General features: G+C 40.6%; 21 protein-coding genes and 1 long non-coding RNA gene across 27 annotated transcripts in view; 13 read left to right on the top strand and 9 right to left on the bottom strand.

Annotated features, from left to right (window-relative positions):
• LOC125017398 (minichromosome maintenance complex component 3 associated protein) overlaps positions 1–11,034 on the top strand; it is an 18,563-nt gene extending 7,529 nt beyond the window's left edge. Inside the window, exons 12-28 of the mRNA XM_047600462.1 lie at positions 57–292; positions 1,233–1,333; positions 1,752–1,883; positions 1,994–2,107; positions 2,201–2,353; positions 2,429–2,626; positions 2,718–2,786; positions 4,006–4,140; positions 4,244–4,397; positions 5,556–5,820; positions 5,930–6,027; positions 6,785–7,175; positions 7,841–8,125; positions 8,222–8,351; positions 9,381–9,566; positions 10,220–10,370; positions 10,441–11,034. Coding sequence (XP_047456418.1) covers positions 57–292; positions 1,233–1,333; positions 1,752–1,883; positions 1,994–2,107; positions 2,201–2,353; positions 2,429–2,626; positions 2,718–2,786; positions 4,006–4,140; positions 4,244–4,397; positions 5,556–5,820; positions 5,930–6,027; positions 6,785–7,175; positions 7,841–8,125; positions 8,222–8,351; positions 9,381–9,566; positions 10,220–10,370; positions 10,441–10,608 — 2,966 coding nt within the window. The 3' untranslated portion in view covers positions 10,609–11,034. The remainder of the gene's footprint in view (positions 1–56; positions 293–1,232; positions 1,334–1,751; positions 1,884–1,993; positions 2,108–2,200; positions 2,354–2,428; positions 2,627–2,717; positions 2,787–4,005; positions 4,141–4,243; positions 4,398–5,555; positions 5,821–5,929; positions 6,028–6,784; positions 7,176–7,840; positions 8,126–8,221; positions 8,352–9,380; positions 9,567–10,219; positions 10,371–10,440) is intronic.
• A 161-nt stretch (positions 11,035–11,195) lies between these two features.
• Positions 11,196–22,845, top strand: LOC125017960 (lanosterol synthase-like). Its single transcript, XM_047601534.1, has 22 exons — positions 11,196–11,362; positions 13,339–13,507; positions 14,158–14,296; positions 14,404–14,512; positions 14,897–15,018; positions 15,151–15,247; positions 16,310–16,445; positions 16,649–16,757; positions 18,241–18,359; positions 18,449–18,546; positions 18,655–18,682; positions 18,922–18,978; positions 19,812–19,883; positions 20,085–20,135; positions 20,479–20,628; positions 20,763–20,859; positions 20,936–21,041; positions 21,143–21,208; positions 21,299–21,379; positions 21,468–21,638; positions 22,101–22,179; positions 22,288–22,845. Exons 1-22 carry the CDS (start codon positions 11,349–11,351, stop codon positions 22,453–22,455), a joined length of 2,238 nt encoding a protein of 745 aa, XP_047457490.1. The 5' UTR covers positions 11,196–11,348; the 3' UTR covers positions 22,456–22,845.
• A 1,331-nt stretch (positions 22,846–24,176) lies between these two features.
• LOC125017961 (lanosterol synthase-like) lies at positions 24,177–41,240 on the top strand. Its single transcript, XM_047601535.1, has 23 exons — positions 24,177–24,361; positions 25,164–25,478; positions 26,363–26,531; positions 26,770–26,908; positions 27,285–27,393; positions 28,134–28,255; positions 28,442–28,538; positions 29,063–29,198; positions 30,026–30,134; positions 31,264–31,382; positions 31,757–31,854; positions 32,015–32,042; positions 32,356–32,412; positions 33,135–33,206; positions 34,851–34,901; positions 35,002–35,151; positions 35,309–35,405; positions 35,716–35,821; positions 39,433–39,498; positions 39,583–39,663; positions 39,826–39,996; positions 40,089–40,167; positions 40,298–41,240. Exons 2-23 carry the CDS (start codon positions 25,465–25,467, stop codon positions 40,433–40,435), a joined length of 2,208 nt encoding a protein of 735 aa, XP_047457491.1. The 5' UTR covers positions 24,177–24,361; positions 25,164–25,464; the 3' UTR covers positions 40,436–41,240.
• A 3,478-nt stretch (positions 41,241–44,718) lies between these two features.
• On the top strand, positions 44,719–46,700 carry LOC125017692. The gene is made up of 5 exons (XR_007113873.1): positions 44,719–44,822; positions 44,994–45,057; positions 45,157–45,335; positions 45,564–46,583; positions 46,686–46,700. It is a non-coding gene; the product is annotated as an uncharacterized LOC125017692 (long non-coding RNA).
• Positions 46,701–49,289: 2,589 nt separating this feature from the next.
• LOC125017637 (proline, histidine and glycine-rich protein 1-like) lies at positions 49,290–50,664 on the top strand. Its single transcript, XM_047601032.1, has 4 exons — positions 49,290–49,415; positions 49,572–49,614; positions 49,731–50,116; positions 50,358–50,664. The coding sequence occupies exons 2-4, from the start codon at positions 49,596–49,598 to the stop codon at positions 50,397–50,399; spliced, it is 447 nt and encodes a 148-aa protein (XP_047456988.1). The 5' UTR covers positions 49,290–49,415; positions 49,572–49,595; the 3' UTR covers positions 50,400–50,664.
• Positions 50,665–53,238: 2,574 nt separating this feature from the next.
• Positions 53,239–71,290, top strand: hibch (3-hydroxyisobutyryl-CoA hydrolase). Its single transcript, XM_047601775.1, has 14 exons — positions 53,239–53,378; positions 54,169–54,211; positions 54,445–54,576; positions 54,902–54,986; positions 55,074–55,154; positions 55,266–55,318; positions 59,320–59,398; positions 65,376–65,521; positions 66,771–66,857; positions 67,219–67,277; positions 67,523–67,604; positions 68,943–69,062; positions 69,172–69,205; positions 70,477–71,290. Exons 1-14 carry the CDS (start codon positions 53,347–53,349, stop codon positions 70,590–70,592), a joined length of 1,149 nt encoding a protein of 382 aa, XP_047457731.1. The 5' UTR covers positions 53,239–53,346; the 3' UTR covers positions 70,593–71,290.
• A 3,645-nt stretch (positions 71,291–74,935) lies between these two features.
• Positions 74,936–78,218, bottom strand: LOC125018292 (small membrane A-kinase anchor protein-like). Of its 2 annotated transcripts, none has more exons than XM_047602104.1 (2): positions 77,134–78,218; positions 74,936–76,377 (listed from the first exon to the last, which is right to left on the bottom strand). In XM_047602104.1, the coding sequence occupies exon 2, from the start codon at positions 76,102–76,104 to the stop codon at positions 75,823–75,825; it is 282 nt and encodes a 93-aa protein (XP_047458060.1). In that variant the 5' UTR covers positions 76,105–76,377; positions 77,134–78,218; the 3' UTR covers positions 74,936–75,822. The 2 variants fall into 2 exon arrangements, with proteins under 2 accessions (XP_047458060.1, XP_047458059.1); XM_047602103.1 differs by having other exon boundaries at positions 77,189–78,218.
• A 1,939-nt stretch (positions 78,219–80,157) lies between these two features.
• On the top strand, positions 80,158–83,933 carry mstnb (myostatin b). The gene is made up of 3 exons (XM_047602033.1): positions 80,158–80,869; positions 81,227–81,597; positions 82,251–83,933. Exons 1-3 carry the CDS (start codon positions 80,491–80,493, stop codon positions 82,629–82,631), a joined length of 1,131 nt encoding a protein of 376 aa, XP_047457989.1. The 5' UTR covers positions 80,158–80,490; the 3' UTR covers positions 82,632–83,933.
• A 12,410-nt stretch (positions 83,934–96,343) lies between these two features.
• pms1 (PMS1 homolog 1, mismatch repair system component) lies at positions 96,344–113,434 on the bottom strand. Of its 2 annotated transcripts, none has more exons than XM_047602049.1 (13): positions 113,245–113,434; positions 112,711–112,854; positions 112,251–112,433; positions 111,450–111,552; positions 110,613–110,776; positions 106,437–106,553; positions 103,527–103,649; positions 103,287–103,433; positions 102,143–102,915; positions 98,389–98,859; positions 98,113–98,243; positions 96,721–96,881; positions 96,344–96,626 (listed from the first exon to the last, which is right to left on the bottom strand). In XM_047602049.1, the coding sequence occupies exons 1-13, from the start codon at positions 113,245–113,247 to the stop codon at positions 96,426–96,428; spliced, it is 2,721 nt and encodes a 906-aa protein (XP_047458005.1). In that variant the 5' UTR covers positions 113,248–113,434; the 3' UTR covers positions 96,344–96,425. The 2 variants fall into 2 exon arrangements, with proteins under 2 accessions (XP_047458005.1, XP_047458006.1); XM_047602050.1 differs by having other exon boundaries at positions 113,392–113,427.
• A 307-nt stretch (positions 113,435–113,741) lies between these two features.
• On the top strand, positions 113,742–119,160 carry ormdl1 (ORMDL sphingolipid biosynthesis regulator 1). Its single transcript, XM_047601276.1, has 4 exons — positions 113,742–113,858; positions 115,309–115,488; positions 117,202–117,353; positions 117,453–119,160. Exons 2-4 carry the CDS (start codon positions 115,315–115,317, stop codon positions 117,586–117,588), a joined length of 462 nt encoding a protein of 153 aa, XP_047457232.1. The 5' UTR covers positions 113,742–113,858; positions 115,309–115,314; the 3' UTR covers positions 117,589–119,160.
• adat3 (adenosine deaminase tRNA specific 3) lies at positions 117,804–125,288 on the bottom strand. Its single transcript, XM_047601275.1, has 2 exons — positions 125,202–125,288; positions 117,804–121,375 (listed from the first exon to the last, which is right to left on the bottom strand). Exons 1-2 carry the CDS (start codon positions 125,211–125,213, stop codon positions 120,359–120,361), a joined length of 1,029 nt encoding a protein of 342 aa, XP_047457231.1. The 5' UTR covers positions 125,214–125,288; the 3' UTR covers positions 117,804–120,358.
• A 241-nt stretch (positions 125,289–125,529) lies between these two features.
• Positions 125,530–129,722, top strand: osgepl1 (O-sialoglycoprotein endopeptidase-like 1). The gene is made up of 7 exons (XM_047600391.1): positions 125,530–125,898; positions 127,023–127,410; positions 127,501–127,705; positions 127,785–127,933; positions 129,175–129,305; positions 129,393–129,464; positions 129,540–129,722. The coding sequence occupies exons 1-7, from the start codon at positions 125,690–125,692 to the stop codon at positions 129,622–129,624; spliced, it is 1,239 nt and encodes a 412-aa protein (XP_047456347.1). The 5' UTR covers positions 125,530–125,689; the 3' UTR covers positions 129,625–129,722.
• An 801-nt stretch (positions 129,723–130,523) lies between these two features.
• fkbp7 (FKBP prolyl isomerase 7) lies at positions 130,524–135,787 on the bottom strand. The gene is made up of 4 exons (XM_047600392.1): positions 135,338–135,787; positions 134,948–135,099; positions 133,115–133,242; positions 130,524–131,808 (listed from the first exon to the last, which is right to left on the bottom strand). The coding sequence occupies exons 1-4, from the start codon at positions 135,571–135,573 to the stop codon at positions 131,647–131,649; spliced, it is 678 nt and encodes a 225-aa protein (XP_047456348.1). The 5' UTR covers positions 135,574–135,787; the 3' UTR covers positions 130,524–131,646.
• Positions 135,788–136,433: 646 nt separating this feature from the next.
• On the top strand, positions 136,434–170,441 carry glsb (glutaminase b). Of its 2 annotated transcripts, XM_047600389.1 has the most exons (18): positions 136,435–137,102; positions 143,034–143,130; positions 143,280–143,401; positions 143,918–144,047; positions 144,952–145,031; positions 146,009–146,172; positions 147,729–147,787; positions 153,029–153,061; positions 154,479–154,537; positions 156,060–156,126; positions 156,673–156,723; positions 157,140–157,316; positions 157,439–157,570; positions 158,152–158,244; positions 167,717–167,778; positions 168,866–168,942; positions 169,040–169,103; positions 169,701–170,441. In XM_047600389.1, exons 1-18 carry the CDS (start codon positions 136,759–136,761, stop codon positions 169,846–169,848), a joined length of 1,959 nt encoding a protein of 652 aa, XP_047456345.1. In that variant the 5' UTR covers positions 136,435–136,758; the 3' UTR covers positions 169,849–170,441. The 2 variants fall into 2 exon arrangements, with proteins under 2 accessions (XP_047456346.1, XP_047456345.1); XM_047600390.1 differs by lacking the exons at positions 167,717–167,778; positions 168,866–168,942; positions 169,040–169,103; positions 169,701–170,441 and adding an exon at positions 158,556–165,275 and having other exon boundaries at positions 136,434–137,102.
• Positions 170,442–172,308: 1,867 nt separating this feature from the next.
• On the bottom strand, positions 172,309–182,291 carry LOC125017356 (signal transducer and activator of transcription 1-alpha/beta-like). Of its 2 annotated transcripts, none has more exons than XM_047600384.1 (23): positions 181,804–182,291; positions 180,002–180,146; positions 179,817–179,912; positions 179,084–179,161; positions 178,906–178,984; positions 178,725–178,813; positions 177,814–177,965; positions 177,045–177,206; positions 176,866–176,958; positions 176,711–176,770; positions 176,572–176,601; positions 176,405–176,495; positions 176,227–176,268; positions 175,137–175,220; positions 174,958–175,059; positions 174,723–174,861; positions 174,273–174,313; positions 174,114–174,190; positions 173,789–173,931; positions 173,412–173,588; positions 173,184–173,244; positions 173,009–173,078; positions 172,309–172,862 (listed from the first exon to the last, which is right to left on the bottom strand). In XM_047600384.1, exons 1-23 carry the CDS (start codon positions 181,932–181,934, stop codon positions 172,731–172,733), a joined length of 2,274 nt encoding a protein of 757 aa, XP_047456340.1. In that variant the 5' UTR covers positions 181,935–182,291; the 3' UTR covers positions 172,309–172,730. The 2 variants fall into 2 exon arrangements, with proteins under 2 accessions (XP_047456340.1, XP_047456341.1); XM_047600385.1 differs by having other exon boundaries at positions 173,217–173,244.
• A 3,431-nt stretch (positions 182,292–185,722) lies between these two features.
• Positions 185,723–202,169, bottom strand: stat4 (signal transducer and activator of transcription 4). Of its 2 annotated transcripts, none has more exons than XM_047600387.1 (24): positions 202,013–202,169; positions 201,709–201,891; positions 200,399–200,534; positions 195,327–195,425; positions 194,533–194,625; positions 194,373–194,451; positions 194,177–194,262; positions 193,890–194,041; positions 191,741–191,899; positions 191,315–191,407; positions 191,088–191,147; positions 190,972–190,992; positions 190,778–190,871; positions 190,630–190,674; positions 189,852–189,935; positions 189,673–189,771; positions 189,455–189,590; positions 189,314–189,366; positions 189,074–189,168; positions 187,856–187,992; positions 187,542–187,733; positions 187,402–187,447; positions 187,179–187,284; positions 185,723–186,064 (listed from the first exon to the last, which is right to left on the bottom strand). In XM_047600387.1, the coding sequence occupies exons 2-24, from the start codon at positions 201,834–201,836 to the stop codon at positions 186,038–186,040; spliced, it is 2,220 nt and encodes a 739-aa protein (XP_047456343.1). In that variant the 5' UTR covers positions 201,837–201,891; positions 202,013–202,169; the 3' UTR covers positions 185,723–186,037. The 2 variants fall into 2 exon arrangements, with proteins under 2 accessions (XP_047456343.1, XP_047456344.1); XM_047600388.1 differs by having other exon boundaries at positions 190,778–190,868.
• Positions 202,170–204,996: 2,827 nt separating this feature from the next.
• On the top strand, positions 204,997–218,777 carry wdr75 (WD repeat domain 75). Its single transcript, XM_047601789.1, has 21 exons — positions 204,997–205,252; positions 205,527–205,656; positions 205,831–205,896; positions 206,752–206,851; positions 207,184–207,308; positions 207,453–207,523; positions 207,738–207,854; positions 207,968–208,056; positions 209,941–210,099; positions 210,185–210,244; positions 210,940–211,055; positions 211,162–211,337; positions 211,450–211,607; positions 212,215–212,395; positions 214,196–214,290; positions 214,370–214,465; positions 214,559–214,728; positions 215,734–215,793; positions 216,483–216,629; positions 216,727–216,818; positions 217,936–218,777. Exons 1-21 carry the CDS (start codon positions 205,167–205,169, stop codon positions 218,159–218,161), a joined length of 2,520 nt encoding a protein of 839 aa, XP_047457745.1. The 5' UTR covers positions 204,997–205,166; the 3' UTR covers positions 218,162–218,777.
• A 3,048-nt stretch (positions 218,778–221,825) lies between these two features.
• Positions 221,826–231,645, bottom strand: slc40a1 (solute carrier family 40 member 1). The gene is made up of 9 exons (XM_047601176.1): positions 231,338–231,645; positions 231,121–231,188; positions 230,641–230,800; positions 230,268–230,383; positions 227,707–227,833; positions 227,137–227,397; positions 225,290–225,922; positions 222,787–224,531; positions 221,826–222,756 (listed from the first exon to the last, which is right to left on the bottom strand). Exons 1-8 carry the CDS (start codon positions 231,369–231,371, stop codon positions 224,215–224,217), a joined length of 1,716 nt encoding a protein of 571 aa, XP_047457132.1. The 5' UTR covers positions 231,372–231,645; the 3' UTR covers positions 221,826–222,756; positions 222,787–224,214.
• A 10,324-nt stretch (positions 231,646–241,969) lies between these two features.
• asnsd1 (asparagine synthetase domain containing 1) lies at positions 241,970–245,354 on the top strand. The gene is made up of 5 exons (XM_047601575.1): positions 241,970–242,023; positions 242,155–242,230; positions 242,332–243,776; positions 243,869–244,050; positions 244,953–245,354. Exons 3-5 carry the CDS (start codon positions 242,388–242,390, stop codon positions 245,197–245,199), a joined length of 1,818 nt encoding a protein of 605 aa, XP_047457531.1. The 5' UTR covers positions 241,970–242,023; positions 242,155–242,230; positions 242,332–242,387; the 3' UTR covers positions 245,200–245,354.
• zgc:136439 (uncharacterized protein LOC678627 homolog) lies at positions 245,197–247,434 on the bottom strand. The gene is made up of 8 exons (XM_047601576.1): positions 247,096–247,434; positions 246,865–246,954; positions 246,631–246,710; positions 246,436–246,551; positions 246,244–246,341; positions 245,737–245,805; positions 245,605–245,663; positions 245,197–245,492 (listed from the first exon to the last, which is right to left on the bottom strand). The coding sequence occupies exons 1-8, from the start codon at positions 247,285–247,287 to the stop codon at positions 245,372–245,374; spliced, it is 825 nt and encodes a 274-aa protein (XP_047457532.1). The 5' UTR covers positions 247,288–247,434; the 3' UTR covers positions 245,197–245,371.
• A 975-nt stretch (positions 247,435–248,409) lies between these two features.
• sympk (symplekin) lies at positions 248,410–262,185 on the bottom strand. Its single transcript, XM_047601536.1, has 27 exons — positions 262,050–262,185; positions 260,973–261,107; positions 260,473–260,538; positions 260,257–260,310; positions 260,099–260,172; positions 259,863–259,989; positions 259,506–259,755; positions 259,221–259,391; positions 258,275–258,514; positions 257,446–257,597; positions 257,213–257,363; positions 256,532–256,754; positions 255,689–255,839; positions 255,378–255,613; positions 254,192–254,273; positions 253,996–254,109; positions 253,756–253,903; positions 253,453–253,613; positions 252,322–252,430; positions 252,135–252,235; positions 251,957–252,047; positions 250,803–250,904; positions 250,544–250,731; positions 250,260–250,436; positions 250,084–250,173; positions 249,082–249,246; positions 248,410–248,870 (listed from the first exon to the last, which is right to left on the bottom strand). The coding sequence occupies exons 2-27, from the start codon at positions 261,036–261,038 to the stop codon at positions 248,676–248,678; spliced, it is 3,684 nt and encodes a 1,227-aa protein (XP_047457492.1). The 5' UTR covers positions 261,039–261,107; positions 262,050–262,185; the 3' UTR covers positions 248,410–248,675.
• A 1,195-nt stretch (positions 262,186–263,380) lies between these two features.
• Positions 263,381–279,120, top strand: LOC125018168 (solute carrier family 35 member F5-like). Its single transcript, XM_047601914.1, has 16 exons — positions 263,381–263,529; positions 263,967–264,090; positions 265,102–265,243; positions 265,912–266,061; positions 267,576–267,638; positions 267,728–267,809; positions 268,014–268,204; positions 269,956–270,037; positions 270,130–270,217; positions 271,338–271,402; positions 271,521–271,625; positions 271,725–271,884; positions 272,014–272,104; positions 272,685–272,839; positions 275,762–275,851; positions 277,384–279,120. Exons 3-15 carry the CDS (start codon positions 265,109–265,111, stop codon positions 275,841–275,843), a joined length of 1,449 nt encoding a protein of 482 aa, XP_047457870.1. The 5' UTR covers positions 263,381–263,529; positions 263,967–264,090; positions 265,102–265,108; the 3' UTR covers positions 275,844–275,851; positions 277,384–279,120.
• The last annotated feature ends 4,306 nt before the right edge of the window (positions 279,121–283,426 follow it).

Below are 283,426 nucleotides of genomic sequence, written 5' to 3'. Positions count from 1 at the left end.
CTGCTTTAAAGAAAGATGCAGGAGGAGAATGTAACACCTTTTCTTCGTTGTTTCAGCCCCTGCTGACAGGTTGGAGATGAAGGCGTCGTCCAGTATTCATGCGCCTCAGGTGAAGCCTCCAGCGTTCGCGATGCCCGTGGCTGTTGCAGAAGAGACGGGAGAGGCCGGTGAAGCGTTCCACGCCTCGGCCCGCGCAGCAGAACCTCCCCAGCTCTTCCAGCCCATCTCCCAACCTCAGCCTTTCAGACCTCCGTCGCCTCCGCCCAGACCTCAGCCGGTTTACAGCGAGGAGGTGAGGGGGAGATCTATTAGCAGACTCATATATATTCTCACGGATTGCCTTTACTGTAATAGGTAGAGATGGGGACTGATACTCGGTACCTTAATGCTAGCGGTGTTGATGCTAATGGTAGTAACCAGACAGAAAAGCCAGAGTCTTTAATTAGCTTAGCGCCCTTAGCTCGATTGCTGTCAGTTTTTCACCTGCATGGATTATGAAGTGAACTTCATAATGTCTAAGGTCAATAGTTTGTCAGATGCAACAAGGGAGGAAACACCTGGAATTAGTTTCAACATCTGGCCACGCATAACATTTTATTACAAGCTGAGAAATGTAGCATCTTTGACAGCCTGCACCAGTTTTTTTTATCATGCTTTTATTTTTTCCCACCTCTAGTAGGAGGTGGTTTAGACTTCTGTGTTAAGTCGACTCTAGCGCTGTAGCCTGACGTGCACCTCCCCACAAATACAGAAATATATAAAGAGCTGTGATTGGTCCTGTTGGTGGTAGCGTGTTTCTGCTTTAGTTTCACTAGCTGGTTTTCCATCACTACAAGTATCAAATAGTTTGTTTTGGATTAATAAAGAATAGGAAAGTATTGAAGTAGAAACAAAACTGGCAAAATAAAAAAAAGACACTGTGCCAACTAGTGTTTGGGTGGAGTTGTTACAGAGTGAACCAGAGATACAAGTAGAAATAACTCACACTGAGGTAGACGACATGCGTACGTTACAGTGTCTAGTTCTGCAGTATTTTAAAAGAGCCTTAAAGTTTTACCCAAATACCTTAAAAGTAGTTTCTTCAGGTACATTCTGTTGACATGACTAAATACTTTTACCTCAGACGGTAAAATACATGTTTACTGGGACATGAGAGCGTCTCAGTAAAGCTCCACTGAACTAACTGTTGCACTGTGGTCTGTGGTGTGTTCATGGTCCGTCTCCTCCTGTAGGACATCATGGCCGAGCTGGACTGTGTCATAGACGAGGTGGTTGATGCAGCAGTGATGGAGGTGGCCAACGCCGGCGCCAGCTACGCTGCAGCAGCTCTCACGTAAGTTCACATGTGAATTATGGTCTTAGCCTTCACATCCTTCAGGTAAAATGGTTTCAATTTCAAGAATTAGTAGATTATTCTGCAAATTATGTTTAAAGCTCATCAAAAATCATGGCCGATACTTATTTTATCCATTTTTTTTATTATTATCGTTATTTTGCTTGTTATTGTGTTGTTGTTTTTTAATTGAAGTTCTTTGTTAAATTGATTCTTAGGGTAAAGGGGCAGATTATATCAGATTATTATTCTTTCTGCTCCCGTTCATTCAGATTTGGGAACGTTTGTGTTTATGTGAATTTTTTTTTAAGCAATCAATGAATGAAAAGAAAAGAAAATTGCTATAAGTAATCTGCTTGATGGCAGCGACACCTTCCCCATTTATATTTCCATGTTTGACCTGTGCTTGTCTTTGCAGTGAGAGCAGCGTTCAGGTGGAGTCGGTCGTCTCCGAGGTGCTGGGACAGATGCTGCAGGACGTGTCCTCTGCTGAGATCAAGCTGGAACAAGATCGTGTTGCAGAAGAGAAGCGCAAGCTTGAAGAAGCCAGGTTGGTTTAGAAACATGCACCATGAAGATGAACAGTTGTCATCATGTGAACCATATCCTGTACGTTAAAAGCCACATATCCCTCATTTCCTTTTCTGTTGTCTGTGTCAGGAGGAGGCAGGAGCACGAGGCCTTCCTGGCCAGGTTCAGCCTCTCCCTCTGCACAGAGATCATCCATGAAGTGTTGGATGAGTCCATACAGGAGGCCGCCACCTCTGAGATACAGTAAGACTTCAGAAGCATCCTGATCCATAATAATGTCGTCATGTGACGCACACATGTTCCCCTGAATGAAATGTTTTAAATGTCGTTCTCCAGGCAGGCGGTAAATGAGAAAACAGAACGCGTGGCTAAATGCACTGAGGAGGTCTGTGCCAGTCTGGTCGAGGAGACTTTGAATGCAGACATCGCTCTGTTGGTTGAGGATATATTAGAAGCTGAGCTCCAACGGATCCACAAGTACATCAAAAGGTAAAAGACGGAGCAGGTGGACAGGCAGTAAGAGAATTACTGGCGGAAGGTCTTCATGTGTCTTTTCTCCACCAGGTGGCGTGACGTGGTAGCAGTTCGTCGCCAGCTGAAGAGGCAGATGAGAGGTTTTCCTGCGGCTCCGTGCTGCGTTGACCCTCGCTTCAAACTGAAGGCTCTGGTTCCCAGCGCCCCCGCTCGGCCCTCCATAGCAGACCTGACCCGGGGCCTCGTCAACATGGGCAACGCCGGCATTTTAGCCCTGTCCAGCACCAGGTATATAAAATATATAATACAGGTGTTTTTAACTGTATTTGAGGAGGAATTAAATAGAGTTGGATAAAAAAACGTTTTCTCTTGTATTAAGGTTGTTGAAGATGAGAGAACGAGTTATCCACCAGATGAAAGTTCAATACTTCTATCAACAGCTGCTGAAGTAAGTTTAGAGTCTTTGAGTAGCATCAACGCTGCCAGAGGTAACGCTACCACGGGTTCATCCCACCAACACCAGCCTGACACTCAGTACGTTTACATGCAAAAAAAAAAAAAGAATTACTGCCTTAATCTGACTTTAACTGGAGAGTTTCAGTAAATGTAAACACGTTACTCCAAGTAATCAAGTACTCAAGAAAGCTGGTCACAGAAGAAGAAGGTTATCTTATCTGCACAATAAGTAGCACATTACGTACGAGATTAAAAAGCTGAACTATTATCCATCTGGTTGTTGTTTAAATGCCAGTCTGCTGCATGAACGACTGTTTATTACATGACGTATTGGGTCAACTTGACAGGGGGTCATATTAACCTGCTGAAAAGACACATATCCCCATTAAGCCCCATTAAGCTGTGCATGTAAACGCACTGATTAACTCACACCTGAGACTCTTCTTTGAGACCTGTTTTGTTCTTTTTAGTGACATTATTTTTGCACAATAATCTGCTTTTTTTGCACTTGCACAAATTACCTGACTTGCTGCGTTTACATCCCCCCTGGAAATGCATAGAAAAAACAACTATCACAGTAAAAAAACTGGTAATGGAAACACTTATATTTCTAAAAACCTCTTAGATTTCTAAAGCTAAAACACTTTTAAGCTCTCGTGAGGTGATTTTTCAGACGTATCGATATAAAAGTTTATCACAAAAGTGCAATGGAAACACTTTTTGGCATTTCCCCGTCACTGGACGTGATGCAGGGGGTCATGTGACCAGTTCATTTAAAGTTCATCATCCTCAAAGTGAGTTACAGCTCATTTACAAAACACCTTTCAATGGAAACACGTACCAAGAGCAATTGGACATTTTAAGGAAATTTCAGAAATATCACTTTATTTGGAAACGCATTTAATAACACACACGAGACGTTTGGCTGAGACCTGTTTTATTCTTTTTACAGATTATTTTTGCACAATAATCTGCTTTTTTTTGCACTTGAACAAACTACCTCACTGTCATTTTTTTTTAGCGTTTTTTAAATTCCCAGTCCACACAATGTCTACAGAGTCAGAGTCCTGTTCATTTTTATTTTGTAGATTCTTTCAAATTACATTTTGCCTTTTTATTGTTTTCTTGTCTTCTTTGCTACTGTGACAAGGAATAAACCGTGTTTTATGGAGCTAGTGTTTTATTCCACATGTTGACATGTGTCCTCTCAGTGAGACGGTGTGGACGCCCCTCGATCTTCCAGCCCTGGTCACCGAACACGTCCCCGACCCCCCGGACCGAATCTTCTGGAAAGCCGTCCTCCTGTTACCCAGTGACCACGAGAGCGTAGCCAGCGTGGCAGACGGGTGAGCAGCAACAATGACACAGTGATTTCAGTAAAGATTATTATTCCTGTTATGTGATGAAACATTAAAGCTTCTATGAGCGTCCTGTCTGTGGGGGTTTCAGGATTCTGTCTGACTGGCTGGAGGTGAAACTTGGTGGCGATAAGGGTTCGGACGTCGGGGAGGAGCAGCCAGACGGCTCCTTGAGGAACCTTTGTGTTACCAACACGCTGCAGGAGAGAGGACGACGCACACACAAAGTCCACGTCAGCATCAAGGTTAGATCAGGCCTCATGTGGAGCTCAGTGCTCAGGACTCTAGATTATACAGCTAATAAACCCGAGTTATTCACAGATTACATGGGTTTAATGCATCGTGTCATGATTAAAGTTAATATAAGATGAGCTAGAAAACTTGTTTACATCATCAGAATAATTGGGTCAATATTTAACTGTGGGACTTTTTTGAGTTTAACATAGTGACAGATATTACAGTTATTTTCAGGCCTAAAACCAACATGGCCGCCTGTAACTAATCAACACATGATATTTTTACAGAGAGATTCTTCTAAATATTATTTGTACAATTGAGTAAATTGAAAGTCATTTATAAATATATTGTAGTAGCACTGTGATAAATCCACAGTTGACTCACACACGACTTTATATTAAATAAGAAGAACAAACCTTGGACCAGGTCATGTGATCTGGATTTAACTCATTTAATTAATGTGTAACTTACAATTAGTTATTTTTCATATTAAATTTAATATATTGCCAAAAAAGAAATATCTGTCATGATTATCTCAACTTAACAAAAGAACCCAATCAGAACTAATTTTATTATTGTTTCATTAATTAGAAGTTGTTATTTATTTAGTTGACATATTAGTGATATCTGGTCATTTCCTTTCACACATAGTGATTGTTTCCATAATAAATAATAATGGGTTTTGTAAAGACATGATCATATTGAACATAAAACATTATTATATTTTACTTTTAATAAAAATCCTATGGACTTCAAAGTCCCTCAGTTATATATTGACCTAACTGTAGAAATAAGGTGTTGAATTCTAAGGAAGGTCTTAGTGAATTTAGTCAAGAAGCCAAAGTGCAGTGCACAGACGTAAGGATGGACAGAACAATATTAAATAATAAAACAATAAGAGCTAACGCCTCAAAATGAGTCTTATGCAAAGGCAGCTTGTTCCAGCGTCCTGTTTGTTTTAGGGACGGACAACAATGATTTAACGAAAACCTTAACGAGACTCATCCCTGGTCTTAATAACAAACCAGTTAATTAAGAGAAATCTAAATAATAATGGAGCAAATAAAGCAGCAGGAAGCAGAGACTGGACCCTGGGTCACAACTGGACGACCCAGGGGTCAAACCGTCCGTCAGACTCCTCAGTGTCTCTTGCTGATGTGTCCCAGGCGTCCCGAGGTCCTCTGTCTGAAGACGGCCTGTCCAAAATGGAGGAGTGCTGTGAGCTCCAGGGGACGGGGGCCCTGATCCTCCTGCTGCCCTCCCTGCCCTTCCTGGAGGTGGGGCAGGACGAGCGGGACGTCCCTCTGCTCTCAGCTCTGCTTCAGCTCAAACAGCTGCAGAAAGCAAACACCTGGCACTGTCCCCTGCCCCTGGTCGTCCTGGTGCCGGGGCCGGACGGCGGCGCCGCCGACACCGACAAGCTGGAAGAAGGTGAGTGGTAAAAATATACCCGGTAATATGTTTAATGTGTAAATGCTACGATGGATGTGGAAATAGTTTTAACGTGTTAAACCTGGAACGTCTTCGTCTCGTTGCTCAGCTCTGATGCTGCACACGCTGATAAAGGACGGGCTGATATCTGAGTACACGTTCGTCTTCATTCACGAGACCACGAACGACCTGCAGGGATCCAAGAAGGTAAGACACACACACACCGTGTCATTTATTTATTTCCCCATGTAATATATCACACACACATTCACACACTGACATTTTCTTACTATTAACTACTACTAACAGTTATTGTTGTAGTCACCGTATATTTTTCATATTTTCTGATATTTTGTCTTATAACAACGTGACATTTTAACATTAATATATAATAGTAATATTATAAGGTGGAGGCTTCATGTTTTAGTTTTTTTGTTTGTTTTGCGTCTCCCTGCACCATTTCATCATTATTTATGTGTATTTTTTTATTGTTCAAGTATCATATAGAAACTTTCCTTGTCTTTCGCACGTTTACATACACATTTCACATAATTATGTGACTATATTAGCAAGACTATATTCACACAAACCTTTGTTGCATTTTTACAAATAGAATAAAGGTTTCACAAGTCAGAGATTGTATCATCATGAATCTTTAGCCTCTGTGGATTAATCCAGTCCAGGGTTGAGAAGTCTAGGTGCAGTGGTTTTTGATCTGGACCTGGTCTAATGAGGTTAACTTCCCTTTAAGTGCTGAATCTGAAGCTAACTTTAGCCTTGTAGCCACTTCCACATATACACTGTGAACTCTATATTTTATTTTTCTAATACTAGTGAATGTCTTCATCTACTTTAGTTATAGTTTATAGTGAGAAATGTTTTTCAGTTCATTTGCATGTGAAGAAACTGACAGTAAAGCTGACTTTGACCTGGTTTTTCTGTGTGTGTGTGTGTGTGTGTGTAGCTCAGCCAGTCCATGCGTTGGCTTCTGGCGCGTTCTCCTCCCCCGTTCCCGCTCACCTGCCAGACTCTGGTGCAGCTGGTTGAGACGAGCCTGAGCCGTGAGTTCGTCCCCAGAGTTTACGCCAACCGTCAGGACCGGGACGCGGCGCGTCTCCCGTCCCAGGACCCGGCGCCCGTCGTCCGGCTCTACAACGCCGTCCTGGCTCACGTCGCAGACAAAGTGTCGTGCCAGGATCTCAGCAAACTGTCGTGGCCTCCGGGCGAGTTCTGCCTCCCCGAGACCCGGGACTTCGTCCCTCATCTGGCCTGGAACTCGCCCCAGCACCTGGACTGGCTGCAGAGAGCCATCCTCAGCCTGCAGCTGCCCCCGTGGGACCAGATTCCTGCAGCAGGTCAGTGGCCGAGACACAAAACAAGTCCTGAGCCTTTCAGCAATTTAACCGTTTCATTCATTTTCAATTTAAACAAAAATAACTGTAGATTTTCAAAATTCACATCCTAACATTTAATATTAGTTCATATTATTTTTTACTATTTTTCAGTTCTTTGTTTGTAGTTAGGAAACATTCTCCAAGCTTCATAAATTCACTCTCCATCTTTAAAAACAAACAGCTTAGATGGTGCCTTCAGGAAAACTTGGAAATTCTTTATTCCAGCTCGGACGTTCCAGACTTCTGATATCATAGCGTTCACGTGGCAGGTTAACTTGTTAACAGGAGAAAAAAATAAGTTTGGTTTATTGTCACTGTTTGAACATTAAAATATGCAGCAGACATTTTTTGTTTTGGAAGCTGTAATTTCTGAGTTTGACGACTAAGAGCTCATTTTTTCCCAAGTTGTCTTGAATGCAGTGAATTCAACTGACTACTTCAACCTGACAATTTCCCATATCAGCAATTTATTTCTAAATGATGGTGAAAAACTGGTGAAACAGGTGAAAACTGATGCCAATAACATCTGTATTGTCAGCATAAATAAATTTAATGTATTTTGACACTTTGCAAATGTCTTTGCCATGTAAGGAAAATATTAACGTGTTATTTGTCTCTGTCTTTAGACTCGTGGTCTGAGCTCTGCTCCTCCGTCTCTCGCTACGCCGCTCAGATCCCGGCGTCACGTCGCAGTCAACCCCTCCTGATGTCGCAGCTGGAAAACCTCCTGGAGCGAGTGAGGCTGGAGGGTCAGCACACCCGAACCCCCGGGTCCAGAGCGAACAGGAGGAGCAGCGGAGCCGAGAGCGTGTTCGCCGCCTTCAGCCGGATCCCGTGGGACGACGTGCTGATGATCTGCATCGACCACAAGCTGAAAGACTGGCAGATACGTGGAGCGCCGGTCTGCGAAGGTGCTCTTCCCTAAAAAAAATTAAAAAAAAGCAGGAGGACACGAGTTTCCACCTGTTCCTGGTGATGATTTTAACTTGTTTGTCCTGTTTTTCAAGACGCTGTGACGGAGGATGGGGAGATCCTGGTTTACTTCCCGACAGAATCATTAAATGGCTTCGAGCCGCCTGAGGAGTGGACGCAGGCGGTCAAACAAACACACAGGGAGAAGCAGCAGGAGCAGGACGGGTAAGAAGGGCCTGGAAACCACCCACGCAAAGTCAAATTAAGGGCGATCTGATCAATCAGCCCGGACAAAATTCCATCTAAAACGCCTCTAAAACGTCCAATTAGATCAGCTGATGAGGTGAAACAAGCCTCAGATCAGAACACAGTGAAAGACCCACTAAGATGTAAGTGTTCACAACAGCTGGAGGCTGAGTTTAGAGTTTAGGTAGCGAGCGACTGCTCAGCTCTGTAGGTCATTTCATAGACGAGAAGGAGACTTTTTGTGTCTTCTAAAACCCTGCTGGAGTTTAATTAAGGAGTAAATAGATTCAGAAACTCTTTTTGTTCCTCCCGTCATAAAAAAAGACAAAAAACAAAAGCAAGTAGAGGTAGATAGTATGGTCTGGTCTGGGATGAGGCGGCAGAAGATACGTTAGCTGCATTGTTCAGGTTGATTTGTGTGTAAATCTGACTGTTCTTCGAGTGATACCTGTTGTGTTAATGGATCCAGCCGTTGTGTGGTGCGATAGTTTGCACACGGATGGGAAAGTGGGATGTTGCAGCCAGTAAATTGAGATAATGTGGTGGTTACTTCTTTCCAGAAATGTTGCATTGTTGGTGTAAGTGGAGAATCCATGGAGGCAGTGAGATCAAATGTGTGTAGCAGCTAATCCCATTAAGTGCATTTAGTTTTGTGACTCCAGCATCATTTTCATTTCTTTCAGACTCGGTCTGTGCACATTTTACTTGTTCCTACTTTTAATTCTTAAAAAGTGTTTAATTCCAAAGGAAAGCAGGTTGTGTTTATGTTGCTCTATCTGTCTGTCTGTTATCTATCATCTATATGTCTCTTATTACTTTTATGTTCTGAACTAGTGAAGATTTAATTATTATTCATTATTATCAACGCACACATTTTACAGCTGTTTCAGAAGTGATATCTTCACAAAAACAAAATGAAAGCAGGTTACATCATCGTCTCCTTGCAGCTGCACAATAAGTTCTATCTTAACTTTTTACTAATTTCTCTCTACTTCTTTTCCGTGTCAGTGCGAGTGCAGCTCCCTGCCTCACACCCACCAGTCTGTCCCTCAGACAGAGGTTGTTCACCAGCCTGATGGAACCAGTCGAGGCCCCGGCGGCTCCTCTCGACATCACCCACACTCCCTCTGCACAAGAGCAGCTCGCCCACAGAGTCTTCCAGAGCTTAGAGGAGGAGAAGGCTGAAAGCAAGAGGTTCGGCTCTGTCACTGTCACTCTGTCACTGCTGGGGGGTTTTAGAATGACCACTGATCAGATTGTTTCTGCAGAGTCTTAAAAAGGCTAAAATTTAATAATTTGAGGCCTTAAAAAGCCTTAAATACGAGTATGTTTAGCATTTTAGGTCTTAAATTCCATTTAGTTAAGTCCATTTACAGTGTGACCCCCTCTGGCCCGGGATATTATGTTTCTGTTCTTCATTAGCTTTTTAGCGCGTTGTCCAGTTTAAGTTGGATTAAGTCGTTAACATGCCAGAGAAAAACGATTTCCAATCTCATTATCTGAACTCAGATTTTAGATTTTACATGCACTCAAGTTGTCCAGTTAAAGTCGGATTAAGGCCATTATTAGTTTTTTCCATGTGCGTGTAAACATACTGAGTGAAATGTAGTAAATGTAGTTGCAATAACTGCAGATGTGCAGCTTTAGGACATGAACTAATGCTACACACTTGCACACTCGTTTCACTGTCTCCACACCCTGAAGAAGACGCCAGGCGAAACCTTGAGGTGTTTTTCTGATTTTCCTTATTTCTTGTACTTTGTGTAGGTCTTAAATTTAACCCGGCTCACATCCCTGTGTATTAGTCAAAACATAATGTGTGTGTCATGTCTATCACCTGTCTGCAGAAGCATGGAGCAGCTTCAGCGCTGGCTGGACGGGGACCCTCTGGACCACTTGTCCACGCCGCTCTTCGTTCCCTCCTCCACGCTGCTGTCCATGCCCACAACCTTCACACATAACCCCGCAGCCAAGAGTCGAGAGGCCGCGTCCGCACAGGTAGGACGTGTTTCCTTTCCATATCACCAGAGATTTTAACTAAAAACTAAAGCATTTTATTTCCCTCCAGGAGCCAGAGCCTCATGAGGCGTCTGTGGAAGCAGCGTGGCCTAAGAACGCTCCCGTATCTATATCATGGAGGCTGAAAGAACTCGAGCGGCAGATCTTGGCGAGTCAGGAGGAAGAGCTGGCCTGCAGGCTGAAGCTGACTGGTCTGCTCGGCATCGTGGACGACTGAACAGCCGTCAAACGAAACCATTCGTCCTCTCTGCCTTTGACTTAACATGAAGTCTGTGACGTTCTCACTCCCAACTCATATTTTTTGTTTTAGCGTTGAGGTTATTAACCAATTTGCAAACGTGTGTCTCATGTAGTTTTTTTTAATTAACGAAGTTTGATGTATCAAAGAAAATTACGTTTTTCATTTCGTCTTGCTCCACTGACTTTGGATTTAGGATTTTAAATGTGTGCAAGTACGAATGCAGCGTCTCTGTTTAGTTTTTTTGCTGAAAACTGATGAGACACTGATTCTGTTAAATCTCTAGGAAATGTTCTTCTCTGCCTTTAACACGTATTTAAGCTACAGAAAAGCTTAAGTTGTGTTTGTGTTTGTATGACTGAATGATGAAATCACTAAATAAAAGTGTTATATTTTCCAAATAAACCTGTAGTTTTCTTCAGTTATTCAGATGCTCAGATATTGTCTCCTCTGATTGGAGGGTCTCTGGGCGGCCCCGCCCCTTTCTCCGGTGGCTGGTGTGTGGTTGGACACCAGTGTCTCTGCTCATGTCTCTCTATGTACAGAACTCCCCAGATCGCACCGCAGGGTTCGGCGCGAGTGTTAGTTTTGTTGAACAAATGTGTAACAACCTCCAGGCTCTTCAGGCCCCGTGTAAATAGAGGCAGGAGCGTCACCTGTATACGAACTATTGATGAGGCTCAGCGGAGGATTCAAGTCAGCATCCGTCAGACGCAGCCATGACTGAGGGGACGTGAGTAACTTCTGTTTTAATATCCTACACTGACACTTTACTAATTAATATATATATATATATATATATATATATATATATATATATATAGATAGACCACTGGAGGAAACAGCCACAGATGAAACTAAATGTTTAGTAATGAATAAGACGGGTGGTAATTCGACTGTAGGATCATGGGGTCGTCATATATATCCTTTACAATTAGAAAACCTTTATTTGTTCCCCAATGGGGAAATTTCAGTTTGCAGCAGTTTACATAGGGACAGAAAAATAACAAGGATAAAGAGTGGACTGTAGAAATTGTAACAATAAAAATAATAAAATGTAAAGACAATTTGTCACGTTGACAACTGCCTGTCCTTTATTATTTTTCCCTTTTTAACATCTTCCTGAACCCCCTAATGTGACATTTACTAAATTACACCTTCATGTTGATAAATGATGCATAAACTGCAAGCAGTAACATTATAAAGTGAATTTTGTCCATAAAGTCCACTACAGACTGTATGAAAGATTAATAATGAGATAAAAATAGAATAAAAGAAAATATACAAATATTGACACATCTACAGAAAGTATTGAGTTGCACAGATAATAATTGTGTTGGTAAACGTATTGAAACCTTGAGGTTTATTAGTATTGCACACATTATGAATGTTCACTGTGAATCCTAACAGCAACAGGAAGGAAAGACCTTTAAAATTGTTTTTCAAGAGTGATCTGTCTGAGACAGACGTGATCACACGGTGCAATGACGAGAGACAATTAAGCTCATTTCTGTCTTTTATAATTGTCTTGAATTCAGTTCTGACTCTCGAGACCTGCCTCTGTGTGACGTCCTCACAGCTCAGACCTTACTGGCTGAAGTTTCTACACATGTGTAAATTCATAGGAAGAAGTGCAATTATAGATTTATAAATAAAAGTCAGAGCGAATATTCAATGATGGACAATGTTCGAGTGTATATAAGAAACAGTGATGTACGTGACGGCTGCAACTAGTAATAAAACAGCTCAGCAGTGTGCGGTTTCCAACTTCTTTAAATTCATTATTGCACAGGATAAAAAGACAGACAAAACACACTTAGAAGTCCAGTCCAGCTGAAAAAAAGACAACCACCAGGCTAGCAGCTAGCAACCAGCAAGAACTCACCAGCTAATTAGCATAGCCAGCGGCTAAAAAATAAAATCATGTGGGATGGGACTGTGAAACCTGGTTAAAGATAATCTGACATGCAGCGCGTTCTTTGGAAGTTACGAAGCACTTTACTAACTTCACCCTTAAAATATCTAATTCCCAACTTAAAAACAAAGTAAAAAGAGCTTTATTGTCATTGTGGCAGAGCAACAACATAATTGGAGGTTTGCTACAAACACAATAATGACACAACAACTGACAATAATCAGTGCAAGAATCAATAAGCAAATATTAAAACACCAATGATCCAAGCCAAGAACAGAGGAGGAAGAGGAATTATTAAACAGCAGCATTAAATGAAGTTATTGTTGTTGTCCAGGTCTGATCATTGAGGCTGACGTTGTGCGTATGTGGTGTAATAATGTGTTAATGATGCGTTGGGAGCACGCTGAGGCTTAAATAGCAGGTAACCTTTAGCATGTTGCTATTTACAGCAGCTAATGTGGATCTAATAAATAAATAAATCTTCTTGAGCCCTCTGCATGTGCTCTTTGACTTTTTATCTCCCATTTACTGAGATCTGCAAACTTCTGTTTCGTGTCAGCATCAATTCGTTCAACATATGTTTCAGGGTAGTAATTGTTAGGTCGCCCTTATCCTTCTCTCTCAACTCTAAGTTGAAGCACTTTCATCAAAAGTAAACTTGCATCTTCATTTGCTGAGATCTCTTTAGGGATCATCAACCCTAAGATGATTTATGCACATGTATGGAATCCACCCTATGTGCTTCTTGTATACTGTGGATATATATCTATATTCATACTGTGTGTCTCCATCAGTCAACTTCGGAGGAGAGGGGGCCCCTACAAGACCGATCCGGCCACGGACCTGAGCCGCTGGAGGCTGGCTAACGTTGAGGGCAGGCAGACGTGGCACTATGTGGACGAAGAGGACACACCAGACAGAGAGCAGACCATGCTGGAGGCCCACTCAGTGGGTCTGGACACGGTGCGTTTTACAGCGTAACAGTGAAATTATTCTCTCAGCTCAATCATTTAGGAGAAAAACTCTTGTCCTTGTCTTGAGTTGACTGTGTGGTTTGAAAGAGGTGAACATTACCTGCAGTAAAGAGATACACTCAACTATTAGTTAGGACTTGGAAACACTAGTGCAGCTCATCACCGCCATCTAGGGCCTGGAGGTGGAAGAAGTGGACGTCTACAACCAACTGAGTGATGCCGTGGAGAAGAAGGTTCCTGAGTGGACTCTACGTACTGAGGAAGCTCATGTCTTCAAAGAGTCTTTCTACCAGTCTGTTTTTGCAACCTTCCTGTACTTTCCTGTGGTTGGTTGGGGAAGGCTGGACACGTTATTGGCTCTGAGGGACAGGAGGACACTGGACAAACTCATTCACTCCACCGGACTATAGAGGAACATCAGAGCTCATTCTCCGACAAACTGATCCAGCTACAGGACGTCATACATACCAAACTCTATCCAGCTGCACAAGTTATTCATGTTCATGCACATTATTGATCCTTATATTCTTGTTTACTTATATATATATATGTATATATATATATATATATATATATATTTTTTTTGTGCAAAATGCTGCAAAACGGAATCTGATCTTTGATTTTATTTCTCGTCCACAGAGTAAGTTTGTGCCTGATTCCCCAGCAGCTCAGACTGCCTGGGAAGCTGTGACGAAAGGGATGCACTTCTACAGCCAACTCCAGGCCGAGGACGGTCACTGGGCTACGGACTACGGGGGTATCCTCCTCCTGCTCCCTGGTCAGTCATCACCATCATCACCATCCTCTGTAAAGCTGAATGACTGATGGTGCAAAGAGGGCATGATGTATTTTTGACGATGCTTCCATGTCTGTGTTGTGTCCCAGGTCTGCTCATCACATGCCACGTGGCTAAGATCCCCCTGGATGAGCCCTTTAAGAAGGAGCTGGTGAGACACTTGCGTTCGATTCAGCTGCCGGATGGAGGCTGGGGTCTGTAAGTAGATCAGGGTTAATGTGATAATCCTGATTTAAGGCCTTTTAAAGTCTTAAATATGAGCGTATTTTTTCATTGTAGGTCTTAAATTAGTCTTAAATCCTTACGTCCATTTATTACCTTCTTTTTTTCAGTTAGTTCTTTATGAAATATAACTATTAGCAGTACTTTTACTGTCATTCCACAGCAGAGCATTGGTTCATATATTAAACTATGACCAACGATCAATTTCCTTATTTTGAAAGTAATTATTTTTCCTACTGCATGTAGGTGTTAAATTGAACTCATAATGGTCTTAAAAAGGTCTTAAGGTCTGCAGATATATAGCAAAGGTTAAGTGGAATATTAATGACAGCAGTGCTGTGTGTCATTATTCTGCTGCAGCCACATTGAAGATAAGTCCACGGTGTTTGGCACAGCCCTGAACTACGTCTCCCTGAGGATCCTGGGAGTCGGTCCAGACGACCCAGACGTGGTTCGGGCGAGGAACAACCTGCACAGCAAAGGTTGGAGGGATTCTGTTTAAAAGGCCACATCTGTTATACTTTAATCAGTCGGTAGTTTCCGTTGATCATCAGATTTATTGTGAGCTGTCGTCCTTTCTTATAACCACAGCTCTCTGTGTTTACTGCCTGTAGGTGGCGCCGTTAGGAATCCATCCTGGGGTAAATTCTGGTTGTCTGTTTTAAATGTGTACAGCTGGGATGGAATGAACACACTCCTACCAGAGACATGGTAAGTAACAATCCAGTCTGTCGTCTTTCGTCAACAATCTACCTACCTACCTACCTACTGACCTGACTACTGACTTACCTACCTGCCTACCTACTGACTTACCTACCTACCTACCTACCTACTGACCTGACTACTGACTTATCTACCTACCTACCTACCTACCTACTGACCTGACTACTGACTTACCTACCTACCTACATACCTACCTACCTACCTACCTACTGACTTACCTACCTACCTACCTACCTACATACCTACATACCTACTTACCTACCTACCTACTGACTTACCTACCTACCTACCTACTGACCTGACTACTGACCTACCTACCTACTTATCTACCTACCTATGTACTTACCGACTGATCTACCTACCTAACTACCTACTTATCTACCTACCTATCTACCTACCTATCTTCTTACCTACCTACCTACCTACCTACCTACCTACCTACCTACCTACCTACCTACTGACCTGACTACTGACCTACCTACCTACTTATCTACCTACCTATGTACTTACCGACTTATCTACCTACCTAAATACCTACCTATTAACTTATCTACCTACCCATGTACCTACCTACCTAACTACCTACCTGTAGGTGCTTACCTACCTACCTACCTACCTACCTACCGATGTATGTACCTACCTATCTACTTACCTACCTAGCTACCTACCTACTTATCTACCTACCCATGTACCTACCTACCTACCTATTAACTTATCTACCTACCCATGTACCTACCTACCTAACTACCTACCTACCTATCTATCTACTTGCCTACCTACCTACCTACCTACCGATGTATGTACCTACCTATCTACTTACCTACCTACCTACCTACCTACCTATTAACTTATCTACCTACCCATGTACCTACCTACCTAACTACCTACCTACCTATCTATCTACTTACCTACCTACCTACCTACCGATGTATGTACCTACCTATCTACTTACCTACCTACCAACTTATCTACCTACCTACTTACCTACCTACTTCCTTATCTACCTACCTACTGACTTATCTACTTCCCTACCCACCTTGTCTGTTCCAGGCTGCTGCCAACATGGTTGCCAGGACACCCGTCTACGTTGTGGTGTCACTGTCGCCAGGTTTACCTGTCGATGAGCTACTGCTACGGTGCCAGACTGGCTGGGGAGGAAGACGCTCTGGTCCTCAGCCTCAGACAGGTGCTGAAGCCACATCATCCCACAGGAGGGCGCTACGCACACTACATCACAGCCTGGAGAATTCACTACACCTGTTGCCTATTTTTAGGCCGATCCCTGTTCCTCTTAGAGTGATATATGATACAAATGGTCAACATTGACACACAAAGACGTGAGCAAGTATAAATACCTGTTTTTTCTTTGTGTTGCTCTTTGTTCTGTAGGAGCTGTATGTCCAGGACTATGACACCATTGACTGGCCGGCTCAGAAGTACAATGTGGCGCCAACCGACCTGTACACACCTCCCAGCAAAGTGCTCATTATCGCCAACAGTACGTATGCAGACTGATAATAAACCGCCGCCTACACTCACATAGAGCCATAAAACACACAGTACGTCCACAACAAGCCATGTGACTTTTACATTTTTAGTGTCATGATTCAGACTTGGTACCTGCTTATCTGCCAATAGGCTAAGCAGGGAATTCCAGATGTCCTTCTCCCTAGCGACACATTCCAGTTCCTCCTGGTGGATTCCTAGATGATCCCAGATCAGATGAGATATACAATCCCTCTGCCGAATTATGAGTATGACGTGGGGTCTCATCTCCAAATAGATGCGCTCACAAAGCGTCCTCACAAGATGTCCAAAATACTTCACCTGGTCCTTTTAGAGTCCTCTAAGTCTCATCCTTCTGGACTGTCAAACATCTATGATCCCTTAAGCAACGCCACAAGGGTAAAGACCTGTTTCACAACTGTTCAATATCCAGGAAGGAATCCACATAGCTCTACTTATAAACATTAGTCAAACTTTATTTTCCAGTTTGATAGGAGGTTCCTTTGGTTCTTCTGGCTAATGAACGAGTCTTTATATGGCCTAATATTTTAGCCCAACACAGCGAATACATGTGCTCATACTTGTCATGATACTTGCAGTCGTGGAAGCAGCAGACGCACCAGGGTCAGACACAGAACTAGCGTGTCCTCTCTCCTCCAAATGCACCACAGTCCTCATGTGTCTGTGCAGGTTTGTGGTGGATCCTGCTCTTAATATATGTATTAATATATTTTGCAGTGAAGACAGTGATAGTGGGGAGTCGTCGATCACTCGATGGGAGTTAGTTACTCTTATTTCTTGAGTCACTGTCAAGGAAGAATAACGAATGAAGAACTGTAGAGGACTGTTGTGATTATTGAGCAAAAAGTTTTAACAAAGTTTCTCTCCAACGTGTCCCATTGGAAGCCCCCTCATCAGCCAAAAAACATGAGGGATATCTCGGGTTAGATCAGGGGTCGGCAACATTCAACACTCAAAGAGCCATTTGGACCCGTTTCTAACAGAAAAGAAAACACTGGGAGACACACAAAAGCCCTTTGACATCTAAAATGAAGATAACACTGCATGTATTGTTTCTTACCTGTATGATATATGTAACAAATATATAGCATGTTGCATTTATGAAATGAAAGAATTGCTACAGAGAAAACGAACTTGTATTTATGTAACATAACAGAGATTTATCCATGGTTGGTTAACCTGCGGCAGTTGTGCAGTTATTTTGAGCGACAAAAAATTAAACATATTTTATTTTAATGTTACAAGAATTATATTTTAAAAAACTAACAAAGTACATTTGAATTAAATACTCGATAACAAGGAGTAAAAGTGTTTCTAGAAGATGTCTTCATACAATGATACACTGCACATTCTCATTGAACCGAACGAGAACATGAGTCCAAACTCCTGACTGGTGGTTTACAGTGATGATGAAGAAGCGGAAACCCCCCTGTAACCTTGTGATTCTGTTGCAGTGTTCTTTAATACGTATGAAGCCTACCACAGCACCACCGTGAGGAGGTGGGCCCTCGAGGAGATGTACGATCACGTTGTGGCTGACGACCGCTTCTCTCAGTATCTCAGCGTCGGGCCGGTAACACACAGATCATCACATCATTTAAACGGATGGTAAAAAAAAAGAAGCAGATTGTTTGAACGCCAGGTGTTGGTCGTTCTCCACAGCTCTCCAAGACCCTTAACATGCTGGTTCGCTGGCATGTGGACGGACCCTCCTCTTTGGCCTTTAAGGAGCACGTGAAAAGGATTTTAGACTTTTTCTGGTCAGTCCAACGCTCTCCAACAACTAAACAAAACAAACTTCTGATCTGCCTCTGATCTAGGTTTATGTGCATTGCCGATAAACTAAGAGTACGTTCTCTGTCCTCTAGGTTGGGTGTCGATGGGATGAAATTACAGGTGAGAATTTATTTTCAGTTGAGGAGTTTGGAAAGACAAAATAATAATTTTTTGTCATGAAAGACTTTGGTTAAGGTGCTGATAAATAGCAAAAAATAGAACAAAAGAATAATCTTACCACTAAAGCAACTGTTCATCATCCATTTTATCCTGGTTTTGTACTCAATTAAATCTTGTGGTACAAGTTGTCGGGCTCAGATGTGTGTTCTTGACCTTATTGTCCTTCTTGTTCCACACAGGGGATAAATGGAGCTCAGATTTGGGACACTGCCTTCGCCGTACAGGCCTTTCTTGAGGTAACGAAGAAGGGGCCACACATTTTAGCTTATCAGCACTTAATGTAGTTCACCCACAGTCTTTTTAGGCAGAACTAGTTCGGGAGTCACAGTTCCACTGCAATTTTTCTCAAAATAAGAACGATATTTCTGAAATATCGATAAAGTCCAATTGTACGTGTTTCTCTCGTAAAGTCTCAGCCCATATTTACCCAATAATTCTCTTAAATTCTCGTCACTTTGAGGAAGATGGACTTCAAATGAACCTGCATCATCACCGGTAACAGGAAATGCCAAAAAAAAAAAAAAAAGTGTTTCCATTGCTCTTTTGTGATACACTTTGACATTGATGTGTCTGAAAAACCACCTCATCAGAGAGTAGAAGTGTTTTAGCTTTAGATATTTGAGCTTTTTTTTCTTTTCGAAATGTAGGTGTTTTTTATTGCGATATTTAGGTTTTGCATATTTCTGTGAGTAATAGTGAATGAGAGCAAAGAAATAAACGTCCAAAGCACGATATCTAATATATGTGGGTATTTCCAGGGACAGAGAGACAATGATGAGACAATCCAGTTTTGTTTCTATTTAGCTGCAAAGAGTTAATTAATGTATGTATCGCTTAAACAGAAATGGGCCCAGTATTGATCCCTGAGGGACCTCGTGTGTGAGGCCAGCTTTCTCAGGTGTATAATCTTTTTAATTTGATGAGTTTTGTCCAACGTTTTCGCGGTTTATTCTTGTACCATAGATGACTTTGAGAAGAGCTGTTTCAATGCAGCGTCTGACATGAAATCCAGAGATTTTATCATGTGGCTGAATATCCCAAACTAAACTTGTGTGTGCTGGTCTCTCAGGCAGGAGCTCAGGACGACCCCAAAATGGCCAAGTGTCTGGATGATGCCCATCACTTTTTTACCATCACACAGGTACAGTAGACATGTGTTTCACCCACTAATGGAGATAATACTAACATCTTTATCCATGATAACATACAGTAGCCTCCATCATCTCTTGCAGGAATCATCCTTACATCCTAACATCCTGTTTATGATACTATCAAAGCCGGAAAAAAAAAAAAAAAAAAAGTGATCATTGCTGAAGCTGAACTAGCTTTGCTTTTCTTACAGGTGCATGATAATCCTCCCGAATACGAGAAGTACTTCAGACAGATGAACAAGGTGTGAACTAAATTTCGGTGCAATGGCTCAGAGCACAGCGAAAAAAATCTAAAAAACATAAAACCTTTGTATAAAAAAAAAAAATAAAAGATAAATATGTTGCACAGGCAGTAATACAGAAGTTAGTTTAAAGCACATACTTTCTACTGTTGTGCTGATTTTTTTTTTGTCATCTTGTCATAAACAAACCAAAGAAACTTCTTACTTTTTAGATAGATAGATAGATAGATAGATAGATAGATAGATAGATAGATAGATAGATAGATAGATAGAAGAATAATATAAAGTAAAGGACAAACTGAAACGTCTTTGTCTTTGATATGTGTGTGTCTGTCCTTATCAGGGAGGTTTCCCCTTCAGTACCCGTGACTGTGGCTGGATCGTGTCTGACTGCACGGCCGAGGGCCTGAAGTCCATGATGCTGCTGGAGGAGCTCTGTCCCGTCATTAACCAGCGTGTCCCTCCCCAGCGTCTGTACGACGCCGTCAACGTGGTGAGTCTGCAGAGGAAAAGTGTGAGATGTTATACGCTCTCATTAGGGCTCGTGTAAGTCTTGAAATGCGCGTTCACTGTCGTTTTAAAGCTGCAGGCGTAACTGCGCTGCTGTGTTTCTGTTTCCTTTTGTAGCTGATCAACATGAAAAACGCAGACGGTGGATTTTCCTCGTATGAAACTAAGAGAGGAGGGAAATTCCTGGAGCTGCTCAACCCTTCTGAAATTTTTGGTAAGTCTGACACCATCCTCAACGCACATCTCATTCACGTAACTATAAGATACATGTGTTTGCCTCCTTCTCCCAGGTGACATCATGATCGATTATACCTACGTGGAGTGTACCTCTGCAGTCCTGCAGGCTCTGAGTGTTTTCCACAAAGCCTACCCCGACCACCGCACTGAGGAGATAAGGTACTGACATAATGCAGACATTTCTTTGGGGGAAACCAGCTCCACTTATAGTTTTTCTTTTAGTTCTTGTTTTAAAAACAGATTTCTGTTTTTACCTTCAGGTCCATCCTGAGAGAAGGACTGAACTTCTGCAGCAGGATTCAGAGGCCTGATGGATCCTGGGAAGGGTGAGCGTACGCTTCTTTACTTTACAGCCGTATATTCTGTGTAATGCATAAAGGAGCAGGGAGCTAATGGACTTCTCTGCTCGTGCTCAGGTCCTGGGGAGTGTGCTTCACGTATGGAATGTGGTTTGGCCTCGAAGCCTTCGCTTGCATGGGAAAAATCTACAAGGACAAGTAAGAGTTTCAAACCTCTGAAATCTATTTTCACAATCGCTGAGTTGAGTTCCACAGTTGAGTGAAACCCTGTGTCCTCTGTGAGCAGCGACGCCTGCGTAGAGGTCCAGAAAGCGTGTCGGTTCCTGCTGGACCGGCAGATGTCGGATGGAGGGTGGGGGGAGGACTTTGAGTCGTGCGAGCAGCGGCGCTACATCCAGAGCAGCGCTTCTCAAATCCACAACACCTGCTGGGCTCTGTTAGGACTGATGGCTGTCAGGTAGAAGCACGGACGCTCCTCACAGGCGTAAAGGAACCATTATCTGTCAAAGTATCATTTACACAAACAAAACAAATGAAAAGGACCAAAGCTTCAGCTTATTTTCTCCATTTATTTTAAGATTTAAACAAAACAAAGGTGTCAATTCTACATCCAGGAAACAGTGGATGAGCAAACTACTAGTGCTTAGAAATCAGTTTTATATTTATTGATAATATATATATATATATATAAATATTATTGAATAGACACACATATCCCTCTTAATATATAATCTTATTTACTTCATACATAATTTGGATTTTTATAGTTCACAAACACATTGAATATTAAGATCTGAGAGTTTATAAATAATTAGTTTATTTAGTTTTTTGGGTTTGTTGATTATCCTTATTGGTTGCTTTTGTTTTATTTAACTGAATTTAGATTAAATTTAGATTTATTATCTCTGTCTATAACCAGGCATCCGGACCGACGGGCCATAGAGAGAGGAGTCCAGGGCCTCATCCACAAGCAGCTTCCCAACGGAGACTGGCCACAGGTGACTCTACGCTCTGTTCTTAATATTTATATATGCTCACATCACAGACTTGAATACAGAATATGATGAAGCATAGTGACATGTTGTTGTTATGTTTTCTGTTCTCAGGAGAACGTTGCAGGTGTGTTCAATAAGACCTGTGCCGTGAGCTACTCCTCCTACAGGAACGTCTTCCCAATCTGGACCTTGGGCCGCTTCACAACGCTTTACCCCACCAGTCTGTTAGCGGGGAAGGTCAAAGCTGCAGCTCAACATGCGACGGGAGGAGACGACTGAATGAATCCAACCGAAACCACGTTCATTTTTTTTTTTTTTTTATCTGAACTGACGTAATGAACGGACTCATTTGCTCCTCAGCTGTGATTTCAGAGATTCTGTGAGGTACAGTAACGCATTTTAATCTTTGAGTTGTTATTCATTCCTCATTAATGTGTGTATTGTATGTGAATCACTTATGTTTGGGATTAACAAGTTAAGCATTTATTCTAAAAAACAAAAGGCTTTTTCTATGTTATTTCACCTGAGTGAGTCTCAGTTTGTGTAACTTCCTGAACTTTCTTCACATTCTTTTGATCAGATAGAAAATAAGTCTTTGCACAAATGTGAGAACTGTCACCACTGCTGAGCCAAATAAAAGGAAACACGTATCCAAACTGTGCAGACTGCTGGATTTAATTGGTCACAGTGTGAAGCTCTGCTGGTGATTAGGTCCAGGTTTGTAGTGAGGTAACACTTTGGGACTATGAGAGGATTTCGCTCCCTAACCCCATTATAGAGGACTCAAAATTTCCCATGAAGCAAAAGTAGGGACCATCCGATGGTCACCCAGCAGGTGGAGGATATCCCATCATGCAGTGCATCTCTAGCGACTCTCTGCTGCCTGTTAGTTCAGGCTACCAACACCTTTAATTATGCAGGATTTTAAACCTTAAAAAAAACAAAAAACAATGAGTTATAAAGAAATTCAACCCCGTACAGTCGTCATGAATAGTGAAATAAACTATTGAGGCCAAAACCTTTTTTTTTTGTGCCTGTGAACATGTTTAAGGCTTTTTAACATGGGGGTCTATGGGGATTTGCTCCCTTTTGGAGCCTCTAGTAGCCACTAGATGAACTGCAGCTTTTAGCCCTTCACATGGGATTAATTTCTCAGGCCTGCAGGTCACTGCCATGTGCCGCAGGCTGCAGGTGGTTAACACTGATGCCTCACAGCAAGAAGGTTCTGGGTTTGAAACATCTGGAGGAAGTTTTGAAATTTGTGGAATGGGCATAAACATCAGGAAACAAAAGACTTTATCACCAGCACAGAATCCATCATGAAGAACAACAGACTTACAACCACAGGAGCAACTACACAAACTACGTCTAAAGGAAACATGAGAGAAAAGAGAATAGACATGAGAATCTCACCAGCCGACAAAGGAAGATACACACAGTGCAGGTAATAAACTACCTACAACAACTGGAAGAGGAGAAAGTAGTCGACAGGCTCCTTTAATACCAGTTACACCCTGAGGAAGTCACCTTGTTTGGTTATGGACTCCTGGAAATACATAAAAAAGACACGTTAGCTCACTGTTTACATGTATTGCCACAACAGGACGACCTATTTCTAATTTAATGGAGGTTTGTACGGACAAAAACATTCCTGTACGATGGAGTCATGTAGAGATCAGAGCCCTGAACTTTGTGCTTTTTTTGTCACCTCCAGATAACATACTATACAAAGTGAGCATGATGAGACCCTCACATGTGATCGCTGAATGAAGTTAATGGCTTTTTCCTGCCATTGTAGGTTAATCATTCATCCAAAAAACACCAGGACAGGTTAAAAAGTCATGCACTGAACTGTTTATACACAACACAGCTGGTGCAGAAACACTGACCAGAAACTAAACAGAGACTGGACATAGAACGAATCTCATGGCACATACAGATTCTGAAGAACCAGGAAATGATAACACGAGTACAATCACAATCATAACAACATCCCGGCCTGTAGCATCAGGTCTGTTCCTCTTACAGCAGTGTTTGTTGTTCTCTGGGTGTTTTAACTGGACTGTGTATGAGGATGGATTAGGACGGAGCAGAGACTGGAGGACGAGACGTCCATCACACGCCCTGGTGTCCACGTCCACGGTGCTGTCCCCCCACAGCCGAGACTCCAGAGACTATCACACAGGTATGTTCCTTTAACTTTCATGATAACGTCTGGACAAGTGAGAACGTTATGGGGGGCTGTGGAAATAATGTGAGTAGCAGGTTTACACAAAAACTACACAAAAAAACCCTGATAGATAATCTTTTATATCCAGGCCACCCAGAGTTTAGAGCCTTTAGTCTAAGCTGAGCAGAATATCTTGACTTTTATTAAACAAACACTGTTTTAATTGACAGATTTACTTAGTTTTATATAAGTAAAACTCTCATATATATATATACTGTATATCTGTTTCATATTAATGGGGATTGTTGATTTATTGGTTCAACTGAGGTTGTTTTTTTTTTTTTTTTTAAATGTGCTTTACAAATTAGAAACTTAGAAACTTTGACTTGACTTCTTTAAGTTACCAAACAAATAAAACCCTGAACACTGGAGCAGAGTTGTCTCCTGAACGTTGCTGATGAACCGATGAACCGCTGCCGTAGGTTTTCTTTGACAAACCACCTGCAGCTACAGGGACATTTAAAACAAACAAATCCTCAATGAGACGCTTTGGTTTAAATCCTCTCTGCAACAAACCAGGACCACTCTCTGTTAAAATGCTCATCTTTCAGTCACTGTGTTGTGGTAAATGTAAACATATATATGTCTAATCTATGCATATATATAGTCTATATATAAATACACAAAGTGTAATAGGTTTGTTTTATTCTTTATTTCGTTTTGCTTTTAATTTTGTGACTTCTACAGAGTTTTTACATTGATAAGTGTTGGATTTGTGTTATTTTTACACTAAAACCTCTCCCCTCCTCTCATGCAGCTGTAAACACGTGTGCGCCGTTTCTCGTGGGCGCGCTGTGATTGGAGGAAGCCACGGAAGACGCAGCCTTTCTCCGCCCGCTTACATCGTGATTGGCCGGCAGAGCCTCTGCTCATGTCTCTCCATCTGGATGACCCATCGGATGGCACCGCGAGGCTCCCTGGGAAATGTAGTCCTGCTGTCGCTGAACAACATGCATGAACTGTGCTCTGGGGACTACAAAGAGCGGAAGGGGCGGAGCTTCGTCTACACCTGAAAACCCATTCATGTCGTTCAGGTTCAGTTTCTGTCGGAGGCAGCGATGACTGAGGGGACGTGAGTAACTTTTCTGTTTTCACTGAACGGATCAAGTCTCCAGAAACTAAAACCCTTTATCACGAGGTAGTTACTGAGGAAACTCTGAGTCCACGCGTGTTTTCAGCTGCTGTGGTTACAGGAGTTGAGACAAAATGTTGTCGAGTGGTTTTCCTTCTTTACTTTGTTTAGTTTGTTTTTAGGTTTCATTTATTTGACATAATCTGTGGTAATTTAAACAATATTGAAGCACTTATAAGTAAATAATATCATATATAAACCAGGTACAAAAAGCTGCTTAAATAATGATTAATTATTGAGTTATTAAATAATGTGTAACAACAGCGACGCACGCTTTATATGCGAGGATTCAAGGAGTTTTATAAGTCATTCGCAACCACACAGAAGCATGAGATGGAACGAAATTATGCTAAATAAGCAGTATAGATGTAAATAACAGATAAATAAAGTTAAATAAACATACATATACACAGTACTGTGCAAAAGATTTAGACAGGTGTGAAAAAAATGCTGTAAACTAAGAAATGGATCATGTTAATAGTTTATTTCATCAGTTCACAAGATGCAGTGAATGAACAGAATCAGAATAGACTTTATATTTGTGCATTCAGTGAATTTGCCTTGGTGTTTGTTACACAAAAAGTATATAAAAATTAAAATAAGTTCAAATAAATCATCCAGACAGCATCAGTTCTTCTACTTACACACAGTTCCTGAAGGAACTCGTCCTGTAGTTTGTTCCAAACATCTTGGAGAACTAACCACAGATGTTCCTCAGATCCTTCTGTCTCTTCATATAATCCCAGACTCCCTCCATGATGTTGGGTTCATGCCATCACTTCCAGGACTAACATCTACAAGACAATACTTTATGTCTCCCTCAGTGAACTTCGGAGGAGAGGGGGCCCCTACAAGACCGAGCCGGCCACGGACCTGAGCCGCTGGAGGCTGGCTAACGTTGAGGGCAGGCAGACGTGGCGCTATGTGGACGAAGAGGACACCCCGGACAGAGAGCAGACCATGCTGGAGGCCCACTCAGTGGGTCTGGACACGGTGCGTTTTACAGCGATTTCTCTCGTCCAATTAGAAGAAAACTCTCCTGATTTAAGATTATTACTGGTTGTCTACTGTTACGCTGCACTCCAAGTTAATTTGGGTTAATTTATAAGAGGTGGACGTTAGAAGAGCTGCAGTCAGGAGCTGACAGGCTACTAAATAAACCTTAACTAATGCAAAAAAGACATAAACCCTGACTTCTAATTTTAATTTTTATTTCTAATCGTCTCCACAGAGCAAGTTTGTGTGTGATTCGCCTGCTGCCCAGAACGCTCTGGAGGCTGTGGCGAAAGGGATGCACTTCTACAGTCAGCTCCAGGCCGAGGACGGTCACTGGGCTGGGGACTACGGGGGACCTCTGTTCCTGCTCCCAGGTTAGTTACGTCCTCCTGTTTCACACCAGACAACTTAACGGCTGCTACTACAGCATCCGGCAGGTCTCTGCAAGCTCTTTTTGCAGAAAAGTCTGGTGTGTTGGGTCCAGGTTTGTACTTTTACATCACTGGATATATAAAACACAGTGAACAGAAGAACAAACAACAGCTGGAGACAAGGTGCAAACCTTTAAAAGTTGAGGAACAGACAGACGAGGGTCAGATATTTGGATAAAATACAACCTGATCTAATGGGGAAACAGGTGAAATTAGTGGGAAAGGAGCGGACGGTCACACAGAAACCATTAAAAACAAGCAAGAAAAGAAAGTGTTGTCAAAATAAAACAGAAGTCCGTTCCACATCCGTGCCTCCCAGGTCTACTCGTCACATGCCACGTGGCCAGCATCCCTCTGCCCGACGCCTGGAAGAAGGAGATGGTGAGATACTTGCGCTCGATTCAGCTGCCGGATGGAGGCTGGGGTCTGTAAGTCAACGCTAACCTCAGATTATTCTGTGTTTCTAGCTGCTCTCTCTCAGTTATAAATGGATACGAAACTACTCAACTAGTGATCATGTGACGGAGCAGGTTGTTTCAAACAGGAATGTATTTAATAATGAAGCTCAGTAGTGAAGCTGAGTCATAAAACTCTTCCAAAAATATCCCATTTATTTTATTTTCTAACTTAAGTTTTAATATTAAATACACAAAACAAATCTTTTTTTTAAGTAAATAAGACACTGCTGCATGTAGGTCAGCTGGTATTTTTTAATTTTTTATTTTAATGGTAACAATTACAGTCAAATGTACTGAATAGAATAGAATAGAATAGAATAGAATAGAATAGAATAGAATAGAATAGAATAGAATAGAATAGAATAGAAAAACCTTTATTTGTCCCACAGTGGGGAAATTGCAGTTTGCAACAGAACATAGAGACAAAATAATAACAAGGGTAAAGAGTGAACTGTGTAAAAGATAAATAATAACATTAAAAAAAGTAAACAATATATAAGTATTGATATACAAAAAGCACTGAATTACAAACAGATAGTGGTCGTCAGATATTGCACAGGGTTGTACACTGAACTGCTGCAGTAATTATTTGCAGAGTAATAACACGTGATCCTCCTGTAACAAAATAATTACAGGAGCGTGTGTGTGAAGAGTCGACCATGTCTGGAATATTAATTACAGCAGCGCTGTGTGTCATTATTCTGCTGCAGCCACATTGAAGATAAGTCCACGGTGTTTGGCACCGCCCTGAACTATGTCTCCCTGAGGATCCTGGGAGTCGGTCCAGACGACCCAGACGTGGTTCGGGCGAGGAACAACCTGCACAGCAAAGGTTGGAAGGGAATAAGTTGAAATAACCAAAAAAAAAGAGAAATGCAACAAACTTCATTATTTAATCAAGATGTTACAGCTTTTATGTGATATTAAAGCTGCTTCGATCACTTAGTCGTTATAACTGATTATTAAATGTAATGTGACCTGTTCATATAACTGTGTCTGTCTTTATTACCTGGTGTAGGTGGCGCTGTTGGGATTCCCTCCTGGGGTAAATTCTGGTTGGCTATTTTAAACGTGTACAGTTGGGACGGACTGAACACACTCCTGCCAGAGATGTGGTAAGAATAATATCGACTATTTCTACTTTTCTTTTCTTCCTGTCTTTTAAAAATACAGAAAACGATTAACTTAAGGCCTGTTCACACGGGACCAGGTTTATTTATTTATTTGTTTATCTGCACATAGAAGATGAAGAACTTTAAAATGGTTCATTCATGTGCAGGAGAGATGGAAGCAAAGAACAGCTTATGAAATATCTCCCCTATATGAAGCAAAATTTATCTGAAAATGTAAACTACAAATAAGATAAAAACAGAAATTGAGCTGAAAAGTGACGCGTCTGTCCCGTATTTCTATTTGACACCTGTGAACAAAAGGTCTTTGCCTGTATCAAAAATAAATTCATGCATCTTATTCATGTATCTTTAATTATCACAAATGAAGTAGTATCTCCCCAGATGGGTTTCAGAGCTTATGTTTGGTTGCAGAGCAGCAGATCTAAATAACAGATGGTGATGATGATTCAGTTTTTTCCTTCGTTGTATATTTCCGGGGGTGTCAGATGTGTGTTCGTCTGTTCCAGGCTGCTCCCGACGTGGACGCCGTGTCACCCGTCTACGCTGTGGTGTCACTGTCGGCAGGTTTACCTCCCGATGAGCTACTGCTACGCTGTCAGACTGTCTGCGGAGGAAGACGCTCTGGTCCTCAGCCTCAGACAGGTGCTGAGCCCACATCCCCCCACAGGGGGGCGCTATGCACACTACGCTACAGTCGAGTAACAATCGAGTTTTGTACATGAGTGGAATAGAATCTGAGGTTTTCCTTTTGTGTTTTCTGCCTTTAACCTCTCATCATTCCAGCCTCTTTAGGACGTAGACAAAGTAACTGGATGCTGTTCATGAACATGTTGGAGCTCATTCATGGTCTTTCAGAATCACTCTGAGTGGTTTAGTCCTAGAGTAATGAAGGTTGGCCCACAGTTAAAAAGCTGTGTTGGTTGAAACCCATAATGACTTTTATCAGTGAAACCTAAAGAAAATGACATTTTGCATAATGCAGCATTTACTCAAACACAACTCGTGTCCAGATTGGTTCAAAAATCTTCTGCCGTCCCATAAACCAACTAAAGTCTGTGCAGTATCTGTGTTTTTCATATCCTTTCAAAACATGCAAAGCAAAAGTCAATAATGAATCAGCTTTAAACTGGTTCCCAAATCCCTCCTGGTGTGTTTGTGTGTTACCAGCTGGTCAGTATTCACACACAGCCTCTCTGCTTCTTTACCGTACTCAGGAGTTCAACTCGAGACAGTCTCCTTCTTTGTTCCACCACTGCATGAAACATATGTCTTATTGAACACAGTGGTTCAGCTGTGGTGTGGTTGTTAGCACTGATGTCTTTCTTTCTGGGTGGACTTTGCATGTTCTCCCCGTGTCTGTGTAACAGACTGGAGACCTGTCCAGGGTGAACCTGAACGCCTCCAGAATGAATCAATACTTCTGATATGTTGTGTACAACACAGAGTAACTGTTGCTGTCTGTTCTGTAGGAGCTGTATGTGCAGGACTACGCCACCATCGACTGGCCGGCTCAGAAGTTCAACGTGGCGCCGTGTGACCTGTACACACCTCACAGCAAACTGCTCACGGTCGCCTACAGTACGTATGCACTCAAAGGATTTTATTTTATCAATATTTACCTCAGCCTCACCTTGACACTTTGCACGGTGATCCATTCCTGCCAAATGGTACTAATACGTCATTATATGCTGACGATTTATTACACATATTTATATATTAATGTTTTAAAAAGTGAACTTTTCCCTGTGAACTCTGCAGCACTATCACTTTCCTTTAATTCCTATCCATCCTATCCTCCTGAAACCCTGCGTCCTCATATGGGGACATTAAGTTTTAGGTTTTGTTGCAGCTTATTCTGCTCCTAGTAGTGGACGCTTTAGTCTGCCATCTAGTGGCAGCAAAGGGTTAATACAGTAGTCGGTAAAAACATGATAGTGGACATTTCATCGTGGAGAAATTAAAAATGCATACAAAATAAAAGCTCAAGTCTCAGGAGGTTAAGGTCATTACGGACAAATTCACGTAACTGGTAACTGGGGACATTTCAGACCTCTTTAAATTGAATTTTGCTACTTTTTTAGAGCACAACGAGATGGCAAATGGTCCATTAAAACTAATTTTTGCACCTGTTCAAACTATCAACCAATCTTTATCAATACAATCTTTTTTCTCAGATTTTGACAAGATTATCTCTGACTTCATTTGGAATTAAAAAATAAAAAAACTCATCGTATCCGTAAGGAATTTTTACAAAGGCCCAAATCAAGAGGTTGAATGGCCTTACCTCAATTCCAGTTATACTATTGGCTGAGTAACCTGAGAGCCTTGACTTACTGGATTAAAATGTAAGCTATAATGAGCCCCCCTGCCTGGATCCAAATGGAGGCCGATGCAGGTTCTCATTATCCTCCCCAGCCCTGATGTATTCAGCAATGCCTGTCACACCGTGCCGTGTATCTATGGTCCTCATTGTCCCTCAGAGTCTGTCAATATCTGTGCTCAGGTATAAAAACACTTCGTCTGGCAGGCTGGATCGCTTTTTTCCCCCAATTGTAAGATCTGTATATAATAATAACGTTATGAGTGCATCGTATACATCCATCTATTCTTTTTATCTACTACTTTTTATCTACCTCCTCTCGCCTTCACATTAATGTTACTTCATGTGAATTCCTTGTGAATCTTCCTGTTTCCTGTCGCTCTGCAGTGGTGTTGAACGTGTATGAAGCCTACCACAGCAGCACAGTGAGAGGCTGGGCTGTCAAAGAGCTGTACGACCACATCGTGGCTGACGACCGCTTCACCAAATGCATCAGCATCGGGCCGGTAAACAGCTCAGATTAAATATGAGCTACACTTTTATCACAGTGCGTCATCAATCTGGAGGTCACCGTGTTCGGTTGGACCATGAAAAACATTTGGAGTTTTATAGACTGATAAAAGTCATCAGAGGAAAGGAGGTGATTGTGGTTAGTGAAGCTAAACCAGGATCTAGAGGCAAAAGTCTGGACGACATCCACATTTCATCATCTCATCCAGATTGATGATGCTCTGATGACGCACCCTGAAGACCCTCCATAGAAAAGTCATAAAGCTTAAAAACAACACGTGACACTAAATGTTAAATTACTAAGACGAGCTTCACGTATTCGATCCCATTTAAATGCACAGTGACAGAAACAGAGGCTCGTTCTCCACAGATCTCCAAGACCATTAACATGCTGGTTCGCTGGTATGCGGACGGTCCCTCCTCTCCAGCCTTTCAGCAGCACGTGGACCGGATCGCAGACTATCTCTGGTCAGTCCGACAACTAAACAAGACAGATCAGAGTTATCAGAGAATAGCCTTTCATAACACGTGATGTGGAAAGTGTTTGCAAAGTGAATCATTCGGTTCAAGTTTGTAAAATGTAAAAGTGTACGACGGATAAACTAAAAGTACGGTCTCTGTGTTCCAGGTTGGGTTTGGATGGCATGAAACAGCAGGTGAGAGTTTGTTCCCCTCTTCTTTTCACCCTGTAAAGGCTCATGTTTAGGAACAGTTGAGAAGCTTAAAGTAGAAAAGCTGCTGTGAAAGTTGCAGAGAAGCAGCAGAAATGGGCCTCGTCCTCTGAGTCCACTTATTCTGTCCTGTAATGGTTCACTCATCAGATCAGATCAGATTTATTTTAATGTGCTTTTTTAATGTCTCCAGCCTGTTGAGTTTCACCTTTCTCAAACCCGCTTTTTATGCATTTTCCTTCAGATTTATTTTAATGCAGAAGTGTTTGACCACATTGTCCTTTTTCATTTCACTCAGGGGACAAATGGATCTCAGCTCTGGGACACCTGCTTCGCTGTGCAGGCTTTCCTTGAGGTAACGTGGACACACATGCTTCCGCTGTCCTTCTCAGATGGATGGCTCGGTTGCACAGAAAGAATTTCCCCATGAGGGATCAATAAAGGAATAATTCTATATTATACAGATGTTAGAATGGCTGTTTATTTCACCTGCTGCATACGAACTGAAAGAACAAAAGGAACAAACCGAGACACGTGCAGCAGGTCTGGAGCAAGAAGAAACTCATTGAGTCACTGTCCATTGTAGCATTTTTTCAGTCTGTATAGTATGATATTATATGTAGAGCTTATTAATCCTTAACATAAAGGCAGCAAGTCTCATTTTAACCCTGTAGCCATTACATATTGTTAATACAACACTGGTCTGATTTGGTAAACAGCTAAATAACATATATAATTAAAGGACGTAAACGTACAGATTTTAAACGGGGTATTAACTAATATTAGAATTTGTGTAATATGCCTATGATTTCTCAGTTTGAGCCTCCAAGGATGCAACTGTGTTTCAGAAGTGGACCCAGTGTTGATCCCTGAGGGACCTCACATATGAGCCCAGCTTCTCTAGATGTTTCAGCTTTTTAATTTGGTTCTCACAATGAGTTTGGTCAAACACAACTCTGAGGTATCTCATACCGTAGATGGCTTTGAGAAGAGCTGTTGTTTGGCATGAAATCCAGAGACGTGTCATATATAGATGTATCATGAATGTCCTAAAGTTGTGTTTTATTGGTCTCTCAGGCAGGAGCTCAGGACGACCCCAAACTGGCCAAGTGTCTGGATGACGCCCATCACTTCCTCAGCATCACACAGGTACAGTAGACCTGCACTTAACATTACCAGGAACTATTTGACTTGTAAAGCTGTGATGCCGTAGAGTAGCTGTTAGAAGCTGCGTTCATCCCCTCAGATGTTTTTAACATTTTATTGTTTTTATGAGTGGAATCAGGGTCAGTATGAAGAAAAAGTCACCCTGATGGGCCGTGACGCATACGTGCATTTTAATTTCTACAATGTATTAGCCACATTTAGTAAAGGCTTTTTACATCAAAGAGCACTTTGACTTTTTTTTTATTTATCCAAAAAATAAAATACAATAAAATAAAATAAAGAAGCACTCACTTTTATTATTTGGCTTTTATGTCAGAAAGAAAAGAAACATCTATCACAGCTGTATGGGAGGATGACAAAGAGAAGGTCACTGTTAAAGAAAGCTCATATTAAATCTTGAGTTCACCTTAAGGTTTGTGGTCAAATAAAAATAAAGTTCTTTGGTCTGTTGAGACCAACATGAAGCTTTTTGCTCATCAGACTAGATCCTTCGTTTGGTGGACACTGCATATCAAAGTATGGTAAAGGTGATGACTTCTGTCCAGTTCATCACAAACCAGCTTCATGGGGTTAAAGTCTACAGACTGGGTCATGGTCCACTCCATGTTTTCAAGCTTTCCATCTAGTTTTTATCCTGAGGTAGTTCTGGTTGAGCTCGGACTAAAGTTCTGGGTCATTATTTTGCTGTAGGATGAAGCTCTGACCAACTATACCAGAGGAAACTGGAGGATGATGTTCTAAATAAACATATAATGAAATAATGATCATCTACTCTCAATTTACTCCGTATGAAATACGCTTCATGCATCGCGTATTTAACAGTGTTTGTGTGCATGCGTGACCAAATGTACCGTCCCAAGGGACCCTCTTACACCTGTACTGTGCCAGGAGAAGTTTACCGTACTCAAACATGTTGCACTCACGTTTGCCATAGAATAAGGACTTTAGGGGGACAAACGGGCTTGGATATGTGGGACCTCCATCTAGGACCCAGTTTGGATCAAGTTTAAGTTTTCTTTTCCAGTATTTATCCATCGCTTTCACCGCTGTCTCACTCCAAGCATCATGACTTATTCTGTTGTTTGAATGGCAGCAGGTTAATTATTCTGCCCTCTAGTGGAAAAGTATTTAACTTCTGTTCTGCCTCTCACTATACCTCACTGGCATAGACAGACAGAGAGTAATTATTTGCAGTCAATGTAAATAATATGCAGTAAAATAAATAATAATTTTCTGACTTATTAAGTGAAATTGGATAATTTCCTGCAGCACAGTGGTTGAGGAATCACTTCTCTAAAGAACCTGACTGAGCTTGAGCAACTTTGCAAAGAAGATTTGGGTAAAATTACAGCATCCAGATGTGCTCATCCATTCAGGCTCAATGCAGCAAAATGTGCATCTACATACAAACTTAATTATTTTACATACCTGTAATTAATTATCATTACGTTGTGGACTTGTTTTTTTTTTTTTTGGTTCTTTTTTTGAAGGCTTGTCAAAAAAGCCAGATTATATAGACTATACGTTGTTTTATAGCAACAGTAAAACAGCAGTTTTGTCTTGTATGTTCTGTTTATTACACTGTGAAAAAATATTAAATGTTTTTATACGTGTGATTTCTCACAGATACCTGATAATCCTCCTGAATACCAGAAGTACTACAGGCAGATGAACAAGGTACAACTAACTAAATATAATATAAATACAATACAAATAGTCCTTAAAAAATACCTTAAATGCCTTTGACCGTATATATGTGTGTGTCTGTCTTCATCAGGGAGGTTTCCCCTTCAGTACCCGTGACTGTGGCTGGATCGTGTCTGACTGCACGGCCGAGGGCCTGAAGTCCATGATGCTGCTGGAGGAGCTCTGTCCCGTCATTAACCAGCGTGTCCCTCCCCAGCGTCTGTACGACGCCGTCAACGTGGTGAGTCTGCAGAGGAAAAAAGACTTAATGTGCATATTCAGAGTCAGATTCAGGAGCTGAGAGGAGGAGCTACTGTGCTACTGTCCATCGAGCTCATTCACTGTCATCATCTTTAGGTTTTTAGACTAAATCCTCTTCTGCTTTTTTCATTTTGTAGCTGCTGAACATGAAAAACACAGATGGTGGTTTTGCCACTTATGAAACTAAGAGAGGAGGGAGACTCCTGGAGCTGCTCAACCCTTCTGAAGTGTTTGGTGAGTCTGGTGCCAACACCTTCCTCCGTGACCATTTCATTACCATGACCATGAGATATGTTGCAGCAGCTGAGGTGTAACACAAATGTATTCAACAGAACTGTCTTTGTAAAAACAATGTTTTGAATTCTTTTAATACTAGAAACTGGGAGACACATTTCCACTGCACTCAGGATATATTGCAACAATGTGCACTTTCTGAAATGACACAAAGTTAAAAAGATAAGCTGTGTTGTGGCTGTGAGACAGGAATGCAGCGTGGCTACTGAAATGTTTGTGTGTTGCTATCGTTCTGCAATTTGTCTCCCAGGTGACATCATGATAGATTATACCTACGTGGAGTGCACCTCTGCAGTCATGCAGGCTCTGAGTCACTTCCACAAAGTCCACCCCGACCACCGCGCTGAGGAGATAAGGTATTCGCACAACGTTTACATGTCTGTGGACGTACACCAGCTCCACTTACTGATGGCTGAGTTAGTTGACATTCAAAGAAGAGAAGCTCCTTCAAAGCCCTAAATTAGTTTATTACCGGAGCTTGGACACGCTGGGCATCGTCTGACACTTGAACCCGAATCTCCTGAGAAGCTAAAAGCTAATGAAGTCATACATGCTACATGCTAAACCCAAGGAATGTGAACTTATTCCAGACCAGGAATCTAATTAGAGACGGGATTTATGGCTCTTTGAATGGAGCCGTAACTTCCAAAGACTCGTTAAAAAGACGGGATCATTTTGATACTTATTTATTTTTAAGATGCTAACCTGGTGCTAGCTTATTTTATCTTAAGAATCAGAACCATTTAAATTCAAACATCCACCAGTACATATTCTCCTGGTGGGGTATCTGAGTCTTTCTGTGATACATATTCTCGTTTTAATTATCACATGAGAATTTCAGTAAACACCTTTACACTGATTGGGAATCAAACCCCATAGAGCTCCCCCTAGTGGCTGGAGGCTGCAGCATCGGTCACTTCCATGTTAGTGGGTGGGATTTGGGTCAAATTAAAACACTAAAATATGATTTTTCTAGGATGGTGTCAGTAATTTTAGGTAGCTAATATAATGTTGATGCATGTTTTAGTTATTTTACGCTATACAAATAAGATGTGACATAATGGTGACCACCAGTTTCCATGCCAACCGCTCTATAAATCAGGCCCATTAGGCCGTGAGAATTGTATAAGCAATTTTTAAAAATAAATTCAGTGTATAAGCCATCATTTCCTTGTAACTGGTGGAGGTAGAGCAAAGCGTAGTATTAATTAAACAAAGGCATTAAACAAAAAACAACTGCAACTCCATTCCCATTATTCATTTTAAAGTACTGGGCAATAGATTTATTGCGTTTGCCAACGTCACATCTCTAATTATAATTCCTCATCGTGCTTGTGAGGCATGAGGGTGAATGTTATGCACATCTGCAAAGCAGCGTGCTGAGTTTCTTAAAGTCAAAAAGGAACTTCATTCTTGTCTTGATCAGTACATTTATAAGCACATGAAAATGATTAATTATTGCCTTAGTTGGGCTTTAACTAGACAACTTAAGTGCATGTAAACACGTTACTGCGACTGGTTGTTGTTTGAAACCCCAACTCCTCGTCCCCCATCGTGATCTTGTAATATACCAAATAAATATGAAATAGGTTGTTTATCTAGTAAACTCTTGTTGAAGCAGAGATTATCTGGCTCAGCCTTTTCGAAGTTGTGGAGATGTGTTTTAGCAAAATGCTGGACCCTGAAAGTAAAGACCTCCCGTCCTGCCCAGTCCCATTTCCATCCATCGATGGAAACCTCCATCTGTAAGCGCTGGTAGGAAAGTCGGATTCGCCGTTAAAGGCAGCCTCTAAATGTCAGAGAGATACGTCTTGACCCTACTGGTATGAAGCTTTTGTTTGCTTATTTTTTTTAAGGCTTTTGTTCTTTTGATACGAAGGGATATAGAGTCTTAAGGGCCTATTATTCATTTGATACAACACAACTCGTGTGAATACTTGTACTGTCACTCTGGACTTTTGTTCTGTTAATTCCACATTCCCTACAGTTGCCAAGTGTTAAGGCTACATGAGGCAACAGCTATTGTTTTTCTGTGAGAGGAGGGCAGAGTAGAAACCTCTGCCGGTAAGAGGAGGGTTCTGGGGGGGTTGTTTTCTGTGGAAATGGTGGAGATTTGCACAACGTGTTTGCTTACTCACTGGGTTCCCATTAGTTTTCATCAGATTTGGGGGAATTTTAGGCAGGTTACAGCAAGATGTTGTCATTTAGATGCAAACGTGATTTAGCTGAAAGATACAGATGGTTCCACCTCCTGTCCACTCTGCTGCCCCCTGGAGGACGGAACCGGACACTTGAGACAGGCTCAAGGACAGTTTCTGTCCAACATCCATCTTTGTACTGAACTTTATTTCCTCTCTGGCCCCCCCTCCCTCCCTCCCTCCCTCCCTCCCTCCCTCCCTGCCTGCCTCCCTCCCTCCCTCCCTCCCTCCCTCCCTCCCACGTTTGTCATCGACTTTAATGTCACAAACTAAATGTCATAGCGCTTTATATTTATACTGAGTGGATTGATGTGTGTGCACAGGTGAGGAAGGGAGTGTTCCACAGGTCGGAAAATATCCTCCCATCTATTGTCTCCTCAGACCAAACAGGGTTCATAAGACCTGATTGATTTGTACATGAAAGAAACATTTTGATAGGGTGAAATGTTTTTTTTACTCTTGAGAAATTTGGGGTAAAGTTTATTTCCTGGACAGGATCAGTTTATGCATCACCACTCGTATCAATTCTAACTCCTGTTTCTGTAGCTCTGGAACCTTTGTGAACCTAATCCCATGTGTATCTTTAGAAACAATGAACTAAAAGTTTCTCCTTATAGGCAGTTTGGACTATTGCACAAGCTATACAGTGGAATATAATACATGCAGATTTTAAAACTATATAGAAATGAGATGTGAGGGAAAGCAGGTTAAATGGAGGAAGCAGAAGGTGCAATAAGTTAATAATAACTGAGGAGGTTGCATATAACTGGAAGACAGATGAGATGGAGCTTGGTTGTGAAGGGCCTTAATGATAAGTAGCAGGATCTGTTTATTGGAAACCAATGAAGCTGCTGATGAACTGGGGTGATGTGGTCCATGGAGGGAGTTTGGGTGGTTTTGGACCAGTTGAAGTTTGTGGAGACTCTTGGAAGCTAAACCAAAGGGACAGAGTCACAGCAGTCGATGGGTGAGGTTCTGGGGATGGGCCCAGTGGAAGTAAGCGAACTGACTCACGATGCTGATGTGAGTTTACGAGATGTGCATGCAACTACTTGCATGTGCGCTGGAACTGCAGATTACAGTAAGGGAGGGTTTTCCATGCGGTATTTTTTTGTTCATCGTTGAAACTGGTGTCAGCTGAAGACATTATGATACGTTATGGAGTTAGAGCCAAAAACATCTGAATATAATTTTAAAACACGGCGCAGTGACGGACTGAGACATAAGAGAGGCCCACGCGATGGAATGGTCGTTGTAGACCATGGTAATGGTGGCAAACATCTGGAAACATCTGATCTGTTTGGATATTTACTGAATAAAAATGAATGTTTTAATAGGGAAACTTCCTTAAAGTTAAATATAGACGGATTTTCTATGAGCAAAGTGACTTTCTGGTTTGATAAATAACTTTGCTAAATTAATATATTTGCATTTTCTCCTCCCAGCACGTGCAAAATCGCCTGTAAACGCCCCATACTGCATATTCATTGAGGAGAACCTGCTGAGTGGATGTAAATCATTGTAGTAAATCATTCGTACATTTTTTTTTGCACGTGCAATGAGTTTGCACACGTTTTTATACATGCAAACCTTTAGTGGATCTGGCACCAGACTCTTAACCTGAGGGGAGGAAAGTACAGTGGAGTTATTGATGTGTATTGAGACTGTTTGGAGCATTAAAGTGACCTTCTCAACATGCATCTAAAGCTTAAATAGATCTTTTAGTTCTTGTTGACTGTTTTTAAACAGATTACTGTTTTTACCTTCAGGTCCACTCTGAGAGATGGACTGAACTTCTGCAGGAGGATTCAGAGGCCTGATGGATCCTGGGAAGGGTGAGCGTACGCGTCTTTACTTACTTTACCGTCTGATGTTCTGTCTGATCATGACAGACTCGATCCTTCTCTGCTCGTGCTCAGGTCCTGGGGAGTGTGCTTCACGTATGGAATGTGGTTTGGCCTCGAAGCCTTCGCTTGTATGGGTCACGTCTACAAGGACAAGTAAGAGTTTCAACCTCTGAAATCTATTTTCGCAATCACTGAACAGAGTTCAGTTTCTTTGCTGGAACACTTTGTGCTCCTGAACCTGCTGAACGACATATGAAGTTTTTTGAATTCCAAAGACTGAACAGTTCAGTGAAACCCTGTGTCCTCTGTGAGCAGCGACGCCTGCGTAGAGGTCCAGAAAGCGTGTCGGTTCCTGCTGGACCGGCAGATGTCGGATGGAGGGTGGGGGGAGGACTTTGAGTCGTGCGAGCAGCGGCGCTACATCCAGAGCAGCGCTTCTCAAATCCACAACACCTGCTGGGCTCTGTTAGGACTGATGGCTGTCAGGTAGAAGCACGGACGCTCCTCACAGGCGTAAAGGAACGACGTTGAGAGTGACTTTAGATGCTATTTAAATCCAAATCTCTGTCTATGACCAGGCATCCTGACACACAGGCCATTGAGAGGGGAGCACAGCTGCTGGTTGACAAGCAGCTTCCCAATGGAGACTGGCCACAGGTGACTCTATCTATATTTATATATCGTATGCTCACATTATACGTGGATCACACAGGTTTGAGTTCAGCTAATAACAATAAAGGTTAATCTGGTGACAATGTGAATCTTGATTATTTGTCTCTGTTCTCAGGAGAATATCGCAGGTGTGTTCAACAAGAGCTGCGCCATCAGCTACACGTCCTACAGAAACGTCTTCCCCGTCTGGGCCCTCGGCCGCTTCAGAAGACTTTATCCCAGCAGTCTGTTAGCGGGGAAGGTCAAGCTGTGAGGATGGATGAGACGACTTTAACTAAAGTACGATACATTAGCCGGGTTCACACGGAGACTTTTTTTCTCATTCCAGGTGAACTGTTGACACGTGAGGTGATTTATTCCACTGCTTTTAATCAGACGTGTGACAGACGGATGAAAACATCACGTGACCGATCAAAGATGGACGTCTCTCGTCTAATCAGCAGTAGCTGCTATTGTTTTAACACTTTTATTATTAAAGACAGTTTGTGGGCTCATAGCCACTTTTTGCTGTTGTGTTGTTCAGCCTCACAGGAGCCGGTTTTCCAGGTTTTCCAGCTCCATTCAGTTCATTTTTGAAGGACCATTTCTGTTTTTTTCTGCCGTCTAAGCGTGAGATCATGTCTAACTCTGTCAGAGTTGTTATTAAAAACAAGCTCAGACAGAATGGACCTGACTTCTTTCACCGTTTTACGTGAGTTCGGTTTGGGAAAAGGAATATTCATTGAAGCCCAATGAAATTTCATAAAGTTTCGACCTGTTTATTCCGATTGACATGTTTATTAAATAAAACGTTTTTATTCGGTTTGAGCTTCTAATCAGAATATTAGTCTCCTTGTAAACCCAGCTAATGACAGAAACCGTCCAGACGTTCAGTGGATGGAGTCGTTTTTCAGGACTGATGTAATGAATGTGCTTCGTGGACGTTACATCCATTAAAGCTGCTCTTTGATATATTCAGTTTTAACAAAACACATTTGTGCCCATGTTGCCTTATATCACATGTTTTTGTAATTATCTCAGCATTTGGTTTTAGAATAAATATTTTTTTCTATCTGTCACTTTCTGTCACAGTTTTTTTTTTTTTTTTTGGATCAGATAAAAATGTTACACTTAAACATATGAATCAGCCAGAATGATACGGATCAAGGTTTGTAGTTGCATCAGTGAGTCGCAGTGTTATTTATTTACAGTGAATGAGTGGATTTGTGTTACACTTTAAGCACCAACATTTTTTTTTTTTTTTTTTGTCACAACATTGATCTCTAAAACGAAGCATGTGCATGAGAAGGATGTGTGACCAGTTGGGCCTGTTTGATGAGACCCTGAAGCACAACAACGAGATAAGGATTTAGTTAACGCCCCCTCACTTCTGGATAACACACCCACCCTCAGAATTCTCTTCTCTCGTTACACCTGAAAAGGTTGTTAGTTACAGGGAGCGGGGAAAAAAACTTACAAAAGAACGCAAGGAAAATGAAAAATAACTTTTATATTTATTGGGCAAAAAAATAAATAAAAACATCCCCAATAATGAAAGAGCAGAGCTGATATTGAGACGAGACGGGAAGTATTTTCGGACAAAGCCAACGTTTTGTTTTGTACAAGAGAAACCAGACATTTCAAACTGTAGAATTGTAGTTGCAATTTGCGGGAACATTTTCACCTTTATGAACAAAACTACAGACGTATAAACGCCACAGGGGCCATGGAGCAATCATGCAGCTCAAGAAGGAGACGTTTTGTGTCTATTGGAGATGAAAACATTTGCTACGAAAAGTACATTTACAAAAATGATCCGTATATGAAATTAAACGAGTGATACACTGACATGACATGAACGGGCTCCAAGTAACAACCCAGATTACACCTGTAGCTCCATACTGGGATAGAGGGTTTACAAAATGCAACTGTGTGGCCATAATTAAAAAAACCCGGAGGGAAAAGGAGTAGACGTGCAAACAGAAAAACTCCAAACCAACAGGGAAGCACGGCGGTGGCAGCATCATGGTGCACATCAATAATGTGAAGCAACAAACCAAACCAGCCTCAGTCTTTATATTTACTATCGTCTGTGTCGCCTTCAGGCTGGATTTTGAAAAAGCATCTTGAGGCGATTTGTGTTGATATTGATGCTATATAAATAAAATTTAACTAAACTGATCCAAGTTTACTTCCAAACATCCAATCCAATGGATTTTTTTTCTAGGCAGAACTGAAAATGTGTTCATTTTAGACTTTACCTGTGACTGTATGTAGGTCAAAGAGAGAATATGGGTTTTGTTTCCTGACACAGTTTAACTACGTTGCCTCATCTGAACACTGCTAACTTAAAAAAAAGGGCATAAAAGAAGATCACACAGACTCTGAATATCCGCAATAAAACAAACATGGCAATAAATAGTGTGTAATTTAAAAATAGTACGAGTTAATGCAGGTAATTATAAATTAACCGCAAGCTGTGTTCAGACGTCCCCGGGGTAAAAACTGTTTCTCTGTCTGTTAGCTCTGCTCTATAGGTTCCTGTGTCTCCAGGGCAGGGCAGGTGCAGCAGATAGTAAACACTGGTTGAAAATGGGACAGTAATCCCATGCATGCGCACCTCTAAAGAACAACAGCAGCATCAGGACACTGCACCGTCGCAAAGCCCCGAGCAATTCAACAGATACTCTTTGTGTAAAACTGGAGAAGTGTGTGTGCAAACAGGAAAGTCTACAAACCAGCAGCTCATGGAAGAACTACGCAAAAGATAATTCATGTGGAGGAGACTTCGTTTAACGTCAGGCCATGAAACACCCTGAGAAATTTAAACTTTGCACGTGAGATTTCTCTCTTAAATACCTGCTTCACTCTCTACAGACTTAAGAGAAAAAAGCTGCTCATCGTCTTACACTAAACATTTTAAACTCCCCACATCCCTGATTTGAGACTTTATTCCTGTCACGCTGCGACTTTCCTAAAGAGCGACACATATTTAGATATTTCATAGATATAGAAAAGACTTTGGCCTCTTTGATACAAAACTGATAATCTACCGCATCTTCAAGGATTCAAGGATTTTTATTTGTTATTTGCACAGAAGCATGAGATGGAACAAAATTATACATAGTAACTGCAGTATATAGATACTAAGGAAATAGTATAGATACAAAAAAAGATAAATAAAATAAATGAAGTGGAAATATGAATAAAACAGTAACAGAGGAGCATGAATTGTGCAACGTTGTGCAAGGAAATGTGCAAAAAAATAAATGTGCAAAACACTGGCTTTTGCAAATCACACAGCTCCACCAGAGTTTAACAGTCTTACGGTTTCTGGGATAAGCTGTTCCTATGGCGCCTGGTCGTCCGGCTCTTTTGAATACGATAAACAGAGTCGGGTCACGGGACAATCCACTAGATTTTGTTTTATTGACGGAACTGAAAATGTGTTTAAGCCTAAAGGCGACATGTCACGGAGTTTAAATGTTTTGGCTCGAGGCTTGTCATGTGACACCCTGAAAAACTACATTTTACACTTTGCACCCGGCTCGCAGGTCAAAGAGACAATACAGGTTTAGTTTCCTGACGAAGTTGCAGAATATTTTCGATTGAACGCTGTAGAGTCGTATCATCTATGTGTCTATAAAAGATTCACACAGCCACCAAACAGCTGCAATCACACAAACATGAGGCCAAAACATACTAATGTATGTAAGTACATCTTCAGATACAAGATGTTGCACGTTATCCTAACTTAGCATCGTTCTCGGCTCAGACGGCCCCGAGGTTAAAACTGTTTCTACGTCTGTTAGTTCAGCTTTTTCAGGTTCCTGCATCTCCGGGGCAGGGCAGGAGCAGCAGTTTGTCTTCAGGTATCTAATCTCAAATGTTATCTAGTCTCACTCAGAACTCAGTCTGCCTTCAGACTTTGTTTCTATCGTGACGTGACGAACAGGCCCCAGATATAAAAATAACTTGGCGTAAAACCGATCAACCACCTTATTGTTCATATCGTCTCCTTTTCGCTTATCAAGATTTGTCTTGAAAAAGTACATTAGGACAAAGCCGACGTCGACCAAACCCTGTTTTGTATAAAAGAACGGAGGCATTTCAAGCATGTGAAAAGTTTGTGTACGTGCATGGACAGTTTCAACGAAATAATGAATGAATGAAAATAGAATAAAAAAAGCCTATTATTAAGTTGTTCACACGAGGAATGTGGACATTGTTAACCTATTGTCAGTGTTGGAAGACAATGAAAACAAGAAGCTCAAATTGAAAATCCTTTTTTCATGTTCAAAACAGGAAATACAGGGTTTTTTTTGTCGACAAACTGGCTTTTCAAAAACACTGTTAAGAGATTATCTGACATATAGAGACCACGTATTAACTTAAAACAAAAAAGACCACACTCAACCTGACATGTGTGTGAGTGTTGACCTGAATGTGTCTTCACCAGTGCAACGATTAAAATGTATTTTAGTTTATTTTATTTGTATTTTCAGAGTGCGCACGGCTTCACATGAGTGCACACGTCCAGAGGGGACGTCAGGCTCTGCCCCCAGAGATGTGACAGGGATGTGCTGGAGGTTGAGGTGTGGCTTTACGTATAAATAGCGGCAGGTGACACCAGCATTTGTAGATCGTCTCCTCAAAGCGAGGTAAGCACATCTCTGAAGCTCGGCTGGCGATGCTCTGTTTTTCTGCGACGATTCCACGATTCAAACCTTCATGTGCAGCGGATCGTTTCATCCGTCGTGTTGGTTGAATCCTCTGCTTCGGTCACAGGTCACAGGTGCATCTCTGAACTTTGTGATTTCTTTTGCTCACAGGAGGATCAGTGTGGATTCTTGCATTTTGGGATCTGAAGTTCTGAAATGTATAGACCCAGGCAAGGTAAATAAAACCCTCCATTTTCTTTTTCCAATTATTCTGCAACCACTATTTTTGACTGTTTTTAGCTAAATGTTTGTCGATGACTGATTCCTCCTTCAGACTGCCATGGACATGGCGGCGGCCATGGGCATGGTGGTGGCCACGGGCACGGAGGAGGACACGGACACGGAGTTGGAGGCGCACACGTTATTAGAGGGGTAGCGAGACGTCGCCGCAGACGCCACAGACGTGGACACAGGCACAAGAAATGCCACAAGAAGGGAAGGGAATGCCACGGAGTAAGTCGTAACATTAGTGTTCATTTCATTCACAGCAGGTTTTCTCTGGATATCAGTGAAGCATTTCGTAGCCTCAAAACCTGAAAAAAAAAGATTATTCATGCAGAGCTGCTCCAGTCACTGAGCTAATACCTGAATTCTAAGATGCACACTCTCAAATGTGAAGCTGTTAACGATAATTATAAACCAGAGCTGAAATAACGTGAGTCCTGTTTCCTCCTCCTGCAGTCGTCCAGCAGCTCCTGCAGCAGCAGCGACTCCGACTAAATGAAAGATGAAAGAAGAAGTGAAAATCTTCTTCCACATCACACAAAAAAAAGCCTGTTTGTGTGTTTGTTTTGGAGCCTGATGTTTGCTTTGATTCTGCAGTGTTTGTCTAAGACGTGTGAGCAGGCTTTTGTCGGATCACATGCCGCAAACCACACAGCGCACTAAATAAACAAACTCTTCCACTGTTGCGGTGTCTCGTTTGTGTTTCTTTTGTACATCCCGCCCTCACATTCGATTGGTCTGTGTCACTTTTAATCCCGTCTCCATCTCACTTTATTACCGCGACATCTGTGGGGTTCAAGTTTGTTACATTTAAATGGTTTTTATTGAACATTCACGCGCTTTGGTCGACTCAGCCTTCAGTCAAACACTTCTATATTATTACTGTAATACCTGCAAAAATGCTCTGCAGCCGATACACACAATGCACAATACAGAACAGAGCAATAACGACAATACACAATGCAGGATGCAGAGATCACACAAACCCACTATTCAAGTTTATGGATCTGGTTAAATTCAAAACAGGAATAATGTATTACCAAAAAAATATATACAGGCAGTGTTTACAGAGAGGGAGGGAGGATGTAACCTAAGGAGAGACCTACATTACAAAAACAAACAGAACAAAGGAACGAAGATGAAAAGCTGTGTGGTGACTTTGTGGAACAGTTTGGAGATAAAACAAAGGATGAAGTAAATGTAGCAGGAAGTGTGTTAACTGTGAAGGTGATGAGGCATATAAATAAAAATGACTGTTATATTGTATTGACTCAGCATTTAATTTATGCAGCGTATATGCGTATATATTATCTATTTATATGAATATTTATGCAGTACGTATATATGTATGGGTAGTATATTTAAAAGTGTTATATCTTTATATAAAATAAAGTGTTTTTCCTTCTTCCTTTTTTGAACAGATGTTTTGCCAGTGTTGCAGTAGCTTCCTGTTCCAGACGCAGACGTCTCCATCAGGTCTGTTTATGCAGCGTTGTGCTTTTCATGGCCACTGGATGGCAACAGTGTATGACCTTTACAAACACTCAACATTATGACCACGTTCCTGATGTTGTGCAGGTCTCTCTTCTGGTGACTCATCAGAAAATGGACATGAGCCTTCGGAGGGTGCAGAATGTTGTTTCATCTGGTAAAACTGGATGACAAGTCAAAGGAGAGGTCAGAAAAAAAAGTACTTGTTTTTATTTTCAATTTAAAATTCAAAAAATGAAATTGAAATTCAAGGCATTGTTCTTCATCAGTATCGAGAAAGGATGAACAAAACTTTTCTAAAAATAAAAAATAAAATCGTTTGAAGACAGAAACAAAAAAGTGCCTGTTTTTTCATATCACGTGACAGAAGAAGATCAGTACGTTGTTTTTCGAAACAATAAAGGAGGCTCAGGGAAGAGGACATGACGCAGATATTTCAGATAAAAACTTAAAAATAACTACATATAAGGAGGAATAGTTAGCTACTGGCTAACTTTCCTCTGATAACAAACAAACAAACAAACAAACAAACAAACATCCTCTTTCATTTGAACACGTTGCTAATGCGTTGGTAACTTCCATGCAAATGATTCTGTCCAGTTCTCTGCTGTCTCCTACATTATCAGTGCTTCTGTCACGTATTATGATGAGTCTCACCCCCTTCAACATTCAGACATTAGTTCATCTCATACGTCTTTATATGCAAAATGGTTGAACAGGTTCTGTCCTGTAGCTGTTCACATTTCTGCTTTCGTTTTTTTTTGTGTTTTTCTTTGTGCTGTATTTTCCTTCCTGTATGTCACGATCTGTCAACGAGTCACAGTAAAAACACGTCAATGTGAATCTTATCCACTGTGATTGTGATCAATCTCCCGCCTACACTAAGGTGTAACTTCAGAACATCCCTCCAGAGTTCACTGTTATACTGAACAAACACTAAACATATACACTGTCTCATCTGCACACAGCGACACGAGGGCTCCTCATTCTGACGGCACTGACATGTTCATCCACACGTACACTTATTTGTGAGAGATGAGCTTTTTCTTTTTTTCTTTTTTTGCAGGTTTTCTGTAGTGTTTTGATATTTGTACAAACAGTTTTGAGAAATGCACTGTTTTGCAAGTGCACGGGATGATTCGAGCACTGCACCAAAGTGACTAATAATGAGACAAAACTGAACACATTCAGTGTAATAATTCAGTGGTAAAGTACTGAAGGACACAAGGACGTACGTCTGTGTTTCCAGAATTAACACTTAATGACAAACCCTGATACGCACAAACGAGGAGCAGTGTATCTATCGTGCAATGTATCCAATCATTAGCCGGTACAATTAAATTACTGAGTCATTTCCTCCCACTCTTGAGTGTGGCCTCGCCTTTAAAAAACAAAATAAATCCAGTGCAAGAACTTCATCCGTCTCTATGCTCATTTCCTATCTGCTGACAACGTAATCTTCACCCTGTTCCAGACGTCTGAGTCCACGACACACGGCGACACAGCAGCACTAGATTTATGCTCAAGTCTGAGCCCAGAATGCATCACAATAAACTGTGTGTGTGTGTGTGTGTGTGTGTGTGTGTGTGTGTGGTAAATGGAAGATGATAAGAGCGTCCTTGGACGAGTGTGAAGGAGTGAACACTCAAAAGACAGAAAACAGAAACTCACAGTGAAGCTGCAGGAAAAAGAAAATCAACTTAGCAACCAAGCGATGTCTCCACAAAATACCGTCTCCCACAGGTCATTTTATTAGGAGCCAAACACAATCAATCCCTCTGAGACGCTGGTTTATGGTCTGATACTATGTACGGTGAAGAAATATGCATCTTATTGTCTGTCTTCTTCGATATGACCTTTACAGTAATCAGTGACAGACTTTTGTTAAGTCTGTCTCAGTTCTTTGAAAACTGTTTGTGTAGGTCTCGTAAAACTTTCTGGCATCATGATGAAGCTCTATAATCTATTTTATTTGACCTCAATTGTTTCTCATTGCTTTACATGCTCTATCTGTCAATGTGTACTTATTTTATCTTTATTTGCCCAGGGAAGGTTGATTTAAGACCTTTGTTCAGCGATGTTTTTCTCCCGTAGCTACACGCCCTGCACTTCCCCGTACTCTCGCTGGAATCCAGCTTTTATCACGTGGATGCGTTTGGCTCGTGATTAAGCCAATTTCTTGGATGGAAAGAACTTTTCAAACATGTTGTACTTGTGGTCTGAGCCCAGTGAGTAATACTGCGTGAATTTCGATGAAATAAAAGTGCATTTGATCAGTGTCTAGTTAAAACTTTAAATTAGTTATTGTAAGATGAGATGAGATAAGATATGTCTTTATTTATCCCACAGTGGGGGAATTTACATTGTTTGCATTCAACACTCACACAAATGCATGTAATAAATAAATAAAATATATATATGAAAAGTATTACAAGCAAGGCAGAACGCAACTGCTGTCAGATAAGAGTCGTCCAAGTTTTGACTGCGGCTTCACTTCTCCCATTTATGACCAATGTTTAACTTGTTTGGAAGCTAAAAGAAAATTAAAATGTCATGGAAAAAGGTTGATAACAGGACGGGATCAGCAAAATGTGGAAAGCCTGCATGTGGGTGTGGGTATCCTTTTAATAGCCTGTACATGGTCCACTCTGACTGCTTGATTATCCGTACACTCCCATGTGGATCATGAGGTAAAAATGCTGTAGTGGGAGTTCAGGCTCTGCCCCTCGTGGTGTGAAGTGAACTGTCTCAGCTGCTACATAAAAAGCAGCAGCAGACGACGGCGGCTGCACCTGTGGATCTTCCCTCCAGCTCAAAGTAAGTTCACATCTCAAACTCTGCAGCCGAAGCTCTTTGACTTTTATTTAAGGTGTGTGTGTGTGTGTGTGTGTGTGTGTGTGCGTGTAAAGAGTTGTTGCCTTATTTAAAGTGTTTTTACTTATTTTTTTTTTATTTTATTTTTCCTGCTTTCAGGATCTCTTTCATCTGACGTTCGAGATGTACGGGCACAACCAAGGTAACCGTGGCCCCCGTCAGACTCTTCGTGCTGGATGTGATTTATATATTTATATATATTTGGTCACATTTTCTGAAAAACGTTCATTCACGTCTGATTTTTCTCCTCGTTTTTAGGAAATCCGTATCCGCCCGGATACCCAAACCAAATGCCCAATCAGCCGGGGGGTTACCCTCACTGTCCTCCAGGAGGTGTCCCACCACACTGTCCTCCAGGAGGTGTCCCACCACACTGTCCTCCAGGAGGTGTCTACCCTCCCCAACATGGAGGACACGGACCTGGACCTGGGCCCTGTCAAGGCCACGGACATGGACATGGACATGACCATGGACATGGACATGGACATGGACATGGACATGGACATGGACACGGCCACGGACATGACCATGGGCATGGACAGTGTCATGGACATAAGGACAAGCACAAGCACGGCCACAAGCACAAGCACAAGCACGGCCACAAACACAACAAATGCCACAAGAAAGGAAAGGACGGTCACGGGGTGAGAGTGCACCGAGTTTTAACTCCTCGCAAAATTACATTTTACTGCAAATCTTTTGTTTTCTTCTGGTATTTTACTAAATTATTGGCAAAACTTGTGTCGAGACCTGAATGATCGCTTCATTTTTCCAGCGTCCGATCGACTCTATACATTCTACCTGTTCTAACCTGCGCTTTGCATCACTTTGTGCATGATATAAGTTGATATAAGTCTGTTGTCTTTGTCTCCGTCTTCATCGTAGTCCTCCAGTAGCTCCTGCAGCAGCAGCAGCGACTCCGACTAGAAGAAAAATCTTGGAGGTGAAACAACAGAACGAGCTGCAACCGGGAAACCTTCGCCCCCGGATCCCGTCACCGTTCCACTCGCCACAGTTTCTTCACCGCTTTAAAAAATCTATCGTGTTAAATAAAACTGACCCAGCAGAATCAGTTCATTGTCATAAAAAAACAATGTTTAGGTCGTCGTGACTTCCATGGAATGATGTGGGTGTATGATTTCATCCGTGACTATGTTTTGTGAGAACAAATAAATTTCTATTCCCGCTCAGATTCAGAACCTCACGGCGTCTTCGTGTTGAGTCTTGCTCCTTATTTCTCAGTATTCTTGTTTGTTATTGTAACCAGCATCGGCTGGTTATTTGTCCGGTTATGCCCAGCTGAAAATATTTACTCAGCCACACCTTGATCGGAGCAGTACGTCACACCCCCGCACTCTAATCTCACTTTAAGAGCTTGTGCAATCAGGCACATGTGAATGTTGGCTTCCAGCCTTTTACAGTAGGTCCAGGTCTTTCAGGGTCACCGGTCTCTAAACAGGACATTTAGTCAGTGGAAAATATGAATTCAGATCCTGAAACAACATCACAGACACGTCGGTGTAAAAGTAAAAGTCTTGCATTTGTATTTTTTATGTAGCAAAAGAGTTTTAGAAGAAAACATGAAGAAGAAGTAGTTCTTCTCAGATATACTTCTGCACTTTAACTGTGCATCCAATACCAGTCGTTTCATATACTGTAAATCAGTGATTAGAAGCTGGTTTGTAAATCTTGATCTTAGAAGCAACAAAAAAACGACGAGAAATAAAATCCATAATCCAGACAGACGTGCTGTTCACCTCATACGCCCCCTATAGACTAAGTAACGACATTTCTTCACTGAGTACAGACCGAATGTCCTGTAATACAAACTCGTGAACAAAATCTTAAGACAAATTACAAAGAAACTCGCATTTGGATTGCACCTAGAATGTTAGTAGACTAGAAAGAATCAGGAGCCAGAGATAAAACACACAGATAGTAGATAATTTACTGAGAACTGGGTTTAATCTTGAACCAGCTGATCATCAGCTGATCAAAACATTTAGGGCCATAGTGTGTTTAGGCACAAAGTGACCGGAGACAAATTCCTTGTATGTGCACACACACCTGACCAATAAAGCTGATTTTAATTTTAATTTTAATTTTAATTCTGGTTCTAGTTCTGGTTCTGGTTCTGATTTTAATTTTAATTTTAATTTTAATTTTAATTTTAATTTTAATTTTAATTTTAATTCTGGTTCTGGTTCTGATTCTGAATTTGAATTTGAATTTGGTTCTGATTCTGATTCTGATTTTGATTTTGATTTTGATTTTGATTTTCATTCTCGTTCTGGTTCTGGTTCTGATTTTGATTCTGATTCTGAATTTGAATTTGAATTTGAATTTGGTTCTGATTCTGATTCTGATGTATGTGAGTGTTTCCAGGTGGTTCTGGTTCTGGTGGTGAAGACGTCTTCATGAAGGACATCCACACTCTTCCCTTCCTGCACATCCCCAGATGTTCTCAGTGTTATTTAAACCAGGGGAACGTGTGGGATCGAACAAAAGAGCGACGCTTTCCTCCTGAAAAGAAAACATTAGTCATGACAGTAACGTTGGAAAACATCAGGACACAGAATAAAACTTTCTTTGTTTGTGGAATGGGAAAACACGTGGTTCTTTAAAGAAGTTCTTTGTTCTGGGAATCAGTAACGTCCTTCGTTTGGGTTGAGGATCGGTCTGAGTCCTCCTCTGGCTCAGTGCAGGTGAAATGTTTTCGCATATTTGAATCATTTTAAACTGACTGTCGTACTGCGTCTGATGGCGCGTTGCAGCTCGACAATCCTTCCACATTCAGAGCCAGAAAGTCTTTTTGTTTTTGCTATCAGGAGGTTGTGACTGTGAATGTCTGAAAGAAAATGTCATGATTATGTCACAGATTCTGCCTCAAACTTTTGATCAGCTGATGAACAACCTGCTTGAGTTTAAATTTCATTTTCAATTATTTATTTATTTATTTATTTATTTATGCTCTACTTACAATCTGGTCATCTGGTCAATGTAAATACTCAGGTAAATAGATAGATAGATAGATAGATAGATAGATAGATAGATAGATAGATAGATAGATAGATAGATAGATAGATAGATAGATAGATAGATAGATAGATAGATAGATAGATAGATAGATAGAAGAGATAGATAGATTAGAAAATAATAGATAGACGACAGACAGATAGATAGTCAGAAAAATAGTTGGATAGATAGATAGATTATAGATAAAATAGAATAAATAGATATAAGATAGATAGATAGATAGATAGATAGATGTACAAGAAATATATATGGAAGCAGATAGATTCAGATTTGAAGAAAAAAATGTGCAAGGAGACAAAACATACAATGGACAAAGTTACAAAGAAACAACTGTTGTGTGTAACTAATAGTTATTAAAAAAATAGAACAGTACAAAGCATATAAAAATAACTAAATAACTGTGCCTTAAATATTTAACTCTTCCAAAAGTGTCCGTGGACGGCGTAAACATGACGTTATGAGTAAAATGACTAAAGTGCAAATTAAAACAGGAATTATATGTATTTGCATGCTATTACAGAGGTAGTATGGGTAATATGTTAAAAATAAATAAATAAATAAATAAAATAAAATAAAAAATAAGGTAAAAATGCAGATTTTCTCCGGGACTGTATCGTCCCACGGTCTATTTAGTGTTTTTACAGTAGGTGGCAGTGTTGCACAAACATCCAGGTGAAACCCCATCGATGATTGGCCAAGCCTGTCATGACGTAATCAGCGCTGACCAATCAGCGGCCGTCCTCTGCATGCTCCAGGAAGTAAACGTAGAATCAGCAGAGGAGAGGAGGGTAATAAGTCCCTGAAAGCTACTGGTCCAGCGAGAAAAGTCAATATTAAAATGTCCTTTAGGGGTTTGACATCCGTTTTCAGGTATGTGACAAGTGACGACTCGGTTGTTTTATTCCCCTAACGTGTCTTAAAGCTCAGTGTGACTTGTAGTTTAGTGTGAAGGGTCGTATAGTTAGTGTGTCACATTTTAACGGGGGACATTTTATTTGTCACAGCAGCAAAGGTCCAGACATTTCTGAGGTTTCCCAGCGAAGCAGCTCTGCTAAATCCAGTTTCTGTCTTGTTTATTTTTCTTCATGCTTTTCTGGGTGTGACAAAGAATTCAGTCCGATATGACTGACAGTTAATCATTGCACGGCGATAGATAATCATTAATTACAACTATGCGTTTTATTGTGGTGTGCAACAGAATAAATAAATAAAAAAAAGTCTATGGAGTCTGTGCAACACGTGTTTGTGTTCTACGTGTTGGATAAAATGAAAATATAATGAGGTGTTTGGGTAAAATTGCACAGATAGATAGTAGATAGTTTAGTTGCACATAAAAACTCTCTTGAGAACCACAAGTAAAGTTAATGATAAACAGAAGAATCTTAAAATAAAATAGTATAAACAAGAAATTTACAAAATCAGCGTATGAACAAATATACATCATATGTATAGAAATGATTAATAATGTGCATTAACGTGAATAACTTGGAGTTGTTCAAGATATATTCAAGAGCTTTAATAATTATATAATTAATTATAACCAGCTTGTTGTGTGATGTGCAACAGATTCAGTGAAAATAAGTTAATGGAGTTTGTGCAAACAAGTTTTTCATGTTCTGCCTGTTGGTTAAAATAAATCTTTCCTTGCTCCTTCCTCCAGACTAAGGTCCCTCTGCAGACTGCAGCGAATCCAGGGCCACATGGTAAGAAAAGGGACGTGTGCACTGGGGTTTGAGGCTGGTATCAGCGTGGAGTCCTGAATAATTCTGCAGCGTTACAGTGTGTGTGGATGAATGTTTGCACACTTAACAACGCTGACGCCGAGTTTTCCTCTTTTTCCCTCAAATGCACGTTGATGTTAAACGATGTTTTTGCATGTGAGAAAATCCTAATCGTCATGAAGATTTCTGCAGAAGTTTCCTGTTTCTCTCACCAGATGTCGAGTCACGTGGAAGCGGATGTTCTCCTGGAGAAAGTGGGCAGAGCCGGAGTGATCACCATGAACAGACCTAAAGTCCTGAATGCTCTCAACTTAACCATGATCCGACAGATCTACCCACAGCTCAGGGTGTGTGGGAGTTTGCCGAAGTCTTAATGTTATACAGACACTTTGCTGTATATTTGCTGTATGTGCTAGTTTTTTGCATATAAAAACATTTTTACACACTATGTGAGTGATTAAACTTTTCCAATCTCTCCCTTCAAAGTAAAATTACTGGAATATGAAGTACACAATCATATTTGTGGTTTTAAATATCCCTAAACCACTTGCTTGTTTATCATTGTGTTATTTCCTCTAATGAAGAAGACGCTAAATAGAATAAATATTATTAACCCTCTCGCTAACGCGTCTCTGATGAGGATCGCTTGTGTTATTTCTTTCTCTTTTCTAGAAATGGGAAAAGGACAATGCGACGGACATTGTGATTATCAAAGGAGCAGGTGGTAAAGCCTTTTGTGCAGGTGGAGACATCAGAGGTGAGCGCTGGTCTTTTAAGGTTTTAAGGTGTTTTGGGTCTGGAGAGGTTTTATTTTTCCCGTGACTGTTTGTTTCTTTCCTTTCAGCCGTCACAGAGGCAGGAAAAGCTGGACAGTCTCTTGCACAGGACTTTTTTCGGGAGGAATACATCCTGAACAATACTATAGGTGGGATTTATGGCTGTAATTTTATCTCTTCTTTATTAAATCATCTCATAAACTTGCAAACCCCCGTGGCTGCCTGTCACCTCAGTAGTTTTCTGTTTTTCATTTTTCCAGGATCGTACCAGAAGCCGTACATCGCCCTCATAGATGGTATAACTATGGGAGGGGTGAGTATGACTCTTCAGCTCATATCATCACGTCTTAGTCAGATATTATCCTCACAATTAGGAAAAATGAAACATGAAAATGGAGTGTGATGTTGAATTCGGTCAGTAGGCGTCAGTAGAGAACCACCTGCCCCCTCCCTGTATCCGCTGCCAGTGGCAAAGTGGCCTCTGATTGGATGAAATGTGATTGTTGCTGCCACGGATTTTTGCCTCCAGGTGTCAGATAAAGCTGGAATTTGAATCAGTGACTTTGCCCCATGACAAGTGTGACCACACTCCAGAACCGCACAAGAGCACAAACGCACAAAGCACGAGTGGAATTGATTGCGACGCTTTGTAATTATTTAACTTATAATTATCTTTCTTTGAGAAGATTTCTGACTTTATGGTGAGGGCGTTCTGTTGTTTCAAGCCGTTGACAGTTTATTCCCCTGGAGTGGGCGAGGGGGAGGGGGGGGTCACCAGGGTCACTCACAGCCACTATTAAGCTGCCGACTCTGGTGTTTGAGTTATCAGACGGGAGGAGGTGAGGAATCACCGTGGGGACGTGTCCATTTGGGGTTATTTTGGTTGAGGTGTCATGGCGTACGATTATGACCACTGACAGCACAAGTGAATAACATCATGTTGTGACAATTCAGTGTTTCTTATCGAAGCTTTTGGACCAGACCCCCCCCCCCCCATAGCAATGTCACTCCTCAGAGGCAGAAGCCTCCCCAGCAACTTTGTTCCCAGCAATAAAATCATTAGGACAAATGTTTTTCCTGTTATTGTCAGATTTGGCTGTAAGTCTAGGAATTCTCTCTCGTTATTCTGATGTACGAGGTGCAGTTGGTGTGTGAGGTCACATTGACCCCGTGCCGTGGAAAAGTTTGGAAGTAACTTCAAGTTTCTGTTCACGATGACTTTCTTAAAAACCATGTTTATTCTATTCTATCCTTGATACGTGTGTGTAATGCTGTAATCCAGATCACTGCTTATATTTGCAGACTCACAGTGTTAAGACTGTTTAACTGGTTTTGATAGCAGTGTTTTTGTGAACATATGAAAAAGGGTCTTCTGCAGAATTTTAAAGAAGGGATCTGAACTTGCAAATCTAATTGTGAAGGTTGTTTAACAGGTTAACAACTAACAGTAATAAGTAAGAACGAAGGTAGTATTATATCTTTAAGATGTTCATATGCCAGTAAAAGGACATTATAATCAGGATTCTTGTGTAGAAATGAAGCATAAACTGATTTATCAGGATCCTGCATCGCTAAAAATACCTTAATGTAGCATCATTTCCCAAGTGGATGAATTCTGTCTGGTTCCCTTTGACAACATAAAAATAAGTGCTATAATAATAATAATAATCATCTCTGTCACATAGGTTCTTAAAAATACACTAAACAAGTACAAGTGCTTCTTAATATGAAATCACAGAAACAACCATAAGAAAGAAACTAAATCGTAGCGAACGGATTAAACCTCTGGTCCTAGAAGCTCCTGTTTTGGGTTGATTTTATAGCAAACATCATTCCTGGTTCCACTGGTGCTGGTGAAGTTCCTGCCTTGAAGGAGGAACTAACAAATATACCCTTGGAATAATACAACGACAGTTTTTAAGTTGTCTATGCAGTGAAGAAGTTCCTCCTCTGGAAAAACACGGTTGACAATAATCAAAAACATTCAGTTTTTATTTTGGTCGATAAAAACTAGAGATGGACTTTTGTGTGGATCCATAGTTTTCACCAGTTTAACTTCTGTTTGTGTCTTAATTTACATTTAGTCGTAATGAGCTCCACCCTAATACAGAAAACTATAGAAAATCTATTTTCACTCAGTCACGATAAAAAATGAATTTCTTTCTAAAGGCTCTAAAAATAAAAAACTTATTTTGACGTATTTTTCTGTCCATTTTAATGGATTGGATGAACTGCACGTCCTCTTCTTCTGTAACGTCAGTACGGAGAAGACGCTGTTGACACAAGCCGTCCTCGGGGTGATTGCTGTTAAATGTGCATACTAGATAAAAACAGGCCAGTTCTATATATGGAAAAGTCCAAGAGGCACCCAGAGTTCCCAGAACTGTTCAGAGCTCAAGACAGATCTCCCACATCCACCGGGTTTTCCTGCGTTAGTGATTCCAAACCACCCGGGAGTAAAAGCATGGCATCGGCAGGTCAGAGAGGACACACACACAGTCTGTTTGATGATCTCTTCCTTCGCTGGGATCTTATCTCACGCACATCGTTCTCTGTTTAAACTCAGAGAATTAAACTCCGCGAACGCTTAAACGTTGTGCATCTGTGTCTGCTGTGATTTGCACAGGAGCAGACACGATGTCTAGACATTTCAAACATTTACATACTCAGAGAGCAGGCTTCTCACATTCAGAGCAGGCGGTAGAGTCTTTACTAACGTCCACGTCCACACGCCCTGATGAGAACCAGCGAGGACTAAATTAGACCTTGATGTCTGCCCAAAGGTTTTCATCCTCCAGAGAATGTGCAGCGCTTGTTTTGAAAGTAAATACCTCGTGCAAGAGTGATGTGGAAAGTAAGACAACAGTATTTTTTTCCTCTCTTCGTCTTGTGTGACTATTATGTCACCGGTTTGAAAGCCTTAACCATTAAGTTGTGATTTTTGAAAACAGAGAGGCACCGAGAAACCGTTTCACCCCACCTGTCCAGTCAATATTTGCTTTTTGTGAAGCTGGAGCAGCGACACCTGCACATTCTCTGGCGGCAGAAACTTCCCCCGCTGGGTTGTAAATTCTGCAGCCTATTCTGTTTGTAAGTGTGAACCATAAACACGCTTGTCTGCACACTTTTGCAAATTGTCATTGTTTACAACAGGGGTGTGGAGACGTGTACTTATATGGCGCTTGGTGGTCAAACACCAGCTCTTAACAATATTCCACTACTTTTATGGTGAAAGTGGGATGATGCAGCGGGAGCGAACAGCCCCTCGTGCCACTCGGCGCTTTCAACGATTTTCAGGTTGTGATATTTGTGCAGTTTGGAGGAAATGGCCGCCTTGATGTACGCGGTGCATCTGTGTTATATTTCAAGGGCACTCTGTTCTAATAATAGGTGAGGATGACACTGGATGTTTCAATAAACACATGCTGGCGAGAAATGTAATTTCAATTTATTTTGTTCGTTGGTTCGAGGTCCAGGGAGCAGGAATTTATTTCAATAAGCGTGCGGCTTTTTTTCATCTTAAAAACAAAGTCATTTTTGACGTTTTGACTTTTCATTTTATGCAATGTTTTCATATAGATACATAGATACATGGTTACATAGAAACATAGTTACATAGATACATTGATACATAGTTACGTAGTTACATAGTTGCATAGATATATAGATACATAGTCACATAGATACATAGTTACATAGATATATAGATATATAGATACATAGATACATAGTCACATAGATACATAGTTACATAGATATATAGATATATAGTTGCATAGATGCAAAGTCACATAGATACGTAGTTACATAGATACATAGATACATAGATACACAGATACATAGATACATAGATACATAGATACATAGATACATAGTTACATAGATACATAGAAACATAGATGCATAGATACATAGTTACATAGATATATAGATACATAGATATATAGATACATAGATATATAGTTGCATAAAAACATAGTTACATAGTTACATAGATGCATAGATACATAAATACATAGATATATAGATACATGGTTACATAGATATATAGATGCATATTTCTCTCTGGGTGAATCTGCCATTATACTTATAATAGTTATTTTATGACATTCACATATATAAATGTGTCTTTGTGATAATATTAGTTTGAAGCTCATTCCCGTTTAACAATAATTTAATTTTCTATGTGAAACCAGAGTTATTAATGTTTTTTTCCCATGTTTTCTGTTTGCCCAGTCTGAACCTCTGTTCCTCCTCTTTTTTTTTCCATAGGATATTTTTGTTTCTTTAACCTTTCTCCCCCTCCACCTGCAGGGCGTGGGTCTCTCAGTTCATGGACGGTTTCGAGTGGCCACTGAGAAGACACTGTTTGCGATGCCAGAGACTGCCATCGGTAAGATTGTCCAGCTGCACTGACTCCTGTAATCCTGGAGGAAGGGAGGGAGTTGTCCAGGCTATTAATTATGTAGGAGCAAGGATTTCAGTTTCAGACCCAGCTGGACCCAGACTATGCACTCACACTGGCTTTGTTGCATGAGAAGCTGAGAAATATGTCCCATGGAATAGGTGACAGTTAATTTACTATATAAAATATGTGAACCTCATGTAAAATGATGAAGATGTGTGGTCATGCTAGTGGCTCTGAGGTGGTCCAGCACTTTATTTACAGAGCAGTGAAAGGACGACTGGACAAACAAAATAACAATTGATCTAAAATAAGATTCTGCTTTAATTCAGCCCCAATTCCTGCATGTTAACATCAGTGTTAACAGATGTTTACTTGGAGCCATTCTGGTTTGTGTTGCTACGATAAGATCAGCTAAACAGAAAGTGCAGTCTGGGTTGATTTTACTGTTGAAATGTCAAAACAATCCCTGTAGAAGTTGTTGAGAGATTTAACTCAGAACCAGAGATATCACGGTGCTGGTGGCACCGGTAGAAAAGTCACTGGGATTCATCTCTGATCAAACCTAGATGACAGCTCACACACTAACATTTCCTCTTTAGGGCTTGTAGTGAGAAAAAAACAGTGAGAAAGAAGAAAGTAACAAACAACTATTTACAAACACTAAACTAGTGCATACTCTGCTGAAAGAGGCTCTTCATCAACTAAAACACAGCTTCTATCCCCCTCCACCAAATACATGGACAAAATGGCCGCCTAATAAATGTTAAGCCCCTCCCAGTGAGCATGACTCAATAATAATAATAATTAACCATAACAGAAATGTTTACACTTCTCAGTTCAATTCAACTTCATTTATATAATCAATTGTCAACTTAAGTGCAATATTTATTATGACCCGCTGTGAAATCATCCTGCGTATAATTATTGTTCTCTCAGGTCTCAGCTGTAGAGTGTATTTGTAAATATTATTTCAAGTCTTCTTTAAGTTTTAAGTTTATGTAAGTATTTATATTTAGTGTCTGGTCCTAGAAGCTCTTGTACCTTGTTTTTGGACTCAGAGCATCCATGTCTTTAACAGGGGGTCTGCAGAGAGAATCTTTGGTTGATTTGACATTTTATATGTATATATATATATATATTTAATTTTCCCCAACAAATTAAATTTTCTTTAAATTCACATTAACGTGAATCCGACATATTGTAGTAAAGGGATAAATGGAGGCAGAAGACGTTATCTCTCATTCAGCAAAAAAGGAACAGCCACCTGTCAATCTAAGCCTCCTGCACAGAGTAGGCCCCGCCCCCATCGCTGCTGAGCCAATCACGAGGCCGCATATCATACACTGACTCTGTCAGGTGAAATCCCAGATGCACACTGCAGTATTAGCAGAAGAGAAGCGAACAGTGCTTTGTTTTATTTTCTTTATATGTCAGTTTCACACCAGTTAGGTTTGTTTATGATGTTTATGTTTATGGCAGTTGTCTGGAGACCCTGTAGCACAAGTATGAAGTAAAAAACAAAAAGAAATTTGAACCTGTGTATCATTTGAAAAGCTTAACACTGAATGCAAAATGATAATAATAAAGTATCTTTATAAATAGCACTAGGCCGAGTCGTTGGTAGGTAGAAAGGTAGAAAACGTTGAAGACTCCTGATCTAATGGGTTTGCTCCATCTTCTTTTAACGGTACATGAACATTAACACAAAAAATATCTAAATATCTAACAATACAAACTGTCTCACTTTACAACATCTGGTGTGAAACCCCCCGAGCAGCATGAAGGCTGTTAACACAGCAGATAACACAGAGTTACGTGACTTGTAACAGAGAAGAAAGTAGATAAATAATTAGAGGAGAGGAGCTCGGAGCCAGAGAGAAGAGAGTAGAGGACGTGTTCTCAGCCGAGGCCTGTAACAGTATAACAGTATAACTAAGGGACGGTTCAGTCCAGCTGTAACTATGAGCTTCATCAAGAACACAAGTCTTAGTCCTGACCTTAGAAGTAGAGACGGTGTCTGTCTCCTGAACCCAAACTGAAGAGGAGCCTGATAACTGAAGGTTCTACCTCCCGTTCTACTTTTACCACGAGTCGTCCTGCACTTAGAGATCGTAGTGATTTATCTGCTCTGATGATGTGGAACAGTGACGTCTTTACGATATGATGGAGCTTGTATGTAAGGAGGAGGATTTTAAATCCTATCGTAGATTTCACAGGGTTCCTATGAAGAGAAGCTAAAAATGGAGTAATGTGATCTCTTGCTGCAGCATTTTTAAGGAGCCGTTTGGAGTCAGACAGTAATAAATTACAGTAATCCAGCCTGGAAGACGTCAAACTAGTTTTTCAGCATCACTGAGACAGGATGTTCCTAAATTTGACAATATTACGCAGGTGACAGAAAGCAGCCCTGGTCACCTGCTTTATGTGCAAATTAAATGACATCAAGGTTTTACAGAGTAAAGGCAAAACAACGGATTAAACGCAGAACAGGCACTAAATGATCTTTACAGTCAATCAAACAGACTTTAATTGCACTTTACTTATCGTACAAAAGTAGCTACAATAATCCCACCAGTACAGACACACAGACACACATGCACAGACAGACACACAACTTAAAAATGATAAAGAATATTCATTAGAAGAGGAGCACGAACTGTGGAAATACTGACGTAGGTGAGGATAAAAACGACAATAAAAACCCTAAAAGTATCATACAGACCTGAGAACATGAGATGAGATAAATAAATAAATAGAATAAAATCAGACTTAAGATTATTTAGAAATGATACAGAGGCAGTGAAAGATTAAAAAAAACAAGTAAAATAAAAGTAAATAAATAAAGTGTAAGTGAGTAAATAAAAATGTAGTTAAGATTCAGACTAAAGTCTTGAATTGTTGGGACAAACTAAACAGAACCAGCTGGTTGTGTTTGATCGTAGTTTACTTGCAGTTTGTGGCAACTTTCCAAACAACTTGAGTTCTTCATGACTTGTTATTGTTTGTGATATTAGCTTAAATCTGTCTGGACCTATTATAAGACGCTGGCAGAGCGCTGGAAGTCCAAATAAAGCAGGCCTCTAGATTTTCCTGGCTGCGTCACAGCTTTCTCACATAAACAGACGAGTGTCGGTGCATCTCGATAGTGACCCGACCGTCTCCTTTGTCAAGTGCAGATAATGTCTGGAGTCAGTCGGAATAAAACAGGTTGATAAAAATGCTCCTATTTTAAAATTCAGCGGAAAAGCTTAAAATAAGGCGACTTTAAAAAAAAAAAAAAGGAAGAGGAGAATAATGATGCTAAACTTAACAACGGCTCAGCATCTGGCTCAATTATCAAGAAGTAATTCTTGTTTTTTCTTCCCGTCTGAGTCAGCTCCTCCCGTGTAAATGGCCCATTGCTCAGACTCTGAGCTATAGTTCGCTCTTTAGCTAATTGACTCTTGCAGACAGATGGCTTCTCCTGAGGCGCTGAGGAGATTAGTAACAAATCTCCAACAACTAGGAAAATTACAGCCGACGTTACGGCATAAAGTCGTCTGTTGTCACTTTAAATCCGGGCTTTTCACAGTCGTGTTTCTGCAAATGAACATTACTGGATATAAATTATTTGCAGAATGTTGCTATTTCGCTGTGAAGGAGGCGGCAAACTGACCAGGAAGTAAATTTATTAGTGTTATCACTTCATGAAAGATGGATAAAGGATTGGAAAGGTGTTCTCAAACTCAGTTCAAGGCCACTTCACAGACTTTCTCTGAAGATTTGATCGTATTTGTCTTGGAATTGAATTTTAGTTGCTAAGTTGATTTTCTTTTTTCCTGCAGCTTCACTGTGAGTTTCTGTTTTCTGTCTTTTGAGTGTTCGCTCCTTCACACTCGTCCAAGGACGCTCTCATCATCTTCCATTTACCACACACACACACACACACACACACACACACACACACACAGTTTATTGTGATGCATTCTGGGCTCAGACTCGAACATAAATCCAGTGCTGCTGTGTCGCCGTGTGTCGTGGACTCAGACGTCTGGAACAGGGGGAAGATTACGTTGTCAGCAGATAGGAAATGAGCATAGAGACGGATGAAGTTCTTGATGATTTCGTCTGACGTGTGTTTGTGATTTTTTTTTTTTTTTTTTTTAAAGGCGAGGCCACACTCAAGAGTGGGAGGAAATGACTCAGTAATTTAATTATCCCGGCTAATGATTGGATACATTGCACGATAGATACACTGCTCCTCGTTTGTGCGTATCAGGGTTTGTCAGTAAGTGTTAATTCTGGTCCAGTATTTGCTGGTGAATTATCACGTTGAATGTGTTCAATTTTGTCTCATTATTAAAACTTTCTTTAAGAGAGGAGCATTATCACGGTTGTTAGGTTGTTAGATTGTGCAGATCTCTCGTTGCTTCTCTTAGTCTCAGGGTCAAATCCTCTCAAGACTCTCTAATGTTTCCTGGACGTATGTCCTGTCAAATCTTTGCTTCGTTTACAGTCATTTTGAAACATCTCTTCTGTTCATACAATAACTTCTCATTCAGTTTAGCAGATATAATATAAAGCAGCTTGTTGTACTACATTAGAGTACTGGTAAGAGCTGCATTTATTTGCAGCATGTATCCCTGAAATACAGATGTTTCTAATGAGACAAGATACATAAATAAATACATACATAGATGGATACATAGGTAAATAGATATATAGATAATTAGATAAATATATCTCCTCTGGAAATCCACCACCACCTCCTTGGTTTTAGTTGTGTTGCCACTTATAACGAACCTCACGTGCTGGAGTTAACCCTTTATCTGGTGCCATTAGCAGATTTAACTCAGCCCTGCTACCGTCCTTAACAACAGCCATAATCTGCCACATTTGAGATATTACATTTTCAGCCATGAATCAGGTCAGGTCATTTAATCCCCCCCCCGTCCTTCTCCTGCCGTATGCCACGCTACAATATTTGTCAGAAAACACAGCTGTAACCAGCAGAATGTAATTTCCTGTCAGAACGATTGAAATCAAAGAAACACAGAATATACTCTGTAGAGATTAAGGCTGTGGATTGTGATGAAATTAAATGTAAAACGCTCGTAAGCTGCATCGCACCAGAATTAATTTTACTTTGCTAATGGCTGTAGCCATCGATACCGAACTTAACGTACAGAGCTGTGTCGTCATCGTCTGATTTCATAAATCCTCTACGCATTCAGACAATAGACTGGACCTCAGCCAATAGGAAAGAGTCTGAATATTCTTTGGTGTCAAGACAAACATGTTTATGTCGACTCAAAATAACCATTAATAGGTCAAAGGGATTAATAAAATGTTGAGAACCAGCAGAACGATTAAAAATAATAAATAAATAAATAAATGTCCCAGCCATAGTTGGGTCATGTCAGTCAGTGGGAGTGTGGACGTTGTTAGTTGTGAATATTTAATCTACTGCGTCCTCATATGGGGACGTCAAGTTTTAGATTTTATTGCAGCTTATTCTTCTTCATTTAAACCCGTTGTCTTCATCCAGTAGTAGAAAAGGTTCAAATGTATTTATTTACGCTTTAACGTTTCCAATTTGATATGATGTGCAAATTTAGCAAATTAGCAGTCTTTGCTAATTGGCAAGTACTCGCTCAAGGATCTTTGTTCAGTCACGTTCAGGTATTAAAATAAATAGTTTTATATTTTGTCACAAATTGGTGACTTCTTTATAATATAAATAATGAAATAATCCCAGTGTCCACATGTCAAAAACTACTACTTCCTGATTAAAGATGATGCTTAGTTTTCATACTTCTTAGGTCCTACTGATCCCATTTACCTTGGAGAAATAAAAAACACAGACCAAAGGTTAAAGAAACTCTGGTAGATCTTAGTTGTTAAACTAGATTTTCATGTCTAACTGATCATGTTTCTCCTGTTGATATTTTTTTGTTTTAAAAGCTCTGTTTTATTCTGAAAGGGCTTTTCCCAGACGTGGGAGGTGGCTATTTTCTGCCGAGGCTCCAGGGGAAGTTGGGGCTGTTTCTCGCTTTGACGGGCTTCCGACTTAAAGGACGAGACGTGCAGCGAGCCGGAGTGGCCACTCACTTCGTGGAGTCTAAAAAGGTACATTGTGAAGCAGAGGCGCCCAAAATGTTCCCAGTGGAGAGCCAACATTTTTAATTTTGCAGTACATTAAGTTAAATATGGGTGTATATATATATATATGCTAAATAAACACCATCACGAATTAATGTTGAAAAATGAATGACATGATATGGTTAAAAACTTACTGAAAAGCTGGAAAATCTGCCTTTTAATTAGAAAAATAACTGAAGCACTGAAATATTTAAAGATGGACATGAATATAATACTAAGACATTTAGTGTATTTCACCAGGTAACATGGGACAAAACATGCCCCCATTAATCATACAGACTTCAGTCATACAACATACTGAGCTGTGGAATCGACTTTAATAACAAGATCATAATTTTCCCAACTGTTTTTGAGTTTTCATTTATCTGTGTGCCACTATCTAACACGCTCCATCTGCATCCTCTCTCATGCTGCTGCTCTTCTTCACCTCGCAGGATTTGAGCTCAACAGCGCCCCCTCTACTATCAATGTATCACAATGGCGTTCTCTGGCCAGGAGTGGAACTGCACCAATAAATAGTATTTAATGAGAGCAAGAGCAGCGATGGTGGGAAAAAATATTAAACAGTGGGAAAGGCAAATATGTGTGGCAAAAAAATTGGGCAGCGAGGGTCTAAAGTTAAAGTTTCATAAAATGCAGTCAGGCCGGTTTTCACATCACCTAGTGACCTATGCAAATATCAGGTTTGAGTGATGTAGGTTGTGCGAGGACGAATGCAGGGACAAGGTTAAATCTCCAGTAGAGATTCAGCCACATGCTGATTCACTGCGCTCGTTCGTAAGTGCCAACACACACTGACTGGTTGTGTTTGTCTTGTTCTTGGCGTGAGATCAGAGTATTTATGACCATAACCTTGGTTTTCAGGACGGGCCAGCAGCTGTTTAGACAATTTCTGTTTGTTGAAGGTTAGACTGTGTGCAGCGAATATGTTTGGCTTTATGTGCATTTTTCTTTGGGAATCAAAAAGACAGTTTTAATCTGTTATAAGTCTGTTTCGTTGCAGTGTCACCGGTGGCTTTTGACCGGGGAGTAAACTGCACAATATGTGATAAAATAATAAATGATGAAAAAGCAGCAGGTTGTTCTATAATGGACATTTTCTCTCTAGTGAGAACCAACAAGGAAATATCTGCCAGGGTCCAAAAGTAATAAATGACAGCATTGACAGGAAACTGGAGACACTTTTCAAGATTAACAGGAACGTGTTTGGTCTCAGATCCCAGACCTGGAGAAGGACCTGGTGGACCTGAAGTCTCCTTCTGCTGCAGATGTCACCAGAGTGTTGGACTCCTATCAGAACCAGGTTAGAAGCGCCAGCGTTGCCTTAAAAGACACAAAGATGTACGACATTCAGCCACAACATTATGACCACTGACAGGAGAAGTCAATTAAATCATCTTGTGATAGTTCAGTGTTCTACAGGGAAACTTTTGGACCTGGTGTTCATTCATGTGGATGTTACTTAGACTTGTAGCCCCCATCTAAACCAGACCAGACCAGACCAGACCAGGCCCCCCCACCCCATAGCAATGGCACTGATTGCAGTCAAAACACACAAAAACACTTTAAGGAACATCTCAAAAACGATATTAGGAAGGTGGTCATAATGTTAAGCCTGATCGGTGCGTGTGATATTCCTGAGTGTCTGTCCTCTCTGTCCACAGAGTCGTCTGGACTCTGAAAAGCCTTTCGTTTTGGACAAGCACATTTCTGATATTAACAGGTAACGCGTGAATTTGTGTCTATGCGGACGTTTTACTGAAGAAAAATAAAAAAATATGTTGGATCCAAATGCTGGACTTTGTAATTCTTACCTGACGTTTCTAAAACAGCTGCAAATGGTGAATTTGTTGGCCCTTTTTAATTGAGCTTTGTGGCAAATATTAACCCTTTGGTACAGGGCAGGATGATTTTTGTGAGGTGAAGTAAAGTTTTCTCAAACAGCAGCTTCTTTCTCCTTCTCATCAGACTGTTCAGCTCCAGCAGCGTTGAAGGCATCATGGAGAACCTGAAGGCAGACGGCTCAGAGTTCGCTAAGAAACAAGCTGAGGTTTGTGCTTCAGAATAACTGTACAGAAACACGCTGACGGTTCTACCAGACAGTGTGGGTGTTGTTTGTCTCCAGCTCTGTGTGTTAGTAATTAGTAGTTACCTTAGTCTAAGCACTTAATGGGGTTAATCTCGTGTCTCTCATGTGGGATTTCAGAGCCCAAATTTGCCCTGATGATTGAAAACTTGACTTGTGAAGGATGTGTCTGTTCATCTCATTTCCACATGTTTGGTCCAGTGAGTTGAAAGCTGCAGGGGAAGACATATATATATGTATATATATAAGGCTCATCATCAGTCCCTCATTTCATTAGCGCTCCTCAACTGATCACCACTCAAGATTTAAGATCACTTTATTGATCCCTGCAGGGAAATTAGTTTTGTCCAAGGAGCAGATTTATATATGAACAAGAAACAGACACGAGAATAAAATAAAAATAAGAATGAGGTAGAAGTAAAAATTTACAGTCCAATTTACACTCACTGGCCACTTTATTAGGTACACCTTACTAGTAAAAGGTTTCAGTTTCAGAACCTCAGAGGTTTTGGTCCATATTGACATGATAACATCACACAGTTGCTGCAGATTTGTCGGCTGCACATCTATGATGAGAATCTCCCGTTCCACCACATCCCTGCTGCTGTAGCCCATCTTCTTCAAGGTTGGACGTGTTGTGCGTTCAGAGATGGTATTCTACATTCCTTGGTTGGAACCAGTGGTTATTTGAGTTACTATTGCCTTTCTATCATCTCCAACCAGTCTGCCCATTCTCCTCTGACCTCTCACATCAACTGCTGCTGCTCACTGGATATTTTCTCTTTTTCAGACCGTTCTCTGTTAAACCCTAGAGATGGTTGAAAATCCCAGTAGATCAGCAGTTTTTCTGAAGTACTCAGACCAACAACCAGACCACATTAAAAGTCACTTAAATCCCATCTCTTCCTCATTCTGATGCTCAGTCTGAACTTTAGCAAGTTGTCTTGATCTCCTCTACATCACTAAATGCACTGAACTGCAGCCATGTGATTGGCTGATTTGTTTGTGTTAAAAAGCAATGGACCAGGGGTACCTAATAAAGTGGCCAGTGAGTGTGCATGAAATAAACAGTAACTAAAACATTTAGCTGAAGTGTCTTGTGTGCAGATGGCCAGTCTGCTGTTCACTGATAATTATGTGTTTATGTTTTCTCAGCATTTATTTCCAGTATTATCTCAAGTCATTGAACTCCACTAGAGTCACTGTGGGTCCTCGACCATTAGACATGTCTTCATAAACTGAGATTCTAACCTTGTAGCTGTTGTGCTTTTTCTCAGACAGCTTGTTTTTCTCTGTCTCCAGACCTTGTCTAAAATGTCTCCCACGTCCCTGAAGATCACCTACAAGCAGCTGCAGACGGGTGCGGCTCTGAGTCTGCAGGATGTGTTGGTGATGGAGTATCGGCTGAGCCAGGCCTGCATGGTAAAAAATAAATAAATAAATAAGTCATAAAAGTTTAATTCATCTCTGAAGTGATACTATCAGAGTTATCGTGTCTTTGTCTGAATGGCTGGTTTCTGTTGTGTTCCAGAGGGGCTTTGATTTCTACGAGGGCGTTCGAGCTGGTAAGTTCCTATAAACCGATGAAACACATCAACGCTTCAGTTATTACATCATTAGCTGCAGAAATTAGGGATGGATCCAGAAATATCGATGCTTCCGTTATAAATGTCTGGTTTTTTTTAAATCGATCTTCACGTTAAAATATTGATGCCAAGTCGACTTTCACAAGAAATATTAATACTTCTGTGAATCTGTCATCACATCTATGAAAGTAAAAACCTGAGACAGAGCTCTGTGATGGAGCCTTTTAATTCAGAGAGGCAGGGAAATATAGTGGAAATACGTCACAGACATGTTCCGTAGATCATCTGTTGTTTCTTAACAAAAAGATATAAATGGGAAATGATAGAGGATGTAGAACGAACCTGAACCTGAAGACCTGTCGACTACTAGAAGAATTAGGTCCAAGTCAGAGCGACTGTTCGCAAGTTTTTAAGTGTTTCATTGCTCTGATTAAAGGGAACGTTTAATTCCTAAACAGAGGTAAAAAATATGAACAAATGTTCATTATAAAACTCATCTTTTTCATATGGACAAGTAGACATCTAAAAGTTTCGGTATCGGGATATTAGCCTTGGTATCAGCGATGTTCGATACCATTGATTTCCTTTCTGATTCAGTACTGAGTTAAATTAATTTGTGTTATTACACCCTGATGTGTCTGGTTACACTAAAAAAAGTAGTGTATCTTCATACCTTCATAAAGATACAGGACGTCAGAGTGATTTATGTATTTATTTTAAACTCTGAAGTATATTGAGGTAGTGGCCTCATTTACTGTATAGCTGAGTTAATACAACAACAGAAAAACCAAACAGAGACACAATCATAAATTAAAATAAATAACTGTTAAGAACTACTATAAAAAAAATGACCCTGTTCTCTCCTCATCATAAACGTCTTGCATTCTGTGTTGTGGTTTAACTTGAGTTTGTGCTTCACAAGGTTTGTTGTGTTGCCACAACTCAATAGTTTCATTTATTTCTACTGTGTTAATAAATTACCTCCAGTGACTGAGGTATCGAAAGTATCGATGTTTTGATTTGAGAATTGGTTTTAAAGCATAAAGACCTGGTATCGATCTGCACATCACTACTTGGTATCGGATCAAAAGGAAAAATGTCGGTATCTCTATTAAAATTCTCCGCACACTCTCCATGTGATTGTGTTGTGACCCCTCTTAGCTCAGGCTGCGTGTTTTCCCAAACCGCCTTCCCGTCCGTTGCATCGTCTGAGTCACTTCTCTGTGTCGTGGTTTCCTCTGCGTCCTCAGTGCTGGTTGACAAAGACCAGAGTCCCAAGTGGAAGCCGTCAACCCTGGAGGAGGTGTCTGAGCAGAGCGTGGAGCAGTGCTTTTCCTCTCTGGGAGAAAAGGACCTGTCTTTCTGAAGCTCCACCAGCCAGCTGCCTTCCTTCAAACACCACTAAGCCTTGTCTAAACGGCTGCTTCCTGCCCCCCACTTCCACGGCCGGTCATTCGAGAGGACCGCACCGATGATGAAATGTCTGTTATATTATGACAAGCGCCGACACAGGCCACATACTGAAACGGTTACTGTAGATTATCATGTTCATCTGGTGGCGTTTTACAGAGACGGTCGGACATATCCAGCGTGAACCTGCTCTGGAGTGGAAGCCGAGTGCGTTAATTCCACCGTTTTTAACCTTTTTTTTTTTCCTGCAGCCAAACAGCAGCGTTGCATCAACACGAGGACATGGGAGTGGAAAATGATCTCACCGTTGAGTGCTTTATTACATTTCCTGTGGGTGTTTGTTGACGTGACAAAGATCGGTATCGTCTGTATTCCTGCAGCAGCGTCACTGCTCCTGTTCTAGATTTACTCTGGTTCTTCGCTTTTCCACAGTCTTTCCCTGTAGTTGTTCAAAAAGACGAGCAGCAGATGTTGCCTCCAATATATCAACATGATTGATACCTTTGACAAAATCTTCTCTAATCACAAATGTGCAGTTTTTTCTTTTGACCATTTACTCAGAGTAAAGTGAATCACATTCAACAGATGCATTATTTATGAGACATCCACAGTTTGGATTCGGTATCGGGCAATAAAGTCGATAATCTGACATGAGCCTGTGTGTCCTGTGGTAAATGTAGAAACTGTCCAGACGTGCGCCGCACGTTGTGTTGTTTTCAAGAGGAACCAGTTTTTGTCGAGGGAAGTGCTTTTATTACCTGCTTATAAAATGTTCTCGTAAAACATTGATAACTTTGCAAAGTGCCTCGTTGTCGGCCTGGATGCACTAAGCTGCTGCTCGGATATAAAGTCCAGAAAGTCAAACACGTGGGTTTTTATTAGCGACTCGTCTTATTTTACCTCCAGGACCAGGACGTCCTGCTCAGTTTGACATCTGGACCAGAGAGTATTAATCCTGTACATCTGCATGGGAACTGGAACTGGATGTGTAAATTAGTTTTTTATATGTATACACAGCAATCAGCCACAACATTATGACCACTGACAGGAAGTAAACATTTCATTTTATGACCGTTTAACGTTCTGCTGAGAAACCTTTGAACCTGAGTCATTCATGTAGATAATAGGTCTTTTTTGTACAGGACAGTTTTCATATACTTTTTAATATCCTCCACAAATTAAAATATCGTTAAATGGACATTAACATGAATCCAACAGATTTTAGTAAAAGGATAAATGATAGTTTGATATTGAATGTAAAATTATAATAATAATAATGTATATCTATAAATAGCACTAGGCTGAGATTAATATAGAACACATATAGTATCTCTCCAACCTTTTGGGGCCCTGAAAAACTTTACGTTACTCAGGCATGTAGCCCCCATGTCTAATCTCTGATGAGTCATCTACTAAATATCAGGATCACAGTGGTCATAATGTTATGGCTGATCGGTGTATGTGGCAGACAAACAAAAACAACAAAAAAAAAATCATAATACCACCTATTCTGACCCAATAAAACTACTTTCTGAGTAGTTTTAAAGCACAGTTTGCAGCCTGGGCTGCTTCAGTCATGAAACAGTCTGACTGACTGACTGGTTCATGGATCCCGTTTGCTCGTCCACATCGTTTGACAGGTTTTTAAACCAAATACTGCAGAGTCAGTTTGTCCCATATCTACTCAGACCTCAACAAATGTAGAAAGTAACAATTCAACATCTCAAGGATCAAAGGCAAAATCTGATTTATTGGCATCATCAGTTTTTACATTTACTGTTTGCATGTTTAAATGATTATTATACCAGAGGGATTATGCAAGAGATCACTCATTTTAAGTTTCTTTTATGATGGATTATTAACCATCGTGTGTCCCAGAGGCTGATTTTCTCTTATTTGGCAGCAGACATATCTGAAAAAAAGGTAAAGATGGGTTTTGTATTTGTATAGACCCCTTCATGTCCTACGTCACCGTGATGACACAACGTTAACTGGAGGCAAAACAGACGCGAACACTGTCACTGTCACTGTGAAAATGTCGTCATGTTATATTTTTGGGGCCGAACTGAAAACTCTTAAACACTGACATGAAGTTTTTATCACATACCAGACACTGACAGTCACAGACGACTTTTGTTTGGCTTTTTCACAGTTAAAATAAATGATTGGAGTGAGACAATCAACAACAACGACGTGCACACTTCATATCAGGTCAGATTAATATGTAATGATCATCAGTTTCAGCCTTGATGATATTATGGGTCAGAATAAATCGTGACTGGGTGTAAATTACATTAAATTAGTCATTATTAGGGAATTCTTGTTGCATGTTAATGCTAATGCTAACCGCTAGCTAACGCAACATTAGTTGTGTGTTTCAGGGGTGTCCAAGCTGAAGTTGCCTTTACTACGTTCCCCTCCACAGTGGTTCCTCTTACTTATTGTAATATCTTTGTTTTAGAGGCTTCACTTGATAAAGACAGACCAGACTTCGTCCCCTCTGTGTCCTTTGGTCAAATCATCCATCCAGTGAGTCAGAGTGTAGAGGTCAGTGAACTTTTTAAAATAACACTCACAGTCTCAGAGAGTCAGTGTATTAATATATTCTCTAAAATAAATGTTTTCCTTCCAATTGAAATATGCTAACCGCTGTTTACAGACTAGAGTGTTTGAGATGTTTGGCCTCCAGCTAAGCCCCGCCCCTCAAAAAATGTCACATTGTTTACAGACTGTGAAGGGGTCTATTGTGTCCTGTGAACCCTGGTATGTTCCTGAATTTGGCTGACTTCAGATTTGCCCATCGTGGGCCGTACATGGCTGCACCAGATCATCTGATGTCAGACCAGTGGCACAGCCTTGACACTGGAGAAAGAATCGTCACATCACAGAGTTGTAGCTGCAGAGAGGAGCTGATATCAGGAGCAGTTATTAGATGGATATTAAGCAGATTCTGTTGTTTCAGAATCTCAAGTTGCTGTTCAGTAGAGTTGATGTTTTGGCACCGTTTGGACGACAATCAAGACAAAAACGGACAGAATTCATTGGTTGCATCAATAATCCAGCTGTTCTCAGACTGTGAAGCGGGTGCTGTTAGGTCCACGTAGCCTCCACCTCCACCTCCACCTCACACAACTTAAAATGAGTGATCTTCGAAACCAAATTTCCAAAAGGAAGCATCAACTGGAAGACAGAATGAAGACAGATGTTCACGCTGGGTCTGAACAAGTTAAATCAAGTTTGCTGCTTTTTTTTCCTCTCAGACAAACAACACACCCGATTTTTTATCGAAGTTAAAAAGCAACTTCTTGTGACTTTGTAAACAACAGATGATACATCGGTTCAGACTGACATCAGCATTATATCCACGTTCGCCATAAAGCCTGAGAAGCAGATCGCCATCGCCCCGCTCGGAGTCAAACTCTAAACTACGTTAAAACCAACATGTAAAATACAAAGACTCGTGTGAACTGTTCGGAAAATGTGCATCAAACCCACGAACACCAGTGTCGTTCCATTCAAAGCGACGGCAGTCTGATTAAAAGTTGGGGTTTAGTTTTGTTCACAGCGCGTTTGAGGGGAGTTGAATCTGTCCACACACACGATAATATTCTTTAGCATCAACCAACTGAAACAGTACAACTTATAAACTTTGATTCCATTAGCACTGATGCGATACTGGCTAATCTTCCCGATGAAATGCGACTCGTATTTGTATTTTATTGGCACTGGCCAGTTTTAAGTCAATACAATAACACTGTTCCTGTTCGCAGAGGCCCAGGGAGAAGGCAAGCGGTGACAGTACCCTGCCATTTCCTTTTATGGCTTATTGGTTGATGGTTACTGCTGCTGCAGCTGCTGTGGTTCGTCTTTAATGCTACTTTACGAGCACATTAATCTACGCTGTTATCGCGGCAGTAGTGGCGTGGCAGTGTCTTATTAGTCGACGCTTTCGCCGGTTTAGTTGGACTAGTTTTAGTCAAGTTTGGGTCGAGTCCACTGGCAGTGAGAGAACCTGAGGCCCCGGTCACATGTTCCTTTTAATATAAATCAAACTATTCACCGCAGGAAAATGGAATGAATTCCAAATATTTCTGCTAAGTCCCCTGGTACATGTCAGCGCCCTCTGTTATTCCACTATGTAGTTATATATATGTACACTGGATTAAAATGTCATGGGCTGATTGAGGTTGGCATATTTGTGCTGTATTGGAGCAGATGGCAGTATTTCTCTGTTAGGAATTATACAACAACACAATGTGGACAAGATCTAGGCCTACAACATTTTAGCAGGAGCCAGTATTTTTCTTTTTTCTTTTTTTGGTTGTGTTGATGCACCAAATACTTGTAAGTAAATCCTGTCTCACGTCCCGGTTTCCTCGTGGTCGGGCCCCCATTGATCCCCAAAGTGCTGTCAGAGTTCCCAAACGGCGACTTTTCCACGGAGAGTCTCCTGGAAGGCAGGAAATGCAGCATTTGCACACATCATTTCCTGAACCCGTTTCGAGGGCCTTGCCCGGTGGATGGAGGCCTGCGGTTGAGGCTGCTCTAATGGCAGAGCGGAGGACGACGCTCCTTGTGGCTGTGCCGGAGAAGCTCCGGGGAGGCCATTAGGAGGCTTCTGTCAGACCGGAAGGAGTCAGCAGACAGCTGGGTGTGTTTCTGACCTGGCGATTACCAGTAAAGGTTTTCAAGTGAGCGCCCTCACCAAAAAGAAGGGATCTATTAATAACTCCCCCCTGTAAGGGGAGAGAATCTTGGCCCTGGGACAACATCAGTGGACGGGATAGACTTTCACTGGCAAGGAAGAACATCATGATTCCAGGCAATATCTGATAGGATTTCTCGCTTTGCATTTAGAGTCCAGCACCTACTGAGAGAGGACAAATAAGGACGGAGAAACATGATATCCAGCTGAAGACACACCGCTCCGAGCTTTGGTGCAAATAATCACAGAGATGGGATCAGAGTGCTTTGGTGACTTTGGAGGAGGGTTTTTTAGGCTCAGTCCAAGTATAATCCAATCCAAATGTAGGTCACTCCAACTGGTGACAGCTCATTCATGCTCCCGCTCGCAGAGGCTCGAGCGATTCCTCCTAAACGACGACGGCCTCGTTTCACATTAGGTTTCAAGGTCAGGACTGTGTGAGCATGCGACGCGTCTCTCCCCCCCCCCGCCCCCCCTCATGTCACGGCACATCACATTCTATGAAGGGGATGTCGCTGTAGCGCCGGTCGACCTCCACCCACTGCTGCACGGCCCGGCTCACGATCTCCTCCGAGAGCTTCTGAGCGTACTCCAGCAGCACCGGGTCCACCTGAGGGGAGTTCTCCACCGAGTCCACCTCCGAGTGAACCAGATAGGCCTTCTCGCCCCGCGTCGCCCCTCGGCCTCCTCTGCCCTCCACCTTCTCCGTGGAGTTCGCATTCTGGACGGCGGAGTCGCTCCTCTTGGATTTGACACAACCCATGCTCTGGAGGATGTAGCATTGATTCTCTTTGGGGTGGTCTTTGGTTAGACGGACTCACGCCTCAACCTTTTTTTTTTTTTTTTATCTCGACTCTGGAGATGCGCGGTCACAACATCCCACCCTCGTCCATGTCGGCGTGCTGTGCTGGCGTGACGTGGGGGCGATCAGAGGGTCTTGCACAGGTGATTTCTGGACGGCGCTCGGGGGCAAGCGGCTAGGACCTCGTCCATCCTTTGTGGAAACGAAGAGTCACGCTCCTCATCCCTTCCTCAACTGCAGAGATAAAGAGAACGGAAAGAGACACAGGAGAGGATTTCAGTGATTTATTTTCCTACCAGAGGCGGCCTACAAATACCAGATGGCAGCGAATGAGAAAAGGATTGAGAATGATTTTCAGAGAGGCTCCTCCAGCGGCTGTGCTCGAGGTCAAGGCCCCTGGCGTGGCTCACCTCACCTCTGCAGGGTCATTTTAAAAACACGATCTGCCCCCGTGCACTTATTCACCTCCCCCTCCTCTACCTTGGGAGTGTTTTATGACTCAATCCCGCGCCCTATTTTATGTAGCATGACACGGGGACGTCTGTCTGCCTCTAGCTTGAATGCGCTGATGCTGTTTTGCTGTAACCCCCCCCCCCCCTCCCCATCTGCTCCACTAACAGGGGCTTTGCAGCTTGATTCACACTGACAGCTCCTTTTCTAGGACTACAGGCCCCGGGTGCACAACAAACATGTGCTCCATTCAGAAAGCTTCACGCTGTAGTCGACACAACAACACGCACACACCATGAATGATTTATAAAAAGGAGTAAATCAACGTTTGGAGGCGCAGACACATCAACACACAGGAACCTGAACCCTGTCACACAAAACGCTCTGATGTTTTCTATAAATGGGCATAAACTGTGACAGCGTCCTCCGGGTGTCGGACAGACACGGGGGATTTGGATTAAATCTGATAACTGACTTATTTGAACAACACAGTGAGGAGCTTTTGTGTAAAACCCCACTCTGAGCCTCGGCTGGAAATACCTCTGCAAACATGAGACCAAAACGTCAACAGGATGCGGTGTGATCCAGTACATACTTTTAACAGAGAGAGGCAAAGCATTTGTCTCCATCCCAGCAAGAGAAAAAAAAGGAAACATATGTTCCAGCGACTGGGGGAAAGAACCCAAGGTCGATCAAGTAAATAATCCGGACATCATGTGGTGCGGCTCCAGCAGCATCCCTGCCACCTCAACTTGGACGCTCCTGATTGCGCGTAAAGACAAAAATGACCTCCCGAGCCAAGTTGCCGCAGCCGCTCAGTTGTTTTTGCTTATTAAGGACGGACTGATCCGTGTTCTAAAAAAAAATAAAATAAAATAAATAAAATAAAATGATGAATCTCTAGGGTGAAATAATCCCAGGGCTGCTGGATGTTTCCTCTTGCTGCCTCCACGTCGGACAACGCCGAGTGAAGCTCCTCTGCGGAGAATCAGACTCAGACTCTGAGGTCTGGACCGACTTCACGGTAAATACCGAGCTACACCGGAGGAGAGCGGCTCTGCGGCGAGGCGGTGCAACACTGCCACCTGTCGGCCACACGGGCGAAGAACGACCAGGCTGATCTGTTTCCTTTAACGCAGCGTCAGGGGCTCAAACTCATTTTAGATCAGGGGCCCAATCTGATTCATCTAAAGGGGACTGGACCAGTAACACAACAGAATAATGACCTGTGACGACAACTCCAGATATTTCCCGTTTGTTTTAGTGCAAAGAAGAAGAACAAGTTGTTGTTTTGAGCATTTTTTTTGTCTCTGCCCAATTTTCTGTTGTGTTGAATGTAAAATCTAAAGTTACACTGTATGTTTGCAAGGTTTACAGTTGACTTACTTATATGTATATATCTGTACAGCTCTGTTTTTATTTTATTTTTTATTTAAATACTTACTCTATTGTTTTCATATTGCACTATTTAAGTCTGGAGCTACCGCCCAGAATTTCACTATGATCTCACATAATGACAATAAAGGATTCTTGATTAAATCAGGAAACATTTCATAAACTATCATTGTAATAAAAATGAAAATGAGTGTAATTTGGGCTCATTGCTGTCTGCTGTTTAGTCCACTTCTCTGAATTAAACTGTGGATAAATTAGGGACGGAAATTATTTTCATTGAAAACTAAATTATGTAATTTTCACACTTTGCTTATTCATGCTGTGGCCCAGATTAGACCCTGTGGTGGACCGCTTCTGGCCCGCGGGCCATATGTTTGACACCTGTGCCTTATATTGTGTTAGGGTCAGATTTGACCCGTTTACGAGTTAAAATATATAAAAAGTAACTTTAGCTTGTTTTTACTGGTACAAGGCTTTGTGATATTTTAATACAACAAATGAATTTTTCACTATTTTATTCATCTAAAAAATAAAGTGTCATCTCCTGGTCCAAGAACATTGGTAGCTGCATGCACCCATGGATCATAAAAAACGTTTTCTGTTGTTCTGTGGATCAAATTTGGCTTAATTTATAGTTTTCCCACCACACCCCCCACTTCATCCCATCCCACTGAGCCGCTCGCCCCTTATACTGATGCATTTTGTGTCTCTCTGTGGGCACAGATGAGTTTAAATAGATGAAAATGAGTGGTGTGTTCAAAGATGTTGTCTATTGTACAAAAAACAAACAAACAAACAAAAACATTTAACACAGTGTTCACATGGATGTGAATGAATGACAAGTTAGATGTGAGGTGAAGAACAATCCTGGATGATAAATAATAATGTTTTGGACAATTTTGGGCTGAATTAAGACCAGCTTTCATAACAACCTTATAAAATAATACTGAAATAAAAGGAATTATTCAGTTACAGAAGCAAAAGTGGTAAAAAAAACAAAACAAATCAATAACCTCAGCACTGGCGTCGTACGGCCTATTTAAATAATGTGGTGTTATTTTATTTTATTTTATTTTTTTAAATAATTCTTATTCTATTGTTTTTATATTGCGCTACTTAAGTGAGCAGCTATTTATTTTATTTTATTTTATTTATTTATTTTTTGCAAAAAAGTGCTGACACATTCAATATAAAATGGCCAGAACGTGTCTTCAAATAATAATGATAAATAATCTTAAATATGTTCATAAACTTGTCCATTTCCCTTCACTTCATAGTATAATGTAGATCGAGCTCCCTCAGTGTGTCCTTATCCAGTCCATTCCACACATTAATATTCATTTAATTAAAGTAATTAATTCATATTTTTCAGGGCTTGAAACTGCAGCCGTTTTAGTCACATGTTTAATTTGTGCAACTTCAAAATATTCGAGAGGAAACAATAATTGTGTTGTTATTGAGTGAAGGTCACGCCTCTATGTTGATCAGTTATTAATAGTTACTGTTTGGAACTCGTGTTTGTTGTTGCAGTGTGTTTGAAAACAGACTGAAATATAAATGAATTCTTAGTCTTAATTAGCTGTTTGTGAAATGTTGTGCTAACGCAGTTCTACATCACTTTATTTATTTACATACATTTTCAGATTTATTTATTTTATTTATTTATTTATTTATTTGTCGTTTCTTATGCTCGTGTTAATAACTTGCCACACGATGGCGCTATCTGCTCGTGTGCCACATCCAGGCCTCGCAAACAAGGATTTGACCAGTTCCTAAACTAGATTTCGGGATTTCTGTATCTTTGTTGAGTTCTATTTTAATCCTCCTTCATACATTTTATATTTCCAGATTTTATTTTGCGTGAGCAAATCTATGAACAACTTTTCACAAGGAAGTCTGAGTTTAACATGTTACTTATGAGCCTAAATTAATGGATTGACGTCTTTGAGATTATTTATAAGCTTATTTTTCTCCAAGGGTGAAATGGGATCCTTCATTAAAGCTGATATTCCTCAGTGGCCAGCAGAAATATTAGCTCTGATGGAGCTATAATGGCTTCTTTAGGAAAAGTAGCTGCATTAACATCTAAGGAAGGTTATTTTTATGTGTTTATTAACGTGTTTTGCTTCAAAACTGCGTCACATTGTGGTGTTTTCGTCAGATAGAAAACACTGAGCGCTCTGCGCGCGTGTTGCTATTGTGCAATCGCCGTAAGAAGTGAAGTCGTCCATGTTCAGTACATGCCCACAGTCTCCATCCCTTTATGGGTTGACAGCGAAAAAAAGGTTTCATGTCAGTCGGTTAAAAGTCATTGTTGCCTGTCCAGCCAATCATAGTTTTTGACGACACAAAAGAGGTTAAATTTGGGGTATAAAAAGGTGCGCGCTAATAAAGTATGATGCCAATCAGTGTGGGACATTAATCCAACCCCCGTTCAGTCGCGCACCGGGTCCAGCACTCAACAAGGGATCTCTCTAAACCACGCTTCACACCTTAGAGACAATGCATCTGTCTCAGATTGTGCTGTATCTCTGCTTGCTGATTGCTTTGGGTCCAGTAGTTCTCAGTGACCAAGAGACGCAGCAGCAGCCCTCTGCCGCCAGCCCCGTGGACACGGAGCAGTGCGCTACCTGCGAGGTCCGGCAGCAGATTAAAACCATGCGATTAAACGCGATAAAGTCACAGATTCTGAGCAAACTGCGAATGAAGGAAGCTCCGAACATCAGCCGAGATATTGTGAAGCAGCTTTTGCCCAAAGCGCCGCCGCTGCAGCAGCTCCTCGACCAGTACGACGTGCTGGGAGATGACAACAGAGATGCGGTTATGGAGGAGGACGATGAGCACGCTACCACGGAGACTACCATGATGATGGCCACTGAACGTAAGTCTTTATTTTCTTTGCTTTTTTTTTTTTTTTTTTTGCACCGATATAAGTGCGCGCTCAAACGTCCCCGAAATAAGTCTTTACGCACGGAGCAGAGCGCGCAGAGACGCAGAGACTCGACCAAGAGGCTTGATTTGATGTCAAGTAGCGAGGGGGGTTTTGATCCGGTTTTGATATCGGAGTTATGTCTGTGAAAGTGTTATGAAGTTATAAAACTATAAGTGACATGTTGCAGTTTGGCAGGTGCTCGTTACGTACGCGGCTTATCAACTCCAAACCCCAACCTTCTGATTTCTGTGTGTGCTACATCATCAGTGATCATAGAGAACACTTTCTTTTCCTGTCTCCCTGCAGCCGACCCCATCGTGCAGGTGGACGGACAACCGCAGTGCTGCTTCTTTTCTTTTAATCCGAAATTTCAAGCCAATCGCATAGTCCGAGCGCAGCTCTGGGTGCATCTGCGGCCGGCGGACGAGGCGACCACTGTGTTCCTGCAAATCTCCCGCCTGATGCCGGTCACAGACGGGGGCAGGCAGGTACGAATCCGCTCCCTGAAGATCGACGTGGACGCCGGGGTCAGCTCTTGGCAAAGTATAGACGTCAAACAGGTGCTGACGGTGTGGCTGCGGCAGCCGGAGACCAACTGGGGCATCGAGATTAATGCCTTCGATTCGAGGAGAAATGACTTAGCCGTGACTTCCGCAGAGCCAGGGGAGGAAGGACTGGTGAGCTCAACTTTTATTTTACACTCAGCGTAGCGGTTTAATGTCCAGAAGTGTCTGGTTTTGGTCTCATGGCTGTACAGTTATGTACTCACTGCGACTGAGTTGGTTCAGTGTGTGTAACTGGACGATCCAAATATTTAAAAGCCAGATACCAGCTGAGTTTCCAGGAACAGGTTAGGATTCTCTGCTGTATCGTACAAAGGGTTCAGTTTTAACTGGCAGAGAGGCTTTGCACATTCAGCAGGTGGTTAAACATTCTGCTGCTGGAAGAGAGAATTAAAAAGAGTTTTGAAAGCTGTTAATCAGCACAGACTCCATGCAGGCTCACACCTGCGTTTGGACGCATGCCCAGTCCTACAATCAGCCCAAACCTTATTGCTTGATTACATAAAAGTTCCACATTCTGCTCCACATTCCTTAAAATATTCGGTGTGACTGTGCAAATCAAAGTAATTGCCTGTACACAAACACTCCCGCTATCAATGACAAACACACATCCCGTGGTTGGCACCGGCTCAGGGGCAATTAGAATACCTAGACAGCTGTGGGTAACTAACCGTCGGATGATTCAATTTCTTTATAAATCAAAGTTTCATAATATTATTGTGCCGCCTCGTTTTGCAAACCCACTCAGTTCAAAACTGTCTTTTCAGCTTCCGTTCATGGAGGTGAAGATCTCAGAGGGGCCCAAGCGCGTCAGGAGAGACTCGGGTCTGGACTGTGATGAGAACTCTCCAGAGTCCCGGTGCTGCCGCTACCCACTCACAGTGGACTTTGAAGACTTTGGCTGGGACTGGATTATTGCCCCAAAGCGCTACAAGGCCAACTATTGCTCTGGGGAGTGTGAGTACATGCACTTGCAGAAGTACCCACACACCCACCTGGTGAACAAGGCTAATCCCAGAGGGACCGCGGGCCCCTGCTGTACCCCCACCAAGATGTCGCCCATCAACATGCTCTACTTTAACCGCAAAGAGCAAATCATCTACGGCAAGATCCCGTCTATGGTGGTGGACCGTTGCGGATGCTCTTGAGTTGGGACCGAAAACCCAGCCAGAGAGAGACGGGGGAGGACTTTTCTTTCCGGCCCCCGACTTCAGACTATTTGACACAACCAATCCACCAGTTCAGAGCTTTCCTGCAGGACACGGTGCAATAGAACCAGAGTAGAGGCCACAAGCAGCCCAATCTTCCTGCAGAGCAGTGCTTTCACAACCTGCATAGCTCTTACTTCTCTTTCCTCCAGTGAAATCTTAGCCACAGAGACTCGAAGCCAGATGGAGGCACAACATCACATGCCCACACATATGCTGGACGTCGGACTGAATGTGGAAAGAAATGATCAAAGTTATCCAAAAACAAAAAAACTACAAAAAAAAACGTCTTCTTCTGTCTCTGTGTTCTGTGCTCTGTCCAATTTATGCAAACATGCCGCCTGATTATACTCGTACACCATCTACTCCACACCACTCCACTCATAACCAACCAACAGTACAAGCTATTACGTGTTTTTGTTAAGTTTGTAGTAACGATCTTCTGAGTTGTGCTTTCAGAGTGAAACCAGGAATCCTCAAGGACTTGGAAAAACATAGATGAGATTCTTTGAAGTGACATTTCACACTGGCAGAACTTGTTTCAAGTACACAAGTGTTCATAGGATCATAAAACCCATAATAGTCGTAACATTATATAACGTAGCAACGTGTTTTCTTTTTCATTTATAAGAGGAAATAACTTCCAAAGTGCAGGTTGTGACGTGGTGGTCGGTCACTCCTCAGATCCTATGTTCCACCAGGGTGAAGTAACACTAGAGGTCTTAACCAGGTCTTCACGTATGTTCTCATACAAACACACAACGACAAAATACGCAACTGTTACTCTTCAGTCACAAATCTCCACAACCCAAAACGACAGTCTGACCTGCCCAATACACTTGAATTATTATTATTATTCTGATTGTAGATCCACATTACTGGACAGAAGGACTTGAACTGAAGGCACGATGAATGCAGCCTACAAATGTGTTAAAGACAGAAAACCAGTCGTCGAGATGTATGAATGTCGAGATCATGCTTAAACTCTGTCTTACAAACAACACAGTTTGCACTATGGCACACCAATAGAAAGAATTGGTTGCTACAAAAGTTGTAAAAACTGATTTTGATATGTTAATGCTAATTTGTATTGTATACCTATGCCATTGTTTCCATTAGGAGTTGCCTTTCTAAACCTCTGTTGGTACATGTATAAAAACCACAATGTAGCAAGATAAAAGATGTAATACAGCAACTCTATATACTTGTTCTAACAAATAAAGTTTTTAGCTTATCTGTCGACTTCTTTGTCCTGCCCGTTGCACTGCACCTTCATTTAATCCCACCTTTCAAACATAAATTACACAGAAAACCAACATTTGCAATCTATTTCAAATTGAGGCTAAATCACCATTATGACATATTATTTATTGTTTTTTTTTTTAAAGTGGAGTTCTGCTGGCTAATAGATCATATCCAAATGTGATGTTTCAGTATCACGGAGACCTGAGCCTGAACGTTGCAGCTCCAGCAGCTGAGAATCTTTATGTCTTCAGCACATGGTGTAAACTGATAAGTTACACAAGAAGCCATGTGTCTGCATGTGTGTGTGTGTGCGTGTGTGTGTGTGTGTGTGTGTGTGGAAACGGCAGCACACACTCTCACCTGGCTTCACCTGCACAGTCCCGTCACCACGAGCCTGTTTCACCATTGATTCCTGACTTTGCTTTTTTTTTTTTTTTCCTCCCTTTCTCCAGTGAAGGGATGTTGAAAGTATTGCAGTCTAATGAGAGGATGTGAACTCTGGTGAGCTTTGACAGCATGACCTATTGGAATGACGGCCTCATTGAGGCTTGACTTCCGCCCAGTAGAGGGCGAATTGAGCGCTGCCCGTGAGAGCCACTTCCTTTCCTGCTGAGAGCTGGAAAACTGCCACGACGTTGGGCTACAGTGCAGAGCAGACCCTGGGCAGAGTGAATCCACAGAAGAACTTCTTTCCCCCGGGGGAAGGATTAGATTTTGCTCCTCTCTGTTTACTGGTGGCAGAGGAAGAAGTAGATGGAAAGGTCAGCAAATTAAGGAAGGAGGGGGGAAAAAATGAAGGTTTAATAATGAATTCAAAATGGCTGTGATTGCTTCAGATTTCAGATTCACTGCACTATTTATCCATTTACTATCCACATATGTGTTCGTACAGCTGCGAAGTTTCCATCTGCAGTTTGACATGGGAGTAAACTTTTATGAGTCTAAGTCTAACTATTTATTTTCACAATATAAATATAAATATAAATATTTTCACAATATAAATATAAGTAACGAAAAAAAGTTTTATCACATACCAGCCACTGACAATCGCAGACAACTTTAGTTTGGAGATTAAAATAAATGATTGGAGTGAGACAATCAACAACAACGTGCACACTTCATATCAGGTCAGAATAATATGTAATGATCATCAGCCTGGATAATGATATGGGTTAGAATAAATATGACTGAAATTACATTTAATTACAATATTTAAGATAATCGTTATTTGGGGGATTCTTATTACATCACACAGCAGCAGCTTTTTGAACCAATCAGAGCTCTGACAGTTGTGTTTGAGTAAATGCTGCATGATGTAACATGTCATTGTCTTCAGATTACATTGATAAGAGTCATTATAAGATTCAATCAACACATTTTTTTCAAAACCAAAAAAAATCACCCAAACCCAGCAACTTGTTATTTTTTTAAAGTTCAAGAGTTATGGCCTTTTGGAGTCTCCACAGTTTGGAAACACCCAGTTATACCTTTAGAAAAAAAGAAACTCAGTTTTGGTGATTTTTATATGCAGTTTAAACTGGAAGTAGGTAAAACTTTGTCCTGTGATAATCTTAGAGAGATTTTCTGAGATTTTATTACTTTCTCAAGAACAAAACCACTTAGAGTGATTCTGACTTTTGTGATAGAAACGTCAGAGTTTTGTCTTTAAAAAGAGACCGAGACCATGAATGAGCTCCAACATGTTCACGAACAGTTTTCAGTTACTTTGGCTTTGTCCTTTTTTGCAAAAAAGCTGGAATAAGAAGTTAAATAAGATTAAATGTGTCTTTAATCGGTCTGCACCCATACGAGCAACTCTGATATCAGTCACCTTTATTTTAGATGTGATTTTAATAAGTAGTGATTTAATTCGTTTAAACTGAGCCGAGACCTGAGTCCTGTGTCTTGTTCTTTCATGTTTCATGAGGAGAATGACAGTAAAGTATTTCTGATTCTACGTTTCTACGTTTGGGTTCTTGTTTCGTGCAGACACCAGCTGCTGTCCCGTCCTGACTGCTGCCGTCTGTTGTTCCTGAACAGGAGCTGGGAAACATTTTGTCTGAGCATCGTTACATCTGTCAGGAAAAAGACCCTGGAGGACGGCACCCGCCAGCAACATTCCACCTCTGACAGGTGAGGAAGTGAGAGTGAGAGAACGGGAAGAAGGATGTTAGGGGGTAAAGGTGTAGGCCAAGGCAGCTGGAGACGCCGTTATTGGACAGGGTTCCTGTTGTGTAAAGTTAATAGAAATTAAATAAATAGAGCACGTTTTCCTCATCAGCTCCTTTTTTCTACAAACGGCCGTTAACGGTGCATCATGTCTCTGCTTAGAATTAACAAGCAGCATTAATGTGTTGTAAGAAATCTGATTTTTTTCATTTTTTTGGTAGATTTGACAAAACATAACAATTGTTCCTGTTAAACCACACGGCAGTATAGTTGTTGAGGTGTTATCTTTAACCCAAACGTGCTCCCGATAAACAGTCTAATATTTAGCCGGCGTAATCCTCACCATGGTTACCGTCTCAGTGTAGCAGGGTATCGCTCCATCGTTTGCAAATGAGCACAAAGCGCAGCCAATGCTGATGGGAATGCCATTGTTTTTGCAGGCATATGGTCCTGAACTAAAGTACTGGATGAACTAAAATCTTCATATAAAATCCCGTCCCATGGGCCACGTAAATGCCCGTGCCAAATTTCACAGCAATCCATCCAGCTGTCAATACAGAACAACAGGGAGTATAAACTCTGCACAATTTACACTCTGTGAACTGTGGACGTCCTCACCAATAATTTAATGAACGGACTGTCCACAACGCATAGACCTGCGATGGTTATAAACGTACCAAGGTGCATCGTGGTGTAGCCCCTGTGGTTGTGGAAATAAAAGCAAAACTCAGCCTTAATATGTGCAGATCAAAAATGTGAGAAGGACCAACTTTTTAAAAGTAAGCACAGATGAGGATTAGGAGAAAACAGTCAAAGCCATCGTGTGATTTCATAGAGGAAAGATAACGGAACCATTAAGCCACGTTTAGATTGATTGTAACAGGAATATTGCAGTATGTGTATGGTACAATGTTAACTAGACAGATGGGTAATCAAAAGGTAAAAGCCATTGGGGTATAGACATCCTGTTTGAGTAGAGTACGCTCGTCTATGGTCTGTGCACAGAAACTAGAGTGATGATCAGCTCTTTAAAATAAGCCCAGGTGTGTGCCAAATTTTGTGCACATACATATAGGAACTCATGTGTGGATGTTCAGAGATTCAGGTAAAAAAGTCACGGACATCTGTATAAGAATGCAACTTCAACGTTTTTCAGGCCAAGGACCCAAACTGAGGAAGAGATTAAGAAGTGACCCCCTATATTATTGTTTTGCATTAAATATTAACCTGCTGTGACCCAAGCATTTGGTTGGAATGCATTAATGCATTAATTTCTTTAAGATGAAGATTTTACAGACACCTAAAGATTTTACACTTTAGGTGTCTGGGATTAGTAGGACCAAGAAAAGCATATAAAAAGCATAATCTTTGAACATAGGGATTATTTCACTGTATTTTACAATTTAAGTTCTCAATGTGTAAAAGTTAATAAGCATAAATAAACACAACAGGTCTAAATGAAGCAGAACAGGCCACTGCTGAACATAATGCCCCCGTATGAGGAGAAACTCCACTCAGAAAGACCCCAGTCAGAAAGGACAAAGGATTCAAACCCAGAACCTTCTGTCTGTCAGACCGTAAACTAATGTTGATAATGATGAGTCATTTACAGTGGACTCATAATTTCTCTCATCATATGTTTGATGTTTATTTTTGTTTAAGGAAAAAGTAAAAAATTGAAGAAAATGATTGGTTCGAAAAGGAGCAGGAAGACGTATAAACTTATTAACTCCTACGCTCTTATCGCCCTACGGTTCACTGCAGAACCCTGTATAAAATGAATGGATTAAATATACAAAATGCACTGATATATAATGAATCAGTTGCACCAATGTACAGTTTACAATTACACCATTACATCATCAGTCATTACAATAAATATCTCATGCCAGTGGTTCAGCCAAACTTAAGATTTTACACGATCTCAAATATTATCATGAAATATTTGCGGCTGCGTTAGACAGAGACAAAATAATACTCATATTTATTTCGTTTATTGTTTTCAAGAAAAATTAGCAAAACTAAATTCTCGACAGTTTCAATATGTCTCTTCTCAACATCAAAGTCAACAATTAACAGAGAATGTGTTCAAAAGTGAATAAAAATAAATAAACCATCACATGATCAATTAGCAGCAGTATTTAGTGTTAGTGTTTAGACAGATAGATTACTTTATTCATCCTCTAAGGGAAATTAAGTCGTCATAGCAGTCTGGTATTTGAACACATTAAAATGCAATAGAATAAAATACGGACGTAGAAAAATGAAAGCAAAAATAAAAACACAGAATAGGACACGGACACTTAAAAAGATACATAGGTATTTAAGTGGCAGGATGATGGCAGTAGTACTGATGATATGATGGTAATGTTATTGTAACTAAGCAGTATATGACAATAGTATAGTATTTATAGTATATATAGTATATAATATGGCCTTCATTAGTGGATCACTGGTACCAAAATGACCCAATACTCTGATGTATTTTTATGGAACCAATCACTTTTAATGTCTGTTTTAGGATTTCTTTTGTATTTTGTGCATGGGATATCTGAAAACCTTTTCCCACCACCGTACTTCCTGGTACTTACTGCTTGTTTGCATGTTTCTCTACTGTCTGGTCAAAGAAGATTTATCTCCACAAACCTCCTGTAGATTCTGAATCACTGTGGATCAGAGCTTCACTGAGGAGCTAGTGGCTACGTAGCTAATCAAGCGAAAATAATGATTCTGCACAACTGGTTCTCTTTTCTGAGCGGAGTCCACGTTCGACCGACGTGCTGCTAATCTAAAATCCATAGACGCCCGTTTTTAGGTTAATTGTGCCTGTAAACCGGCCGTAGACGAACAGTTGTACCAGTGGTATCAGATGCTGAACATTGATCCGGTTAAAAGAACACGGTGTCCAGGGTTCGTCTGACTTAAAGAGCATGTCCTTAAGCGGCCACTTTATCTTACGAGGGCATGATATTTAAAACTCACGTTGTAATCACTTAAACAACCAGCAGAGGATGATCATCTTAGGCCAGATGACAGGTTGTTTGTGAAAATCCCTCTTGGACCCACAGAAAGCAATGAAAAGCAATAAAATCGCCCGGTCTGGGACATGATAAGGGCCAGATGGCCAGCTGCTGAATGCTGCCTGTCTTCACTTCGGGAATGATTTATCCTTTCCGTCTGCACTCTGCTTGCTTTTTCACTTAGGGATGAGGAATCACTACTCCTACCCCAAAACTGACAGTCGCCTCTGGGAAGCTCATCATTTGATTAATGACTTTGTAAAGCTACTGGAAGTTTGGAGGGAGGACAAATTTGGTGCTCACTCCAGATATGTTTACAAAATTCCTCAATGTCAGTGTTTGTTTGCGAGGAGGGGTTAGGTGAAGAGCAAAAAATGTGGCCCCAAGTTCCAGGTATTGTCTCTCAGGGGACGGAGGGTTGACAGTGATGAAGAGTAGATGTTCCTCCAAGGGAGGGAAGACCATGGAAACCTCATGTCCCCTAATGATATGCCTGCGCTCTTAACACAGACGGATGTAGAGTAGTATCAGGTATGTGTCAAAGAGGGCTTTGACATCTCAGAAATAACATTTATGGTACATTTTACAGATTACTGCGCACAATTCATTTTACTAGAGGCTCAGGTGAGTGACATTCATGCAGCAAGCAGGACTTTCCAGAGTTAGACTTCGGTGGATAAACTCAGGAGACTGTCTGAACGCGAGCTTGACATTTATTAAATGGAAGAAAATCCTAGCAGAGGAAACGTTTCAGTATGTTCATGGCATATTTACTTGAAAAAAGAGGGGTTTTTAATTCTAGGTTTGCTTATTTTGAGGCTAGAAAACAACACGTGTCGCCATAGCAGTTATTCGCTGAAAGCAGACATCGTTAACTCGGCTACAAGTTTACGCTGTGAACTTTTAAGTTTTAATGATGTGCGCTACAGGTGAAACGTTTTAGAACAGCATCGTCCAGTATCTTCTGTTGGTCAGAGCTTCATCCTACAGCAAAATAATGACCCAAAGCTTCAGTCTGAGCTCTACCAGAACTACCTCAGGATAAAAACTAATGGGAAGCTTGAAAACATGATGGTTACTGTGACGAGTCCAAAGATTAGAATAGATTTTGGGTTTTATATTGATCCCATGTTTATTTGTTCTATGCTTTCATTTCAGAGTAAAATGAGACCTCAAGTATTTTTAATTTCTCCAAGATATCTAGGATTAGTAGGACCCAAGACGTATAAAAACTTAGCATCATCTTTGAAAAGAAGTCCTCATATGTGGACACAGGGATTATTTCTTTGTGCAATACAATAAAGTCACCAATGTGCAACAAATGTATAAAACTATTTCAATGCCTGAACTTGATGGTGCAGAAACAGAATTGCAAACAATGAAGTCCCAACGTCCTCAAACGAGTACTTGCTCATTAGCGACGTTGAAGCTCGTTACTACTGATAGAAAAAGCATAAACAAACAAGGTTCGAGTATAAAGCTTGATGCGGTTTTGTCTCTTGTCCACTTTTGTCCTGTGATTGGCTGTAGAATGAATGAATGCATTGACCCTTTGCTACCACAAGATTTCAGACAAAAGTGTCCACTTGTGAGGACAACGGGTCTAAATGAAGCAGAATAAGCTGCAACAAACCTAAAACTTAATGTCCCCATATGAGGATGCAGGGTCTCAGGAGGTTAAGCTACATACATTTAAAATAAATAAAGAAATAAATATGGGAGTGTCCTAAAATGTTTGACCGGTGTTGTATGTATCTATAGAAAGTGATTCAGACTGGAAAGCGTAGACTCGACGGCCCCGTTGCGAACGCCCTTGACCCATGAAATTGGATGTGGTGCGGCTGTAAACTTTCCAACGGTTAAGAACCTGCGGCATTTTAACACCCGTCGCATTAGAGCGTGGCTGAGGCTCGTAAAAAGTGGCTGTTCAGCGGTGAGCAGCAAAGTGCACAGTCAAAGCGAGGCACCACCACCAATTACCAGCTGGAAAAAAAAGGTTTTATAGTTAGTCCCATATGGACCGTCGAGCGGTTAACGGCCTGGGTTAAAGATTCTGATACATTTGTTCAGTGACTTGGTAACGAGGACTGAAGATTCTTCATATTCAAGGAAAACAGACGTTGTCCAGTCGTGTTAGTTGTTTGTTTTTAAGGTGACAATAATTAAGATGCTTACATCTAACAAGAAGGGAGTAGTGTTGAGTTAGTCTTCAGTGCAGTTACAGGGAGGAATCTGACTTTTCTCCACTGATGTTCCTGTAATTTTTAAGTTTTTAATCCTCTCAGATTTATTGAATCGCATCGTTTTGAAACCAAAGTTCTTCCTTCTTATTATTTTTGATTCTCATTTGATGTCATGATTATGAACTTGCACAACATGTCTTAGTTACTTATTATATTCCTTGATCTCCTCCAACTGTCTGGACATTACATAACTACATGCCCATACATTTCATCATCTATATTTACACTCACTGGCCACTTTATTAGGTACAACTTACTAGTAAAAGGTTGGACCCCTTATTCCTTCAGAACTGCCTTCATTCTTGATGTCATACTTTCAACAAGGTGTTGGAAACATTCCTCAGAGGTTTTGGTCCATATTGATATGATAACATCACTCAGTTGCTGCCGATTTGTCGGCTGAACATCTATGATGAGAATCTCTCGTCCCACCACATCCCAAAGGTTCTCTATCTATTGGACTGAGATCTGGTGACTGTGGAGGCCATTGGAGAACAGTGAACTCATTCAATTGTCATGTTCCATTACCTCTAAAAATGAGCAAAACCCAAATATCATAATAAAAAACTGGTAACGGAAACTCCTACATTTCATAACAAAAGTTTAATGGAAACACTTTTTCCACATTTCCAGAGACACCGGCCATGACGCAGGGGGTCACGTTCATTTGAAGTCCATCTTCCTCAGAGTGACGAGAATTTAAGAGGATTATGGGATATTGCATATAGACGAGACTTTACAAGAGTTACAGCTCATTCTCAAAACACTCGTCAGCGGAAACACAGAGCAAATGTACTTTGTCGAAATTTCAAAAAATATTGTTTTTATTTGGCAAGAAGTTTGGGAGAGAATTACAGGAAGTTTTAGAGCGTCTTCAAAGTGAAGAACAGTCAAAACATTGCGTATTGTCCATTGTAGGCGTCTTTCATAACTCAACATTCATTTAAACGAAACCGTTTAAATGAATGCTAAAGAGTTGGGAATTAGTTGCACCAACAGTGGCTCAAAAAAAAAAAAAAAACGTCTCTGAGGTGTTGGTGTTGTTGAGCATGTGTGGCTAATCTGCCCTACAAATAATCACACAGAGCTGTGTTGCTGCATGTGTTGTAAACCAAAAATGTGCTGGTATGATCTATTAAGCACAGACTTCCAGGCTTAAGGACATTTTTATTTCATTGTTATCTTGTGTTAATGGCTAAGTAAAAAAGTAAAGCCATTAGCCTCAGTTATGCTCCGTATATGTCACATTAAAATGTTGTCCTTAACGGTATGCTAACAAGCAAAACCACAGTAGTGGATACGGTTTCCCTCCCGCCATCTTGGTGGAGGTCCTGGACTATTTTGGATGTCGTCAACTAGAGAGTAGATTTACAGCTCTTTGAAAGGAGTCCGTCTCGTTTATTCATTATTTTTTAAAGATGCCCGGCTGGAGGTAACACATTTATCGGTGGGATATCTTGAAATATTGATCGTAGACACTTTATTTATCCCGTGGGAAGTTTTGCACAGACCTTTGCACCAATTAGGAATCAAACCCATGTCAACTTAAATCATTTTTTATTGTTTTCTTTCCAAATTTTAACTTATATTGATGATATCTTGTGTTGTATTTGTCTTTTTGGATGCCCTTTACTACTTGGCTGGGAACTACAGCTGGAAATTAGCTTCATTAGCTAAAGCTGAACCATTTACTGACACTTTGTGCGGTTGATTAATTGGGATTGTCCACGTCACAATAAGCTCATGAAGTAAAGTAAAAGTAAAACTTCTTGGAAGGAAGGAGCCTGTGTTTGGTTAGCTAGCTAGCTAGGCCTTAGAAGCTTCACTCTTTGACCTGTTCTCATACATTTAAGACATTTTTGATGCTATCAGTTTTGAACCATGAAGACGAGCTCATGTTTTTGTTCTGTTCTCTCGAGTGAGCACTACATTAAGTGTTAACTTTACAGAAACAGGTGGTGCTAGTATCCACGGCCGGCCAATGTATTCTATGTGAGCGCCTCTCATTACAGTTCCAAAAATAGAGTGGGAAAGTGTTTAAATATAGTTCATGTCATGTTATTTTGGATTTGATGACTGTGTTAAAGTCTACGGTTACTTCTGGGTTCTGAGAGAGAGGTGTACAGTTGCCCCGGGTGCTGAATAACAGCTGAGACGCAGTAGCTCTGCAGATTAGGGCAGTAACAGGAGAACGGAAACCCATCTAGATGACGATATATGTGAAATGAATACGTGAAATATTTTGTATGCGTTCCAAAACGGCTCCTTTTCCCCTCCATTCCTCATACCGGGTTAATCATTAGCAAATACTTCAATACTCTGATTGTAGGAAACAATCAGGAAAAAAAAAAAAAAAGAGTGCAACAGGTGGTTTACAAGACAGCTGGCAAAATGAACTACTGCTGACCTTTTAAACAGCTCATGATCAGATGATCAGCAGTCAATCTTGGATAATTACTCGGATATGCCCTATTTCCCGTTCAGAAAAGGACATTTAAAAAATAAAAAATGAGCAATTATTTGATTTTAATTTTAATATTCAAAAATGAAAATTAAAAATTCAAGGCACTTTTCTTTATCGGAGTCGAAAATGAATAAACACAACTTTAAAAACCGGTCTATATTAATTTCCTGTTTCTAAAAAACAAAAACTAAAATCGTTATAAGACAGAACCAAAAAAAGCGCCTGTTTTTTTCATAGTGTGTGACCGGAAGTTGCAGTTTTCAAAGTAAGGGCACGTATGAGGACGGCGCTGTGTGAGAGAAGTTGAAGGACGTGGATCAGTGCGCTAATTTTGGAAACAATAAAAGAGTCTCAGTGAAGAGGACATGACTGCAGACAAACTAAGTCGCACACTTCCAGTAAAAACTAAAAATAACTACATATAATCAGGGAATAGTTAGCTACTAGCTAACATTACTCTGATACGCGTGCAGATGACAAGCTTTGTTTTGCCATCAGAGTAAGTTTCCAAATACATTTTAGCCTTGGCTAGCTAGGGAAACTACAAATAGAAGTCATGTATTTGCTCTTACCATGAACCCGGTACCGTCCTCATACGTGCTTTTACCTTGAAAACGACAACTTCCGGTCACACGCTATGAAAAAAACAGGCGCTTTTTTTTGGTTCTGTCTTCTAACGATTTTAGTTTTTGTTTTTAGAAACAGGAAATTAATATAGATGAAAAAAAAAATGAAAAAATTAGCACTTTTTTTGTTTCTGTCTTTTAACGATTTTATTTTTCATTTTTATAAACAGAAAATGAAAATTGATCTATTTTTAAATTTCAGTTCATCCCCTTTCGACCCTGATACAGAAAAATGTCTTGAATTTCAATTTAAATGTTTGAATTTTAAGATGAAAATCAAAATCATTTTTTTTGTTTGTTTGTTTTTCAATGTCCTTTTCTAAGCTGAAAATTTGATTTTGCTGCTGCACACTTTTCTGGACTTGAGCACCGTTGCCAGCAGTGAGTGCATTCAAACAAGAGTCCATGCGGCAGCAAGGGGCAAAGAAAGTTGAAGGTAATAGGCTGAAAGGGGAGGCACGGGCCCTCACTGGCATATATCCCTTTCCCAGAGGCACTTCGCAGATCGTTGGCCCTGCAGCAATGCTCGAGCCATCTGTTGGTTCTATCAGGAGAGGCCACGTAAAACAAGACGTGTGCTGTGGTTTGACCTTTCACAGTCCTAACTATAATATTATCATAAGTTGAGCGATCAGATTGCGCTTTTCCCCCGTGGGGGGATTCGGTGTCCATATGAAAAGGCGATGAGTGAAAATCATATGTATTCTAGTTATGCAAACGTGGTCAAATCATAGTTAAGACGGCGCAGGTTTGTGGTTAACACACACACACGGATCTAAAACGATATATTTTCAGACGTCTGCTAGCCCCCCTCCTTTTTCAGCCCAATTAAGGATAAGGTTATTTCAGGCGATGCTAAACACCAGAATGCTGGCATAATGTGGGCGCATGTGTTTCGGAAGTGGGACCACTACGAGTTAGCGCAGCGTCAAGGATTTGCTAAACCTTGAGGTTGAAATTACAGTGCAAATCTCTGAAGCATTTAATGCAGCCAGGGATAATATACAACTATCTGTCAATACTAAAGGGCGAGCGGCTGACGCTAATTGAGGGAAAAGAATTATGGGTAGAAGCTGGCACGGCGTCCATCTCTGGGTCGGAGCTTGCCAATACCAACTCCAATGGTGCCACAATGAGGCTGAGGAAGAGGAGGATACTCTGGCTTTTTGGAAAGAAATCAAGTTCGGGAGTCGGATGTCGCTCTGCGGTTTGAAGACTGTGGTTGTTGTTCCAAGAAAATGTAAAGTGTATAATTCTAAACATTAAATGACACTTAATTAAACACTCGCCATGTGCGAGTCTCGTACTCCATGAACTTGGCCGGTTGGATGATTGCACACACGTTTTGATATTGCCATCCCTGATGCTACTGATGCTTTTCACTTTTACTTTAAAGAAATAGAATAAAATCTCAATGTTTTTTTGTACCTCCAGAGTTCCTTGGTTACCTTCTTCTCAGTTTGCCACAGTGGATCAGTCCTACACCAAAGAGCACCTCATCCACAGAAAGTAGGGTCCTTTCATGAAATGAATCACAAACTTGATGCAAATGTGGAAAAATATGTTTATTTCACATTCTTTTGTAACCATCAGGGAATAGTTAGCTACTAGCTAACATTACTCTGATATGCGTGCAGATGACAAGCCTTGTTTTGCCATCAGAGTAAGTTTATAAATACATTTTAGCCTGGGCTAGCTAGGGAAACTACAGATAGAAGTCATGTATTTGCTCTTACCATGAACCCGGTACCGTCCTCATACGTGCTTTTACTTTGAAAACGGCAACTTCCGGTTGAAAAAAAAAAATATGAAAAAAATTGCACTTTTTTGTTTCTGTCCCCTAACGATTTTATTTCTCCTTTCATAAAATGAATCACAAACTTGATGCAAATGTAGAAAAATATGTTTATTTCACATTGTTTCGTAACAAAAAGTGAGTTTGTAAAACGACGTGGACAGTGAGTTGGTCACAGCTCTAAAGGCCTCAGCAGAGACTTGGCTTCCTGGTCTGTGGACGGGACGTCAGACAGCTGCTGGAGGAACGGTCGCCCGTGGATGCAGCTCCGGTCCGTCTCGCCCAGCTGCCGTTCCATCCGTGCGAGGATTTCCTCCACATCTTCCCGAGGTAAATTCGTAGGCAGCTGACGGACGAGTCGAACCGCTTCACCCTGTGGAGCGACACGACAAAAACAAAGAAAAAGGCATGAAACTAAACTAAATACTGCGTGGATGCGATTCTTAACTCGTAGCATCACTGCTCACTTGTAGGTAGTTTGAGACTTTGAGTGGACGGCACTCCTGCACAGTCCTGGCTTTTCTGTGAAGAACTGCAGCCAGGATCTCCCTCAGGTCCTCCACGCCGAGGAAAGGCACGCAGTCTGCCATCGCTGTCACTTCCAGATGTCTCTCAGCTGACATGAGGCCTGGCCAAAACAAGCAGAAAACAAGGATTAATATACTCCAGACGCTACTACTATCTCCAGGAAAGAATAATAAATAAATATGGTGGTTTTACGGCTGCACTGAGGACCAAGTCAAACAAGCGAAGGGCCAAATGGAGTGTTAAATGACTAATAGAAGCCCCAGCAGACTGGAAGGAAGTTGTCCTGAAGAATGATGACTTCTCATTTCACGAGGAAATAATGGATATCAGGCACAAATTATATTTCTAATACATACAGAAGAACCTGGAGATGCAAAGAGTTAGAATAATATTTGTTCAATGTGCTATATCTCAAGGATGCAAGGACTTTTATTTGTCATTCGCAACCGTACGGAAGCATGAGATGGACCCAAATAATGCAAAAACAGTTTAGATAAAGAATAAAATGAAGTGATAAAGTTTGTGCAATTCACCATTTCTGTTAAAATTAGACATTAACAACTAACGTCGACATTAGCTGCAGCATTAATGCAGATGTTCATTAAGATATTGTGCACAAATGTTTTTTTTTTGTTTTGTTTTGGAAATTAACACAAGTTCAAAAATACTAATAAAAGCTATTCAGCAGCTATTGTGCAATGAAGGATCTTACATGCACGCTGCTACTTTCAGTCCCATGCACACCCACAGAGGCTGGCAGGGCCCAATGAAAATTCCTAAAATTTCTTAAAGGGCAACCATTCTCATCACCTGCACACTGGGGTACAAACCCACTGTGAGACCACGCTGTCGGGCAGCGCGCCAATGTCAACCGAGGTGAACCATTCCAGCAACAAAAACAGCCAACATGCACAGGACGGGACGCTGCAGACGCCTTCGCAAGCAAACGCACAAGTAATCTCAAAATACAAATTAAAAAAATTAATTATTCTCTCGTCATTTACTGTAAATGCAGCGTCACAAACGTAAAGGTAAATATCCCTCGTCATTTACACGAATCCTGTTTTGTTTCCTTATTTTATTGTGATGCATAACTTGCACAGGAATGGGAAGTTGTCCTCTTATCCTCAACTAATCGGTTACAGGGAAACTATGAGAAATAATTGCCTGTAATCCAGTTACATGGTCTGTACGTTTGACATTTCTAACCAGTGAACTGTGACATTAATGATGGAGAACAGCCCAATCCACCAGGACGTGTCATATAACACAGTTAACTAGCTGAGCGTTCAATCCATCCTGCATATAACGGACTTTTATTCACACTGTACCTGGAGTCATTTTTATTCTGAAGCCATTAGCCACGAGCCTGGGATCAGAGAACAGGGCCCCTCCATTCAGCTCCGGGGTTTGTTTCTCCATGTTGCACAAAGCCTCAGTATATTCAGCTCCCCCCAGATTTCTAGGAAAGAGACACAAGGTGATGTCTAACGTACAAGAGCAGTGAAAAGAAAAGGAAAGAGTATCTGTGTATAAAGAAACCGGATGAGTGTGCAGTTTTAAAAAGGAAAACAGTGAGGGCTGGCACTTTGCTGGTGATACGTTACCCATCTGTTAACTGCACAGGGTTCTGCAGACTCACGGCTGGAAGTATATTATTCTCTAGAAGTCTCTTAAACAGCAAGGCCTCCTCCACCCGAAACGGGTTTAACAACATGAGCTTCTGCCCACATAAAATGACCCAGGCGCTCTGAGAGGCCAGGCGGTTTACGAGGCGGAGGCCCCGCGGCGGCGCTGCGCCGCTCTGGGCCGAGAGGCGCTGGAGCCGCCGCCGAAGGGCGGCCATGCTGCAGGGGAGGGAGCGCGAGGGCTTGGTGGCGGGGTTCTTCGTCTTCTTCTGGGGCTGCGCGGAGACGGAGAAGAGCTCGTCCAGGAGCTGCTGGTTGGACGGCGGGGCTTTGCGTTTCTGACCCGCCATCCTGGGGGCGTTCACGCCGGGCTCTCCGGGGCCTTCGCCCGAGGTCAGCTTGGTCCGTCGGTCGTGGTGTTCCAGCTGTTTTTTCGCCCTCTCCTCGTACCTGCAGCGTTCAAACAAGTCTGTTAGAGCTGGAGCAGTAAAACAGCCCAGGAGAAGACTAAATGTCAGCACATTACATACATTATATAGTCCAGAAAACAGTAAAAATCTACTAGTGACAGTGAGAATACGAATCTTTTTTCTTTTTTTCAGTCCATTTAGGACAAACCCAAAGCTGTTCATGAACATTTTGGTCATTTCTGTCCAAGACTCTGAGGTTTCTATCACAAAAGCCAGAATCAGAGGAATGTTAAAGGGTAACTGCAGCAGAGCTATGAATCTTTACTCACAGTAGAGCTGCAGGGAGATGCTGATGTTATTAGATTCTCTTGAATAGCGTCGGTTCTGTCCGGGTTTCTCCCACCGTTCAAAGACATTCAAAGACATGCTGGTTGGGTTCATTGGTGATTCTAAATTGGCCGATTGATTCTAAATCTGGGTTGGAGAGTTTCTATAGAACAGCAGTGTCAGAAAGTCTGTGGAAGCGTAAGCCTTTTTGACTGTAAATGTTTTATTTATACCACTATGATGCCTTTAGTGTCTTTTCAGTGATGATACACGGTCGTGGTCCAGACTGAAAGGTCTCAACAACTATGGGGAGAAAACTAATCATTCAATCAACTCAATCAATCAATAATAGTTTTTGAGGCTCATCCTGTCATCATTCCAGCTTTTTTAGTTCATAGCTAAAGTAACTGAATGCTGTTCATGAACACGTTGGAGCTCATTCATGGTCTTTGTCTCTTTTTAAAGCCAAGACTCTGACGTTTCTATCACTCTAAGGGGTTTTGTTATTGCGTAATCAAAGTTGGCACACAGTTTAAAAATAACAAGTTGTAAGTTGTTGGGTTTGCCCAACAAAATATGTTGGTTGAGTCTTAAAATAACTTTTATCAGTGAAATCATAAGAAATTGACACATTGCATCATGCAGCATTTACTCAAACACAACACAACATGTCCAGAGCTCTGATTGATTTAAAGAGATACTGCTGTCACATAACCCACCCAGAGGAACGGTAAATGTTGGGATGTTATTCTCCTCATCGCTGGACTCTGGATGGAGCCATAACTGACGTGTAATTTGAGGGGGAAACGTCTTTTTCTTGGTTTTTATTTTTAGGGCAAAGTCACATTACTTGTTTTTCTGCCGGATCAAACTGCTGATTCTATACATCACTGCTTTTATGTGACCACTGGAAATGCAGCTGTGGTTCCCTCCTTGAGCTTGAGCAACTAGTTGGTTGAGGTTAATGTGAAGACGGAGAGTTTGACCTAATCGAAGGATCCTGCTGAGCTGTGTTACAGAGCTACGTAAAAGCATCATTTACGGATCAAGGAGATCTCACCTTCCTTCCATTTGTCCCTCATCAGTGATGTAACTGTATGAAAGTGTAATACTTAAACCTAAATGAGTCACTGCCGCCCATGCTCCTTAATATCTGTTGATAATTCAATAAACGTTTGTCTATTCAGAACATATCACACCGTATTAAAACGACTTTATAGCCGGGAACATGCTCTCCTCAGCAAATGACTAATTTTCTACTTCTGTTTCAGTCCATCGTCATATGTTAAGCATTCGGTCGCACACTCCAGCAGCCCATTATTCAAATGACCTGCGTAATGAACTGGTGTAGCTGCAATTCCTAGAAGTGCTGCGCCACTTAACGTCGGCGGTAAGAGGAGCCAAGCAATGACCCATCATGTTTAACGGAGGATTCTGAACAGATGTCTTTTTCCATACTCTCTTCCATACCTTATATGAGGCCCTGAATACTGCTGATGCACTTTTTCCGACCTTGCAATTACTTTAAATTGGTGCGCAGTCATCTAATGTAATTAGGGTGAAAATGCTTTCAGCACAGTGTCATGGTGTTATTCCATGATGCTAGCGTAGCAGATACGACTGTTAGCACTTTCTTTTACTGGCGTGTCCATGTGCATCTACACCACTGAGAACTTATGAGTACTCATGTGTGTGCATTGTGTATGTGTGATGTCCATAGGTGCATATTTTTTAGCCAAAAGTGCAAACACTGACTAAACTTGGGCTTAGCTGAATAACTATTTATCTATTGTGTTGTTGTAATGTCGTTGCATCGTTTATATTTTGATCATGAACAGTGATCTGCACTTTATTATTGTATTGTTTAACCCTGACTGTGTGATGCAATGTTATCTCTGTTTTATTTGTTGATTAGGAATCAGCAGCTCTGCTACAAACAGTATTCTCTCATATGTGCACTGTCCCTACCCAAATAAATGTATGTTATCGTAGTTTTTGGTGTACTTCAAATGTGGTTATTGGTGGCTAGCGGCTAGAGAAATTTACGTTTATGTGGCTAATTCGGAGGCTCTTCTTTGTGTAACCTAATTACCCTTTCCTCCATCTATGTGCATTAATGCAAATATTTCAATCAGGGTCTAAAGTGAAGCTTAAGCAAGTAGAGCTCCCCCTGGTGGCTGGAGGCTGCAGTATATGTCATAAGCTCCACCTCTTCCATGTTAGTGGGCGGGACTTGTAACGAAAATAAAACACAATTTTTTTTTTTGTCATTTTAGGCAGCTAATATATTGTAGATGCATTTTCAAGTGTCTTTTTTTTTTTTTGGAAACGTTTTAGTTTTAGTTCGTTATTTGATGCTATAGAAACAGGATGTGACATAATGGTGTGGAGTAAACTATTTTTAAAAATAAGTCCAGTGTATAATGAAACATTTCCTTGTAACTGGTGGAGGTGGAGCAGTAAAATTTCTTAAACAAATAGCAAATGAGTGTGGAGGCCAAGCCTGTGCTGATCAGACTCCAAATTTGCAGGATGGCGTCGCTCGTATCCCGGGAAAATATCGTCAGTTTGGTCAGTGCACAGAAGTGGAGTCATGTGCATATTTATATGGAGTCTGTGGTTCATCCTCACACCGTGTACTGTATGTAGGAGAGGTTTTAACTTATTTAATAATTAGAAAACAGTAAACAGAAGTTCATATGTATAAGACAGACACATATTTAGGTCAGGTCTAAGAAAAGTGAGATGTTAAGTCTGTGGATAGATCAGAGTAGATATGTGATCATTAGTAAAACCTGCTGCACTGCGGAGATGTTTTTTTTTTTCTTCTATTAGGCACAGTTGTCTGGAAATTAGAAACACAGCTCATATCAATAAAATTTCCAGAGTAGGCTTTTGACATGCAAGTGACAGGTAAGAATTTCCCCCTCTGTCTGCCCTGCAAAAAACAAGAAATGGAAACAACCGCTTGGAAAGGTGAAGGTCTGGAAACTCACTTCTTACGGTCGTCCTCCCTCAGATTTTTCCACTTCTCGTGAACGGCGACGCTGACATCCTGCAGACTGGCTGCGGGTTTCTCCATGAGGACCTGGGCTCTGGCCTGCTTCTCGAACTGGGCGGCGGGAGACAGCGGTGCCCTCATGGCGCGGTTGCTGATGAGGTCGTAGGCCGTGAGGCCGGCTCGCTTCTCCGTTACGGCGTTGAGAACCTTTTTGGTTGCGGTGCTCTGACTCTTCGGCTCTGAGGGTTGATGTATTTTGATGGGCTGCAGAGGTTCTCCTGATACCGGGTCGGTCAGAGCCGTCCCCCGGCTCCAGTCTTCAGCTGATATTGTTTTGGTGTGTGACCCTGCATTGTCCACAAATCCCTCTGGAGATGCTGGACCTGTTTCTGTTGTCTCCGTGCAGCTCTGAGACATTTCTTCATCACAGAGAGAGAAGTTGGAATCAAAGTCAGCCGGGATGTGGTTGACAACCCAGTCGTCCGCTATGGAGGACGAGGAGCTGCAGTTCGAAGTCTGGCGGCTCGTCGTGGACGGAGCTGCGTCCCCGTGTTTGGGGACGTCTTTGAGGACGGGATCCTGGTGGTTGCTGACGTCTCCACTCTTCTCAGTGTCCAGTTGTGAAGCGTCCGTCTGCACAGGACTAGACGATGGTGACGATGGGGGAAACGTCTCAGGTCTGAGCGGCTTCTCAGCCTGGAAGTCAGCGTCGGGCCGAAAACCATAGAGAGAAACCAACAATGCTTCCACTGCCGTCAGTACGTCCTCCTGGACAGCAGACAGATACCAGATGATTACAATACTAGATGGTATAGACAGACTGTGACAACATGCACAACAAATTCAACACACTATAACTCTCTAACACTCCACTGGGTGGTTTATGGGACAGCAGGAGCTTTTTCTTGTGATGTCATTGATAAAAGTCATTATAGGATTCAACCAACACGTTTTTCGAACAGTTTTTTAACTGTGTGCCAACTTTGATTCCTCAACAACAAAACCACTTAGAGTGATTCTGACTTTTGTGATAGAAACTTCAGAGTCTTGGCTTTAAAAAGAGACCAAGACCATGAATGAGCTCCAACATGTTCATCAACAGCGTCCAGTTTAAATGATAAGAGGTTCATTTAATTCACCTTGTTGTGAAGGAGAACCTGGGTCTTGTCCGGTGTCAGATTAACGTCCACTGAAGAAGGTGGAACCGTGATTTTGAGCATGACGATTGGATATCGGCCTCGGCCTGGGTCATCCGGATACTGAGCGCTGTAGCGTTGTCGCAGCAACTGATGAGGCACCAGACAACCAAGAGAAAAGAACAGTGTTAGATAGAAAAAGATGGATCCTGGATAAGAGCGGTTGTGACTAAATGACTTTACCTTCATTACTTCCTTCTGCTGGACAGGTCTGTCATTCACAAATATAAAAGCTTTGTCGGGGCTCGATGAGCTGGTGGAGGAGTAATCGGCACCAGGTTTGGGGAAAAATCCGTCTAAACTAATCTGTGGGAAATAAAACGATATCATTCAATAAGTACTCAAAAACTGAGTCCTATATGTACCAGAAAAATACAGGAAGGAAATCAAACACTAGACGACAAATAATACCAACATATAAATACACAATAAAGAAAATATAAATAAATTGGGCCTTCAGATTGTTTGCTCCTCTGTGTTAGATACCTGGACATTACATAAGCTTTACTACCATTATATTTTCAGCCGGGATGGCACGCTTGACCCATTTCACCGACAGCGCGGCAGCACAGCTGAGTATGCAGCCATTTATTCTGGTTGTACACGAGGATCAGCCGCACCATACTGTACATACTGTCGAGGCATAATCAGGGCACCTATGTTTCCACAGAAAATGACATTTAATCAACTCAGCTGATCTGGAAATTTATACGTCCCAGAGTCTGAGTGCTGGGTTTCCTCTTGTACACGTTTACACGCAGGCTTCGCTGTATGTTTCTATTAAAATCTGAACCTTTCCTACATGACCTCTCACCCAGAACCAAGCCAGAGGGAGTTCTCATGAGTAAAAACTGATGACTCAACATAAAAACCCAACAACTGCACTTAAAGCTCCATTAGAAATGTAAGCTAACGATGGAAACCTATTAATGCTCTGCAGTGTGTTTTATTTTTTTCTTTCCACATGGCCTAATTGTTAGCAGCAACACGAGGCAATGAAGTTAATAAATGGACGCTGTTCGAGGTCAGGGCACATATGCTTCTCTCTATTTCTGCTCATTAGGGTCACTTTATGAGAGTACAAATGGCACCTCTGGCCCCAAAGGGCCTCGGCTATGTGTTGTCAAGCTTCCAGAAATGAGTGTCACATTTTGTTCTGCAGAGGATTAGCTGTTACAGCTCTCCACAAGACGGGCTGCAGAAATGTTCAACATGGTTCCCTTGATCACGTCGCTTTGTTCTTTTCGGGAACACGGAGGAGAAAAGTTCTGTTTCATTGCAACAGGGAGTAAAAAAAAAAAAAAGGAAAAAGGTGAAAGGTTGTTCTCATAACGGGGCACCAAGCAGCAAAATAACAACAATAAAAAGGGGAAAATGAGAGAGAAGCAGGGTGGAAAGGGCTGCTCCATATCTGTCAGACTGCATTAGTCGGGAGCCTGACAGCAGGTAGGAGCCACATGACACCTACCGTGACCAAGCAGAAAGCTGCAGCTCAACAGCAATTCAATTACGATCAGCGCGGCAAAGCTTAGCTAACAAAAAATCCCTCACTCCTCATCAGGAAAGAACTCGAGAGAAAAGGGCACAGAAATACTTGGCCAACTACCAGCTGACCACATTTGCTGGCTTGAGCCCAGGTCGTTGATGATGAGGTTATTAGCTCACGGTCTAAGAGTATAAGTGCGTTTTCTCATTTGCTTTACACAAACCATCCATCTTGGCATCAAGTCCAGTCAAAAATTAGACCTCTCTGATAGAAGTGGAACAAATAACCCATCATTCATTCATTTATTCATTCATTCATTCATTCATTCATTCATTATCAGTTTGGCCGATTTCAGACTCGGGTCCAAATACGTGAAGTATTTATTGTTGGAAAACCAGACCTGTGAACATGATATTATTTTTTGTCATGTGTTGTGTAACCATTGTTGTGTAACCGTCTATAGAATCTGACTCTAGGAATGAACATTTTATCATAAGAAAATCAGTCACTTTATTATGAACAGTTAGCAATAGCATTTTGCAATAATAACCAGGACTTATATGCACATTTGCCACTTTATATAGATCAGTTATTTATATTTATATACTGTTGTTATCATGTTGTTGTTGTGTTTCTACTCTTTCTGCCAATGGGACAATGGAGGCAAATGAGCCACCAGGCTACAATCCCAATCATATTTACACTGTACAATATGTTTTGTCCTATTTTTAAAAATAAACACATAAAGTAAAGCATCTGATTTAGACAGAAAATGGGATTAAGGGTCAATATTAGAATGTGAGCTGCACAGTTGGAAGAAAATCGCGATATATTAGTCATAACACACTTTCTTCCTTCTGATACGACATCGATTTTAAAAGAAAAAGAAAAAGTCATGTTCTGGGCCAATTGTGAACAACTATATTGGCAAGAACTTCACGATACGATACATATCACGATACTTGGGTCACGATACGATATATTATTGCGATATATTGCAATATTCTATGTAGTTCACTGAGAAATTTTAAATGCAGCTTCAAATACAAGTTGCATATATGTACATCAGGTGACATCAGTGATAATTCATTGGACAAATTGAGTCCAAATATTATATTAATCCAAATGATACATTTCCAATTTATTGTACTTGTACAGAAGAAGTGGTGGTGGAGGTGCGTTTCTTTTTCTTTTAAAATCGTATCGGAATCAAAAATATTGGTATTTTTCCCCACCCATAGAATATATATCCCATTATGTATTTACCAAATAAGAAGATTAAAGCTGGTTAATGTAGCTCATACATAGAAGTTAAGACCAAACCCGGATAAATTCATCCATGTATGATCATCTACAGATCAATACTTTTATTTATCTTTTTTTTTAGATATTTATAATTTTATGTTTTAGAAGTGTGATAACAGTGATAACAGCCTTGGAAACGTGAATATTTTTCCAAACACTAGTTTGCGTTTTCCATACATTTACATACATCATTATAAAATCTAATTCCATACTATGGAGGAAGGAAACCTGTATGTGTTAACCTGATTTTCTTTTAGGGCAGAACACACCAACAAACCTTCTGCAGTTTCCCCTTAACTCACCTCTGGTTGCTCTTGGAGATGGTGGCAAGGAATCAAGCTGGCAACAGCGCCGGGTCCCAGCGTAGCGAGGAGGGCGCTTCTGTTATCGGCCACCTTGGCCTTCTGCCACAGCACCACCTGGAACAATACCACCACCAATATACTCAGAGTCTGACATTGAATTCAACACTTTGAAGGCAGTTTGTGTTAAAAAATTTAAGCCTGGGAACATTTAGGATCCGGTTTTTAACAAGAACTGTGATTCCACAAACAAACTAATGCACTTGATCCTGTGTTTCTGGACTGAGAAGTTGTGCGTCCTGGTAAATACGTCCCTGGGTTGTTGCTTTCTAAAAGCACACACTGTGTTGGAGGACATGTCTCGGATATTAAATGTACGTTCTGGCGCATGTAAGCGGATAAGTCCTGTGAAGAGCTGTTGAAGAAGCTGTGAAACATGACACAAGTCAAATAGCAGAGTTGGAGATAACGGATACGGGCAAGCGAGTGCTGATTGTACAAAACGGCTTCGCCGCCCGCCCTCCACCGACAATCCCTGAAATTCATTTCTATAATATGTAAGTTATGCGGTGGTCGTGTGCCCCCCCCCCCCACACACACACACCTCCTCCTCCTTTACCTGCTCCGCCTTCCTGTGTACAAACCGAACCACCTGAAACTGAATCTGCTGCGTTACTCAGGCGTCATAATCAGCCGAATCCGAAGAGTTCACAGTGTGTCATATTTGTGTTTGGGGGGAGGGAAAAGGGGGGGGGGGTCTAATTGCTAAATGATTCCACACTGGCGCTGATGTTATAAATGGCTTTTTCTTGAAAACATGGCAGAACTGCACAACTGTAATGTCAACAGAATTATGCTTAGTCAACTTCGTCCTTCAAGAGTGTAGGAATTTCTTCATTAGCTATAGAACAACAACAAAAATAACAACAAAAACTCTTCAAAATCACATTTTAGCAATTCACACCTTTCAGATGATATAATCTAGAACATTTTTCAGGCCAAGGACCAAAAAACCGATGGCGATATTAAGTAGGGACCCCCAACCTGCTATATCTGCTCTATATTAAACTCCTACTGCTATTTATGAATATATATTATTACTATTATCATTTTGCGTTCAATATTAAGCTATTAAAATAATACACAGGTTCATCTGATGGTGCACACACTCCCACATTAGTGAGATGTTTGGCCCTGATGAGAAGCAAGAAACTACTTATCTAACATTCAATGGATGTTGATGGGAGCGAGCTGCACTTTTAGCTTCTCTTCTGCAAATGTTGCAGAAGAGAAGACCTGTGATCTAGGATTAATTTATTCGTTCTCTCAAGCAGAAAGGAAACTCCTCCCTCAGTGACACAGCGGTGCAGAGAAACGTTTAAGGTTTTTCCGATGGAACGTGGATCTGGTTCATTTATTGCAGAAAGGGAACCCACCTCTCGTCTTTACAAATAAAACAAAAAACTCATCCTTTGACCTGACTTATTATAAACAACAACAATAAACATGATATGATCCAAATGTGGCGTTGATGTGAACCATTTTTGCCAGAGCTGTGCCGCCCGGTTCCTTGTTTGTTTGTTAATGGAAAATCACTAAAATCTTATTGGAGAAGAATCTGAAAGGTTTAACTGAGGAGGTTCAGACATTTGTACGACAAGAAACAAAAAAAAAGACACAGCGCTGACTAGTGTTTGGGTGGTGATGTTACAGAGTGAGCCAGACTGATGAGGTACAAGTATAAACGAGTTGCACTGGTGTAGGCTAGGCTATGCTATGCTAGGCTAGGCTATGCTAGGCTAGGCTATGCTAGGCTAGGCTATGCTAGGCTAGGTACATAGGTTATGGTGTCTAGCTCTCACAGTACTATAAAAGAGCCTTTAATGTATAGGTTTTCCAACAAAATATAAAATAATTAGATTAATTTTGACTGGTCCCGTCTTGTGATGTGCTCTTATTGTTTTCTATCGTCCTGTTCTATGTCATGTTTTTGCGTAACATGTAGCCTAAGGAGAGCGGATACAAATTAGCATCGTTTAAGGGTTTAAGGGGGGATTCAAATCAACAGATGAAAAATGAATCGCGCCGCCCTTTTTAAACAGCAGAGGGCAAAATCTAGTTTTGAGGATTCTCTTTAATTTGTTAACCTCCTGAGACCCGAACATTCGTTTGGAATGTATCTTAATTTCTTTAAAATAAGATTAAAATCTTTAGGTATTTGGGATTAAAAATAAGCATCAACTTTGAACTGGAACATAGGAATTATTTCACTGTATATTAGAATTTATCAATGTGAAGCAAAATGTAAAACTGTTAATTTTAATGCAAAAGCAGATTTGGAAACAATGAAATCCCAACGTCCTCAAACGAGTACTTGTGAAATTCTTAAATTTGCTTGTTGTAGAAATATTAATAAGCTTAAATAAACAAGTGTATTGAGCCTTCACTGCCAGTGCATCGCAGATAAAAGTGTCTGAATGAAGCAGAATAAGCTGCAACAAACCTAAAACGTTATGTCCCCAAATGAGGACACCGGATCTCAGGAGGTTAAAGAGAAAATATAATTTGTAGTGTTTATATATCTAAATATATGCGCTTTTAAATATGCATCCATTGCATAGTTTGTGTTTTGAAGTTACATTCTACCTCAGAAATGTGTTTGTTGTCGGAGAAATAATTAAAGGAATCTTTTTCAGTCATAATATGTCGATATTCTGTTAAAAAACTCAGAGAAAATGATATCGAATCATGAGTTGAGTGTATCATTACAGCCCTACTATTGTCTATTGTTGTCTGAATAGATGTTCATTAATGTGAAGTGTCCTAATCAAATAAATAAATATGCACATTATTTACAGTACATTTGTTTTACTGCCTCAATTAAACAGACATTAAACAATGATTAATTTGCAGTTGCGTGTTATTATCTGCTTGTGATTTTGAGTTATTATAAAGTTATGAGCGTTTATCGGCCGTTAGTGTCCATCTCTGTCCAGTAAAGACATCTCACTCCATCACGTTAATCATTGTGTCCTCGGCTCCATCGGTTTCTAAACTGCCTCCAGAAGCCAAATTAATATTTTCCTTCACATGCAACAATTTCACAGCTCAGTGACTCGCATTAGCACTGACAACAAAACAACAGGGGACGGAGACGATTTCTGTCATCAGCGAAGTCTCTGATTAATAGTTTAGTGGAAAAGCCTCCTAGTGCGGGACAATAACAAATAACGCTGTCACGGCCGTGAGCTGAGGAGACAATTTATATTTTACAATCCTGGAATATTTCACATTACTGAGAGTGAAATGTCAAATTTTTATTTTCCCCTTTTAGTGACTGTCAGATGCTGAACTTTGGACCAGACTCCATCACATGTTTAATCTACTGCTCAATGAAGATTTACTGAAAACATAAAAACGCTGCACAGTAGAACTCAAGCAGTAAATCTCTATAGTGCTGCTTTATGCAGACTCTTTATCTTATATATATCTTCATGTTATATTTAAATATTAGCAGCGGTGGCTCCAGATGCAGAAATAAGTAATATGAGTAGTAAAAAGCAGAGAACTTCCTTCAAATCAACGCTATTTAAACCAAGACGTAAATAAAGTTTTATAAATTTGCACCTGATCATACAGCAGATTTAATTCCTTTCACATGTGTCAGTGCTGTTAAAATCAACACTACACTGTGAATATTATGCACATGGTTAAAAAAAAAAAAACTCAAGGGGTAATAATGTTTTTCATGTGGGGACATAATGGGAAGACTAAGGACGACACCTGGTGGCAGATTTAAATAAGGAATAAATCTGGACTTTATCATCTTTCTGTACATTCAGCTACAGTTTCACTTCCAGTGTAAAGATGCAGTATTAATTCCTCTTAAATACTTTCTTATTATTAGTTGTTTTGTTTTGTTAAATTAGGGACAGAACATATTAATGAACATTATAACTAATGTAAACACGCCAGATTGTTGCCGAACATGTAGAAAATACCTTGGGAGAAACTAAATATGGACTTAGCAATAAAAACAAGTAGTTTTAGTGGAACAAATACAAGTTAAACAAGAAGTGACTCATTAGTTCATTAGTGACCCTGACAGGAAAGGTGAAACACCCTGTTCCACATTATTAGATGATACTTTTAACACAAATAAGAGACGTATCTGACCTTATTGTGAACGAGCATGAGTCTCAGTTGGGGTTTTATGATGGCGTAGGCCACCAGCACGTCCTGCACTCTCTTTAGTTCTTCTTTGCACTTCTTAGTATTGGAGTAGTACTGTCTTCTCACTGGAAGATTCTTGAAAAGCTTCATCACACTCACTGTTGTCCCTGGAAAAACACAGAGGTAACAACATGAAACAAATCTTCTACTTTGAGCTTTGATTTACCTGGAAATTACAGGTCAAGTTAGATTTATTCTAAATGTTTTCACAGTTAAAGATAAAATCTGTATTTGCCTTCACTATGAAGCATCCAAAGAAAATTACATTATTACATTATTTTATTTTACTCTTTGCATACACACTTTATTTTATCCATGAAGCTGGATAATAGTGACATGTATGTGTGAGTGTGTGTTTTTATTTATGTGAAGCACTTAGTGTCGCATTTATGCGGGAAACGTGCTAAATAAATAAAGTTTGATTTGATTTTGTTCTTTTTTTATTGTTTTTATCACTTTCTTTTAATGGTACTTTTACTCATGTACTTGTACTTGTTACATTTACATTCTAACTGATGCAGTGGTGTAAAATAGTCTTTGCCTCCTTGTCTCTGCCTGATTTCTTATTTTTTTGCATGTTTGTCACATTTAAATGTTTCAGATCATCAAACTAAATTTAAATATAAGATAACACAACTAAACACTTATTATTAAAATCCAAACTTACTTTTTCACACCACTGTACATAACTAACTCTAATAACAAATCATGGACTCACATAACAGTAACAGAAATAAAACAAACACATTTGTTTTGCATCTTCAGTTATCAGGGACTTGCCTTGGCCCAGATGAGACGGCTTCTGGGAGACAATGTTCCCTCCAAAGTCAAGCAAGTACTGAGTGCTGACGTCGTCTTCCTCCGTCTTTGTGGTAACAGACACCTGAACGGATGGAAAGGTGCACATTTGTTTTTTAGTATGTGCAAATAAATATAATGGGGATGAGAGATGTGTCCTGTAATCAGCATCACAGGTGTCTTCAAAGTTGTTATAGAATACGAATGTTAACCAAAGAACAACTTCTAAAGACAGATGAGAGAAACCTGGAGCTTTTTGGGAAGTTACATCAGCTCCGTCTTCACAGATACAAACATGAAGCATCCAAAGAAAAGAACATTACGTTCACTACTACGTTAGTTTACTAACTTTTCATTCGTTTCCATTTTCATTATTGTGATATTTAGGTTTTGCACATTTATAGGAGCAATGGACACACAGACATTGAGAGTTACAGAAATCGCTTGATTGCCTCAAAAGGTTGCGCAACAAAAAAGTTAAATTAAGGTTAAATGTACCATTATATTTGTCCAGGCCAGTTTCATTAGTTTAATTTTTAAAATGATTCCATTGAACCAGAATTCAAAAGCAACATCTGATTTCCATTAGTTAATTTTCAGTAATTTTTTATTTATTATTACTTTTGTCAGTTTTAAGTTATTTTAGTGACCATCGTTTCTTTAAGGGAAGGGTCACATATGTATCATAGATTTCCTTATATGTGTGTTTTATCATGGACTTTATCCTCAGTGTTTGTTTACGGTCCGTCTATTGATATGAACTCGGAGTGAAATGGTTCCCACCTCAGCCACAGCACAGATGGAGCCAAGCGCTTCCCCTCTGAAGCCGTATGTTTCCAGATGTTCCAGGTCTTCGTGGCTGCAGATCTTTGAAGTGAAATGTCTCACAGCCATCACATGAGTGTCTCCAGCTTTGATTCCACGGCCATTGTCACGCACTTCTATCCGGTCCAAGCCATAGTTCTCCTGAAGACAGCAAATCCAAGTCAGTGCTGTGAGCTGTGAATGTCTGAATAGTGATTACAGCACACTTCACTTCACAGGAATAAGAAATACTGTAGATCCAGATTGCTAAGAAAACTGACCGAAGGAGCTCTGATGTGATACTACTCATGTGTTGTCCTGGTCTTATCCTCTGCTACCTGAATACATCTTTCACCGACCTACCGATGGTCTGCTGGGTTATCAGCTAGTTGACTAACTTGTGTGCAATGACCATTAAAGTTCTTCTTCTTCTTCTTACCAGTTTAACGTCCACACTCGAAGCTCCAGCATCCAAGGAATTTTCTATTAGTTCTTTCACAACGTTCACCACAGACGTGATGACCTGGGAGCTGGACAGAAGTCGCACGGTGTCTGGTGGAAGCTCCTTCATGACGGCAAATAACTGTGAAGAAGAAGAAGAAGTAGAAGAAGAAGAAGAAGAACTGAATTCGGTAAAAAAAAAAAGTGTAAACAAACAAACGTGTAAACAAGCAAAGGAAATGACAGATCTTACTAAGAAAAAAAAAATATGGTTAAACCAACTTAAGAAAAAAAACAGTCCGCAAAACCAGTTTCATTCATTGAACTCTCTTGCAATTAAAATGTAGAAATTGGAGCAAGAAATTTGAGCTTCACTGTGACTGACTTCATCTGTCAGATGATATTATTATTATGTTATTATTGATGAGCCAGACATCGCCTCATGCTAATATTTTACATATTGAGGTTATTAATTTTATAATGAGTGAACGAAATATCGAAATTGTACATTGTCCATTTAGGCAAAACTTACCATAACATCATAGCACGTCAACTAAGCGCTTAGCTAAAGAAGTGAGCTGACTCTTTAGATAACAACTAAAACTCAGAATTTGTCACATAAATCAATAATGACCGATATAACTTGATAAATTAGAAAATAAAATGCTAAAATTCGCACCAAAATCCTCTAGGTCCTGTTGAATCCGGAAGAAACAAACCCGATTCCCGCCCCTTAACTGAGCGTTGATTGGTTATAAGCGGCGCGAGGGCGGGTTTCTCAAACCTAACGGAGAGTTCTTCAACCCTGAGTTTACCTTGACAGGTATAACATAGTGTCAGGGCACGAAAAATAAAACGCAACCAGGACGCAGTAAAGTTGTAATTAATGTAAAATTTAAACACAGGTAATCTAGATATGAACACATACAACTTGCGGTGTAGAATTAGTTGTGAGAGGGCTATTGCCTGAAAAGTCAAACTCGGAGATTTAGTACTTCGTAATCTTGATAGCGCGTCGTCTACTTCCGCTTTCGTCATCTGCGTCGGGCTGTATGCGCCTGAGACCTGAACTCAATAAGAGGATAAACCATTTCTCTCCAGTGGAGTTTCTCTTGTATATAATACCTCCACTGCTCGCTGCTACCTGTAAGTACACAATGTGTTGTGTGTTTTTATTTTTTATTTTATACAGCACGCAACGTAACGGTAACTCGGTGTGTGAATAGTGCTGGAGTGGGTCCGGCTATGTTCTGGAAACGCAGCGACGTCCAAGGCACGTCTCAAGTTTACTCACTTAGTTATTGAGGCAAAATAGATGTTTAATTCTGTACGATATCTGTTTAGAAGAGACCTATAAGAAGTGCAGCCAGTGTGATGTGAGAACTTGTTTGTTTTGTTATTGTTGTGGTTGTGCAGTCTCCTGAAGCCACGGTGGTTTATCAATAAATAGACGCAGCCAGTGATAGTAGCACCAAAGCTCGTATTGTTTGATTGTCTGAGGGTCGTTTTAGTTTTAATGAAGGAAAATGATCCTGTTGTTTTGCATTGTTTGAGCCAGTATATCTATTATTTCTGGTGGCAACTTTAAATGGTTATATTACAGATGAGACACTCCCACCTCTTCTGAATAGATCAATAATATTTAGATACCGTGCTTCCTATCAGTGTAATAATTGGTGCGTTACATAATAATATAAATAATTAACACCATCATGGAAAGTCTTTTAATGGCTGTATTTTAAGATCGAAGTTTCTTTTTCTGCTGTCCAGGTTGGCAAAGGACAGAGTTCAGTGAGATTAGACAAGGAGGCTTTTTTTGTGTGTGTGTTATCACATTTGGACTCAACAAGAGGTCAAAGTGCTGCAGTGACACTTTGACCTAATATTATTCTATAATATGTAAAACTGCAAATCATGCACATTTGCAGTTAAACCAAAGACATAATGTAACTGCAGATTCTGCAGCTACAGTATTTATGATGAGTATTATTGACTTTTTTCCCCATGTTTCTAAAAGTATTAAACTATTGTATAAGTTGGCAGCTCAATGGATATTAAAATAATCTTTGATCTGATATATAAAACTAGGGATTTGTGTAGTAATATTGATACTTCTGATCAAGACGTGTGTTTTAAGAATTGATCTTCACGTCAAAATATTAATACTTTTATGAATCTGTTATCACTTCTAGAGTAAAAAGCTCCACATCTGAGACAGAAAGCACTTAAAGTCAGAGAGTAAGATCCAGGTTCACTCTGTCTGGTACAAAAGAAATTATATCCAAGTCAGAGCGACTGTTCTTAGTTTCATTTTTGAGAGAGATTCATTTTAAATGTTGTTTTGCACAGATTAGATTCACAAATATTCGCTGTAAAAGTCATAATTTTCATAAACACAAGTAGACATCTGAAAGTATCGATATCAGTATCGGGATGTTAGCCTTGATATTACTATATAAAAACTATATAAAACAAATCCAGTTCTTTCAGGAAAACCATTATTATCGGGTAAATAATTAACATCCAGCTGCATCATAATAAAATCATATAATTTTTTTGCCATAAATGTGAACGTGACCTGTCTTTGTGTCCACAGACCAGGATGAACGTAGGTGTGGCTCACAGTGAGGTGAACCCAAACACTCGGGTGATGAACAGCCGGGGCATCTGGCTGACCTACGCACTCGGTGTTGGAATACTTCACATTGTGCTCTTGAGCATCCCCTTCTTCAGTGTGCCCGTGGTGTGGACGCTTACCAATGTTATACACAACTTTGTAAGTTAAATCCTCCGAGCAAACTAACCAACTAACCAGGATGTTCAGACTTCTGTTGATTCACTACCTGAAACATTTCATCATTTTGGTTTGTAGAGGTCATGTTGATATACTTTACACGATATTTGAGTATTGATTTATTCAAATTAGATGAATTAATTAATTTGTAACCCCTTCATGAAATGTGGCCTTTACACTGTGGTTGTGTTGTTTTTGCAGTTTAATGATTTGATACAAAAAGACAATCAAAATTGATGTTAAAACTGTTTTAATGTTACAGTGTTGAAACAATCGTTTGAATTAAAATAATAATCTTTGTTAGTAACGTTTATTTTTGGTGATGCGTTTTGTTCGTGTCCAACAAGAGGTTTCGTGGTTTCACATTTCTTAATTAAAAATGTGTAACAAATTCATTTCCTCTAAATGAGAATAAAAATATCTGTAACTGTGCATGTAGGGTATAATTTAGTTGCACCATGTTTCTGTGAATCCCCTAAATGTGTCTGTGACAGTTGCATGAATGTTTGTCTGCTTTTTTTACTTCTATTTTTAATTTGCACACATAAAATGAAAAAACAAGACGTACATGGAGGTTATTGGAAATGTGCAGATAGGGACTGAAACCTAGAAGACTTATAAAATGACCCCACAGTAATTTAAGGGAGGTAAATGTCAGTATATACAAGCAGATAAAACAAATGCAGCAGAGTAACTCAGCCTCAGTTGTGCAGACCTGTTGAGACGTGCTCTTATTTTGGAGGGGAGCGTCCTGGTTACAGCCTGGTGCGTGACCTATTATGATAATTTGTCCTTACCACATAAGGTCTGTGGACAAGACTGACCTTTCTTTGTTACATGGCCTCGAGTAAAGAAACAAAGTCGGTGTGTGTGTGTGTGTGTGTGTGTGATATCACTGAATAGTGCGAGTCTGCAGATGTCTACCAGGATTGTGTATCGCAGCCAATAGTGACGGCTATTAACAGTAACAGAGTAAAGGTCGACTATAGTCCATTGTCTTCCAACACAATACAGCAGCAGTGTGCTGATTATGTCTTGGCCACATGTCAGCGTTTCAGCTTTATTACTTTTTCCCCTTGTTATGTGGACTTTCTATATAAAGCTGAAAACCGGCGTTTTCACATGTGTGCACGCGATTAGAAGTAGGACTGTCACAATAAGAGTTTAGACAGGAAACCTCTTCACTTTCTTTATTATGATGCATTAAATAAGTATGATATTCTTTATCCAGACAGCTATAAAATATTTATGGGCGTCTGTCTCATTTTTATAGTTTTAAATACTATCGCTGGTTAAAGATAAACCAGACATGTACTCGCGTAGTTTTCTTAATCTGACGCATAATCTTCAGTTCTTTTTTTTTTTTTATAATTGTGGGTCAAATGTTTTGTCACAATATTGTCTGTCTGTGTCTTGTTTGGTTTGTTTTGACATGCGTGTCTGATTCTTGTCTGTTGTGTGAGAGATGATTTACTTAGTTTGCAGTGAGAAGATTAAAAGAGTTTTCTTTGTGTTTTATTGTATTGTATGACTCTTGATTGTGTCGCCATCAGACTGCAGCTCTTTTCTTTCTTCTTTTTAATCTGCTGACTTACTCATTGTGTTTGCAAACCTGAACCAAATGCACCAACATAAATACTTTCACTCCAACGTGTTTTCAGTGTATTTGCTGTGTCTGTGTTGTTGCCTCTGCAGGGGATGTATGTGTTCATGCACGCAGTAAAAGGGACGCCGTTCGAGACGCCCGACCAAGGAAAAGCCAGACTTCTCACCCACTGGGAGCAGCTCGACTACGGCGTCCAGTTCACGTCATCTAGAAAGTTCTTCACCATCTCTCCCATCATTCTGTACGTCCTTCTCTTCACATTTTACTCAGTTTTACTGCCAGTTTCTTCTTCTCAATCAACCATTTTTTATTTTATTTTTTTTTCCCTCCCTCCTCACAGATACTTCCTGGCAAGTTTCTACACAAAGTACGACACGGCGCACTTTGTCATCAACACGGCGTCTCTGCTCAGCGTCCTGATCCCGAAGCTGCCGCAGCTGCACGGAGTCAGGATTTTTGGCATCAATAAGTATTAAGCAGCAGAATCTGAGTCTCGTAGCCTGAACCACAGATTTGAGTGAAGACCCACTGTTGTTGTTGTTGTTGTAAACGTTAGCAATAGAAGACAATGACAGGAAGACACATGCATTACTAACTTATGTGAATATTTAATTATGTATTTTTGGCCTGCGTGGACCTGGGCTGGCCCAGGCAGCAGAGACGCTTTTGGTTAGTTTGTGGTATGTTTTTGTTTTTCCTTCAATTCACACAGTGACACAAATTGTGAGTATGAATCTGTTTCTATTCGCAAAGATGCTCCTGATGTATTTTTCAAAGATGTTTACTTTGTAAGGGTTGGAGCCTGTGGCTCGCTGTTTATTGGTGCACTCATATTTTGTATTGGGTGTCAAAGGTTCATGCTGAGTGAAGAACGGAGTCGCACTCTTTGTTTGCATGAGTTTTCCCTGGTATGTGAATCATGGCTCGTTTGAAGCTCAGTCCAAGCAGAGCAAGCTTTTCTTTGTACAGTTTTTCTTTCTGTAAAGATTATATCCTGGAAAGTATTCACACAGCTTCGACCTTTTCACATTTTGTTATGTTACAGCCGTAAAATTCTACACAAAACACCCCATAATGACAACGTGAAAACCCCGCTAACCTTTAGACCACTCTTCTACAGCTTAACCGGAGTCCAACCGCTGGTAAATCCCACAGTCCCACAGCATAAACCAAGCAGGAAGTCAAAGGAACTGTCTCTGGACCAAGAAGATTATCTTGAGACATAAATCTGGTTTAAATGTCCCAATGGAAGAAGTTCAAGAACCCAACGGTCGCTCTGTCAGAGCTCCAGCTTTTTCCAAAGGAGAACCTTCCAGAACGAATCCACCAATCATGCCTGTTTAAAGAGTGACCAGATGGAGCTGGAAGGACTCTCAGACCATGAGAAACCAAATGATCTGGTCTGATGAGACCAGGATTGAACCCTTAAGCGTGAATACCAGGCTGATACCGTCCCTACAGTGAAGCATGGTGGTGGCAGCATCATGCTACGGGGATGTTTTTTTCAGTGGCAGGAACCGTGACACTCGTCAGGTTAACGGGGAAACATTAATGCACCGATGTACATAGACGTCCTAGATCCCTCAACAAAGAGTTGAGCAAAGGCTGTGAATACGTATGTACATTATTTATTTTTTAATAAATTTGCAAAAATCTCAAAAAACAAAAAGTTGCACGTTGTCACTCTGGGATGTCGGGTGTCGAAATTTTGAGGCTGTAACATCACAAAATCTGGAGAAGGTTAATAGTTTCCAGATGTACTATATGTAAAAGGAGAAAGGTGTGTGTGTGTGTGTGTGTGTGTGTGCGTGTGTGTGTGTGTGTGTGTGTGTGTGTGTGACTGACATATTGTTGTTGTCGGTTTGCAGAGTGTTAACTGAGGGAGGTCTCCTGTGTCCTTGTGATGAACTTACGCTCATGTAGCTGCTCTGTAGATTATTACAACTTTTTGCTATAATCAAGGCAGCTAGTCCTGCTTTGTTTGGTCGTAGCTCGTAGTACTTGATATTTCTTGTTCTTAATCTTATTAAAATGTTTGTGCCCTCCGACTTCTGTCTCATGGATGAGCATCGACTGGTTTCCGGTCATTATGGGATTTCTCATTTGCGAGGTTCAGGTACTTTAGTCGTGTAATTTGAGGATTTGCTCAAAGTGATCAAGGAATTCTATAGTTAAGTACAAGTTGTTTCAAACACATCCACCTCACAACGCAAGAATTATCAAAATTAAAAACTTTATTCAAAACAAATTCTTATGGAAACACCTTCACACTTCCTGAAATTCCATGTTTGGTTATTGGATTTACTGTTGAGAAAAGGACATTAAAAGACAAAAGATTATTTGATTTTCATTTTAAACATGAAAAATTTTAATTGCAATTCGAGGCATTTCATTTTCTGTTTCTAAAAATAAAACCGTTAGAAAACAGAAACAAAAAATTAACGCCTCTTTTTCATATTTTTTGCAACCGGAAGTTGCCGTTTTCAAAGTAAGAGCAGGTGTGAGGACGGTACCGTTTCTGGCAAGAGTTCCCAAAATATATGACTTCTATCTGTGGTGTCCCTAGACCAGGATAAAATGTCTTTAGAACCTGACTTTAACGTGAGTTTAATTAATTAATTTATTTATTTTTTACCTGAAACATGCGGCTTAGTTTGTCTGCATCCCTGAGACTCACTCTTTTATTGTTTCGAAAAACAACGTCCATCAACTTATGTTTAACAGCTAAGTCCTCATACGTGCTCTTACTTTGAAAACGGCAACTTCCGGTCGCATAATATGAAAAACTAAAATAATTTTTTTTTAAAAATCGGGCGTTTTTTTGTTTTTGTCTTCTAGTAATTTTATTTTTTGTTTTTAGAAACCGAAAGTGAAAATCGATGGATTTTTTTTTATAAAGTTTTGTTTATTCTTTCTCGACTCTAATAAAGACAAATGCCTTGAATTTTAAAATGATAATCAAATAACCGCTTCTTTCTTTTTTAACGTCCTCTGAATGTAAAAGGCTAAAACATACACGGACCGAACATGGACCCCAGTGACAGATATTCGTTCTCCACTTCTCGCCCTGAAACCAGACCAACTTCCTCCCCTTCCTCTGGTTGGTTCTGGTTGTGGGACTATCCCGTTTCATGCATAGGTCTTTTTTTGCCTCTCAGTTGAAACACAGCCCATAATGAAATCTAAATAAAGTGTCACTAGACTCATATTCTGATAAGTTTTACATCTGGCTGCTCCGCTTCCCTCTCAACTCTCCTCTTTGACATCCAGACTGTCCAGCTCCTCGCACTGTTGACTCAGGACTCCTCTGTAGACATCGAAGCGATGGTTCAGGTCCTTCTGGGAGTGGATTTTGAACTTGGTCCCTAACGCACCATCGGCTGAGGCCGCGCCGTAGAAAACTCTGCCGATCCGAGAGTGCAGCAGTGCCATGGCGCACATGACACACGGCTCCCTGGTCACGTAAATGTCGTACCCGGTGCAAATATACGGCTGAGAGCTTGACTCTTTATCTGAGTTTGGAGAATTAAATCTGCAGGCGGGGTAACTGTCGAAGCGATAACACCCGCCGCCCTGACTCCGAGCCACGAGGTCAATGCAGACCATGACGGCGTGATGCAAAGGGTGGTCGCCTCTGCAGTCGTGACCCACTGCAATGATTCTCTCCAGGTCTGGGTCCACCACCACGGCGCCGACCGCCTCCTCCATCCCCAGCTCCCTCCCGGCTCTGGCAGCGGCCAAGGCCGACGTCATGTACGCGTGCATGGATGCTTTCTGGCGGGGGCTGAAGAGCTGCCCTCTCAGGGCGACCGTCACCCGTTTGTCCTCGTGGAAGGACGTGGGCCAGTGTCGGCTCGCCAGCTCAAACTGGGGCCGCGTTAACGGGGGGCGCGCAGGGATCTTAACCACGAAAGGTTCACCTAACCCGTCGGGATTAACGCCGTCTGAGGGCAGCAGAGAACCCACGTCTGGGGCGTCGCTCACAAGACAAACGAGGACCTCCAGAGGGTGAGGACTGTCCTTGTCTTTGCACGCCCGGACACGTTTGATGTGCTGGAGGTTTGTCAACGGGTAGAGGCCGCTCAGCTCCCTGAGGAGGCGAGAGGTTTCCTTCTTGTTGACAATGGGGGCGGCGAACGCCTCCACCAGCTCCACGTCTTGTGACTGCTCATCCGACAGGACGGGGTACGCGACCCAGGAGTCGCAGTCACACACCGACCTCTTCCAGCGCTTCGTCTGTGGCTCCATTGTCTCCGTGTCGCTCTGTTGAAAAAAAGGATTTCACAGCAAAGTAAACAGCGGTCGGGACGTTTACAGGACAGAGCACGTGATGACAAAACCTTCACGCTGTGGTGGACACAAAGAAACTAGAAAAAAAAATGTAATTAAAGCAAATGATTTTTGTTTTTTTAATCTCATAATTCTGACGTTAATCTGAGAAGACTGAGAAAAAAAAGTAAATCAGAATTATGAGATTAAAGTCAGAACTAAAACAAAAAATCATTTGCTCTAATTACATTTTCTGTTTCAGTGGCTCTAATTCTCTTCCATATAAATCAAACTGGAATACAATAATTTATTCATGTAATTATTATATATATATTATACTAATTATTATGGGGTTTCTGCAGGTTTGAACAAGTGAAATTTAAGACTTTTTAAGACCAGTATGATTAGATTTAAGACAGAGACCCAGAGTAACTTTCAAAATAACTAAATTTATTGTCATTCAATTATCAGTTTAGGACAGAAACATAACAGGCCGGGGCCAGAGGGGGGCGGGGTGGGGGGTTACACTGCAAATGGAGTAAATGGTGATAAAGGACGTAAGGATTTAAGACTAATTTAGGGCCTACAATGCAAAATATGCTCACGTTTAAGACGTTTTGAGGCCTTACATTGGGATTAGCACATTTTTAAGACTCTTGCTCAGAAATCTTGCAACAGTTGAATACTTGAGCACTGCAAGTCTGCAGAAGTTTACAAGACTTAGACCTTCATCCGTGTCGTCACTCAAAAACAATGATGAACTTGTTGATGGTGAATTTCCTGCTCGATTAACCTTTTATTTTTGGTGGTGGATCATTTATAAACAGTTCTAATATGTAGCCGTTAAAGTGGCTCAGCAGCCATGAGCTGTTGTAGCCTCTCAGATTTAAAAAAGATGAATGTTCAGCAGGTGGCACCATCCAAAAATCCTTCATTTCCCACAATGCAGCTCGAGTCTCTTGTTAGTCGTGTTATTTCCTCAGAGCCATAAAAGACACCATCGAAGCATTTTAACATTCATTTATTTTATGTATCAGACAAATCAACAACATCAAAATTTAGTACTTTTCATTCATTTACTTATTTTTTTGTCTTTCTGATCGAAGGAATTTACAGACACAGTTCTAAACGTGGGTAGTTCTTCCTGTTGGTGTTACACAGCTGTTTGTTAGATCATTGTAATAATCATACGTCTTCAACAGGGGATCCGCGACCCCTAGGGGGCCTGCAGAGGTACTGCAAGGGGGTCTCAAAATCTTTGGTTGATTAGACACATTATATATTTATTTATTTATATCAAACTGTTGCATGTTTGAAAAAACATTAACCTGTGTGTTATTTGAATCACCTAATACTGAATGCAAAATGATTGGACTGAGAAACGTTGGAGACCCCTGATTTAAAATATTCAGGTTTCTAGCAGCACTATATGAACTGTTGTCTTTGATAATGTCCAGAAAAGTTTCATGTTTTACATAAAACATGTTGCTTGTCATGAGTTTTTAAACCACATCCATGTGAACATACTGAGGGTCAGGTTTTTGTGACCTGAAAGGTTAAAGAGCTGCTTTAATAAATAAATTGGGAAACTTTCATCTCCTTTTAATAGAAGATGACTATTTTTAATGTGCTGACGTTGCATAAGTAGTGATTTAATTAAAAGATATTTATATATATATATATTATTTTCTTATTATTCCCTTTAGGTGGGACAGAAAATAAGTCTATACCATAAACTACAGTCCCACCCCTGTGAGGGACACGTCCTTTCTTTCTAGAAAAACATACTAATTCATCGTAGCCGCAGCGCTACCCTCTAGTGATGAGAATGTTTCTTTCACCTTAACAAAGGAGACATAAAAAAAATAAGACAATATGACAGAACCGTTGCCTTTGATCATATCCAGTTGATATTTAAGTGATTGAGCATTGATTCAGTGGGTCCACATCCATAAATCTGTCCTGTACACATGAATAAGTGTCACCAGTCTTTATTTCCGTCCCAGCATCAGCTTCGTCTTCATAACTTTGGGCACATGTCGGATGGTGAGCGACACTCTGGTGCCTCGTGCGAGCGTGTCCCCTGGAAGGGCCCCGGCGGCGGACAGGTTCACCACCTTGTCCGTCAGACTGTCCTGTGTGCAGCCCTGGATCCCGTGCAGGAGGCGCTGGTACATGTCGTCCTGCAGGACGAGCAGACTGCGCGGCTTCACCAGCAGCGAGAGCAGGTAGCGGTTCTCCTCGGTCTGCGGCGCGTCGGCGTCCAGGCTGCGGATGGGAGCGTAGAAGTCGAGCAGCGTGTGGGAGCCCAGGCTGATGGTGGTGACGGTCGGGTGGTACAGCGGACCGTCCTCGTGAGGCATGATCCCTTCCCCTGGTTTATACTCGTTCACCAGCACGTGGTTGGCCGTCTTCCCGCCGAATGCGCCCAGAGAGGAGATTTTGTCACAGTAGAGCTGGAGCCAGTCGGGAATCCTCTCTGCGATCATGCCTTTGGGATGAGGTAACCCTCCCCAGTTTTGAAGCCTTCTGCCCGACAGCTGAGTCCATTTGGTTTTGGGAGACCTGTAGACCTGCTGCAGAAGGTACGACTCCTCGTCTTCCGATATGAAATCTGGGATGTAATACACTGTTGGTTGGGCATCGCTTACGACAAACTGCTTCAATTCCTCCAACATACAAGCTGGTCGTTCCATGCCTCCTTCAGAAAAGTTAACATGACATGAATATTAAAAACCCGGGGGGGAGGAAAGATAACGATAGCTAATCACCCTGGCACGGCTAACTGCGCGGAGTAATGTGTACCACAGTCATGGTGAACAAAAAGAAATAAATCCTTAAATGTGTGGATCAACACTGGCAAGTTAATAATGAAGCATCCTCTCAGGCTGCAGACGTCTGGAACCATGTGATCCGACACATTTCCGTGTTTGTTAGTATTGTTATAGCGTAAGAAACATTTGATTTCCACTTTTAGTTTCCAGTAGAGCAGAAATAGAGACAGGAGGGTCACACTCAGTTCAGTTCAGGTGTCACATTCAGCCCAATTTGATCCCATGTGGCCCAGTAACACAACAGAATAATAACCCACAAGTAACAACAACTCCAGATTTTCAGTTTCTTTTAGCCGTAACTCACAGAGTTAATTTTGTTTTACCTACAGAAGTTCGTTACTTTGGAATTCATATTTTCATTTAGCAAAAACATCTATGTGGTTAATTCATTTTAAATCCAGATTCATGTCCTTTGTTTATGAAACCAAAACCAAATTCCTTGCATGTACAAATATACTTGGCAATAAAATCTTTTCTGATTCTGATTTCTAACACATATTCATTTTACCTGCACTCTTAGTCCCAATTTTACGCCAGGTATTTGAGTTATACTAAGGCATTTACCTTTGTTGTTCCTGTCTATTTTGTATTTGTTTTCAGTTTTTTTTTATCTAAATGAAGATAAAATGTCTGTCTACTCTTTAGTCCCTGGTCTCAGTGTTGTGTTCTGTCCACTTCTCTTAATAAAACAGTTATTTTCATTGAAAATTTGCATCCACTCTTTTCAAATTGCGCATTACAAGTCCGCTAACACCAATCAAATTACTAACCGGGTCGTAAAAACGTTTTAGCGATTATCGAAGCTTTATATATTTCATTTATATAATAAAATGCGTGTTTCAGCAAACCTCTGGGACAGTCTGTCAATTTTGAGTCTAGTAACCAACATTTCCTCACAGTTATTTTACGGTTTTGTCGGAATTACAACATTTCCGGTAGCAGCTACATTTTCCAAACGTATAAATGAAGCACTGAATTTTTTTTACCTCTTGAAACATCGACACTTTGATGAAATTCGGTTTCGTCAAAAAGCAAATCACTTCCGGTCCATGCTTCAAGCGGATGTGCAACCGACTAAAATGTCCCCCAAGAAAAAAAACGTTTCTACTCTTTGGACCTACGCTTTAGTTCGCAACCAATTTTGAAATCGCTGACTTAAATATACATACATAAATATATATTTATGTATATAGTTTTGATATGTGTAATATCAAGGGGTTAGCGCATATTCTACCTGCATTTTAAGACTGTACTTAATTAATTTCCCAGACTTGGACGCGGACGGAATTATTTACGTGTGACACCAGAGACGGAAGTCAGTTTCGCCTGTAGTGTTTTGTGTTGTGAGTTTGTTCCTCTGAAAGCTACTTGTATTTCCACATTAATGTTTGTAATTAGTTTGATAAACATTAAACTAACTTAATTAAGGTTACCATGGTGTATTAGACTATTTTAACACACAGTTGAAAGGTTAATGACCATGTTTCATAGAAAAGTTCTGCAGAGGCTGCTCCAGCATAAAAGAAGCAGTTTTTGTTTGACTCCTACGTTTGGAAAAGCATCCTGCTCCAGATTAGTTTTGGGTATTGAGACAAGCTGCGATGAGACTGGAGCTGCTGTGATGGACGAGAATGCTTCAATACTGGGGGAGTCTCTACATTCACAGAAAGAAGTTCACCTGAGGTGGGTGTCAGGTCTCTGCTCGTATATCATGATGTTTATCCAAAAAAAAAAAAAGGCAACTGGACTTGTAGAGTTTCATAAATTTCAAGTACAGTAGACTTTTTTTCAACGCCTCTTGGACGACCATTACCTGGATGACTCTAGGTTACGAAACGATATATATCATGATATTTGAGTCACGATACGATACATTATAGCGGTATTATTGTATTGGAATATTCTTCATAGTTCACTGAGACATTTTAAATGCAGCTTATATTACAAGTCGTGTATATATGTACACCAGATGACATTAGTGATAATTCATTGAACAAATTCAGTCAAAAAACAAGATTAATCCAAATGATCCATTTCCAGTTTATTGTACTTGTACAGAAAAAGTGGTGGTGATGTTTTTCTTTTAGAATCGATATTGTACCGGAAGAAAAAGTATCACAATCCACTCTGGATTTAATGTCACTAAAAGCAAGGACTACTTGTTGACTACAAGAATTACTGTTCAGTCCCCCCCCACCACAGCACCTCATCATCATAAACACCCAAACAGTTTAGACAGTGAACACATTCAAATACTTGGGAATTACTCTGGACAATAAACTCACCTTTGATCAGTAAACCATGGTCATTCAAAAAAGGAGCCAACAAAGACTGTCAGCCATTCGCAAACTCAAAGGACTTCACGTTGCACCTCATCTTCTGTTGTTACTCTATCTCCCCACACCAAACCTCACAGACCTAAACAGAAAGTCCATCCTCCGCCTAGCAAACAACATAGCACGAGACATCACCCACACACTGCACCAATATTTCACCCCACTACCCTCAGGGCGCAGGTACAGAACCCTCAAGTTCAGGAAGATCCGCTGAGGGAAAAGTCTGATCCCTGCAGCAATAGCTGCCTAGAACAACAGGCCACGCTGATCTGCCTGCCCACTGCTGTAGTTTTAGTGGGTGGTGTTGTTGCTGTTGCTGTTACTGTTGTTAGGGTTGTTGTACAGTCAGTGAATATTTTTCTATAATTCTGTCTACTTGTTCTTACTTACTGCCTCCGTTGCTCTTTGTTCTGAACACTTTGAGTAGGAGCTGCTGTGACAAAGTATTTTTGATTGTGATTCTCGCTGCAGGACTGGTGGCATCATCCCCACGGTGGCCCAGCAGCTCCACAGAGAACACATCGGGCGTGTGGTGCAGGAGGCTCTGGAGCGGAGCGGCGTGACTCCGGCTCAGCTCTCCGCTGTGGCCACCACGGTGAAGCCAGGCTTGGGCCTGTGCCTGCGCGTCGGCCTCGAGTTCAGTCAGAGGTTTGTGAGGCAGCACGACGTCCCGTTCATCCCCATCCACCACATGGAGGCTCACGCCCTGACGGTGAGGATGCTGCAGCCCGTCTCCTTCCCCTTCCTGGTTCTACTCATTTCTGGCGGTCACTCGCTTCTCGCTGTGGCTCGCGGAGTCGATGACTTTCTGCTTTTAGGTCACACACTGGATGAAGCTCCAGGAGACACACTAGATAAAGTAAGATCTTAACAGTTATGGCTGATATTTGTCACTATTGTAACATTCAGTGGGATCTGAGACAGAGTCAAACATTGTCTTTTGTTGCAGGTGGCTCGGCGTCTGTCCCTCATAAAACACCCTCAGTGCTCCACACTGAGTGGGGGACAAGCCATAGAGCTTCTGGCAAAGGAGGGCGATGGGACGAGGTTTCCCTTCAGGACGCCTATGGGACAAACGTACGACTGCTGCTTCTCTTTCGCTGGAATACGGAACCAAATATCGATGGCGATAATGAAAGAGGAGGCGAAGGAAGGTTAGAAAGCACTGAACACATGTAGCAGCTACGCACAGTCAACAACGAATGAGATTCTTGTGTAAACGTGTTTCTGCAGGCGTACAACAAGGGACGCTGCTGAAATGTGCACGAGACATTGCAGCCGCCGCACAGCACACGGTCGCCTGTCATCTCGCCAAGCGCACGCATCGCGCCATCTTGTTCTGTAAAGCGCACAACCTGCTGCCGTCAAACAACCCCATCTTAGTGAGTGTGTTGTCGTCGCTTTTTGTTTTAGTTAGTAAATGGAAATAAGTTGCATTCAGTGTTTGCATCAGAATCAGAATCAGAAAAGACTTTATTGCCAAATATATTTGTACATACAAGGAATTTTCCTGGAGTTTGTGGTATTAAAAAATATAAAATAAGATGAAATAAAGTAAATCGTAAACATAGACGCACTCAAATCTACAAAAATATGCAAATTGACCCTGTGTTGTAGTGACTGAATCATAACCAGTTAATGTTCTATTTTATATCTTTCTCTTTATCAAATGTCGTGATGCCGATAAAAACAGTCCCAAATAAATGTATTAATTCATCCAGATATTGTAACATTTGTAAAACTGCACTTCCACGTTGTTTCAGAACATTACTCAACAACCTTTATTATGTTTATCTTTAGAGAGATGCTAGAAAGTTTGATCGTGAGACTTAATCAGAATCAAAAAAAACTTTATTTATAATTAGGTAAATAGGAGGACAAAGAGCGATGCATAAAATTAAAGAGCAAGAGAAGAAATACACAAAAGTGATGGAGCAAAAGCAGCAGATTGTGTGCGTTGTCAGGCCTGTTGCCAGTAACAAAAAGAGTCGAGATAAATGGCCATAAAAATGGAATAAATGTAACATAGCAGATTCAGTACATGGATTAAATTAAAGAATGACGTAGTGATATTACACAAAGTGTAAACCTTAAGTTATTGTTACCTCTTTGAGTTCAAGAGGAGAATAAAGTTTCTTTTTATCATTTAGGTAGTTACTAAATTATAATTAGAAATTATTACTTTTATCTCTTGAGTGTTTCCTCAACTTTAAAGTGTTGAGGATGGAGAGCGTTTCCTCTGTGTTTATAAATCTGCGTGTGTTCCACGGCAGCAACCACTTCCTGCCTGTATTTATTCTGGTCATTGCATCACATGTGTGTTTCCAGCTTTTATTTTTCTAAATTGTATATAATGTTAAGTTTTATTTGACACCAAGTAAAATTCCTGGGTACACTGCACATTTGGCCAATGAAGAGATTCTGATTCTGCTCTGATAGTGTTTTTTTGCTTAGTTTTTATATAAAGCACTTTGGGCTGCATCTTTTCTATGAAAAGTCTATCAATAAAGTTTGATTGTTGTTGTTATTTATTATCAATAAAGTTTGATTGTTGTTGTTATTTGTTATTTGCATGAATTCTTTTGACACTAAGAGAGACCCATGAGCTCCTCCTCTTGTCTAGGTGCTGTCTGGAGGAGTTGCGAGCAACCAGTACATCCGCAAGGCTCTGACAATTATCACGGAGACGACTGGTCTGCACCTGCTCTGTCCTCCTGCCAAATTCTGCACCGACAACGGAGTGATGATTGCATGGTGTGTATGAACTACTGTCAGGACTCCCCATTAAAAAGCTTCAGAGACCAACTATAATTTATTTATTTATTTTATTTTTTTGTCCAGGAACGGTGTTGAGCGTTTGAGAGAGGGGAAAGGGATCCTGCCTCCAGACGTGAATGTCCTCTATGAACCAAAGTAAGTCCCCGGGTTTCTCTCACGTTTCTCCAGCTGAGATAAAAGACTCTGGCTCACAGAAGTGTTGCGTTGCAGGGCACCTCTGGGGGTTGATATTACACAGGAGGTGAAAGCTGCAGCGATCAAGTTGCCATCAGTCAGGATGAAGATCAACAACTGACACCTCCGTCTTTGTTTTGTCACTTTGAGGTTTTCTGAATGTAGAATATCTGAAATGTGCTGCTATTTATAAATAAATGTGTTTTAATTTTTAAACTAGTCACTACTGAGAGTGAGTTCAGTTTATGGAAAGTTTTCAAACTAAATTCTTGTGATTGCTCGTCACACCATAGGTTTTCAACAGGCGTTTGCGACCCCTATGGGTCCGGGGAGGTACTGCAGGTGAAATCCATACATGTTTATGTTTACGGCAGTAGCACAGCCACGCTACTGCTGCACGTGTGCAATTTAAAAAAAATAATATCTAAACCTGTGTGTTATTTGAATAGCTTAATACTGAATGCAAAATGATAATAATAATGTGTTATAATGTAGGTAGGGCTCAGTTTGGGGTCCTGAAAAACTCCTGCATTATACTGCAGATGTCAGTAATTCTACCACAGACTTTTACATAAAATCTGTTGCTTTCTGAAGTCAGGACCATATTAATTTCAAGTGCTAACCTGAACGTGCACGTTAATGCACCTTCCTGCAGATGTTTCACAATAAGAGCGTTATTAAGAAACGGATGGGGCGCATTCAAACAGTACCGGGCTCATAATTTGAAATGGATGCAGATTGTGTTAAGTTTGTATTAACACTCTAAAACTTTGAACAATGCAACCGAGGAGAGATCTCTTGATAAAATACGGTGAATTGCACTTGTGAAACAGATGTAATTAGAGAAAAAAACTTCTGTACTTTAGGTAGATAAAGGTCTCAGTCACATTTGAGTGAAATAATCCTACTTCCATAAATGTCATATGATCTTTTTTAAAGGATATTTTATTTTCATGGACCCGTTGCAGTTACACCATTGACCACTAGGAGTCACTGGCTTAGACCACAAAAAGATACAACTTGTGTGTGTATTTTATTATCACTTGTACTCAAACATCTCACAGTTTGTGTCTTTATCTCTTCTTATCTGAGAAAAAAAAAAAAAAACTAAACACCGCAGTCGCCTTTTCAACAAAATGACATGAAGCTGTGAACCGCTGTGGGTTTGAAGAATAGAGGAAGAGTTGCAGAAAAGTTGAGTGGGTAAACTGTGAGTGGTTTGTTTTTGTGCCCCGTTAAAATACATCCTCACATGACAGACACGAGTCTCAGAACCACAACATGATTCCACAACATTGTGCAAACTGCAAACACGCACACACAAGTATATTCAGATATTCAAAATGTGGATCAACATGTTTGTGGATTTGGCCTTTTTCAGGTTTTCAGATGAAGACGCGTCTCATATTCTGGTATTATTCTGGTTTTAGGTGAATGTTGTGGACATGAATCATGCATCTCACATTCAGGAGAATTCACTGTTTACTGCTGGTTTACAATCATCTGTGCACATGTATAAAAGCCGCCTCTCTGAGACTTTTTCAAGGCTCAGGCAGAGACGCATTCCTGAAGGAGATGTGTACATTTCTGGCAGAAAGGATAAACACACCTGCTTTAAAACATTATGAACATCAACCTTGAAACATTTATCATGTAAACGGCTTCGCAGAAACACGATGCTTTGAATTTCTAGTGCATTTAAATTTAGTGAATATTCACCAGTACAAAGACTCAAAGGACCAGTGTGTAGGATTTAGTGGTGAGATTTCAAACCTTCTAATCTAATAAAAACCTTAATGGAGGCATTATTATGAAATTTAAGTTCCGTTACAGCTAAAAGCCCCACTTATTCCCAAACACTGGTCCTTTAAACACGGGAATAACAGTAAAACTTAGTGGTTTCTCTGCCTGATGTTCTTATTTGCAAACTTTACCTTTTACTTTAAATCATGTGGGTAAAAAACAAAGAAGAGGAAGAGAGAGACATCGACGTTCTCTACAGGCCTGATTGGACGAGGGGGGAAGTTTCATTTAAGGAAAAGCAGACAGAAAATAATCTGTGGGTGGATATTCCCTTTGGTTTCATTCTCTAAATATCTACACAAACTAAAACATGGCCGACGTTGGCCACCACCTCCTGCCACTAGAGCTCGTCGTGCTCATAAATGTTATACTCCTTCGCGCTGATCAGTCCGTCTCTGTCCTGGTCGCTCTTGCGGAATATGTCGGCCATGATCTTCTCGTAGAACGGGTCGTCGCGGGGCTTCCCGTTCCTTTCGTACTCCAGCTTCAAATATTCTTTGACCTGAGAACAGACACACGGTTCAGGATAAAACATAATAATAACACAAACCACTTTCAGCTCTGCAGCAAAATGTCAAACACTATTAAACTGCACAGAGAGCAGGACATTCACTGCTCCGATGTTCTCTGGTTCAAGTTATGAGGTAAAATTAGGTTATTTTAACACGAATACATGAAATTCTGATGCAAGATTCTCCAAAAATGTTCATCTCTTAAAGGTGTGTTTCACTTTTTATTGATAATGTCATTTAAATATGTATTAATGTGTCACTCAGATTATTGAGAAATTTACATAAATGACTTCTTATTTCTGGCTTTTAAATCATGAGACACGCTTGACGTTGGTCTGGAGGAACAGCTTTGCTAACCTTGACTTAGCAAAGCATTGACTAGATACATATATAACAGAGAGAGTGGAAGTAAAGGAGAAGCTGCTAAAATATATAAATATATCTGTGAGCACCAGGGTTAATGACAGGAGTCTCCGTGAGCCACTATCTGGTTAATCCAACCATTGTTTTTACCATAAAATGAGCATATTAGGGAGTTTTAAAGCAAGATTCAAGATTGAAAAACTTTATTTGCCATTTTGTGCACAGACAAGCTGCGTACAATAGGAATTTTATCTAGAATTCTCCAGGAGTCAGATTAAAAAAAAATGGTTAAAAGTTAAAATTATCTGAGGTAGAAAAGCAATCAATAAATAAAACGGTGTAAATATATTAAAAATATGTTTATAGTACAAACACCACAGGACAAAAGTTTGGAAGCAACTTGTTCACGATGTCTTTCTTAGAAACCAGCATGAGTTCTGTCTCTATCAGACTTTACTTTTATTTATCAGTTTACCTGCAGGTGAACATTAATGTTACCAGAACATTACTGAATAAATGTCAGCAGAAGAAAAGAAGAAGAGTTTAGTTTTAGGGTCGAGGAGATTTGAAAGAGTCACAACTTCAGTGCAAAAGTAAAAAAAAAAAAAAAAAAAAAGTAGAAACTATGATTTTTCATGAACAAATCTGATCTTGCTTCCAGACTCTTGGCCTCTTTTGTAGTTTAGACGTCTAGAGACTTTTACTGTTTGTGTTTGTGTATATTTTCTGCATATTATGAACCAGCCCCATTAGACATCAGAGGACATGTCTCCTTTGACTTAAAATGTTCAACTGCATAAAACTAAAATTGGCTCAGTTTTGTTATTTGACAGAACGTTTATTCTCCAGTTTTACACCTTTATTCATTCCAGTTTAATTTAAAACCCAGTTAAATGTGTCTTTTATGTCTGAGTTACTCAGAGTCGTAGTTACCTCCTCCTTGGTGAGAGTTTTGTCTTTATCCAGGTCGATCTGTCCGAAAGCCTCCATGCTGCGTGGGCCCCTGGACACAGAGTAGACCTCCACCTCAAACACCACAGTGGCGTTGGGCGGCACCGGACCTTTTCCCACGAGGACGAAAAATAAATCAGGCCACATGCGTTTACAACGACATAACAATGATTCAGTATTTTATTATTAGCATTCGTATTTCAAGGAGAAACTACACGAGATCTAAATACACAGAAGAAGTTAGAAATTATTAGAGCTACATGCAGTTAATGTTAATTATTTATTAGATTCTGACTCAGCAGCTCTTAGTCTGGATTAAGTTTATGTGCATTTACAAGGCAAACAGGTGAAACTCAACAAATACATGCACTGTCATTATTTCAGCTCCTTCTACCATAAAGTCAAGTTACGTGTTAATAGCAACACTTAAAAAAAGCAACATCCCAGGACAACGCCATCATCAGTTCATACCATATATACGTTTATCAATGCAGCAGAGCTTTGTAGGTAAAGGTAATAAATGACAAACCAGTCAGCTGTTATTTCTGGTTATAAGCTCCAAGGAAGGAAGGAAGGAAGGAAGGAAGGAAGTAGAGACCTTTGAACCTCATGCTTACAGGACATGCCATGTGGAGAGAGCAGCAAACGATGCAAACGATGCAGCGATGACCTTTTAGCTAAAGTGCTGCAAAAAAAGACACGACAGAATGAAGGCAGGTCTGAACCGAGGCAGTTTTAAAAGTTGTCACGGAGCTAAAAAATGAAAAGATGCTTTCTGAGTTTGAGCCACATTAGGGATTAAAAGATGAACATTTCAGATTTGTTCTTGTGTAGTGTTTTCTGTTGTATTCGTCCTGTTTAGTGTCTTTTAGCTGCCTGCTCTCTGTGTCCTATGTAATTCAATTTTTTGCTCACTGTTGTATTTTTTTCTTGACTTGTGCTGCTGTAGTATTTGAATTTTCCCAATGATGATCAATGAGGTCTTATCTTATCTTATCTTATCTTATCTTATCTTATCAGTGTTGGACGTTTTTGTGTCTGAGCCACTTTCAAGTCCCAATAACTCAAAGAAAGTGCAAAGCTAAACAACAGGAGTGTGGTTCAGTTCAGTCTGAGGTGCTGGTGTTTTGTGCATGTTTCCAGGATTTACTGAGACACTAAACACTGAATTCCTCCGCTCCTCTAATCTCTCATAATTTATTTTCTATTACTAACTGCTGTGTCTCCGTCTTTCTGCTTCTTCTTGTTGAAATGGAGTTTTTTTTTTTTTTTTGTCACGCGAGGTTTCAGGCTGGTTTTTGTAAAGCGTCTTAAGGCAATTGACACAATTTGTATTGACCTGAGTGCTATTTTAGGATGTAGGTTTTTGCTTTTGTGATTTTCTTTTTCATCATCTACGGTTCCTGAGGTCCCGATTCAGACACTTTAGACAACGTTAGGAAACTTCTTCTTCATGGTACCTAATAAATGCAGAGGGGATCCTTGGACATGCTCCTAAACTTCACTGAGAGGAGCAGAGGTGCAATTTAAAATGTGTACAGTTACCAAATATGGTTCCTTGCCCTATAAATACATTAACACAACTAATGTTGCTCGTATCTTTGCTTTGCCCTCAGGTGAAAACGTCTGCAGATTAAATGATCTTTGTAGAAACAGGCTGAAGTGTGCTGTGGATTTTAGAAACACAAATTCACACCAGCGACTGTCAGATAAGTTTATATGCAGCTACATATGAACAGACACAGTTAATAAATGGTTCGGTGACAGTAATATACAGTAGTTGTACTTGAAACCACATTATAAACTTTTACTCACCTTTGCCTTTTTCCCCGAATGCCAGGGAGGATGGAACCGTGATTTTTCTCTTCTCTCCAGAACACATACCCATCATCCCGATGTCCAGACCCTTGATGACTTGTCCCACACCGAGCACAAACCACTGAGGGTGCCCATCTTTATCTGACCGGCTGGGACAGAAAACAACGAGCCATCATGCAACAGATTCAGTCAATCTGAAAACACACTGACAGATTTACACTAGTTCACTTCGTGAATCCCGGAGGAGATTAGTGGAATAGAGCCTCACATCAGAATATTTGGTGTCTAGCCATTTACAAAAGTAGTTAGAGAGTAGTTACACTTAAATAAAGAGCTATTCACTCTAGAATATATCCAGGATATTTGCATTAAACACATAAAACCAACCTGCAGTAAAACTGGGAGCCCCCTTTAGCGAGGTAGCCATCGTAGTGCGCGTTGATCAGATCTCCCTTTTTGCTCTTTTGAGAGCACTCTTCGGGTTTAAATAAAACCTCGGTGATGACCTCTTCGTCCGGATCATCCGCCGCGGCCCAAAAAGACCCTGAAGCGAGATGCGTAAAGGCGAGGAGGCACAGAGCGCAGCTCAGAGACCTCCACATCATGATCCTGCAGCCGTGCATGCGTGGCAACTTGTGAAAGTGACGTGGGAAGTACGGAGGGAGCTGCAGCAGAGTTTAGGCTCTGCCCCGAGTTTAGACTGACAGGAGAAATACAGCTCCGCCTCTGAGACCGGGGCCGGATGAGTCTGACGGGAGCGCGTATGAAGGACAGGGGGCGGCATCTACCTGAGCTCCTCACAACATGGCCGGAATGATTACGGCACAAATGGAAAAATAACAAGTAGGCTTCCCATCACACACACATATAATATACACATATATATATGTGGAAGTTTGAGGCCGGATTTTGTAAAGCGTCTTCAGATAATCTGTTTTGTTATTGATGCAATATAAATAAAACTGAATTGAATTGCTAGAAAAGTTTTCGCGAACACAAATGAAAACCAAATGAAGTTGAGGATTCGATGGACAGGACCAGGTGCTTTAATGTCCAACTACTGCATCAAACAACTGTCACAAAATTAAGAAATAAAGAAAATAAACTGCATTTAAACGAGAAGATGAAGTAGGAACAATATGTTCAAAACAAACTTAAAGACATGATAAAGATCTGCTTAACTCTGCCTAAGAGACATTCTGTCCTTTACCTATTCTTTTTATATTGAACAGCTGCAGACTCTCTCTACTCTGGGAGTTAAAATAAATATATTAAAATATAAATAAAATATTAGACTTTATTTGTCTAAATGAAATGTCGGTGCAGTGGCTCAGAGCACAGCAAGAAAATCTAAAAAAAAATAAAGATAAATAAATTATAAAGATATTACACAGGCGGTAATACAGCAATTATGTTTATGCCACATACTTTCTACTATTGTGCCTATTTTTTTTTTTTTTTTAACAAACTAAAAAGTTTTCCAACTCTTATTTATGGGGTGGTGGGATAACGTCGGGTGGTGGGATGACGTCGGGTGGTGGAGGGCCTGGGGCCCCCCTTAAAAATGAGCTAGACACGCACGTGGACCATTGAACAGGATGGCTCCGTCCAGGCGGAGCTGGTCTCCTCCAACCAATCACAGCGGCCGAGGGCGTGGGCGTCAGTCTCTTTTTATAGCTGCAAGTCTGCGCCTGTGACTCATCGTCTCTCATTCGGCGCGTTTCGTCGGGCTCGATCTTTCGTAACGCAGTTGTTACCGGATATACTTGGACCCACGAGATTCTCTCTCATTGCCCGACAGGATTGAGATGTTCCATTTTAGGTTCTCCACAGTGCTGAAGGAGTTGTTTGAAGCCACCGTCCATCGCCCCTTCCCCGGGTCCAGGCAGAGGAGCTGGTTACCGACCCGCCACCACCGCTGCTGCTGCGTCAGCGCCGCCTGCGTTGGTGCCGGAGCCGGTGCGGGGTCTGCGCCGCTGAAGGCTCTGCATGCTCCGGCTCTCCACGCCGTGACTCTCCGCGCCGCCGCTCGCCGCTGCGCGTCCGGCGCCGCCCCGTTCCGCTCCTACTGCGCTAAAAGCGAAGGCGCCGCCGCGGTGTTGGACGAACAGCCGAAGAAAGACGGAGCCGACGGCGAATCGGCCGCTGACAAGTAGGTTTCAGATACTTCGTCGCTGAATGAGCTGCGTGTCTCCGCGAAAGGTTCACAGAGAGTCATCGTGACGCATGCGGACGCGTGCGGATGCGACGCCGGCCAAACGCCACGTTAAAGCCGCATAGAAAGCGGCCGGTAATTAGGTCGATTAACACCTTCTCCTAACGACATGTTTAGAAAACAACATGTCACCGAACACACGCACCGACCAACAAACCGTCCATTCATTCATCATTCATGCGCGATTCGTTCCTTCTTACCGGGCGCAGCCTGCGGTGGCGTAAGAATTTCTAAGTAGCTGTATAAATACGCCACCTTCAGACACCAGCAGCTCCTCTAACGAACTCGGGAGTTAATCGGGCTTTTAGCTGTGCTGTGAGGTTGTGCGCACTAACATGTTCGCTGTGCGTGTTCCTGTGGAGATAGCGCACAACGTGCTCCTCCAGCGCTGAAAGTGAAACAGCTTCGGGCCTGTTACCGCGTCAGCCGCAGAGCAGAGGCTTTTAAATGGTCTACATTCAACTTTCAGCCGAGTTTTGACCGCCAGGACTGTAGCTGGAGTCAGAATAGAGTCACGGTTCTGGATGAGAGGGGCTCGGTGCTGGTGACTGGGAACCTGCTTCAGCCTGACCCTTCTGGTGTTTTCTGCCGTGACCTTCCACGTGACAAGAAGCAGAAGGTCACAGCTGAAGGGCTCCACGCCTCTGACAGAGACGAAGCCTGAGGTCTAGTCCTTAATGAATGTTCAGCCACTGCTGTGACTCAGAGCAGAGATGGAACCAAAGCTTTCTGAAGCTATTTCAGACAAAGTATGTGACATAATCTTTATAGTTATTACTGTTAATGCGTAAACGCAGGTTGTTTATTTGCTGTTAATAATCACAGAGTTACTCAGAAGGTACAAGAGGACGCACAGCAACAAATTAACTTTAACACATTTGAATGTTGTCACAGCTGCCATTTAAACACATATTTTATAAAATAAGATACGTTTTGGTAAAGAATGCAGTTAATTCGTGTTACTGCGTTTATAAAATCATGTTCACATGTTTTTTGTTGAAGTGTGAGGTGTGTTACTGTACAGGCAGTTTGTCACAGTAGTGATTGTGAAATAAAAACATGAAATAGGATTTAAATGGAAACATTATGTTGGTTGCATCAGTCCAGTAAGTTTCTCTGATGGTTTTTACCCACAGGTTCCTATAAAAACCTCAACTTCCCTTCAGTCCCTGAGAGCTTCAGAAGCTAAACACTTCCACCACAAAAAAAAAAGCTAGTTACTGGTTACTATTCTCTGCCTTTCCTCTCTGTGCTTACAGGTGGTTTAGACCCCAACGCTGTAGCTTGAAATGTGGCTGTGACGATGCACCACAGTAGCTGTGATTGGTCGTCTTGGTAGTAGCATGTTTCCTCTTTAGGAACCTCTTCAGCTGCTTCTCCATCTCTGCCATTTACAAATCGATTTTTTTTGGATCAATAAAGAGTTGGTGACTGAGGAGGTTTTGAGATACAAACGTTCGTACGACTCGTGTTCTGTTAAATTCTCGGTGAAAGTTTCAGTCTCCGTTGTTGAAAGTGAAGCAGGAAGTAGAAACAAAAATTCACCTGACTGGCAAAAAAAAAAAAGACACAACGCTGACTAGTGTTTGGGTGGTGTTGTTACAGAATGAGCCAGACTGATGCGGCACGAGTGTAAATGTCTCACACTGGTGTCGGTGCATAAGTTACTGCATCTGTGTCCTGCAGAACCATCAAAGAGCCTTCGATCAAAGCGGATATAAAGGATATAAAGGGTTTGGGGGTTTCAGGTGCTCTCACTAATACTCGTTCTCGGTTACACAGACACGTCACATTTTCAGCAGCGAGGCCGAATAAAACATCTGTCCCAGGACGACACTGGGATGAATTTCATAAGTAATCTAGTGTAGAAACTAAACTGAAGTTGGGACCAAAGACTCAAAGGCCGGTTCAGTCTAGGATCAGAGCTTTAGGGGGATTTAATGCAAAAACTACGGTGTCACAAACGTTTTCCAGCTGTTATTTTTCGGGGTGGTGGGGGCCTGGGGCACCGCTAAAAATGGGCTAGACGCACCTATGGCTCAGAGGTACAGACCTCCAGGGAAATACATAGACTGATAGAAAACAAGACCACAAACTACTCTTCTCTTTACTTGGGTATAAATCCCGTGATTCATATTTTCTGGGTCAGAGGTGTTTGTGCGCATGATGTCGACATTGTGTTCACTGATTTCAGACGATGACTCACGACCGTTGAGGGAAATGTGGTTAACGATGTACATACCATTCTATGTGTTGTGAGACAGCTGGTCTGTGTAGCTGGCATGGTGCACCAGTCACCAGTCACATCGCTGCTCCGGTTCAGCTACTTTCGAGATGTTTGCACACTGTGGTTTCTACCTGCCGACTGAGCTGTAATACAAGTCAGTTCCAGAAGTTTATTTTTCCATTAATTTGTGCCAGAGCGTGTGTGCGTTTACTGTGCATACAATCCACATGCCCAGCAACATAAAAACACAGGCAATATACCGCACACACAAACGCACCCAACATACCAGACATGTAGATAAAAAGAACGTGATAAAATAACTTGGCATTCTTCACATATGTCTCTGCACATAAACAAAGACTCTTCCATCGACTTCAGCTGGTGTGAAATGCTTCCACGTGGCGTTTCTCTGTTAAATAAGGCGACAAAAAGATGCAGATATGTAGTAAATCGTAAGCTGAGCTAATGGAAAGTTCAAAACATTTAAAGCTGATGTATGAAATCTTGTGCGTTCACATAAAACCATGTAGCAGAAGAAACGGCGTCACATTTCGCGGTAGCTAGCGTCACGATGAGCTAACTTCTTTAATGAAGTGGTGCTAGCTAGCTTACATTTAGCATAGCTCGTTAACCAGTAAGCTAGCAGTAGATTTTAATTTTCAGTCGAATATCATCTACGTCTTATCGTCATCAACACCTGCTCGACTGTGTGTGTGTGTCGTCCTTTGGCTCAAATGTTTGGCTTCAACACCGTATCTGTGTTGTGAGTTCAGAAAAGTTGTTTTAGTTGTTCAGAATTCTGCAAATCATCGTGCGTGTGATGAAGGAATTCACAATGCATTTAAGGGGTGTGGCCTCAGTCGTTCTGCAGGAAGTAGCGTGCTGTGATGGAAGAATAACATGTTCTACTCAGTTGTACTCGCATCAGATCTGAGTGTCTTAGCCAAGATTATGCTCCCATGTGTTTTTCCACCAACTGTATTCATGTTACTGACTTTCAACTTTGATAATTCCCGTTAATTCCCCTAGAAAGTTTCCAACTTTGAAGATTCACAGAATTTTCCAACCCTACTAACATCCTTCCAAAAGTGCGAAGGGCTAATTACATCGATATTTAAACGATCCTAAAGATCCTAAAGAGGTAGTAGTTGGATAAAATGTGTCCGTCGTTCATGAGTCTGATGGATGTGAGCACAGATCTCTTGGTCCTGTAAACTAGCTGCTGATTAAAGAAGGAAACATTGGAACAGGTTACTTGGCAGAACTGATCTCAACATGGTCTTATTAAGGCTTCACACTTGACACTTCTTTGGTTCGGTGCCATCTGCCTAAAGCAATTGGCTGGTTCAGTTACACATTTAGTAGGTGGAGGTGAATAAGATTAAAGTATCAGAAACGGAAGAATTTCTGTTGTTGTGCACATGATGGAAACAAAAAGTGTGTGACTCCCGGCGTCGCGCCCTAAATTACTGCACAACGCCTCTGGTGTACTGTTGTTAACCAGCCGTGTGCTTATTCTTGATTTTTTATTTTTATATTTATTTTATTTTTAGCTTTTATTCTGCAAAATGTTCACGAGCGCTTCCCCTTCAAGTTGAGCTTATGATTCAATGAACTGAAAGGAAATAATAGAAGCTCTGCTCTTTACATTGTATCCAGGAAACTCTGGAAGTGTTTTCGCATACATCGATGAGCAGTCACTCGGTAGCTAATGTACTGAGCCATCAGCCCGTGACACACAGATGTAAAATGTAGGCAAAGCTGGTGTTTTCGGCTGTTTTCACACCTGATCTGTTTGCAGCTTTTGGTGCATTTGCTCATTTAGTTCAGTTCGTGTCGGCTGAAGGCGGCTGAGAAAATCAGTTCCCGCTAATGCACGAGATGGATCTGCAGCACATGGTAATCGGCCATCTGTGGAAGAGTGGAAGGATTCGAACTATTTGGCGTCTGTTGGGAACCGTCCTGCCTTTTTTTTTTTTTTTATGCTTGTTGTATCTTTCAGAAGATTAACGGTTCTGTAGACGTCCTGGTCTCAATGAACGTAAACCCATCCATGCCGGTTTTTAATACGCTGATATGAGAACTATTCTCCCTTCCATTGGACGACCACCTCATCGTTTGCCTTCGGGTTTTTTCTGCAGTCTGTGCATAAAAAACACACTTCAGAAATGCAAACACACCTTTCCCCACTAAAGAGCATGTGTTGGCGGTTAATGAGCTGTGCATCAGTCTGCAAACACACGTTACACTGGTTGTGTGTCAGATTTTTGCCTCCGTTTGGATGGGTTCCCTTTACCATAACAACTTACTCGTAAACAGACAATGAAAGGTGGAGCATCTTCGCATGTCACTTGCAGACCCAGCTATTGGTTCTGCGTTTCAAAAAGGGGACCATTGGTGACAGGTGTCGAGTCAACAGCTACACCGTGTCATTATTCATGCCTGACATGCAGCTTTCCAGTTCATCTCGGTTTGTTTGCACACGCTCAGCGGCAGTTACTTTGGCTTTAAGTCGAGTGTTTACTCTGTGGGGAGCAGACAATCGGCCAAAGAAGAAGAAGAAGAAGAAGAAGAGATGAAAGGAAATCGGAGGCTTTAATCTGTGCAAAGTAAAGCGCCTGTTTAGGAGGAGTTTTCGTAGAAATTTGGATTAGCATTATAACTCATTTGGAGAATTAGTGTCAGGTATTAGTTCTTGGGAACATGCACCAGGCCAACAATGAAGCTTCCCTTTCAGTCCAAATATCCCCAACTGCCCTGTAGTGAGCTGAGAGGGACCTTGCTGCTGTGTCATTAGCGGCATGTGAACGCACCACAATGTTGTCTTTATTAATCCAAGAGCCACAGAGGGCTGGACGGGACTAAAGGCAAGAGAATTCCTGGAATTTGGGCCCGATCGCACAATGCTCCAGACACCAAGCACCAAAGAGACGCGCTAGGAGGCCGCGGTTTGGTTCCCACATCAGAATATCACATATACAGGTTACGAGGGAGCAGTCACTGATCTGCATCCAGTATAAATATGAAAAATTTATCAGTTGATGGATGTCTGCAGAATTGAATAATCGGATCTTTCCTGTCCACATTCCTTTGGTGATGGATGGACGGATACTTTATCTATCCCAAGGGAAATGTAGTGTCCAGTATCATCATTACGTAGAAGCTATGGCGTCGTGTAGAAGGTGGTGGACATTGGTCATGATGGAGCAGAGTTTCCTTCTTTTTAGAAGAACACGATAGTCTGGTCCTAGTCCTTTTTTGTGGACCTCCTCGTTCACGTTAAAGACAACCAACCCAACCACAGACGAGCTGTTGCATTAGCAGAGTTTTGCCTTTGATCAGTCCACTGTGCGAACGGACACACTCTCCTCTCAGGCTGCTGCTTATGCTCCGATAGCCTATTTCCTGAATGTGTCACTGGAATCCTTTACTAATGTGATAAGACTGAATAAACAAGTCCAGATAAGCTCTGTGTGCACTGGCAAGACAGGTGGAAATAGGCTGTTGTGGCCGCGGCTAAAGGCCAATCCTGCTGTGTGCCAACCACCTGTGGGGCTGTTGTTGTTGTTGTAACGTTCCAACACTGACTGAGTGTATTTTTACATGTCGTTTATCTCCTTTTTTTTTTTTTTCTGTCCCAGGAGAAGAAATGCAGGAATTCTTCCCAGTTTGGAGGATTTGCTCTTCTACACAGTCGCAGAAGGCCAAGAGAAGATTCCTGCTCACAAGTTTCTCACAGTAAGTCCTTCAGCTTCATGGTTTGTGGCAGAATAGTTGTGCTAGTGGTCACATACCACGGATCTAAACTAGCATTCATTTCTGTTCAGAGCTGCTCCTATTTTTATTATTAGGAACTTATTTATGTTACTTTCTTTCTCTTATTTTAGGCTCTGAAAGCCACCGGGCTTCGCACTGGGGATCCCAGGCTGAAGGAATGCATGGAAACCTTAAAAGAAACTCTAAAGAACACTTCAGACGGCGTCACACTGGACAGGCACCTTTTCAAGAAGTGAGGCTCGTCTTGTCTTGTCTTGTCTTATCTTGTGTTGGTATTTTATCTCCTCCATGTGCCTGGTTGTGCAGCCTTTTACTGATGCTCTCAGCGTATTTATAGTGGCATCCAAACTGAGGCTGTTTCTAATACACAACTTGCTATTGTACATGTTGCTAGAGCTTTGTCTGCAGGAAATCCAAAACGTTTCTCGTGCATATGGTGCTGTGTAAAAGACTCTGCCGCTAATTAGCCTGATTTGGCTTCATGCACTTGTGGGCTTTTATTATCACAGACGTGGTATTCTGTGTTTCTTGTAGTCTGGGAAAGCTGCCATTCATCACTCTATGGATTCATGTTGGATCATAAAATCAGAATATGATCAAACGGTTCAGACGAAGCTTCTCCATCAAATGCTTCCACTAACATTCACAGAAGTTTGTCAGACTTGAGAAGGTTTTGCAAACTTGCTTTGACGCGTCAGTCGCATGCAGTCACGACATTTTCGCATGCTATTTGTGGTTTGTTCATCAGGTGTGTCCAGAGCAACATTGTCCTGCTCACGCAGGCCTTCCGCAAGAAGTTCGTCATCCCAGACTTCCAGTCCTTCACCTCCCATATCGATGAGCTGTATGAGAGCGCCAAAAAGCTCTCTGGAGGACAGGTGTGTCAGGAGTTAATCGACTCTGCATCAGCAAACTACCATCACGCACTCGCAGGAAAAATCCATCCTTGAACATTTTTGAACAGATCTTCGTCGTGCAGCACGTTTGTGTTTGAACGTTTTGTAGCTAAATGTAGATTTGAGGCCTGACACTAAAGGTGAACACAGTAACATTTTTAACTAATAGATATCACCATTAAACTTCTCCACATGGTTACTTAGATATAATATTTTTCGTATTACAAGAAAGAAAGAACTCCTGTGTCTGACCAACACGTCACAGAGTGGGCTCAGAGTGGGCACGGACAAAGTGAAGTGAAATGAATAATAAATGTGGATTTTGACCACTTTTTAACCGAGTTCAATAGAAAACATGTTAATGAAGCAAAACAGCAAAATATCTCAAAATTGATCAGTGGGTGAAAAATCGTGTTTCACCTTAAAAGAGAGAAACAAAATCATGAAAGAGAGGATTTAGATTTGAGCAGAAATGTAACTACGCAGCAGAAGAGCTGGTCTTATCTGGTCCTCTTGGTAGCACCATGTTTCCTCTTTTTTTACGTTCCCAGCTGCTTTTCCATCGATGCAGTTTTCAAATTGATTGTTTTGGTTTCATTGTGAGTCTGTACCGATGAGAATCTCATCATGGAAAATGAAAGAAATGAGTTTCTGTAATTCGTTTAGTTTAAAGAAGAACAAAAAACACTTTGTCCTAATTTGGCCCCTTTTCCAAAGTGTCCGAGGGTGGATTCTTCCTCTGAATGTCTCACGTTGTTGTTGTTGTTGTTGTAGTGTGTGTGTGTGTGTGTGTGTGTGTGTGTGTTCAGTGGCGTGTGTGTTTCCACTGAAGAGACGTTAGCAGTGTAAGGTGACACTCTTTCACGTGCTCGACCTTTTCTTCCAGGTCGCCGACTATATTCCTCAGCTGGCCAAGTTCAGCCCGGACCTGTGGGCCGTCTCTCTGTGCACGGTGGACGGACAGAGGTGGGACACACGCAGGACACATGCAGGACTAGGACATAATTATTAAAGGGGTGGTGTCATTTAAGTGTCCTGCTGCTGCTGCTCTGAACATTCCTGTGTGACATGTTTTCGCCTCTGGCTGGTTAAATGGCTGCAGGACGGCCTCCTGCGGCTTCAGCGAGGAAAACAAACATGACGTAGTTTATGGAGTTTAACAGCAGCAACTGGACACATTAGTTTAAATTAAACAGAATTACGTACTCGTACGTGTTTAATGACTCGATGTTTGTGAAGCTTAGGCTGGTTTTAAAATGTGCTCCACAGCAGTTTTCATTCAACATTATGGTTTTATTTATAAGTGTAATTTTCATAAAGCTGCTTTTATTTCTCGGAAAACTCAACTTTCATATGTAGTTTAACATGTCACCTGTTCTTTGATGGGTAGTTGTAATATATTAGATAGATATTTTATTTATCCCATGGGAAATTCAGTGACCAGTAGCTTATCATTATAATATAAATTTATTTAGTGATTTATTCTGAACGTGCAAGTCATATGTTTACTTGAGCAAATAAACAGGCAGCTGATACAATCTAAAAAATAACTAAATAAGTAAAATAAAATTTAAAAAAATAAGAAAATATAAAAAAAAGCACATTAGTTTCACTTCCATGTCTGAAAAGGCATGGGAAGAAGTACAACTTATTTACTCCCACTTCTCCATAAATTATTAGTAATAGTTGTTTATCTCCCTTTTCCTTTTACATTACTCCTTAATGCATAGGTGGGGTGTATATATAAATATATGTAAAACATAAACTACCATAGTTCTGCTCCAATGCTCTGAATTTCGTTGCATAATTTTATGGATAAGTAATAATAATCTTGATAATCAACGCTTATATTCTTCATTGCCTTATTTTGAATTTCTTATTTCTGGTCTTTTAAATTGCCGCTGCATCGTTAACTGGCTGCGTTGTCTTTTGTCCCTCTGCAGACACACCGTAGGAGACACTAAGGTCCCGTTCTGTCTGCAGTCCTGTGTCAAACCTCTGAAATACGCCGTCGCCGTTCATGACTACGGGACAGAGTACGTGCACAGCTTCATCGGGAAGGAGCCCAGCGGCCTCCGCTTCAACAAGCTCTTCCTGGATGAAGATGGTGAGACTTTGTCTGGGTTCTTGTATTTCCAGCTCTAGAGTCAAGAGTCTATATTGTCATTATCAGAACATTTTGCAGAGACTCCCGGCTTAAAAAGCACACACATAATACACAGACGTTTAAATAAAACACACTCAGAGAAAAAGGAAATAATGTAATAATGGACGTAATGAGGGCGGAGACTGAGGCGTTTTCTTTGTGAATAGCAGCTAAATCATGAGACATGTGGACGTCTTTGTCGTCATGTCCTCCCCGTGAGGTTTTCTCCTGGGGCAGCCACGGGGTTGTACTGTTAGATGACAGGAAGAGGATCACACACCAGTGAGGAAATAATCGTAAATTCTCTCAGATTTGAAGGAAACTCCGTAGTTATGGAGTTTCCACAGCTTTGCTGCAGCTAAAGGGAACAGGAAGTAAGGTCGTACCTAGGAAAGGGGCTGGAAGAGGAAGAGGAAGTGTGTGTGTGTGCATCATTTTGACCTAGTGAACATGTTCTAGAATAGAATAGAATAGAATAGAATAGAATAGAATAGAATAGAATAGAATAGAATAAAATGCAATGCCCTTAATTGTCAATATACAGTGTACAATGAGATTCAACAGCTTGTGCAGTGCAGAAAAAACACATATATGTACAAAACAGTGCAAAGAACGTGTTATTTACAAAGATTTACAAGCTGAAGTTAAGATATACAGAAGGTTTTTTAAAAAAGACAGAATGGACGTAACAGCAGCATCAGTGTTTCCCTGTAGTCTGTACAAAAGAAAAGAGATGCATCAAATAATATGAATTAATAGAAAAAGAAACAAAATGACAGAAAAATAAAAACTTCCAACAAGTAACATAAGTTACTGGTATGTTTTTTGAAAATGTTTGAACACATCTGGCCTTTATCAGTATTAATATGTCATTATTCAATGTTTTCTTCCTCTTCTGCTAAATAATAATGACATTATTTATTATTATTATTTATTTATTTACAGACCTCTTCTTCTTCATTCCTATACTTTGCTAAAATCACCTTTGTATACTTCAAAAACTACCATGTTTGAAGTTCCCTCTGAGATTATTTGTTCTTTGTTCACTTCCTCGGTTATTTCTTGTAATTTGTCTCCTGAATAAATCAAAAAATAAATAAATAAATCTACATAGCTATGAGTTAGCTTTGGAAAGTGTCACTTTTAGGTCCAGATCCTCCTTCTCATCACTGAATTATTTTTCCATGGTAGCCCTTACACATTTTCCCCTCTTTTCTTTTAGTTGTTTCTATATATATTTTAATTTTAATAATCTGTGTCTGCCTTACCATGCAGATATTGTGGTAAACTGACTTTATTTACATCAGACCAGGGGTGGACAAATTAATTAAGTCCTCATTAACCCAACACAAGCCCACATATCAAACACGTCGTATGGCCTCAGATATGATTTAATCTGTAATATCTAGGGTCAGTGTTTGGTCTGTATATGTACATACACAGGTCTCTGACTTAACGTTTGCACTTTGATCGTCTACATGCTAACAGGCTAACTGAGCTCTTGTTGTTTTTTCCAGATAAGCCCCACAACCCGATGGTGAACGCTGGTGCTATTGTTTGTACTTCTCTGATAAAGGTAAGAAGTCACGCAGTTTTTCCTTTGGTGTGTTTTTAACTTGCCGTCTGTGTGTGTGTGTGTGTGTGTTTGTGTGTCGTTTCCTCTGAGCTACTTAATCCAGGAGATAAAATGAAGGTTGTTGTAAATATTGGTAGCAGATAAGGCTTAATGCAGCTACTTTAGCTAAATCCAGTCGGGATTAATGGTGCGTTCCATTTACCTCAGAGGGCAGAATTTTGATCTGGTAATGACGTCACACACCTGAGTTACAACAAAACAAGATGGCCGCCGCCATGACAGCTCTTGCCTTGGCTGAATATAACTTGGTGGAAACTTCAATATTTACATTTTGAGTGCAGAGTGAAATTTAAGTTTTAGCTAATATTATTACTATAATGTTAAACTAAATTTAGGCTATTTAAGTTCCACTGATTGTAAATGAACAGATAACTTGAACCAACTCGTGTTTTTTCTTTACTAGAATTATTCACAGTGATGAAATCTACAAGACCAAACGAGGCAGGAATTTATAAAATATTCAAAAGTTTTAATTTTTGAAAAAAAATCCACTGTTAATCCCAGTTTGCCACGATGGTGTTTGGCTCTTTTGGTTTTATCAGGCTATTGTTTTTAGCCGTTGTTAGCATGACATGGGCTTGCAGTTCCCATGTAACACATGAAAAATTTAAATTACACTGTGACGGCATTTCAACATATATGTATGTGAAAAAATACTGTCTGTGCGACTGATTTAACCTCCTGAGACCTGAGCTTTTATTGGGTCTGCGTTTTTAATTTAATAAGACGTATAAAAACTAAGCTTCACCTTTGAACAGGAAGTAGTAGTTTTGGAAACAACAAAAACAAAACAATGTCCTCATGTGGACATTGGGATTATTTCATTATTTATATTATATTAAAGTCACCAATGTGTGACAAAATATAAAACTGTTTATTTTAATATCTGAGCAAAGACAACAATGAAATCCCAACCTCCTCAAACGAGTACTTGCTAATAATAACGTTGTAGCTCGTTGCTATTGATCATATTTGTTGAATTTCAAAGTAGGAACGTTACTAAGAATAAAATAACTTTCAGCCATAAAATTCAATGATACCTTGTCCTGTGATCATCTGGAGAATGAATCCGCTGTCATGTTTTTACACCGCCTAGTCTGTTGACTCGAGATGGCAGACTAGAGCGTCCACTAATGAGGACAACATGACTAAATGAAGCTGCAATAAAACCTAAAACATAATGTCCCCATCTGAGGACATTGGGTCTCAAGAGATTAATGCAACAGAACCTAATCAGTGCTAATAAATGAATATTACAGGAGCTTCTAATCACTGTTTACACACGGGGCGGCCATCTTGGAAACTCAACTCAGGGTTAGTGAGGAATCTACGACTTCGGAGGATGTTGTACTTGAAAATTCCAACTCGGAAATTCCTGCTTCCGAGTACGAATGGAACGCACCATTAGACTCATAATGAGGCCGTAGTAAGGACACGTGTTAAGTCATTTTCAGAAATGGTCTTGCAGTATTAATCATGCTCAGTGTCTGTTGTGTTAACATGACTCTTGACTCAGCTCGGAGTAATTTTCTAGGCCACCGTCTTAGCCTAGTGCAGCACGTCTTGTTGCGCTGATTAAGATTTGTTCTAATCCTTCCTGAAGGACACTTAGCCGGCACACACGCTGTCATTGTCTGAAAATAACACCACACATAACACACAAAGGCAGGTGCACACACACATTCCAACTACGGTGTGTTAACGATGAGATCAGATAAGAAGCCCGATCAAAACACACGCCACAGATAGAATGACCTGGCCGCCATCCAACAAAACCACCTCACAATAACAAAGCGCAGATTAACATCGCGGGCGGCCTTTCACAATCAGGTTGTCAGGTTTGTCAACACTTAACGCTGTAAATGATTCTTCTGAGGTTAATTTTTAATTTTTAACCCAATTCAATGAATTATTAGCACACATATAATTACACAAGAGCAGATACTGTGTGACAGTTGTGTTTTCTCAGCAGTTTCATGCTTTTTTTTATGTTTGTTTCAACAAAAATGATGAACGTTTTGCAGAGGTGACCTTTGTTAATCCCAGTTTTTGTCTCAAGCTCTTTGAACCGTGTGTGTGACTAATGAAGTGCTGCATCTTTGCTGTCGTTTGAACCTCTCGGAGGTGTGATTATCTTTATTTTTTTTTTGTTTTTAGTTTTAATTGACTTCAGAAGAGGTAATCTAGAGAGGGAAGAGCTTCATACAGTCATTTAATGTTAGATGGAGCCAAAGTCATCTAACCTGTATGTAATGTATGAAGAGGCATGCTGAATGCACGTGGCCTGTTTGATTTGATCCCACTTCACTTACCGGAACTCTCGTCGAGTAAACAACCATGTCTGTGTCTTTTGAGTGTCCACTCGTTGTTAAAATCTCATTCCTCGTTTTAATTTGTGCCTGTTCTGTTTCATTATCACCTTGGGAATGTAACCCTGACTTAAAATAATCGCACACGCTCTCATATTCTTGATTAGGTGACATTAAGCAGCATTGCAAAGCTTATATATGCACAGCTACCGGCTTTAAATATTTAAACATAACAAGGGCACAGATTCATAAATACATATTTTTTTAATTGTGCATTTAAAACAGAAATGACACAGTCCAGGATTTATAACTGGTTAGCAGAACTACAGAGTAAATGGCTGCTAACATACACACAACAGTAATGAGTTTGGATTCTTCTTAAAAAGAATAGTTCAACTTTTTTGGAATGGAACATTAGGGCTGGGCGGTATACTGCTATTTTTTTAATATGTTGGTGTATATGGAAGTAATGTCTATGGGTGTAGGTACCAGATCTGCCCGGTTGAGTATTCGGCGCTTCTAGATGACGTCACGACGTTGACGTTTTGTAATTGGTTGGACAACAGGAAGAAGCGGAAGAGAGGTTAGCAGTTAGCGGTTAGCAGTTGTCATCGAAGGTTTTGTTTTCTCCTTTATTCTTTGGATAAATTGGTGAAAGCTATATTATTATTTAGTCTTTTTTTTCAGGCAAAAACTTTTAAACCTTTTTAACCTTTAAACTTTTCTGCGCCTACTTTACGAATGAATGGATTGAACTCGAATTATTTTTATCACTAATAACGCGGGGCCATCGTATTTTCTGTGTTTTATGGAAAATTTAAAAATAGAAATGAAATCATTTATTGACCTATCTCTTCCAAACAAATTGTAAAAAATAAACTCTTTTTGTCTGACCGCGAACCGATCTCGCAGCCCGAGCCGAATGGAGCCGAACATACAGTGACGTCATCTGGAAGCGCCGGGTACTCACTCGAGTAGATGTATGTGATTACACGCAGCGCCGCTGTTACGACTGTGACACTGTAAAATATAAAGCGGCAGAACGAGAAGACTTGTGCCAAAAATAAGGTGCCGTGTCGCTTTGTTTTAAGGTGTCCAGACCTTCCTTGATTTCTGGGGACAGTCCCCGTTTTGGATGACCTGTCCCCGAAAATGTCCCCAGTTTGAGCATTTTATGAATGAGAAAAAAAGTTGCGCCTAGACTAGAGTTATTAAGGTATCCTGCTGTTGACATTACAGACACAGCAGTTTAAATATGAATAAATATGTCAAAAATAAATGAAACCGTAATTGTCCCTGTTTCTTCATTTCACCTTGATAATATTTAATTCGGATTTCACACATGAGTAGTTGGCGCTAACACGGGGCCTTGCAAACCTGTTTTACTACCATTATTCTACAATATTTACTCATCGTCACGGTAAAATAGTCCAGCTTCGGTTAATCAACTGCATCAATTTCTCTCAACCAGTAGTAAACACGTGATTATGCATGAAAAAAATAAATAAATACCATGATATACACCGTTGGTCATACTGCTCAGCCCTAGTTTTTTTTCCATGGCAACGCCAGGAAATAGTCACTATCGTTTTATTCCTAAAATCTTGAACTATTCTTTAAATGTATCTTATAGAGAGAGAAAAGCAGACTAATTTATACCTAAACTCTGTAAAAGAAACTCAGGAATCATTCAAAGACATCCTCATTTGTTTGGAGAAGATAATGTGTGTGTGTGTGTGTGTGTGTGTGTGTGTGTGTGTGTGTGTGTGTGCGTCCTCATCATCTCACCGTCGTCGTCACCAGTGTCTCTAATGTGTTTTTATTTATTGTCATGAACTGAAGCGGTCGGTCGGGCTGCACAGGAGGCTTTTAAAAACCTCGGTGGCAGAACTCTGGGGGGGTGGTTTGCCCCAAACTGTTGTTACATGGTGCTTGAAGGCTACATGTTGTTGCTGTTTTTGTATGTTGCATATTTTCCAGACTTAGGAACTGTGGGAAATAATGACTGCTGCTGCAGGTCAAATGACGTTGGTAATTTTTTCTTCCTTTTCCATATCTATCTCCTCGCTCTCTCCCAGTCTCCTACCTCCCCCTCCTCCCTCCTTCTCCCCCCTTCTCTCTTTCTCCTCCAATCAGCTCTGTAGAACCTCCCCCCTGTTTAGTGACTCTTTAACACCTGTCACTTATTTTTTTTGATTTGTTTTACTGTAAATGTAAAGATACAAACTCATCTAAAACATAACGAGTTGCACTTTAACTGTGCATCTGTGTCCATTTCTTTTCTTTTGCTGTGTTTTCTTTCTTGGACAAAAGCCGCTTCAGTGTGATTTCTGATAAATATTTAATCCCAGAAGGAGGCCATTTCTCCCTTTCTGTCCCTTCTCCCCTTCCTCCCTCTGTTTATGCTGACAGACTCTGCACAGATGACCTACGCACATCCTCAAACATAAACACAACTGTACCTGTATTATGTTAACCCGTAATACAAACATGCCCATATGCACCCGTATGTAGACACATGCACACAGTCAGGGCTGCACATTCGTTCAAGACACTTGGTTTTTACAGTTTAGATGTATGTAAATAATACTTCTCACTCCCATTAATATTAAATTCTTCCCTTTTTGTAACCTGCCGACACACCACTAGTATTAATACCTTGTGTGTCCTTTCACACTTTTCCCATTTGATTTTTTTTTATGCTCCGTTTCTAATAAAAATTGATACACGACAGCTAATTCTGTAGTTTTAATTTTGTCAGCTGTGTCATTTATCATTTTCCTGTTATCTGTGATGATGCCGTGCTTGTCCTCTGCCACGTCTCCGTGTGAATGGACTTCACTAACTGCTCCTTCCTCTGTTCTCTCTGCAGCAAGGTGCAAGTAACGCCGAGAGATTTGATTATGTAAGTATTAGTCAGACCTGGCGTCACTAAAACCAAAAATCTTCTGTCTCTAGGAATCATTAGTCACACAAAAGAAATTTGTTGCAATCAACCGTCAATATTTGCCCTGTATTTAAAAAAACTTGACATATTATACTTCAGTCCTGCCTATTTATTTATAAATGCATTAACTCTTTCTAAATCCTTTAATGAATTTCTAGCTGTTAACTCTCATGTTCATTCTTACAACACAACACACATATCGTTCCTTTCAGCCGAACCTCACAAAGTCTTTGAGGTTCGTTACTTTGGAATTCAGATTTTCATTTAGCGAAAACATTTACATCGTTAATTAATTTTAAGTCCTTTAAAATGCACCATGTCTCACAGTAGCTTCCAGTTACACATAAACCTTAATTCTTAATTTCATACTCTTAGTTTTACACCAGGTTTTTTAGGTATGTTGAATGAGCCCAGTTAGAGTTTTTTGTTGTTGTTTTTTCTTCTACATTATTGTCTCTGTATTATGGTGCAAATTAATAAATTCCAAAAATCAACTTTAATGGATGTTTTCCAGTTCCTTGTTGTGGTCACTACGGAAGCCCTGAGCGGTCATGTGTCATTTAATATTATTTCCTCCGTTTTCCCGTGATGACGAGTTCATTTCCTCTGTTTACTTGAGATCTTGATATATTTAATTCCAGAGAGTTTCATCACTCATGTTCTGCCGCGCTGCCTGATGCCTTCAACACTAATTAACACGAGTAACAATGTAGTAATAACAGTAATGATGATAATAATAATGATAATAATAATAATTTGCTAGATATAAGGTTCCTACACAAGTATGGAAAATGGAAAGTAGTGAATGGAAAAATGGCTAATGGCTAAAATGTCACTACATAGATGATCATAGATGAATAAATTTATTTGGGTTTGATCTTAACTTATTTGTATGAGCTACATTATTTAGCTTTAATCTTATGGAATTTGAATATTTGGTGCCAGAATAATGAAAACAAACGATTAATTCCATAATTGATTTAGATGATACACAACTATTTACTCAAATGCCATAAATTAGATTTTGAAGTTTTAAATGTGTTGATTACGTTAGTTTCTTGACATCTTGAGAAAACAGAGGAAAAGAACTTGTTATCACAGAAAAATGTAGGAAATAATAAAATAATATTTGATGAATGTATGACCACTTAGGGCCTCTGTAGGTTACACTAAAAAACGTTTTTACCCATCTATGTCTGTTTAAAATTTAATTGTCAACGGCGTCTAAGTGAATGTATTAAATGTTCAGTTTGGTTGGGATTGGGACAGAAGCACCAGATCGTCCTCTGATACGACCGCTCACACTGCAGAATCTAACCTGTGGCCATGAAGTGAAAGAACCACTGAGTCACTCTTTGCTCCTTTCTCTCTCCAGGTCATGAACTTTCTGAAAAACATGGCAGGAAATGAATATGTGGGGTTCAGCAACGCCACGTAAGTCCCGCCAGTGTTTCTCGTCTTTTCCTGTTTTTCTATGACTTGCTGTGCGTTTACACGACATTTATGAATGAATTCTCTCCAAACACCAGATAACGATGATTCAGTTTAAAAACTGTAATAACCCTGAATCATCACATACAGGCAGCAAAGTGTGGTAAAGCTTTCTCTTTTGTGCCTTGTCAAAGCAAAGTCCAATTTAATTATATTTTCAGTGTTCAGAAGTGAAATTAAAGCTCATATATACACAACACGTGTTACCTGTCTATAGTATACATTACTGGGAATTAGGTGATGCACCAATCAGAGGATATTTAAGGTTTTAGTTACTAACAGATGTAGCAACGTTAGGACTGCAAGATGCAAAATGTAATTAATTATTCCCTTATTGATCCTTCATGGAGGAATTCTTCCTCTGCATTTGACTCATCCATTCGTTCACACATTAGTATCAGGAGTGTGCAGGGATGGGGACCGATACCCGTACGTCTAACAGGAGGAACCAGACCAAAAACCAACACAGATTCTGCTGCTTCATTTCGGTGCCACTGAATTTTTAAATTACCGCTCCCTTAGTTCTTTTTGTTCCTCCAAGAACTTTATTCAGCTTTTCTCCTGCATGGATGGAAGTGAACCTTCAAAATGTCTAAGACCAAACGTTTGTCAAAAGATGCAACAAGGAGGAAACACCTGGAATTAGATTCAACATCTGACCACACATAGTATTTTATTAAAGGACCAGAAACACAGCGTCTCTGATGCCTGACAGCTTTTAACCTGCTGTTTACTCAAAGCACCACAGCCACAGACATGAACTACTCCTAAGAAACACTCCACAACTCCGCCGCCGTCTCTACACACCCACATATTTGTGGGTTTAGGTAAGAACTGAGCAGACTCACGTCACACACTGTTTCTCTGCTCGGTTCCAAGAGAGTTTATGTAGAGAAGATAACTAATTAGGTTACATTCGATTAGATTAGATTCAGCTTTATTGTCATTACACATTTACAGGTAACACAGTGCAGCCAGTAGTAACGCAGCATTAATAGCGTGTAATAGCATATAAGAGGTTGGTTTTATTGCTGCGCAGTGAACGGAAAGTTTCTGAGTCAAAACAGATGAACCACATATGTGGACAGAGGGACAGGCTGCTGTCTCCGTCCTGCTCCGTGGACAGAGGAGCTGGTTCGGGGACAGGCTGCTGTCTCCGTCCTGCTCCGTGGACGGGCGGAGGAGGACGGCATCTATCTGATTTTACTTTGCATGATTTATGACAGCGCTTTGTTTTTCTGAGAAAACTCCAAGTGCTGCAGCTCATGTTGTATCATCACATGACGCCTTCAGATACCATGAGAGTTCTGGTTGTACTGTACACACGAGGGGTGGGGTGCTGGAATTCCAACACAACAGTGCCAACAGACACACACACACACACACACACACACAGACACACACAGTGCAAACATTTCCTTCCTCTGTGTAATGGGAGTGCTCTGCTCTGCTCTTTGTGTGACAGATTCCAGTCAGAGCGTGAGTCAGGAGACAGGAACTTTGCCATCGGCTACTACCTGAAAGAGAAAAAGGTTTGACTTTGGATCAGTCATTCACTGATACTGGCTTTGTGTTTTCTTTTATTTTCTCTATTTATGATCCATTTATGACATTAAACCCTGGAACGGACAGAAAAAATAAGCGGAAAGTGCATAAAAACATGAAAAACAAAGCAACATTTCTGGAATTGTTTCTCAGTTTGTTTGGACTCATTCTTGCTATTGCTGCCGTGAGTCTGAAGGACTGGAGGGAAGTTTGAGGTTTAGAAAAACTGAAACCGGTTCAGCTAATATCTGTTAGCACACAATGACCTGGATGAACCCGCACAGATTTATTTCTACTCTGGACTTAACAGCTGTTTGAAGTTTTTTCTGTGCGGCTCCAGATAGATTCAGATTTTCAGAGTTGTGCATTATTAACTCCACCTTTACATGTGACTCTTCTGCTTATTATAAGCAGGATTCTGGTATAGAATTATGTTTGTTAACATGTGATTTTATATAAAATTGCACGGTACAAGACAACAGCTTTATGAGAAATGTTTAATTATCTATGTTTTATTTCTGTTTTTACTGCAGTGTTTCCCAGAGGGCACAGACATGACGTCTGTTCTGGATTTCTACTTTCAAGTGAGTGAAACACGCGTCTCTCCACATTTATACTTTATTAATTATTACCATTTTTCGTGTCCTTCTCTACCACAATCTTTTTGTGTCATGTTGTAGACCTCCCTCCGTACTACAATGACTTCTTTTACTAAATAAAGATGGTTCTCACAGTTTGAACTAGTGCATATTGAAATGTTGTCGTGCATCGAGCTTCTCTTAAAGTATCTAAAAGATATTTGGTGTTTTGATGATCGTTGTTCTCCATAAACCTGCCGTCCCGTAGCAGATGGTTGGCATCATTTTCATCCTTTATTCTCCTCCCGCCCACCTCCACTGAACTCATTCCCGCCTCATCTCCATGTTGTGTTACTAACACACGCAGGAATGAGAGATTAATGCTAATGTTTTTTTGCTCTGTGTGCGTCCCCCTCCGTCAGCTGTGCTCCATCGAGGTGACCTGTGAGAGCGCCAGCGTCATGGCGGCGACTCTGGCCAACGGCGGCATCTGTCCAATCACAGGCGAGCGTGTGCTGAGCCCCGAGGCCGTGAGGAACACCCTGAGTCTGATGCACTCCTGCGGCATGTACGACTTCTCGGGACAGTTTGCTTTCCATGTAAGTGTAGTGCAAACCTTAACACACCTTATTAACCTCAGACACTTTGTGCATAAACGCTTCTGCCTCGTCATGTTCTTTGCATCTTCTGTTGTGTAACTGCTGTGTCGTCCCTGCTGCAGGTCGGTCTGCCGGCCAAGTCTGGAGTAGCGGGGGGGATCCTGCTGGTCGTGCCCAACGTGATGGGTATCATGTGCTGGTCGCCTCCGCTAGACAAGCTGGGCAACTCCGTCAGAGGGATACAGTTCTGCACGGTGCGTGGTCCAGAAACAAACATTCAGCTCGTCCACGAGAAACATCTTCACCTGCAGATTTACATGTTCATGCATCAGTGACGACAGGAATCCAGCAGCATGAAAGCTCCTAGAACGTATCAGACGTAGTTTACAGACCGGCAGAAACTAAAAGGATCAAAAAAGAATCTGTCCCCAAACCCCAGGAGGTGGAGAACATCATATTTGTCTTTCCCTGGTTTTAGTTAAATGTCCATACTTCATAGAAAAGGGGGAAAATCACATTACACTTTGGTGATTCGTCCTTCTGTCAGTGTGCTTTTAATTAATTGGGTTCTGGTAACCTGCTAGCTGGTAATTGGGAGGCTCCGCCCACTAAGCGCCTGCTGGTGACCTTTTTAAGCTTCGTCCTACTTCCTGTGGCTACGTCCTCATGAAGCCAGTTTCCCCGTCATAAATACAGTAGTTTTATACTTTTCCTACCACAAAGTGCCTTTAGAGTCTCTTCTCTTTTTCCAGAGTCTTCACGTTTAAAACAGACCATGAATGAGCTCCAAAATGTTGCCTGGAATGATGATGAGGAACCTTTTTTTGCATTTCAGGACCTGGTGGAGCTTTTCAACTTCCACAACTACGACAACCTGAGGCACTTTGCCAAGAAGTACGACCCTCGCAGGGAAGGAGGGGACCAGCGGGTAAGGACACGCAACATTTTGTTGTGAGGGGGAGAATAGTTTCATCTCACCTCTTTACAGCAGTGCAGGAGCTTTCTGTAGATACTTAGCGTCCTGGAGCATCCGATCTGGACCTGGAGGCATTTTTTTATTTATTTTTATTTTCTGGCATAGTGGAAAAAATCTCTGTGTTGAATTAATTTAATCAGTTTTGGCTCTTGTTTTTTTTTTTTTTTTTTTTTTCTTTTTTTTTTTTAAAGTACACAGCACACACACACACACACTGACACAGAAGGAGTGACACTAATATTTCCTTGTGTCGATTGAAACAGCAACACTCCTACGGACCCATGGATTATGAGAGCCTCCAACAAGAGCTAGCTTTGAAAGCCCCTCTTTGGAAAAAGGTGTCCCCCACTGAGTCGCACCAGGACAGCTCCACCACTGTAGTCTATAGGATGGACAATGTCGCCGAGTGAAACTTTAACAAAGCAATAATAATAATAATAAGGACACCACACCCCCTCCCTCCCTCCCACCCACCTGACCCTTTTCTCTCCACTTCTTGCAACAACACCGTCATCTTTCCTCACCCCCAAATATTTATATATGATAAGTTATGTAGAGGATTATTTATTGTTTGTGAAGTGGTGACTGTGTGGACGGGCTGGGAACATTATTATTGTTTTTATTTGTGCTGCAAAATGGGATGAGATCCTGTTTCTTTTCATTTTTATTTTAAAGGAGCCTCCGCCTCCTGGTTGGTTTCATGTGTAGGATCTGATGTACAGTGTACAGGTTGTGCTTTTAAGCTAAACCCTCTTTTTTTTTTTTTTTTTTTGACTCAATGTTTTAAAATGTAGGCTAATGGATGCTTTTTAAACTTACTTTTAATTGAACCAAAAACACTCACCTGGACCTGGAACAGGCTTTAGAGCAGACTTCTTTAAAGGTAAATTCAGATGGATATCTGTGAATGGTTGGTCACTGTAGCTCACACTGAGGATTAAAACCCAACAAACCTAACTTATGTACACATGCATTAGATTTAAATGCCTGTGTTTTGGGATTATTGAGGGGTTTTGGTTAAATGAGAGCATGTCGATGCGTGGCCACGTTTCCACTTTAGGAAAAATCCTAATTCTAAAAGGATTTTATTGATGCAGAGCTTGTTGATTTTATTTTAATTTTTTAAACCTTCTGATTAAAAACGATCCGCAGTCGGGACGATGGAGCAGACGTTGATATAAACCCCAGACTGTGGCTGCAGGAGACTCTATATATCTTTAATATTCAGGTTACAACACAACATAGACGTTAACAACTGTTAAGAGTCTGAACTTAAAAACTCTACAACGAGAAACCAGTTTGACGGAGATGCCATGAGTGTATGTGTGTCCAGGTTACAGTTAATACAGAATCTAAAGGAATTGGTTGTGTTTATAGTCCCAACAAAGAAACAAGGGCTGTGCTCGAGTTCGAGCCCGTTATGCTTCTGACTTGAGATGCAAAAAGAGTGCATGTGGTTATTTGTTTAGCTTGTGAGCGTAGCCGGGATGACTTCAGTGGGTGTGTGTTCAGAGCTGCAGCCTCCCTGCAGGTGTTCAACCTCTGTAGCACCTGCACCAAAAAGAAGCCAGCTCTGAGTTCTCGCTGCAGACTTGACAAACTGTTTGCGCAACCGAATGCGTCACGAACCCGTAGTGTCCACAGCATGTCCCCCGTCTCTGCCGTCACTGAACGTTACACCATGTTGTGACTCCTCCGCTGTGACCGGGCGGCTGCGCTCTGTCCACCGGCTTTATCTGCTTTTCAGAACCACCCTCTGCTGTTTGCACAGAAACGGGACTCGTTTAATCTGTTGATGCAGCGATCGATAAGAGACCCGGTGGTTTAAAGCACCCGAGGTTTGCAGGAAATTCTGAGCTTGCACATGTAGAGTTTATGTGCCTGGAATGTGCCTTTAGCAAAGACAAACTGAAGTTCAGATGTGCGGATACTATTTTAAGTGCTGCATCTTTTTACCTTGGACTAAAAAAAAAAGGTCCTCAAATGAGATTTCTTAGATTTATGTTTAATACTAAAGATCCAGTTTATTTGTCAAATTATTAATAGATGCTCTAAATTTGCAGCAGTTTGCTTCACAGAGTCTTGACCGTGTGGACAAATGATTTATTGTAGAAAAACTAAACAAAAAACACATTTTTTGGAAGGGTATATTGTTCGAAGTCCTGCTAGTTTAGGCTTCACATAGCTAGCTAAAGATACTCTGAGAAAATATGTTTTAGTGCCTTTGATTCCATATTGCCTGCTTTTGATTATTACTATTATTATTATTATTATATTTTAAATTCAGATACAGTTCCAGATGTTTTGTCTCACTCTGAGTTTCTTTCTCACGACTAAAGCTGCTTCTAAAATTATACAAAACTGAATTACTGAATTTAAGGAAGGGAGGAGAAGAACCTGGACACATGAGAATAAATAACATTAAACAACAAGAAAAATGACATAATATCAACGTATTGTTGCCTAGAGAGTCGACACCATGAGGTCAAAAACATCTCAACACAAGTCGTTATGATAAAAAAAGGGAAGCGGGTGAAAGAAGGAAAAGGGAAGTGGTAAGGAGCCGTCATAGGATCCCAAATGAAATGAAAAGGTTTATTTTTATCCTTTTATGCAACATTTGACTGTTTCCGACCCAAGGAAAAAAATGAAGGGCCTGATTTACTAACATCCCAAATAAACTGTGTGCACAAGCTTATAGACTGTGCATGTTGTTGGTGATCTACTAAGATTATTTGTGCAATTGACAACAGGTGCAAAAGTGTTGGAGGCCTATTTAAAGCCCTGTTTAAATGAGGATTTCCATCAATCCTCTAGAATATGGGAGAGCAGACTGAATGAAAGCACAAAATTAAATTTGAAACCTTAGAATTGGAGTTACACAATCACACTGGATGAAATTAATAAAACATGTGGCTCTAAACTGGCATCGCTGGACAGGAGATATGTCGCAGTTATTTTTATTTTTGCTTCTATTGTTCCTTAAATGTTGACACCAGCAGAAAACATGGGTTTTGTTGCCTTTCGCCTCCTCCTCACAACAATAACCGCAGATATTTATGTCACTGCTGTTAAAGCCATTTAGGACGTGACTTTCAAACTAAATATAGGTGCAGAAAAAAAACAGTCACTGCAGCCAGTTTTAGTAAATCCAGCTGCATGCACTAAATAAAGTATTTGCATCTTGTCCACCCGATATTATCTTCATACTCATGAAGCCAAACGCGCTAAATGCCCTTTTGGTGGATCAGCTACGTCATTAGTTTATGTTTAGTAAATCAGGCCCTGAGCCACGAACTCCACCTCCACTATTGTGTTTTGGATCAGTAGAGATGGAAACACATGGAGGAAAGGTTAACTAAGGTTCAGAGATACAAACATTCTGTGAAATTAACCCGACTGGCAAAAAAAAGACACAGCGCCCCCTAGTTTTTGGGATGAATTACTACGGACTGATAAATTGTTCACTACTGGTCAAAAGTTTTAGAACAGCATCAGTTTCCTCTGGAGCTTCATCCTACAGCAACATAATGACCCAAAACTTTAGTCCAAGCTCTACCAGAACTACCTCAGGATAAAAAGTAATGGAAAGCTTGAAAACATGGAGTGGACCATGGTCCAGTCTCTAGACTTTAACCCCATGGAGCTGGTTTGTAAGAGTGAATGTAAAGCTCCTGATAAGTGACGCACATTTCTGGGAACTTCTGCAACAAAATTTTAGAGAGAAAGAAAAGTCACAAGTGCGTTCAAGTGTTAAATCAGACAAGGATGGTCAAGGTACTGTGATGAGGCCAAAGTTGATTATTATTTTTCTGACTTCAGTTGTTTATTTGGTCTATGCTTTTATTTCAGAGTAAAATGAGACTTTGGACTGTTCTAAAAGTTTTGACCGGTAGTATAAATGGCTCACACCAACATAGGCTACTACGTGCCTAGCTAACAGCATCTATGCCCCGCCCCCCCTCCATACTATAAAAGAGGCTAAAGCCAGACTAAAGCTTTAAGTAGATTAGCAGATCTACAACAGGATCCTTCTCTTGGCTGTGAAGGAAGCAAAAGTGTCAGTACGTCATTACCTGGCACATCATCGATGTCCATCTCCGTTTGGGTTGTTAATCAGTATCAGTCGTCTCAGGTAGGACTGAGGCCGCTAGCGTGGACCTGATAGTCTGGTGAACTGTATTAAACTCGAGCGTGCACGTGAAGATCCTCCAGCGTCTATAGCACTGTACCAGGTCTCGTCTCATATCTTTTTAACGTAATGATGCCGAGCACCAAACCCGTGTGGACGTGGTGAATTTTTTTGTTATCCTGTTTTTAACCTCCTGAGACCCTGCGTCCTCATATGGGGACGATGAGTTTTAGGTTTTACTGCAGCTTATTCTGCTTCATTTACTCTGCCATCTAGTGGTAGCAAAGGGTCAATACACTAATCGATAAAAACGCAATCATGACGGTCACAGGACAAAAGTGGACGAGGAACAAAACTCCATCTAATTCTACGGTTAAAACATCTGTATTTGTGGTTATTAACGTTTCTAGTTGTGACTTAATTGTCTCAATTGTTTCATATTTTTGTTACACATTGACTTTATTATATTATAAATATTGAAATAATCCCAGTGTCCACATATAAGGACATTGTTTTTTTTTTCCTTCAAAAACTACTACTTCCGGTTGAAAGACGATGCTGATGACGACTTTCATACTTCTTAGGTCCTACTGATCCCAAATACTGTGGAGAAATTAAAAACACAAAAGCTCAGGTCTCAGGAGATTAAAGTCGGATCAGTTTTAATCACGTTCCTGGATCTTGAAATGGTGACTTGGGTTTCGTTGGCGTATTAGAAAGGGAAGGTTTCTGCTGATTGTAAGGTTGAACCAGGCATCGGTTGTGAGGGGGAAGCATCATTTGGACGTTTTGTCCGAATGATCTCGTGTGGTGCGATGGAAACACGTAGCTCGTCTGGGGCTGATGCTGGGAACTGTGTTGAAGGGTTATTTTTGTAGACTGCTAAATATATTCGTCTTGTGTTTTTTTGAAAGAAATAGCCTCAGATGTTTTCGTATGCTCAGTATGCGAACATGCACACAACTCGTGCTGTATTCAGTATTGCGTGTCGTGAGGTTGTGCGTCGTGGGGACCATGTGTTTTTACTGTACCTCTGAATGTAAGTAGCAGCGAGTGCATCGAATATACACTTCAGACGTTCCAAACTTAACACGATCTCCAACAGAGAAATGCTCGTACGTAGGTTTTGCTCACTGCTCTTAATGTGTGGATGGGTTGAAAATGCTGAGACGACTCGATAAAGGAAAGAAAATAGCAAATAATAAAACGAATGTCACGTCAGCTGATGCCTTAGTTCGACGGCTGTCGACTGCGTACGAGTTTCGTGAGGTCAAAGCACTTACTGTTATATTACTAGTCTGTTATTTTGTGTTACATTCTCATATTTTACTCATGGATTTTTGTTTTTTCTGTTATTAAGTTACTGCTCATCTTTGTGTGGAGGTACAAACTCTTCAAAAGCCCCTGTTACCGTATTTATTTCCATGGAACTGCAGCGTTTCCTGCAGGAAGTAGAGTCGAGGCAGATTCTTATCATGCGTCTTGTTGCTTTCTCCTGAATGTTTTCTAGCAGATCCTTTTATTTTATTTAATTTTTTGTTCAACAAGCACTTAGTTTAACGTTTTACAGCTATTAAATATGTTTACACTCATTTGTCAGAGCATTGTTAGTGGCGGAGTCGGACATTCCTGCGCTGTGTTTCCTCCCTAAGAGGAGAAATCATATCTGAGCCGGGACAAGTACAGCTGCAAAAAAAAACTATAGGTGGTAAATGTAATTACAAAGAGATGAATCAACAGAGAGACAGTCTGCGTTGTCTTTATTATTCTCCGAGGGATGATGAAGGCAGCTCTGCTGTGTGCTTTAGTTATTCTCTGTTAAATAGAGAGCAGAGGGCGGTTTTTACCTCACATTCCTCATTTCAGTATTTCATCTCAGGCGCTGAAGGAGGCTGCACAGTTTCCTTTTTCCTTCAACCTGTCTGGGATCTATCTGTGCGATTCCTTTCTGGAAAACCTCCGTAGCAATTTTATAAAGTTTTTTGTTGTTTGTTTTTGCTACGGTGTCAGTTTCCCTCTCACTGGCACAAAATCTTAAATACAGGAAGTAAAGGACACTGATTCGACCTTATTTCAACCAATCAGGACTGATGATGATATCCTCCTCCTTCACTTTGCCTTTTTCAAATCACAAATTTGACTGTGCATGGAGAATGTGCTAGATTAATTCCTGGAAACCTTCTCTCAGCCCTCGGAGTTTAATCATTACAATCAAATCCACGACACTGGGGCTTTTGAATGCAGTTCGTATTTCTGTGACAACAGTTTGTACGACTCATGTCATTTATGGGTTTGTTTCTCATTGAATTCTCATTTTCTATCTTGCATGCATATTTTTTTTTTTTGTGTGTGTGTGTTATTTGATAAATGTCTTTTAAATTCTCATATTTGTATGTTTCATTTGATTTCCTTTTACGATGATTTGTGTCTCGAGCATAAATTGTGTTCCTTGTTTAAAGGAAGATGCAGATCACGATCATTATAGTTTTGTGAGCTTGGAACTGTTTTGGTGTCTTTTTTTTTTTTTTTTTTATGCACCAGTACAAGCCAAAGATATCATGTTAGGAAAAACTGTGAAAAAATGGAAAAATGAGGAAATGGTAGATTTGCAGCCCAGACATAGACGTGTAAAGAAGCAGTAGATGAAGCCATGCACTTCCAAGCTCATGTCTGTTAAACCTTTATGTTTGTGGTTCAGTTTGTAAAGTCTCCATCTTCCTTCACGTCTCTGAACAGAAATCTATGATGGGGTGGACTAGTAGAGTTTATCATGTTTGTTTGTTTGTTTTTTTGTTGTTGTTGTTGCCTTGGTGTCCCCTGTATGAAATAAAATAAAGCACTGTTAAACATCCTCCCTCCTCCTGCGCCCACAGCTTTTCTTTAAACCAAACCACCTTCTGCTTGATGAGATGATCTGAGATGAGCTTTAGTTTGATTTATGCATTTTTAATTTCTCAACAGGATTTAAAAAGTATAAAAATATATATATATGTCCTCATACGTGGACGTGTGGATTATGTTACAGTTAATTAACCAATTTGTAACAAAATATAAAACTGTTTATTTTTAAAAAGACAGAATTGCAAACGTTGAAATCCTGACGTCCTCAAACGAGTACTTGCTAATTAGTTTTGAGGAAAACAGGTCTAAATGAAGTAGAATAATCCTAAAACAAACGAACCTAAAACTTAATGTCCTCATACGTGGACGTGGGGATTATGTTACAGTAAATTAACCAATTTGAAACAAAGTATAAAATGGTTTATTTTTAAAAAAGAGGACAACAGGTCTAAATGAAGTAGAATAATCCTAAAACAAACAAACCTAAAACTTAATGTCCCCATATGAGGACGTGGGGTCTCAGGAGGCCAGTGTACGTCCATCCTTCGCCCCAATAGTTGGATGAAAACGTAGTTGCAGTCGACTTCACATGTAGTTTCAGATTTAACATCCAGGTACCAGAGTGATATCGATCCTCTTATCTCACTCTGACAGAATGTTATTTATATTCACAAATAGCTGAACTCTTTCACTCTTTCTTCACCTTTCACAAGTTCAGCTCATCAGCTTCATAATTTATTTGCTGTGTTGTCCCCCGGTTTCATTATCCACTCGTTTATTCCCCGTCCTCTGACTGATGCAGCAGAGAACACAGAGCAGCTGAAATGTGAATGTTCCTCTTATATAGAAGCTGACTGAGGATATTTGCATCCAGTGGCTCTAAAGGTCTGATCTATATTCGTCCTGTCATAAAGGCGTTCATTTCATTTTTAGTGTGAAGTGCGTCGGTAACAGAAAATCAAACTGGAGTCTGCAAATCAAAAGTCGTCTGTGCGTCACGTAGTGAAATAAGGCTCCTCTGATTCCCTGAGAAGGTAAATGTGACGTAGCTCTGTCGCTTCCTGATGGTTCAAGGTGCCTCTGTGCTCATCATGTCAGGTTTTATAACGGTCATTCATCAATATCAGCAGCAGCTTTGCATGTTCAGCAAAGACAAGTCGGCATATTTAAATGAAGAGTTGTCAGTAGGTTTTTATATATTATACTATACCTGCACTATACTATACTATACTATACTATACTATACTATACTCAGAAGTGGGAAATAACAAGGTACAAATACCTTGCCACTGTACTTAAGTAGATTTTTCAGGTATCTGTACTTTGAGTTTTTCTTTCTCTCATTACTTTTAACTTTTACTCCCTACATTTGTACACAGATATCTGTACTTTTTACTCGTAACATTGGAAAAACAAACTCGATACTTTTTTAACCTCCACGGATGAAGGGACATAAAAAAAAACATGATCAGACACTAGAGAGGGAAAGAAGAAGAAGGAGAGGGCCGGTTAAACGTGGAAAGGTGTGGAGTGGGTGCAGAGAGAACTAGCAGCAGCAGCAGCAGCAGCAGCATGGAGGAAGATTTGTAAAAGAAAGACCTTCCAGTTCATTCATGGCCTCATTTAAGAGAACAAGAATGATTCATGGAGAATGTGTTGAAAAGAAAACCTGTTAAAAATGATCCAGGAGTTCTAGATTATTCTGTCACAACTTTTTTTCATTTTGCAAAATTATCAACCTTTCATTAATGGCACAAAAATAATAAATACTTACTTACTTAGAGCTCCCCCTGGTGGCTGGAGGCTTATAAGCTTCACCATGTTAGTGGATGGGACTTGAGCTAAACTAAAACACTAAGATACATGTTAAATTAACGCTTTTAAAGGATAGGAAACAATAAAATAAATAAGATCAGTGTATAATCTAACATTCTTTTTAATTGTTGGAGGTGGAGCAGTTTTAATCAAACCAAAGCGTGAATCACCAGTGCTCATATTTATGTACTGTTTATGCTTTGAAGTCGATATCTTTGCTTTATGGTATAAAAAGATGCCAGAAGAAAATAATTGACCCATGAACTGAAAAATCTGGATGATTGTTTGCTTTCATATAGTGTATTTGTCTCCTCATTTGTTTCACATTTCCTGTCCTTCTTAGTATGAACTCTTCTAGGTTTGCTTATAGGAAGTGATTTGGTGATTTTGATGGTAAGTCCTGAAGGAAGCTGATTGGTTGATGTGTAGAGGCAATAGTTGAAATGTCTGCAGTGATTTTCTTCCCAGAATAAATGTGCATATTTTATTAGGATATTATCAATAAAATATGCACAAATATAAGATACTGAAAAGAGTGTAGCATTAACTATAGTCTGTGACATTAATATTTTATCCTAACGCCCAAAGTGAAGTGTCTCTGAGGTCCTTCTGTAAATGTTCTGTCTCTGTCCACAGGTCAAGTCTGTCATCAATCTGCTGTTTGCTGCCTACACAGGAGACGTCTCTGCACTGAGGAGGTGAACTGATCACACTTTAACACTGACGTGAACACGTTTAAAGTGAAACCTGTCTCCTCTCACCTCTCATCTGCACGAGCCTTTGCTCAAATAGGATCAGGAAGTATTTACTCCAGTCAGAGTAAACTCGTCCACGTCTGCGTTTCCTTCCTCATAAAACATTTAAAAATCATTGCATTCTTGTTTACAGTCTTCTCCCACATCTTTGCTGGTGCATAGATAGATGGAGATTTATTGGCATCTCTGTTAATACAGCTCAGGGTTTAAATGTCAGTAAAAACCTAAAGAAACTCACACCAATATCTGGCTTTTTCTTTTTAAATGTCAGTATTTTGTTGATAAGTCAGTTATTAAATTTAACACAATCAGACTGTTTAGTGTTTACAGTGAAATGTCACCAGTTATTCATAGTGAATGGTTTAAACTGCCCATTAAAGTGAAGCTTAGTGCAGGTGGTGAACCAGCGTTTCTTCAGTGTGATGATGTTTGTGGGATAAAGACTTTGTGATCGTGCTGAGTTTTAAGCTTCTGTTATTTTGCTTGTGTTGAGGTTAATTTTTAGGTTAAGTTTAAGACTGTAACAGGTTTGGTTTAGGAACAGAAACTTGGTTAAGTTTAGAAAATAAAACCCACTGTTAACCTGAAAACTGGTAGGAAAGCTACAGCATTTATGACGTATTCACGTACTTTAACATGAAGCAGTTCAGTATTTGAGCCTTTGTCTCGACAAAAAATGATGAAATCAGGTTTGATCAAATGAACCATTTTAATCTTCATAAACTCCTGAGTAATTTACATTTTGTTTTGTCCATGTAAGAAGATAAGGAACCTGTTTCCACAATAACTGTGTTTTATTACTGTTATATGTATTTTTCTTTTTTTAATTGGACCCCAGGAAGAATAGTTGACATGTAACATATTAACTACTAGGATCCTGGTAATAAGTCTAATAAGAAAACAAATGACATTCAAACACGTCTGTTCTCAGCTTCCAAGATGTTGCTTTTTATAATTTTAAAGACACAGTTCTCAGAGAAAGTTTCAGTCTGTGTCATTCATCTAAACTACGTCCTGTGTGTTTCTGCAGGTTTGCGCTGTCGTCCATGAACATGGAGCAGAGAGACTATGACTCCAGAACAGCGCTTCACGTGGCAGCAGCTGAAGGTAACACACAGTCTGAAGTCAGCCAGTGGACGTGTTGTGGTTTTATTTATTTTATTTCATTATTTATATCATTGTTGCATATCCCCTCTGCCTCCAGGACACACGGACGTGGTGCGCTTCCTGCTGGAGGCCTGCAAGGTGAACCCGGTGCCCAAAGACCGGTGAGCTTTGGTTTCTCTGCAGCGTGGATATTATTCAGTTATTTTGGCTTTAGAAGTCAAACAGACCTGACCTGCTGAGATTCAAAACAAATTCACATCAGGAAATGAGTCAGAAAACTTTATTAATCCCTCGAGAGCCCGTTCTGTTTACAGTCACAGCAAATGAATAGGACACAACTACATAAACATTTGCACCTGTCATGTGATCTCTGTGGTTCTGAAGGGAAACAGAGAGTCGGCATATTGTTTGTTTTCTCATGGGCAGAGCCGTGTTTTAGAGAGTCTGTCCAACTCAAACCATGGCGCCATGTTTGTTACATCAGAGCTTAGATGTGACTCTATGGGGCGGATGTGCTATGTTGAAATAAATGTCTTATTTTCACCATTAATGGGCCTATAATAAAAATCTTAAATGAACTGTAAAATGCTTTGTAGCCTAATATATAAAGTCTAATGTTAACTGTTCTCTATTTATTTTTTTTACTCTTATGAAACAGTAATTCTTTGCCTTGAATGCTGCACGTTGCACCTGTTTTATGTCGCGCTGCGTAATTTCCTCCAGTGCTTTTTGGTCGTAGCCGTGTTCTGTTTGTGCAGATGGGGAAACACTCCGCAGGACGAGGCCGTGCACTTCGGCCACCACGACGTCGTCACCATCCTGCAGCAATACCACGACAAATACAGCCCGCCTGCAGCTTCCGAGGACAAGGAGAGCGCGGAGAAGAGTCTGGACAGCCTCCTGTAGACCTGCTGCAGGTTTCCACCCCGGAAACACTGGACGGACGCGGTTCCTAAACGCTCAGGCTTTCTGAAGTGTGTGATGAACTAGTTAGCTCGGTGTTGCTTTGCTTTCTGGCTCTGACTCGCAGCTCTGTGTGTGTGTCGTGTGTGAGCACTTTAAACAAATAATATCTGAATATCAGTAACACGGTGTCAACAGTCTGTTCCTCATGTAACTCAGCAGATTGTGTGTAGGTGTTAGTTTAGGTTATTCTCTGTCTGGTACCATTTGGATAATACTCTCATTGTGTTTGTGTTGTGAGGTAGTGAGGTGCGTGGAGCTTATGTAAATTGTGTCTCTGAGTGTGTTAAGGTTCACATGTGTTGTGTCAAAGCTGCAGGAAACAGTGCTGTGTGTGTGTCAAGGATGTTAAAAACATGATGGAAATGTGCAGAGCGGCCATCTGAGTTTTGCTTCCACGCGTTTTGTTGAGGTCCGTGAATGTAATTAATTTCTCTCTCGTAAAAACCTCAGTTGCAAATATATAAAATGAACAAAGTGGTTATAATCCAAACTTAACACTATGTGTGTGGACGTAAATAAAGACTTGAACATTCCTTGAGTTAGAAACATAAAAATAATGGAACTACCTGATGAGTCAAAGTCAATTAACTTTAATTACTATTTTTATTAAGAATATTGGTAAAGAATAATAAGGGAGATATGGTTAATAAGAGGGAGATGTGGTTAATAAGAGGGAGATGTGGTTAATAAGAGGGAGATGTGGTTAATAATAAGGGAGATATGGTTAATAATAAGGGAGATATGGTTAATAATAAGGGAGATATGGTTAATAAGAGGGAGATATGGTTAATAATAAGGGAGATGTGGTTAATAAGAGGGAGATGTGGTTAATAAGAGGGAGATGTGGTTAATAATAAGGGAGATGTGAGTAATAATAATGGGAGATGTTGGTTAATAATTTAAAAGGGAGATGTGGTTAATAAGAGGGAGATGTGGTTAATAATAAGGGAGATATGGTTAATAAGAGGGAGATATGGTTAATAATAAGGGAGATATGGTTAATAATAAGGGAGATGTGGTTAATAAGAGGGAGATATGGTTAATAATAAGGGAGATGTGGTTAATAATAAGGGAGATGTGGTTAATAAGAGGGAGATGTGGTTAATAATAAGGGAGATATGGTTAATAAGAAGGAGATGTGGTTAATAATAAGGGAGATGTGGTTAATAAGAGGGAGATATGGTTAATAATAAGGGAGATATGGTTAATAAGAAGGAGATGTGGTTAATAATAAGGGAGATGTGGTTAATAAGAGGGAGATATGGTTAATAATAAGGGAGATATGGTTAATAAGAAGGAGATATGGTTAATAATAAGGGAGATGTGGTTAATAAGAAGGAGATATGGTTAATAATAAGGGAGATGTGGTTAATAAGAGGGAGATATGGTTAATAATAAGGGAGATGTGGTTAATAAGAGGGAGATATGGTTAATAATAAGGGAGATGTGGTTAATAATAAGGGAGATGTGGTTACTTATAGCTGCCTATAGTTAGTGAAGAAATATCTATATTTTGGGGAGATTTTGCTTCAACAACGTTGTCTTCTCTCAGAAAAGTAGAAAGAATATTTTATTTCTCTGCACATTTTTAATGTTGCATGAAATAATATATTATTAAAATATAATATTATACAACAATACAGCAAACACAGGATTATTACATATTTTAAATGTATGTGCAGGATTTTAAGTTCAGATATAACCTTAGTTGCATGTTTAAACAAAATGTCTGAATGTAGCTTTTCATCTGATAAAGTTCCATCTATTATTATATCTGTTATTTAAACTTGTAAAAATTAATGACACATTTTCTATTTATGATGAATGGAAGTTTAAAATATACGAGGGACATTTTCTTTTCAATCACAGCCTGAAATCTCCACTTCAGTTCATTTACAAGGGACAGACTTGTTTTCATGTTATTCAGTCTGGATTACACATATTATTCTTTAAAACATGGCATTTTAATCATTTATTTTATTTTTTTTCCTGGAAATTCACATTGTTTGTTTTTTTTTTTAGTTATGTCGTAATAAAATTAAATATTATCTCGTATACAATAAGTAAATCTGCAAAAACTTCAACAAAATGAACCTTTTTTTTTCTCCCAATGTTGACTTTCTGTTCTGTAAATTAATGCATTAATGCAAATTTAACCAGATGTAATTTGCATATTTAAACTGAGGCTGTTAAAGTCAATGCATAAATATTCATTTTAACACACGTATTGTTGTCATGACCACGAAGCAAACACGATGTGCAGTTCTGACGTAGTAAATTAGAAACAAACAAGCAGACGTTCAGCTCTAAAACTTTCCCATCTTTAAACACAAAATTTCATAAAACATAATGTTGACCCCCCCCCACAAAAAATAAATAAAAGAAAATTAACAAAATATCGTTTCATTCCTTTTATTTCAAAGATGATGATTTTTATCATACAAATAAAACATGTTCAATAAATGGTCAGTTGCACCTTTAACTCGTCAGGTAGCTACATTAGTGGATTTGCCGGCTACAGATTTTACACAGAGTGAGGGAAGGCTACGAATTATTTATTTTCTTTTTGGGACTGTAAAGTCTTGAGACGACTGAATGTGTACGAATGACGTTATTCCGCTGGACGTTCAGTATTGTACAACGCAGTTGTTACTTCTCTTGGCACTGGAATGCAAACAAATGTTTATTTTAATAAACAAATATAAAGAACGGCTACAGGATCCGGATTTATTTTTTCCTTAAAAAAAAAACAGCAAAACAATCACATTGTGGCATTGATAGTTCATTTGATCAGCTGTACATATACATATATATATATATATTTAGAGGATGGGTGGGTGGGGGGAGGGAGGCTCTTCAAAGCTGGACACAGGCAGCGGTGAGTAGAGCAGAGGGTTCCCTGACGGCCAGAAGACATCAAATCCCAGCTCCTTCAACAGTTCAGTTGGGTCATTCTGCAGCCAGACAAAAAGTAGATTTAGTAAACCGTAACCAGTCTAAACCTAAAGACAAGTACTGAGTGAACACTCGTCTGCGGCCGCGCTCTGCTCTGTGAAGCACCGAAAGAAGTGAGCAAAAATATGATAAAGGAGAAACCCACATATGTGTCCATGTCCATGTCATCATCTTCCAGTAGCACAGCGGGTGGAGATGGAGGAGGTGTAGGATTCCTGTACAAAAAAAAAAACAAAAAAAACATCAGACTTTAGAAAATCATTTTCTGTACAACGATAGAGAAGATGTCTGGGGGTGGAAAGCATTATTGTCTTACTTACACAGATACGCTGATAAGTTTCCTGTTGACGTACCCGTTTCCGCTCTGATGTGATGATTCTTCTGCATGAACAGAACACAGACATCTGGTCTTTATCTGCACGTCAGCATCATGAATCCATAGTTGTGTGTGCAGCTTCACGCAACAGGTGCATGGAGGTCGACTCCAGCCTACGTCTGTGTGTTTGCTGAATAAATGTGACTTTGATTCAACGGGCGAGAAACGATACCTGTGATTTTGCAGTAGCGCTTGAAGGCGACGTCTTTGTGGATGTCAGGGTAAAGGTAGATCAGAGGATTCCTGGTCTTTCGCTGCGTCGTCAGACTGTAGCGGTAAAGAATGTCTGGCAGAGATATCGTCTTCAGCTCCGTCTTAATGTAAGGCTCCACCGAATGCACGTGAGGCTCTGCAGAGGAACCAGAGACGGAAAAGTAAGGCCAGGTTCATAGACAATGGAAACACGTGAAATTTCAGAAACATCGCTTTTATTTAGCGTAAATCGTGATTTGCTTCCACCTGTGAGTACTGGCTCACACTCTGACCAGTCAGCCAGTCAGAGATGGAGGAAAGGCTCTTGTTTTTTGGACCTTGCTTGGTTCTACATACCTCCATTGGCGTCCCTGTCCACCCAGCTGAAGGTGATCGCTCCGTCTTTGTTGCTCTCGCTAAAGCGCAGCAGAAAAGTCCCGGTTTTCGTTGTCTGCAACAGCAGCCGAGCTCTGCCCCTGCTCACGAAGCCCATGATGGACCTGAAACCGACACGCAGAAAGGACCAGTTCACTGAGGTCCATGTGTTCCCTCGCACCACGGTGCATATCTCAATATTTAAAGTCTCAAAGAAGTCTTCAAATTCATTATAATCCAGCCTCTTCATCCACATTCCCACCTCTTACTGGTTGTTCGTCTTATTGAATCATTTGTGTTGTCTTACCCGTCCCGCCACAGATCCACCAGGTATTTCTTAATCAAATCCAGAATCCCATCAATCCAAATCCAGGCACATTCATTCTAGCACACGGTAAAAAAATGTCAGCGTTCACTCAGATCCTGCTCAGATATGAATATGACAACAAATGATGTTGACACTCACTTTGGAGAAGTTGCTCCAGTGCACGAGATCGTCAGGATCGTCTGTGACAAAAAAAACAAAAAAAACCTACAGTTATTTACCACATTCAGTGTATTAAAGAGAGTCCTACACGTGGAATAAAAAAAAAAGCAAACACTCCCTTGACAATAATTATTTAAAGGCTCGTGTCTGTACAGGAAGTGTAGCGCTACAGCCAGATTTAAAACATTCAGCCTGAATAGCTGAACAAACGTAACAAACATACGCTTAAATTATTATTAATAAAAGTATTTTTGCATGAACACAGCCACCACTTTATGATAAGCTAAGCTAACCGACTGCTGACCGTTATCGGGACCAGAGTCCGTGTCAAACTCGGACTATTTAACTATTTCTGTCTGTTATACTAGTCGCGTTGCGTTTCTCTGTGTGACGGTGTGCATCAGAGAGTCCTAGCAGCCAAACACTCACCACCCACGAGTTTGTCTCGGAGCATGGAGAGCTGGTCGTCGTCGAGTCCTCGTTGACCGACGGACAGAAACTGCCAGCTCAGAGCCTGAGACAGCTGAGTCCAGGGCAGCGGAGGAGGGCTGACGAACAGCGACAGGTTCTAGGAGGTGAAGTTATGGAAATGTGACAATGCAACTGCTGCTTAGGGCCAAACAGACCCTGGTACGTTGGTTTAACTGCTGGGATGTGGCTTTACCATGGAACTGCTCTGGCACAACATGTTGTACCAGATGATGGAGGCCCAGGCGCTGGGGACCTGGTTGGAGCTGGATACGACGATCACAGGAAGGGAGCTGGTCTGGACCAACACGAGGGTAAAAGTCAGTCAGTGAACTTCCTTCTTCTGGGACTCAAAGTCAAGAGCAAAGATCTCACCTCAATGCTGAACGTCTGCCCTGCGCTGTGCAACTCCGTCACAAACTTAATGATGTGGAGCTCCTCAGTGACGATGAGACGACTCTGGTGGAGGAGGAGGAGAAAACTGAGTCATACTGGAGGCACTTAACAGTAACGTGGGAGGAAAATGTCCTTGAAGTGTGTCGTTTTTTTGTGTACGTGGTCTTTAATGGTCTCCGTCTACTCCTGAGGGAAATATGCTGTATTTAAGAGTTTGACATAAAAGTGCACGACGAGGGACTAGTAAGAGGGCGCAATGAGGCCTGCATCTGTCAAACGTGCAAAATATTGGGCGCAGTCCATTTAGTGTGTTTGGCTTAATGAAGATAAAAAGATACGGGCGTTTCTGAAGGAATGAGCATAAATATCGTGCAGAGAAGGTAAAAAAATAGATTATTTAGTTCACGCAGTGGGACTCATATTATTAAAGCTGAAACTGACGGAATAAACAGATTTTTCTGTATTTAGTTTGATTAACTGGCTGAGCAGAGGAATAAATGTCTGCGTTGTGTTATTGTTGTGAGGAGGATGCGAAAGGCAACAGAGGACCAATCTTTTTCACGTGCGTCAACATTTTAGGAACGACGGAAGCAGAAATAACTGAGATGTATCTCGTATCCAGCGATAACATTTTGGAGCCACCTGTTTCCTTTGCTCTTCTTATTTCTCACCATTTTGTCTTAATTCCACTTTTCCTTTTGTTTTCCCCACAGCATCGACCTCATAACAAGCAGCCTCTCATACTGACTTTCTCCTGGTTCTGTTAATATTCCTTTGCTCTATCTCCAAAATATGTTTGTTTTTTTGCCTCTAATTCCACAGCTTCAAATTTTATTTCACGCCTTCGTTAGGTCTGTTCTCCCAAACTCCCTCCACCACCTTTTGCAACAGTCTATAAGCTTGTGCGCACAATTTAGCATCGCCCTTTATTTGGGATCGTAGTTAAATCAGGCCCTAAGTCACTGAAAGTTCCAACCTGTACGTCTAATTTAATATCCACGTTAGGTAAAATGGATATGTGACATTTTTAAAATCAGAAGGTGGCTGAAAAATAAATGTCTTCTCTTACCTCACACAATCCTTTTGTTCTTGACCTTTTCTCTGTAATGGACTGAAAAACAAATGGTGAGAACTGTTAGATTCTTGGGTTAATAAATGTACGTACTGTTTAGAAAATACATATAAATAAAAAAATTAAAAATAGATGATGTGTCCTTTAACTTTCCAGGTGTTTGACAGTTTCGTACCATGTGGTCAAACTCTGCGGTCAAGCCTCTATCAGGTGTGTCCACATCCAGCACTTTGCTGTCGCTCCTGTTGAAATCAAAGAGACGGAACCTGCACCCGGAAACGAGAAGTCAGAATTAACCGATGTTCATCTAAACCACCGATCAGCTGTGTGTCAGTCACATACCCGCTGCCCGTCTTGGTCTCTTCAACGTCCCTTTATTGTGGGAAAGCACACAGACAGAATCATGAGAACAAGAAAATAATTATCTATACTTAAACAAACTCATCACTCGTGTTTTTTTTTTGTTTTGTTTTTAACTCACTTGTCAAATACTGGTTTGACTTTAAGCATGCACTTAAAATCAGGGATGTTTGCTAAGAACCTGAGGAGAGAAAAATAGAAGATCAGCATCAGCATTTCATACGAATAAGTTGTGTTTATTTACAATCATTCGTCCTATTTTAAAGGCAACCTTACCTCACTGTCACTTTGAACTGCACCCCGGTCTTGATTATTAGAGGCCGCTGTGGTAAACTTTGCATGACGGGTTGTTTCTCAACAACAAGAGCACTGCAACGCAAGGCCACAAAAAAACAGCGTGAGGACAGTTTGTGAGTTCGTGCTATGGATGAAACAGTCCTGGTGTCATGTCTTACTTTGTGAGAAGCTTCGCGAGCAAGGACTGGCCGAACGTCTGCATTTCAGCGAGTGAAGCTGCGAGGGAAACACCGTAGCAGCTGCTGTATTTGTTGTCCTGTTCCTGCAGCTTCTGCAGCTGTTTGTGTATTTCTAGCAGCACCTCAGCGACGGTCGTAAACCTGCACACAGAACACGAGCGCCAGGGATGGATGGCATTAAAAAACATACAAACTTTATCCAAAAATGGAGCCTTTTTATTTTTTAAGGCATTTTGTAACGTGCAAGTCGAACAGAATATTAATTTAAATAATATAAATACAACTAAGACTAAGAAATAATGAACAAACTGTCATGATGATCCTAATAAAACCAGTGGCGTGGGGTCTGTCAGGCTATCGAAGACGCTACATTACTTTTAATAAAATGCTAAAAATGCTATGCATGGTCAGATGATGGATCTAATTCCAGGTGTTTCCTCCCTTGTTGCAGGTTCTGCATCTTTTGAGGTGAAGTCAAGACAAACTTGGTTTGACCTTAGACATTCTGAAGGTTCATTTCCATCCATGCAGGTGAAAAACCGACAGCACAGCAACAGAGCTAAGGAGGCTAAGCTAATTAAATATTCAGTGGCACCGATATAAAGCCCCCAGATCTGATTTGCTTCTCAGTCTGGTTATTATCCTTTTACCACTTTATGGTACAGAGCACATTATCATAGTATAGGCTACACAATTATTGATACATGTCTGAGAAACTAGATGAACCAACGTATAAACTGGTATCTACCACTGCTGAAGGTGGTCCAGGCTGGTGTCAACGGGACGTCCCAGACAGGACATCTGCTGCTTGTGTTTCCACGCAGGCAGCTCCACATCAGTGAGAGTGGTCACAATCTGCTCGGCACATTTTAAAATGCTGACCACACGGTCCGGCACAATCTGAAAGAAGAACAACCAGGAAGAAAGATAAAATAAAAAATAAAATCACACTATCATTAGTGTGAGCCTTGATCTCAAAAACGCCGCTTTAAAAATGAAGTTTGAAGTTAGCCTAGCCTTATGCTAGCCTTATGCTAGCTAGTTACCTAGACTAAACATTTAGATAAATAGCAGCTAGCATCATATATACTGTGAAACCCATGTGTGCATGTATTTTATGTCCATGTAAATAGACACATTTAATTTAACTTTACCTCAGTGAAGTTATTATGGCTAGCATGCTAATGCTATAATGATAATACCAAATAACAGTAAGACTGGTTTAATTTTGACTATTTCTGAGTATTTATAATTTTTCTGAGTAATTTGAACCTTTTAATGGTGATGGATGAACACGGAGACTGAGGAGAAGGTAAACACAGCTCCATGACTGATGAGGTGATTGGGCTACAAAGCATTTTACAGCTCATTTAAGATATTTAAAGGAAGTAGACGCTGGGATATTTAAGTGAGGACCTTTAACATATTGACAGATGTTGGTAATAACATTTATAGGCCTGTTAATGGTGAAAATAAGTAATTTATTTAAACATAGAGTTACACTGTAGAATCTAAGCTCTGATGTAGCAAACATGGCGCCATGATTTGAGTTGGACAGACTCTCTCTAATATATGGCTCTGGTGCAAACACCGCCTGGCTGCCCTCCTGTGGCTCGGAGGAGTATTGCAACCAAACATAAATTACGGCTCTTACACTACCTGTCTTTTTTGCAGGATGATGTCTGTCAGCTTGTAACACTCCATCTCCACAAATCTCTGGGACTGAGCCAACCCATTGTGCTGCTCCACTGGTAACAACAAAACAGGCACATTTGTCAAACACAAGCGAAGCCGGAAGTTCATCCACGTCACCTCCTTTTCTGCAGGTGTGCTGACAAACCTTTGCTTTGCCAGGTCTTCAGTATGAAGTCGAGCTTCTCATTTAGATTCTCCAGCATCTTAATTTCCTTCTTGATCTCCTGCATTAGAGTTCACAAAGTCATAAATACAGTATACTCTGCTCTACAGCTGTGCAGCATTTCTCTTTCGAGGCAGCTAAAAAGTTACAGCGAGTTTACCGAAGCCTGCTGTTTCAGTTTGCTGACTTTGTTGTGCAACTCCGTCCAGTGTTGTTCCATGCTTTGACCCATGCAGCCCTAAGAAAAACACAGAACAAAAAGTTTAATACTGTACTGAAAATATTCCTACAAAGCTTTAACCTCCTGAGACCCTGCATCCTCATATACACCTTATTTTGCTTGATTTAAACCTGTTGTCCTCGTTAGTGGACACTTTAGTCTGCCATCTAGTGGTAGCAAAGGGTCAATACATTAGTTGGTAAAAACATGTTAGCTGCATTCACTATGTAGACGATCACAGGACAAAAGTGGAAATTCTACGGTTAAAACATATTTATTTATGCTTATTAACGTTTCTCGTTTGATATGACGCGCAAATTTAACTAATTTTATTAATAGCAACGAGCTACAACGTCGCTAATTAGCAAGTACTCGTTTGAGGACATTGGGACTTCATTGTTATGGTTTTGCTCAGCCATGTTCAGGTATTAAAATAAACAGTTTTATATTTTATTATAATATATAATGATGGAATCAGTGTCAGTGTTCACATATGAGGACACTGATTTTTTCCAAAAACTACTACTTCCTGTTGAAAGATGATGCTTAGTTTTCATACGTCTTAGGTCCTACTGATCCCAAATACCTTGGAGAAATTAAAAACACATAGCAAACAAAAGCTCGTGTCTCAGGAGGTTAACTGCTCGTGTTGGCATGAAACGTATCTCGTCACCTGCTCCTGAGAGATTGAATCCAGGATTTTCTTTTCCTCCTTAAGGCACCAAGAGAGACGTATGGCCAAGTTTAGTGGATTATTTTCAAAGTTCTCCTAGGAGAAAAAAAAAAAATCCTAATAAATAGTAGGAATCCAAGAAATCCAAGAAATAGCAGATTTTCAATTTCTCATGTCGGCCTTACCTTTAAATAATTCTTCATCCTTAAATAATCAGGCGCCTGCAAAATGTTGTTCTCCTCAACAGAACGTTTCCACTGTTCGTCCAAATGGAGAAGGAAAGAACTGAAGTACGTGTTGGCTTGAGCTTCGTTCACAGCGGCCGAATCCCTGAGAGAAGACAACTGGATGTCAAGGTTTGATGTAGCGAGATAAAAGTTCAGGATAAGAGGATCTAACCATGTACCAAACATAAGCACAGACATAATTATTAAGAGAGATGAACACAATATGTAAGTCTCCACTGACGTTCCTGACTAGGTTGAGTTTAAACTGGTGCAGATGCTACACTGGTCATAAGGTGACTGTATGTTAAGCTCAAGTCTGGGATTGTTTGCAGTCTAAATAAGTTTGATACGTGCTATAATATGCCAGGTGGACAACATACTCACTCATTCATCGTTTATTTTCTGTAACCATTTCTAAAATACATATAAGTTAAGGCTGTCAAAGTGCAGGCATGTTTATGTTATTATGACCTGGGCCTGACCGTAGCAAAATAAAAGTGATATTTTTGAAATTTCTATAAAGTATTTTGCACGCGTTTCCACTGAAAGGCGTTTTGCGAATGAGCTGTAACTCTGGTAAAGTCTCATCTTGCGATGTCCCATAATTCTCACGAATTCTCGTCACTTTAAGGAAGATGGACCAACTGAGTCACCTCCAGTGACGTCGGTGACGGGGAAATGCAGAAAAAAAAAATTTCCATTGGACTTTTATTTTGTGGTCTGAAAAACCACAACATGAGGGCATAAAAATGTTTTAGCTTTAGATAAAGAACTAGTAACATTGTGGAAAGTCAGTCAGTCTGGAGAGAGGTAGTAATAAATAATTATGTCCTGCGCCAAGTAGCATTAAAACTGCTGAGTGATGAGAGCAGGGAGAATTCTGTGCAGCTCAGGTGTTGGTTACACACTTTAACTACAGATATCAAAGGATTAATCATGAATGAATATGTTAATCTACTGATACTACTTGAAACAATAGGGAGAGATGTGCAAAATGCAGCTGGACCCTCTCATGGAAGCCACAACAACTTCCCTACATCTACAAATATTTCAAGGCAGTAAGTTGGTCTGGAGCATAGACTGTATACAAATATGGACAACCTGTCTCCACATTCTTGCATTTGCCAAACTGACGCAGAGTCTGATCAGTATGGACAAGGGTGGAGCCACGATATCGATGCCCCGCCCATGTTTCCCTTCAGACCCACTCGTATTTTTCTTTTAATTAATACTACCCTGTGCTTTATCTTTATCAGTAACAAGGAAATGTTGGATTATACGCTGGACTTATTGTTAAAAATAGTTTTTACCACTCTCACGGTCTCACAGGACCACTTTACAGAGCTGTTGGCATGGCAACTGGCGGTCGCCATCATGTCACATCCTGTTTCTATCGTGTTCATCACATTGTACTAACTATATAAAAATGAGAGAAACCATAACTGAAAAAAAACTCACGTGTATTTTAGTGTTTTATTTTGACCCAAGTCCCGCCCACTAATATGGAGGAGGCGGAGCTTATGACCTAAGGGGAGCTTTTCTATCTTTAGTAACCATGAGGCAATTAAAGGCAACAATAACACACGATCGAGTGGGAAAAGCTCAGTTTAAGACTTTGGATAAACAAATGGAATAAATATATACATAAAGTAAATGAGCAGCTCCTCCGTTCATATTTATATACAGTCTATGCTACATTTCACGCCCCCGTCCTTCATACAGCCAGACTCAGCCCCTGCGCCCTTCCACACGCGTCTTACCAGTCTTGGCTCTCGATCCAGAAGCACAGAAAGTGTCGGATGTCTCTGGGGAACGTGGTCTCCCCGTACAGCTGCCTCACACGGCTCTGGAGAGACGAGTCCAGCCTCAGCAGGTCCTGCCACTGCGCCATCTCCAAGTATCCCGGACAAAAATGAATCACAATGTATCCAAAAAATCACGCAACGAGCAGCCGGATGAGAATCACGGGAAACAAGGAACCTGAACAAACACTAACGACGCAAATATTTGGACAACTAACTTTTGACATTCAACAAATAGAAGAAATGAATGAGGGCAAATAAATAACTGAGCAGCTCAAAAACGAAACTGTTCCCGTATCGAAAGAGGAAAGGAAAACGATCCTTTGCGTCCTGCACACTCAATAAATCTGACCTTGTGTCTGTCGCTATGGTTGTAATTTACAGGTAAAGTGAGATAGACGTCTCACACCAGACCACCCGACCCGACCCCTGTCCTGACCGGGTCTGACTGTGGTTCCGCGGGCCGGTGCTTTTTATAAACCCGGTAACGCCCTCCGAATCACGTGATTCACCAGAAATCGTGGCCGAGCTGAGTCAAGTTAACCCCTCGGTTGCACAGTTTGCATTTCCGCTTTCAAATCACGCAACAAAAGGACAAAGGGAATAAGATTTAAAGTGAACAGGACGTTTATCTCAAAGAGTCTTTAAATGTAAATGAACTGTAGAGATTGTGCGCGGACCCACAAGAGAGAGACGGGTTGTGCGTAAATGTTCGGGAGTTTTAGGTGTAAGAGGATGTAAAAGGCTACAGGCCGTGTGTCAAACATACGGCCTGCGGGGCAAAAGAGGTCCGCCAGAGGGTTTAAAGTGGCCCGAAGCATGAATTACATATACATTACATAGAAGAATGGAAATAACTTATTTTCCTAATTTGTCTTAGTAAAAGAAGTGGACAGAACACAACACTGAGAGCCAGGACCAAAGAGCACAGAAATGAGCCCAAACTGCACTTATCTTTCATAAGAAATTTCATTTTTTAAAGAATTCTCATCTGTTTTTGTAGAGATGGTTGTAAACATACTCCCTTTACTGCACATACCAACACATTCACACCAGGCCTCAGGCAAAGAAGAGGTTTTGTTTTTGTTTGTTTGTTGCAGGAACTAGATAAGAAAATTGCAGTTTATCGAGTGGCCGCTTGAGGCTGGTTGCAAAAGGGAGTAAATCCCCATAGACCCAGTGTTAAAAAGCTTTACAGCATTATTAAACATGTTTACAGCCTGGTGCAAAAAAAAAAAAAAAAAAAAAAAAACGGGTTTGGTCTCAATGGTTTATTTCACTATTCATGACAACACAACAGGGGTGAATTTATTTCTTCTGTGTTGGTTCAGCCAGAGGGACTACAGTGTGATGTTACCTTCATTTCTGTGTGAGTATTCAAGTTAAGCTAGAATACTATGATCTTAGCACAACATCTAGTCAACATCAGTGCTATTGCTATAATTTGGATGGTTTAGTATCACGAGCCACAATTAAAGTATTGTGACACTCATGCCAGACGTTACTGTTTACTGTTTTATCGAAAAAATGAAAGTTTTTCATCTTTGTGTTGAACAGCCTGACCTCCTAATATGTCCCTCTGTGATCTTAAAAAGCGGAATCAAGTTTTGTTCATGCTTTAAATTGCACATGTAGTATCGCCCTCTTCCTGTCCACATTAATTTTTCCGGGTTTGTAGAATGTGTTCGTTACCTAAAGGGTAAAAGGCTAATTACTCTGTAAAATATTATCCCCAAGGCTCTGGTTGTTCATTAATGTGGAGAAAAGGCACCATATATAAGGAGAGTGTTGGAGCTGAGCAGGAAGGAATTCGACGGTTGGTGCCTGAAGAGTTTTTAACTTTGTTCTTTCGTGCATTTTTTAAATGCAAGAGAAGACTTGTCAGAGATGATCACGTCTTTACGCAGCACAGCAACATACAACATATGTTTCATAACACCCACGTCAATGCGCTCAGAGAATCACGTGATTCTCGATAAATTCTTGCCGCGAGGCAGCAAGCGGTAGTTTTTCGCAGACATTTTACTTCCGGCTGCATTTCAAAATAAAGGCTCTAAACTCCCGCCGTGCCACAAAACGTGTCCCTTTGTTTTTGTGGCTCTTTTTCCAACACTAATCACCCAAGAATCCAAAATGCTGCAGAGAGAGCATTAGATTATAATGAAGATTATATTTCTCTTCACTGGTGAAATGGATATAGAATAGGCTCTTAATGGCCAAGCTTCCTTGCACATCTGATACATGTTTTCAATGTTTGCCTCGTCCACCACACCTGATCCAAATGATCAGCTCGTCATCAAACTCCTGATAAGGAGCCATAATCAGGTGTGTTGGAGGAGGGAAACATAGAAAACATGCAGGGCAGTGGCCCCGGAGCACAGGAATCGAGCAACAATGGTGTTGTTAAAGTAAATAAATATATAAAGTAATATATTAAGCTAACTATTTGCATGAATATACAAGCTATCCCCCACCTGCAGTCTATATTTAATTTTTTTCTCAGTTATACTTGTATTTTTACCTTGTGAAAAAAGTGCATGTCACTGTGCATTGTACTACGTAAAACTGTGCACGTCATAAATAAAACCTTGTCTTATCTTATCTGGCTTGTCAATTCACCTTTCTTACAAAGAGACGACTCCCCTCACGATGAATAACTTCAAGCCTCGAAGAAAAACAAAACGTACGAGTTATCAAGAACAAATCAAAACAAAAGAACCTGAAAACTTCTTGTTAGTTAGGAAATCATACGTAGATACCAAAGTGCTGTTTTTGGCACCTCCACATTGGCCTCATTCTTTCAGAGGTGGCTTTGTTGTCTCAGTAAACGTGGCCTTCTTCTTATTCTTCTTATTCTTCTTATTCTTCTTATTGTTCTTATTCTTTTTATTCTTTTTATTCTTCTTATTCTGCTTATTCTTCTTATTCTTTTTATTCTTCTTATTCTGCTTATTCTTTTTCAAGCTCGACTGAGATTTCTACGGGTTCAAAGCACGATTTTTAACTGGAAGACTTTCACTTTTCACAGATCAGTTTCCAAAGAAAGGAAAATCTCTTCACGGTGTCACATTTCATAGGTAAGAATAACGAAATAAGTGTGACTCAGGTAACAGCAGATACAGGCGCTGATAGAGTTAATTTTCCATGTACAGACTGGTTCTTATTTTCGCAGCCATTAACGCCTTCAGACCTGCTTCTTCTGGCAAAAAAAGGCAGAACTGTTCTTCTCTAACCAAGAAACAAAGGGGTTTTTTTTTTTTTTGCCAACTCATGTTTTTATTAGTATTTTTTCATGTCCATTTCCCTGTGAGGGTCATGTGAATGGATTTAAAAGCATGTGTCTCTGGTTATCTGATCAGATAGTTACAAACCTGTGTTATTGTAAGAAGGAAAGACACAATAAGTTAAGGCCTGTACCTTTTCAGTCAGTGTGTATTTGTATTATTTTGTATTTGTATAAATAAAGTGATCTTGAATCGTGAATCCAAACCGATATGAGACGATGCAACAGTGTGTGACATAGAATAAAGACAAAAGCTGCAGCACATATAGTATCTTTGACTGTACGCGTAAAGAAACAAACAAAAAAAGGTGGATTTAAATATCGTGCATGTTTCGTTTCTTCATCTCATCCTGTCACTTTTAATTCCTAAGTCTGATTGTCTGGCTGCACATCAGGATCAGGATGAGCTGAAGAAAGTTGGCAGTGAAAAACAGTGAAATGAGGAATAACTGGTTTTGGTCTGATGACTCAAACCTGCAGCTCGTTGTTATTAATGGGGAATCTCCTGTTATCAGAGCTCCACCCTTCACCCGACTTACCAAGAATCACGTGATTCTCCGCTATCGCTATAGGGAAGTACATCGAGTACGCATCGGTTGTTAGCAGATATTTTATTTTACTTTCAAAATACAAGCTCTAAAGTCGCCTTCTACAAACGAGAACCTGTTGGACTGATTCCAGTAGCAACTATTTAAATGAGATAGTACAATATGGTCAAAATGGTAGATTACAATAAAAAACAATAATAATAAAAAAACAGATTTATAAAGTTCTATATACATAATCAATCAATCCATCGGTGAAATATAATCAACTCTCTGCAGATTAACATTCAACACTTCTTTAAAGAAGATCATGAACATACATTTAAACACCAGCGTCAGGTCCTCGCGCATCTTTCATCTCCGTTTACTCCGAATAAGGAGGAGAACTCATCTGCAAAACAAACAAACAAACAAACAAAAAGAGATTAGAATCAGATCATAGAATCAAGTCAACTTTATTTATAGAGCACATTTCATACGGTGGACACAAACAGTGTGCTTCAAAATAAAAGCAAATATACATCAGATGGTAGAATATGAAATGACATACAAGATAAAGTAATAATAATGATAATAAACATTAAACCTAATTAAAAGCTTGTACTGTACTTACTTTTTGGAGGAAGAACCAGGTCATTAAAACATTTAAAAACCATAAGAAACATTTTAAAATCAATCCTTTGTTTTACTGGGAGCCAGTGAAGAGATGATAACACAGAATAAACTGGGGTTTATACAATAATCCGGTCTAATCCAATCAGGAGGAGTTCTCTGTGAGATTTATTGTATTCTCCCTTTTCTTTTCAGAAAATGAGTCATGGAAATAGAACTAGATGCAACAGACTGGATATGTTCTACCAGACTCTTGTTCTAAAGAGGCAGCAAAGAAGGAGGAAAGTGGACCAGACACCAGATTCCCCCTTTGGATTAATAAAGTATCTAGATCTAGAGAGTTTTTCTTCACAATGACTTTCTTAAAAACCGTCATGATTTATAAGTATTTTAGGACGTATTTACTACATGATCAGACTTTACTTTTATTGATATGAACCATTTTCCTCAGTTTACCTTCAGGTGAACATTAATGTCACCAGATCATTACTGAATAAATGTCAGCAGAAGAAAAGAAGAAGGGCTTAGTTTTAGAAAGAGTCACAACTTCAGTGCAAAATAAATAATAATAATCACAGTTTGCATTATTCACGTTAACTCTTTAGCTTCTTCATATAAATATCTGTTGAGGAACGAATGCCTCTATTTATGTCATGATGTTGTTAAAGCCAGAGGAGGAAACTAGGAAGAAAGAGAAACTCAAATACCTGATAATTACAGTAAAAATGTCTCCTGATAAGTTTCTCTTTGTAGAATAATCATGTTTATTTTGATGCAGACTATGAACTTTATGTGCAAATTTGATCTTGCTTCCAAACCTTTGTTCTGTAGTGAACATACATCTACTGTGACTTTGTTTCAACCTCCACAGATTTGGAAACGTGCAAACTTACGGTGTCGATGTCGAAGCACAGGTGCTCATTGAGCATGTTGAACTCGCCCGGGGTCATCGGAGGCTCGGGAGACTGACAGGAAGGTGGCGTGGCGCTGGCGTTGGAGCTGGAACAGCAATGAGGCAAAGCAAACAGACATCAGCCGGCGTTCGACACTGATTACAAAGACTAAGTAAAGTAAATGAACCATAAAACAACCATTAAAGAATCACAGAGAACTCACTGTAACTTTGAGATGGGGATCAGGGTCGATGCTATGTACGGATGCACTGGAGGTTTTAGAGACACGGGGAGGTTAGTGTTGCAGGCGGCGTTTTTGTTGTTCAAAGCAGTGAAAATGTATTTTTAAATGTATTGTCTAACCTTTGCTCGGCTGGCTGTTGTAAAGACGCCCGAAGGCCTCGTCTTTGGGGATGTCGGGGTACAGGAACTTGAGCGGGTTTTCGGGAACAACCCCTTCTGAGATCACTTTGTAGTCCCGTATGATGTCGGCGAACGGGAGCGCGCTGAGGCGGTTCTTAGTGTACGGCTCCACGGAGTTTAACTTCACCTCACCTGGGGTTAAAAGCAGCGAGACAGTCAGCTGGGAATTATTATTATTATATCATCATGAGATAAATATTTAGCTGGAAAGCTGGAAGTTGTTCATATTTTTTGAGGTGTCGTTGAGACATCACCGTTGTCGTTGTGCTCCACCCAGGTGAAGGTGATTCCTCCCAGGTGACTCTCGCTGAAGCGTAAGAGGAACGTCCCCGGTTCTTTGTCCTTCAGCAGAGCGCGCTCCATCTCTTTGCTCACGAAGCCCATGATATAGCTGCACAGGTGTAAGATAACGAAATTAAGAAATGAAATACATTTGTGATTTCTTAGGATTTTAACACTGTGCTGACATTTTGGATTAGCAGGAAAGAAAATGACTAGAAAGTAACATTTTACCACCTGTGACAGAATATTATAATATATATATATAATATTAAAGCTGTGTTTGACTGGCTGCTGTTAACGTGTCTGTTTTTATTTCTTGGTGTTCAATCCAGCGTGAGAGTCTGCCTTTGTTTCATGCTTTTAGTGCTTTCTATTATTCTTATTATCTTCTATTGTTTTATTGTTTTTATTGTTTTATTGTTTTTAATTGTTTTATTGTTTTTAATTGTTTTATGTCTTATGCTCTTATTTTACCCACGTGCAGCGCTTTGTCTCGGCTGTAGCTGTTATTTAAAGTATTTAAAGTGCTATATAAATAAAGTTGAGTTTTTAGGTTTATGACGACATTTATAAAGTGTAGTCTCTAGTATAAGTTGCAATTAATTATTTAGTTTTTTGTAATTTAAAGTTTTTTATTGAAAGTTAATTTCATATTAACAAAATAAATAGGTAAATAGGCAATAATTATATATATATATATATATATATATATATATATATATGAAGGGCAGACCATGATCTAAGCTACATATCTACGGTATCGTAATATGGTCTAATTCAACGTTTTTCAGGCCAAGGATCCAAAAGTGATGGAGACATTAAGCAGCGACTCCCTACCTACTATAAATGCTCTATTTTAAGCTTGGCTTAGTGCTATTTATTATAAATATATTATTATTATTATTTTGCATTCAATTCTAAGCTGTTCAAATAATACAGGTTCAAATTTCAAATAAATGATGATCTCGATTTATCCCTTTACTAAAATATGGTGGATTCATGTTAATGTGCATTTAAACAAATTCAAATTTTGGGGGGGAAATAAATAAATAAATAAAAATATGAAAAATGTACCTAAAGACTTTGCGACCCCCTCGCAGTAGTAATCACAGGTTTATTCATGGTGCCTTATTGGAAAGAGGGGATTACTCTTGTAAGTGAATACAGGAAAAGCAGAAGTTGTGACCTACTTCTCATTCCAGACTGGCAGCAAATGCTTCTTGATGAGCTCCAGGATGGAGTCCAGCCACATCCAGAAACTGAACGGTTTCCCTGGAATATTCTCCTACATGAACACAGGACACACAGATATAATCAGCATTATCTGAATTACAGCTATTGGCCACTAGATGGCGCAGTCACGCTGACTCTGAGCCCCGATGGTTTTATGTGGCCATGTACAGACGTGGTCATATTCTGTTTGGTCTTACCTTAGAAAACCTGGACCAGGACACTTGGTAGTCGCTGCAGGAGGCGTGTTGTCCTGAGGAAACACAGAGAAAAACAGCATAAATTAAAACTGTGAAAAAGCACCCAACTCAACCATGTAGCTTTAGCAACATAAAACAAACCAAAAAGCTTCTCTCCCAACATGGTGAGCTGCTCCTTGTTCAGACCCCGACCGGCGAAAGTGGAAAACTGCCAGCTGAGGACCTCAGAGAGCTGGCTCCAGTTTGCTCGAAGAGGATTCCCAAAGAACGCCAGGTTCTGCAGGTTGTGTTACATTATTATTGTGATTAGGCTGCATCCGTTTTTAATAATTCTCCTCGTTAAGGTTTTAATTGCTCACCCTCGGCTCGTCAGTCAGGAGGTTATACCACATGACGGACGCCCAGCCTCCAGGCAGCTGACTCACGTTGGAAATCACCACTAGAGGCAGGGAACACGTCTGGAAAAAGAGACAAGAAATGTGAGAGACTGACAACAACAAACAGGGATAAATACTGGACAGAGTGGACTGATGTTCACCTCCAGATCGATGGTGAGGCCCTGAACCGTGAAACAAGCCTCAAAGCTGAGGGAGTGGAGCTCTTCTGTCACAGACAACAGACCCTGCAAGAGACACGAAGCACGAATCCGCTTTAGTTATTAACCTGAGGACACTATTTATTACTGTCAAACCAGGACAGGGTGTTAGGAAAGATCTTCATCTAGTTTTAGTTTAGTTTATTTTGACCATGAAGTAGTTAAAACGTCTTCTGATGAGTTACTCTTTATATAATAATCATGTCTATTTTAATGCAAAGTAAACCAATGAAACTGATCTTTTATGTGCAAAAAATGTGATGTTGCTTCCAACAGTAAACACCCAGTGATAATTCATTTCTGTATCTTATAAAAATCATCTCTTTATATATTTTTCTTTAACCTCCTGAGACCAGAGCTTTTATTTTCTATGCATTGTTAATTTCTCCAAGATATTTGGGATCAGTAGAACCTAAGAAGTATAAAAACTAAACATCATCTTTAAACAAGAAGTAGTAGTTTTTGAAAGAAAAACAATGTCCTCATATGTGGACACTGGGATTGTTTCATTATTTATATTATAATGAAGTCACCTACGTCCTCAAACAAGTACTTGCTAATTAGCAACTTTGTAGGTTGTGGCTATTGATAAAATACCAAACTAGAAATGTTAATAAGCAGAAATAAATAAGTTTTAACCTTTGCTATGAGGACATATGAGGACATATGAGGACATATGGTCTCAGGAGGTTAAACTGGTTCATATCTGGACTTTTCTCACCTCGTTCCCCTTTGTGCCGTTGATATATTTCTTCTCTTTCAGCTGCTGTAAAGTACAAACTCAGTTTGAACATCATTTTAAAAAAGACTAACTTGACTAAAAAATGATGAGAAGTCGTCTGAAAAAGAGCCAGTGAACGTCGTCTTACCAGGTGTCTGAACTCCACCGAGAGGCACCCGTTCGAGTAGTCCTCAATGTCCATGACTTTAGTGTTGTTAGTGAGGATGAAAAACTGACGACTTCTGAGAGGAAAAATTTAAAAAAGAGAGTAATTTATTCAGTCTACAACAGAGTAAACGAACAGCTAGCGTGAGCTGCTAATAGCTAATGGTTCGTACTCACACTCTGCCAGGGGGAAGGTCCCTAGAAACAGACACGAATTAAACAACGTTAGTGTCTCAGGCAACGTGTGCAGACATTTAGGATGAAAATTAAAAGAAAATAAATAAAAACTGTACTTGTCAAATGTTGTTTTGACTTTCAGCTGATAATCCACCTCTGGAAGTTTAACCAGGAGTCTGTGAGAGATCAGGAAACATTTAGGGACACTTAGCTCCTCAGAGTTTGCAGCAAATTTGAATAAATTATGTCAATGGACGGGGCCACAAGAAAACACAAGCGTAAAGTGAGAAGAGAGGAAGTGATGCGGAGCTGAAGTAAATCATACAAACACTGATAATGGTACCTGACTTTGGTGGTGAACTGTACTCCGGTCTTAATGATGAGGGGTTTCTGTGGATGTGTGGGCATGCACGGCTGCTTCTCCACCACGAACGAGCTGGAGACAAATCACAACCCGACACCGTTTCACTAGTCGGACAAACTCACATGTGCAAGTTGGGATTAACTGAGCGCATTCAAACCGCAGCTGCCCCGTCCTGCATTCATCATCATTCATCTTAATAGCACATAAAGAGTCGCTTCTGCAAATAGAATTAGGAAGTCACATTTCTAATTTACATGTCTCGTGTTTGAGCAATCTGCAGGCTTTAATACCGACACACAAACGAGTAAAAGCTACACAAAACTACACTGTTGCCACCACCCAGAAATAGTCCGTTAATACTAATTTGTGCATGAATCCTGTGTCGTGCTGTGGTTTTGCTCGTACTTCTTAATGAGGTGGTAGATGAGGTATTTAACTCGATCTTCCATCTGAGGTTTTTGCAGCGGGATCGGGTCGCTCTCGTAGGTGACCTTCACCACCAGCTCCCCCAGTTTGTCCAGCTGACGCTTGATCTGGAACAGGCTCTGGGCGGTGAGGGTGAACCTGGAGGCGGGTGAGGAGGGGGTGAGGAGGGGGGAGGAAGACAGACAGAGGTTCAAATACATGTATGTGAATTACGTGAGGCTGATAATAGGTTTAGACACTAGGACTAGTCTCAGTTATCCTTAGTAGTGATGTATGGATCGATACTGAAACATCGATACCAGGTCTTTATGTTCCAACATCGATTCTCAAATCAAAGCATCGATACTTTGGATACATTGGAGTTAATGTAGAAACACAGTGGAAAGTAACTAAACTATTGAGTTGTGGCAAAACAATAAACCTTATGAAACACAAACAGGTTAAACCACAACACAGAATACGAGACATTTATGATGAGAGAGAACAGGGTCATGATTAAGATGAAAGGTTAGGATGCAAAGCATTTATTTAATTTGTTTCATTATTTTACTTATTTCTTTTTTTTTAGTGTTTAAAACAACATTTTCACATTTCATGTCATATTTTGTGTGATTGTGTCTCTGTTTGGTTTTTCTGTGGTTGTATTAACTCGGTTACACAGTAAATGAGGCCACTGCCTCACATTAGAGTGTATTTACACAAAGTAGGGCTGTGCAGAGCATCCAGTATTTCTATTTATTGAGGGAAAAAAGAATTTGTATTTGTATAAAACTCAAAAATAGGTGTAAAAATCTTTTCTTTTTAATTGAGGATATGCATGTGTTAAAATAAGTTTTCTTTAATGAAACATTCTAATAATTATGGATGTATGTGCAGTATTGGTTGATGTTTTGCATTAAATGCAGCTAATAGATTTATTCTGACTTGACTGTGATGATGATTTGGTTGTTGTATTGTGGCTCAGTAAGTTAGAGATGTTACAGGTTCAATCCCTGGAACGTACCACATTTTCAAGTGTCCTTGAGCAAGACACTGAAACTCTGTGGCTGTAAAGGCTTCGAGCAACGATAGGTAGAAAAACCTTATATAAAAGAGACCATTTACCATTTACCAGTAGACAATAGTTTGATTACGGAGCTAACGAATGCTAACAGACGAATGCTAACATGAGAGAACCTGACTACAAACATACTGGAAATAAAGTCTGATTCTGATTTTGATTCTAAAAAGTTTTTCCGTCTTAAAACTAAAAATGCTGCTCAGACATGTGACACCATCTCATCAGTACAAAAATCACTTTTATGTCGCTGCATCAGGAAACTGTTGATGCCGGACCAAAGAGGTGGAAAAACACATCAGCGAGAGCTTTAATGATTTACTGCAGTAACATGCAGGCCCACGGAAAATCCTCTGTTTATCTCAACAAATGGGCACTTTTTTAAAGTGATTTTAGATGAATTTAAACTCACGGGCGTGTGTGGAAAATTAAAATGTAAAATGAATACCGTGGGATGAAATCTGATTTTTAATGCCACCGGGGGTAATCTCGACGTTAGCTTGGAAATTACAGAACTCGTAACACAAAGCTGGAGGTGTGGAGACTGAGAGTTTGACCTTTAACAGGCAGCGGCGTCCAAATGAAGACATGAGCTGCATCATGGGACATGTTTTAATCCATGGCCACTGGAAACTAATCGTATAGAAATGTGCTCAACATCTCCAGAAACGTTATCATTATCTATCAAACCCCTCACATTAGGCCTATTATTACTGTTATCACTGCATTAGTGGTGTTAAGGGCATCCATCAGTCAGCAGGGCACCTGCACATAGCAGGGTTTCCCCAAGATAATGAGATAAATAACTTGAGTTTTCTTGAGGAAATTTACTCATTATTAACGGGAAAATGAGTAAATGCACGGCTGCTGAGTGCTTTCATATATTCATACTAGAAATCTCAAAATGTCTATTGTGGGTGTATCCAGGTCATGACATATTGTTGGTGTACCAGTTTTATGGAAAGTCAACCCCTGGAGCGCCCCAGTAATATGAATAAACGCTGAACACTGATTAGTGTGATTAGGCCTGAAAACGTGTCGTTTTTCTACGGGTCGGGTGGAGCTTGTTACCAGCTCTGCAGCTGGTCCAGGCCCGTGAGCAGAGGTCCACCGATGGCGGCGATCTGCTGCCTGCGCTTCCAGTCCTGCAGCTCAGGGTTGAGCTGAGAAGTCATGAGGTCATCGATCTCTTTGATCACCACATCCATTTTTGACAGAATCTCCTAATGAAGGAATGAAAAAGAAATGACGAGCGTGTAATTCGTACAGTTTATTCAGAGGAATCTGTTGTTTGTTTTTTTTTTGCATTCAGACGTCTCGTTTCAGAGCCTCTTCTGCACAGCGACACGAACTCGTACCTTCCTTTTAAAGTCGAGCCTGTTGAGCATTTCCTGCAGCCTCGTTACTTCCTGTTTCATCATGTCAGAGTTCCTATCCGCTGATTCTAACACACACGACCACAAAAACATGGTTTGGAAGATTTTTTGCGCAGTTTTAAGAAGTGACTCTTTTTAAATTAGTAAATGAGTTTTCACAGCTTAAGACGGACCTTACCTCGGGACTGCAGGGTCTTGTAGCGGAAATCAAAATCATCTTGCATATCCTCAATGTACTTTACAGCCTGGTCCATCAACTAGAAGGAGGTAATTCATATTTATAAGTTTATTTAGAGAATGCACCAGTGCACTGCTTTGCTTTGGAGGATTTAAATCACCTGCACGCTGCCTCTGATGATCCCGACTCTGTTATCCATGTTCTTCTGCCGCTCGAAAGCCACAGAGTTCTGCAAAGATTTCTCCAGCGGACCCTGCAAAAGTTCATTTAGTCAGATTTATTTTTTTTTTTTTTTAATCTAATCATATTTTTGTAAGATCTCTAATATGAGTTGGATTTCATACACTGCATTTTCAAAATAAATAAATAAATACATAAATTATTATATTATTTCCTCCTAGGGATTTGTGCCTCTTGGTTTTCCTCCAAAAAATAAGATTCCTCAGTGTCTTTGGCTCTGTCTCGGTAAATCAGTGAGCTAAAAGATGCTTGTAGAGTTGTGTAAAAGTCAGTAATGATCCTCTGTATAGTAGAATTCTTTCCCGTTAACAAGTAGTCATGTGATCTGCTGTATATATGAAAGTCTAGGGTGCGTCTGTAACCAGGAGGAAAGAAATCAACCTCAATCAATCAAATCAATGCTGCAGCTTTTTTTGAAAAGCTGAATGCACATAATTAAAGTACTTTAAGAAGAAAGTTACGACATTGACATGTAACTTTTATTACAGTAAAAATTAACAGCAGTTATTTTAGTTTCTGCTGTTGTGTGACACCAGAATATGAAATCAGTGTTAATATTAACAATCGGCATCGTTTCCTGGGAATAAAGTGAAAGATTTGGGAGTGTGGGGGTGCGTATGTCACCGCGGTGTGTTCCTGGTAGCGGCTCTGGTTTTACCAGCAAGTGTAATGAAAGAATCTGAGGGACTTTCCCTTCGAGGCCGATAAACAAACCTGTTCCTGCGTGCAGGCGCTGGAAAGAATACGACGTTCCTCCCTCAGGCAAGTGGAGATAACTCTGGCCATGACTGCAGGGTTGGTGGCGTATTTCAGCTGAGACACACAAAACATTTCATTTAGACCACAGACAGATTGACAGACAGACAGACAGACAGATTGACAGACAGACAGACAGACAGACAGACAGATTGACAGACAGACAGACAGACAGACAGACAGATTGACAGACAGACAGATTGATAGAGATGAGGAAACAGTGTTTAGAAGCAGCTGCCCCCATAGACTCATTAAGTTTTACTGGAAGGACATTTAATCACAAAGGAATGACATATAACCGGATTTAAAAGGATCGTTCTCCGGTAGCAACCGTTGCTTTTTGTTGCAGGCAGATACTTGGAGTATGAACAGGTTTGTTCCCAGAGGTGCAGCCTGTAACCACAACTCGAATCCTGAAAACGGTTTAAACGGGTTAATCGCTTCAGAAATAAGCTGCACTACTACTTCTCTTTCATAAGCATCTTACATAAGCATCTCCACTATGTTGCTTTTAAATGAAACACAACTCCTGAAATGTGTAACTAAATACACCAGCGCTGTGGTTTGTTGCAGTAGCTTTAAATGATGCTCCAGCCTCATGATCATCACTATATAAACCAGAGGGTTTATTATAGAGAGTCTGTCCAACCAGAGAATGTAGCGTCTGATCTGTCCCTCTATGCTGATTGGTTCTGAGCTGGTCACGTGTTTCATGGCGCCACGTTGGATACATCTAACCAATATTCACCCATAGAGAAATGGCAATAACAGAGAATAAAGTTGGATTAAAAGTTAAAATATGCCACAGTGCTCAGCCTACGGCTCCAGCACAGGATCAGGAAAACACGGAGGAAACTCCACCGTTTCCCCAGTGAACAAAAACAGAGAAAGTTATGGAGCAGAAGATTAAAAGGAAGAACTGGACGTCAGCTGGTTTCTCTCTATTATGTGATGAAGTAAATGTCAATGTCTCTGTTTGACGTTTGTTAAGATTTTATATAGAAATATAAAGTCACACCATCATTAATGTGAACCGTGCCATGTTTTTCTTTTCTTTATATTTTAGATATATCATCCTTTTTAAATCTCATCGTTTTATGTTTACATTCCTTTGTATCGTTGCTGCCTTAGAGGAAGGTCATTTCAATCCTGTGTCTGTGTAGCACATATCAGAACTGACATTAAAGTTGACTAAATTGCTATTGTTTTTGAGAATTCCACCTTAAAATATCCAGATTTATTGAGTTCAGTGCATTGAATGGGAGGAATAAATGACTGATTTATTAATTAAAAGTGGGTGACTCACATAAAATAGCTTTAAAAAAAAGAGATGGGCACAATGACACACAGCATTGCACAATAATAAATACAATAAGGCAGAGAAATAGCAGTTAAAGTCTCTATATGTGGGTTGGTCACGTAGTTGAGTGAAGAATAAACGAGTTCAGAAGATGCTGATTTGTCGTACGTGTTTCCATTATTTTGACCACCCAGTGCTACATGATAGAAACTCTTTATAATTCAATCCACTTCAACAGCACAAACTACATAATCCACATGCACCGGTACGAAGCAATGGAACAGAGTTCAGCATCTAACCAGTAAATACACGTAGCATGAATAGCGTGGTATAAAAGAGGTGGGATACAGACTCATGGACAATGTTTGTTTCACACTCAGAAAGAAAAAACTTTGGCTCAACAAAGAAAATCAGCAGCTTCCTTTAGTTTGAGTCCAGACAACATCTCATGAAATCTCTGAACCAACAGATTGTATTAATCTACGGAAATGATCTTTTCTCCTACAATCAACAGTGTTTTAATTATGAATCTGCTCAATATTTGCTAAACAATCATTTTTAACTTGATAACTCATAAAAATTAAGTTGTTCCAAATAGTTTCTTCACATTATTTTTTATGCAGCATTTTATGCAACATCTTTAGATGATATCTGCTTAATTATCAAAGTTATGAACATATATTTTTTCAAGTTGACCTGCATTTTGAAATTAAGTTAGATTAGATATTTTCATTGATAATAATAATAATAATAATAATGCATCATCTTTATACACCACAGTCACAGCCTGGTGGAGGTAAATACACCATCATACACAAGGAAGGAACATGTATCCTGAACAACACTGATGGGAAGCACATTTCAAAGTGAGTATAATTTCATTGATGATTAATGACACTAGACTAAAGTCTCCATCTTGACTGATTCATAACTGAAATCTCTGTTGATTGTAGAAGAAAAGATAATTCCTCTGACTCAGTCTCATCTGCTGGTTAAAAGTAATTTCATGAGAAGTTTTTCAGAACTCAAAAAGACAAAAACTAAATTCTTTGTCGAGCCAAAAGGCTTCAGGCAAATTTTATTAAGTTACCAGAACCTGAAACCAGTTAAATGCCAAGTGATGCAGAAACACTGTTGTTGTTGTTTTTTTTAGTTTTTTTTAGAGAAACCTATGTACAGGTGAGTGAGCAAGATACACAATGACAGATTAAGTTTCTATGAACATATTATACAGGTGGATTTATATGTAAGTCGACTATAAACAGGAACCATGAGATCATTTATATTAGAGGAAATGTAATAGAGATAAATTGAGCGTAACTAATAAACAGTAGCTGATCCACTATTTCTGGTTTAGTGGAAACTCAATATTTAAAGTGTCAGTTAAGTCAGTTCAGCTTCTTGAATTTCTCCAGCTAATAACGTTCCTCTGGAGCCACATCAGTCTTTGAAATTAAAAATATGCAACACCAACAAACTTTTCCTAAGCCACACACGGTCTGCGCAGCGCTGCACGGCTGCAGTCAGGGTTTGTGGCATTTAAGCCCACTTAGAAAAGTTCACAAAATTCTGCCGAGGGAAATGGGAAACTTTTGTCGCCCACAGAGGTGACTAACTTTTCATCAGCATCATTGCCAGAATAATGACCGAGGACGCGTAAACACACACCTACACAGTCACTTTCACTGCGGCACTGTGATGAAGCATCACCCTGGTTTGGTTTAGTGTCTCCAGCTTCTGCAACCGGCTTTTCTCACTTTTCTTTTAAATTACACCAAAAAAAAAAAAAAAAAAAAAAAAAAGTCTGTGGAAAAATTGCTGACGCTTGTTTCTTTCTGTTGTGGTGTTGAATTTCAAGTCAGTGGAGGGCTAATGTTTACAAGAGGGGGGGGTTTCCCCCACAAAGAGCTCTACCTGGGCATGAATGGAAGACAGAAACGAGCGCTGTTGTGTTTTAATATTTTGTCGTACGAGACAAACTTCAAACCTCGCACATTAAAAAAAAAAAAAAAATAACAACAACAAAAAGCCGCAAACACTTTTGACTACCACACAGGAGTAACTGCTTCCTCCGAGAGGCGTCGACATCCACTCAGAGTACACAGGAAACGGCCTCATGTGCATGTTCCGCAAAGGTATATGTCTTTTCAAGAATAAAAATAAGCAGCAGCGGCTCGTGACGTTCTTTCAACTCAACCAAACATCCTGTGAAGCTGCGTCCTCAACAGCTCAGGTACAGTTCGCCCCCAGCAAAGTGAACATGTTTGTGTCTGACTTCAGTCTTTCTGACATCTGAGACTGAATCAGTAAAAAACAGTAGTTCTGGTAACGCAAGCAAACAACACACAACAGAAACCAGCTACACATCTGAACCAATTCCCAGTTTGTGAGTACAGCGATTACATGTTACTTCCCTTTCACCTCCAGTGCATGAACACTGCATCATGGCCTGTCAAACTACTTCTCCTTACTGTACATGCTTTAAATACAACGGCTGTAAGTGACCCCCCCCCCATGGTAACGACACACAGTTTCAGAGAATCACATCTTTGTGCGTCCGCCTCAGAATCAGCTTCAAATCCTTCTTAGTTTCTCTGCACGTCGGTTCCTCGTGCTTTGATTAAATGAAAGTCGTGCTCCCTGATTCGTTAGTGTGTGGAGTCACGTCTGTGGAGTTTTAAAAGTTTTGTGCGTGATCCTCACGGCTTGAATAACTTGACCCAACATTAAAAGTATAGTTTGAAGGGGAAACGTTCCTCTCTGCACTGGGGGAGACGAGTGGGAATTAAATCTGCTGTTTATCCACTCGGTTGTAAAATGAACCTGAAACAACGGATGCTGAGTATTATTATTAGTGTAATGACATCTCCAGAATGTGTATTTATGAAATGAATTATTTTAAAATGTGAGATGCCACTAGCACGTACATGTCATGTACTTTTCCTGTCAGCCACTATAACAATAAACCATAATAAACGTCACGGACCACAACGGAAATAAGTCTTGTGACTTTATTGCGTCACGCTGATGGATTTTTTGCTATTCTATGCACATTTTATTTTAAATTCATCAGATAAAATCAATCAAACGTGACACGAGACACACTGAAAATCAACTCTTTGCTTGATTTAAAATTGATTTGATGTAAATAAAACCTTCTTCAGCACTTCCTGTTGGAGCTATTTGTTATTTTTTATGATCTTGTTTAAATATTAATCATCCTTTTTTTGTCTTTGTTTAGGTTTAAGCTCAGATGAGCAGGTTCATGGATACGATAGCATTTCTGTTTATTTTGATTCCTTGTCAGTGCTTTTATTTTGAAGGTATCAGGTAACTGAGGTCATAAATAGAGGAAGAAAGGAACAGGTGAGCCAGGCACTGGGAGGGGCTCTGGTTATTTACCAGGGTGCAAATAAACCACCAAATGTAACTTTATTTACTGATTTAGCCTCAGTGGCCTTTGATTTGAATTCAGTTTGTTTTTGAAGTATTTTCTCATCTTGTTGTCATTAGTTTGAGTTCCTTTTGTTTAATCTTTTCTGTCAAGTCAGCTAAATGTGCACATCAAGCAACACACAGTAGAAACAGCAGAAAGATCTTAGATATTCCTGCGGTAAAGAGTTGAGATTTCTACAGAACCAGAGGAGACGATGCCTCTGTGGGTCGATGCTGTGCTTAATGGGAAACAAAAAACCAAGACATGTGAAGGGGAGGAAGGAAGGCGACGCACCTGCAGCTGCTGCTGTATGATCTTCATGTTGTGTCTTTGCAGAAAGTTCTGCTCCTGAGAGCGAACGATCTCCAGCTGAGACAGCAGGTTGGTGAACAGCACCGTGGCCGTGGACTCGTCGTTCACCGCCGTGTCCCTGGAAACACACGGAAAAACCAGTGAAGCAGAGACTGACATGAGATGACTTTTCAGAAACGCTTTGGGGACATAGATTGTACACATCAGGGCTGCTTTGATTTGACTGCATCATGGAGATCAGCCAATTTGGAAAGTACGAGAAAAGTCCAGGAATATTTAAAGGTCCACCAGTTCAATTTAACTCAACAAGCGGTTCCACGTCCAGCAGACACACAACAACGTCTGCTTCAGTTTGCTGTCAGTTTTACTCCCTTTTCACCTAAAATACTCAAAACATTTACCTGCTTCTTTCTAACTTTGTTTGTTTGCTGCCAGACAGGTAACGTGCAGCTGGAATTTCAGTACCGTTACATTGAAAACAAAGAAACTTTTGCATGAAAGAGCTGATGACAGATTAGAAATGGTGGCTATGAAGGTCCAGACTCACCAACATCAACATTTCTGCAACGATGAAAAACATCGTGTTACCTAAGATCACTTTATTATCATCATTATAAAGTGATATTTAAATCATGTTATCCAATGAGTCATGAGATAAGAAGATAAATGAACATACATGAACAAGGCTTAGAAATAAGAATAAAATAAGAATGAAACAGAAGTCAAATTTACATAAGCACGTAGCTAAAGTGTCTGTGTGCAGTCAGTCTACAGGAGAGGAAACCTCTCTCCTTACAAGCAGGTGGAAACAGTCTGCAGACTCGCAGACGGTCTGGTTTGAGTCGTCGTGAAAGCAAAACCAAAACAATTAGCTGGAAGACTCTAAAGCGTCCCGTAAGGGGACCTTCCCAGAAGCGTGACATCTCTTCTCATTAAGCAACACGTTGAGCATCATCACCTGATGATGGAATTGTTCCATTGCAAACGTGTAGTTTAGTTTTAAATCAAAACGCGAACCTTTTTTTTTTTTTTTTGCTTAATTCTAAAATAATAATAATAAATAAAATAATAAAAATAATGATGGAGTCTCCTAGTGAATTCATACAACTAATTATACGACAGAGAAGTAAGAGGAGGATCAGACATGAGTGTGTTATTAAATTGTCTCTTTATATAGTTTATATTCTCGTGTATGTCCGTCCACCATCTTCCAGCGCAGTCAATTTCAAACCATTTTTTTTTTTTGAGTTGTTTGTGTTTTAACCTAAAAATGTGTCTGCGGAGGGACTCACCAGTCCTGAGACTCGATCCAGCTGGCCAGACCCTGCCGGATGTCCATGGGAAAGTTATCATCGTACAGATAGTCCACATGTTCCAGGAGTCTGATCTCCAGCTGCTGAATCTGCTTCCACTGGCTCATGCTGCTGTGCGTAAAGACGGCACGATACACAACACACACCTGTTATCACCAAAACCTGCGCCGAGTAGAGGGAGAAACAGTCAAAATAATATAAATAAATTCATCCATCTGTCCTCGGGCATCACTATTATGAGCGTGTATTTGATGGAAGCGATAGATTTCTTAAGGCATCTTACCTGAGACGACCGTGCACTGCTTCTCCGTCAGTGGCATTCACCATGTGCGCTTGTTTCTCTCTTCGGCTTTCGTTTTTCTTTCGAAGTGTGTGTCATTTCAGGAAGCGACGTCGTTTACTCTCAAAGCCTCAGGTATTCAAGAAACGGCCCTCCCTCTGCGCAGACACACACACACAAAAAAAGAGAACGAAAGAAAGAAAAGAAAAAAAGAAAAAACAAATCGGCAGAAAATGTTCAGATGGCTCAGATAAGAACATTATTGGGGCAACGGGGCAACGCCCGAGGTCTAACCCCTACGACAGCAAACTGTAGGGGCTGTTATCTACTGTTATCCACCGTGTTTCTTCTTATTATTAATATTATTTATTATTTATTATTATTATTTTTCCCTCTTCCTCACTTTTTTTCATCCCTTACCTCATGTAGGACGAGTTATTTATCAAAATGTGCGGTTTGTTATTACTTTTCTTTCCGAAATATGAATTTTGGAAAAATTGCGACAAATTTCCCAATGAAAATGAATGGGGGAAAAAAAACGCAAAAAAGACAGTTTTTCAAAGGTCTACTGCTCAGGCATAGAGACTTCAGTTAGACTTTAAAACGTAGACACAAGCTTTGTATAGGTCTTATAGTTTTTGATCAATCACTGTTCAGTGACTATGAGTGCGCGAGCTCGTTAGTCAGAGTCAGGTCACGTGCGTGAAATGGCTTGAATTTTTTCTGCAGCCGGAGATCAGACAAAATGTTTACTAGATGTCTCACTCATGCAATAATAACGAGAAAATATGTGGTAGTACATGTAACTTTCTACTTAAATAAACTCTAAACCTTGGATTTTAATTCACATAATGTCCAAATAGCTCCATAAAAAAATAAAATTGGTTCAAAATGGCTCCCTGTGAAATCCAGAAAATAATTTAAATTCCTTCTCTTTACATATAAGACTCTTTAAAGGCTTCGCTCCATTATATCTCAAGGATAGAAGTAGAAGAAGATGTGGTCCTAGAGTTATAGATCCCTCAGCTACCAGGTATCTCAGACCCTTTACCAGAAACAAGCCTCTTCTTCTTGTGACTGTGTCAGAGCTCCATGCTACTCTCTGTGGTCCCGGCCTCGTTCACCTGCCGAGTCTTTGTGGCTTATTGTGATCTATTCCTACCTGAATGCATAATTATCCCCACAAACTGACCTCTAACACACCTGAGGGGTGGATAGCGTTGTCCGTTCTGTGCAGCGTCTTCAGACAAGCAGAATCATATAAATAAATTGAACTGAGGATAAAAGTAAATATTTGCGTAAATAAAAAATAATAATAATAATACAAGCACAAGTTTAGTTTGAAAAAGAAGAAGATTGAAAGTTGTGGAAATAGAAAACAGGACTGGGACTGAATGATGGTGTCATCTGGACCAAAACCAAGTACAGACTGTAAATGCTTTAGAAGAATGGATATTACACTGGGATTATATGGATTTCTTCTTAGTAACAATAAAAATATATCTAATTCCTGGGAGTTTGGTTTGATAGGAAAGTTGGTGCAGAGAGACAGACATGCATTTAATATACCAAGCTGTTATGGTTAGAGCAGATCTGCTGCAAAAACAGTGCTTACAAAATAAGACATTCTTCAAGTTAAAGCTCTGAGACTCTCCTGTGGAGGTTTCTGGACTTCCCCTGGTGCTGCACTGCTCATTGAAGTGGGAGAAACTGTGCGCATGAAACTGGAGTATTGGGCAGATCTACAGGACTCTGATAGCTCATTTCTAGCAAAGAGGCTTTTACACAGAAGGGGTGAACCAGACTCTACTTCCTGAGGAAGCGGAGGTCCTCTAATGTGTGCAGCAAGAAGCTGGAGATGTTTTACCAGTCGATGCGACAGCATCCTTTTCTCTGCTGTGGTCTTACAACCAGTGACACCAACAGACAAAGGTGATCAAGAAGCCTGGCGCTGTCATTTCATTGAATGTGCAACGAAGCTACTGTGACATTTCCCTCGTGGATCATTGAAGTCTAAGTCGAATCTATCTTGCAAGGAAATTAAAAATACATCAGGAAAATATAGCAAACAGTAAAGGTCGGTTATCAGTTCCCTACTGGCTAGTACAAGATCCAGACACAGCACTGAAGGAGATGAAACAGCAGATTCCACCGCAAAGAGAGGAATCATAGGCATCAAAATAATCTCTGGCATTTCAAGTAGAAATGAGAGGAAAAGTCTAGGAAGAGAACGACAGACGCTGTGGGAAAATGATAGCAGAGGAAGATGTTATTTTTCAGGTACGTCCCAGGTGAAGAGGACCACTCATTATTTAGGATTTTTAGGTTTAGGATATGTAGGTTTTGGTCAGAGCATGTACGTTGCAGGATTGTGGACAACGTGAAAGTGTGAAGCATGTTTTCTAATGTGCCAGGCCTAACACAGAAAGAAAAATCATGTTTACAGGTACCTACAAAACAAGGTGCGATGTCTTTCTCTGATTAATAATTTTTTTGGCCATAATGAGAACCTCTATTTGATTGTGGAGGCAGTTTTACAGTCTCTGGTTGATACGGGATTATATACTAAGACTATATAAACTATAGACTGCGTAAATATGGACAATGTGTCACTTCCCTGAATTGGTCAAACTGATGCTAGTTTCCCGGGAATACGGGCGGCGCCATCTTGCGAGTTTAGAACCGGAGTGTGCGCAGTACGGTCCGAGGCCACACTTCCTCCAGACTTTCTATTTTTTATTTTTTTTTTTAATTAATTATTCACTCTTCGTTACCACCACCTTTATACACCATACTTATTTTTTTATTTATTTTTTTATAACTGTCATTTTCTTATGTTGCCATGCCGACCGCCTTACAGAGCGGTCGGCATGGCAACGGGTAGTAGCCAGTAGCCATTACGTTACATTCTGTTTCTATAGCGTCTGATAACTAAAACGAAACTTATACAAACAAATTGTCACTTGATCATGCATCAAAGTTATATAAACTACCTAAAATAGCAGAAGTCATCCTTGAAAAAATATTTGAGTTGTATAAGAAGAAGTAAGAAGAATCCTCCCGTCCACCAGGGGGCGGTAGCCGTAGGCGGAAGCTACAACTATTAGCCGAACTAAAGGGGCAGAGGTCAGAGGTGAAAGTTGACTCCGGTGAAAACATGGTTGAACACGGGGACATCCGCGTGGTTCACCGAGGTGGCAGTAAAATAAACTTCAGGGAACCTGTCATCACCAGGGATTCACGGTCAGTGTGTATTTCCAGTCCGCTAATGTTTTATAAGGAGTGAAAGAAAGTTTAGCGGTTTTTGACAAAGCCTGCGCTAGCCGTTAGCATTAGCAACATGAGCTACGAGCTGCTCTGTGTCTGTATATATATGTATATCTGTTAATATTTAACTGTAGATACTCTCGAATACTCACAGTTCAACTTGGCAAAACACACATTATATTATTTTGTTAAAGTTGTAGTTCTTGTCTTGTGTGTTCTGGTGATGAGCCGGTGTTTTCTGGTGGCTCAGGTTCCTGCTGTGCGCCTCGGGGGAGTGTGTGAAGGTGTTCAGCACCTCCACTGAAGAGTGTATCCGCAACCTGCGTGGACACACTGACCTAGTGACAGGTGTCCTGCTCAAACCCTCCAATCACCTGCAGGTATTTCCTCTTTTATTACGTATAGCACTGCATGTTGATTAAAAAACAAAACAAACAATCAAACAAAAAAACAGTAATGGTAGATGTTCACATTTCAACCATTCACATTTCAGTCTGTTACTTTCTAAGATTATTACCTTTCTCATCCTGTGTTGTTGTCCTGCTGTGTTGCAGGTCTACTCTTGCTCAACAGATGGCACTGTCAGGCTTTGGGACTTCACGGACGGTATCCTCATTAAGGTGGGACTTAGTTCTGGTTCTTACTCTCTAGACCAGTGTTTCCCAGCCTTTCCTGAGCCAAGAGCCAGCCTGGTGTCGATAACGTTTCTCCTTGTGTTTTTCCAACATCCCTGTTTATAAACTGATTTTAAAAGAAATGTAGTATATGTTTCGTCTTTCAACAACATTGTTTTAAGACGTATAAAGAACAGTGGCTAGATGCCTTTAACTGGGTTTTGCAACCACAACTGTGAAGTAACAAATATAATATATAATTATGTATTTTATTGTTGATGTTGTTTGGTGGCATTAAGCCTAAACACAGCTACATAATGAAAGTTAGTTCAACAGTTGAGTAAAGGCTCTTTTGTGATACTGTGGGACATATACGCTGTAACTTGCACACACAGTCTACGCCGGTATGAACCATTTCTACTTGTACCTCATCAGTCTGGCTCACTCAGGTTAATTTTAGTTTCTACTTCCTGCTTCGCTATCGACAATGGCGACTGAAAATTTTGCTGAAGACGAGTCGTGAAAATGTTTGTATCTCCGACCCTCCTTAGTCAACCTTTCCTCCATGTGTTCCATCTTTATTGATCCAAAACAATCGATTTGAAACTTGTGGAGATGGAGAAGCATCTGTAAATACTGAAGCAGAATCACTGCAGCGTGTAGTTAAGTTTCTGGGGAGGTGCAGATCAGGCTACGGCGTTGAAGTTTGCCTGTAAGCAGCGTATTTGTGCAGGTGCCGGATGGTTTCACAGTTCAGCTCTGTGTGCGTGGCCGTAGTGAATAGAGCTACCTTACAGAAAGACCCCCTGTTGTGTTTCTTTGGTGTGTGTGTAACAGCTGTATGATTTATTTCTTCTCCAGACTTACGTCATTGGATACCCAATTTATTCCATTTACGCGTCGGAAAAACATGCAGGAGTCATCTTTCTTACTGTCCCCATGGCTGGTGACAAACAATCAGGTATGTTTAACATCTAGGTGTCAGTTTGGGGTGGATGATGAAGCGTCTGTTGGGCTCAGTGTGTGCAGAAAATATGTAATATGGACAATTTAACTAGCTGGTTTTACAAAGCTTAAGCTTGACTTTAACTGTGCTAAAGGTGTTAAATGCTTTTACATGTACAAAAACAGATTTGGATTTTATACATCACCTTATCATAAATGCTATGTCAGACCCAACAGTTTCACTGGATATGCAGAGAATATGGGATCATTCTCATGAGAAGAAACTGGATTAGAGGTCACTGGGTGAGAATGTGTAACAGCCTGATGTTTGACTCTATGTATGTGCAGAGTTTTTTCAGCTGGTTGCAGTACATCTGCCACAGAGTGGAGATCAGCTGGTGGAGGCCCGAGAACTTTCTGCAGTGCTCAGCAATGTGAGCTCCAGCCCGGCAGCCATCGCCTTCGGTAGAGAGGTATTCACAACACTCACAAACACACAACCTGTCATAGCTCATGTCTGTTTTTGTCAGAAAACCAGATGAGCTGAAATTCAAAACTGGCTTTTATTCAGTTTTAAATCTTCCAGCATATATGTGATGATAACCCTCTGTGCACAGGGGCAGTATCTTGCTTCGGTTAAGGGTTTGCAGCTGGAGGTGTTTTTCTTCAAGAAGCAGAAGTCATACAGGTGAGTCAGTGCATCCGATACGAGGCTCAGAGAAGGAAGTGAAATACAAGACGCTCACACAGTTTGATTCAGGCTTTGAAGTAAAACCTCAAACATGTGGTTTCATCCTTCAGTTTACAAATAAAACTAACCCTCCAGGAGTGAAGTGTAATAGTGAACGTGATATTCAAGTCTTAAGGACGTTCACTAATTCCAAACCTTGTGTGTGTGTTAGGTTTTCTCTCAAAGAAGACAACAAGAAGGGAGGGAAAAACACCTTCTCCTGCATTGCCTGTCACCCCAAAGACGACTGCATCGCCACGGGGCATCAGGACGGAAAGATCCGCCTGTGGTGAGTGGCCTTGATTTTAAATCACGTGTTTTATTCTGTGTTTCTAGCAGTAAATAACTATTTTTTTTTACTCTGTAAAAGTGGAGAAATATTATTTCTGTTCATCCATCCAGGCGAAACTTTAACCACAAGAAGGAATACACGTACTCCACCCTGCACTGGCACCACAGCGCTGTGAGCTCACTCTGCTTCACTCCAGAAGGTAAAAACAGTCGTCCCACAGGACGCAGTATTAAGACCCCTTTTATTTTATGTTTTATTCCACTTTAGTTATGTTGTGGCTTGATGATACAAGCCTTTAAATTCATTTTTCATGCATTAATTTACATTATTAACCCCTGTGAACTGCAGAACGTACAACAGGTGTAGTGGGTAAATGGTGCAATTTGGTAAATCAACAATACATTTGCTAAATCTGAGCCTTTCTGTACAGAGAATATCATTAGGATTGTAATTTAGTGACATGTCTGTGCATTTGGAAGAATAAGTTATAATGGAAGTCAATGGGGCAAAAACAGCCACTAACAGTATGAGAGGAAGTTTCAGTGATGTCACTAATCTTTGACATGTGACAACATGAAAAAAATCTCCTGTTTCTGATCATTTTTCATATTGAAAAAAAAAAAAATCATTATGTGTTTTTTTTTTCCCCATATCAGTAACTTAAAAAAATGAAATCCCTACAAATGTGATCAGTACTTGAAAAAAATAATTATCAGATGTATATTTACAGCAGTTAAAGTTGGTCAGTGTGTTTGAGATCATATTTTAAAACTATGTGTAAAATTAAGATTCCAAGATTTTCTGCTTTACAGTGGAAGTTATGTTCAAATTAAGAGGAAAAAGTGACACATTGTGACTGTTTGGTGCTAAGAAGGCAACAAGGGGTAAAACATCCTTTTAGAATCTTCTGACATTTATTGAAAGGGAAAAACTCTTTTCCGTTTAGGCGCCTCCCATTGTTCTTACTCAGCAGAGACGTTTCTACACCTTGATTGGATGGGACTTTGAAAGGCTCTCACTCCTCTATAAAAGGCCTCAGAGGCGACAGTAGATATCAGAGTAAAAGCCAGAGACAGGATTGTTTACTAGACTCAGATGTGGGGAAGGTGCAGAAACACTGAAGGTTCCCAAGAGCAGAGCCAAGACAACACAGGAGCGGCTTAAGATAATTAAGCCTTTAATTTATCCCACAGTGGGGGTAGTTTGTGACATTTCCCATCCAACGTTAATACTACGGTGACTTTCCAGAGTCTAATTTACTTTGTTTTTCCTACCGCTCCCTCCGTCAGCTCCCCCCTGAGCCTCCACACACAAAGCGCCGCCTACCTGCTTTATTCTGAGTTTAACCTGATGGAGAAAACAACACGGACCCTTAAAGTAGCACGAGAAGCTGCTGGTGTTGTTCTCCACTAAAAGTTGATGAAGCTGGTGACGTTAGTTAGATTTATTCACTTAGAATCCTGAGTTAAACCGTACAAACATCCCTACAGAGATGTATAAATGGCTCTGAACACACAGTATCATCCAACCTGACGGAGCTGGAGGTTTGTCACCTGTTAATCTAACGAACATGTCTTTGGACGGTGGGAGGAAGCTGGAGAAAACCCACACAGACGCAGGGAGAACATGCTAACTCTGTTTCTGCCCCCGGTGCATTAACTAAATGCAGAGTAAAGGGTCTGAACACTTATATCAGTGTGATATTTCACTTTTTATCTTTCAATAAACTTGCAAACTTTGTCAGGACGAGGCGCTGGCTGTAGGTTAATTTGACAAAATATATATTTAAACGATGGAGGCTGCAACGTAAAAATGAATGAAAATGACACCATCTCTGCATCACAGATTCATTTTGATTCACATTCTTTTATTAAAGTTCCTTTTCTTCAGAACCAGGATGTAGGAGCCAAAGTAATTTTTTGTTTTGTAAAAACTGTCTTATACTTTGTTAACTATCAGTGGGATAATTAGTGACCTATACGCTGTCTTTACTCTCCTCCTGCACCTTTGGTAATTCAGACTTATAACTGCCTCCGTACAGGACAAAAATGAACATTTCCTGCGCTGATCTTTCTCTTACCAGGTACCAATCTGCTGAGTGGAGGTGTGGAGTCGGTTCTGGTCCAGTGGCGATACAACCAGGAGAGTCAGAGGGACTTCCTGCCCCGTCTGGGCGCCGCCATCACACATGTCACCGTTTCTCCTGACGGGGCGCTGTTCTGCACCTCGCACAGCGACAACAGTAAGGAGCCGTGGAAATGTGTGCAGCTGCTCCACCTGTTAGATGGAAAGCTGTGATAACTAACGTCTGTGTGTGTCCTGTTTAGAAATCACCATCATCCAGAGCTGTGTCAAAGTGTCGGCTGTTATTCAGGGTCTGGTTAAAGGTGAGAACACACTCAACAGCACACGAATAATGAACGTAAAGATTAATAAAATAAATTAAAAACGTGCAGAGGAGGCAGATTGAGCAGGTGAGATCAGAAGAGAATTAATCTCTTTACTTCAATACATTAATAGAAAAATAAAAACCCACAACATATAATAATAATAATAACACGTGGAATCATTAAGAACCAGTAGTTTTGATCACTGCTTTGCAAACTCATGATCCAGAGTTGGTCACCTGGAGTGTTTAAAGAAAGAAAATCCATTAAATAAGAAGGTTTGACCAAACTTCATACTCTGTTGCTTTGGAGAAAAACTTGTTCATACAACTAGTTTTCAGTTTAAATAGTTTAAATAGTTGTTGGCTGTTAAATGCACAAGTGTAGAAAACTAAGACATGTTTTATCTGTTTCTGAATAAACTATAGGTGTCACTGTTCTACTTCCATCTCTGTTTCTCATACATTTCTTCACATGCTAATGTTGTAAAATGTCACATTCCTGAAACATTTTACTAGATTTCTAATAATGCTTCTTCTATTTTATCTTTTTACTTGTGGTTCAAATGATTTTATGTGCAACTGAGCTAATGTGACCAAGCACTAAAGTCTTGTAGGTGGTTTTAGACTTTGTGTTCATATTTCACCTTAAAAAACGGAAGAACACACTCTGTACTTTGTTCTGTCCTGGTGCAGGGGACAGTGTCCGGACGGACTTGATGATGGACCCGCGCAGCAAAGCGTTGGTGCTGAACGGGAAACCAGGACACCTGCAGTTTTACTCCCTCCAAAGAGACAAACTACTGTACAATGTAAGTAGCTCACAGAGACGTCGCTTATAGAATAAACTGTGAACTCGTGCGCTGCTTATCGGTGTGGATGCACTCTGAGGTTTGTCCTCCTCTTTGTTGTCTCCAGTTGGACATAGTGCAGCAGGAGTACATCCATGAACTGGGCCTGGAGCAGTTTGAGGTGGTCAAAGCTGCGTTTGATGCCTCTGGCAGCTGGTTAGCAACAGTGGAAGAGAGAAAACGCAAATCTGCTGAGCTGGAGCTCAACCTGAAGCTGTGGGCATTTGATGAACAAACCCAGAGGTGCAGCTGGTTCATTGTTTGTACTGGAAATACTGGAAGTGTTGTTTTTTTTCTTGGTGTAATTTTTTTTTTTTCCTCCCTTTCCTTCCAACTGCAACTATATTTCATGCAGTTTTGTGCTGAACACGACCATCTCTTCGCCCCATGAGTCCTGGATTACAGCCATGTGCTTTCGCCAGGACGCTGACAGCCAGACCACCGTGTTGGTCTCCACCAGCAAGGACGGGCACTTCAAAGCCTGGCAGCTCACCAGGCCGGACCACACGGAGGGTAAGAGTCCGGCCCCGTGTCTGACACGAACCGCCAGGGTTCGTCTGGAAAGGGGGGGCGACAGAACGTTTCCATCCACAGGTGTCCACATACAATCTTACTTTTCTTACAGAGCATTCACAGACGATAATAAAAACTTAAAATAGTATTAATAACTGTCTGCGGTTTATTATTACTTCCCTACTCAGATTACACCTCGTGTCCAGAGCTCTGATTGGTTCAAATAGCTGCTGCTGTTACACCATAACCACCCAGAGGAACGATAAACGGTTAATAACAACGTTTTAGGCTCCAAAATTAAAGCTGTTTTCATTAGAAAAATGCAACACAGGTAGAAAAACAGAAAAAACCCAAAAGGTCAGTGTAGCGGTCTGTGCTTTTCTTCTTGATTATTAAGATTTAAAACGTCTGCACCTTTTTTCTTATGTGTTAGAAAAGAAAAATCCAGAGTATAATTATATAATTATAGTGTAGATTACTGTATAATCACTGTTGGTACCAGGCTCTACCCTGTAATGTAATTATTGTGTGTTTCTCATTAATCCATGGACCCCCCCCCCCCCCCTGTGTGTGTGTCCCTCTTTCCTTCCCCTTGAATGGGCTGCAGATGAAGGTCCGTCCTGGATGTGTGACTTTGTCGGTTCCTACCACGGCCTGGTGCCCGACTGCTGCTGCTTCTCCGCCGACGGCTCCTTGTTGGCCGTCAGCTTCCAGGAGGTGGTGACCGTGTGGAGCCCGGCCTCCTGGGAGCTCCTCACCACCCTGTCCCAGCCCCCGGGAGCCGTCAGGTGAGGCCACGCATATACACACACACACACACACATATATATATATATATATGCATGGACACACATACACCACAGGCTGCAAGAAAACGTCTGGTGAACAAGTAGTGAACAGTTGGTAAGAAAATGGTAAGAAAAACACAGTCTAGTCTCACTCTAGGTCTATTTTAATGCAGAAATTTGCAGGTATGATCAAAGGTTTGAACCTGGAGGTTTTCTACAGGACTACAAGAATATAAGAGTAAAACTAAAAACACAAGAAACAAGAATTTTTTTCCATTATGTTTTATTTTATATATATATATAGATTAGATTAGAATCGACTTCATTGTCATTCCATATGTGCACGTACAGAGCAGCTAAATGCAGTTTAGCATCTAAGCATTAAGTGCAATAAGCAGCGAGTGCATGGTGCATAAATAGTGTGGTTGGTTTTATAGTATACTGACGAAATTAACAGATGGAAACTTATGTACAGGTGAGAGATTGATATTGAGGTACTATGGATATATTATACAGATGGATTTGTGCATTAAAAGTAACTGGAATTGGAGAGATTTACGATATCACATCTTTTTTTTTTTTTAATCGAATATTAAATATATTAAAATATCTATAAGAACATTTGTGACTGGAGGGAAAACGCAGAGTTAAAGGCCGTAATATAATATTTACAAAAGAACGTTTCAGGTCAAAGTTGATGTTTGGGGTTTTATTTAAAGATCCTGAAGGAGTTTCTCTCTTAACGAGCAAATAACAAATGAATTTTAATAATTGGGACCGGACAGAACAAACCTCTCGTTTTGTTTTTCAGAGTTTATGGACTCACTCTGAACAGATAATGAGCAGCATGTGTCCTGGCTCCGTTTAACTACACTCTTTGGCTTTTTTTTTAAGCGTTTGTGTGTTTGCTCTGACGGCTCCTCAGTGTTCTTGACATCTTTTAACAGTTAAAGGACCTCGTCTGGTTCAGAGCCTCGTTTCTCCCCGAAGACAAACAGCCTGAGGATAAAAAAAAAAAAAAAAAAACGAGCTGCCTGAACACGAGGACAAGCTGCAGTTTCGCAACTCTGCTTGAGTTTTAGAAATGTTGGCAGATGTCCCCGCTAGTTACTGAGGGGCCCTCGGGTCACTGAGGACGCACTCGACTACTGCTGCTAGTTTCTCTACCACGTCTCTGAGCTGGGCTCTAAAACACACACTCAGCATTTGCATATTTTTGCAGTGAAAAACAGTAGAAGGTGACTTTGCAGTTTAGAATGAAGGAACCAGATTAGGTAAGAATTTAAAATGAAGTTTTCCATATTAAACGGGTGTTTTTGTGTATAAAGCGTCACCTGCCATAAGAAACTCAAACACACTCACAAAAGCCTTTTCAGATGAGCAGTTTTTTTCTTTTTAAAGGCGTTTCTCAGTAATGAGACTTCAGAGTAAGTTTTGACAGCTGCCCGGTTCCCTTTGCATAACTACCTCCTATAGATGAGGAGGACCGGGCCGGTTTCCTCTGCCTACGCCTCCGGACATGTAACTCTATATTGTCATAATATAATATGGATAAAATCCCCCTGACAGCAGCAGTTTTTATTAGTTTATATGAGATTTTAAAGGGAACGTCTGATGGAGCTGGAGCTGATTTCCTGGACGTTTCTTCCTCGGTGGTCGTTCAGTCTCGGCTGAATGTTCCCAAACGAGAAGATAATCCTGTGAAATATGTGCTGTGAGGGCGCTGGTTGTTTTGAGGGAGGGAGGGGGGTAAATCTCTGGATTCTTTACAGTTACATTAAGGACTTTTTCCTCCTTCAGACATCTTTGTTTCGGGCGTCTGAGCTGCTCCAGGTATCTTCTGGGAACCACTGCCAATAACTTGCTCTGCTGCTGGAACCTCCTCACCTGCTCCTGTAAGTCTCTGTCTGCAGTCACGTACACGCTATCTGAAGGCGATATTTAAACCTGAACATGTGTGTGTTTTTCTGTCAGTGGAGTGGAGCACGTCCATGGACGTCAGCCTGCTGCTTTCTGACCCTCTCTCTGAGAACATGGCTGCGTTTTGCTGCCGAACTGGAGGCACCGACCGTAAGATTTAAAAAACCCGTCTGAGCCGCGTTGGTTTACGTACACGTCAGTGTCGGCATGTTGTTGATTTATTTCTTTTTTTTCTGCTTTCAGTGTTTGTGTTCAAGCCCAATGAGCCTCGGCCGCTGTTTTCCCATAAGGCCGTGTGCTCGGGGAGGGTGAGTCGCGCCGTCTTCGCCCCCCGGGACGAGATGCTGGAGGCGTGTGAGGAGAACAGCCAGTGGCTCAACCGCTCTCACCTCTACTTCCTGACGCAGCACATGGTAAAGCTGCCAGGACACATGAACGCTGACACGAACAGGGGCTGTAATCAGGTGCAGGTTAGGTTCAAACAGCAGCGTGGCCACGGTTACCTTGAAAAGTAATCTGATTACTGATTACTCCTTTGAAAATGAACTTACTTTACTGATTACTTGATTTTAAAAGCAACTAAGTTACATTCAGCAGCTGCAAAAACTAAAAACATGTCGCATACGAGACGCAAGTAACTTTAATCTGAGTCAGATTAGAACCAAACAGCGTCAGAAAACCAGATTCATTCGAGCCTTCTGCCTAAAATGGGCTTGAAACATACGTCTGTGGTTACAGCAGCAGTACTTCACATCATCATCATCATCATCAACACAGTAACAACAACATACAGCACATCATACATGAGAATGAATAAATAAATAGAAATAAATTAACTGTCCACTGCAGATATGTTTATACATCATCAACAGCAGAAAATAGTATTTCAGAAAAAATCTCTGAAGCGTTTTCCGTCTATAGCAGCGAAATGTCTAATATCTTTAGACGGTGTTTGAATTTTATTGTTGATGTGAAGTGTCTCCACACACTTGTAGTTAAAGCAGAATAATAGAACATCACAGGGAAGATGATGATGATGATGTAGGATTCAGTGTCATCGGATGGAAGAGACAGTTTTACTAATACACAGTATTATTAGTAAAGTTTATTTCAGTATGTTTGTTTGTATTGGGATGAACCAGAGCCAGTGGCCTCAGAGACCAGGTTAAAGCTCCAACACTGAGTGTAGCTGCTTTTCATTCACAGTGGCCTCTCGTTGTAGCTCCATTAAAACATTTAATGGTATTTTCCTTATAAAAGCCCCCACACATTAAATATCTGAGTGAATTCAGCCAAAACAAATGGATAAACACTTAACCAGGACCTTCTGTGTGTTTTCTGTTGGAATAAAGCCCCGATGATAAATAACTTCTGTGTTGTTGTTGTTTGTGTGTTTCTAACGAGCTCTGTCTCCGTAGGACCTCATGACGTTCACCACCAAAGCAGAAGACGAGCGGCTAATGGCCTCCAGCAAACAGGTCGGCTTCACTTTCACAACTATACACACAGAGGTGTGAAGAAGGGTCGGTCTACTTCCTGATTTCTTGATTTTGTTTGCATGTTTGTTGCAACTAAATGTTTTAAATTGTCTGACGATCTGAATAATTTAGGTGTGAAAAACATGAAAAAAAAGAAGAAATCAGGAAGTAGACCAACACTTTTTCACACCTCTGTATATGACTCGTTGCTTCAATGTTCTACATACACACTATGTTTACAGGTTTGTTTCTTATCCAGTTTGACGCTGAGTTTCTCTGTAAGAACCTGAATATGGTTTTTAAAAGACAGGTTTTCATCCGAGTAAAATCCCAAGTATTTATAGTATATCTATAAGTATTTATAGACTGAAACTCCTTGAATCATTCTGACAAACATCATGTTCCTGGAGTTTGAAAAGCGCAGCATTGTAGGTTTGTCAGAATTAAGTACAAGTGACCAACACCGATGAAATAATAAAATAAAAGTACAATAAGAGAGTGAGTAAAATACAATAAGATAACAATATAAATAGAAATAAACACAGATAAACTCAAAGATGAAGAACTCAAAATATCCAAATAAACCTTTTTCTCTCGTCCTCCCTCCGTCGTAGAAACATAACCTCTGTCTTCTCGCCTACTTTCATCATCTAACTGTGAAGTTTCCTGATTCTTTTTAACTCTTGCAGCTGGAGATCGACGACAGCGTTGCCATGACACCGTTCTACCTGTTGCTGGGGAAACACAGGCAGCATCAGCATCAGGACGGCAGAGTCCCAGTGAGCGGTGAAGCTGAGAGGCCTCCTCTGCCTCAGAGCTCTGCTGCTATTAGAGAGGTCAGTAGCTCAGCGACGCGTCGCTCACGTCCACACGTTTTAAACGCTTTAAAGCTCGTTATTTATTATTTAATGCGACCGTTTCCCCTTTAAACAGCTGCTGCAGACTCCGGCCCACGTCCTGCCCTCCACCTCCTTCCTCTGCTCCATGTTCGTCCAGTCTCTGCTCATCTCCGTCACAGACACCAGGTCAGTATCAACCAATTCTTGTCGAGATTCGAATATTTGCTGTCAAAATGCAAATAAACTCAGTTTAATGTAGTAGAGGGTAATGATGACTCTTTAGTTTTGGGATTAGTTTAACCTGAGGACGTCCTGTCATTCAGATATTACCTCCTACGTCTGTGCTTTCACACAGGATAAATAAACTCTCTGCTACTTCTCTCCTCACTCCACTACGTCAGAAACAGTTTCAATTACTTTGCAAATAATAATAATGGCTGATAAAAATATATTTTTGATAATATTTATCCCAGAGAAGAGATTACCAACGATTTAAATCAGCTCCACCTTCTAAACGGGTGAATAGTTCAGCGACAACTCCACTAACATGTGTCCAAACTTTGAATTATAGCACATCCTTCATAATTCTTAGGCGACGAGAGGCAGAAAAAAGCCACAAATCAAACAAAAGTAAAAACTCAGCCCTAAATCACAGAGATGTCGATTCGCAGTGGATTAGTTTTATCAGACGGGAATTATGGTTCAGGTAATTTGTGCTGTAATTTTTACTTCACAAATCTCAGACTCAACGATTCACACAGGATTAAAATCACAGACGACCTCCGTGATTATAAGAAATTAGCGAAGGTTTCCAGGTAAAACGAGTATCTGACAGAACTGATTCAGACCATTTTCCAAGCAGCGCTTCTAAACACGCACGGTTTGACTGTTTCACCATGAGTGGAGATGGAAAGATGCGAAAATTACACAGAAGAAGCCAAAAAAATGTTCTTTTTTTGTTTTAAAAAATCCAACGTCCAGGAAAAAAAACATTTCTGCAAGTGCTAACACTTGGGACTTAATCTGCTGCATTAATTCATGTCTCAACCAGTGAAAATGCTGTGAAGACGTGATTATGCATAAAAAAAGATACCGTGATGAGCATTTTTAGGTCGTACCACTGGCCCTAAACATCTCACTGACCTCATGACCGCAGGTGTAGTGATATCAGCATGATATGTAAAAACTACTTCTGCAGCTGAGGCGTCACGCGCTTCAAAAACTAGAAAAATACCATGTGAGTTATTATCTCTGAGAACCTGCAGCGTCACGTTAACCTTCTCCTGTTCTCTCATGGCCTCAGGGAGGAAAGTAAACAGGCCGAGGAGGAAATGGATAGCGAGAAAGAGGAAGAGGATTCAGAAGAGGAAATGGAATCCAGCATCTCGAGACCGGAGCAGGCGGCGCTGGGAGACCTGGAGCCAGAATGTGCTGCCCCGGCACTAACCAGGGCCCAGCTTAGGGAACTGAGGAGGCTCCGGAAACTGGACCACAGCTGGTTCACCGGCCTCCTGGACTCCCAACCATGATCTTTTTTTACGTATATATATATATATATTTTTTGCACCATCATGTTAAAGTGGAGAAAACAGACTGAACTAATATTTGGTTGCTTTGCTTTCACAGTTTTTATTACGTGTGAAGCAGCTGAACTTTGTGTCATTCACACGGGTCACGTTTAGCTACAGGTCGGCTTTAGTTTTGTGTTTTTGTAAAAGTCTCTCTGGTCTCGAGTTCTTTTCCATGAAAGGAGTTGTCTTCTGTGTTGTCTTCGCTCAGACTGTTGATGAACGACCTGTTTCCTGCTTAAGTGACGAAGAAATAATATCCACAAAACACCTTCTGAGCCATGTTACTAAAAACCTTATTCAGTTCATAAATGCAGCTTGATATCAAAATAACACAGAGAGCAGAGGAATTTCATGACTCATCTTACTATAATCTGGGAGATATTTCTTCCAGTTGATGTTCTCCTCCTCCTCCTCCTCCTCCTCCTCCTCCTCCTCCTCCTCCTCCTTTTCTTAAACCACAACCGCACAAATAAAACCCTTAAATTCCCGAGATGTGTGCGTTTGTGTAACTGTACCCCAGAAAAACTGCACCACCACTTTGTAATGGGGTGTTTTAATAAATGCATAAATGATATTGAATGTGTGTGGACATTTGTTCTTGTTGCATGCATGTTGCAGGTACACCGATCAGCCACAACATTATGACCACCAACAGGAGAAGTGAATAACGGTTAAATCATCTCGGGACAATTTAATATTCTGCTGAGAAACTTTAGGACCTGGTGTTTATTCATGTGGATGTTACATAGACATGTAGCTCCCACCTGGACCAGACCAGACCAGCCCCCTACACCCCCCCACCCCATCAGGTCATAATGTTATGCCTGATCCATGTATATTAACCTCAAACACATCATTACATCATTTTCCTTTGAAATGTAATAAAATCCCAGTTTTTCTTGAAGCTGCCTTCATGACTTTGTCCCTGACAGTTTTACACATCGCTGTGTTCCAGAGTCCAAACTCACGGCGTTAACAGATCCGCCGTCAGGCCTGTGTGATGTGTCACATTGTTGTATAAGCCCGTGAACTATGACACATCTAATTTACCGCTTCTTTCTTTCCTAAAAAAAAAAAAAAGCCTTGAATGATATGAGGGTTTTTTTTTGTAAACTTTCACACTCCTCCTCAGCGTGGTCACGTTTTCTTCCCACAGGAGGATGAGACGGTGGACGACCATCTCAGCGTGTTTCAGTTCCTCTCCAGATCAGATGCCCCTCAAACCTTTTTGTGCCTTTTGAGCGATTTCTGCCGTTTGGTCACAGCTCCTCCTCCTCCGCTCCGACCAAACTGGGTCGACCTATATGTCCTTATCAAGCCATAAACTCTATCTGACTATTTACTGCCTCGATACGATGTAAGGATCGTAAAGTGGGTCCAGTAACCATGAAAGTTGCTTTTCTCAGAAGTGAGTCAAATAGAAAGCGATAAATAAATATAGCAAATAACATATTAGTTATAGAAACAGAGTTTACTTTGTCCTAATGTGATCAACAGAAAATCCCCTATAATCTAAAAATAAAAAAACAGAATAGGTTTGAACATCAGCTGATGGAATGGTTCAAGTTTCTGTGTGAATGGAGGAAGTAAAACTATGGAGTTGTGCTTTTTTTTTTGTCTTGATGATATAGATCTTTAGTCTGCGACATATGAACTTTCCTTATGTTGAAGTCAGACAGAAAGAATCGAACATTTGTTTAATCTGCATAAAAACATAAAAGTTCTAATGGATATTGAACGGTACCTTTGTTTTCTCAGACAAAATCAACTCTGTAAAAAGGTCGTCCAGTTCCGATACAGCGATCAGCCACAACATTATGACGTGAAAACGTGATTACGTTTAAAACCATCATGTGACAATTAAGTGATTCGCTGAGAAACCTTTTGTTCCTGATGTTCATTCGTGTGGATGTTACTTTGACATGTAGCCCCCACCTAGACCCTTATCAGACCAGACCAGACCAGACCAGACCAGACCCCCCCACCCCAAACCAACACCACCAGCTCCAGCACGATGCATCCTGACACACACACACACACACACACACAGAAAACAGTTTAGGAACAACAAAAAGGAAAACATGAAGAACATCACAAGGTGTTGACCTCGTCTCCAAATTCACTAGATACCAAACTGATCACGTATCAGAGCCCCCCCCCCTCCCCTCAAAGACCCACATCCATTTTCGGATGAGTCACAGCTGCTTTGAAGACCGACACGATCTCAGGCGAGCGGTCCTAATGTTATGCCTGATCGGTGTGTATCTGTACATCATACCTGAGTCAAGGCTGGTTGTAAAATTGAGCAATGTATGAACTTTAATGCCTGACTTAGCAGCCTGACCTTTGAAATTACAGTAAAAGTGTTTTTCTTTTTCCAGAAACGTCTAATTTAACAAAAACAAGTGAATCTGTGCTTTGTTAAATCAGGCAAAATAAATTAAAGGATGAAGTTTCCACTTTGTGAATTTATCTCTTGTTCCACTTCCTGTCTCTAGACTTTTGCCGCGTTCAGCGTCTTTTATTTTTTCCTCTGGATGTAGGTAAAAACACGGCTTAAATCCTTAAACTCTTCTCAACTGATGCGTTTTAATAACGTTACTGTGACTCTGGTAAGAGACACACACGTGTTTGTTTGCGTTCCTGAACCCTGAGCTACTAGAAGGAGCCTATGTTTGAATGTAATGATGTTCACGCGTCTGCTGAAAAACAAGTCATGTGATATTTGATGCTTCATGGAAAGATTTTTTTTAAAAAAAGAGTACGACTGTGTACATTAGCTGAGTCAGTGATGGGATTGTGATGAGGTGACGAGTTCATTTAGTTTTTCTTATTGTTTCTTATTATGATCTTCATTAATCTCCCTGGAGACACGAGGAACATGACATAAACATTCATTCAGCAATTAGCAGTAAATGAAGTGTAATTAAACCAAAATTATCTACAACACTCAAACTGGTGCCTGTGAGAATAAGTAAAGGTTTGTTCACATTGTTTTTTTTCTTAAAGTTAAATTCTGTGTTTTGTTCTTTAGTTACACAATGAACTTCAATAACATCCTGTTATTGCTCTCCAGATGACGGCAGATTAAAATAGTTCTGTTGTTCGGTTCCGGTGGTTCAGTGTAACCCGAACTAGCTCGTCCAGTCATGAACATGTTGTGTAACTTGGTCAAGTAAAACTTTCAGGAGAAAAATGAGAGTATGGGAATGTAATTTATTCTCTGCAGGAGTTTTCCTGCAGCATGTGATCCCTTCGTGCACGGCTGCAGCGCTAATCCTGCAGCCTCATTTTGAGCTTTTTGCAAAATTTTTCACGTCTTTGCAACACATTTCATACCGGTCATGAAATATTTAAATACAGAAAATGCTCAAAGTTCACCACCAACAGAACATGCCCCAGGACTGAGCCCCTCCCCTCGTGCTCGTGCTCAAATCCAGGTCAGTCTTTGTGTTTGTAGCCTGAAAGACGGAGGTTCAGGTCATCCAGCTCAGCTTCAAGTCAGTCAGAAAAGAAAAGGGATTCAGGGGAGGAAATTAGTTGCTAACGCTGCTGTGGTATGTGGCCTCACACAACAGCAGCCGAGACGGAGAGAGAAGACACGCACATACAGACACTGTAGTGATTGTAAAGGTTTTCTTTATTTAAAAGACCTCATGCAATACAATCAACAAGTACCAACGTCCTCTCATCCAGTGGAGTGTAATTATTACACAAAAATACATTTAATTCCTTTATGATTTAATCCTGTCGTCTATCTAAACTACAGTAACACTGTTATATGTCTGTATATAGAGGCTGCTACTGTCAGATTAAAGCAGTGTGTACAGTTGCATTCAAATGAAAATCAAACAAAAAATCACAAAGTGTTAACACCAGGTTTATAAAAACTTAAAAAAAAAATCCCAAAGACTAACAACAGTATACACAATATATATTGTTTTACATTTTCCAATTGTACAAAGTAAAGTAGGTTTACACTGACTCACAGCTAATGTTATTTACATAAAAAAATATATAGAGTTTATGGCCACGTGTGATATTTCCTGAATCAGCGGATCTAATATTTGTTGAGGTTGAAAGCAGGAGCTCCATTCCCAGCGTTCCCAGCACACCTGCACACTGAATCGCTCCTCTGTTCCTCTACATCTGGTTTGGTGAGCTCTCATTTCCAACCCAAATATTTCCCCCTCCTCCTCCTCCTCCTCCTCCACCGCGGCTCGAAATCTGGCTAGACTGGCTAGAGACTTCATTTGTGGGGTGGGGTGAGTGTGCGGCCCCAAGTTAAAACGCTGTCAAGGCAAGTTTCCAAAGAGGCGTCAGAAACGGCCGGGATGCACCTGTGTTAGTGATCTTACATCGGTTTCTGAAGCACGAAGTGTTTTCACTTCACTTTGCACCTTTGACGTTTGCTCCTGCAGACTGACTCGCTCGGACTCGCTCGGACTCGGACTCGATAACGTTGCCAAACTCTGCTCAGATATCCTGCAAAAGTCTGACTCTGTGCCACAAAAACCCGTGAAGCCAGAGACGGCGGCATTAAGGGGAACAACCTCCTCCCCACCCCCCTCCACCCCCTCCACCCCCTCCACCCCCCCGGCCTCTCGGGCTGAGTCCAGGTCCAGAGTCTGTTGGCAGTCTGCAGCAGTAAAGTTATATCTAACATGTTTTGCTGACTAAGATCCCTGGCTCTCTTTGAGGAAACTGAGGTTTTTTTCGTTTCTTTTTTTTTTTTTTAAACAGGAGTTGGTACAATAATTTTCCCTCCTGAACATGTGGTGCTGAATGTTGATATATGTGCCTTTTTAAAAAAAAAAAAAAAAAAACCCACCCAGACGCAGCCTCTGCTGCCAGAGAAGCCGACGTGAAAGCTGTGCAGGAAGGACGTCTCAGGGCTTCGGCCTTTGTGCAAACAAAAAAAGAAAAAAAAAACTAATGGTTGATCACGCTTCTTGATAAGCTGTCATAAGGGTCATTTAAAGTGCCTGAGTAATGACAATCACGACTGAAAATTCACTCCAGAGAACAAAAAAAAAAAAAAAAAAAGAAAAGGGCCGGGGAAGCTGAAGTACAATCTTGGAGTGGGTTCAGAAGTATTCGGATATACTACTAATAAAGTTGTGCTACTGTCACAGGATGTAAAAACATACATTTGGAATGCTTCATGCACATAACTGGTTTCCCTCACTTCCTTTTTATGCCATATATGAACTTTGGTAACTGAGAGCTACTGGTCAGGGTGCATAGGATTCCTATTGTGTCTCATACGGCGAAGCTGCATGCAAGCAACACAACAGTGCTACAAATGGTGCGAAACCACCGTCAGCGTTTCCTGAATAAATACAATTAAATGCACGACCCTTATAAGCGCATATTAAAGAGACTAGATCCCAGTTGTGTGTGTGTGTGTTTGGTTAAATAAGTATCGCGCCCCCCGTTCTCTCCGCTCCGCGTGAAGACCTGCTCCTCACACATGTGTATAAATATATGCAAACTAACTGAGGCGGAGCAGCGCACACAGCTACAGCACCGATGAGCTCGCTGAGAGGCGGATGTGAAACGTTTCGTCTTTGAGGAGCTCAGACAGTCCTGCTCGTTAAGGCCTCGGTGTCTGATCCCTGCAGCTTTTCCTCCCTCATTTAGCTCGTTTAGTTTGTGTGTTTTGTTTTTTGTTTTTAGCTGAAGCACCTTTTAAAAATCTTTCCAGCTAAATCCAGGCTACTCAAAGGAGAATATGTTGACAGTGTGTGTTCAGGAACATGGATCCGTAGATGAAAAGCTGAGGCTCTTTATCTGACTCCCTGACAGAAAACCTTCACGCCACCGACTCACCTCCCTCTGCTAATGGTTAACGCTTCGTTAATTTGCTATGCACAGCACGGTAAGTTACTACACTCTGGTTTACATTAGCATTAGCAGCCTGCCAGGTCCAAGCAATGATGTTAGTTAAGATACAGGGTTAGCATAAGGCTGGAGGAGTATGTACCCAGGACAAAGTCTCTTTAGCGGCGTTAGACGGTGGTAGGAAGTGAGGGGCTGTCGCCGGTTTCCACTTTCTGCTCCGGCGAGCAGCAGAGGAACAGACGACTGCCCAGGCTCTTGAAGGCAAACCTAAAGTACATGATGTGGCCCATGGCCACGAAGGAGACGGAGATGATGACCAGGAGGCCGAAGGCCTCGGGGTTGGGAGCCAGAATCACCATGATGAAGTGCAGCAGATCTAAGAGGTAATTCATGGAGTTCTGGACACCGTTGATCACACCTCGCTCCGACTCGATCACATTTTCCTGGATGAGCTGGGTCACTGTCAGGTCAAAAGACCACAGGCCTAAAAAAAAAAAAAAAAAAAAAGAAAGAAGAAGAGATGAAGAGTCAGCTCTAATCCTATTTTTACAGCCACATTAAAACAACTCAACAGTAGCTGCAGCAGCAATTATCCACCAATTATATTGGCACCAAAGGTTGCAGATATTACGCTTCCATCCGTACAACATCCGTACAACATCCGTATCATCTGGTGTGATGACCTTGATGAGGTCCAAGCTCTACACCTGCTCCAGTCACGTTTAGGAAGTCATAATTAGTAAAAAAAAAAAAAAAAACGATGTACTTTACTCTTTTAAGACGGGAAGTGAAAATGCTAATCATGCACGATCCCACTTCAATGACAAAATAATAAACACACATTCCTGGAAATGTGACAACTGCTTACTTTAAAAAAAATAGTTAAAAATAAATCAGACATGTGCTCACATAGCCTGAAAGACCCCGAGACACAGATGGAGAGATTAAGCAGGGACCCCCTACCTAATATAAGATTAAATAAAATGCAAAATACCTCCGCAGACCTAGAGCCTTATTAGTTTTCTTGATCTGATCTGGTTCTTTAATTGTCTATTGTATGATCTCCTCTGTAAATTAGCATCGGTGCTAAGTCGGGCACATTTACACTTGCAGCTAATGCATCAGTGTTGATTAATGTGAACTGTCCCGGTTCAATAAACTAATAACAGAGTCGATGATGATGTGCATTTTGGAGCTTTGTTCCTTCGTTTGCTGCCACTTAACCAGGGAAACTCTACTCACCAACTCTAGCAGCAATGACGCCGGCAAACAGCAGACTAACAGACAGGTAGGACTGCAGCGGCGGCAGCTCTTCGGCCGGCGCGGGGGTCGTGACGTTGGCGAGGACGCCGGTGAGGCTGTGGTCGGCCTCCGGCAGCGTCGTCTCTCCGATCAGGTGGCTGTAAAGGTCCTGGAACGGCGACACGCTGAGGTCGAAGGGGCTCCCCGGGGCGAAGACGGACGCCACGCACATCATGAGGCAGGCCAGCTGGGCCGCGCCGGAGATGAAGCCCGTGCGGATCAGGCCGCACTTCTTACGGACCCAGGTGAAGGCGACGGTGCCGCAGATGCCCGAGATGGCCGAGGCGCCCATCAGCAGGCTGAGCACGGAGCCGTTCAGGCCCTGCGTGTAGGCGTAACCCGTGGTGATGCAGTCGAAGCCCAGCACCGTCATGTAGAGGAAGGCCAGCGACATGCCGGCGAAGAAGATGTTCTGGTTGTAGTAGGCCACCCAGCCGGCCTTCAGCGTGCGCAGGGGCTCGGACACCTGGTAGCAGCAGCCGCGCCGCTTGGGGGCGTCGGCCTTGGCGACCCCCGACGCCTCGTTCATCAGAGGCTGAGACGACTCCTCGGGACTTTGACTGCTCTCCAAGTCTGTGCAATAGGAGGAACAATAAATGACATTCTGTTACGGTGAGTCACGGCTGTTACACAAGCCTCCGGGTGGACTCACACTTCGTACTACGCCAACTTACGGTTGCTCAGCATTACACGGCCGTCATAAAGCGATTGTTGTTTATATGCGGTTACAGCATCAAGAACGGAACCAGACAACACGGCTGCAATTATCTTATTCCAATGCACTCATCACTTTATCACTTTATCAGTGCTTCTACTACTACTTTCTGTTTTTTTTTTTTTTTTTTTTTTGTTTTTATTCTTGTGTTTGGAGCTTTTTTGCATTGAAATTTCGTTGATGTGTGCGTCTGTGCAGAGTTTTCTGAATCTCACTGGGGTGGAGCTGAACTCGAACACAGTATTCAGAAATGATGAAATAGCGTTTTTAACAAATACTTATTTCCAACAAATAGTTTTCAAATTATTCATCCTGCAGAACAAGACAAACATCTTATGAAAAAGTTGCTTTTGATCATGTGACCTCAGTGAATATTTGTGCATCTGAGCGACGACTGGACAAACACGACTTAACTGCATCATTATTTTTATTTTTTTTTACCTTAACTGAGCTGCAGAGGCAGCAAATAACTTTTGGGAAGCAGAGTTTGACCTGGAGATTATTCTGCTACGTCCCATTAGTACTGAGACGTCTGCACGTTAGCATTCGTTAGCTCGGTAATTCAGCCTGTTGTCTAACGGTAAATGGTCCTGCTTTCATGTAGCTCCTTTCAGTCACAGAGGGTCAGTGTTTCGCTCAAGGACACTTCAGCTTGTGGTACATTCTTGGGCTTGAACCACTAACCTCTCTAACCCACTGAGCCACTGAGCCACAGTCAGAAGTCAGAATAAATCACCTCCATTAGCTGCATTTAATGCTAAACATCAACCAATGCTGCAGATACATCCAGAGTTATTATATTTTTCCTAAATTAGAAGCCTAACTGAAAAAAAAAAAGATTTTTACACCTATTTTGAATTTTCTTTTGACTTTCTTCAAAAATAATGAGCCCTCACCAGAGTCTGAAGTGAGAGGTAAAGAGACGGTCGCTTGTTTTATACGTCATGGTCACGTTTCATGCACGCTGTGGTTTTACTCTCTCTAACCATAGAATCTGGACTTAATGGGACAAACGTGCTCGGACACGACTGCAGAGCGTGAGGACGCCATTAAAGACGTCAGCGTCAGTTACCTCCCGGAGGACTGAGCTGCTTCAGCTCCTGCTGCTGCTCCTGCTGCTGCGCCTCCTTCTGTCCAGCTTTCACCGCCAGCGCTGGCGTCTTCTGGTAGACCTTCCACAGCAGCGCGTACTCCAGACACATGGAGCACAGGTTCCAGCCCGAGATGAAGCCGCAGCCGATGAAGTGGGAGCCGAACGCCATGATCTGGCCCACCAGCATGGGAGCCAGGATGTTAGTCAGCTGGTCGATGATCCTCACCGTGGCGTTCATGTCTGTTTGGCACGAGAGACGAAGGCGAGAAGTTTATTATAACACCGGCCTAGTTTTAATATTTTGGTTTAATATTTAGCGCTGCTACTAGCATAGCAAGAGGTCATCGAGTTCAAAGTGCTCAGAGCATTTTCCAGCGTGTGAGGAAATCTTTTAAATAGCTTATAACAATCAGGAGGAAACTGCAGGGGCATAAAAGGTAAGAACCGTAGTGAGTCAGCGTTCAGGACTCAAAGTCCTCTGAACTGAACACATCTGATAACGCATCATGTGAGGCCTACATCTCACGATAACGGGAAAGAAACGCTGACCTGCCAACTTGCTGCTGTCTTGACCCGCCACAACCACCACCCAGTCCCTCTGGATGGTGATGGACATGGCCGTGCTGGCCAGGTTGGCAATGTTGGCGATGGTGATGACCAAAATGTAGCAGGTTGTCTGCAAAACAAAAACCAGAAATGATACATGTTAAGTTTGCACATCATTGTTGAGAACATGTCTTGATATCAGCAGGTGGAGGAGGGTTAACAGCTCCATCCCCGGGACATCGGGACACGCTGAAGCCTCTTTGAGCAGTGAGGATAAGTTTAGGTACGTTTGGGTTTATGTCTCATCTAGGACAATGGTCAATAAGACAGATCTGTTCATTTCTGGGTCTTGGGTATTTCTCTTTTCCTGTCATGGTCACTAATAAACTGAGTCACTTCTTCTTTCCCTTGAATTCGTTTGTCCCCTGCAAGTGTTTATGTGCGTGTATTTAGTTCCTCCCATTGTATTTGATACATTTTTTATATGCACTTTTTTCCTCATGTGTTTTTTTTAATTTTTTTATTAACAACAACCTGCTTTAGGGACAAGGGACGGAAATCAGCCTCGGCTACAATCTGGCATATTTACGTTATTTAAAATGTTCATTAATATGCTCTGTCCCTGATAAATACATAAATAAATAAATACAGTGTGTAATACAAGTATTACACTTTTACAGCTGCTGCTATAAAATATTGATATTCTCAGTATTTAATATTTTAATCCTATAAATCTTTTGTAAATAATAACTTTTGGCATTATTTTGACTAGGAGATGCTCTACAATCTTCTACACTGTATATAAAGGGCGTTCTATTCTATTCTATTCTATTCTATTCTATTCTATTCTATTCTATTCTATATTACCACTGTCAATTGATTAAAAAAAACTAATTAATTGCACAATTTTCTTTAGTTAACTGCGATTAATCACATTTGTGGATTATAATGTTGACAATAATGTGAATTAACGTGGAATTAACACAGAGAACATACACTATATATTTCATTTTGAAGAGTCTGGAAGTAAACTTTATTTTTTTTTACCGAGTTTTAAATTAATCGCCACGATTAACGCGTTCATTTTCACAAAATAATTAAGAGACACTGAACTCACGGTTGCTCCCGGCACATTGTTTGTTGAAATCAAGTGAAATAATATATTATTATATAAAATAACCTCATCATTTAACTGTCATATTATTTATCTTTGGGTTCAATTTGACTCTAATCAGAGTTCAATGTCACTTGATCAGCTTTTTGCTCCATATTTAATGACGTTTCCTAGTTTAATGAAGACACAGACACAGAAACATAACATATGTTATTATTCTTGATATTAGACTTAGTTTTTCACACCAAATGTTACGTCTCTTTTCAGTTTAAAGTCAATCAGTGAGATTTTATGGTGATATGCTGCATATTTGCTGCATATTCCTTCACAGTCGTGTAACAGATTTTCTGGATGGATTTTATTTAAAGAGTCATTTGGGCACAAACAAATATAAAGTACCTGACAAATAAACTCTGGATTTTTATTTTATTTTATTTAATCTTTTATTTGTTACGGATAAAAAAGTGAAAAATGTTAGTAAATTTGAAGGCAGTAGGAGGGTTAAATGTAGATTAGTAGCTGTGCTTGCAACACTATTATTTGGGGATTTAGAAAATATGTGTTTCAGCATCCGTCAACTGTGTTTGGTCAAAATGCATCTGTATAATCAGGGGAAAGTATATAATTGATTAGATTAAGGTAATAGGACTAAAAACAACCGGTACAAAGGTCAAGAGCCACAATCACATGTCACGGCATGTAAACTAAACTAAAAGAAAAAAAAAATCTATAAATTCTGAGAAAAAAAAAAAAAAAAACGTCATGTGACACCTAATACTCAACGTGTGACCTCAACTTACGCAGAAAAAAAAAAAAAAAGCTTAGAAGTAGAAGATTGTGACCAGCTGCTGTGGTCGGAATAGAACCGGAGACGATTCCAAACTCCCGATTATGTTTCTCGCACTCGTCTTTTATTTCACTCGACGGAACTCGAAGAACCTGCTGACGCAGCCTTCGACCAAACACTTCATCTTCTGTTTGGCCAACTTCTCTCTCCACACACACACACACACACACGGAGCGACACCGGCCGTTCCTCTAAACTCTGTCACATGGTGAAAATCACCCACTTTCTCCCAGGACCCAAAGGCGTCTCACAAACGCAGAGGCCAAAGTCGGAGGCATTTCCCCCCAAACAGGCGGCCTTTTGTGTTCCCATGACGAACCTCGACCTGTTACAGACTCGGGTCCTTTTCTTCTTCACATACATAGCTCAGCAAGTGTAAACAAGCCCACAACAAACCGCTGACAACTCCGCTGAGCACATGCATGTACAGTATGTGAGGTCCAACGCTTCACGGCTCTACGGGGATGAACTACTCTCCGTTTGCTCGTCTTCAGGGAGCCATAAATCACGCTGACGTCGGTGTCCATATCAGCGAAAGCAGACAAGTTTCAGATCCAGGGGTCAGAGAGTTAAACCAGAAATAGAGACGGTGTGATATCTTACCAGGATCCATCCATTGTAAAGCGCCGTGAGCTGCTCTTTGAACTGGAAAACAAACATCAGGAGGATCCCGCACAGGATAACGCAACTGTTCTGGACGAGCAGCGAAGTCTGGGCCACTGTGGAAACATCACGACCGGCATTAGGGACAGAAATCTAATGACCCAAGACAACAGCTTTATGTCTGGTCCACTAGTTCATTAGTGGACGGCTGGATACGGTCCCACTCCCCCATTTAAATCTAACGGTGCCTTTGCCAAATTCCTCTGGATGAACACTCCACAAGGGGTGAATCTAACCGTTACAGTGTAAATGCATGTTCAGGATCAAACCTGCAGCTTCGCTAAAGCGTCTGAAACAGCTGGAGCCGGCTCACCTTTGAGTCTCGGGTTCTTGTCCACCCAGTCACCGATGATGGCGCCCAGCAGGAGGACGGAGCCGGCCACCACCAGCCCGTACACGGCCGTGAGCAGCAGGCTGTTCCCGTACAGCTCCACCAGGAACACGGCCACGGCGAAGTTCCACATTCGGTCGCCCTGGGAATTTCAAGTTCTGGTTATTTAGGGGCCGGAAAGAGCTGCAGCCGAGAGAGGAATGTGGTTCAGGTGCTGCATAAATAATAAGAGTCCTCTCTGATTCCGTGTATTTAAAAGCTTTCTCAGTATTTTGTAACAGGATACACAATGAAAACCTTTTATAATGCAACAGTAACCTATTAGTGTAGCATCACAGTATATGTATATATATGTATATATAAAAAAAACGTCCTGTCCTTGTTGAACATATTTCTACATGTGTAATATGTGGCGCCGACTAAACAATGCAGATTAAAAGCTGTAAACTGGACTCTTCTTACCCATGTGGACAGAGCATGGCCCAAGTAAATAAGAAATTTAGCAGACGTGAAGAAATCTTCAACGAATCCTGCAAAGACAACAGAGTAATCTCATGACATGTTCCAGCTGCGCGTTCATTCCTCTGCAGCCCCCTGGACGCGGGGCTCCCCGGGGAAAAGCTCAGCGGATCCACATGTAATTAAAATAATAATAATATATATAATAACATTAACTCACCGCGGCATGTCTTCCGAGGCCCAGTGTTATCCATTTTTTTTTTAAAGCTGTCCAAGTGTTTATCTATCTATGAACGCGGTGGCTAAAACACACTTGCGCGTAACTGTCGCCGACGACGACGCACAAAAAAAAAAAACACAAAAGAAAACGCGACGTTTCTTCCCCTTTTTGGCCTTTCCAAACTTAGCTATCACTGTAGCTGAAGTTGGAAAGAAATGTTCGTATAGGCTGAGGAAGCCGGCGGGTCGCTAAAAGCCCAGAAAAGCTGCAGCTTTCTGTGCGCTCTGCTCTGCTCCGCTCCGTGGGTCGGACCGTGTCTGGCTGCTCTGTTTACGTCCCGCCTCGGATATACCCACGCGGTCACGTGACCCTGCCTTTATTTACATTGTGTCAAAAACAAATGTGGTCCTCCTACCACAAAAAAAAAAAAAGAAAAAACAAAACAACAAAAAAAAAAGAGACCGGATCGACACAAAAGACTGTCATTGTTACGTTGCTGCAGATACATCCTTTAGTCTTTTACACACAGCTTTTATTTTGAACGGGCTCGTTCTCATCGACCCATTTACCTCCAGCTCCACGCACATGCGCGTTAGGCTCAAAGGAAGAAGGACCAGTAAAGGGTAAAAACACACTTATCATGCCAGCGTTTTTGCGATAAAACGCCCATTTGAGACAAACCCAAAGTAACTGAACGCTGCTCATGAACATTTTGGAGCTGATTCATGGTCTTAGTCTCCTTTTAAAGCCAAGACTCTGAAGTTTCTATCAGAAAAGTCGTATTGTTCTTGCATAATTAAGTTGACACAGTTAAAAAAAAAATAAGAAGAAGATATTGAGTTTGCATGAATATATTGTGTTGACTTTTAGAAAATGACATGTTGCATCATGCAGCATTTACTCAAACTGAGGATTGTTAGAGTTTAGTGTCTTCTTCTCTAATTGCACCAGTTAATATGTGCATTTTACAAATAAATAAGGAGAATGTTTAAATTTAATCAACTGTCCTTTAAAAAAATATGTGTTTTAACACAAATATGTGCTATTCTGACACGTTGCTGGTCACAGTGGACAAATCAGAGACAGAAGTTATTATTTTCAGTGACAAAAAGCACTTTTCTAGGTAATTTTCTGGCTTGTGGGTCAGATTTGATCCTCTGGTCATGTGTGTAGATGTTACCTCATTATATCAGTATATTATTAACTGTGCTATAAACTATAAACACTTCCTGAATCATCTGGATTATTACATATTCTGTAGCTTCTTATCAGATATTTTAATCTGCATGTGAACTCTTGATCTAGTTTGTCGTCTGGTGATATATTGAATAAATGTTACACAATAACCAGTTGGTCCTTATCAGGCGGCGCATTGAAAGTAATATAAATATTATGAAACTGCTGCTAATTTCACAGATTAAACTACAGCCAATGTCAAAAAAAAAAGATTCTATAGATTTATTTTAATTCCTTTACACCTTGAATTCTTTCACACTCCCACATTTCCATAAACAATAACATCATTTAAGATTTTAATTAAATCCTGTTCTCGTTTTCACACATAAAATGAATGGGTAATTTTGAGAAGTGGAAAAAAAAAGAAGCAATGAAAGAACAGAGTGAAAAGACGGTTAAAGGTTAAAGATTAACTGAGAGTTCCCGTGAATGTGATGCCACGCAACACAAACGAGACGTTTGATCAATCTGGAAACTGCCGTTATTACGGGCGAAGCTGTCTGCGGAGCAACAGAGCGGCTGTTTGCACGGCACGTTTGGATGACTTGCATTTGTCAACAGGACAGAATCACAATGATAATTATGGGCTGCGTGGATGAGAGCTCTTTGGCCTGCATCCATAAAAAGCCATAAACACTTAGTTAACAAATGGACATTTGCTTCTTCTTTTTACAGCCGCTGTATCTGGATGCACAGCGGATCAGCGTGACCCCCGCCGTCACACGTAATCACAGAAACCTCAGCTCTGTTCTCCAGTGACGTGGCCTCGGACTTCATTGACCATCGAGGGCTAAAAGCAACACTTACATCCTGTGGCCGACGCTTCTTTGTTGCCTTTTCATTTCTTTTTGTGTGTGTGTGTGTGTTTCTTTTGGAGTTTTTTAAGAACATTGGTCACAGATGCTCTGTCAGATACTGGCCGTTCCAGTTTTTCCTGCTCATCCCTGCAGAGTCATGCGAGGTTAAGTAGGTTCTGACGAGAGAAATACTCCCCGTCCAAGAGAACAACGTAATCCAAACACAAACTAAACAACATCCATCAAAACGATGCAGGCTGAAGCAGAGCCGCTAGATTTGCCTCTGGGAGATTTTTGCTGCAGTCCAGCTCTGTAACAACACTCAAGGTCAATTACATAAACCATTTTAACCCCCACAGATATTTGCTGAACTGTTTGGCTTTTCAGAAACACTTTCCACAAATGAAGGTTTTTTCATTTTATTCTACTTGTTACAAAGACTAAAAACTACAGAACCTGCAAAAAAGCCTCATGAAACTATAACGTCTATAAAACTATACAGGACATGCAGGTAGGAAGGAGTTGTTCCTTAGAGCCACACTACCCCCTGTTTCCAGTCTTTATGCTCTGACTGTAGCATTTCATATGAATATTTAGAAAAACTGACTCATGCGACAAAACCCCTTCAGACCATCTGACCCAAACTCTGCACATGGTACCGTTCTGTGACTCCAAAACTGCATATCTAAAAACTAGGGCTGCCCGATAATATCGGCCGATATTAGCCTTTTTTCTGTAAAATCTGTTCATATCATTATCGGTTTTACCACCGATAATGAAAACAGATAATGAAAACAGATAATGAAAACAGATAACATGATGCCCGGGTCGCGTGATTGATGACCTTATCAAACCGCACCCGGAGCTAAAACAACAGAGTGTAGCTAGTGTGGCTAACAGGCTGCTTGCTACCTAAAACTAGTCTGGGCAAAAAAAAACAAACAAAAAAAAAAAAAAACGCCTGCATATATCAATATACCATATCGGTTGATATCGGAATCAGAAATTAAGAATTTGGACAATATCGGCTTTCGGATATCGGCAAAAAGTCAATATCGGTCATCCCTACTAAAAACTATTTTAAAAGACAACTGGACTTGAGAAGATGTTTCATCTGAGTCGCTCCTTCAGCTCCTTCCTTCTAAGGGACTGGAGGGAACTCTGTGGGTAAACTGATGCAACTAATTTCCATTCACGAGCAGATACTTATCTTAAGTGTCATAAGTCATCTTGAGTTGCAGGTTTATTTCCCACAAGCAGCTAACGCCACACCACTGAGCATATTCACCTTTACATATACGTTTTCTTTTCTCTCTATTGTCTTTGTTTTCTTTATTTTTTTTATTCAGGGAGGGACAATGGAGAGCAAGCTCTCTTTTCCAATGACGTCCTGATTACAAACAATCTATCAGCACAATGTACAATACACACATCATATGAACACAACATGAACACAAAGTAAGGCCTTTAAAAAGTACATGTACACTCGAAGTGCATTGAATCCATGATTAAAAGGAATCGAGGCCTCCGGCTGGAGTTCTGACAGATGATTATTGATTGGTGCAAAATACTCAACCTTTCCTCTATTTTCTCTAAATATGACTTTCTGAATGTGGTCCTTGTCCCAGTTTACATACAACGGAGAAAATCAAATAACTGAGGGGAACATTTCCAGCAGGTTAATGTTACATCATAAATAAGCATCAGACCAACATTTCAAACAACAACCAGATGGAGAAAAGTTCAGGTTTTCAATCTCATACGTAATGTGTGAGTGAACTACTTCTGGAGCAGATAAGATTCAGTTTTTGAATTCAATGTTATTTATATAGCACCAATAACATTACAATTTGTCTCAAGACACTTTAAAAAAAACGGCCTGAGGGCGACGGTGGCAGGAAAAACTCCCTTTTAACAGGAAGAAACCTTGAGCAGAACCAGCCCATATGGAGAGAAAAGTAGAGCAGGAGAAACAAGATAAACAAACTTCTGTCATAGATACAAACATCAAGCTGAAGGAAACATGTAGGATCTAGTAATATAACACATAGCTGATGATCTATGACAGTTTGTGAGTATAACAGGAATCATGGGCAGGTTGGTGAAAGATGGCGCCATCTCTCAGGTGGTTCTTCTACTGGCTCTGTTTACCTTCTTCTTCTTCTTCTTCTTCTTCTTCTTCTTCTTCTTCTTCTTCTTCTTCTTCTTCTTCTTCTTCTTCCTTGGATGTTTTATTCTGGGGTCACACACCAGAGCAGCGGTTGTGGAGCACACACACACACACACACACACACACACACACACACACACACACACACACACACACACACACATTGTGTAGTTAAACTCTGATTAAGGCGTTTACATGACGGAGAAAATGGAATTCCGATCTCAGTTTCTGGGTGTGTTGGTCAGATAAGAAGATATTAGTCAGAGTAACGTGTTCACTTAAATTGTCCTCGTAAAGTCGGATTAAGGCAGTAATTTGTTTCTTTTTTGACGTGCATGTAAACGTACTGACTGTTGTTCTCTCCTTAGAGTCAATGAGCCGACGTGTTGGTACAGTTGGCAGCGACGGGTCATGGATCCATCACCAGTAATAAATGTAATTGCCACATGGTATAACTGTGCCCAGTGGGTTTATTGTAGCAGGAGAATCATGCATATTAATTTCTTCTCCGGAGTTCAACACTGATAAAAATGTAGCTGCCACTATTTGCTCCCTACAAAAATGAGGATGGCAAGGTCTGTTCGTGTAAAAGAATGTTAATAAAGGTTGTTTAAAAGTTCTGCCCCTTAGTATTTCAGCCTTTTTGCAAAAAACCGAACGCTGTTCATGAACATTTTGGAGCTCGTTCATGGCCTTGGTCTCTTTTGAAAGACAAGACTTTGAAGTTTCTGTCACAAAAGAATCAGAATCACTCTGTGGTTTTGTTCTTGAGTAATCAAAGGTGGCACACGGTTAAAAAATAAGAAGAAGTTGTTGGGTTCGTCTGATTTATTTATTTTTTTTTGCAATCTGCAGAGGAAGCTGAGGATATATCTCCCAGACGGTGCCATTTGGAGACTCCAGGATGATCTTTTGGACAAATATTGAATAAAAAGGTCATAATCCTGGGCTCCACTGACTAAAAGTAGTGAGAATATGACTGAAATGTACTGTTTGGACAGAAAAGGGGGAGTTTTGGCTTGAATAATATTGGTTGTTGGATCGATGTGAGTTTATTCTTGTTTCTCGTTTTTATTGTTTTGGGGAAAAAAATGTGTTGGATGTGTCGTCTGTGTTGATTGAATCCCACAATGACTTATATCAATGAAATCAGAAGAAAATTAGCTTTCCAGTGACATATTACATGCAACATTTACTCAAACACAACTCGTGTCCAGACTCTGATTGGTTCAAAAAGCTGCTGCTGCCCCATAAAAGACCCAAAGGAACGATAAAGTGTTAAAAGAAAACTTACCATCAGTGCTTGAGTTTTGAAGTTCTTCTCTATGTGTGTTTAAATATGTTTTAGCATCGTGAACGTAGCATTAAAGGACAAAGCGTGTACCGTGTAGACGGCTCCTCAGAAATCTGCACCGGTGCTGTCTCATTGCATGAGGGAGCAGAATTGACATAAGCACATATTTTGAGCCGCGAGATGACAATAGGAACCTCTGCTCCTTTGTGAGACAGAGCTCCGGGCCTTTTGAAAACCTGTACACAGTGAGCAGGTACAAACAGATTACCAGCGGCTCTATTAGAGGCCCAGTGTGTCAGCCCGGGCTCAGGCAGCTGTCATCAGCGGTCAGACGGCTGCTCTCTTATTTTGCGGTCATGTGACCTGCAGGTATGTCTGCCTGTCCCCCGGACGGATCCCTTTTCAGCCTCGGAAACAACACGCCGTGTTTACGCCGGCTAAATTTGAGCGTCGCGGGATAAAAATAGCAGGATGAGTCGCCTCCCGCGGCCTTAAGGTGTCTGACATTCACAAGCCGCGGGATGAAGGAGGGATAGAGGTGGAGGATGTGAAACCTCACCTGGATCTGGTTATTCACGTGTTTTTCATACAGGGCGTCTGATCTTTTTATTGTTCGGAGGTCTTAGCCGGCGTTGCAGTAGAAGTAAAAGGGGGTTAAGGAGCAGCTGCCTCGGCTCAGGACTTTACAATAAAACTGAGTTTTTTATAATTGAGGCTCGGTTTTTGAGGTCTCTAGAGTGAGATGACAATGATTATAATTACCTGCACCCGTTTTTGGAACATAACAACGTTACCGTCTTATTTATTTACAACCGATCAGCCACAACATTATGACCACTGACGTGAGAGGTAAATAACATCGACCATCGTGTTCTGCTTTTATTCATTCATGGTGATGTTACTTTGACATGTAGCACCCAGCAAACCAACAAACCAAACAAACAAACAAACAAACAAAAAAACATGAAGATCAGCACAAGGTGTTGACCTGGCCTCCAAATCCACTAGATCCCAAACTGATCAAGAATCTGTGGGATGATCCACAGAGGACCCTCCCCTCAAAGACCCCCACGGCCGCTTTGGAGACCTAATCGAGTGGTCCTAATACTATGGCTGATCAATGCGTTCTGGTACCAAACACCAATAAATAAATATCCATGTGTGGCAGTAAAGATGGTTCTGGTACCAAAGGTCGCGCGCCGGCTGCGATGACCTCGCCGCCCTTTTCCTGGTACTGAAACAGCAAACATCTGAACAGCTGTGAGCGGATCGATACCACATCACAGCTGTGCGGGCAGCGAACCAACGTGAGACCTCAGACAGGTGTGTTTGTCCGTCACATGTGCAGTTCCAAAGGTTTTCGACCGACTCACAGAACAACATCAACGCTCGTGCCATCTGGGATGATTTCGCTCTCGGGTTGTTGACCTCTGTCGTATTTATAAATCTGTGGATGTTACGGCCTTTAAAGGAAGCGTGTGTGGTGCTTATGATTATGACTATGACCATGTCTACAATATAGTTCTGTGACATAAGGGGTGAAAGTGTAACTGTAAATGGACCCATTATGGTTTAATCTGAATCATTCAACAGGTATTGGAGAGAAATCAATCAATCAAACTTTATTCTTAGGATTAAGAACCTAAGGAAAAAAAATATATAATAAATTTAAAATGGAATCAGTATTGCCTAAAGATAAAAATAAAAAAATCATCAAGCATTAAATTAGTTAAATAAAATATTAATATAATAAAAAATATTAATAAAATAATATAAACAACCGGACTAAAAAGGAAAAAGTAATAAAAATAAGTAAAATTCACTTAAAAGTCAGACTAAAAAATATAAAAATGATCAAATAAATAAAATTCCATAAATAACCAGACTAAAAAGATAAAAATAATAAAATAAGTTAAAATTCAATTAATAACCACACTAAAAACAAAACAAACAAAAAAAAAAAAACAGAAATATTCAGTTAAAACTCAGGCTAAAAAATTAATAAAATTCTATAAATAACCAGACTAAAGGGTAAATAGTATTAAATTGAAGGTGTGATGGTCTGTTTGTTGTGATTTAATTTCTATTTGAATGATTTGATTACAAGTTACTTTCATGTTAAAATGCTTTACTACTAAATTAATTTTGATTTGTTAGTTTGTGTGTGGATTTCCCTTTGTTTTTGCCACTAACTGACCTGGTTTGTGACAAAGACTTAAAAGGTCTTAAAAGGTGTTTGGTCTCCTGCCTCTGAGGGTGAATCCTAATGACCTGGAGGTCTAGACTGTGAGGTTGACATTTGCAGTTTATTGACCTGATTGACGTTTAATTTGATAACTGACTAACACAGAGCGACACTCTCACCTACGGCATCTAAGCAAATAAACCAGCACCTTGAAATATTTGTATAAAATAGAACATATGACACACGCACACACAGGACGCTATGTTTTTCTTTTATGTATCGATTGGTTTAACTTGGTTTAGCCCGTCCGTATATTTTTGTCTAAATGTTTCCTTTTGCCTTAAGTTGATGATTTTAGAATATTGTTAAGTTTAATGTAAGTTTTGTGGTATTATTTGTTCTGAATGTGTGAGAACCAGGAGAAAACCCAGACAGACACAGGGAGAACATGCAGGGGATTTGAACCCAGAACCTTCTTGGTGTGATTTAATATTATATTTAATAGTGTTAGGGTTTCTATTACAGGCCGCTAACATGATGCTATGTGACTGTGATCTCTGCACCAGTTTTCTCCTGCTCTTCTCTTGGAGGACAAGGACAATATTTAATGATAATATAATTTGTCGTCTGACTCAGTTTTCATCTTTATGAGCTTGTGATTTACTGTTCACTGCTGGGTCATGGTACAGCAGATGGATCCTGGAAGTCTCTGACTATGACTCTTGTGTAGGTGGAGCTGTGGATATGTACATTCTCTGCTGAAACCAGTGAAAACAGCCCTGCATTAAATCCTGCATCAGAAAAGTAGTAAATCAACTGGATTATCATATAGGAGGATGGATTTTTGTGGTGGTGTTAAATTATATTTAATTAAACACTAAAAATGTTTCTGTTGTTCTGTCACAATAATAGAAATATGGGTCTGTACAAGCAGAATCAATACAACTACAAAATGAAAACTCATTTGAACCAACAACACTCAGTTATTTGAAACTAATACCAGAACATCCACAGAGATTCTGGGATGGCATGCATCCTCTCACCAGGACACTAAACAAATGAATGGGTTAACCTGTAGCCTGGTAATGTAGCATTAAAGCCCAGTTAAGGCTGCATTTTTTAAATTCTATATCATATTAAATGCTCCACTTTAAAGACTTTTAATTTAAAGACTTTTAATACAGTCTTGTATATATAGTCTTATATATTCTATTCTATATGAGGCTTACAACACAATTTATAATCAATAATTGCCCAAAAACTTCTCATATATATCAATTTCAACCCGATTAATTTTTAATGTTACCTCTCTCTGGCATCATCTTTACCCGTGTGATTCACCCTCCGTCCTCCAGGGGGCAGTGAAGTTCCAGATCACTCTTTAATTCCCTAAACCCGGAAGTGTTTTCTGACACTGAACCGAACATGCGTCTTTCTCTGCTGCGATTAGTTTAAACTACATTTTTTTTAATCTATAGTTTTATTTCTTCTTGTGCCGACATGTCTTCGAAAAGCCGCGACAACGAGGAGGAGCTGAACAAGAAGGTAACGTTAGCCGTTAGCCGAGCTAGCTCTCTGTAGGCTGACAACACAAACCTGGTACAAACAAACAGTTCTGCTGCGATGTTATTTTAGGTCTTACCAAATATGTTATTCACAAAAAATAGAGTTATGAAGTCTTCCCTCAAGTTTATTATTTTTCGGAACGAATTCAAAGTCTCTGAAATTAATTAAATACCACAAATCCCCAGAATTATACGAAATGTTCAACAAATTTCCCATAAATTTGCTTGTGCAATGTTTACACTTTATTTTATTTTAAATATGAGTATTATTATTATTATTTATTTCCAAGACTTTAGGTTTCCTTTATGTTTTGTGTTTTAATTGAATATATTTCTGTGCATTTAAATGTTTGCCACGTTAACACATTGAATGTGAAATTACCAAGTTTGCAATGTACCAAGATTAATACTACTACTACTACTACTACTACTTCTACTACTACTACTACTACTAATAATAATAATAATAATGATGATGGTAAATCTGTTTCTTATGTGCAGCTATTTTAACCCTCCTGTTACCTTTAAATTCACTAACACCTTTTCAATTTGACCGCAGAAATTTAAACCACCGGAAAATTATTAGAATTAAAATAGTTCCCTAAGTTTGAGCGTCACATGCTTCCTGTTTGTCGACAACCTCAATAGCTCCTTGAATAAAACAAACCCCACCCCACACATTGTGCATACACTGCATTTATATATTTACATAGAGACGACAGGAAGCAAATTATAATTATTATTAATTAATGATGTATGGGAGATGGTGGGATTTTTATTTTATTTTTTACTTCCACCAACTAATTTTCAAGTACGTAGATTTTGGTGGTTGAGAGACACTGAGGTTGTCATTCTCATCAGAGGAGGATGTCTCATTGTCAGTGTCTTCCTCAACAACGTCCTCTGTCTCCGACACATTCATGATGTACTATTATGTAACAGCTGGACGTTTCTTAAGAAAAGGAAATGTTATTTCCGTTTAGTTCGAGGGCTCAGTGTTGTGCCATATGCACAACTTCTACTAAAGCTGTGTGAAACCTCAGGATAGCTGCTAATTTTATAGGACAAATTGTAATTAATGTCTTCATTGTCACTTTTGTACTGTGCAAATTCATCCTGCCATGCTGCATGTTTGACACCTGTGCCCCAAAGATTTTTTTTTGTTTTGTTTTTAATAAAACTAAAGGTTGATATGTCTTTATACGGCTAAAAGAGCATCAGGTTAAAATGACCCCAAAGAACGAGAATGTACACATCATGATACAGGACATAGAAAACAAATCATAAAATATGAAGCAAAAAAATAATATATTTACAAATGTTAAACCCCAAAGATAATAGGAAGGTTTTCATTTAATTCTTTATTTCTCCTGGTTTATTTCCAGATTAAGGAGCAGAAGGTTGTTGTGGACGAGCTCTGTAATCTGAAGAAAAACAGGGTGAGGACGAGTTGCAGGCGAAACAGTCGAACCTGGAAGCTGCACATATTTATTTGGCTGTTTTACGTATTTCATCGTATGTCCACATATGTTACCTGCATTTATGCTAATTTAGTCGTTTGTTTCTTCAGAAAGTTTACATCCAGCAGAGAAACAGTAACATCTTCTTTCTAGCAGACAGAAGTCAGACACTAAGCTCAAGCAAAAGTAAGTTGAGAACTGTTTTCTGCCTCATTAGTTAATAACAACACTGTATTTAAAAAAAAAAAAAAAAATAAATCTGATAACAAGAAACGTTGTGTCTGCAGAGGAGCTGGATAATATGAAAAAGGAACTGCAGGACATGTGAGACTTCACCAGGAGAATGTGTGGCATCTTTTGTCTGCTGAGCGTCTCGTCCGCTCACTTGGACCGGAACCAAACTCTTTATGAACATTTGAAAAGGAGAGGGCCCAGCTGGAGCCAGGAGCTCACGGTTGCAGGCACAAGTCCCTGTTATCAGTGTTTATTCTCCGCTCACGTCCTTCATATGAGAGGACTCCTCACCCCTCAGCCGGTCCGAGACGACTCTGGGAACGTGCTGGTGTGGAACGGGGAGGTTTTTGGGGGTTTTCCGCTGACAGCGGAGGAGAATGACACGGCCGTCGTGTCTCAGCGCCTGTCGTCCTGCAGCAGCCCCTCACAGATACTTACAGTCCTGTCTGCCATTCAGGGGCCGTGGGGGTTTGTTTATTACCAGAAGGCCGGCGACTGCCTCTGGTTTGGGAGAGACTTCTTTGGCAGGAGGAGTTTGTTGTGGAAATTCGATGCGGAGGTCGGCGCCTTGACCCTGACGTCCGTGGCAGCTTCTGGGCCTGATCAGTCCACTTGGCAAGAAGTCCCAGCAGTTGGTGTGTACAGGACTGACCTGAAGGCATTTTCAGAATCTGGCTCTCTGTCATTTGAGCTTTATCCCTGGGCTCATGCGGGAAAGGATGTCAGCTCTCTTTGCAATGAAACAATATTGGAGTGTGTCCCCAGAGGAACTACAGCTGTGATGAACCAATCAGGCCTCGTTCTCACCTCACATCTGTGCCCTCTGAATGTGTCCACGCCAGAGTCACTGAATAACACAGAAAGTCACTCAAACTCACATTTGTCTGTTGAGGATCTGGAGGAGCTGCTGTTAAACCAAGAGGAACCAGATCAGGTGAATCCTCTCATCGTTGTTCTCAGTGAAGCCGTGAGGCGACGAGTTCAGTCTCTGCCTTTTATCAGAGACCATTCACCTCTCACCAACGACCAAGCTAGTGTTGCCATACTCTTCTCCGGAGGAATCGATTCAATGATCCTTGCTGCCTTAGCCGACCGTCACATACCTGCTCCGCAACCAATTGACCTTCTCAATGTAGCATTTAAACTGCAAGAGCCAAAAAAGCTGAACCAGTCCGCGAAGAAATCCAAAAATAAGCCGACGGAATCCAAAACTCATCTCAGGACATTCGATCCTTTTGACGTCCCAGACAGAATCACTGGACGAGCCGGTCTGAAGGAATTACAGGACTTGAATCCTGACAGGAGGTGGAACTTTGTTGAAATTAACGTAACACAAGAGGAGCTGCAGAAAATGCGTCTGCAGCGCATTTGTCACCTGGTGCATCCACTGGACACGGTGCTCGATGACAGCATTGGATGCGCTGTGTGGTTCGCTGCAAGAGGGACGGGGGTCATCGTGGAGGACGGAGACCAGAGACCGTTCACGTCCACGGCAAAGGTGAAGCACAAAGCAGATCTTTCAGGAACAAAAGCCAGAGCTGTTCTAATCTAGTCTCCTACAGCCACGCTGACGTGCTGTTTTCTGTTCAGGTGGTTTTGACGGGGATTGGAGCTGATGAGCAGTTGGCAGGTTACTCCAGACACCGGGTCCGATTTAAGACGTCTGGACACGAAGGACTGATCCAGGAACTAGCCATGGAGCTGGGCAGGATCTCCTCCAGGAATCTAGGTAGAGATGACCGAGTGATCGGGGACCACGGGAAAGAAGCGAGGTACGTCTGCGTAATATTTTTATATTTAAAAATGTAGCCGTTTGCAACGCTTAACAAATTGTGCATCGTTCGTATTAGCGTGCAGATTTCTTCTTCTTTCGTTTTGTAGGGACAGTTCTTACTGCCACTGTTAAAAATTAAAATGGAATGATAATGGTGATACAATTTAGAAACTGCCAGCACTGTGTGTTAACCTCAGGTTCACAGCTAATCTTTGACATATCCAAGACTCTGAAAAAGAGTCTGTTTATTACAGATACTGTTCAATCAGACTGGCATTTAAGGGGTTAAAATCCTAACAACCATAGACATTGTGGTAGTTTTGAGCATGTTTGAAGTTGTTTAAGTAGAAGAAAATATGGATGTTTTGGGCTGTTACTTGCATGTGCACATTTTTGCAAAGAAATGTTCCTGCAGGAATGCATGTAACACGGCCAAAATAATCAACCAAATGGACAAAAAACAGTTGAAGAAAATGTAACGGTGTAAATGGTGTCGTACTGGACGTTGCAATGAACTTGAATCATTTGATTTGGTTTTGCAGCCTGCAGGTTCAGGGTCACAGAAGAGCCTAAACTAAATGTGTTTTGTGTATAGAGGACGGACTCTGCCTTCTTCCTGTGTTTACATGAGATTTCTCTTCAATTGAGCAACTGCTGTTTGCACACTGATACTAAGCACCGAATATTTCAGCAGCTTTCAGTACAAGGTTGGAAAAGTTTGTTTTTACAGTTGGATTTGTTACAGAATCACAGACTTGGCTCTGGTCTCGTCCCAAGGTTAAACCACGACGGTGTGAAAAACATGTGCCATCCATTCATTGTCCTTGTTCCTTGTCCTCGGGAGCGTCTTAGGGGACGGGGACACATAGTGAAGCGTCTGAATAAATCTCATATGTGCAGGTTTCCCTTCTTGGACGAGGACGTGGTGAGCTTCCTGAATTCCTTGCCGGTGTGGGAGAAGGCCGATCTGTCCCTTCCACGAGGGGTCGGGGAGAAGCTCCTCCTCAGACTGGCGGCGAGGAAGCTCGGCCTCGGCCGCTCCGCCGTCCTCCCCAAGAGAGCCATGCAGTTCGGCTCCCGCATCGCAAAGATGGAGGACAACCGTGAAAAGGCCTCTGATAAATGCACAAGACTCGTTACCGCGTAGATTATCAAAATCATTTTAATACAGAATGTTACATATAAAACTACACACAGCTGAGATTTAAAAGACACTTTTTTAATTCTACCCAAGATCTGATATTTTGATTGTCTTCTGTAATTTTTTTTTTGGACATGGCCTAATAAATAAAACATTTGTGTTCACTCCCTTTCCCTCCTTACACCATGTAAGACGTTACATCTTGAAGTTTCTCTCTGAAGTAAAGGTCACATTCAATGTAGGAAGATAAATTTCCAACATCAAAACGTCCAGAAATCTCATGAACATAGACGGGTTTCCTGGAAAGGAAAAAGATTTAAATACATTTAAGTGCAACTGTACATTCTCACAGATATTTGAACGATGTATGAAGTTGTCTCACAAAGACCAGGAGGAGCCTGTAGAAATTACCTTGGAATGAGCCAAGACACAAAGTTTCCTGGGGCGTCTTTCTCTTCAATGGGAGCGTTCTGTGGGAACAGGAAAGTCATTTGTGACGGTGAAATTAAAAAGACATTTTAGTCCTTTTATAACTTAACTTACCTTCTTTTGCTCAAGGAACATATCCAGCAGGGGGAGGGTGTTCTTTGAAAATACATAGAAACACGGGCACTGGAAAACAAATGGAAATCAGTAGCTGGACGTTTGTGCACACTGCATGTTAGATAAGGACGGCAGTAACCTTGAGGTGCAGGATGCAAACGTGACACGATGGCAAAAAACAACAAAAAAAATAGTGTGTGTGGGGGAAAAAAAGAATTATTGCCTTAACTCGGCTTTAACTGGAAAATACAAGTGCATGAAAACACGTTACTCTGACTAAAGTTCTCTTTATACGATTAAGACACCGAGATAATGACGCTGGAAAATGATTTTCTCCTGCTGAATAGACACATATCGCCATCTAGTGTGGAGGAGGAGGACATGCTCCCATCAGTTATTTTATTTTCTATGTCGCATGTGAACTGGGAGCATGGCTCCATTAAGCTGTACATGTAAACACAATGAATGTTTAAATAATGATCCTAGTTGCACTAATGAAGAACTTACCGCCCTCCTTGACTTCGTCTCAGAAGGAAGAGGTTTCTCCTTCATGCAGAGGACACGAAGATCACCGTCTACTTCCAGTATTCCATATTTACGTGTTTCTGTACAGACACAAACACACAACATGATCATACCTCTTTATTTTCAAGTGTTAACTTACAGCCTAGTTTAAGTGAGGCTGCTTGAGGGAGTCACCTTCGTCTTTGCACTGGTACGAGAGAAGCAGACATCCGTCCTCACTCTTTACTCGCACGTCAGCAAACTTCTGCTGAACTTCACCGAGGCTGAAATCTTCTTTGAAGAGTGTGTCACTGTTTAGTGAGGAGACAGGGAGTAAAGGACCAAATTTAACACTTCACACACCTGATAAGTTTAGAAATAGGAACTCACCCCCCAATAACTACAACATGGTCTTCTATGTTGAAGTGTTTTACTGTAAGCTGCAGGCACGCCACTGCACCAAGACGTTCCTTTTGAGTGGAAACAGACACGGTTTAATGAAATAAAATATGCTTTAAAAGACACTCGCTTGCACAGTGGGACCTACATTAATGAGTCAAGAGAGGAAGGTATGGACGTTTTTTTGTTTGGGAGTAATTCTGAGAGTAGATTAAATGAACTTACATCGTTGCTTCGTGTCTGATCACTGAGAATCTTTACATTTGTGAACTGTGCAGCCCATTCTGTGAATGCAGCGTGGTAGAGAGCGTTGGTCTGTGGAGAACAACAGTGGAAAGAGATAAGAAACAGATTCAGTCATTCATTCAGTTCAGATGTCTGGTAAAATATACTTTAAACAAACCTTTCTGGTCCTAGTATTATGTGAAACATAATAGATGGAACAGTTGTACTCACTATAACATAAATGCAGTCCACGCAGCCAGAGGAGGTCAGGGCGTGGACCCAGTGGGATATCAAGGCGCATCGTCCCACCTGCAGCAGCGGCTTGGCTCTACCTGCCAGGTGAGCGACCTTCCCGCTGCAGTCTGCCTCCACATCCCTCTGCAACCTGGTACCGTACCCGGCGGCGAGAATCACAGCTTTCATTTCACCTCTAAACCGGGACAAACGCCTCTAAACCGCGTTACCATGAAGATTAACCGCGATGTAAGGACTGTAAACAACCGTGGGATGAGGAGTCCAAAGTTTAGAAACTCGAACAGAGAAACTCCTGTCTCTTCTCGCGATGTTAGGCTTGGCAACGCGAGACTATCCCTTGTTTCCGGTTGCCTTTTTTTTTAAATTAAATTAAATTTACAAAACATTTTCGCATAAAATCTTCACCATGGGTTTTTCGTGATTAATATGTGCATGAAATACAGTTTAACAAAATAGATAAAATATGTATCAGAAACAATGTTTCAAACAAACAATATTTTAATCATCGGTTGATACCGGCGCCGCCATTTTATGAGTTTGTTTACGAGTTTATGAGTCTGCGCAGAAGAGTAAGAGAAAATCCCGACGACACTTCCTCCAGTTTTCACTCACGTTTCGTTTAATTAATACTATGATATCCTCTATTAGCAACTATTAGTTGCAATACAGTCTTTGATTGTGCACATTACTTATTTTTATTTTTAATTTATTTAAGTCTTTACCACTCTCACGGTCCCACGAGACCGCTTTGCGGAGCGGTTGGCATGGCAACTGGTGGTCCCCATTATATTACGTCACATCCTGTTTCTGTAGCGTCAAATAAGAACTAAAACCTGTCTATGCCTAGTATATACAGTCAATGACTAAAATGAAACTTATACACACACACAAAAAAAAAGACACCCAAACATGCATTAACATTAATTTAGCTACATAAAATAACAGAAACCATTCTTTAAGATAATTATCCGACGTGCATTTGTTTTATTTCGGCCCAACTTCCATCCAGTTTTTTCAACTACCTTATTCTATTTTTTGTATCCTTTTGTATCTTGCACTGTTGTTCCCTGCTGCTGTAACTTATTTCCCCACAGGGATAAATCATAAATCATAAATCCTATCTTATCTTAATCCACACTAACAGAGAACCGCAGGACTTACATCATGTCTGTGCAGACGATAAATCTGCAACAACTCATACTGACATTGGAAGGTTTCCAGCATCTTATTGAGTCATGCCACAAAGTACTGAGACAGTTCTGGACATATAATCAAATTCACCACAGTGAGTCAAAACTGATGTTATTTATTTACCAGCTGATGAGGACAATGGTGTATTGAATGCTATTATACACAAACGTTTCTATTTTTGTACCCCTCAAAATCTTTTTTTATTTTTCTACAAATACAAAAAGAGCTTTGTTTTGTTTATTTTTTGAAATCCTGGAAACCTGGGGACATGTACGCAGGGACAAATGTTCATTTACACCGAGTGCTTCCTTAATTCTCATCCTCATTGACACTTTCGTTTCCTGCCATGTCCGTTTCAGCATCTTTCACTGGATCCGGTTGGTCGGAAGCTTCATGCTGAGACTCCTCCATTGGTTCCTCAACCGGTTCCACAACTGGTTCCTTAACGAATTCCTCAACCGGTTCCTCAGCCGGTACCTCAGCCGGTTCCTCAGCTTGTTCCTCAGCTGGTTCATCAGCTGGATGCGGTGACAATATCTCATCTGCTCTGGAAACTCCACCTGAAGAAATGTAATATTTCAAGTTTTAATAAAAAAGAAAGATTTAAAAAAACACAGTCTTTACTAAGTCAAACGTCTGCTGGCTATGGCAAATAATTAAAATGCAGTTTTCAGGTGGTATTATATGCTAGTCCAAAAGATAACATGCTGCTATGAGCCCATCTAAGACTTTGGTTTGTTTTCCGTGTCACCGATGGTCGTTTCGTTTTACCTGTGGAACGTTATCACTTTCTTCCCGTATCACTGGATCAGACTCCTCCTGCTCCATTGGTTCTTCTTCGTCTTTCACGGATGCTGGGTCTTCCTGGACCGGAGTGTCTGGAGCTGCCGTGGGTGGAGCCTCTTCTGCAACCGAGACGACTGGAGCAGGTTCCAGCTGAGAGATGAAAACCAGATGTGAAGTAAGAGTAAAGATGAGCCAGCAGTGATATTATAATAAAGATTACAGATAGTGAATATTCAGACTCTGAAACTATTTGTCAATGACAGACATAGTAGGCGGTTTAGGGTTCTGGGCGGCCGATACTGGGAATATGATATCAATCTGATACTAATGGGCTAATATCACCTATAGTACTTGAAATGTCATGATCATTAAATAACTTCATAATTTTGCCTTTAGTGACTTGATTATGATAAAATACAGGAGAAATGTTTTAATCAAATAAATCTGTTTCCATTAACTAATTACAATATAAAACAATTTTAAACAATTCTCCTTGTTTTACACACAACTGTTTTAGAAAAAAGTCAAAAAATAAGAAAAAAGAACAATGAGTAATATGAAGTAAACAAAGACAACAGTGTAATAGTAAAAGATAAACATTAGTATCGATACTATCGATATTTAGATTGATACTTTCCAGACTAACATATGCTGATGAAAACAGATTGACAATGGAACAATGGAAACAGATTTAGTTTCCAACATGTTTCACCATGATACTGTTACGACAATAAACTGAACCGTCCCAGAAACGTGACTAACAAAATGCAGTGCAATTTTCCAATTTTCCAACTGATTGTTTTGGATCAATAAAGAATCGGTAACTGAGGAGGTTTGTAGCTGTTACAGAGTGAGACAGACTGATGCATGCACATATAAATGACTCACACCGGCGTAGACGACATGCACATGTTACTGCGTCTATGTCCAGCCGTGCTATAAAAGCCTTAAATCTCTACAAGTGTGTGCAGCATCTTCAATGTTTACCTCTTTCTCCACAACCGGCTCTTCAGGCTTCGGCTGCGCTTTTTTATTTGCTTCCAGAACCGTCATGATGGAGGCAGGAATGTGAGCTTGCTGTTAATTAAAAAACAGACAGACATTTAGCTCATATAAAGAAGCTCAGAGACAAATATAACGTCTGAACAGAAATGAGCTGTGACCTGATGAGGTGTGAAGGAGAGGACGTGCTGTAGAAGAGGCTCTCTCATCTCAGGGCAGCGTTCGAACACACTGGTGAGCTGTGCAGGCGGCAGCTGCAGGAGGACGCTGTAAGACTGAGGCTTCGTCCTCTGGCAACACTTCACGAATCCTTCCCACACTTTAGGATACTTCCACACCTGCAGGGACGTATAAAACTAACGCTTTGTTTGTGCATAAATACAGAAACGTCATGTGAAAGTGCGTCAGCGAGAGTCTGGGGGCTCGTCTGGAGTTCGGCGCTGACCTGTTTGACGATGAGGCGGGACAGGATGTTCATGACGAACCCCCCCAGTCTGGGATACATGGTGAGGGACTGGATGACGGTGCGCATGAGCAGCATGGGGAGGGGGCTCTGCTCCATCAGCTGCTGCATCACCACCGCCAAAATCTCCGAGGTGTAAACGTTCTTCTCCCCGAAGCACAGGTTGGTAGCTGTCGTACAGACTCACGTTAACTCCTGATCAGCTGATTCTGGCCTGAAGGTTTATCCACTGAACACTGACCTTTGATGATGGACTTCATGTCACATTTGTTTGAGTCTATGTTGTGTAAAGCGATGAGCAGATCTCCAGGGGTGAGAGGCGACACCGAAGAACTTCCTTCACCTGAAAAAACACAAACACACACAAGTCAGAATAAATCACGTTTCATATATGTGAACTTCAGCTGATAATTAATCTAATTAACTAAAATAAGTGTTTTTTATAAACCTTTCTCTCTAACTATTAGTACTCAAGCTGCTTTACATTCACACATTTACTCCAACTGGGGATTGAACCTCTAACCCTCTGGTTGGCTCTACCCACTGAGCCACAGTAGCACCTCAAAGTGCTTAACAATAAAATAAGTACACAAAATAAGAGCAAATAAAATGAATAAAAAACAGAAAAAAGGTAAAAGTAAAACCATCAACAAAAAAAGAATAAAAACATGAATCAAACCATTAAAAAAACAACAAAAGGCTCAAAGGACAATTAAAAAAAATGAGGTAAAAACAGTTATTCAACCAAAAGTCTGTCTAAATGAAAATGTTTTCAGCACCAAACGTCACAGCAGGTCAGTAACATCCTGGGGTGTTTGACCACGTAGGGTCTAAAAGTTCAAACTTAATGGGCCAGTGTGAGGACGATAAAAATACTTTTTCCAGACATCTCAATAAAAATGGATTTATTTAGTAAATAGTTGTGTATCATGTAAATAAGTTATGGAATTAATCGTTAGTTTTCAATAATCTGAATATATATAAATGCTGTTATGTCACCAAATAATTCCCAGAAGATTAAAGATGATGATTAAAGGTGATGTAGCTCATATAAATAACTTAATAAGATTAAACTCAGATAAATTTATGATCATCTATGTAGCGACTGTGAACTCTCACACAAACATTTTACCTTAAAAAAACAGATCAATCCATTTATTTTATTTTTTGTGGCAATTTGCATTTTCTACACTTTTCCAGACCTGGAAATTTATAAAATCAAATTCCAGCTTCTTGTGGTTTTTACTGTGATGATGATGTAGAGCTGTAACAACAACTCATTTCCTCTTTATGGATTAATAAAGTATCTTGAAGAGACGTAGATGAGCAGTGTGAGGACGACTCTCAGTGTAAACAAAGGAAAGGAAGGTGGTAGAAACCATGGATGAGTCTTACTGTGCTGAGTTCCCAACAGTCTGTTGAACACCTCCTTCACTACGATGGGGTTGAGCTTGATGAGTTTGGGTAAAGCCTGAATCACTTCATTCTGCAAAGGAAAAACAACCAAAATAAACCATCAGTTACTAAGATATCAGCCTGAAGCTCGAGTGAGTTCAGATGAACAGGACGTCACCTTTTCTAGACCGTTGATGACGGGGATCAGGAAGCGAACGTCTGGCACTCGTTTGTGGTAAAGATCTCGCACCCTCTCCACTAGTTCTGGAGACGGAGGCACTGAGCGGAAGAAAAATTAGATTTATTCAACACACGGACACAGATCTGGGTGCGAATTAACTCGAAGCTTCGATGTTTCGTTTTACCTTTATCCGTCAGGATGTGGAGGCAGCGCGTGACCAGAGTCTCGGCTCCTTTGGGACAGTTTTCAACCAGGAGCAACAGCTCAGGAGAGTTCATCCCCATCCCACGGATCTACAGCAACGTTATAAAAAACGAAAGAAAGACAGAGGAGCGTTATCAAGAAATACAGCTGGAACATTTCATACGGCCTTTTATTTCAGGAGAACACGTCTCTACTCTGTTAGATTAAAGTGAACTAGTTCATGTTCATAGTTCACATTTTGTAATTTCATAGTCTCCGAAATGAACAGTTCGCTTTAATTTTTTCCATTTTTAATTACAGAAAGACACGAAAACATGATATTTTTTCTGCCAGGATCTCTCAGAAGTTCAAAGAACTCCTTCAAATGTCTGTGAAATGAGCTGTATTTGCACGGGATTAGTTTTACCTGTGTTTTAGATATAACCCTCTACGGCTGTTTCATGTGACATAGACACAGGAAACACAGTCTATGCACAGATTACAATTATTACAGCAGCCGGTCGCACTGCTATTGACATCACAGACATAGTAGATTAAATATGTTTAAATACAAATAAAAATAAATGTTTCTTCTATTTCTTCATTTCATCTCTGTAACATTTAATCCTTTTCTGTAAATGTCCCCAGATTTCCACATTAATGCTAACACAGGGCCATGCTAACCTGCTTTACTACTAGTGTTTGATTATTCTAAAATATTTACTCATCATGACATTAAAACAGTCCATCCTTAGTAAATCTACTGCTTTAATTCCTCTCTCAAACAGCAGATTCATTAATACACAGGATGAGATGTTATAATTCTTTGTGCCATGATCTGAGGCAAAACTTAAAAGCCTCATCGAACTGAAAAACTTCAGCTAAGATCAGAAATAAAACACTAACAGACACCAGCTAATTAACGTAGCCACGGAAGTAAAACACTAGAGAACACCAGCCAGCCAACAGCTTAGCTTAGCCAACAGCAGCAGGTGAGAAATGATGGGAAATACTATGATACACATTTTTGTCCTCAGTTATTTTTGTGACGCTCGGCTGATGAAGATGAGAGGCTTTTCCTTTTCCTTCTTACTGTTACACTGATCAACACATGAGAGGGAGCGTATCTCACCGGCTGCTCTATCGCTCGTAGCACGCTGCGCTTGATGTCGGCGATGGCCTCGGTGTAGACGGACGCCAGCTCGTGGACCAGCCGATGGTTCAGGGGAAGCAGGGACAGGTAGAGAAACAGACACTGTCTCACCGTCTCTTCGGTCCAGGGGGCGGCCACCTCTGTGTCAACACATACAGGAAGCAGCGGGGACACAGGACGTCAAGAAGGACATAATAAAAACCTCCATGTCTTCTATAAGAGCTGCGTATTAGTCTAAAGGTGAATTGTCTCAGGGACAAAACCAAATGTCCCGATGCAAACCTGTGTCTTTGTCGGCCCCGAAGAGCAGAGACGGAGGGTTGGGATGGACCAGAAGCTGCATGTAGTTCAGGGCAAACTTCTCTATGTAGTCCCTGAGCTGGTCTTTCTCGTACATGCGCTTCAGAAAAGCCAAGGCGGTGGTGCGCACCTGGAAATAAAATAAAAGAAGAAACCTTTTGAAACACACTGTGTGAGGAGCTCTGGAGTCGGTTCAGTCGTCTGTGAGGACGAGAGCAGCACCTTCTCTTTTTCATGCGAGCTGAGATCCAGAAGGACGTGCAGATACTGGAACTGTCTCGACGGCCGTTTGACGATGAGCTCCTTCAGCGTCGTCATTCCCAGATACACCCGAGACTGAAACAAAGGCTGCTGGTTAACATGAGGTCGAGAGGATGTGGGCGCTGTTAGGTCTGAGCGTTAAGACGCCGTCTCCTACCTCGTCCTCACAGTAACGTCGGATCACTTCCAGAGCAGATTCTGTGATGATGGGAGCCTCCAGCACCAGTTTGGTGAAAAGGCTGGAAGAGACGAAAAGATTCTGCTTCATTACGTTCAGCGAATTATTTGCAGGTGTTAAAAGACACACATCACATCAATCCTTGCCAGGGACGGATACGCTAACAGAAGTAACTCAGATTTGGGTCCACTTCATTCTTAATTAGTTTAGACCCCTTAGCTCTATTACTGTGCCGACGCTACCTCCAGGTCTGAGAGATGAAGCAAATAAACTGCAGTTCATCCAGTGGCCACTTGAGGCTCTACAAGGCATCAAATCCCCATAGACCCCCATGTTAAAAAGTCCAACTTTACAGCGTTATTAACCCCCATGCATCCTTTTAATTTACCACCTTCTTGTAACCTTAGCGGATAAAAAACGTCCATGTCCCAAAACCACTATAAAAACTTAACGGATTAATATATTTTTTTCTAATTGTTTCCGCATAAATCTCTTAAACCACTTCAGCACTTTAAAATACTACCATATATTCCATCATTTTGAGGATTTTTAACTCTTTAAATGACAATTTTATTACTTGAAGTCACTGTTGTTTTTACGAAAAAAAAAAAACATGAAAAATGAGCTATTTTCCATAAAACTAATGTTGGGAAGCTGTGGCCTTTTTTTCAGATCGATCTAAAATATTGACTTGATTGCATGATTAGTTTTTGTGCAGCATTAGATTTAAAATTTACTACCCTCTTTTAACCTTAGCGGACAAAAATAAAATCATGTCTCACTGATTTCTGTTATAACTAAATCTTCTGATCTCTCAGCCACGGCAAAATAAAACCATTCATTCTGGAATATTAGGGTTTAATTCATGAGAATTCAACATTTCCTCATCATTCCCCATTTGTGTTATTGAGCTTAATGGGTTCATGTTATGAGTTGTGTGAGAATTATTGTTGTGAATTTTATTTTTTATATTGGTTCATTTATTTAAATGAATATTCTGATCAACTTGCACTTCACAAAATGCCTTAAAAATAAAAAGGCAGACAAAGTTTGTACGTTTTCATGTCTTAAGCTCGTCTCCGGTATCAGATAAAACCTTAACGATGTTCATCTCATACCAATTTAAAGAGGTAGAGAATAAAACAGAGGGGAATTCATCCCGTACCCGTCCCTCTGCTCGGGTTTCTCCTGCAGGCCTGACAGCAGAGTGAACAGACAGTGGTCGTAGCTGTCCAGAAGTCCAGACGGCAGCTGGCTGAGGTAGGTGTTGTATTCCTGGTAGAGCAGAGAAAACGCCAGGTCGCTCCGTGACCGGATGTCGTCCAGAATAAACTCCAGCACGTCTTCTTTCATCATCCCCTCGAACTGTGTCACCAGCCTGGAGAGGAGCTTCACTCTGACCTGCCGCACACATTTAAGGAGGTTTTTACACACTCACTTTAAGACAATGAGACGTGCACTGAGGCGTTTACTTACGTGGGACATTCCGCTTTGAGCAATCGCCTTTTCTGAATGCAAAATGCGCTTCACTGCTTTGGAAGTTAAACTCTCAATCTGGGTTTCGGACAGAGGCTGGACGACATCTGACAAACGAAACACCTTCTTTCTCCCACCTGCCCCCGTCATCCTGGAGAAGCACACAAACATACAGGGTAGTAGGAAGTGTTGGTGCGTTCAACTCGTACTCAGAAATCTGAATTTTCAACTGGAACGTCCCCCTGAAGTCAGATTTCTTACTCCGAATGTCAGAGTTACCAAGATGGCCGCCAATTAGAAGCTCCTGTAATATTCCATTCATTAGCTCTTCTGATTAGTTTTTGTTGCATTAAATCGGTCGTACAGACACATGTTGAAACGCTGTTAATTACAAGTGTAATTTAAGTTGTTCACATGTTCTGTGGGAACCACAAGACCATGTCACAATAACAATGGCTAAAAAAAAATAACCTGGTAAAAACCAAAACAGAGCGAAACAACATCGATGTTTTGTTACATTTAAATTAAACAATTAAAACTTTTGAATATTTTTATGAATTTTACTGTAAATGATTCTAGTAAAAAACTTACGAGTTGGAATCTGTGGAACCTAAAAAGCCTAAATTTAGTTTCACATTATTTTTAATATAATTTTGCAGTCAAAAATATAAATATTGAACACACAAAGTTATATTCAGACAAGGAAAGTGTTTTCATGGAGGCGGCCGTCTTGTTTTCCGACACTCGTCATTCTCAGCTCCAACTTCAAGGTAAATGGAGCAACTCATATGTTTAATATTCTAATTAAACATTCATCCTCTCTGTAGCAGCGCCTGAACTCACTTGGTCTGCACTGAAGGGAGGATGGGCTCTGGAAGCCTCTTGACTGCGGTGGGAGCTTCTGCGGCGGCTGAAACCTTTTCTTTGCAGCCGACCACAGATATCGCTTGACCCATCATCACGGCTGGAACTTTGCGCTTGATGAGAAGGTCTTTAGCGATGGAGTCGTCCTCGTTGTCCCCGTCTTTGCTCAGGTCGCCCTCTTTGGGTTTGCTCTGCTCGAGCCCTGAGGGAAACAGCACAATCAATTAGGGCTTCACAGTTAATCGCATTTTAATCGTGGTCATGATTTAGGCTGAAATAATTAAGGGAAACTCATCAACACAACTTATACGTTTAATCATGTATAAAAAATACAAGTATGAGGAACACATAAAGGCCAAAGTTAATGCTGCTTCATTAAATCTCTGTCCGTGTCCAAAACATTGTAAAAAACGTACACAAAACTGACATTTTTTAAGTACTTTAAAGTTTCATTTTGCACTGAAAACTGTTCAAATATTGTTAAAATTAGTGCAATAAAAATACAGATGTTTTCCTTAACACGATTAATAATCATGATCACAATATTGGTCAAAATAATGATCACTTGGCCCGTAATCGTGCAGCCGTACAGTCAGTACACCTCTGATAATGACATCTTCTTCATGCATAAACTGCAGTGTCTGTTTGTGTCAAACTAACCTGGACCGATTCCAGCTGCAGTCATCTGAGAGGACATGAGTCTGGCCAGATGTTTAATCTGAGCGTCCGTTCCTGCCGACTCAACGGGCGTGTACGTGGCCTGGAAGGAGGCTGGCATGACATCGGGCAGATACACCATGCTGATGAGCACCTGGAAACACGAGAGGTGAGCTCAGTGACGCCTTTAAAGGCACCAAACGTAATAATAATAATAATAAAAAAGAGCAGTTTACCAGGTTGGCCACATTCTCAGGAGTGAGCAGCGGCCGCAGAAACTCGGCCGTGACGTCGATGGCCGACTGTGTGACTGGAACAGCAGCTGGTTTGGGGACGGAGAGAGGAGCCGGCTCCTCTTTGTCTTCATCGTCTTCGATCAGCGTCGGCTCTGAACGCAAGAGAATACAAACCTCGTTTAGGGTTTAGTGCAAACTCGTTTTAGTTCAAGCGAGCTGAACCAATAACGTGACAGCTTCATAACCGATAAATAGTGACAAGTATAATTTTTTTTTCTATAGAAGTACAGGCAGATTAGACATTTAAGACAAATAAGGGCAATCTGGACTCATTGCTCTTTAGTCTCAGTGTTGTGCTCCGTCCACTTCTCTGACTAAAAAGTGCACAAATTAGGAAGAGCAGCTTCTTTTACTCAGATAAAATCTTCTATGTAATTTTCACACTTTGAATTGATGCTGGACCAGATTAGACCCTCTGGAGGGCCACTTTTGGCCCACGGGCCGCGTGTTTGACACCTGTGGTTTAGGGTCTCCAGATGATAATGGAAGTTAATACTTATATATATATATATATTAATTATCAACTGAAGACTAAAAAATATAGAGTTTTGTCTTGAATTACAGTCAAACTAACGGATACACCAACACTGTGAACTCTTTATTTTATTATCATATTTTAATGCTTTTTTAATCTAACACTTTACTTATTGACACTGTTGAAATTGACAATAAAGCAGAATCTAAAGAGGAGGAAATATCAGAATGTGTCAGATATTTTCCCATTCAGTCTAATTATTAACTACATTAAATCCCAAACGTCTCCGCTCACCTATCTTGATTTTCTTTCCCTCCGTGTACTGTTCGTGACGAGGCCGTTTGCGCTGCTCGCGTGGAGCCGGTGTCGAGCGGGTGATCTCGCTCTGGGGCATCCCCAGGTCCAGGAGCAAGGTGCTGATCTGAGCCTGGAACTCCAGGCTGCAGGAATGTTTCAGGACGGCCACCAAGTGCAGCTTCAGGTTCTTCCTCACGCTGCTGACTTGAGACTTGGCCAGAGTCGGGGGAAGGTTTGCTAAATTAAAAGGAAAAAATAAATAAATAATAAGTCAAACTATTAGTGATCCGGAAACAACGAGGGGTTCTGACTGTTCTGTTAATAATAATAATAAGACGATATAAAACAAACGGAACCAGTATAGTATATGTGTACATAGTTTAAACATGATACTAAAATAAATCATGGTTGTAAAATAAAATCAGCTTTTTAAATGCGTTTTGTATCGTACTCTCCTCCATCTTTATTTTACGTCACTCCCTACGTTATCAGCTGTTAGTTGCTCTGGTCGCTATCGAAGACGACGCAGTTTAGGGAGAAAATCTGTCAGAGGACGAGGCAGAAAACTGACCTAGTGGCCTTCGAGTCTGAGCCACTGACAAGAAGAAGGAGGGTTGAGAGGAGGATGAAGGAGATTCAGAACAGGCTGTTCATTCATCAGCTGATCGAATGTTTAAGAGAAAGCTAAAAAAAACCCTCAAAATAGAAATTAAAATGTCAAAAAAATGACTCAGTAATGAGTAGCTTCACTCAAATTGTTCTTTTCAATAAATTTCCTGCTCTAAATGTTTGGTCTCTTGCTCCCATTTCTCCTTTTGTGAAGCTCTACTTGGCAGGATTTTGAAATTCCTTCTTTAAATTATCGTAACTACATTTAGTGACTTATAAAATAAAAACATTAACAGTGCTATAAGGTAAGTGTGAGTGTCTTAGAATCACTCACCATGCAGAGTCTCGTACGCCTGCACCACCTCTGACATGAACATGGGTCTCTGACGGGCGATGGTGGCCAGGGAGCCCAGCGCTGTGGTGAGGTTAATGCTGGAAATGGCCGGATGGACCATGAACTTCAGCAGCTTCTCCAAAGCACTTTTCCCCTCCTCACACAGAGCATCTGTTAATGAGAGAGCACCGAGAATATAAGTACAAAAGGTGACGTTTAATGTCAAAAACAAATAAATAAAATGTATTAACACATGATGTCCTGTGTTTAACACACAGCTCGTACCGTAGCGAATGTACGAATGATCTCTGGGAACTTTGTCCAGGCTGATGTCGCCTTCCTGCCGTTTGGGGACGTCAGACTCGGACGTCCGTGGTGAGAGAGTGATGATTAATGACTCCGTGAACTTGATCGCATGAGTGCGAACGCCGTCGTTCTCAGAATCCAGCAAAGCCAAAACCTCCCCTTTCATTTGTGTGACCAAGTCCCAGCAAGCTTCCTGCATCTCTGACACGGCTTTGGAGCGAACCAACCACTGACATGAAAGACACAGAAGAGAAGACGACGTCAAGGAGAAGCTTCTACAGCAGATTAGCAGGAAAAACTGAAAATATTTTATAAACGAGGCTGGTAAATTTGTACCTGCAGAGTAACTTTGTACAGCTGTGTTAGAGTCAGGATGGCTTTCTTCACCACGTTCACACTTTCATCCTTAAGCAACATGTTCAGGTTGGCAATCAGTCTGAGGAGCAGCTCGTTGTCCCTTTTACTGATCGAGACACAAAGCGGAAGAAGACTGAGCAACATGCAACTGATCCAACCCCAAACATGAACTTCACAACCTCGAGGCTGGAAAACGTGGACGTCTAATGACTCACCACGCCTCCTCGATGAAGCCAATGACGAACTTCCTCACTTCAATAGATTTATCGGTTTGAAAAGCGATCATCTCCTACAGGATCGAAAAAAAAAACATGAGGATTATGAATTTAACAGGTTAAATCTGTCTATGAAAATAGCAAAGATGCAGACTTACATCCAAGAAATTGTCAAGAAGAGACGGATCCTTGTTGATGATAAGCTCCTGGACCTGAACATTAAATGAATTCATTATTTCATCATGGTTCTGTTCCTACTTACTCTTTTACGTGGTCATAGGTAAACAGATTTTACTGTAAAGAACCTCAACAAAGCATTTTGTTACTTTGAGAAACATGTCACAGGATTTACTGGAAAAAGTCAAACTACAAACCTGCTTGAGCACAGTTAGCTTTTCATCTGAAGACTTAAGAGCAGCTTGATTCAGAAGATCCACCACCTGAAGGAAGAAAGTAAACCTGCATTCATATGTCCACACATAAAGACTGATAGACAGATACTCTACGTATCCTGTGGGGAATTCTGCGTATATAATACACATACTGTATATTACTGTCCATTATTAACACTCTTATTAAAACCTGTTTCTATTTTTCAACCAAGCGTGATTTATTGTTATTAATTGTTTGTCTTATGTTATTTTACTTATGTGCAGCACTTTGTTCTGAATGTGGCTGTTTTTAAAGTGCTCTATAAATAAAGTTGAGTTTTATCAGCAATGACAATTGTTCATATGCCAATTTTTGTAAATCCCCTCTTATAGTTATTTTTTATCTTATCTTTCTTTTTAGTTGTGGTTCACAAAGTGTTTTTTTATGTTCAACTAAGTAATTTCCCCTGTGGATAAATACGGTTTAAGTCTAAGAGACGTACCTTCTCACTGGTGGTCATATCGCTGACACTCGTGTGAGTGTCTCCTTCTTCTGGAGACAGATCCATGATGCGGTTCTGAGCACCTCACTGTGCGGATAACATGTTCCTCAAAAAGCCCTACAAACCCCGGGATCCCTGTGGATGAAAAATCAAAGTCATTTATTTCATAATCTGCCACAAAGCAAACGAGTGGAGCTCTGAGTCAGCGTGTTGGATGTTACTGAAGATGCAAACTAGAGATGGGACATTTGACACTGAGGCTCTGAAGGTTTGTTTCACTCTTTTGAACCAGGCTGGTTTGAAACACAGTTTGAAGGCTTGTATGAAATTTCTGTGAAATATCTGTGATTTCACTCCACAGTAAAAATCTGTCGTATCAGTCTGAGCCAGGTTTCAGGTAATAAATAATAAGGGGGCAAACATTAAAACGTTTTACGAGTAAATTGACATTTCAAAAGAAGATTCTCAGGTCTAATCAGGGTCTAATGTGGTCTACAAAGTCCACCTCTGCATGAACTCTGAGCAGAACTTAGTAAGTGTCCCAATGTTGTCTAATGTGACAATGTTGACAAGTGTCTGAATCAGCTCTGATGTTGTAAAGCTCTAAATAGTGCGAATTTTTACACTTATTTACCACTTATGAACCATAGGTGGTAAATTCATTAATCTTGATTTTCACGGTAAAAAGGTAAAAAGTCTTGTGATGCCCTACAAAATTTAGAATTTCCAAATATTACACTGTTGAAATGTGTGAATTATTTGGAAGTTTATAGCTGCTATAATTACAGCTGACCACTACATGTGATGATACCAATGTCCGTCTTTGAGGCTTTAAATCATTCTTTCCAGTACAAGAAGCCCCAAACGCTTCACAAAGGTACATCCACCCATCTCTAACGTAAACAGACAGTCGTTTACCATATTTATTATATATATTTTAGTGACAATGCGCAGGTAACAACTGTATCATATCATCAACACTGCTCTGGTCTCAGCTAGCTCCATGCTAGCTAACCGCGATGCTAATCCTTCTAGTTGTTTTAACTTCACCATGACGCTTATATCACAGCTACTTACCAGTTCACTAACCCCTTTCCTTTCTTCTTATTTCGTTGTGGTAACTAGTATATGTCCCTTGTTCTGTAAACTTGTAGATGTATCAGGTACAACTAGTACAGCTCTGGTAGCCGATCAGAGGAAGCCGCCATATTCTTCTTCTTCTTTGTTTTTTTTTTATTGGCGGTTTTCAACCAGCTTGAAGGCGCATTACCGCCCCCTGCTGTGTGCGGTAGATTACGGACAATTTAAAAAACAGCAACTAAGTTCTGTTAAAGAATCGTGTTTATTTTAAAAAACAATGAGACTTTTGAAACAAAACGGAAATAAGGCTTCCTGTATTGGACGTCACTTTTATTTTTTCTGCTGCTGTTTCAGTACTTTCCTTTCTGCCTCATACCTCATAGTAAAAAGATTTATATTAAGCGCAGCGACTTGTGCAGGGACCTAAACAAAGCAAACAGTCAACCCTTTTTGATGCAAAAAAACTTAATTGTTTTTATACTTGTAAGTGCTGCCCCACAATCTGATACTTTGACTGTATTATTTTTTCATTGTTTTCCTCAATCCATTCATCGAGTTTAACTGTATAAATTGCCAGGTGATGAGATGTGGTTCCTTTTTTAATATTTACATTATCGTATGGGACAGAAACTTAAAAACTGCAGTTCTTTTACTCCCAGTCTTTCAGTCTGATTGGTGGCTGGTAACTAAGCGTTCATAAGAGCCTTCATTTGTCTTGCATCCTTATTTAGAAAGGGGAGGACAAATAAAGCTGTTGCGGTAGGAACAAATATTATTTTTCAAATTAGTTTGTTGATCAGTTTTATAACTCGCAGAGTGAGTTTTAATGAATTACAAATCTAACAAACGTCTGTTTTTTAGGAGCTGGATTCAGAAGGTTCTGTCTCTACTTCAGCTAGAAAAAATGAGATACACACTGAAGGACACATGCATGAGAGTGTGGTCTCCCTTTATTGAGTATGTAAAGAAGTTAAGTCTCATCAATCAATCACGTTATCTAAGCATTACCTCTTATATCTTCCTCTGTTTTTTTCTTTTTTTTTTCTTGTACTCTTGGTTCTAAGGGAATCTGTATGGGAAGGGTTTTAGTGATGGATTATGTGTATGTATTTATGTAAACGTTTTCTTCTCTAACTGAAAATAACTTAAATAAAGTTGTTAAAAATATAGTTTTTCAATTTTCAAACATTACCATATATGTTGCTATTAAAATGCTACACATGCAAAAAATATTCATTTAGTTAGACGTGTTTAGGAGCCATTTAAAAAAAAGTTTATTAGAGACTTCATATCCCAGAAGCTTTTGTGACACTTGTGACGTCACCCGCTAATGGAGACGGGAGGGTGTGCTAATGTTTACAACCGCTGAGCTGGTGACAATTTGATCGTGGAGCTTGTGATTTCCTCTTTACTTCCGCTGCATGTGAAATGAAAATCGAATACAGGCCCCAACTCGATGAACTGTTCTCACATTCAGGTAAAACTGCGACTTTTTTATGAAGCTACGGAGACTATTTAGCGCATTCCAGCTGGTTAGCATTCAGCGAATAGGTAAACAAGCAGACTCCCAGCTGCAAGCAGACAGAATACACGTCCGTGTCCCTAAACTCTAAGGTTTCTATTACACGTACGTATAATCCGTGACATTAGGGACCTTGTTTATCCCCAGAGCTTAAAAAAAATGGAACATTTACTAAGATATTTAGCTGGTGAGCTGTAAACGTTAGCTTCCAGGATTGAGGAAGCAACACACGGTGTCACTGCAAGTTTTATTAATTAATTATTTTATTTATTTATTTATTCTTCTTGTTAGTAATGTTATTTATTATAATGGTGGCACTTCTACTAACGTTTATTGTGAAAATAACTGCAAACCCAGACAGTAGCAGAGCTGCCTTTGCTTTCTGTTTGCAGGTTTGTTGCTGGCTGTGAGGCCCCTGGTGGGTCTGGACTCAAACTGGGCTTCACACTGAATCTGAGCTCAAGTCTGCAAGGACCAGGGACAACGTTTCTCAGCCCACGTTCTGTTGCCAATCAGGTGGGTATTGCACCGTACGAACCACGGTCATGTGCTGCCTTTGCTCCGGCGTATTATTGTCCTTGACCTTTCACTGAAGTCCTGTTCACACGGGATTAGTTTCACCTGAGGACGTCCTGTGATTCAGATATTTACCCCCATGTGTCTGTGATTCATCTGATGCATTCGAATGGAATAAGCACATTTTGTGTTTTACTCAAATTTCTTTATCCATAGTTACATCTCTGCTACTTTCGGCCTCACTCGACTGCACATCAGAGCACATTTTACACTTTTTGACCGGTTACTAATTCTAATTGATAATAAAAATATGTTTTTAATGGGGGAAGGAGTTACCAATGACCTTTCAGTATTTAAATTGGCACACGTAAACATATTAATGCTTGATTTAATGATTTCATTCATCCAAATGGATCAGAAACGTCTTCTCTTTGCTCCCTAACATCTGTCCAGACTTTGATTTATTAAACATCTTTCATGATTCTCTAGGAACAAGGTAAAAAAAAAGCCACAAATCAAACAAAAGCAACAAAAACACGCTCCCTTAAATTACAGAAATGCAGATTCACACTGGATTAGTTTGTCTATGTTATGTCTATGTTATGTTACTCTCTCTGAAGAGTCTGGACGATTCGTGTCGGCTCTGGTTGTGCAAAATTACAAAGACCTATGATTTTAAAAAGGGCTACGATTAATGTGATGGACAGGAGTTGATTTTCTTGTTCGGGCGATAGTCACTTTAGACAATCATGTGTAAGTAAACCAGCTAAACAAATACATTTTTCTGAAGCCAGGGTGTGTTTTGTTTGAATTGCATGAATTATCCAATGATGGTAAATGGGAAATGGCTTTATCTTTATATAATATCTAGAAACTTCCTGCAGCGTCATAGTTTACGAAGACTGTTTGTATGACACACAGAACCTGCTAATAAATTAAAAACTCCTTCATATCTGAACTATATCTGATGGTTTCCTAATTCCTCATGCTCCTCTGTGAATCTCTTATCAGCGTCCCGATGGAGTGGGTGTTCATCATGAACCGGATGAGCTCTCAGGGCAGCGTTGCGACCCAGCGGAGGCGCATGGCTCTGGGGGTGGTGATACTGCTGCTGGTCGATGTCATCTGGGTCGCGTCCTCCGAGCTGACTTCAGTAAGTATCTGTCTGTCTATTCATGTCAAACCACATGCTAACGCTCATCAGAGCATGAAAGGAAAGACAATGGAGAGCTTGTCGTGTGTGTATATACAGGAACTTACAGGTGATTGGCTACGAAAGTCACATGATCAAATTTAAGCGTTTAACAAAAAGCGATTTCAAAATCAGAGGTGAATTACTGAGTTTCTTGGAATAAAATAAAAGTTTTATACGTGAAAAACTGAGGCCTCAGGTTTTTAACATAATGTCCAAATATTTAATATTCTGAATATTATATTTTAGTTATTATCGTTGTGGAGCTACTGGGAAGTAAGTAAGTAAACAGTTAAAAGCTATTTTCACGGTGTTTTCATTTAAACGTAACATAGTTCATATGATGATGGAATCGGTGCAAAGGAAAAGCTTGTTTGGTAGCAAACACACAGCACAATGATGCCTTTTAAAATGTGGGGAGGTATCATGTGTTGCTGAGTAAATATGCTTTGGTCCTCAATCGACTAGAAACACTAGAACAAACAGAAAACTACGTTGGAGAATCTCAGGTTATATTTTTAGACCCGTAAAACCAGATCTATGCTGCTGGGAGCGTTGACTTAGCAGCAACATATCAACCAGTTAAATGTTTATTTTAACGTGCTTCCTTCTCTTTATTCTTCCCTCAGTACATTTTCAAGCGGCAGGAGTACAACAAACCCTTCTTCAGCACATTCACCAAAACCTCCATGTTCGTGCTGTACTTGCTGGGCTTCCTGCTGTGGCGGCCCTGGAGGCAGCAGTGCACCGGCACCTTGAAACGCCGGCGCTCCGCGTTTGTGAGTAGTTTAACCATGTTTTTACCACAGGGGGGCACTGTATTATTTAAGGATCCATCTCGGGGGGGGGGGGGTCTGATCGAGCTGCAGATACACACTTGTGCATTAGTGACAGTCATTTGTTGAAATCCTGCTCCAGAATAACAAAACCACAGTTCAAAGAATTTATTGTTGTGTGCACAGTGTAGAAACATGTTTCCCTGGTCAGTGAGATTCTCCTTTTGTCGTCCACCTGAATGTCACCTAAAAAATCCTAGCGATGAAATATAAAAACACATATAAATTTGCTAATCCCATGTTAGGACCTTAAAAAGTCTTTGCATATTTTGCATTGTAGGCCTTAAATTACGTTTAGTCAAGTCTCAAAGTCTTACGTCCATTTATTCCTGTGTAATAAAGCAGAGCTGACAATAAATTTAGTCATTTTGAAAGTAACTCTGAGTCTTAAATTTAGCCCATAATGATCTTAAAAGGCCCTAAAAAGTGTTAAATTTCACTTCAAACCTGCAGGAACCCTGAAAGAGATTTATTCATTTATTATTTTATTTATTTATTTATTGAGGATCCCCATTAGCTGTTACCATAGTTACCAGCTAGTTTTCCTGGGGTCCAACGCATATAATTCACACAAAATATCAAATAACTAGTGCAAATATCAATGTGCAAATGGGAATGTAAACAATAAACTGAAAAAGTGAACAGTGTCCTTGATGATGGACTCTGTGCTTGTAGATGCTCTGCAGAGAGGTTCAGTGGAATCATGTTGATCCTCTCAGCAGTGTTCACCAAACCACCGCGGGCGTAGTGATGCAGCTGGTCAAGATGCTCTGAACGATGCATCTGTAGAAGTTGCAGAGGATCTAAAACCTCTTCAGGGAGCAGAGCTGCTGTTGAGCCTTATCGACCAGCTGCGTGGTGTAGGGATAGTTACCTGTACCCAGGTAACTAAGTCACTAACTTTAGTAACCAGACTGAAAAGCAACACAGGTCTGGGTGCTGAACTTTTTAATTAGCTTAGCCTCCTTAGCTCTATTGCTGTGATGTCACCTAATTTTTTCACCTGCATGGATGGAAATGAAACGTTTGTCTGGACTTCACCTCAAAAGATGCAGAACCTGCAACAAGGGAGGAAACACCTGGAATTAGATCCAACGTCTGACCAAGCGTAGCATTTTATCAAAGACCAGAAATGTAGCGTCTGTGACGCCTGACAAACCCCAGGTCACTGGTTTTATTATAATTATTGTTGTGAACCTGATTTTATATCATTTGCACGTCACAAAATGCCTTAAAAATAAAAAGGCACCGTTTTGGGACAAAGTTGTCTATTGACTTTCAATCTTTGTTATGTCTGCAGCAGGATCATAAAAGACTGTCATGAAATGTTAAAAAACAGAGGAAGTCAAGCTTGGTCTAGGATAATTAAATCTGGATTTTGAATAAAAGATCTTTGTACGATAAATAAAGTGGTTCTGAGTCCCTGGTTTGATCATTTGAATCCCGTTTTCCTGCAGTTTGCAGACGCCGAGGCTTACTTTGCACCGTGCACCACCGACACCACTGTGAACAACCGTTTGGTGAGTGGATCAGACGCAGAGATGCAGGGAAACCTGTTGATCGTGTCCTTTACCTGTGACTGAGCTGGTTTTCTGTCATCCTCCTGCAGAGTGAGCCGCTGTACGTTCCAGTCAAGTTCCAGGACGTTCCTGCAGAACCCTCAAACTGTTTAATTGGAGACTGTGAATCTTGTGAGTATAAGCATCTCTGAAATTTGATTAATTACCACCTGAATTTAGAACAACAGAGGACTTTGACAAAAATCATCTATTAGAATCAATATGAAAGAAATCTATCATGCAATAAAATAAAATGATAGTTCTGCAGCAGATTCTAATGGAAATTTACATTATTTTGTCAATAAATTCACTGTTTTCCCCTTTTCTACTTCCCAGCTTCCAGAAAGCAGCGTGTGCGTTTCAGTAATATCATGGAGGTGCGTCAGCTGCCCTCTACCCAGGCCCTGGAGGCCAAACTGTCCCGCATGTCCTACCCAGTAGCCAAGGACCACGAGGCCATGATGCGCACGGTGGGAAAGTTAACCATCACCGATGTGGCCAAAATCAGCTTCTTCTTCTGCTTCGTGGTGAGTAGACTCAGCTGCATTGAATGAATGCTGCAATAACGTTGCTCACTGCTGCAGATTATTGTGTTTATTTAACCGCCACAACCTACGGATGGAGTTTATGACCAAAACTGTATATCACGGTATTTTTGTACATTTTCTACTGGTTGAGAGAGGAATTAATGCAGGAGATTGACTAAGGACGGACTATTTTACTGTGATTATTGTAGAATAAGTAAATATTGTAGAATATTTACAGCTCAGAGATAAAAAAAAAAAGAATTAAATGTTATTAAGGTGAAATGAAGAAACAGGGACAATTGTGGTTTCATTTATTTTGACATATTTATTCATATTTAAACATATTTAATCTACTATGTCTGTGATGTCAATAGCAGCGTGACCAGCTACTGTAATAACTGTAGTCTGTTTTTTCTCATTCATAAAACAATAAAATTGTGGACACTTTCGGGGACAACTTTAGTCAGGGGACAGGTCATTCAAAACAGAGTCTGTCCCCAGAAATCAGGGACGTCTGGTCTCTATAAAAAAACAAAAAAAAAAACAACCAACGCAGCACCTTTTTCTTGTTGTTGTTTTTGTTTTTTGGCACAAGTTTTCAGACCTTTTCCATCTTCACCAGCTTCACACTGACACAGTCGCCCCCTGTGTGTTTACGCTACGTTAAAAAGGGTCCGGTGCTTCTTGCCTGAGGCCCCAGAGTGTCTCCAAACAGTCCTGCTGGTGTATTAAAGATTCATATCGTAACAGAACGCCCGGCTCTACCACAACCTCAAACCAGCTGTATTCTCAGAAATCTGGATATTTTTCAGATGTGAATAAAATAATTATGCTTGTGTTTAAAGGTGGCACATACATGTCCTCTATTTTACTCTTAGGTGTATTATTCTGTGTAGCTCGTCCTGCAGAAATGTTCTCCACCTTCTAACAGTTATGCAGTATTTATGACTCCCCTGCCACTATTCTGACGGCACTAAACCCTGTTTTTACGCGTCCACACTGGGGACTGTGGCCATCGCTGGAGGCAACATGTTTTCCTGTTGTCCCGTCTCTCTGGGCGTTTGACACGAAACTTGTACACAAGGATGCGCTGACCAGAATCTGGTTGTCAAAGGTCTGAGGACAAGACGACACTTGTTTGGCCATAACTCATGAACCAGAATCAGAATCTCTCAGGAATTTTACCTGGTGTAACAGCGCAACATAACATTAAGACAATATATACAATTTACACAAATAATACGTTCAGCATTCTACTCAAATATCTAATTAGGTCAAATAAACACTTTTCTGTTTCCGAAAATATCAAAGATCAACGTCACTCTGACATTTGGATGTTTATTTATTTATTTATTCCAAACATGGACGTGGAAAACAGAATTGGTACATTTTCAAATCGACACCTCCATGATTGGAAAGAAGCCGCAACAAGAAAACGTTTCTTATATTTCTTATATTTACTTGAACCATTAAAAAGGAAAAGGTGATCTGACACAAACAAACAAAATAAAAATAAAAACCCATACAAGTACAAATTTACAAGCTCAGAACATTAAATCAGTAACATTCAGTTTAAATCGATGAATATTTGTGCAGTTCTTTCATATTTTTACACCAACAACTTATATACACATTTGTTGTAAAGTAGCAGCTTGGTGCATGAAATCAAATCTTCCTCTATGGTTTTTTATGAAGTATAATGCCGGTTTAATGCTGTGCTGTTTCATATTGTTGCGTCTGTTTGTCCTCAGTGGTTCTTGGCGAATCTGTCCTACCAGGAGGCTCTGTCGGACACACAGGTGGCCATCGTCAACATCCTGTCCTCCACCTCAGGTCGGTGGAAGAAGTTTTCGCCATCACACTGTGAAATTTATTAAACCTCACCCAGTAAATTTAAACTTCTGATGCCACTTTTCTGTCTCCAGGCCTGTTCACGCTGATCTTAGCCGCCATCTTTCCCAGTAACAGCAGCGATCGCTTCACCTTGTCCAAGCTTTTAGCCGTGGCTCTGAGGTAAGGCCGGATTAAGGGCATGTTTCTCGAGGTCTCAGCGCTCGTTACATGTTAACAACCGTTTCTTTGAGCATCGTTAGCTTTAAGCTTCAGCCTTAACTCATAATACAGATCAAACTCTGACCCATATTCATGTTCCAGAAGTCTGACTGCATCAAATCACTTCCTTTTCTCCTTGTTTGAACATGGACTGTGTGTTTACCCTCATGTCCTTTAGTAGCATTTTGTGATAACACACAATCTTATTTCTTGTGCCTCCGTCAACAAAATGTAAACTTTTGACTTTGTTCTGTGACTTTTTCATGACCCTCTAATCCAGAGGTCTTCAACGTTTCCAGGCCGAGAACCACCGAACTGATGAGAGATTAACTTCTATATGAGCTCTATATTTAATTCGGCCTAGTGCTGTTTATAAATGTACATTATTATCATCTTTTTGCATTCAGTATGAAGCTAATCAATTAATGCACAGGTTCAAATATTCAGTGTTTTATTTCAAACATGTGCAACAGTAGCCACCTGAACAAACATGTTCGGGTGGGATTAGCAATTTAACCATTTAATTCAGTTTCAGTTTAAACAAAAATAAAACAAAAAATGCAAAATTTGCATTCTAACATTTAATATTAGTTGTTATTATTATTATTATTTTTACTATTTTTAAGTAATTTGTTTGCAGTTAGGACACATTCTCCTAACTTCATAAATTTACTCTCCATCTTTCCAACAACAGTGACTTCGATGCCTTCACGAAAGCTCGGAAATTCTCCAACTCGCGTAACTTGAAGGAGAAAAAATACGTTGTTTGTTTTATTGTCACCGTTTAGACATTAAAATATGAGCAGCAGCTTTTTTTTTATTTGATTTTGGAAGCAGTGATTTCGGAGTTTGACGACTCATTTTTTCCCCAAGTTGTCTTGAATGCAGACGAACACAACTGCTTGAACCTGATAATATCCTGCATTAACATTTTGTTCTTAGAAATGTTGATATTTTTTCTCTCCACCTTCAAAGCCGTAAACCTACAGGAAACACAGTTTAATCCTTTTTTTGTTTTGTTTTCTTTAAAATTGTTGAGTTTTGTTCACTTTTTAATTTCGTTGATGTCGTTCATGTTTAGCATGGGCGGCGTGGCCCTGGTGAGTCTCTCCAGCATGGACAGCCCCGATGAGAAAGGTCTCATAGGTAACAGTTTAATCATTCTTAATGAAAACATGCAGAACTCTGCACAGTTTTCTTCAAACAGTATATTAAAACCGGTTCCTTTTCAAACGAGTGTTCAGTTTTTGACTTTTTCACGAAGGCTCTCTGTGGTCGCTGGCTGGGGCGATACTTTACGCCGTCTACATCGTGATGATCAAGAGGCGAGTGGATCGGGAGGACAAGCTCGACATCCCAATGTTCTTTGGTGAGCAAATGCAAAAGCAAACCAAAAAAAACTGATCCTGCTTCTAACTGATCCTGTTGTTCTAGTTGTGTTAATCTACGGCTGCTGTGCGTCTCTCAGGGTTTGTGGGTCTGTTCAACCTGCTGCTGCTGTGGCCGGGCTTCCTCCTGCTCCACTACACCGGCTTCGAGGCCTTCGAGCTTCCCAGTCAGCTGGTGTGGACGTACATCCTCATCAACGGCCTCATCGGGACGGTTCTCTCCGAGTTCCTCTGGCTCTGGTGAGCAGCACATACGTTACCAGCTCAGACTCTGGATCATTACAGTTTAAAATATCATAAAGATACGATGAATAGTTTGAATAAGGGTTAGTATTTAAAAAAAAACAACCTGCTTCTTTGTGTCTCCAGGGGCTGTTTCCTCACATCATCTCTAATTGGGACTCTGGCGTTGAGCCTCACCATCCCACTCTCCATTATGGCTGATATTTGCATGCAAAAGGTAAAAATTCCACCGCAGCTACTTAACAACAAGAACTTGAGTCAGAAATTAGATCCTAGAACGTACAGCAAGACTTTAAGTTCAAGAGAAAATGAAGATTTAATTGAATTTGTATCGTTAAGCAGTCAAGGTCATATACAGAGGTGTGAAAAGGCGCCTAATTCTTATTACTTTTTACATGTTTTTGTCACATTTAAATATTTCAGATCAGCAAAGTAATTTAAATATTAGTCAAAGATAACAGAAGTAAACACAAAATGCAGTTTTTAAAGTGTTTTCCCCTCACGTTAAGTCATAGCTTAACATGAACATCACTTAAAGTGGAGGAGACCAAGAGATCCTCAAAAGCTAGACATCATGCTGAGGAAGCCTGGAAAAGGTTATAAAGCCGTTTCTGAAGCTTTGGGACTCTGGAGAATCACAATGAGAACAGTGGTGACCCTCAAGAGCTCAGAGACGACTCATCCAAGACGTCACGAACATTTAAGTGTGACAAACATGCAACAAACATAAGAAATCAGGAGGAAGGCAAAGCCAGTTACTGACAAGAGGAATAATGAATAATAATGTTTTCCATCAGGTACGCTTCTCCTGGTTATTTTTCGCCGGGGCCATCCCCGTCTTCCTCTCCTTCTTCATCGCGACGCTCTTGTGTCACTACAACAACTGGGACCCGGTCCTGGTCGGGCTGAGGAGAGTTTACTCCTTCATCTGTCGGAAACATCGCATTCAGAGGTACGTCGTTCGATTCTGCAGCTTAGAGACACAACATAATGCACCATAACATTATGACCACCTTCCTAATATTGTGTTGGTCCATCTTTGGCTGCATGGACTCAACTAGATCTCCAATGGTGCGCTGTGGTTTCTGGCACCAAGGTGTCAACGTTATATTCTTGCAGATGAATATTTTATTGTATTAGAGCAAATGTGCGGCCGCCACCAAAGGACAGAGAAGATGTGGTGCTGGTAGGGACTGGAGGAGTGAAGCATCCTGAGTCCAGGAGGGTAATGGAGCCAAGTCAAAGAAAGGGGACACAGGGATAGAGTGAAAGAATGATCCTTTAAGTCCAGTAGTTTATGAGGTGGGATTTCTACAATGGGGCCTTGTTTGTCCAACACATCCTCAGAGGTTCTCGGATCGTCGGTTTGACATCTGGGGAATTTGGAGGCCAAGTCGACCATTTTTGCTTTGTGGCATCAGGGAATATTGTTTCCATGACTGGGTGTACATGGTCTGTAACGATGCTTAGGTTGGTGCATCCTGGTGCCATGTGTTCTCCAGGTATGTGATGCACACACACCTGGTCGACCATCAGACCAGACCTCCTCCTCCTTCCATTGCACCGTGGTCCAGTTCTGATGCCCATTGTTGGTGCTTTCAGTGGTGAACAGGAGTCAACATGAGCAGCCTGACCTGTCTATAGACTATAAATCCTCACTGCGTATTCTGACACCTTCTATCTGAACCAATGTCTTCAGCACTTTGAGCTTCAGGAGCTCATCTGTTGGCATTCGACCACCAGGAGCATCCTTAGCTCCCCACATTAACAACAACCCCGTCCCTGTTTACCACTGTTCCTTCCTTGCATCACTTTTTATAGATACTGACCACAAGAGATCGTCAGTTTGCTCCAGTCCTATTTTTCCTGCTTCTAACAATCAACTTTAATGACAAAATGTTCACTTACTTCTCAAGTCAGGGGTCATAATGTTATGCCTGATCGGTGTATACTTTAATCCTAGATGCTACAAAAGCAGCCTGCACAGACTTTTCTTTTTCTCATATAAGATGCAAACATTTATGAACCCCACTCACCCACTAACAGACTCAGGTTAAAGAAAGTTAAATAATAATAAAATAAATAAACAAATACAAATAAATAAATTAAATACAAATAAAAAAGTCTGGATAGAATAAAATTTTATGAATCTTACTACTATCTTGCTACTATTTTATTCAGCTTCATTCACTGATTTCCACTTGGTCACTTTCTAGGATTGTATGAAGCTGAATGAACTGATTTTCCTCGGTTTTCTCCTGGAAGGACACACGAGCATAAGATAGTTGAAAAGAGTTGTCACTCTTTCAATAAACACAAGTAATTGTTTGATCTTGTGTTATTCCGGAGAGGTTTCGTGAATCAATTCAGTTCAGTTGAATTCAATTTATTTTTCCTGTGTAAAGACATGAATGAATTAAAAGAAACTTTCAGACTCAAGTCCATAAAATACATAATACAAAATATATAAACCAGCCAGTGCACCAGCTTCAGACTGTTGGTAAAATACCATTAAGATACTTTTAACATTAACAGTTTTCTGAATGTGCTCACTTGTGTAGTGACAAACATCTGGCTGCTTTTTAAAAGAATGCAACTTACAGCCTGAGCATGTTAGATCTTACAAGACATAAGACTTTGTTAAATGTGTCCAATATATGGGAAATTACTTTGAATTAGGCAAAAGTATACACAAGAATATACAAAAAATAAGAGCACTATGACATTCTGTATGTACAGTGTGAGCTGGGAATTTAAAAAAATCTAAAAATTGGAAGATAATATAATTACTAAGATTTTAAAATGTAGACATTGAGGTAGTTTGTGCTTCTCGAGCAGCTTAACCACAAATATGCTTTGAACAAAGTCAACTTTATCTGAACATAAGCTGAACATGATGACGTGATTTTATTAGACTAACAACAACTAATGCATCTATTAGTCACAGTGACCCACTGGTGACACTGTCACTGTTTAATGAGATGAACTGATGGTGTCAGCTCTGGTTGTGACGCAGTCTCAGGAGATATATACAGTATATATAGAGATGTGCATGTTTAATGGGTGTGTGTAAGTGCTCTTTTGTTTGCTAAAGGCACACACACACACACACACACACACACACACACACACACACACACACACGAGACCAGGTCAAGGGAATGTACACAGAAGTTTATGCAAATTTGCCGAAGAAGCTTTCAGTCTTGTCCTTTTAAAAAGTTAACCTCTTATCATCTCAGTGTTTCTGCAAGAAAACTGAACCGTGTTCATGAACATGTTGGAGCTCGTTCATGGTCTCGGTCTCTTTTTAAAGACAAGACTCTAAAGTTTCTGTCACAAAAGTCAGAATCACTCTGAGTCGTTTTGTTCTTGAGGAATCAAAGCTGGAACACAGTTAAAAATAAATAAAAACAACAAGTTTTTGATTTGATGTGTTTGTTGAATCCTCTAATGACTTTTATCAATGAAACCAGAAGAAAATCAAACATTGCATCATGCAACATTTACTCAAACACAACTCGAGCTCTGATTGGTTAAAAAGCTGCTGCCGTCCCATAAACCACCCAGAGGAACGTTAAAAAGTTAAAGCTTTCAAATTGCTCTATTTGAGCCGAATGAATTGAAGTTAACTCCGACACACTTTGAGCTCTTTTCTTCGCTGACATTTTCCCAGAGATAATGGAGTGCTTTTGTCGCTCACAGTCTTTCCGTGTTAAGTCTGTAATCAGACGTACGCGCTCCACTGACTGGCTGCTCCGCTTTATTCTTCTGTGAATGCTTGTTCCCGTTCGCTGAGAGATGATTATAATAATGACGGCTGACATGATGATGACTGTAATGATGACGGACACCTCGTTCTGTCTGCCCACAGGCTGCCAGAAGACAGCGAGCAGTGTGAAAGCCTTATTCCCCTTCACACCGTCTCCCCCAGTGAAGGAAGCTACTGTTCGTGAAACTAAATGTAAACTATTTCTTTTTTTTCTCACCTGTCTTTGTGTGTTGTTGACTTGTTTGTTTATGTGCAGATTCATAAAACAAATCATGAGACCTTTTAATGCTTTTACCGGTAGTAGTTGTTCACAATGAATCAAATTACTTGGTGCAGTGTGGACGCGGCCACTAGGTGGAGACTCAGCAGGACCCGATTCGTTTTGCATCAGCTGAGGATTCCCTGAATTAGTTGCAATTAGTTCGCATTTGTCTGACGATGATCAACACGTAAATATTTTGTAGTTTTAAGACTGGCCACCCTCTCCACAAAGTCTGCATCTTCACTATTTAATTCATGGGCTCAGTCGAGCTTTTCTCATCTGCCTCCCGAACCCGCGGAGTAATTGCCATCAGTGCTGAGAGATATTTTGAACTCAGCGTGTGGTTCCTAATGGAGGTGTTAGGTTAAGTCTGTCTGCTGGGTATGTAGTGTTTAATGGAGGAGGAAATGTGGGAACTAGCAGTTGCACAACTTGGGATTCTTTTTAAAAAAGTCGACTGTTCCTGTGATGAAAGTCGAGTCGTCTCTAGTTGCTGATGACGTCTCTAATGACAACACAACAGTCAGTACGTTTACATGCATGTGAAAAAACGAATTATCGCCTCAGTCCGACTTTAACTGGACAACTTAAGTGCATGTAAACACGTTACTAGAATCAGAGTTGTCTTTATCCGATTAAGACACACAGATAATGAGACTGGAAATCCATTTTCCCCGACATGTATACGGCTTAATCAGACTTTAACTAGACAACATGTGTGCGGAACAAAAAACATGTAAGAAAGTCGGTCGCAGAAGAAGAAGAAGGTAAACAGAGCCGGTAGAAGAACCACCTTAGGAATAGCGCCATCTATCTGCACCAGAAGTAGCACACACATTACATATGAGATTAAAAAAACGGAACTATTATCCATCTGATTGTTGTTTAAATGCTGGTCTGACGCATGAACAACTCCAGTTGTTTATTGTGTGACGTCAACCAGAAAAGAGGCCGTATTAACCTGGTGAAAAGACACATGTCGCCACCTAGTGTGGAGGAGGAGGACATGTTCCCGTCAGTTATTTGATTTTCTCAGTTGCATGTAAACTGAGACAAGGACAAATTCAGAAAGTCAAATTTAGAGCATTTAGCTCCATTAAGGTGTAAACGCACTGAATGAAATCTCTATTCTTGACCTGAATACTTAAGCTGAGAACAGACGGGTCATGTGCTTCATACTTCATGAGCTGCAGACATGTATAGTCTGTATAAAAACATGCAGCCACTCAGCACCATCAGTAGATTTTAATAGTCCTCCACAGAGTGTCGTTAGTTGAGACTTTATGAGAGTTCAGCTCGTTCACAAAACACCTTTGAATGAAAATGCAGTTGGACTTTATCAAAATTTCAGAAATAGTCACCACTTCATGAATTTAGCTTATTTTTCCGATGTTTTCTGTGCAGATTTCTATCACGTGTCCACAGTGTTGTGTACTTTATCTCTTTATCTTTTTCTCCGTAGGTGGCCAACGTGGATCTTGCACAGCTGACAATCTGGACACTATCAGAGACTTTGAACTTACCCCAGTGCCTCATATGAAATCTATTTATTTTCTACAGTGTTGCAGTGTAAACCCCGTCCATTTCTACAAGATCGTTTTTTTTTTTTTTTGCCTGATTTCAGTCTGTGTCGTCTGAAATCCTGTTTTTGCTACTTATTTGATGTTTTACGTTACGGTACATCGAGGTGCTGGACATTATCAGTGATCACTGTGGTGTCACGTGACCAAAATGATCAGTACACTAACGGAGAGGATCTATTTCTCCGGAGCTGAATCCAGGGAGAAGACCTCCGCTGTCGTCTCGCTGCTCGTTGCAAATGACACCCCCAGAATATAAAGGTTTGAAGGAATAAGTCTTCTTCTCAATCGCAGAGCGACCCCTCGTCTTTTCGTTCGTTAGGCAGAATGAACCGTGTCCTACAACTAATCTGAGCACCTGTAGCTTCAGGAAACACTTCTGTCTGAAGGTTTCTTTCAGTAATTGTCGGCGTTATGTAGATTTCTGGGTCAGTCTACGTGTTTTTGTGAACAGTAATTGTCAGAATCTGAACCGTAGCACTGTAACGGGTTCATGGTTCCCAGCTCGGGTAATTTACAGAGCGACCGCTCAGCGTCTGGAGACATTCATCTCTTAGGTAATATCCCCCGTCTCATGCCACCTCTGACTCGTCTGGAGTCTCTCTTGTTAAACCTTTTGACTTGGACTCGATGGAAAAGAAAAACACTACAGCTGAGCAAGAAAAACCATCTCATCCTCCTTGTGCTGGATCTTGGACCCGTGATAGAAAACAAACAAGATTTTTAAAAAAATTTTAAAAAAGCCTTCCGCTATAAGCTATAAAACAACTCGCTGCAATAATGCTTGAATGAGCAGTTTCTTTTTGTTTTTTTTTTCTTCAAAATGGCTGTAAATACTGTACACGGTGAAACAGAAAAGACAGTATTGATGTTTTACTTGTGAAATTCAAATGACCACTACAGATCTATGTTGAGAGAGAGTACGTATCCGATTATGTGTCATTATATTATAATAATTATTGCCGGAGGAGGGCGAGTTTGCACCGCAGCTTATTTCCTCTTTTACTTGCAGTTGAGATTATAACACACCTGTTGTTGACTGTGTTATGTGATTTTCTTTTCTTAAGCAAGAAAAAACAGATTTAGCACGTTTGTGATTTCATGAAGCATCTTTTTTTTTTCAGCCTTTTCTTTATGTATGTTTGTATTAAGACTCAGATGAAGGTAAAATGTTGTTCCACTCATGTTCATTCGTGACCGACCGGATGTTTGAAAAGTTTGGAAACTCAAAATTAACATCATTGCACTTATTGTTTTATTTTTTTTGCCAATCAGATCGGTCCTTCGTTCTCTCACGGTTACAGGTGTGAACGCTTCTAAAGGACGTTTAGTTTATTCTGCAAGTTCTTCTGTTTCCATCTTTATGTTTTCATCTTTTATCAGTGGTGCTTGTTGAATCATGGAAATGATTACTTTCCTTCTCAGGTTCTCTCACTTGGTTTTATTGTTCGAGCAGTTTCTTTTAAAGTCTTCTTTAATCACGATACAATGTAAAAAAAAAATAAATAAGGCTGAGATATAGTCTCTTCCATTTTATCAAACAAACTAAGCTCTTGAATAATCCTATTATTTTGTTTTCATACTTCGATGCACTATTAAAACATATCTTTTTAAATCTCTGCATGAAATAGTTTTTTTTTTTTCCCAGAACCCTGTTTGTCTGTTTGCCAATTAATTCAAAATGTCGCAGCGAGAGCATTGACAGGAATGAAGAGATCGGCTTTAGCTTCTCTTCATTGGCTCCTTTTAAAATCTAGAATAGAATTTAAAATCCTCCTCTTCATATACAAGGTCCTCTAAGGCCTCGCTCCATCATATCTGAAAGACCTCATTGTACCGCATCATCCCGACACATCTCTACGATCTCTAAGTTCAGGTTTACTTGTGATTCCTAGAAGTTTATAAAGTAGAATGGGAGGTAGAGCCTTCAGCTGTCAGACTCCTCTCCTCAATCAAACAAACTTTATTTATAAATCACTTCCAATCCAATAAAAATGCAACATAAAGTGTGTCACATGATAAAAAACATTAAAAAAAAATTGTGATTACAACAAATAATGGAAACCCAGAGCTGTATATTAGAGAGAGTCTGTCCAACTCAAATCATGGCGCCATGTTTGCTACATCAGAGGTTAGATTCTACAGTGTAACCCTGTGTTGAAATAAATGTCTTATTTTCACCATTAACTGGCCTATAAATGTTATTACCAACGTCTGTCACTATGTAAAAGGTCCTCACTTAAATATCCCAGCGTCTCCTTCCTTTAAATATCTTAAATGAGCTGTAAAATGCTTTGTAGCCCAATCACCTCATCAGTCATGGAGCTGTGTTTAATCCAAAAAAGCGTTGAATAAGGTCACCTGGACTTGTAGAATTTCTTGAAGACGTTTCGCCACTCATCCGAGTAGCTTCTTCAGTTCTGATAAACTAGTGGGAAGTCCAGCTGACCTTATTCAACGCTTTTTTGGATTACCATGACCTGGATGACTGAGAACCTTCACAGAGCTGTGTTTACCTTCTCCTCAGTCTCCGTGTTCATCCATCAACGTTAAAAGATTCAAATTACTCAGAAAAATTTGAAATACTCGGAAATAGTGAAAGTTAAACTAGTCTTACTGTTATTTAGTATTATTATTATTATAGCATTAGCATGCTAGCCATAATAACTTAGTAGTAACTGAGTTAAAGTTACGTGTCAGTTAAATGTGTCTATCTACACGGACATAAATTACATGAACACATGGGTTTCACAGTATATATGACGCTAGCTGCTATTTTTCTAAGCCTTTAGTCTAGATAACTAGCTAGCATAAGGCTAGCATAAGGCTAGCATAAGGTTAGCATAAGGCTAGGTTAACTTCAAACTTCATTCATGTGTAAAGTGGTGTTTTTGAGATCAAGGTTCACATTAATGATGGTGTGACTTTATTTTTCTATATAAAATCTTAAACATCAAAGAGAGACATTGACATTTACCTCATCACATAACAGAGACATTTCTTATCTAATTCTCTCTCTATTACTTCGAGGGTCTCAGATTTTCATGTCGGCTTCTCCTCCACCAGAGCTTTGGCTCTCGGCTGAAACGTCTCAGTTCATCGGAGTCAGAGTCGGAGCAGATCAGGCTTTTTGGGGAGCACGGCCACCCTAGTAATGTTATTACAGGAGACACCAAATATTTGGAAGCAAACGGCACTCTGCTAGCGGGCTAATGTCATGTAAACCCATTCATGTAAATGTTTGTTTAGCGGTTAAAAAAAAAAAACTACAACCTACAACCATATGCTTCTAACTCAGATTCCTGAACCTGATGTGATGGAAACCTTTTATCAGACACATCTCAACTTGAATTTTCAGGTTGTTTTGAGACCGATTCACCGTTAAAAACTTCAATAAATTTAATTATAATTAATTTAATTATAAAAATAAAACTGAAGAGCCACAACAACTATAAAGCTCCTTGTTATCCCTCTCTGCAGCTTAACCAGACTCACCTGAGAGGACTGAATGAATCCCCTGCAGCTCACTGTGTCTCACCTGTTGTCTTTTTCTTTTCTTTTGTTTTATTTTTGTAACTCCGTCATGTGTCAGCTGAGGTCACAACACTCATGCAAATGTAAAAGCAGATGAAGAGTACAAAGGGTAGATGAAACTAAATAAATAAAGCCGAGCTTTAGCTGTGGCAGCCCCTGAAACGTGGGACGATCTCTGCACATTAGACATTAGTCTTCTTTGTCTGTTTTTAAATCTCTTCTTAAAACTCTCTTCTTCTCCCTGGACTTTGAGACCCTGTAAGATGCTGTTTTAAGTCTTTTCATTTATCTTGTATTTATGCCTTGTGCAGCTTTTATTTGTTGTCTTTTATTTATTCTTCTGTGCAGAGCTTTGTTACCCTGTGGTTGTTTTTAAGTGCTTTATAAATAAATTTGGATCGGATTGGAAGTTATAATAATAAAAGGTTAAATGAGTGTGCAGGGTTTCTGCAGGTTTAAACAAGTGGAATTTAAGACTTTTTAAGACCTTGGAAACCTCCCACTCCCTTAAAGATCAAGTTGCTTCTTTTTTTTATGTTTGATTCAGGCTTTTATCAAACATGAGGACAAATGAACCGGAGACGTTTGAGATTTCTGTTCATAATGTCCCCACTACCTTCATTTTATTAGACTTTTTATATCTTTTATATGAGTGATGCTTTGTTACCGCGTTTAAAGTCCTCTTCAGATTTCAGAATTGGATTCCGCTTCCATGTGTCACTTGTAGTTTTATTTCTGCTAATAGTTATAATTCACACAGAACTACACAGGAACTGACTGTGAATGGCACCAATGCATTGAACAAAGAGAGAATGAATCAGTAATAAATGGATGTAAAGATTATTTAAGACTGTAATTTAAGATCTACAATGCAAAATATGCTCGTATATAAGACGTTTTAAGGCCTTAAATTGGTCATTACATAAAGGGAGTTCAATGCGAAGGACGATGCTTACAAAGGTTGAAGCCACTTGTGAATCTGTATCTTTTGAAATGTTTCCTTGAGAAAACTCAGGCATGCAAGAGGAAAACACTCGTATGTAACCTTACTACTTCACACCCACCGGCCACTTTATCAGGTACACCTTACTAGTAAAAGGTTGGACCCATTTTTGCCTTCAGAGCTGCACAGATGCTGCATATTTGTCGGCTCCACATCTATGATGATAATCTCCGGTTCTACCACATCCCAAAGGTTCCTCTATCTATTGGACTGAGATCTGGTGACTGTGGAGGCGGTTGGAGAACAGTGAACTCATCGTCATGTTCCAGAAACCAGTTTGAGATGATATGAGCTTTGTGACATGGTGCATTATCCTGCTGGAAGTATCCTTCAGAAGATGGTCCACTGTGGTCATAAAGGGATGGACATGGTCAGCAACAATACTCAGGGAGGCTGTGGTATTTAAACCATGACCCCCCCACCATTAAACCACCACCACCAGCCTGAACCACTGATATGTGGTTGTGATTATTTGACAGAAGATTAGTTTGAGATATTACAGGGAACAAGTCATAGCTGCAGCTGCAGACTCATGCCACATGAGTCATAAAATCACATTATTTAAAAAACAAAAAACAAAACAGTAGCTGCAGGTCAGAAATCTTTGAAACTTTAGTGATAAAGAAATGTTCTTATAATATAAATCATAAGACCATGAGTCCATTCATACAGTGTAGAAATACAGTGGAAAATGTCCAACCATGTATATAATAAAACTTGTCCTTATCTTCCTGCGCCCTGAATGCTTTTATAGCCTCAACAATGGAGCATTAGTCAAAGCCTCATCAAGCTCGCCAGCCGTTTCATGTGGGCTTATTTCCTCCGACATCTAACAGCTGCGGATGATTTCTAGAGGGTTTTCGAGATGTGTTTGTCTCAGAGTCACAAAGACAAGTTTACACAATCTGTTAAAAAGGAGCACTTCAGAGCTGAAGTGTGACGAGCGCATTGTCTCGCGCTGTGTGATTACAAACAATGGAAGATCATTCAAGCCATGAAATGAGAAGCTTCCGTCTCACATTCAACAATCAGCTTTGATTTCACTCGTGCGTGTTTGCCGTTAACATCTGGCTGACGGTGTGATGCCACAATGAGACGTTAATCAAATCCTTTATCTGATCATTTTCAACCTTATTATTTCATGTTAAAGGATTTTTTTTCTTTTTTTTTATAAATGATGTCAAACATCTGTTTTTTTTAGTGTTTAATGGAAGAAATGACCAAACATGAATCACTGCTAATACAGGAATCTCTCTATAACCCTGGTGATAAACTCATTGAAAAATATAAACCATGTCTGGTTTATCTCAGACTGGTTCCTATTTGAAGGACTTCGCTACCCCGTCCTTATAATCAGAGCCTTTCAGTCTTTGTACATGTTTGTAATT

The sequence above is a fragment of the Mugil cephalus genome, chromosome 12, assembly GCF_022458985.1.
Source record: "Mugil cephalus isolate CIBA_MC_2020 chromosome 12, CIBA_Mcephalus_1.1, whole genome shotgun sequence".
NCBI classification, from domain to species: domain Eukaryota; kingdom Metazoa; phylum Chordata; class Actinopteri; order Mugiliformes; family Mugilidae; genus Mugil; species Mugil cephalus.
The sequence above is the reverse complement of the archived record's forward strand: the minus strand, read 5'-3'. Positions and strand labels throughout refer to the sequence as shown.

Coding starts and splice junctions, on each gene's coding strand:
- LOC125017960 (XM_047601534.1), top strand. Junction 16,758..18,240: donor AGTGCTCATTATCGCCAACA/GTACGTATGCAG, acceptor ATTCTGTTGCAG/TGTTCTTTAATACGTATGAA. Junction 20,629..20,762: donor TGTACGACGCCGTCAACGTG/GTGAGTCTGCAG, acceptor TTCCTTTTGTAG/CTGATCAACATGAAAAACGC.
- LOC125017961 (XM_047601535.1), top strand. Junction 29,199..30,025: donor TGGTCCTCAGCCTCAGACAG/GTGCTGAGCCCA, acceptor TCTGTTCTGTAG/GAGCTGTATGTGCAGGACTA. Junction 39,664..39,825: donor GGTCACGTCTACAAGGACAA/GTAAGAGTTTCA, acceptor CTCTGTGAGCAG/CGACGCCTGCGTAGAGGTCC.
- LOC125017637 (XM_047601032.1), top strand. Junction 50,117..50,357: donor AAGGAAAGGACGGTCACGGG/GTGAGAGTGCAC, acceptor TCTTCATCGTAG/TCCTCCAGTAGCTCCTGCAG.
- hibch (XM_047601775.1), top strand. CDS start 53,347: ATGTCCTTTAGGGGTTTGACATCCGTTTTCAG. Junction 53,379..54,168: donor GGTTTGACATCCGTTTTCAG/GTATGTGACAAG, acceptor TCCTTCCTCCAG/ACTAAGGTCCCTCTGCAGAC. Junction 54,987..55,073: donor TGCAGGTGGAGACATCAGAG/GTGAGCGCTGGT, acceptor CTTTCCTTTCAG/CCGTCACAGAGGCAGGAAAA.
- LOC125018292 (XM_047602104.1), bottom strand. CDS start 76,104: ATGGGTTGTGTCAAATCCAAGAGGAGCGACTCCGCCGTCCAGAATGCG.
- mstnb (XM_047602033.1), top strand. CDS start 80,491: ATGCATCTGTCTCAGATTGTGCTGTATCTCTGCTTGCTGATTGCTTTG. Junction 80,870..81,226: donor CATGATGATGGCCACTGAAC/GTAAGTCTTTAT, acceptor GTCTCCCTGCAG/CCGACCCCATCGTGCAGGTG. Junction 81,598..82,250: donor AGCCAGGGGAGGAAGGACTG/GTGAGCTCAACT, acceptor CTGTCTTTTCAG/CTTCCGTTCATGGAGGTGAA.
- pms1 (XM_047602049.1), bottom strand. Junction 98,860..102,142: donor AGGGAGGACGACCGTAAGAA/GTGAGTTTCCAG, acceptor TGAACGCTGCAG/GTACGAGGAGAGGGCGAAAA. Junction 96,882..98,112: donor CAGAATAAAAATGACTCCAG/GTACAGTGTGAA, acceptor TGTTTTGGCCAG/GCCTCATGTCAGCTGAGAGA.
- ormdl1 (XM_047601276.1), top strand. CDS start 115,315: ATGAACGTAGGTGTGGCTCACAGTGAGGTGAACCCAAACACTCGGGTG. Junction 115,489..117,201: donor CCAATGTTATACACAACTTT/GTAAGTTAAATC, acceptor TTGCCTCTGCAG/GGGATGTATGTGTTCATGCA. Junction 117,354..117,452: donor ACCATCTCTCCCATCATTCT/GTACGTCCTTCT, acceptor CCCTCCTCACAG/ATACTTCCTGGCAAGTTTCT.
- osgepl1 (XM_047600391.1), top strand. CDS start 125,690: ATGACCATGTTTCATAGAAAAGTTCTGCAGAGGCTGCTCCAGCATAAA. Junction 127,411..127,500: donor CAGGAGACACACTAGATAAA/GTAAGATCTTAA, acceptor CTTTTGTTGCAG/GTGGCTCGGCGTCTGTCCCT. Junction 127,934..129,174: donor CGTCAAACAACCCCATCTTA/GTGAGTGTGTTG, acceptor CCTCTTGTCTAG/GTGCTGTCTGGAGGAGTTGC.
- fkbp7 (XM_047600392.1), bottom strand. CDS start 135,573: ATGCACGGCTGCAGGATCATGATGTGGAGGTCTCTGAGCTGCGCTCTG. Junction 135,100..135,337: donor GGCTCCCAGTTTTACTGCAG/GTTGGTTTTATG, acceptor TTTCTGTCCCAG/CCGGTCAGATAAAGATGGGC. Junction 133,243..134,947: donor ATTCGGGGAAAAAGGCAAAG/GTGAGTAAAAGT, acceptor TCGTGGGAAAAG/GTCCGGTGCCGCCCAACGCC.
- glsb (XM_047600389.1), top strand. CDS start 136,759: ATGTTCCATTTTAGGTTCTCCACAGTGCTGAAGGAGTTGTTTGAAGCC. Junction 137,103..143,033: donor GGCGAATCGGCCGCTGACAA/GTAGGTTTCAGA, acceptor TTTCTGTCCCAG/GAGAAGAAATGCAGGAATTC. Junction 147,788..153,028: donor TTTGTACTTCTCTGATAAAG/GTAAGAAGTCAC, acceptor TTCTCTCTGCAG/CAAGGTGCAAGTAACGCCGA.
- LOC125017356 (XM_047600384.1), bottom strand. CDS start 181,934: ATGGCGCAGTGGCAGGACCTGCTGAGGCTGGACTCGTCTCTCCAGAGC. Junction 175,060..175,136: donor GGCAGACGTTCAGCATTGAG/GTGAGATCTTTG, acceptor GTGTTGGTCCAG/ACCAGCTCCCTTCCTGTGAT. Junction 173,589..173,788: donor GGACAGGGACGCCAATGGAG/GTATGTAGAACC, acceptor GTTCCTCTGCAG/AGCCTCACGTGCATTCGGTG.
- stat4 (XM_047600387.1), bottom strand. CDS start 201,836: ATGAGCCAGTGGAAGCAGATTCAGCAGCTGGAGATCAGACTCCTGGAA. Junction 187,993..189,073: donor CTGCCAGTCTGGAATGAGAA/GTAGGTCACAAC, acceptor ACACCTGTGCAG/CTATATCATGGGCTTCGTGA. Junction 187,285..187,401: donor ATCCCCATCTCAAAGTTACA/GTGAGTTCTCTG, acceptor TTGCTGTTCCAG/CTCCAACGCCAGCGCCACGC.
- wdr75 (XM_047601789.1), top strand. CDS start 205,167: ATGGTTGAACACGGGGACATCCGCGTGGTTCACCGAGGTGGCAGTAAA. Junction 207,524..207,737: donor AAGAAGCAGAAGTCATACAG/GTGAGTCAGTGC, acceptor TGTGTGTGTTAG/GTTTTCTCTCAAAGAAGACA. Junction 210,100..210,184: donor CACCTCGCACAGCGACAACA/GTAAGGAGCCGT, acceptor TGTCCTGTTTAG/AAATCACCATCATCCAGAGC.
- slc40a1 (XM_047601176.1), bottom strand. CDS start 231,371: ATGGATAACACTGGGCCTCGGAAGACATGCCGCG. Junction 230,801..231,120: donor GCCATGCTCTGTCCACATGG/GTAAGAAGAGTC, acceptor TGAAATTCCCAG/GGCGACCGAATGTGGAACTT. Junction 227,398..227,706: donor AGACAGCAGCAAGTTGGCAG/GTCAGCGTTTCT, acceptor CGTGCCAAACAG/ACATGAACGCCACGGTGAGG.
- asnsd1 (XM_047601575.1), top strand. CDS start 242,388: ATGTGTGGCATCTTTTGTCTGCTGAGCGTCTCGTCCGCTCACTTGGAC. Junction 243,777..243,868: donor CGTTCACGTCCACGGCAAAG/GTGAAGCACAAA, acceptor TTTTCTGTTCAG/GTGGTTTTGACGGGGATTGG. Junction 244,051..244,952: donor GACCACGGGAAAGAAGCGAG/GTACGTCTGCGT, acceptor TCATATGTGCAG/GTTTCCCTTCTTGGACGAGG.
- zgc:136439 (XM_047601576.1), bottom strand. CDS start 247,287: ATGAAAGCTGTGATTCTCGCCGCCGGGTACGGTACCAGGTTGCAGAGG. Junction 246,711..246,864: donor ATCAGACACGAAGCAACGAT/GTAAGTTCATTT, acceptor TCCACTCAAAAG/GAACGTCTTGGTGCAGTGGC. Junction 245,806..246,243: donor AGACGAAGTCAAGGAGGGCG/GTAAGTTCTTCA, acceptor TTTGTTTTCCAG/TGCCCGTGTTTCTATGTATT.
- sympk (XM_047601536.1), bottom strand. CDS start 261,038: ATGGATCTGTCTCCAGAAGAAGGAGACACTCACACGAGTGTCAGCGAT. Junction 252,048..252,134: donor TCATCAACGGTCTAGAAAAG/GTGACGTCCTGT, acceptor TTTCCTTTGCAG/AATGAAGTGATTCAGGCTTT. Junction 250,174..250,259: donor TCTCCTTCACACCTCATCAG/GTCACAGCTCAT, acceptor TTTAATTAACAG/CAAGCTCACATTCCTGCCTC.
- LOC125018168 (XM_047601914.1), top strand. CDS start 265,109: ATGGAGTGGGTGTTCATCATGAACCGGATGAGCTCTCAGGGCAGCGTT. Junction 271,885..272,013: donor TCCGAGTTCCTCTGGCTCTG/GTGAGCAGCACA, acceptor TTGTGTCTCCAG/GGGCTGTTTCCTCACATCAT. Junction 272,105..272,684: donor CTGATATTTGCATGCAAAAG/GTAAAAATTCCA, acceptor GTTTTCCATCAG/GTACGCTTCTCCTGGTTATT.